This window comes from Styela clava, chromosome 7 (genome assembly GCF_964204865.1).
Source record: "Styela clava chromosome 7, kaStyClav1.hap1.2, whole genome shotgun sequence".
Lineage (NCBI taxonomy): Eukaryota > Metazoa > Chordata > Ascidiacea > Stolidobranchia > Styelidae > Styela > Styela clava.
The window spans coordinates 4,949,713-5,192,008 of record NC_135256.1 but is presented as its reverse complement, the minus strand read 5'-3'; the positions used below and the strand labels follow the sequence as shown (position 1 = coordinate 5,192,008).

General features: G+C 35.2%; 7 protein-coding genes across 17 annotated transcripts; 3 read left to right on the top strand and 4 right to left on the bottom strand.

Moving 5' to 3' along the window:
• Nucleotides 1-7,771: 7,771 nt before the first annotated feature.
• Nucleotides 7,772-10,948, bottom strand: LOC120327839 (platelet-activating factor acetylhydrolase-like). The gene has a single exon (XM_078114518.1). It carries the CDS (start codon nucleotides 10,881-10,883, stop codon nucleotides 9,654-9,656), a length of 1,230 nt encoding a protein of 409 aa, XP_077970644.1. The 5' UTR covers nucleotides 10,884-10,948; the 3' UTR covers nucleotides 7,772-9,653.
• A 9,494-nt stretch (nucleotides 10,949-20,442) lies between these two features.
• Nucleotides 20,443-62,011, bottom strand: LOC120327522 (patatin-like phospholipase domain-containing protein 7). 9 transcript variants are annotated; one of them, XM_078114640.1, is made up of 37 exons: nucleotides 61,786-62,011; nucleotides 61,425-61,531; nucleotides 60,928-61,031; nucleotides 52,468-52,555; nucleotides 51,526-51,617; nucleotides 50,968-51,095; nucleotides 49,899-49,979; nucleotides 49,015-49,152; nucleotides 48,029-48,197; nucleotides 46,060-46,190; nucleotides 45,452-45,518; nucleotides 44,946-45,026; nucleotides 44,385-44,542; nucleotides 43,653-43,713; nucleotides 42,957-43,030; nucleotides 42,606-42,672; nucleotides 42,001-42,123; nucleotides 41,460-41,570; nucleotides 40,996-41,118; nucleotides 40,205-40,338; nucleotides 39,731-39,862; nucleotides 39,085-39,211; nucleotides 38,911-39,009; nucleotides 38,353-38,491; nucleotides 37,559-37,754; nucleotides 35,913-36,081; nucleotides 35,113-35,295; nucleotides 34,411-34,573; nucleotides 33,619-33,848; nucleotides 32,778-32,847; nucleotides 29,052-29,168; nucleotides 27,953-28,104; nucleotides 27,170-27,306; nucleotides 26,285-26,459; nucleotides 25,159-25,243; nucleotides 24,686-24,792; nucleotides 20,443-23,558 (listed from the first exon to the last, which is right to left on the bottom strand). In XM_078114640.1, exons 3-37 carry the CDS (start codon nucleotides 61,015-61,017, stop codon nucleotides 23,412-23,414), a joined length of 4,344 nt encoding a protein of 1,447 aa, XP_077970766.1. In that variant the 5' UTR covers nucleotides 61,018-61,031; nucleotides 61,425-61,531; nucleotides 61,786-62,011; the 3' UTR covers nucleotides 20,443-23,411. The 9 variants fall into 9 exon arrangements, with proteins under 9 accessions (XP_077970766.1, XP_077970767.1, XP_077970768.1 ...); XM_078114641.1 differs by having other exon boundaries at nucleotides 61,455-61,531; XM_078114642.1 differs by having other exon boundaries at nucleotides 61,496-61,531.
• Nucleotides 62,012-63,512: 1,501 nt separating this feature from the next.
• LOC120327524 (mediator of RNA polymerase II transcription subunit 23-like) lies at nucleotides 63,513-72,758 on the top strand. The gene has a single exon (XM_039393837.2). It carries the CDS (start codon nucleotides 64,939-64,941, stop codon nucleotides 69,139-69,141), a length of 4,203 nt encoding a protein of 1,400 aa, XP_039249771.2. The 5' UTR covers nucleotides 63,513-64,938; the 3' UTR covers nucleotides 69,142-72,758.
• A 7-nt stretch (nucleotides 72,759-72,765) lies between these two features.
• Nucleotides 72,766-173,842, top strand: LOC120327520 (intermembrane lipid transfer protein VPS13D-like). 2 transcript variants are annotated; one of them, XM_078114634.1, is made up of 90 exons: nucleotides 72,766-72,903; nucleotides 76,435-76,564; nucleotides 79,850-79,954; nucleotides 80,615-80,741; nucleotides 81,725-81,838; nucleotides 82,396-82,521; nucleotides 83,531-83,711; nucleotides 85,080-85,206; nucleotides 85,924-86,092; nucleotides 86,672-86,874; nucleotides 87,372-87,511; nucleotides 88,259-88,490; nucleotides 89,228-89,361; nucleotides 89,871-89,932; nucleotides 90,865-91,039; nucleotides 91,452-91,591; nucleotides 92,000-92,135; nucleotides 92,680-92,862; nucleotides 93,326-93,450; nucleotides 94,538-94,732; nucleotides 95,111-95,335; nucleotides 96,182-96,300; nucleotides 97,664-97,797; nucleotides 98,113-98,201; nucleotides 98,812-99,742; nucleotides 100,291-100,433; nucleotides 100,736-100,853; nucleotides 101,471-101,609; nucleotides 102,665-102,847; nucleotides 103,475-103,609; nucleotides 104,293-104,407; nucleotides 105,328-105,484; nucleotides 106,478-106,566; nucleotides 107,260-107,373; nucleotides 113,749-113,882; nucleotides 114,385-114,626; nucleotides 115,012-115,142; nucleotides 115,726-115,857; nucleotides 117,307-117,431; nucleotides 117,947-117,982; nucleotides 118,788-118,933; nucleotides 119,306-119,432; nucleotides 119,992-120,133; nucleotides 120,423-120,576; nucleotides 121,954-122,051; nucleotides 132,816-132,940; nucleotides 133,724-133,823; nucleotides 134,473-134,670; nucleotides 135,413-135,531; nucleotides 136,105-136,228; nucleotides 136,837-136,958; nucleotides 138,370-138,565; nucleotides 140,180-140,389; nucleotides 141,315-141,457; nucleotides 142,024-142,157; nucleotides 142,954-143,135; nucleotides 143,870-144,120; nucleotides 144,510-144,632; nucleotides 144,912-145,168; nucleotides 146,071-146,204; nucleotides 146,590-146,702; nucleotides 147,410-147,568; nucleotides 148,379-148,535; nucleotides 149,098-149,135; nucleotides 149,663-149,873; nucleotides 150,254-150,430; nucleotides 150,767-150,890; nucleotides 151,482-151,642; nucleotides 152,964-153,074; nucleotides 153,566-153,782; nucleotides 154,485-154,640; nucleotides 155,399-155,541; nucleotides 156,281-156,386; nucleotides 157,725-157,829; nucleotides 158,283-158,493; nucleotides 159,269-159,437; nucleotides 160,796-160,959; nucleotides 161,522-161,667; nucleotides 163,512-163,639; nucleotides 163,976-164,136; nucleotides 164,363-164,504; nucleotides 164,658-164,804; nucleotides 165,409-165,531; nucleotides 166,032-166,208; nucleotides 166,836-166,958; nucleotides 167,230-167,368; nucleotides 168,420-168,529; nucleotides 169,050-169,181; nucleotides 169,636-169,785; nucleotides 170,675-173,842. In XM_078114634.1, the coding sequence occupies exons 1-90, from the start codon at nucleotides 72,807-72,809 to the stop codon at nucleotides 170,906-170,908; spliced, it is 13,911 nt and encodes a 4,636-aa protein (XP_077970760.1). In that variant the 5' UTR covers nucleotides 72,766-72,806; the 3' UTR covers nucleotides 170,909-173,842. The 2 variants fall into 2 exon arrangements, with proteins under 2 accessions (XP_077970760.1, XP_077970761.1); XM_078114635.1 differs by lacking the exon at nucleotides 117,947-117,982.
• LOC144425186 (uncharacterized) lies at nucleotides 123,722-126,345 on the bottom strand. The gene has a single exon (XM_078114645.1). The coding sequence runs from the start codon at nucleotides 125,776-125,778 to the stop codon at nucleotides 124,723-124,725; it is 1,056 nt and encodes a 351-aa protein (XP_077970771.1). The 5' UTR covers nucleotides 125,779-126,345; the 3' UTR covers nucleotides 123,722-124,722.
• LOC120327521 (uncharacterized) lies at nucleotides 128,083-129,883 on the bottom strand. Its single transcript, XM_039393827.2, has one exon. The coding sequence runs from the start codon at nucleotides 129,424-129,426 to the stop codon at nucleotides 128,371-128,373; it is 1,056 nt and encodes a 351-aa protein (XP_039249761.2). The 5' UTR covers nucleotides 129,427-129,883; the 3' UTR covers nucleotides 128,083-128,370.
• A 14,311-nt stretch (nucleotides 173,843-188,153) lies between the features above and the next one.
• LOC120327594 (plexin-B2-like) lies at nucleotides 188,154-239,340 on the top strand. 2 transcript variants are annotated; one of them, XM_078114842.1, is made up of 44 exons: nucleotides 188,154-188,411; nucleotides 189,749-189,953; nucleotides 191,850-192,067; nucleotides 192,870-193,080; nucleotides 194,267-194,468; nucleotides 194,660-194,811; nucleotides 195,567-195,668; nucleotides 195,865-196,035; nucleotides 196,703-196,828; nucleotides 198,033-198,133; nucleotides 198,839-198,959; nucleotides 200,602-200,764; nucleotides 201,045-201,138; nucleotides 204,621-204,750; nucleotides 205,464-205,630; nucleotides 206,234-206,288; nucleotides 207,115-207,198; nucleotides 208,458-208,622; nucleotides 209,787-209,938; nucleotides 210,110-210,211; nucleotides 210,985-211,122; nucleotides 212,676-212,814; nucleotides 213,775-213,884; nucleotides 214,335-214,439; nucleotides 215,246-215,348; nucleotides 215,608-215,787; nucleotides 217,110-217,239; nucleotides 217,929-218,124; nucleotides 219,379-219,583; nucleotides 221,273-221,302; nucleotides 223,795-223,985; nucleotides 224,968-225,039; nucleotides 225,319-225,385; nucleotides 226,870-227,016; nucleotides 228,323-228,403; nucleotides 229,010-229,088; nucleotides 229,535-229,689; nucleotides 230,049-230,138; nucleotides 231,059-231,163; nucleotides 231,390-231,547; nucleotides 231,749-231,896; nucleotides 232,325-232,465; nucleotides 232,965-233,039; nucleotides 233,691-239,340. In XM_078114842.1, the coding sequence occupies exons 1-44, from the start codon at nucleotides 188,188-188,190 to the stop codon at nucleotides 233,790-233,792; spliced, it is 5,892 nt and encodes a 1,963-aa protein (XP_077970968.1). In that variant the 5' UTR covers nucleotides 188,154-188,187; the 3' UTR covers nucleotides 233,793-239,340. The 2 variants fall into 2 exon arrangements, with proteins under 2 accessions (XP_077970968.1, XP_077970969.1); XM_078114843.1 differs by lacking the exon at nucleotides 221,273-221,302 and having other exon boundaries at nucleotides 188,156-188,411.
• The last annotated feature ends 2,956 nt before the right edge of the window (nucleotides 239,341-242,296 follow it).

Sequence of the window (242,296 nt, the reverse complement as noted above, 5' to 3'; positions counted from 1 at the left end):
TCATATTAATTTCTTAAAGGTTCTTGATATAGAACAGCGGTTCCCAACCTTTCTACCCTGGCGGACCGTTAAAATTAGATTAAATCAGAGGTCACCAACCCGTTGCCCGCGGGCACTAAGTCGCCCGCGGGGTCCATATGAGTCGCCGGGGGGTCTGTTTTAAAATAATTCAAATAACGGCGCTTAACAGTAAGCTACATCTAATAAGTTCATCCTTGTTTAAACCTTATATGAGAAATGAAAATGACAATATATTAATTATTGTAACGGTCGGCATTTTCTATATGTGACATCGGAATGTCACGTGTCAATCCAATTATGACATGACACACAATAGGTCAGCTGGAGCCATGCGTGTCGTTCATTTCTAAGTTCTAACCTGTTGTAATGGAACTTGGACATGTCAAGCATTGTTGAGCAACGTTCAGCCTTGATGCAGGACAGATGAGACTTAAAATTGTAACACTGCTAAATGACCTTCACCTCAAAGCCAATCAGGGCCTGCCACACTTTGGGGCTCTAGTTGACACAGAAAGTGCCCTGATGTATGAACAGCAGCTCCGATAGTCGCAAGCTTGTTTGGTTCAACCTATCTTTGTGAATCAGCTCTTTTTATATGGAGTTTATCAAGAACAAACACTGAACACTCCTCACCGATGAACATCTGCAAGACTCACTCAGAGTTTTGGTGTCAAGTTGCAAATCAGAGTACAACACACGGGTGGTGAACATGCAATACCAGGTTTCCCACGTCTTGAGGAGGAATACACCAGAATTGGTCTTGATTAAAAATAGGATATTTATGATTTGTTAATGTGTTGGTAAAATATAACATTTGGTAGCGCAACTACTATTGATAGTTTCATGAATAATTAACATTATCAGTTTCTCTTTGGCTAAATACCATAAATATCAAATCGGCTTTTCAGAAGAGTGCTCGTAGCTTAGTCGGTACTCAGAAAGTAGCCCGTTGCTTCATAAAGGTTGGTGGGTGACCCATGGATACTCGCGGACTGGCAATAAATTAAAATTGCCGAAACAGAAAAGAATAACGTATATTTGCGTAATATGATGCAATGTCGGGCACTCAATATGTTTCTAGACAACAAAAAAAAGCACACTTAAAACATTTCACACGGAGAAAAACTATCAAATAATCTGCAAACCAATAATTAAAAATGGGTGAAACATAAAATAATACCATATATTTACGTAATGAAATGCAGTGCTGGGCACTCACTATGCGTAAGAATGGCACGCATAAAATATCTCACATTAAAAACAGGTACATGCCAAATCATGTACAAACACAATTAAATCCTGTGAGAATTTTGCTGCTGTTTCGTTTCCAATATAAGATTGCAAAAGAGGCCTCAAAAAAGTTTTTGCAACACGTAGCTCTGCAGCCGCGTGCAGCCGATTTCTTTGCTTCGTTTTAATTGAATCTAGTGATGAAAATGTTTTTTCGCATAACGCAGTAACTGACAGAAAAGACGGACAACAGTTTGATTGCTCGATTACTTGGCGATGGGTATTCGTTATCAAGAGATATCTAAAATTGTGATAAGTAATTCTTTTCCAATCTGGACTGTAAAGTAGAATCACCATTTTAATCATGGCTTTTCTTTTTCATTGGGTTCATCATATTAATCTCTCTGCAGTTGATCGACGCCTCAAACGAAATGAATATGCATTACAATGACAAAGTCGTCGATAACTTGGCAACAGGCTCAAAATCCTACTGTGTCTGGAAAAGATCTCTGCGCCCATGCTTTTTTGCGCGTCTCGTGACCACCTGTGGGGTCGCAACCAGTTCATATCTTACTGGAATATTATACTGTTCTAGACTGTTTTCTGGTTTTAAAAAGGAGATATGCATTACGTTTCATATGGATGGTCATATTAATCAGGAAAAGCACGCAGAACAGAAAAAGCACGCGTGCTGATATTGAGGCTTCTTAATTTTGCAAGATTTGATGGAGCGCATTCGCGATGAATCGGAGGCGAAAAGTGTGAATGCTCGGCGCCAAGATGTCGCATAAGACGGCGTCAAGATGTCGCGAAAGCCGTTGCAATATGACGGCGGAAGAGAATTGCGTAATGAGCCAACGCAACTTTGTCTGCGGGAGAGCGATTAGGACGGCATAAAAACATCAAAACAACAAAATTTCTCGCGGACCGGCAAAACCACTGTTCTAACGAGGAGACAACTATCATCCATACAATCTTAGTTCCATACAGTCTTACAAAAAATCTTAGTAGTAATAGCCATGCTCTCACTGACTGTCCCGTACTACTTCCTATTCGACAATAATTCTGTGCCCGGTTTGGTTGTAAAAATTTCATTACATCTAGTGTTTTTGACATCAAACGGAAGTTTTCTAATGTCGGAAAGAGTTCTCTGAAAACAAAAAAAATATCCTGCCCTTACTTCCTGGGATTGAATCAAACTATTTTTATCTCCCACCAACTATTTCATCAAAATCTTTTTCAGCACAAATCCGTGCATCATAGTTCCAATTAATTTAGCAGAGTAGATTTTCAAACAAAGCAAAATAATATTCTTAAGTGTAATCTCGAAAATAAATATAAAACTGTGAAAATATTTGTACTTTTAAAATCGTCTGACCTTCAATTCGAATAAGTTAAAAAGCGTCGGCTTATTCACTTCTATTTTCATGTATTCAAATAGTTTTGTGAATGAAAGTACTGTCAGTTCTGTGAATTTATAACGGATAAATTCTAGTTTGTTTGCCAATATACTGCGTGATCAAGTGCCGTTTCGCAAGGTGACTCTGATAAGGTGTTTGTCTGCACATTTCAAATTTGAGCGAATAACTCCTGATGTAGTTATATATTAATTAGGAGATACGCAGAATCGCTGTGGTCGACGGGGAGCGTGTACACCGAAGTGTGCAATTAAACAAGCACAAACCTTGAGTTCGTTTTCATCATTTGACTAATGCCACGTACTCATGCAACGGTACAAGAATTATGAACCGCTAAACTGATTTTCACTAAATCCTGCAAGTTCAAAGTGTGGGTCAGTATTAGAACTCGACTTCTTGGCGCTCCCTTAGTATTCGTACTAAAATATTCAGGTTGTGCGCCATCTTGGTACGATAACCGACTTTTTGGCCCGGTCCGTGATGGTATGTCATTTTAAACCCTTATTCGACCAAATCAATTGAAAATTTTCGACAGCAGCATCTATGAAAGGGTACGATCTATCCCCGAAAAGACACACACCCATGGCGTATGAAATTACTAAAACTATTGTTCTTTACCACAAAAACAGAAAAGGTTAGTTTAAATTTTCGCCCGCACTTTCATTTATTCAGGCGATCAGATACAAGCATATTACTATAAAATACGGGTGTTTTTCAGATCAAAATAAAACAGCAAAATTTTGGGTAAAATGTGGGCAAATTTTTTGAAATCAAAAATTTCACTGGCCAATACCACGGTGAAATACTTTTTGTTAACCGTACAAATCCCATAAAAACGTGCAAAAATCATCAAAATACTGATAAATGAAAGTCTCAAAAGTACGCCTCAGCAAGAGCCCCTGGAATTCGCTCTAATAGATGTGGCCGCTAACACCACGATGTCATATTATTGAACAACGACCATATATTGAAAAAGTACTATTCCAAGAAAAAGGCGCTAATTCAAACGCGCCACATACAGCCCGACACGAGGTATCCAGAGGTCGCATGGAATATTTTGTGAAGTTGCCATTTTGAATGAGAGAGTTGTTTAGGTTACGGCAGAACAGAAACTCAAAGTCGGAGTAGTCGTCTACCTAGTCTTTCTAGGAAAACGATCATACACAAGATGCACTACTGAAAAATCAGAACGAAACGAGCTACTGCGCATACTTGTGGTCTCACTTGAATACGTTGACAATGAGATAAGCAAAACATATTTTTGTGACCATCATTGTTTCTGTTACACAGGACATGTTTTTGATGGTGAGGCGTCTTATACCTAACTTCAAAAATAATTCGGGAGCTAAACAAATTATAGATGTTGTTATACATGAGAATAAATATATTAGAGGTCAAGTAAGAGTGAAATTAATTAGTATAATTAATTAAATCATCAAACCAAGCAACCAATTCACCTCTAGAACGTGCTGTCCGGGGCGGCGGCCCTTATGGCTCTACACCAGGCCGCCATGGTGACGTATATATCGTATTAGACAAGGTAAAAAATGCCAAAGGCTCCGAATATTTCGCGGTTTGGTATACCCTCGCAAAATCCATCGAAAAACATCATTTGAGACCTATTACAGTTTATCAAAATTCGGCGACTGATGTTCTACTGAGAACGTGATCACAAGCTATTCCGTAAATATTATCTTACACCACGCAATACATCTCGACTGTACCTTGGTTTATAGTCACGTTGGTACGTAGAAACGTCCACGTCACGCCAGTCATGTGGTTGCTGTTTGCGTAGCTAAGTAATCAGTACGTCGCGGCTAGCGAATTGTATATTTTTCTATAATTTCAGTTATGAAATAGTTTCGCAAATAATTTCAAATATCAACTAAAAGCCTGTAAACAGGTAACACTGGTAGTATATTCTGCACAAAAAAACAAGATTTTTGAGTCATAACTCACTTACAAGCAAGTTAGTTGGATCAAAATCAATTTGTCACTTTTTGACGAAATTTATTTTGAAATGTAACATTTCACTGACTGCGCGATAAAATTTACCCCCATTTGAAATGTCCGTCAATACACTATCTATAATTGGTCGAAAGTTATAAAAAAAATAACTAATATTCGAATTATTTTATTGTCCTGACGATACGGCGGCGCGAACCTTCAGGGCGAGGAATGACTTCGCTCAGAGACGTCAGAGTTAAAAGAGTTAATTGAAATTACCGCTGCGAATATCTTCCAGACCATTGTGAAATAAAATATAATATATATTCAATCAATTTACAATTCTACATGATTAAATTGTAATCCCTGGAATTGTAGTTGGCATGAAATAAATAATAATTATAATGGTCGCGTATTTACGTTGAATGCAATTGCCAGGCTTGTCAATGAGACATATTTTTCTGTCCCATTCCCTTCCCATAGCAATTATGCCTGTCCCATCACATAGGATTTCCATTGGAATAAAATCCAGTAAAAACAGTTAAATTTAGGTTTAGCGTCTACTAAATAGGACTACATGTACGAAGAGACATGCAAAACAACAACATTTACGGACTTTGTTAACTTTATATTCATAACTGATATAAATGTGTCCAACAGCCCCTTCACGAAGTATATTGTTAATGCTGAATATGTTTTGCTCTCTATAACTAACTAGAGAACTATGCTCAAATACATGGACACAAAATCCATAACGAAATGTTTTACCATCATTTCCCCAATAATTATACGGTTTTCGTGTCCCATGGGAAATACGAATGTGTGCTGTCCCATGGACAGGCCTGGCAATTGCTCTTTTTTGACAGGCTGCACGCACTCCTGGTCCGTATACCCGCTAATGTAATACAGAATCAATAAATAGGATGAAATCAAGTACAATTTTGGGCACTCCCGCAGTGGGTGTACAGGTTAGGGTTAGTTAGGCCATAATTTTATTCCGATTTTCCTTATTTTAGTTCTATTACGAGTTCGGGACTGTCTGTGTTAGCCAAGTGAATGTACTATAGGTTTTAGTCCCTTTGCACAACTTGATGTGAAGTAGGCGAACAAAATTAGCTACCGCCATATTGGTACATGTACTTCTGGAGCGCCTAATTTTAGGGGTGGCAAAATATTGTGTTAACAAATAAAGTTAATTACATGAGCAGATTTCTGCAATTAAACTTTCTTATTTTAATGGGAAGTGGGGCCGGCCGGACAAATTACACTGTGTAACACAATTTTTTGTTTCTGGTTTTCAGTTAATTATTATTTTCGAATTGTTTACACGCCAAAACTGAAGAAAAGTGACATACATTACAATGAGTGAACGATGGGTGAATACATAGGCTACATATAGCGGTTTCGTGATTTCAAGAGAACTATAGCTGGGGTCTTCTTAGTCGCTTAAAATTTATTTAAATCGTCCACACCTCCCCCCCCCCCATTTTCCCAAACCAACTATTAAAAATAATTAAGGTGTAAATGTATTTCCAAGGGCGCTCAAGAAGTGTATGTACCAATATGACGGTAACTAATTTTGTTCGCTTACTTTACGTCAAGTTGTATAAAGGGACTGAAACCTATGGGCAGGGGATATAATATTCACTTGGCTAACAAAGACAGTCCCGAACACGTAATAGAATTAAAATAAGGAAAATTGTAATAAAATTATGCCCTAACGGTAACCTGGCCCGCACACTACGGGAGTACCGTTGGACCCAACCAAAAAGGTAGGGATCAGTAGTAAATCTAAAAAGCTAGTTATCACATGTTACATTGACTAAAAAGATAGGGTTAGGGTATCAGTAACCCTAACCCTACCTTTTTAGTCATCTACTCCTGTTACCTACCTTTTTAGCTATTTACTACTGACACCTACCTTTCTAGTCATCTACTACTGATACCTACCTTTTTAGTCATTTACTACTGATACCTACCTTTTTGGTCATTCACTACTGATACCTATCTTTTTAGTCAGTTAGGTCCAGTACCCTTTGTCTAATTAACGAGTTGCAGATTTACTTTGCTAAACAAAAATTACGATTCAGGTCCAATCGAAAGAACACTAGTGGGTTTACTGAATTCAACTAGGTATTTTGGTTACCCCTCCTCTACTTTTTTTACCGCATGCTAGCTAGAAACATTCAGCTTTGAGACTTTCATAGCACAAAAGTTGCAGACTATGCCCCAACGTTTCTCAGTTGTGACCTAAATTTCACTCATTAACGTAAGACATACTTCATATAAATCATTAACAAAGCAAGCAAATGTCGGCTCTGCTTCGGGCTGATAAGGCGGCCTAATCACATGACCCCACAATCGACTGTCATTCAGCAAATCTGCAAAAAAAATTGACCAGGGACCAAACCAATCTCGCAGCCGACATCCGATTAATGGCAACAACGAGAAGCCTGTATTTTCTGTGATAGCCTACGTGAGCATTCTTCACGGGTTTGAACGGCGTTAAATAACAAGCATATTGTGTCAGCTCGCGAACCTTGAATTGTGCAAGACAAAAAGGTTTCCTCCATTTTGGTGGGTTGGTATTACGGACTGCAGACGTAAACTTAAGTTAGACGCGAATACTTATCTCACCAAGACATAGCAACATGCGATATCGGCCGCGTTCATTAAGTCATAATGTTCATTTGTTCAAAATTTATGTCCATGTGGCTGATGTCCATACTCGTGGCTGAAAATTTGCACGTTATCAATACACACAAGTGTTTGGTTTTTATGAATACCGTTTACCTTGCGCAAGGGAGGCCCGAGTTAATATGAATGAGCTTATTCAATTAAAAGGAAAAAAGCTAATGGGGAACATACTGCATTGCACCAACTTGCTCGCTTGTAAATCCCTACAGTTGGGATTTATTTATGTCCATAAATCATAACAAACAGAACGTGACGTAACTGCAGCAAAAATGTGACATCACCACACACAAGGAACAGGGACATTTATCCGCATAACAGAAGTCGTGCCTTATTATGCGAAGCAATTTTAAATATTACCTTGCATGGTCGGATATATTTTCAGAACACCATTTTGACAACGGAAACTAAAAATCTCTCTGCCAAAACCTTAAACTATACAAATGCAGTGACACCGGCAATGTTTTATAACGTTCTTGTTACTTTTATTTACATTGTAATTGATGATGGAAAAATAATAAAAATACAAAACAAATGAGCCAAGTATTTCAAGACAACTGTTTTCAATAATATGAAGTGCATATAATATACTGCTTCATGTAAAATTGTTAAAAAAAAATTATTATTTTATTGTTAAAGTGCATTTAGGCGACAAAGCATCATTCTGAAAACCGAGAAATTCACAAAGATTGGTAAGATTTCTCCATTGCCTGGTACTATATAATGTCACCATCTTGATTTTTTTTTTAATTTTCGTTACAAAGATCAAAAGGCCAGTGTAGGCAAGAATAAACCATAATAAGAAACATGTTTGTAAAATGGCAAGTATAATCAAGTTGAGGTTTAATACAAAATTCAAATAAAAAATTACACAATAATATGGAAAAAAAATAATAATTTGTAAAAATTAATCCTGTATGGGGTTCAGGGGTTAATCAAGTAGTTTGAAGGATCTAGGAACCTTGCAAAAATATTAAATCGTTAACTTGCTTTGCAGAATAATCATAATGTGTACCACATAGAATAGGAAAGTTGATGAGTCTACTTAATCATATGGTGAACCATTGACTTTTGTCTCTTTTCTAGTCCAAGTGGGGTATGGGAATATTTAATCAGTTATTTCAGATACATGGATTGGTCAAATTTGACAATTAAAACATATCTGAGTTCAATAAGTTAATTCCTTTCTGAAGACTTCAATCTTCACAGAGTAAAATAGATTCAATGAAAAGTAAAAGGTAATAGAGAGAAGAAAAATTCAAAGTAAAAATTTGGTATTACCGGTACATAATGGAAAAGTAATAATCAAATTTTAATATGTACATGTGCGTACTAAGTAAAACTAGGTAGTTATGCTTTTCCCTGAGGTGTTGATAAATCAGAGTCAGATTTTCGATTTTTTGAACCACATATTTAAATTGTGATATATACAATTAATATAAGAAACTGTCTTCTACAACACCTTTCATACTGCTGTGTGGAACCAGCTGCTCTTATTTTAAATATATGGTTAATATACCGTATTTCGCTCAAAAATCGTATAGCCTACAAAATACTCTGTCATAACTAATTTTGAAGAAGTCCAATTCATACTTAAGTTTAAGAGCAGTCACAGTGGTTCCCAACTGGAGTGGGAGTGGTGACTCCTCTGCGGCCCATCGAATTGGGCCTCGGCCCATCAGGCTATGGGCCGCGGCCCATCAACTTGTGTAAAGAAACTATTCACTTGGCTAACACAGACAGTCCCCGAACTCATAATAGAACTATAATGTAAAAAATCTGAATTTTTTTTGTCCTAACCCTAACCTGGTACACATACTACAGGAGTATATTTTTTTGGTTCGAATATTGACAATTTGGTAAAAATTGAAAATTTGTTAAGATAATTGAATTTTTCCTGATGGGCCGCGGCCCATCAAGCTATGGGCCACGGCCCATGTGGCCCAATTAGATGGGCCGTGGCCCCGGCCCATGGGCCGTAGAGGAGTCACCACTCCTGTAGCCCAACTGGGGGCCACAGAACTGTAGAAGGGGGCCACAATGCTAGGTGCAAAACTGATTTTACTTCTCTCTTTACAAAAAAACTCCAATCTTCTCAGTTTCATTGCTTGATAAGGTTATTTCGTGGGGTCTTTCCACTTTGTTGAGCATGAATTGTTTGAACATAAAGAGATTGGAATCCAAAAATCAAAATAACAATATAAATCCCAGTAGAATGATAAACAGGGGGGCCATGCCCATGAATGCGAAAATTCTTCGCAGAGGGGCCACGAGCCATAAGAGGTTGGGAACCACTGTTTTGGAGTATTGAAAAAAACTTCTGAGATTAATGAAATCACCATCTTATAACTTGACATTTAGTTCTTTTTCTGCCACAGAGTCGATGTCAGGGGATGAAAACTTCGCTTCTTTGATTTCTTGATCTTCAACTTCAACATTTGTTCCCATCATGCATAAATCTGAATTTTCTGAAACAATTGTTTCAACTTCTTTGGCACATGGAAGATCCAAATGTTTCCCGATGAAACCAAGAAGTAACTTCAAGTTCATTTCATTTGTGATTTCAGGGTCGGTTGGGCCTCTCATCCCGATCATTTTGGCAATGCAGGATATTCGAGGGAAAAAGCCCATATCGGTGTAGGTCATGTGAACCGCTCCATGAAGCGTGACCATTTTCCTTTCCGCATCAATGCCTGTGACATCAGCATCGAGTCTTCGCATTCGTAAAACTTCTTTTTTATCAATGTAACCATCTGCATTGATATAAAGCAGTGGTTTGTTTATAGGTATCTTGTAGTAATTTTGTTCCAGGGGATATAACCAAGCGTCCATTGCCACTGACACTTTGATTCGACTTTCTTTCTCTAACGCTGCAATTGTGGTTCCACCTCCAAAAGAATGACCAATGATTGCACATTTCTTCACATCAAGTTTATCTTTAAAAACAGACAAATCGACATTTTCGGACAGGACGTTGTTTAACGCACCATCGTTTAGTTGTTCCACGCAATCGATAAGTTTCGAGATATCATCAACTCTCTGAGTGATTTGCTGATATCTCAATGCCTGCTCTTCAGGCGTTTGCATCTTAATGTGCTGAAATTCCACAGACTTTTCTTTATATTCACCGTCAGATTCTTTTTCAAGGTAAAGTGATGCTGAAGCTGATTTGTCTTTATGATCGACTGCCGCAACAAGGAATCCACGAGATGCAATTTCACTCGAAAGAAAAGTATATGCATTTTTTGACAGCCCGAGTCCATGAGATACAACAACTACTGGCAATTGTGAGGTGTTCATTGGCATTTCGAGTGGTCCATTCCAACGCACAGGAACAAGTTTGGATTTTAGAAAGCATTTCATAATTTTTGAAGCACAGCCACCACCAAGAAGTCCAGCAAATCCATTCAAATAGGTTTCGTTCATCCAAGGAGGGCATATTTTTTTGTCGGGTTCAAATTTTTCAGTCGGATAGAAAATGCGGAAAAATGTGCTGTCAAGACCAGTTTTGTCTAAAATATCGACACAAGCCACAGCAGAAGGTCCGGATGCTCGAGGTATACAAAATGACATTATTATTTTTATTCAAGTTTAATGCGTTGGTAAATAATATTTCTGTAAATGAGACAACAAATTAAGTACAAACCTATGCAGCATCCTATCTTTATTTATGGGCCTAAAACAGTAAAAAGAATATATCATTTCGTATATTCTACAAATTTTCAAGTTATATCCTTATACCAATGTTGCAATGAATAAAATAATGAAACATTCATACAGTTGATACCACGTTTAGACGTTATAGAATTCCACACCTACTGACCTAATAAAAACAGAAAAAAATTACAGAGCTAATTTATTTCCATTCATTTGCCAAATGGATTTGGCTAGTACAGTAGTATGGAATTGGATGTAAATTTATCATGGTCAAATAAGTCGTACAGCCCCTGAAACTGAAAGTCAACAATAGGTCTAGTTACTCATACTTAACCTTAAATGAAATACAAAATACAGCAGCATACAATGAAATATCAGTATACTGTGTACTGCCATAATACAGTAATATGACCTACTGCTGTACCGGTACTAATACTGTAATATATGAAAATCTCCAAGAACCAATAGCCTATATTCCATGCTACTGCCCTGATAAGCCTACTACACAGAGTTTCTGATTAGTAGCATTCTTCCTGTTTATAGCAAACAGCTGCCGCAATTTCCGGTAGGGTACGGTACCGGTATGTCAGGACTGCAGTATTCACATCTCAGAAGTCAGAAATTTGAGTTTTCTGTACTGTACAAATCAATTACCCTTCTGTGTCCATTTCACAACTGCCTTTGCAAGAATTTACTGCAACCTTTATACTTGAAAAAGCAAAAAAGCCACGTCTCACAATCTTCATAAACAAACTACCGGTACACATTCCAATAACACGAGATCTCGCGCGGCAATCTATTGATCTGCAATCACAAGACTTGCACGAGACATAAACATGACAAAGCATTTCGGAAAGATCAGGTGATGTAATAGCACGTTTGTAAAGAATATGACGTGTAGAATATTTCCCAGTCTCGAACTTTATTTATTTGTATTTATTTCTCTAAGTAATTTTCTTTCTATCATAGATTAGTGACGTAACAGGCACTCCGAAGAGTTTCAGCCCCGGGGTAGGGAACTCTATAATCCAACTTAATACGACACAACTTGTTTAGTAAATAAAAATATTCCCGACGTAATTCCCAGTCGGTTTGGACATAAAAGAAAGATTATTATTTCATCAACCAGAATAAAATAACAGTCATCGTAATAATAAAAATAATAACAAGTAAAAAATTAGTTTGGTATAGATAGGATTCACAATTTCAGATGATCAAATATAAAGGTAGATCGTAGTAGAATTTATTGATTATAATGTTTAATTATAAAGTCGGTAGCAAGAAATCTCTCCTAAAGGTTTTAGATGATTAATAATCTATGTTTTGCCGTCATTTTGAATAAAAATTATAATTCTCTACTTTGTGATTTTGTTTTTGATAAATGAAAATATATAAGACATCCCTAGAAAATAAGCCCTAGTGTTATTTTTCGAAAGAAAATTGAAATAAGACACTGTATTATTGAGGGGAAACACGGTTTAGGCTATATAATATGTCAATCGCAAGTACAACCATAAAACTTCAATCTTCAGGCGTTTTTTTAAGTGAATGAAGTATTTAAATGTTGAAATTGATATGAAAAAATGAACTCAAATTGATATTTAGTTTTATAAATTGATAGTTTTCGATTTGTTAGTCATATCGATCACTTCTAAAAGCTAAATTCATGAACTGAAGTTATGCTTCCTGTCTGGCAATAGCAAATGAGATACAGCTACGTGTGATTCATTCCTAAAATAATACGGGCCATCACGAGACTCGTCACATGATTTGAGACAATAATATAATTTGGCAACATTTTTGAGTATGCCGCATGAAATTAGATATATTTTCCGGTCCTGGCAGTTGAGACATATTTACGTATACAAAGCTTTAACGAACGTCATAACTGTTTCATGCATTGTCTTGGAAAGATATTTTCCTAAGTTCCCATCATGAGATGAAATACTAGATTTAATTTTTGTGAAGAAATGGAACAACGTCTCTGATAATACTTTGTAAACGACTGTTAATCCTTCGCGGACCGGCAACAAAATATTGAAATGGATGAACCATGAAATAATAACATGTTGTTCAATGCTTTGATTGACATAAAAAAAGAGCAAAAATTCCGAAAGGTCAATTGGACTAAAAATGTAATTTACACTCACGTGGAACGAAACAATGGTACAAATTTTGAAATGTTTGAAGGGTGAAATCTCACAGCGTGATTGCCGGTCGGTTTGCGCATGTACCTCCGTTCAAAAATACCAAAACACTAATAAAAAACTTTTTATTGAAAGCCAGAAAATTTCAAATACTGTAGGCTATATATAATATGTCATCGTTTTAATAAATACAACCACAAAAACTACAATATTCAAACGTGCTTTTTTAGTAAAAGAGACACGCCGTTAAATATTGTAAGTGATAAGAATAATTGAACTCAAATTGATAGTTAGTTTTATGAATTGCTATTTTTCTTTATTTACTGGTCTCATCGATCACTTCTACAAAACGACATTCATAAACGAAAGTCATGTCTTCTGTCTGGCTATAGCAAACAAAATTAAGCCACGTGTCATTCATTCCTAAAATAAAAGGGGCCACCACGAGACTCGTCACATGATATAATATAATTTAGCAACATTTTTGAATAATGTCGCTTAAAATTAGATGTATTTTCCGGTCCTAGCAAATAAGACATACTTACGTATGCGAAGATATAACGAACGTCATTACAGTCTCATGTATTGCAATGGTAAGATATTATCGAAAGCTCCATCATGAGTTTGAAATACTAGATTTAATTTTTGTGAAGAAATGAACTTCTGACTTCAATATAACAATTCGCGCGTTTAAGCGACACTTCAGGCTAATTTAAAATGAATCGAATTTATAAATCTATCTATTAATTTGCTGAGGAAGTGGACAGGCCTATGATCTTACCTCATAACAACGAAACGGCTAGTCAGACAACTGAAAATGTATATTCGAACAACGACCCTCGGATGTGTCCGCAACAAAATATTGAAATGGGTGAAACATAAAATAATAACGTGTCGTTCAATGCTTTGACGCAGAGTAGAGCAAAAAATCACAGAACACCCGGAAATAGTTCAAAAGGTCAATTAGACTGAAAATGAGCTTTTACATTCACGTGGAGTGAAACAATGGTGCAAAATTTAAAAATATTTGAACGCATGCGATTATGACGTTTTACAAACGCGATTTGTGCGCAGGATTTCGAAAAAACTTTCCATACGATTTTGTTTGCTCGCTGTATCATCTGGTAGGGGATGATTGAAACAACTGAGAGTAAATCGACGCGATTCCTGTAATTCACAATGAATGAGAATAATATCATCATAATTATGCAATTACAAACATATTATCGTCACTGAAATGCCACGGCTTCGGTCAAACGGCGGAAACACGGGGAGCGCTCGGAAGATTTGACAACACATTGAACTGCAAAAGTCTTCGAGATTTGAATAATGGCGAAACTTTGAGTTCTTTGACAAAACTTGGTTTGTGAAATAGTAAGAATGTTTTTAGATATGGATAAATTCAAATAATCTCGAATCTAAGTCTGTATTTTACAGGAGTGTGTGTTTTTTTTTGTTTTAGCCTACTGTTAAATTATTACATACAGTTTTCCTTAATTCCAAAGTAAAATAGAGCATATACGAACTATCATCTTATAAATTAAATGTATTCTGTTTTCTTGCATTCATTATCGTGGTAATTTTGACTTCGAGATACGCTTCGTAATTACCGTGCTTCCTCGAAAATGAATGAAAATAACACTAGGGCTTATTTTGGGGGTACGTCTTTTATTTTTATTTATCAAAAACAAAATTACAAAGCAGAGAATTACGAGATTTTTGAATATGTAAAACGTGTAAAAAAAATGCGCTATTTACTAATTCTCATTTTAAGGGGGAGGGCTTATACTAATATCATTTTTAAAATTCAGGTTAGATCTTATTTTCAGGCAAGTCTTATTTTTGGGGAAACGCGATATAATACATACCGGACCTTAAGACTAGCGAATATCTAACAGCTTTAGTTACTTACAGTTTTCGGTTTCGTATTAAAATGATTGACTCATTATTTCTCCTGCAAAACAAAATCTTTTTTAAAATAGATCAGCGCATTTTTTATAGTGACATAATATGGTTATGTCTAGGAAAACGGTACGGAATTTACGCGTTTTCACCAATAAATCGACAATTCTAAAACAAAATTTGTGAATCATGTGTATCAATGTAATGAAAAATAAACGCATAGGTAGTTTTCGACGAAAGGTCGCATGAATTGCTATTTTAGGCCCAAAATCAAAATTAGAAGTTCTGAAAATTGCTTGCTTCCATGCCTGCCCATTTCTACACTTCACCGAAAAATATAAAGTGACCAATATATTCATTTCTAGGTTTTGTATCTTTTTTTTAGAAAATGTATTTTTTCCCGTTATTTGTCCGCTAATTAGATTACATTATTTATTTCTCAAAGGCATACCTTTTTTGAAGTTTTGCATTATATGACAACAATGTACATTTACATAGCATTACCCAAGTAATTTGGTACGATAAAGAGAAACCGGTTGAATTAAATTTTAAAATATAAACTTTAAATATATATGAACTTATATATATATATATGTGTGTTTACTTGTTACCAGACACAATTCTGGGTCGGACATTCGCATTTAAATATTCTGACATAAATCTTTCCGATTCGAATGCAAATGTAAATTTCAATCAGTTCATAGAAGTAGTTCATATAACTTTTCGTACGGGTAAATGGCACGAAGTTCTGTCATTATCCAAGTCTCGAAGACTTTCGCATTTGTTGTCAAATGTTCTGCGGTTTCTCCGTTTTTCAAAATGTTTGGTACTCGCTAAATATGTGAACCAAGATGGCGGACACCGGAACATAGTATATGTACCAGGTTGGGGTTAGGCCATAATTTTATTCCAACTTTCCTTATTTTAGTTCTATTACGGGTTCGGGGACAAGCCAAATGACAACGATAGTATTTGTATATGAAATTATGGCCTAACTCTAACCTGGTACACATACTACGTTCCGGTGTCCGCCATCTTGGTTCACATACTTCGGTAGTACCAAATCTTGTGCATTATTCGATCGCTTTGTGAAACGCCATAGTCGCAGGCGTTCAAATAATTTAAAATTTATTTCGCTCCACATGTATGTAAAATTGCATTTATAGTCTAATTGACGTTTTGCACTGTTTTTGCACTCTGCTCTGCGTCAAAGCATTGAGCAACAAGGTATTATTTTATGGTTCATTCATTTCAATATTTTGTTGTCGGTCCGCAATGGATTAGCAGTCGTTTACAAAGTATTATCAGTGACGTTGTTTCATTTCTTCGCAAAAATTAAATATAGTATTTCATACTCATGATGGAACTTCCGATGATAAATTACCATTGCAATACATGCGTCAGTAATGACGTTCGTTATATCTTTGTATACGTAAATATGTCGTCTTTTCTAGGACTGGTAAAATACTGATATTTTGCGGTATTACTTAAGAGTGTTATCAAATTATATTATTGTCTCAAATCATGTGACGAGCCTCTCGATGGCCCCTTTTTATTTTCAAGTGTATAACACGTGGCTGTATCTCATTTGCTATAGCCAGACATGAGGCATGACTTCAGTCTATGAATTTAGCTTTGTAGGAGTGATTGACGAGACCAATAAATAAAAAACTACCGATTTATAAAACTTAATATCAATTTGAAATCATTTTTTCTTATCACTTCAATTTACGATTACAATATTTAATGACATACCTCTTTCACTTGGAAAATGCGCTTGAAAATTTGTGGTTGTGTCATTCATCTGAATGTCATATTATATATAAACGTAACGAGGAACCGCTTCATTGCGCAAATATGATTCTTCAATTCGAAAGAATTAGAGAACATTTCTCAATGATTTGCGATGTCTTGGGCTGACATCGGAACCGAAGTATTTTTAAAAATAAAATACCGACTGTGCTGTTTGTACAGAATGAACGTATACTAAAATTGTTTTCGCGGTATGAAAAAGGTTGAAAACAAAACAAATTTTAGTTGTTCAATGTTCATTCACATTTTAAATTATAGTAGATAATTCATCACAAAATTAACGGCGGCCATCGTCGAATGAAAGAAATGCGCTGTGTTTAAGTATGACTGAAAATAATTTGACACTTTGAAATAGTAAGATTGCTTCCAATCATCATAAATTTAAACTTATCTGTGTATTCTAACAGCGTCACTATTTCAATTCTTGGTCCAATATTTGAAGTATTACAGATTGCTCCATTATTAATTCGGAAGTAAAGAAGAGAATGGAAGAAAAACAGGAAAAAAAACTTTTATGAGATCTCATCTTAGTAAACGTCTTTTGTTGTAGTTTTGCATTCAACTGCGTGACACGCCTCGAAATGATGTATAAAATACAACAAAAATTATTTAGATGTCTGAATACTACAGTATTGCAATACGAAACGGCGACATTGTTTCTTTTTAAGTGGGGTCTATGTGGACACAAGCAGTGGTGCGATTCAGCCGGTTTGCAATGGTTCTATAGAACCGTCACACGGAATTTTATGAGATCAGCGAACCGGTTAGCATTACTAAAAACTAAAAAAACATGTAACAAAACCGGCCGAAAACATGACTTTTGTGATGGAACCGGCTGACAAAAAGTTTGAATCCCACCACTGTATACAATTACGTGTAGATTTTAGACACGTGCGCGCAACGGATAGAAATCTGAAAAGTGTGATTACTCGGCCTGGACGTCGCCGGTCAATCAATATCATGACACGCCAAACACCCAATTCAAGGTCAATCGCCGAATAAAGAAATGTAGCTTTGCATATTCGATAAGCGAGCTATTACATCAAAATAAAATAAAAAAAGCATCATTTCTCGCAGTCTGGCAAAAAAATCCGATTCGCTGACCAGCGGTTGAGACCACTGGTATAGCCTGCAGGTACTCACGAAAAGATAAGGAATAAGGCCAACTATCGGATGTTACATCATTGTAAAAGCTATAATCAGGAAAATATTATCGACTCTCGTAACACTATCGTTCGATTGGATTTGCTATTTTCCTACCGTTGCTTGATGCGACCCACAATTTGGTAACCACAGGGCTAGGCGCCTCAGATGGGTCTGCCACCGTACTGCTTATAGTGATTACCCTGCAATGAATGGTTTGATGAGCGAGAGGTTTTCTGAAATCTTCGTCTGGGTGGTTTAACCGCGGGTAGATTACAATATTTTCCTATTTTACCTGGCACGATCACCGAATGAGAGGCCGTGGTTCACCAGACGATTTAACGAGCCACCATGACGTGAACTTATTCTACGATGCAAAAATGCTTAAGCAAGATACCAAACGTATCTCATCAATAATATTATTTTTTTTTCGATAGAATACATTCTATATATTAATATCGTCCTGTACAAATTTGACAGCGTGTAAGTTCTCGCGGGCCCCAGGCTTCGAATCCACGATGCAAACAAACCAATAGTGAGATGTCGCATATCAATAGGGATTTGTTCAAAACAAATTGTTTTAAATCAATTGTTTTTGCCTGCATTGTTCAAAATGGCTGTACTATTTGATTTTTTTGTATTAAATAGGTTGAAGGAAAATGGATGTAAAAACTTGCCAAGCGCTGTTATTTGCAACACATCCTTCTAAACGACACAAATATCGATAAAGGCCATACACACTTTCTTAAGCTGTAGTTCAGTGCGACCGCAAACTTGGTTGGCGCAGTAAGACGTAACCTATAAGTCATTACGTGAACGACCCTGTGACGAAACCACCTTGCAAAAATTGAAATGTGATTTCAGTTTGTATAACTTTGACAAACTCTATCACTTCAACCTTAAAAACAAAGTATGCAAAGCATAAATTAACCGAACAGTATGCATCGTAATAATGCCTTTATTTCATGAAAAATGTCAATACATAACTCGAAATCCTTATTATGGCGTCATAACAGATTAGTTTAAATTCGTAGATTGCCGCCGATGTAAGTTCATTCTTTATTATCGTAACGCACTTGCGTTGCCGAAGACTGCATTTAACCCAATTAATTTTGTAGTAGGCTCGTGAGCTTCATGATTTTTCTTTTTAAAACGTTTCTCTGGTATCTCGGATAAACATTACGGTTAAAATCTCATGACTTTGGTGTAGATACCATCGTGGCGATAAATGTATGCAATAGTAATAAAAGTCAAAACAAGACTTTTTACTTGCATTTTTGAAATTATAATTCCAGCAGCGTATGCAGCTGTCAGAACGCAACGTTTTGGCGCAGTTTAGTGGTGATGCAGGGGGTATTTCAATAAAAAATACAGAAAAAAAATGATTTAAAACAAGCCCTTGTTTTAAAACACGATGTTTTTTAGAATTGATAAAAAACAAAACCCTACATATCGAGTCCGTGTCATATCAGATTTCACAAACAATATTCGGTACTCCTGTAGTGTGTGTACCAGGTTAGGATTCGGCCGTAATTTCATTTCGATTTGTTCTTATTCTAGTTCTATTACGAGTTTGGGGACTGCCTGTGTTAGCCAAGTGAATATATCCCCATGTTCAAAGGTTTTCAGTCCCTTTACACAACTTGATGTAAAGTAGTCGAACAAAATCAGTTACCCCCATTTCTTCTGGAGTGGCCAAATATAATTCACCAATAATATCGATATTTTTCCGATAGAATAGCCTACATATGCATAAAACATTCTATATTTTAGTAAAGCGCAGTAAATTACCAAGAAATCGTCGTTGGTGAAGGTGTTGTGCGACAGACCTCGTATACACTTCGTAAATAACCTGTAATGTCGCAAATCGAGTCCAAGTTATTATCAGATTTTATAAGACAATATTGTAATAGCTAAACAGGACCGCGATGACACCAAGACTCCCATCTTGTGTCAAACCGTCCTTAGAAAAACTTTTTATTATGTGACAATATTTACGTCGCTTCAACACGGCATGTTTTGTGTTATGGCTGCAACAATCCATTAAATATTCGATCTTTCCAATACAACATTAAGTTACGTAGTAAATCGTATTTCATCGATTTTTTGCCATTCCACAGACTCGCCAGAATTTTATTTTTCGACTCGCAAGTCAAGACTTTCCCCGATTTTTTGGCACTCCAAAGGGTTGCCAAAAATTTTTTTTTCACTCGCGAATCAAGACCGTCCGGTGGTTAAAATCTCAATTCAGATAATCTTTGAAAAGGGTTACTCGTGTAAAGTAACTTACTCGTAACTCTCCAACACCTCAACTTCTAATACACTTGAGTGGTGTAACTTACTCAAAACTCTCCAACATATGGACTTCTAATACACTCGTGTGGAGTAACTTACTTGAAACTCTTCAAACCTGAACTGTGAACTGTGTTTATAATTTATTTGCAATTGAATAAATAAGATTTACAAAATAATAACAATCCGTCACAGTATTATTATCAAAGTACAATCAGATATGAAAAAGACTTAGAACATATAGATGCAAACGATATTTTAAAACAAACGCAGATTTTTAAATTTACATACAAAGTGATTATTACATTTTTAAATCAGACCAAATTCAGCGTTTTTACTTTTTAAAGTTCAAAAAGAATTTGCGAACATTGTGAACCGGATGGTAGTTTTGAACGTGCAATGGTTTCTAATCTTTTTGATGAAGCGGAACCCCAGTGCAAGTGATTATGTGCAGATTTGATTATATTGTCATCTTATAGGTAAGACATATGGGGTGTCCATGAGGTTTTAAAAAATTTTTAAACTGCAAAGGGAATTTATCGATACCATATATCATATTGGACCTCCCAGATGCAAAAAATGAAATGAAAATTTAACATTTTATCAATTACTGATTACAAAACAACAAACCTGGGTAACATATATTGAGAACGGAGTTCATAACAAAATTGAAATTGTAAAGGGACTTTATCATGAACACCCTGTATGTTATCAATGCATCGACTTAAGAGTAATTATTCTAATCAGACACTCCATCGAAAAACTCACATTGTTCAATTCTTACTAGTTGTGCAAAATTGGTAAAAACCACTGGTCATCATTGAAAGTAAATGTAAAGGCTGGCTGGCATGGGCAGTGATGGCACCGAAAAATATTACTTTTCGTGCAACTGAATAATTTTGATGAAGAATGAAATTTGGAGGTAGGATTTTTTTACATTCATTAAATTGGGAATGATATTCAATTTCGATTTTTTATTATATGAATGAAATGGGATAAAATTTATATAGGCTGATCAAACAAACTATTCTTCCATAAAGACCAACTAGCAATATTTTACATATTGTTGCAACAAATATCACAAGCAAAACAATTTTTTGAATAGCAGTATTAGGGTTGACACGAGATAAAACTTAAATGTTTTCAAATTGTCCTGAATCAAAATCAGCACTCATATTTGCACATACAGCCAAACTTGGGTTGGAAGAACATTTGAAGCCTATTCTAAGAGAACGTGCCAAGTAATTATACAATACATTTAGACGTCTTTAGCAGCAAAATACCAAATTGTGCAAGATATTACTTCAGAATTAGACCAGATTTCGTTAAAATCACTTTTCTAATATTCTAAACTTCGAATTTAATTCCAAATATCATTTTGAAGAATCAAGTACAACAGTTTGAAATAATTTCCATGGATTTATCTCCCTGATAAAACTGGCATTTTTATTGGCATCGCTGATTCAAACCCTAAAAATTTGATCTTTAGGAAAATACCAGGGCACCAAAAATACTATAAGATGAATGAGCAGCGACAGTGTACGATTAAAGAAAAATAATGCAGACACATAAAATACAAGTTACAAGCAGGAACAAACAAGAAATACATATTAGATGATATAATAAATAGAATAATAATTTTAGTTCACAGCGAAGAAACATCACAGTTTTTGAGCAGTACCATAAATATTTACTGAGAATATTGAAATATAAATATATATATAAGGCTTGTTTAATTTAGCAAAATGTTTTTCAAAATAGCCCACGGATTGGTTCGCTGTGGGCAATAAGAGGGAGAAAGATTTATTATTTTGTCAACCAGTAAAATGAGCATTGCAACAATAATAAAAATATACATCAACATACACAAAGTTTTTCGGTATAGACTGGGGGGAACGATCAGACCATACGGTCATCTCCCCCCAAAATACATTCACTGGGAGATATCATTCATTATAACTACACTAATTTAAAGTAAATAGGCTATGGATTGTTCAATTCTTACAAAACTGTTTTTTTTATAGAAGAGTAGCCTTATTGAAATCGGATTGTGTTTTTTTTTACCAATGTGGAATTGCAACAATAGAAAACACATCATATGGGTGTCAACGACACACAAAGGTTCCTAACCCTCAAGAAAAATGTATCAAGTCAAGAGTTACTATAGACTTGCTAAACTAAGCATACATTAAGTTTCGTATGTTTAATGGTTTCATTGTAGATCACTATTTTTTGATGGATTTCAACTTACGAAATTTAGTGGTCGTTCCACTTTTCCTGGTATAACTTCTGTGAGCAATATCAAGACAATTAATGGAGGTCACCAGGAAGTCTTTGGACACAAAATGGATGATTACATACACAATCCTAATTTATATAAAGAGGTCTACAAGAAAAATAAATAAGCAGACACAGAGGTTTTTGTTCAAAGAAAAATTGTATGAGAGTATACAGACAACATATATATGAAAAATGAATAAGTAAAGTGGGATTTGTTCAATCTTGTTTACAACTAGTTTTGAGTTGCTAGGGAATATTTGAATGGAACTCACGATGCCCTATAGGTACCCGAAGGCCGTAGCGGTAAAAAGCTATGAAATTTAGTGTATAAAAGTTGTAATATTCTAAATGATTGTTTTTTTATGGAATAAAACAAAATTTGTTGATGTAGAGTATGACAAAATTGTGATTCCAATGCAGAAATGGCAAATTATGAATATTTTTCTTCTTGAAATATCATAATATTATAAATAACGATCTCTACTCTACCAATGGATCAAAGGTAGCATTGTAGTTTTACAAGAAAGGAAACACTGAACTGAAAAGTGGCAAGAACAGGAACACTAAGAATTACCGAGTTTGAATTGAGACTAATTCACAGTGAAAAGCAATTGATTGTGAATACTTGATATTGTATTCATCTTAGGATGAAGAATATAGCTCAAATCACATTGGGAACAATCACAAATTATTGTGAATTGCTGATTAATTCACCATTACTTAGACGACAGAGACTAAAATTTAAATGACGAATTCATCGTGAATTGTGATATTGCATTACCTAAATCAACCCTGAGATGAAAAATATTGCCTAAATCATGAATTATTGTAAACTTTTATCAACAAATTCACGCAATTTCAGTTAATTTCACCTAAATGATGTGCTCAAAACATTCTGAGATGAAAATCGTCTCATGGACACAATTTCATCATCTGATGATAGATCTTCCTCGTCTGATTCATCGTGAAATTTTGACAAGATGGCACCATCCATGTCAGAAACTATTTCATCAGGCTGTATAAAAAAATTATTCATATTAATAATGATATTCTGAAACATTTTTATGGCGTTTTCCAATCATTCACTCGAGCAAGGGTCTAGACCAGTGGTTCTCAAACGGTGGGCCTCGTCCCACAATGGGGGCGTGGACAATTTTTTGAGGGGGCATGAAGTTACCGGTAATTTAAAAATGAATATATTTGTTAGGTTCGATCTTGCCCGCCTCATTTCGGATATTAACATTGTTTTATTGTTCACATTTCTTTATTGTGTACACATATTTTCAACGTGTTTTTTGAACAAAACATACTTTCGCCTTACTGTCTGTTATTTGTAGCTTATTGTTAGCTAGTTATTTTTAAGGTGGGGCGCTAGATTCGACAAATTCTTCAAAGGCCTAAAAAGTTTGAGAACCACTGGTGTAAACTGATATGTATGAGGTAGGCTACTATTTTTTGAAAGGAATAGAACCGTTTCGATTCAGCATAGAGTAGTCAATCCTAACACCCAGGGTGAAGTCCAGTATGTAAAATTGTAATATATTTGGGTACTTATTGACCTAACAGATAAGACCCTTAGATTGAAGTTTAAGAACCACTGGTCTAAACTGATATGTGTGAAGCTTAGCTTTTATATTCAGTAATAAATAGAACCCTCATATTCAGTATACGGAGTAGTCAATCATTACACCTGGGTGGAGTCCAGAATGTAAATTAGCCTAAAAGGTAAGATCCTTCAATTGCACTATATAGGGATTAAATGTTACAGAATTTGGATTTATATACATGCACGCCACCCTCTTCCATCCCCTTGGGTTCAATAAATTGAGTAGGTATATCTGAAAAAAAAAAAGATTCCTTCCAACCAGAGTATTTTGTTACATATAAGTGGTTGTCTATACAGAGCCCTGTCTGCAATGTAAGCATACAGTGTAAGGCAGTGATTCTCAACCTTATATACCTTGTGGCCAAGGGAAATGTAAAATCAGTCTTGAGGCTGGCATGGTGGCCCGCTGTAACTGCTCTGTGGCCTCCTTGGTAGTGTCGGGTACTACTGGTGTAAGGTCAAAGACATCATTAAAAGAATGGTCCATTCTAGTCTCCCTTGCGATTTTCTACACTGCTTCCTAGGCATGGACTTACCTCTGACAGTGGTTCACTTTCCACTCTTTCCAAATACATTTTTGACGAACCACATTCAGGAGATGACTCATAACCAATTTCAAATTCAAGATCTGAAAATTCTGTGCCTAATAATAAAAAGAATCAAATAAGTCCACAGAATGAAAAAAAACTTGAAAATTGTAAAACTAGAGAACAATCACTGTTTACATCAACTTACTCAAGCTCATTTAATAACATTGGCTTCTATGTCTTCTTATTTTCAACATGGAATTAAAATAAATTCCATATTTGAAATCATTAGTCCAGTTTGTATTTATGAAATGGTATAAAATTCAGTTTTGTCTATCCTTAATATTAATTATATATAATATTAAGTTGAAATAAAATGTAAATTACTTTTAAAACATTAATCAATGGAAAGGTCTACTAATTCAAATTTGAATGATTGCATGGTACTTGAAAAACACAGGATTAAGATGAATTTTTCTCACCAGAAGCCAAAAAATAAGCTTCTTCAGCATTTGACTTTTTCCTCAAAATTTCTGAAAGATCTGTGAACGACGCATTTGCTCTCATCTGAAAATATTACAGTAAACAAATTATTTGCTAGAGTAGATTCTGGATAGGCAAGGTATTATATATATTTACACAAAACATCAGGATTGCTTCCCCTTATACAGAATCATTTTATTAGTTTCATAGTTGGCATATATGTTAATCTTTCAGTTTTCATATTGCCACATTTTGTTTATGCTATCTATTCAGATTTTATATATGTTGACTTTCCAACATTTTCAATGCCAGGTTTATATTACTTCTGTTATATTCTCAACTTCAGGTTGCCAGATTTCATTTGTTATTTTTTCAACTTGTAGGTTGCCAGATTTTATTTGTTATTTTCTCAACATTGATGTTGCCAGATTTTATATATGTTATTTCTCAGCGTGTGTGTTGCCAGATTTTAGATATGTTATTTCTCAGTGTGTATGTTGCCAGATTTTATTTGTTATTTCCTCAACTTTCATGTTGCCAGATTTTATTTATGTTATCTTTTAAACTTTCATGTTGCCAGATTTTATTCGTTATTTTCTCAACTTTCATGTTGCCAGATTTTAATTATGTTATCTTTTAAACCTTCATGTTGCCAGATTTCATTTGTTATATTTTCAACTTGTATGTTGCCAGATTTCATTTTTTTTTTTCAACTTTCATGTTGCCAGATATCATTTGTTATTTTCTCAACGTGTGTGTTGCCAGATTTTATTTGTTATTTTCTCAACTTTCATGTTGCCAGATTTTATTTATGGTATTTTCTCAACTTTCATGTTGCCAGATATCATTTGTTATTTTCTCAACGTGTGTGTTGCCAGATTTCATTTATTTTTCTCAACTTTAATGTTGCCAGATTTTATTTATGTTGATGTCTCAACTTTTATGTTGCCAGATTTTATTTATGTTATTATCTTAACTTGTATGTTGCCATATTTCACTTATGTTATCATATTTCACTTATCTATCATGGTGCCAGATTTTATTTGATGTTATATCTTAGCCTTTGTTTTACCAGATTTGAGGTATGCTATTGTCTTAGTTTTACCATTGCTCAGTTTGACTTACATTAGCTAGGGAAGTTTTGTTCCTCAAAGATTTTCTTCCATCTACTTTATCAACGGAAGACCGATGTTGATCTGGCGACCCAAACTGGTGCAATTCTCTCCAGAATTCATCTCCCCATTCCTCTGTGCAAACTTCTCTTCCATATTTGTAACCAAGTTCGAGAAGATCTTTCCATCTGAATTGTGTAAAATTTTAGGAGTGGGAATTAGAAAAGTTTGAATGAATACTTGAAAAAGTTGGAAACACAAAAAAATATGTATGTTTTATGAAGCTCTAAAAAATCAATAAAAAAACCATAGGTAACTCAAACCGAATTCGATCTCCAATTTCAATATTTCTTTTTGTTCAGAAAAAATGTACCAAAAAGTGCGTAATGCACCAACATAAGTCTATACAGCTTCAGTGGGTATTGGCATTTCAGTTGTACACTGTTCAGTACACTGTAACTTTGCCCAGAGATGTGTCTTCCTTAATTCTGAGTGAGTGCACTTGCTTTGAGCAAATTCTCTAAAAAATGGGAGCTCCAGAAGTGTGTGTACCAATATGGAGATTCTAATTTTGTTCGCGTACTTTACATCAAGTTGTAAAGTGACTGAAACCTGTGGGCAAGGGGTATATTTACTTGACTAACACAGACAGTCCCCCGAACTCGTAATAGAACTCAAATAAGGAAAATTGGAATAAAATTATAGCCTAACCCTAACCTGTTACACACACTACGAGAGCACCAATAATTGTGCATCGACTGCAAGGATACTTCAGCACAAATCAAAACGACTATTTTGAGTGTTTCAATGCTCGCATCACACTTTCACAAATTTTACTCTGTCCAGTTTCATCTGATCAAGTCAGACTTACTCAGACAATCTGTCACACATTACTTACTTTGCAAAATCCATGGTGCTATATTTGTTAACAGGAGGCCTCAGGTAGGTGCAGTAATTACTGTTTACAACAAGATCCATCAGATAATGACATGAAATATAGGAGAGACGCTGTTGGATTTCATTCATGTCTGGGACCTGGTATATGCAAAAATAATGTCATGAAGATTAGTTCAGAAGTAGGAGCGTATTAGGATTTAGGACTTACATAGGGGAAAGAAAAGACAATAAGATGACTTAATCATATGGCGAACCACGGCCTCTTGTCTGGTTACCAATCCATGTTGGGTATGGGATTAGTTAGCTAGTTATTATTTTCGGGAGCATGGGTGGTAATAGAAAACGGGGAAAAGGTACCCAAGTAAGAAAAAGGTCACAACCTCTACCGTAATAAGTAATTTGGGTGCATAAGTATATTTAGCCAGTATAGAATTCTGCAAGTATGTCATGTAAGAGATGAAAACTGCATCTCGTTATACCCCCACAAGATTTGGGAATGTGAATGTATTGGCATTATGATTGAACAGTCACATAAGCAATAAAGATCCAAAGCCTTTGCTATACTGTCGCATGAAAAACTGTTTATTTTTACATTCAGATTTCCATATTGTGAATGAATTGAGCTGCACTATTTTCTAGCTGAGGCTTGGTTGAACATAGAGAATGAGATTCCACTCTGACAGGGCGATAAACAGACCAGGGATATATACAGATATATGTTATGTGACGAACTGTTCTAGCGCTCCTAAAAAAAATTTGCAATACTGTTATAACAATATTCCACCTTTATATGTCCTGTCCATCTCCCGGTCCATTTTTTCCATAGAACCCACCAACCAGACAGATGATCTCCATAGTCTGTGAAATCAGAGGTGATAGCGGCACCAACATCTACAGCTATGACACGACATGCGCCACGAGATCGTGCCACATCACCTAATCGATGCCACAAATGAAAAATATGCATTAGTGTGAATTTGGGGAGTGATATTAAACATATCACAGAAAAATTTGAAATTGAATGAATGCAAGTTCTTTAATATTTCCAATTTATTACTGATCCAAAATTTGAAAATAAATATCATTTTAAATTTTAAAATTAGGAGTCTATAATACTAATTCAAATTAACTTTCCAAACTGCTGCAATAAGATATTCAACTTAGCAATAACCCTAAAACTGGCTGGCAATATCTATATAATGTAATAACATGGTCCAACATATGCTACAAAAAGTTTACCGGTAATTAAAATTTACTGATGAATAAAATAATATAAAGATTTATGACAAAATGAGGCAAATTTAAAATGGTCCACATTGGTGTTATGTTGATAAAGTTCATTGAAAACCCATCTGGATAATGTATCACCATATATATTCCAAAAAAAATTATGAAATCTTCCAAATGCGGACTCCTAAAGCAATTGGTGTCAAGACCCTTCAAAATTTTAATTTTGGTTACTTTAGAAACTTTGGCAATTGAATCTATCTCCCCTAAATTATCATTATATTGATGCTTATATATTAAAAAACACTTGAAAGCAAAATCATTTTCCTTAGAATAATAGTATTCTGTCTTCCAGAATTTTCATTTTAAACTATTTACTTTATAAATTCAGGTACTTGAATCCACTGTCCCTAAATTAAAACCTTCTTAATGCACAATTATTAATCAAAAACTGTCTAATACAAATCCCTATTTATATAATAATATTCCTTCTGCAAAATTTCTTCATTCAATTTGGTTAACTAAAAAATTTAGGTACTTTAATCTACTATCTCTGAATTATACCCATTTTAATACACATTTACCCAGAAATAGTCAAAGGCAAAATCGCTACTTATCGAAATATTTTTTCTCCCAAGCAATTTCCAAAGCCCTACCTGGAACGTTATTAATGTAGCCTCCATCCATCAACAAATGACCATCTTTGGGGTCGCATATTGGGGGTAGATAACCGGAAAGGGACATGCTGGCTCGTACATACCTCCATAAAGAACCTATAGTACAGGTAGAATAGATTTTTTCATGTTTAGTTTGCTTTTGAAGCACATTAGTGTTTTGATGCATGCTTGTTGTGGACAGGACAGAGAGACAGAGTCAGACAAATATTAGAAAAACCTAAGATGCTTGTTGTGAACAGAACAGACATGAAGACAGACAAGAGTCAGACAAATATTGATACATTGAAAAAACTTAAGATGCTTGTTGTTGAAAATGAAGAAACGGACGGACAAACAGAAAGAGTCAGACAAATATCCATCAATACATGAGAAAAATCTGAAACGCTTAGGTGAAGTGACGGACAGACAGAGTCAGACAATTATTAATTCACAGAAAAAAACTAAGAATGCCTATTGTGGAAAGTGAAGAGACAGGAAGACAGACAGACAAACAGAGTTATACAAATATTACAGCACAACAAATAACCCATAAATTTAATAGCACAGACAAACAGACAGGGTTAGACAAATAATGAACCATGACAAATACCCAAATACTTTAATAACAGAAATATGTTTTCACAGAACAGGGGAGGGACAGACATACAAACAAACAGTCAGACAAATATCGATTCACTGGAAATAACCCAAGAATTGGACAATTTAGCTATTTGACAATTGACATATTTTGTCGAGAATCTTATGAAACAAGGTCTGAATCTTATTGATTTTTCGTTTATAAATCACCAATAGGCAATGAAGCGTAATACAGAGTTGGAATTCAAATTGAAATTAGTCAAGACATTAAATCAAATTTTTCTCACAAATCTTAGAAAATGTTTTCCCAATCATAAAAGGAATCTCAGTTGCACTTATAAGCAAGAACAAATCAGCAAAGTCTAATAAGATTCATATCTTGTGAACAAATTATAAAACTAAAGGGCTTCAAATGAGTGATGAGTCAACATAATTTTCTAAACCATCACCAAAACACAACACCAATTACCAAGTGCACAGACATACATACAAACACAAAACACAAACCAAATTTTGCATCAAACGATCTGCCTTACTCATTCGTCAAAGACTGACATGTCTTTATTGCCAATTCTAAACTACTTTGCTAACACATGCATATATGCAACAATCACTATTTATTTTGAAATTATTTGGTTATCGCTTCGGATAACGAAAAAAAAAAATGTAAAAAAAATGCAGTAAATATACATTGATATTTCACTGTAGGATATAAATTAAATCATTGCATCAGAGAAATAAAATGTGTTAGTGCTGCTAATTGTTAATCAAATAACTAATAAGAGGAGTGCCAGCATGCGAAAGGTAGAGGTGGTCATTTGTTGATGAGTGAAAGACACAGTATCTGTTCCTTAATAATATACAACAATGTTTGCTGTATAAATAAGGGGGGTGTGCAACCAAATGCCCCTCGCAAGGAAAATTTGTGTGGCCCGCAGAGAAGTGCCTATTTTAAATATTGTGCGGCTTGCGAAACAAGTTATTAAATTGGACCTCCTGAAGTATGCGCACCAAGATGGCGCACAACCTGAACTCAGGTTGTGTACCAGGTTAGGATTCAGGTTATGCGACATCTTGTTGCGCATACTTCAGGAGTACCATTAAATTAGTGTAATCTGGTATGTGTGAGTAATACCTTTGAGTTGCAAACTCTATACCTTAGTCGAATTTCTTATCTATACGTACAACGTTACAATGCCCCAACAGCAAGTTGTGCGAAGCAAAAAGCGCATATAATAAGACCAATAACTCAAATTTTTTTTACAATCATTTTGATTCCATATTTTAATAAGTAGACTTGTTGATGAGTGCCATCTACATTAGATGTGTAAATTTATTGATTGATGCAATGATCAAAGTTGCACTACTAATGTATGATTAAGTGTTAAATGATTTTGATGCTAGGTTACTAGAAATGTTCCAAAATTGAATTTAACCATCAGTTTATGATAATGAAGTTTAGAAGATAATTTGTTAGAGAATTGAAAGGATTGAACTTCCTGCTACAATTTATTATAACTTTGTGTTATTTAAGGAATTCAAGTCCCTTGGCAATATTTGGCCTTGATTTTTCAAAACACAAGCTGGAAATCGTGTTTTCTTGCATTTATGATTTTCTAAGGACCCCTTGTAAGCCATCTTGTAAATTTGCCTCATTTTGTCATATTTGATTTGTTCAAGCACCTGGCACGTTATTCATATAACATCCGTCGAGTAGGTAATGGCCATCTTTGGGATCACACATGGGAGGAAGATAAGGAGTAAAACTCATGCTAGCTCGTACATATCTCCATACAAGCCCTGTAGAAAGCACAATGATTATTGATAGAAAGATAACTGAGAATTAGAACATAGATTATTCCTAATTTAAAAGGCTTTTTTATTGGTCCAAGGAATTCGAATACTGAAGATTTTTTCATGACACTGCTCAGGCCCTATATATTTGAAATTAATTCAAGAAATTTAGAAATAATCTTGCAACTACAAGTTTGCCTAAGTTTATCCGAAAATTTGAAATTGAACAAAATTCGGATTGTTTATATTGATAAAAAAATTGGAAAGTAGACTTGTGATATTTGTAAAGCTATGTTTTGTACTGAAAACAGAAGATTCTCGTTTTTTTTCACGCTATGTAATGACCCAATTTGTTAGTGCAGTAGAATAGTTACCTGAAACATCAAATTAAATGAAAAAAATTAAATTAAATCAAAAATATATTCACAAAATGATGTCAAAACTTGGAAATATGCTGGTTTAAATATTTCCAAGTTAAAGAAAAAAAATACGAGAAGGCATGCATTTCAGGGTTGGTGTAACATTATTACTACAATATGCAACTACATGATGGTAATTAATTGAGTACTCCCGTAGTGTGTGTACCAGGTTAGGGTTAGGCCATATTTTTATTCCGATTTTCCTTGTTTCAGTTATATCACAAGTTCGGGGACTGTCTGTGTTAGCTAAGCGAATATACTCCCTGCCCATAGGTTTCAGTCGCTTCACACAACTTGATGGTAAAATAGGCGAACAAAATTTGTTACCTCCATATTGGTACACACACTACTGGAGCGCCATTAATTGACATTAATATATTTAACATAGGATTGGACACCAACAACATATGATGACATCACTAAATTAATAAATAGTCAACAATTCAGGAATTAGATCGACTGTTTAAGATTTATTACATGTGAGAGTCCTAGACTCGTTACCATCTCAAAGGTTGATCCGAGACAAATCAGATTTAACTAAGGTATCCAATGAGTATTTAAATTACATATCTCTAGATTCAGGAATTGACCCAATTAGGAACATTGTTATTGCCAATTCCATGTTGTAAAAAAATAGGATATGTTTAACATATTCAAAATAATACATTTTGAAAATTTTCAGTTAAATGTTGGCTAATAATGATTGGAAATCAGAGAATTTGAGCCATTTTGAACTATTAATAAGTAATGAATACTGACTGCGTGAGAGCTGCCATATTTCGTTGGAAAATTCTCAAAATGAGTCATTTATTTCATCACACCTAAGCTTATACATTTCTCAATGAAACAATGCTCAGCCACTGAAACAGCATAAATCCCCACCAAAAACACTTAAAAACTCGTACACGGCACTTACCATCTGTATGTACCCTCATCTTTGGTGATGTTATATCAGTAGTGATTGTATAATATGGAAGCCATAGATCCTATGGACAAAGTAAAGAAAATATGTTTTACAGTGAGTGGAATGATTTTAACTTAATATTATAATATGGGATGAATAAAAGTTAAAAAAAAAAAGTGTCTGAATTCACAAGAGAACAATGCTCAAATATATGTGGACATGTAGGTCGCACATTGGTACCGTTGCAATAAAGGTCGGCGGGCTAGTATATAGAAGTGGTTGGGCGATATGAAATAAAGCAGTCTCCTTCATTTAAATTGCAATACTGTTGGTGAAATATCAGGTCTCTCAGATCCCGTAGACAAAGTATAAAAGGAGATCAATACTCAACAATACCGTTTAGCATCGTAAAAACGGTGCTCCCGAAGTATGCGAACCAAGATGGCGGACATCGGAACGTAACATGGGTATCAGGTTAGGGTTAGGCGATAATTTTTTTCCAATTTTCCTTATTTTAGTCCTATTATCAGTTCGAAGACTAGCCAAGAGCCTCCCGTAGTATTTATACCTAAAATTATGGCCTAACCCTAACCTAGTACACATATTACATTCCGATGTCCGCCATCTTGGTTCGCATACTTCGGGAGCCCCGTTAAAAGGTCCCCAAAAATGAGTGTTCCCCTTGACGTGATATAAAAAATTAGGTGTTCACTTGGGTTTGGCATGAGATAACGATTGAGCTTTTATCTTGAAACAAATCACATAAGTTGAGTGTTCATCTCGATTCGATGCAATACACTACAATTAAATGTTCATCTTAAGACAATACAAGACACAAAAATTGAGTGTTCACCTCGATTTGAGTTTCTTTGAAGACAGCCTGTATTGCACGATTAAAAGAAGCTCCGCTGAACATAGATGTGATGGGATAAGTCAAGTCGAATAGCTTCGGCATGAAGGATCCCATTCCAGTGGAGAAAGTTGCAGTTTGAGAGCGGACTATCGCCATATCTCTGTGTCCTGCCCATAATGCACCAACAAAAGCACCAATTGAAGTTCCTCCGACCATGTCTATGGGAACACCTGAGATATTGGAATGGAATAATATTAGGAATATAAGCACGATGAAAAATATATAAGAATAGATCTGTAGTTTCCCCGTCAGTCTACGAGAAATTTTTTTATCTTTTTATTTGGGCGCTCCGGAAGTATTCGTATCAAAATGCCGCACAACTTGAACAACCCTAACCTGGTACACATACTATGTTCAGGTTGTGCGCCATCTTGGTGCATATACTTCAGGAGGTCAGAATTTTTTCATGTTTTGTGATTTTTGTTTTAGTCTGTGCTAAAACACTGTATTACATTGCTCAAACACAGGTTATTATTTTCTATTCTATTCTTTTCAATATTCTGTTGCCGGTCCGCCGAGATAAATAGGATGGGAACCACTGTACCAGATAATCAACTGAATTCATATGTTTAATACTTGTGTGCGTAGTTAACCTGAACCCTAACCAGGTACATATACTATGTTCACGTTGTGCGCCATCTTGGTACACATACTACGGAAGCACCATTCAACATGTGATCAGGACTGGAAAAACTTGTACAATCAAAAACAAGCCATGAAAAATCTACTTGCCAGATTCAAGCAAAGCTTTAATGATTCCAAGTTGTGAGATTCCTCGAGCACCTCCCCCACCTAGCACAAGGGCTACAGAAGTGCCGGTCAAAAATCTGGCAAGCCTTGAAAAATCACTAAACCTGTCGACTTCACGTTGTCGTAATCTTTCTCTGTATTGAGGCTGGAGAATAATAAAACAATAGAAGATGAATAATGGTTATTGGAAGACTCAAGTTTTATTGAGTGGTTGAATATAAATGAGAGGTCTAGTGATTGACATGTTAATACTGTCTAAAAATATGATAGCTAACACCTTATCAGAAGCTGCTTGTCTATACATTTGGTTAATATGAGAAAACGAAACACCTCATAACAAATAGCAAAAATTTCAAAAACATGGAAGTGAAAGATAATGAATGAGTAGAAAATATCCTGGATGAATCACTTCTCCGTGTTCTATTGAATTAGGATGCAGATTTATATTTATAAATTCTGGTATAAGCATAATGAAGCAAACTTAATATGTGATATACTCATGTAGACCAAAAATGAAATATAAGATCCCTTGTAAATAACATTTTATGATTTTTTGTTGTTGATAGCATTTCTTGGAAAATAATCATCTAATCATGATGTCATTGGTCACGATATAAATGCCATCTCATGCAGAGTATAGCTGATTCAGTAAACTGTGCCAAATAGAGTAGCTTGATTACTCACCAATTTTGATTTTGTTGTTCTCGCAAACAAACGTTTCGAGCCCTTGATGTGTAGATGTTCAGTCAACCATCCCCTCATGTTCAACCATTCCACAGTTCTAGTTGGTTGAGAAACCTCTGGTCGATGAAGCAGAACCAAAACCTTCAAGGCTCGAATTGAGTAATTTTCAAGTTCTTGTTCGAGCTGAAAACAAAAAAAAATTTGAACACTGATTAAAATCCGGTGGAATAAAAATTGAAGGTGAACTAAGGTGACTTTCGAATCCTGCATTGTAAGTTCGAGTTATTTTATAATTGGATTAATTATGAGGGTGGAAAATATCAAATCAGAAATGTCCAAAAAGAATAAAATATATTAAAATACTGTAGGCCAAAAATTAGTTAATTTTTGGAGTTATTTGCATATTCAAAATCCAAATTTTGCCACGTTGTTCAATGACTCATTCCATAAATCGGGGTGTGCAACTTGCAGCCCACAGGGGAAAATTGTGAAACTCGCCAAGAGGTGCCAATTTTAGATGGTAGGTGGCCCGCAAAACGAGTTTCTAGTTTAGGAATGTCTAGTATGTGTGAGTAATTACAATTTCTTTTCATAGCAAAGCCTATACCTGAGCTTATGCATGTCATTAGATCAATAACCAAAATTTTTGTGCATTCAACTACTAGAAAGCCTATGTTAAATGAAGGTGTGGCCCGCAGATTCACCCAGTTATTTGAATGTGGCCCTTCTGTATTGAAGGTTGTACACCCCTGCTGTAAACAATTGAATTCAATCCCATAACGCCAAAAACTAATGTTCACCTCTCCAACATTTGGTTCTCCATCGCCATAAGCTACAATCAATATTGCATCAGACTGTCTTATGCATCGTTGTGTCCATAATGACATGTGATCATCTGCTTGGTATAAAACAATTCTATGCAAATCTTCCTGTTGAGCCAGCCATCCCGATAATCTGTATTCGTGTGCACTGCAATTAAAAAATTGGTTTAAAATTCGACAACAATAGACTTTGAGAGCCAGTCTCTGCAAGCCCAAAATGCCTCAAATCGTTCATTTCAGACCAGTATCTTTGTAAAAAAACCTCTAATAAACAGTGTTTTCATCATATGACATATTTATATGCCTTTAAACAAGGCATGTATTCATGTATTCTGTATTCATGGGCGCTAAATAAAAAAAAATAGCATAAATTGGTGATTAAAATATTGTGTCAAATGCATAACCGGTAGACAGATATCTTGGCGCACTTTTCTGCAGATAAATTTAATAGAATAAAAAAAGTATGCGCAGGAATTTACCAAATAACAATGCGGGCCAGTCTCCTGCAAGCCCAAAATGCCTAAAATCTATTCATTTGAGACTAGTAACTTTGTAAAAAACGCCCCAATATAGTTTTTTTTTTCAGTATTCAATTTTAGTCAAGACTCAACTATTTCCTCATCATTGCAATGACCATTGTAGAATGCTGTCATCCTGACTCACCATACTCAGACTTTGATCCAATCAATCATAGGTCAAGGGTCAAAGGGCAACATATGGTGAGTCAACCATGACCAGGTTATCAGCAGCAGATACTTGTATAACACAATATCTCATGGTGAAATTACTTGAATTGGAATAAGAATTTATGCCTACCTATTCTAAGGAAGATGATATGATAGCTTTATCATATTACTACAGCTTCTCACTTGCCTTAGTCGGATATTCATAGAAGCCGAAACATACCATGATTTTATTAAAAAGTGTCCTGAATAATATTGTTTAGTAGTCCCGCAGAATGTGAACCAATATGGCAGATACCGGAACGAAGTATGTGCACCAGGTTAGGCCATAATTTCAGGTACAAATACTACGAGAGTCGCTTGCTTAGTACCCGAACTCGTAACAGAACTAAAATAAGGAAAATTGGAACAAAATTATGGCCTGACCCCACCCAACCTGGTACACATACTATGTTCCTGTGTCCGCCATCTTGGTTCACATACTACGGAAGTACCTAATTTTTTCAACCTGGAATGGGACGTAATGGTTAATTGTAACTTTATACAGACTTCATTGCATTGACAATAGCTAACTAGTTGATGGTTTCAGATAAATGAAGTGGGATGGCACAGAAAGACTTGACCCGAAAATGTGATGGACCTCAATATATGTCTGTCAGTAACAGTCTCCCTAGAATCTTGCAGGGTGAAAGTAAGAAAACCATAGCATTTACATATTTATCCAGGGGGAGAGGAAAGTCGATAGGGGCTTAACCATATGGCAAACTACCGCCTCTCGTCCGATTACCATCCATGTGGAGTATGGGATTAGTTAGGTATTTGTTTTCGGAAGCATGGACTTGATGGAGAAAGACGTAACCGACAAGTGGTTCCTAACGCTTAGCACGATGAGCCACACCGCCACTATAATAAACATTTCATTCTTAATAAATGGCAATATACCTGTCTAAAGCACTCTGTCCCAATCTGTTCTTGATGTTGTCACTTGTTAGATGCAAAACCTGGTCACATATCGCAGATAATGCATGTTCCAACTCCATAGTGAATTTTTCTACAGGAACACCACGATTCACTGGCAATACTGCCACAGTTGATAAGTTGGCCAGATGGTTGGAGACATCTCCATAAGCAAATTTTGCTGTAAAATTTTAAAAGTTTACAGAAGACTATCAACGTAACAACACAGTTTTATGGAAGCATGGTAAAACAAGGGGTGCTCACTGGATTATCAAAACTCACTTATTAGTGAAGGCTTCACAACTGTGAAAATTAAAAAAAAAAATATGTTCATAAAACTTTCGATTTCAGTTTTTGAACTATTATGGTCAAAATGAAACTAGAAATATTAAAAATCTTGTTTGTGCAACCGAATTTTTCTTTGAATTGACAAATACACATAGTTTTGATGTTTCATGATCCATGACCCCATTCCAATGACTTTACTGCTAAGTGGCCTCTTTGCTCTTCAAAAACTAAATCTGGCCAAGAGTTTAACAGGTTTCCAGGTTATTTTATATGACATGTTTAAGCCAATAAAAATAATAAATGCGTTACAGTCAAAGAATTAAACAACTAACTATTAATTGACATAAAATTACGATAGGCATTGCAAAAGTACCCTTTGCTTGTGGCCCCCAAAGAAACGCCCCAGGGCCGCGTTTGGAAATCCAGAGGGCCCAGTTTGAAAAACCCTGGTCTAGATAAAATGACAATATTTTCGGTATATCTTTACTTACTCTCTTCAGCCATTTGTTGTTTATGAGATAACAATTCACCGGGATGATTTCTATATGTTGGTCTGTTTGTCATCATCGAACCAAGAAGTTTTTCTGACACAAGAGATACAAGATGTGAGACGACTCCTGGATGGTGACGCTGAAAAAAAAGTCAATTTTTAAATCAAGATCACAAGCTAACAATGTGAAATTGGAAAAAACGAAATATATTCTTTTTTTAATAAGAATACACCCAAATAAAGCTGAGCCGCACTCACTCAGAAATGTAGGAAACTCATTTCTAATCAAAATTATGTGCACTCAATCAGAAGTAAAAAAGACTCATCTCTGAGAAAAGTTATGGGCGAACATTGAAATTCTGAGAACTACTGAAACTATATGAACTTTAGTTGTACAATATGACTAACAAATCTTGACTAAGAAACCATCATTCCTCTATGCATTAGCACAGTGAACCTGTTTGTGTTCAATGTAAGGAAAATATACAGAAATACATTTGTGTTAGTGTGCAGCAGTACTCTCAAATCAGATTATGAAGATATATATTGATTTCCTTACTCTGATATGTTTCAGCAATCCTTCTGGTATCTTAGCCAGCTCTGTATCTCTCACAGCATGCATAGATACAGCTCGACTTGTGCCTCGCAGAGCTTCCATCTAAAAACAATACGAGAGATGAGTTGAATAAAATTCAAGCAAATCCACTACTTAATACATGCAAGGAATACTCACCATTCCAACCATTTCACCTCTTCCAAACTCAGAAACCAATTCCTTCTTTCCGGTTGGATGAATCTCATGAACTGATCGTAACCTTCCGTGTAGTATGATGTACATGCAATCACTTGTAGTACCTTGCCTGAAACGCAGAGGTTGAAATTAACACATTTTTACAAATTTATGATATAAACAAGGAATTTTAAATTGCCCAAAACAAGTATCCAAGAACTAACTGAAAATGAAGGTAAGAGTGCTAACCGAATAAATTCAGGCAATCCCTGACTAATCAAGACAGAAACGTTAGTGAATAGCAATAGATACTTGAAACACATGAAAAAAACTTGAATTGAACATTGTCTGGGAAACTGCAGTACTGGGCATCAAAAAATTTACTATCCACAATTGAATACATTTTGCATGTTGCTTGCAATTCAATTCGCTAACTACATGCTTGAATTGTAATAAGTCCAGCTAACAATAGTTCAAACAATATGGGAAGAAATTTACATTCACAATTGCACACATGGCCTTTGATATGTGAGATGTTGCTTGTAACTAAATTTTCGAATACATTTTTGACTATATGATATAAACTTAGTGATGTAAGTAACTTAGTTCTTAGGTATGAGTTTTTAAATTCATAAAATATTGAACTTACTTATAAACAGCTTTTCCGGCTTCCACCATTAACCAATCAAGAGCAAAATCTATTTGTCGAGTGAAGCGACTGACTCTTTGCACCACCGTGTGGGCAGTATTGAGCACCATACAAGGATATTTTCGCATTATACTGTGAATTAACAAAACACAATTGACTATACAATTTTGGTAAACTTTTTGAACTTTTTATATTCATTGAAATCATATATTACTGTCTGCACTTTTATTAGTAAGGTTTTTGCTTGAACGCAATAATCAAGAAATCTTTATATAAAAATATCAACCCAAAAATACAACAGCTACTCATTGAGACCGGCATCTGAGCATCATTGACTACGAAAATTCATTAAACAATTACAATCTTGCTACATAGAAAATATAAGGCGCTTCGTCCTATAAAAATTTTGAATAACGATTTACAACAATCTGAACTCATAACATACAAAACCATTAACAATTCCTAATTATTTACTTATAAAAGTCTTTTCTTTTCAGCAAAGCAATAACAGAATTTTTATCAGTTCGTACAGAAAAGAAAGAAGGTTCGCCAGTTAATACAGCAAGTTGTCCCGTCAACATACCAGGGAATGCATGGAAAAGTGTAACCTGAAAAATGGAGAATTTAAAGATATTTGCTTACAAGAACGTGGTAGGATTTTTCATTTTATTTTTGCGAGCCATTATGAAGCTAAATTGTGAAGATAACAACATTCTCTCATAATAATTACCAGTCTAGGTTGGATATGGAAATAGTTAACAAGATAATACATGTTCCACAAAAATTAACATTTCACACTCTTTGTAATAATACATTTGTATTATTTATTTATTCAAATTTGGATCAGTATAACACAGTCGAGGGGAAAGGCACACTAAGAGAGCGACAGACAGAATCAAGAACTTAATACACATGGAGTTACAATGCAGCCAATCAAAACATAGTCTACTGGACACGCTACAAAGTCACAATACATGACACTGTCCATTACAATTATAAACTATCAATTTTATTTTATAGTGATCAAAAAACAAAATGTTTCTCAGCACCATGATAAAATTCATAAGATAGAGAATATGAATAATTAGTAAATATATTCTGCACAGAACCAAGAACATGTTTCAGAAAGAAATAATTTTCAGAATAGAAATGCAATTTATAGGTAATAATCTCTTTGAGAACAGATTTCATTTTAGGTTATAAGCTTCATAATCGGATCTAGGAACACCTAGATTCGAATCTATGTCTTTACAATGACAACTTACATTATGATCTGCACAAGGGTCATGTTGCAGTATTGCTTGATAAATACACAATGATCCAGTGACAACAAAATACAAGGAAACATCCTGTTCTCCTTCCTGGATGAGTTCATAACCTTCTGGTACCTGGATGTATAAGAAAGAAGGTTTGAGATTAAAAATAAATTTGGAAATAAATTTTTGCTCTCACATTTCCATATGAACAAGGCTCTACACAAGATATTTAACCCTGGGTTAGGGGGGTACCATTGGACCAGAGATATATACCCACGCTACCACTATAAGTCCACGTTTAAACCAGGGGTGTACCCTGTATCATACATAGCCCTGGAACGCTTTTCAGACCCTCACGACTCTCGAGACCAACATATTCCACGATTTAATTGGCAATTAGAAATTTTGAAAACTTCTGGCTATGATCCTGGTTTCAACCTTGAAATACTAATAAAATAATTTTGAAACGCTACCTGAAGCAAAACAACTTTTTCTTTCAATATTTCTTCGTCTTCAATTCCAAACACAATCATCAAATCTTGGACAACAAGATCCAGAATCTCAGGTTCATTCAACTCGGTTACCTTAAAAAACAATTTTTTTTGCAAACAATGATTTGCACAAGCTAAGAATAGATGTCTCTGAAAGAGTGAAATCTTTCTAGAACCTTGGACATATAAAGGAAATGCAGGAAAGTTTCGAAAACAATGATTTGAATGGTTTTCTATTTTAGACATCACGCCAGATACACCAGTGTTCCCCAAACCAATTTTTTCTTTATATTTGAGTGAGGTGTTTTTACAATATATATATTTACAATATATATAAGGGAGAAATGCATAAAAAAATATTGGAAACTGTGGGCTGTACTGTTTTAGGTAAGGTTTTTTTTAAATGACACCCAACCATATAAATTTCCATGCGACATTGCAGTTTGTTTCAAAAGGTCAGCAATACCTAGGACTCAATACTTTTTCAATTTAGGCAGAGAGGAAAACGACTAAGTCAACTCACCGATTTTCTTTCTTCCCAACTTTCTTGTGGTCGGTTACTCGACCAACGTCCAGGTGTTTCCCCACTTGATATTGATGTCGTACTATCCCGGTGAATATATTGATACGATAATTGATCTTCAAACTGAACAGAAAATGAAAAGTTGGTTTAGTGTCTTTACATCTCACACACAAAAGGAAAACTTTCTCAAGAAAGTGATAAACCTCAAAACCCTCTGAAACCAGTGTCAAATATTCAACAGAAAAAAAAAGAAAAAATTGTCATAAAAGTATTCTCTTTTTGTTCATGCATCTATTAAAATCACTGCTAAAGGCAAGCAGCTCTTGACACTACATTGGATGCTTGTTTTCGTTTTATGTGTAAAAGAAAAACCTGTAAACCCCTTTTAAACTTCCTTTTAGAAATCGGAGTAAAAGATTCAAAAATGGTGATAAAAGTATTGCCTCTTCGTTTAATAATAACTAAATAGTAAAATTAATTGTAATACAAAGTAAAATTTCTTCCACAAGACTTTTTGAATTCATCCCCGGGCAGAAAGAGTAAATGAATGGAAAATTTTTTTCAGAGAAACTAGTCAAACGACCTAATTATCTAATCCCATTTACCTCATCTAAACTCGCTTTTTCATCTAAGATATGCTTCTTTGATCCTGTGTTTGGGAGACTTGCTTGTCTGAAGGAAATAAATGGAAAATAAAATAAGAAAAACTATTCAACTATAACATGAACAATGCGCTGAGTTGCAAAGAATATTTGAACGAATATTAAGTAATGACATACAACATAAAAACACGTGAATTTTATGAGGAAAAAATATAAAAGATTTGCCCAAATTGAGTTCAGAATTTTGAATTCTTTGAATGTTCAAACCACCGGAATACTTGAATTATTCTTCCATTAACAAAACTAAATCCAACTTGTAATTAATAAACCTGCTGGTTCAATTAACTTTCCTACCTCTGGAAAATATTATCGTTGTCATCGAATACGGTCACAATTTCTCCAAATCTCAATTGCTTAGCTTTTGATTCCTAGAAGCAAGAAATATTATTTAAAACAAATTTAACAAAATATTTACTATTTTGGGTAAAATTGCACGGAAAATTTATTAATAAATTTGAACCAAAATAATGTGATATTATATAAATATTAAAATATGTACCAATTAAGTATCAAGAACTAAAACCAGGTGGGGAAAATAAAACACTGAAAAGCTTGGAATGTGCTAATTAACTCATAGGAGAATTCGATTGGGGAGTGTTTAAAAGCGATAAAGACAACAGTGTCAAATCCTTAATTATTGAATGTTATGCTTGAAGGGAGGCATTAAAAGTAAAAATATTTATGATTTTCTTGCATAACATTTGTTCGTAAAACTAGAGAAGCGACGCGCTACACAGAACATGTGGTCGCAAAAAAATCTTAATATATTTAAAGTGTTCACAAGCTTAAAAAATTGGGAAGCCCTGAATAAGGCAATAGCAAACTGACAAAAACTCTTTGAACTTCAGGAATATATTCTAATGAACAAGTGATAGATTATCCATCTAGTACAAAGTGTGAAATATCGAATAAAAAAGCAACTCTGTGTACTAAACATAAACTTCAATAGAGCAGTTTCTTGTGTGTCACTCAATAGAGCAAAGTACTAACCTGAAGTACTGGGTCTGATTTAACTTTTGGTAGAGATTCTTTAACAATTGGTCTTTCATTTCTGAAAGAAAATTATAAATTAATAATAATAATGCTCTTTATTAATATCAATACTAAAAATCTTAAAAATATTTGAATTGGCTTTTCTTCTTCTTTCAGAATTTTGAAAAATTAGGCGCATGAAGAAGAATGTAATATGTGTAAATTTCCAAATGTGCCCAAGATGGAGGCAGACCAGAGTAGGTTTTATATGAAAAAGGAACCGTGCAAAGGAAATCAGAAATCTCTACACCTAGCGCAATTTTGGACATTCTTGGACTCCAAACAATTTCAAGAGTGAATAATAATAATGATGAAAAATTCAAAAAATATCACTCATCATAGTATACATACAGAATAGGAAAAATCCAGTTTGTCTAAAACAGTGTTCCTCGAACTTTTGATGATATCAAGCTTTGCTTTAGGTTTAGACTGGTTATTTTGTTCCCATGTTTAATAATAAACAAACAAAGTCAAACAGACAAAAGAATAACTTCAAATTAACACAGTCATCACAAAAGGTAGCTAGTAAAGGCCTACGAATGAGGCCAGCAGAGGACTTCTTCGCGCCCTCTCAGGGCGGCCAAGAGTCCAGTCCAGTTTAGCTTCTTACAAATCAGTGGATACTTGTCTAGAGATTTATTCAGGCAAATAAATGATTTACAATATTAGAAAAAGAAATAAGCCACTTACTGTAATACAGCTGCATCTGTTTGATCTGTATCAGTTTTCAAAATATCTGTTGCTGACTCATCACTTTCCTGTGAATGCTGACTAAGCAGAGAACCCAAAGAATCTTGTGATTGACATAACTTATGTATGGAGAGTCGACCTCCATTGCCATTTTTTACCTAAATAATAAATAATAAATTTCAAAGTCAGAATTTTATACAGATATAATTGAATAAAGTAGTAGTTCTCAAACTTTTTAAGCCACGCCCCCTTTTTTAGATATATCACGTCTCGCACCCCACCTCGAAAATAACTAATTAACAATGAGCTACAAATAACAGATAGTAAATTGAAAGTATGTTTAATTCGAAAAACATGTTCAAAATATGTGGACGAAATCGCAATCTCTAAACAATAAAAAAATGAAAATATTCAAAATAAGGCGGGCAAGATGAAATCTAACAATTTTTTTTATTTTCAATTAGCTCCACGTTCCCTCAACCAATTGTCTACTATGTAGTGTGCGCCCTCGTGTGGTGCTCAGCTGAAATCCAAAATTGTTGCAACAATCTACATACTCACAGGATTGAGTAACTCTTGAGAAAGTCCGAGGCAGTTATGAAGAGCAAGGAATGTGACTCTCTGCATTCTTGTCATGATGACCTGTGTAACAGAAAGACATTTTAATTCACAAAACGCTTGAAATAAAGATTGAGAAAAAGCCTGAGCAAACCTAAGTCAAGTAATAACATGATTAGCAATAAATTTATAGTAAAGTAAAAGAATAAGCTACAAAATACTAAAAAACTTGAATAGATGAAAAGCTGACTTGACATATATAAATAACTAACAATAAAAGTTCAAAAATTACATTAATTTATTTGATATCATTTTTTTACAATTTGAATCTATTATTGTTGAATTATAAAAGTACAACAAGCCTGAAATTCTGTAAATACAAACTTGGCAGAGGGCATTTACACAGGCAACAAAACGACATTACGGTTTTAATAACAGGAAAATCAAACAACATTACATTACACAAGAGGATGAAAAGGGATCGAAAATATTCAAAACAAGAATCACACCTGCACCATCTGAACCAAAGCATCTTTCCTGTTTTCAAATGCAACATTAAAAGCTTTGACAGGTAACCTGAAAAAATAGGCAATATTCAGTTAAATAAATAAAATCTGAAAGTACTTGAAAATTTCTATAACATCAAATTGTTTTATATTGTTCTATATATCTGAACATTCATATTCCCAGCAGATCTCTGAATTCTCTAATAGAATAGTTCTAAGAGTGGATGTCAAAATACTGTGATACCTTCACGATAGTCTTATTGCTTAGATTGCTCTCATTGTTTTTGAAATAAATAGATATGATTGAAAGTGCTTAAAATATGAAATATATTTTAAATTGGGTGTAAAAGTTCAATATAGGATATGCAAAAATTTTAAATACGGGATAAATGTTCATATTTTTAATGGTTAATACACCTCAATGAACTGAGGATATTTTCATACTGAATGAAAAATCTCAATAGCTCTAAATTATTCCTGAATTCAATACATCTACTTCCATATATAACCTATAATATTTAATTGGTTCGGACATCCCTCAAATTTGGAATCATTTTTTTAATTTTGACAGAACTTCTTTGGCCTTGAGAATTTGCTCTATAAAATCTCACCTAATTACAGTGGAATCTTCTACAGCTCTTGCAAATACAGTTTTATAAGGAGCAGAATGGCCGGTTAAAACATCAAGGATACTCAACAGACTGTGAATGCTTTCTCCTGCTGTAGATTCACTGAGTTTCACCTAAAAATAAACAAAAATTCAAATAACTTCCCAGTGAGGTATTTATGCAATATCTTACAATTAGGGTATTGTGTATTGAACTGCAGGCCTTTCTCCTTGTCTATATCATACTAGGGGTCTGTATGTGGGCGCCTCGGAAGTATTCGTACCAAGATGATGCACAACCTGAACAGTCCCTAATCTAGTACCTATGTTCAGGTTGTGCGCCATCTTGATAAGAATACTTCGGGAGCACCTGTACATGTCAGTTGCCATAAGGATGCTTGAACAAGATAGCATGAAAGTGATGGATAAGAAGAATGGTATAATCTCTTTCCACGAACTATTGAGTCTATTTATAAGCTTTCATTACATCATAGTCTATCTTCTTTAGACACAACAAGATAGAACTTATATAAACAGGAAATATCTTGTTTTGTCTGAAGAAGTTCTGATATAACGAATATTGATCACTTATATGCTTGCTATTTCGTGGGAAGAGAATATATGTCATTTCTTATTTTTACAATTATTGATTAAAAAGGTATTACTCCAAATTTAGTTGTGCATTGTACCTAAATAATTATATCAATTATTTGATGCCAATCCAACCTCAATGCGTGTGTTATCTAGATACTGAGGGAGCATCCATTTTTGAAATGATTTAGAAAAAAAATGACTTAGAGAGTAGTGATACCATAATATAGCAAGGTTCAATGAAATTTTCTGGGCAAGATTAGATAGATATTAGGCATATGGAAATGGTTAGGGGAGAATATGAAGTGTGATTCAATAAAAATCGAATTTCCGAATACAATATTTAAAAACTGATTGTATGGTAAATAAACCATTTCAACAAAATGATTACTGCCTTTGCTGCCTGAGTAAAGCAATTTAAACACAAGTCAAAATATTTCAAGTACGCCAAATAACCTTGTACTTTGATACTTTCCATGAAATCCAATCCCAAGGAATTTTAATTTGTTTGATCTGTCAATATTTATTCAGATTGCGTAACAACGAATAGACAAATCATTTTTTACTTAGTAGATAGGACTTATTACTACAAATTTAGTTGTGAATTGTACTTAAATGTTTAGATCAAATATTTGATGCCAATCCATCTATAATGAGTGTTGTATAAATACTGAAGGAGTGGCCATTTTGTGAAACTTATGCCACTTATCCTTATCTTGTGGAATTTAATTTATTTGATCTGTCAGGTCTTTATTTACATTGCATCACAATAAATGGAGCAATATTTTTACTTAGTGCATGTCAATGAATAATTTTTTGAGGTTTGATATTATGCAATAACTATGAATCATTAGAAAAATATGACTCAAATCTTCCCAGCAACTCAGTCTTTATTGTATGAGAAGCTTATGTGAATGAACCACTTGTTACTCATGGTATAAGCTTATGCAAAACAAATGAGTCAGAATTCTAAATTGTTTAAATATTTTGAAATTTATTTGTATGTTAGCTTGCATAAAGAGAAGGTTGCGAGCCTTTAGTTGAAAGACAAAATGATTATTGGGATAGGAGTTACAACCAAACACAGATATGTTAAAATCTATATGTGAATGTACTGCCACTACTACAAAGATGAAAATTGAACCACTTCCAGTTAACACTGTCAGGGAAAATGCTTGGTGTTCTACGAACGAGATTCCACAGTTTCAAAAATGATTTAAAGAGCGGCATGAGATGCTTCACACTTCTACCCAGACTATGAGTAGTCACTTGATGTACTGATTAATTTGAGAAGTGAAAGGTTTGCTGTATTATCGCCTTTCCTCTCCCCCGGGATAAATATGTAAATCCTATTAAACTTTGGAATAAAAAGCCAGACTAACCTCAAGTCCATCATCCGATATATATAAGTTAATTTGTCCATCTTGTATCACGTACATATATTCATCAGGATCGCCAATCCGAAATAAATATTTATCTTTTTCTACTTTTAAAATCTCCATGTGACGACATAGTTGAAGAAATATTCCTTTTTCAAAATGTCCGAAAACTCTGAAAAACGAATAAATTTGCTTCATAAATTACACATGGATCAATATTTTATAGTCAACGGTGATCCTACTAAGAATATGTATCCTAAAAAGCGCTTTTTCTCGATACTAATAATGGGAGATGATATTCTTCTAAAACTAAAATAAATTGGTGAGGAGATATTGAAATGACTTTTTTGTAAATGAAAATTGAGAAAACTGTGGCCGTTTCATGTTGGACTGATTTGCGTGCATTTTTACAGGTACAGGTTTTTACAGGTACATAACACACAACTTCAAATTGTGGAATGTGATATCTTATTAATGAAAGTGTCCAAATATTACTTGTTCTGGATTCGAGGCAACAAGGCAATAAATAACGAACAGAACCCAATATACAACTACACTTGATTACCAGATTCTAAAAATCAATAAAATCACTAAGGGCAACTCCAATGTCAAGTATTATTAATTGACTAATATTGATTATATTTATTCCATGGGGATTTCATGTGCGACTATGCAAGCATATTGCTGAAGAATATTTTGTGTATACAAGCCCTGTTTTGCTATTTCCTGGACAGGTTAGGTATATGACTGAATGATAGGCGCTCCAGAAGTGCGTGTACCAATATGGAGGTAACTAATTTTGTTCGCCCACTTTACATCAAGTTGTGCAAAGGGCTGAAACCTATGGGCAGGAGGTTAACTCACTTGGCTAACACAGACAGTCCCCAAAGTCGTAATAGAACTAAAATAAGGAAAATCGGAATAAAATTAGGGCCTGACCCTAACCTGGTACACATACTTTAATTTGGGATAAAAAAAATACAACTTACTTAACACTCTGTAGCAGATACATAACTTCTTCTGGCAAATCAGGTTTTTGTTCTTCATTCAATATATCAGGTTCTAACATGGAGGTTGGGAGTTCTTTCTTTAATAATTTTGGAGGATCTTGCTTCACATGGAACATTCTTGAAAAACATTAGAAATTGAATCGATTTTTTCATTTTTTAAAATTACATAACAGGATGATAGGTGTTGCAGCTCAATAACAAGTATAGGCTTTTCGTGCCTACCTTCACGCTGAAATGATTAATAGAGTGTCCATAACGTTTTGAAATTTGCAAATTTGCAAAATTGCAAAAGGAAATTTATTAATATTGTTTTGGTCCTCACAAATGTATTAAATGAAATAAAAATACTTGAACAATTACTGTTTAAAAAACAGTTACAGTACAAACCTGATTAAGATATATTGAGTACTGACTTCATAACAAATTGAAATTGTTAAGGGACTTTATGGACACGAATATAATATTTTTTTGTATACTTTATCATGTACAACCAAGTATTTATTTTAGAATTTTAAAATCTTTACAGTAGAATTATAGCTTTTATACCATTTTTTTAAAGAAAATTTAAATTCGTTTTTAATAAAATCAGGCAAACAAATCAAAAAAATATTAAATATAAAAAATAATCAAAAACATTCAGGCTTTTGCTGAGGCAAGGATAACTGCAAGATGGCCGCTTGTTCTACTTGTCAGCAGGCCATCTTACAATAAATATTACAAAATACTTCGAAAATGAAATCACAAACATGGACCACATCGAAAAGTAAGAATAAGTATTACAATAACAAGAACATGGATTAAAAACAAAATAAAATATTTTATTGATGGGATATTTAGTTTATCCCATAAGTCCTGATACCCACAAAGATGAAAATATTAGGGGGTGGAATCTCCCCCATTTCATTTGATCACAGGTAGGCAAAGAATTCCGAATATGAGATTGTCTGTAATGAAGGGAAACAAATATGGGAATGCATTTTGTTTTTGAATACCTGAAAGCTTTATTACTAAATAAGTGAATGATCAGGCAGTTATGAACAAAAACAAATCATGTTAGCGAAATAGTGAAACAATTTGTTTTGAGAGTATAAGGTTTGCTTTTGTATGTATGTATTTATAGTTTACACCAGCGGTCACGAACCGGGGATCCATGGCATCCCGAAGGGGCCAAGACCAGTTAGGGGGGGCACGATGCTAGGTGCAAAAATTTTTTTAGAAGTATGGATAGATTATAACGGAAATATAACGGAAATAATAGGACAACAAGTGAACTATTGCACGGGATTTTTTCAAACTTGTAGAACAGAGGTGGACAAGGTTTTTAGACCAGAGGCCAAAAGATTTTCACACATACACTGGCAGGCCATGTAAGTGTGAAGTTAAAAGTTACATTTTATGAACAATCTTTACAGTGTTACAGAAGCAAAAGTGGGAACCAATAAGCCTCGTGTCAAAACTAAATTTTATCCCAAGCTCAACAAATTCCTGGAGCTATTTTTAGCTTACTATTAAATTTGATTTTAGTTTGGTCGTGACAGCATCAGGCGGGCTGGATTTGTCCTGCAGGCCGTTGTTTGCCCATGTCTGGTAGAGCTTCTTAATATCACGATAAGCCCCTGGTTCACAACCAGTGGGCCATGGCCCAATGCTGGCCACAACAACATATTCATGCGGGCCACAAACCTATCAAGAGGTCTTGTGCCAAAACCAAATTTAATCGTAATCACAACAAACTTCTTGATCTATTTTTTTAGCTGAAACATTTGGTTTTAGTTCGATTGTGGCAGCATCAGGCGAGCCAGATTGAATTACCCTACGAGTCGGATTTGGCCTACGGGTCGTAGTTTACTCATGCCAGTTCTAGAACGTTTCATTGGGGTCCGCTCCCTAAAAGAGATTAAAAATACTGCAATACAAAAATATTCCACATACTTTTTAGCAAGAATAAGCATTCTTTCCCTTTTTCTCAGTCTTCTGCCAGACCTGCTGTATTCAGGTATTGATACGCCTTCCTTAATTGCAGATGCTTGTCGTTGCAATCGACTTGCTGCATCTTTACCCTGGTGAGTAGTTTGTAAGAATTGTAATAATTTTGAAAGATGACAAATAAAAGATAATTGAAATGTTGAAAAAGAAAAAAGCTACTTTTAAGTAAAAAATGGCCTACGGAATGGGAGATCTCATTTTATAAAATAGGATGAGAAAAAGATTGAGATTATCAAATATCACCATAAACCAGGAGCGTACCAAGGGGGGATGCAGGTCGCAAACCCCCATTTCAAAATGAAAAAAAGCATTTTCTGTATCACACATAGCAATTTTCAGAGCTCGAAACGCTTTTTAGAACCTTAAAACTCTTGAAAACCTACATTTTACGGTTTCTGGCTGAAAATGCTAACTGTTAGGGTCTGACTTAGCAATTAGGAATTTCAGTACCCCGCCTTTAACAATCTTGGCTGGAGTGAGATGAATCAAAGAAAAATTATCTACCTTTCTTAAAACTTTTGTGGCAAAAAATCGAACTTTATCTCTTTTACGAAACCGTAACTGACGATTTTCTTCCAATTCTGGAATACGAATATCTAAAAGATGACAAAGATTGGATTAAAATTAGTTAAACTATGCAATATATGAGAATAAGAAAAATCACTCAATGACTACTGAAATGTGAGATCTTTCATATTCATAATTTTTATATCTCTAGAGCAGGTGTTTGCAACCTGCGGCCCGCCGGCCAAATGTGGCTCTCAAGGAAAATTTGTGCGACCCGTGAATAAGTGCCAATTTTGAATGTGTGGCCCTCAAAACAAGTTTTTAATTTAATTTGGTATGTGCGATAAATTTTTGTGCCTGCAACTACTAGAATGACTGTTGAATAAAGGCGCAGCACGCGGTTTCACCCAGTTATTTCTATCTGGCCCTCCTGTGATAAAGGTTGCCACACCCCTGCTCTAGAGCACCGCAGACATAACGATCCACCAGTGTACAAAAAGACAGGTTATTGTCATTATACATTATCAATGATTAATGAGTTGTTGATGACAACAACATTTTAGATACCAAGTATTTGCTGTCTTTCAGGACAAGGTCAGTCGGTAAAAATGGGATAGGTATTAGAATTAAGATTCACTAAAACTAAGTATCAAGAACTCGGGAACTTATTGACAAGATGGCACTAGTGATACCTTTTAATGCAAAGTAATAAGCTGATAACATAAAAAAAATACTTGAAAATTCAAAATCAATAGCAAAAGTGTTAACACTGATGGGAGCTGCTTTTTTAAATTTATGATACAGTTTATTCATAGAAGCTAAGAGGGTTGGAATACTTTGCAGTTGGTTATTTAAAATTTTTGAAATTTTGCTGTTTTCTGTTATAAAAATAAGAAGTGTTTAGTTTATGATATGTAACAGTTGGAAAAACACACCTACCTGGAATTTTTATTCTTCTATATAAAAAATGTAGTATTGTTATCGCTATGACAGCGATCGTCGCGGTAACCATCACCCAGAGGCTCATCTGTAGATTTTCAAAAACATAATAAACACATTGATAAGATTGGTATACGATAGCAAGTAAAGCAGTGTCCCATGCAAGTAACAGCATTCCTGGACGACCAGAGAGTGACATTCTGATTTCTTTATATATTTATATATTATATTCTAAAAAATATTCTAAACATCACAAAAAATAAATCATAAATGAATGCTTAAATTTCATTTCAAATATATTTATGAGTTCTTCAATTGTTTGCTCTGAATAAGTCTCTCCACAAATAAACCAATGTGGGGTGCTCCCGAAGTATGCGAACCAAGATGGCGGACATCGGAACGTAACATGGGTAACAGGTTAGGGTTAGGAGATAATTTTTTTTTAATTTTCCTTATTTTAGTCCTATTATCAGTTCGAAGACTAGCCAAGAGCCTCCTGTAGTATTTATACCTAAAATTATGGCCTAACCCTAACCTAGTACACATATTACATTCCGATGTCCGCCATCATCTTGGTTCGCATACTTCGGGAGCCCCCAATGTGGTATATGAACCATTTGACGTTTATCTATTCCACCAAATTCTTTTTATACACCTGGGATATGGATAGACAACAGGACTGACCTATCCTTCACTGGCCAAGATTTTTAATTTGGTTAAAACTTCTGGTGAATATTTTAATTACTTGACTATGATAAAAGAGTACTATTGTAAAAGAGGGGTATTTACCTAAACCAAGAAGTTTATATTTTGAATTTAATATTTCAAAAATATATTTTTGGGATGATTATAGAATTCAGTGGTTCATTAAAGTTTCAACACAATTCCACAAATAAAATTTTATAAAGCATTGCCGAACCAAAGCCAGACATTTTCAAACAAAGAAAAAATAATTCTGAAATATTTTGGCATAATGAGTAGTTTTGGAGGTCTTCCATAACTGCCTATCTGAGGAAGTTTCAGAATACAATTTGTGAAATTTTGATGCAATTCTGAAACACTCAATCTAGCCCTTTTGATTCTTGCTACAATACAATACGAATCCACTAAAACAAAGACCAACAGAAAGAAGCAATACAACTAGACTATGCTACTCAAACCAACTACCGAATATTTTGAAATGGACAGAAAGAAAAACTGATCTATGCTCTTTATTACCCTGCAGAACCAATACCAGCAATTCAAACGTAATGACAATCAATCCAACTTGAAACCCCATTTATATATGAAAAATATTTATTTTCGAAAATTTAATAAGATAGGGTTTTAAATAAGTTTTGAAACAGCACACAATAAAAATAAACTGTGTCATAAAAGACGTAATAAACTGACTAATAATCACTATTCAAACCTAATAATTCAAATATATTTTTACTTTACATTTGACCTAGTTTATTCTGCACAACATACAACTGTTTTAAACACAGCTTACAGATAAGTCATATGCAAAACTTTTTATGTACGTACTTGTTCTTGTAAGAATAAAGAATTGCTGCTTTACAACATGATATCCTACTTTTTATGCAACTTAACAACAGTGTAATGAAATGGAGTTTTAAAATGTGTTTGTATAGATTCTTGATAAAATTCAAAAAGCGTATTGAAACGAACAGTAAAGACAGAATTACATAAAATAACATGTTTTCAGTGAAAATTGAAGAATATTTTTCTAAAAATATCTGAAAAATTATGAAATTTGATATATGGCGTAAAAACTAAGTCAGTGATGTCATATTACCTAGCTTCAATGTCATAATGCATCATTTGTCCCGCAAAGTACTTGAAATAAATAATGGTGAAATCATATTAAATATGTTATAAATTGAAATATTTGGTGTCACAGTGTCTGATTCAAGACAATTTGTCACAAAAATATGATTGTTTCCTAAAATACACATTTGTAAATTGGCTGTATCATTTGACTATGTTCAACCCAAATACTAAACGCATATTTCAACAGACTATTAGGAGATGAAATAAAATCTATAGAGTGTTGAATTTGCAACGGTATAATATAAAACCCAAGCAGCTCGAAAGAACAAGAGGTTGCATTAATCTATAATTTGAAAAGAACTGAAAACAAAAACTACTTTATGTTCAAAGATAATCATAAAAACTATCAGACATTCTTTCCCCACAGCAATAAATCAAATGTGAACACTTCAACTGTATCTGGGTTAGTTCTTTGTAAAATTTGGATATTGAGAGCCTTAGCTCCAACATATATAGGGTGTCCATGAAGTCCTAAATTTTTTTAAAATGGCAAAGGGAATTTATCGACACCACATATTCTTTGGCCCTCACAGATGTATTAAATGAGGTAAAAATACTTCAATCACTGATAAAAAAAAAGGTTAAACAACTACTGATGAAAAAACAATAACCTGGTTAAGATATATTGAGAACTGATTTCATAGCAAAATTGAAATTGTAAAGGGACTTTATGGACAACGCTGTACTATTCTGAAATACCTAAATGCAAGGTCTAAGAATACCTTTCTTTATTAACTATCAGATAGACCTTCCCTACTGTAGTAAATCACTTCTGAAAACTGCAAGTTGTGACACAGACTGACTTTCTTCTCCATAAATAATATATGAGCCATGAAAAGCCAGTAATCAACATTGCAAACTGGGCGTAACATGGCAGATGGCGTGTAGTATTAATTACAGAGAAGGGATGTGATAGAACGGGGATGTAAAATGTTTCAACCTATAAGAATTAGAATTAGTGTTATCAGAAAAAACATTTTGGAGAAAGTGTTAAATATGTGATAACCTTATAGTGCAATGTAAGTTGAAGTGTTCAAAGATTTAGATAAGTAAAACTAGCAGAGAAATTTATCAGAACAGAACAGAATAACGTGAAGTCTTTTTCATTGCTAAACTTAAGAAATGGATATTCAGTATTGTATGAGTAGAACTATGTATTGCCTGAATTGAGTTGAAATTTACAAAAATCGATTATTCATTGAATAATTTTCTACAGATTTATTAGATGATATAGCAAAATAAAGTGATATTAAAAATATAAACCAACTTAATGTTCACATAATCTCCTGACAATACCTGTCCTCAAGACATTCTACAAGCTTATAATATTACAAAGGAAATCAATCTCACATAATATGTAGTCTCATGACATGACTGTAGAAACAAGGATCCCACACAAATGTCTTCCAATATGAAAATATCTTTAAAATGATTCAATATTGTAAATTGTGACACCACTAATCGCCTCGTATACAAGTGTCTATATTTTGTTCCACAACCCATGTAATATGGAAGTCTTAAATGAAGTAATTTTAAATTAAGGTAATAAATGGATAGAGGAATGAAATATAAATAGTGTCAATGTGATAAGGATTTTTGTAGCTCTTCTTACAAACATAATAACTACTGATAAAAGATTTGGAAACGACCACTGATAATGATTAGAATATTTACAGGGAGAGATCTGAAATTTCTAATTGCCAAGTTATACAGCTAGCGAAAATGCGTTTCCAAGAGTCTCGTGCGTCTAAAAAGCTTTTTAAGCCAGGAAAAATTGCTATGAATGATACAAAAAAATCCTTTTTTTACATTTCAAAAGGGGGTCACCCCTTTCTGAATTCGCCTCTGATAATTATGACCTATAACGAAATGACGATACCTGTAACTTGATGGATTTCAATACAACTTTTACATAAAAATATTTTTGTCTCATATATACTAAATTACTAAATTCTGAAACTCAATACTAAATTTATAAACACCTAAACTTATAAAATCAAAACTCGTATTATGTAACCATTATTCAATAAACAGCATTTCAAAATGACACAAGTGACCTAGAGTGACAATAATTTTGGACACTCCCTTTTGCAAATGTAATGATCAATATGTCAACAGTTATGGAAATTTATGTTTTTCTATGCAGGCAAAGAAAAAAAGAACCGGCACACGAATTATGACATAATAAATAGCTTTAGTGATTGATTATCATGTTAGTATAACTAGGACATTTATCAAATATGTCAATATGGGCATGGTCATACATGTTTCATGCTTAAAGAAAGCGTTTAGGATCAATAAAAAAGTGGCAACCGATCCACATGTTTTCCAGGATAGAATGACAGTTGGCGACCATTTCCTTTCGTCTGTTTTTCTATATTGTGACAGCATAGTCATATGATAAGTCATAAGGCTTTATAGAATTTCTGATGAGTTCGACTCCGATGTTATGCAATACTTTGGAAAGAATGCAATACAGGAAAAGTTGCGAACGATCGCACAAATTTTGCAAATGTTGGAAATAAGTTGTATTCTCACGTGGTTATGATAGAAAAATTAAAATTAATGCAGTAAAATTAAAACACTTCAAAATTTTATATGGTTGGTAATGAAAAAATCATTCTATTTCAAAATACAGATGGTATAACTATTGCTGAATGAAATGGGCCATTTTATGTCCATTTTAAAAATAAACAATTCAGAAGTGTTGTTTTAGCGACAAACTTAACAATAGATTTCAACATCTACCGGTACTAAACTAATTGAGAAGTTAGAAAACCATTCAAACTAAAGTATTCCCAAAGCATGTTTCTATTTCATATATTATCGAGTCACTTTCCTGCAATTGGAATTGACAGTTAGTATAACTAGCAATGTAACGATCAAACATTTCAAAAATAAGTTGAAGATATCCTTGATTCAGTGAATTCTTCATTCAATGTAAACTTGTAGTTGGAATTTCAGATTTTTAGGTGGAATTTCAGATGTAAATACCAAATTAATATTAGATTCGCTCATCTACCATATTAAATGGTAGATTAATTGTAAAGAATGTCAGAAAAACATTCTGAACATACTAAGATTATCAAGATTAATTGATCTCGGGCTTTTGAGAAGTGAAAATTTCAATTTATTATCGCCTAATTGGGATTATGATATACGACATTCCTGATCCATAATATATGACTGAAATTTTAATTTTTGACAAGTTAGACATAAAAACTCCTCTCTAAATAGACTAATTATTTATATTGCAATAATCACATTGAAAAACCCAACAACTAAGCAATACAATTCGCTGCAAATAAGCTGTCATTTTGTAAAATTATATTCACATGGACAACACATAGAAGGTTGCATTCCATTTGCATTTCTCAGTTTAATATTACTGCTCAAAGATTGAGTAATAATATTTTGCAAAACTGCAAATAGGCAAAAATAGGAAAATTAAAGTCCAAAGTATGATCTGCAATCCTATCACATGGTTATATAGTCATCATGAGTAATGGATTTCAGTCTCTTTGTTGCGAAATTAAATTGGTTGCATTCCAAGAAACCAGTCTGCTCTGGTCAAATAATTATTAAGATATTTCAAACTAACGCACTCAGGTCAAATAAAACACGATTCTGACCTGATTACAAATGCAAAATAAAACACTTTATTATTTTTAGTGAATATCAAACAACAGTTTGTCTGAACTGAAATAAAGAGGAAACTCAAAATGTTAATACGAGCATAAATTAGATATTCAAATTTCCATTTTCAAACTTGCACAAATATTGAAACCAAAATATATATTATAGAAATATCTTGATGTCCCAAAAATAGTAATTTTATTTAGAAATTTTGAAATAAACTATAATACTATAAACACAACTTGTCTTGCTGCCATGTAATGGGGATTTGGAGGGTAGAATTTAGAGAATGATTCTTCTATTCAAAACTTTTTCTTTATTTTGGTTTCTTACTGACAATATAGTCTAAAGAAATTTTTTAAAAGATTACAGTTTGACTAGTAAGAACAGGAGCCACCTCGAATAAGCTACTACTATGACATAAGACGATTCTTGAATGGATGAAAAACTTCTTTCAAGCCTAACCGACAGTTTTTCCCTAATAAGTTCTGTAGACTCGATGATTGATCATTCCATCCTTCAATATTTATTTATTATAGATATTCTGTTGTTGATTGTTTGTTTTTTGAAGTGACAAATAAAAAAACTCTCATGAATGTCTTTATTAAAGGCGACTGCCCTAAGTAACTAGGTAATGTAAAATCTGCTATCTGACTAACTCAGTACAACTTTATTGAAACGAAATGACATTCATTTAATGACTGGTGTTTTGTCACTCAAATTACGATAAGTCTAGAAAATTCTCCTAAACTTCTCTCTCAACTATATCACATGAACAGCCAGTCAAAAGCATTTCTAATTACCTGGTATACCAAGCCCCCGAAAAAACTCAATCTTTTCTTTAAACTAAATTTCATGAACACCGAACACTTGAACACCCATAAACCCAAATTAACTGAAAAAACCAGTCTGAACAGGACAAGCCAAGCCAAGTCACAAGCATTTCTGATTCTTACCAATCCCCAAAAAACCTTGAACTTGTTTTTAAACTATATTTTATGAACATCCAACAGACAGTCAGCAACAAATAAATTCTCTCCAGTTTAATTCCTTCCGAAGTCAATTCTAGCATAGTTGCGAAACATTAAGTATATTTACTCAGGTTTGGCCCTTGTTGATTGAGGACAAAACAAACTAATAAAAGACATTTTATTTAGAAAGAAATATTGAAAACATGTTGTGACATCATCTGACCTTACCTTTTAAATAGGAATTTAAATTGTGGAAATTTTAACCAAAAGATTTATCAATTTAAAAATGGATAAAAAAATGCTATTTGGAACATAAATACGATATGCTGGCATCTTACGTTGAAGATTTTGGTCTCACACAAAGTGTCATAAACTGCTGAATAAGCAAAGGCCCCACTTCAGCAGTCCCTAAGGGCGCCACAGAGTAAAAATATAGGTATTTACAGTTGGGGAGGGGGGGGGAGGACACAATGCTGGCGCAAAATTAATTTTATTTTTCATTCATAAGAAAACTCCCCATTCTTCCTAGTTTCATTGTTTGATAAGAGATTTCACAGGGTGTTTTCACTTTGTTAAGCATAAATTGCTCAAACATAATGGGATTTGGAATCTACCAATCAAAATGACATACCACTGGAATGATAAACTGAGGGACATGACTGCCATAAAATATTGAGAACCACTGCTCACTTTATTGCCAGTGCCCACAATGTCAACCTGTCCAGAGTGAAACAGAAAACATATCATGAACTAATGTAATGCATTAGAAAACATGTAAATAAGTTGTGTCAACCACAATTATGACCTACCGGTGTTTGCAACAAATAAGGCTCTGCCACAGAAAAACCAAGATAAGTTTAAAATAAATCAAAACTAGTAGTCAAGCTTGAATTCAACTTCAAATATACTTTCTAGTAGTGGTCGTTAACATTATGAAATTAAAACAAAATTAGGACAAAATCATGTTATTATGTTGTTTAAAAATATAGAGTAAATTTGATGATGACGGATTACAATAAACAGTTAGTTGAAGGAATGGTCGTATGGACCCAATTCAATTTGAATAGCATCCTCCTTAGAGGACAAATCGACATGCTGACAGTAAGCTAATAGGTTAACCAAAGAAGGAATATCTCAAGGTCAATAAGGTCATTGTTCAATAATAAGAGGAGTGCCATCATCAGAAAACGCCCAGTGATACGCCCACTTAGATATTTATAGCATAGATTTGATGATTAATAAGTGAACAGATATTGAGAATTGTGTGACGTGCTAAAAGAACATCATTGACACGCCTCCATATGAATTGTGACATTCACCACAAGATGGGATAAGATTAACATATTTATCCTGGGGGAGAGGAAAGCTGATAAGACGGCTTAATCATATGGCAAACCACATCCTCTCGTCTGATTACCAGTCCATGTCGGATATCAGATTAGTCAGTTATTTGTTTTCGGAATCATGGATTGATATTAAATAAATGGTGTTTGACTGCGGAATAGTGTTTGAAACTTTAGTGAATCTCACAGTAATTAAAGCATGACTTGAATGTGAAAAGAGAAAAGCAAAATTGCGGCAAGACTTTGTGAACAAAAAAAAAAAGATTTTAATAAAATATTATGGCTTTTTTTAAATATACTCTGAACTATCTTGTAGATAAGTTACAATATAGATGAAGTTGGATGTAGAATTTTACTATCATTAAGCTGTCGATTCCCTAAACAGATTTTACAAAAGACTAGGTGATTAAAGAAAATGAACTCGGTATATACAATGTGTCAAAGATCAGATGTGTGAGGTAATAAAATGGTAACAGCCCATTATAATTTCACACATTCTAAGTCTGGCGTCTGGCGAAAAATGTAGTCAGAAGTTTATCCATACCATTGCAAGTATGAAAAGCTATCCAAAAAATAAAACGAGTTTGACATCCTAAAAAATTGTAAGCCATCACTTACAAACTCTACAAATATTGCATTATATTATTTCCATTGTTATAAAAGGAATATTCACTTACATTGTTAAGCTCAGCTGCCATGATATAATCTTCAATCTTCTCTCGAAGAAAAGAAACATATTGAAGAGACTTGTAATCCATTGCAGTCATTTACATATCCATCTCTACAAAGAAAGAATATGAACAATCAAAAAATGATAAGGTTGTTCATACCAAAAACAAGAAATATATGATATATATTAAAAGACTTTCATAAATGGTTTATTTGGTAACAATTTAAATTCAATTAACCATACAACAAATACTGTGAATGTAAATGTAAGTTTCTCAAAAGTAAGATTGGTGCCTCTTTGTACCCTTAAATGTCATTTTAACATTGTTTGTTCATACAAGGTGTATTTTCAATGTTTTAAAACTATTGACTTAAAATGCAAGTCAAAGAATAAATAAATATAAAGCCCTATAGATAAGCCTTGAAGCCTCATTTGAAAGTACCGTATCTCAGTATCTACTATACTGCAATACAATTAGTCAATCAGAAAAGTTGATTTATCTACCAAATCTAAAATTTTGAGCAGCAATCATACACAAAGCATCAATGAATCACAGTATTATAGGTTCAAGGCACCTTGACAAATGTTGCATACACAGCACACACGAATACCTGAAATATAAAACCGTAGTGATTCCACGAAATCGAAAATATCATCTATCGAAATTAGGAAAAAAATTGTGGTTCATACCATATCCTACCATCTAAACATACCCAGTAAAGAAGTGGAGTATAATGGTATAAGACAATTTTTACTCCACAATCAGCATAAAAGACGATAAAAACAAAACAAAAAAATAAAACTTAGTCTATTACAGAATCAGAACCGTATTTTGACATCTAGCATACTGATGAATTATTCTCACCTTAGAATACGAAGAACTGAACCTTCCAGAATTGTATTGCAGTCTTCTATGCAATGCTTCCTTCTACCAGTATACTCGACAACAGTGGAATTTAATAAAGCTGCATCGCTGCAAATGTAGAAATGCCGACGAGCAAATAGAAAAACAACACCGGTGAATCGGCATTTCTCCTATTGATCTACAATTGCCAGACCTGATAATTGGAAATACTCAAAAGGAAATTAATATCTAATAAAGTAATGGAATATATGTTCATTAAACAATTTTATATATAAAAATTATTATAATATTACACTATGTATTTTTATCCTTCAATTTACACAAAATAGTAGAATAAAAATAAGTTGTTCTTTTACGAAATGAGAAGAAAATTCTGGCAACAAATCAATAACGAAAAGCTCAAGTGTGTCACCTGCTGACGATAAAAATGAGGCAAAACAACTCGCTAGAGGTCGCTAATATTTGTCGTCACGCCCCACTAATTAGCAAATTATTCCTACACGGTTAAAATAAATGTTCCCTCTCTTATTTTTTTTATAAAGTTTGGAAAAGTTGACATTAAAAAAATATTTTAAATGATATAAACAGTACGGTATACTTATTATATCATACTAAGTAAGCGTATAAAACTTACAGTATATACAAATCAGCAGAGCAAAACCACAGCCGAATTCAAAATACGTTTTGATCTTTGTGCATCATAGTGATCAACCCTGGAAACATGGATCAAACATGGAAGTAAATGAAGTTGGACATTTAGAGAAGATGGGCAAATTGGATTTAAATATTTGCCATTGTGTGTTTTGTATTGTGTATTTATATATTTTATTATGGGACGGGTAGTTTACCTAATTGCTTAGTAACTTGGAATCGTTTTCATAGTGAATTATCTTATTTGGCTCAACCATAGACTCTTGTGGAAGTTCGTTTATTGCTTTCTATACCGGTAACTAGGATAGGATAGGATTTACATATTCATCCCGGGGGAGAGGAAAGCTGATAAGACGGCTTATCCATATGGCGAACCACGGCCTCACGTCCGGTTACCATTCCAAGTCAGGTATGGGATTAGTTTTACCGTATTGTTTGTTTTCGGAAGCATGGACTTGGTGCTGGAGGAAGCCATAACCGACCAGCGGTTACATGAACCACCCAACGACGGCGAGGAGTCCAGCAATCCTCTCGCACATAACCATCCCTGCATGGGATTCGAACCCACGCAGAGTAATTAGAGGTGCGGTCACGAGCGTATTCCTAACGCTTAGCCCGTTGCTACAGGAGTGGTGACTCCTCTACGGCCCATGGGCCAGGGCCACGACCCATCTAATTGGGCCACATGGGCCGTGGCCCATAGCTTGATGGGCCGCAGCCCCATCAAGAAAAATTCAATTATTTTAACAAAATTTTCAATTTTTACCAAATTGTCAATATTCAAACCAAAAAAATATACTCCTGTAGTATGTGTACCAGGTTAGGGTTAGGACAAGAAAAATTCAGATTTTTTTACATTATAGTTCTATTATGAGTTCGGGGACTGTCTGTGTTAGCCAAGTGAATAGTTTCTTTACACAACTTGATGGGCCGCGGCCCATAGCCTGATGGGCCGAGGCCCAATTCGATGGGCCGTGGCCCCGGCCCATGGGCCGCAGAGGATTCACCACTCCCACTCGCCCGTTGAGCCACACCGCCGCGCCTCCTAGACAAGACTATTCAGCAATTTAAACTTGGCTCCTCTTGCAGTCTTGTAATATATTTTATCATCAAGTAAGTTGTGAACAAGTTTGGGGTCTACAGGTCTTAAATAGTTAACGCAAGTAAGTGCCTAAATAACAACAAACAAAAATGTGATTTGAAAATAAATGTTGTGACTGAATTTCATTCAAATTTGTTTTCAAATCCTGAGTTGTTGGCAGTGCTGCAGTGTACGTACATGTCTCTCATCCACATCTCAAGTGTGGTTTGCAGTATTTCATTTCTAAACAGTGGACAATGTAACTTGTGGCCACACTAATTAAATTTGATCTGATAAGTTTATACATCCTACTATGTTGCTTTTTATTCAAAGTTTTCTGCTACATTCCAAGTTTTAGTGCTTAGTATTTTTATTTATCATATCGATATTGAATCAATTTTTAGAAGTTTGATATCGTCGGCCAGTTCATGAAAAAGTTTGTAAACATTTTGAATTTCGCTTTGGATACATTTTCAAGTCCTGTTCCTATGTTAATTTATCGATTAACACTTTGTTAAATACTGCAGTACTGTGCAGAACTTCATGTATAATTTATTTGATTGAAATTGTCGGAATTCTAATTTATCTGTATGATAACTGGATTTTTTAAATTAAAATACTCGTCTAGTTTAATATTTAATTCAATTTGGAAGAACCATTTAATTTGGTTTTGGCGTCGCAGGATATTTAAATTTTGAACAGCCTACTATTAGCTTATTCAATAAATCATTCAAGCAAATTTATGTCACTACAGTACAGCACACTATACAAATCGAGTGACATTGTCCTGTTTCAGAGAAACCCATTTTACCGATGATCAGACAGTCCTCCTTTGGCAGACGTCTGGACATTGTTGTCCCTCAATATCGGTAAAAATGCAGTATAATGAAGTTGGCGCAAAATACTACAAAAAAGCGCAATCTAAAAACGTCATCATTGAATTTCTCTGGAAAAAATAATCCAATTTACCGAAGGGAAAAAGTTTTTTACCGTGGCATTCGAGAGTTTTTAGCGAAAAATGGCAATTTTGGTCACATGGCGGCCGCGATTAATTTAGATTACTATTGAGACAAGCATGGCGTGATATGACGCATCCGACGTGGTGCCCTCTTTTGTGAGACACATGGAGTGTATGTTTTATTGAACAAATTGGAGGGAAATTCTAGGAATTTGGATATTGTGTCGTATTGTACTACTATATTAGCGCTTCTTTTAATTGCCACATTAATGTCATTCTTTTTCTGTAATCAATACTGTAGTAATTCTTACCAAGACATTTAATAGGCCTATATAAAATAATCCAATTGATATTTCAGTAATACTTATAGAGCCATTATTTACTGTATATTGGATTTAAGTAATGTCCGACTTTTGCTGAAAATTTTCCATTCAATGAATTTTTTCTAAACAAGGGAATCAACATGTCTATTGATAGTAGACTTGAAAAAGTTTTCGACGACGCATTGAAGACAGATACAATAGTGAATGTTTTTGCTGGATTTGTTCGTTTAACTCCAGAAGACCATGACAAACGGCTCCGTGCATGCCTTTCTCAATTTCAAGAAATGACCCGAGAGATTGCGCCCGAAGATTGTGTGTCTGGTTTGTTGAATTTTTTCCATAAACAAACTGTTTTACGTCACATAAATTTTGTAGCGGACATGATCAAAATTTGTTTGAAGGATTCGATACTACCTACCAAAACAGTTCTGCAGCGTTTAATTCCTCATGAAATGTTGAAACATAATCGTCGTGTTCATTGGTGCAAAACGTTTGAAATTTTAAAGGAATATATTCATTTAATTGAATATAAAGGATGTCGTGATATTCTGCATCTAGTTCTGTTGAAGTTGAAAAATGTACCGACAACCTCTTGGTCTGAAATGACAGAACAAATGAATGCTATAATTGATGTAATTGAATACCTATTGGATCCAGAAGCTTGTCTATTACCAGGGTATTTAGCCGTTAATGAGATTCGTCAATATTCTGGGGAGGACCAACCATCCGGTCATTGGAGTCTATCAGGGAAAGTCGCGGAGTTTGTAGACAGATTTCGTGCAACGGCGACCATGGTTTCCACAACAGGACGGTCACATCTTTTGCCGGTTGTTTTTCATTTTTCTGTTCCGTTAACGACCACTTGGAAACTTGATCATGAGACTTTGAGATTCACAACGAAAGGACAACTTCCGTATGATAGAAGTTTATATCAACGCCAAACGAAGCTCTTGAGATACATTCTTGAGCAGCCGTATTCAAGAGATATGGTGTGTCATGTTCTGAATCTTCAAAAACAGCAAAAGCAAAGATGCGAAGCGTTAGAAACAGAACTGGTTGATTTAGTTGTCAGCACAATGGAACGAACTAGTGAAATCGAAAATTTAGATGAAAAGGACGATGCTTATCGTATAATACATTTACAATGGCAACATTTATCAAGTCAGGTGATCTACTTTGTTCTTTTGCAATTCGCAGTTTTCCCAAGAATGGTTGAAAATTTTTATCAGAAACTTTCATCAAGAAATGTCAAAAATGGACGTGATCATTTAATGTGGGTCTTGCTTCAATTTATTTCAGGAAGCATTCAAAAAAATCCACTCAGCGATTTTCTTCCGATTATAAAGTTGATGAATTTGTTGTATTCTGAACGTCAACCTCTTCCAGAACCTGATATAACGAAGCCGTTCAGCACACATAAGTTTGCTGCAATTTGCATTTTAATGCATTTGAACAGGAAAGCCCAGAGTGATAATCAACAACAAGAAAATGCAAGTTCTAACAGCTCTTCGGGGTCTATTAGCACCACGTCCAAAACTGCACAATTTCAACATTGTGCGATACCAGTATCATTACAAAAACACCACGAGTATTTGCAGCGTTGTTTGGAATCAAAGAACAACAGTTTGCAAGACTATGCGATCGCTCTGATATGTAACGCTTGTAGCACGACAACAGAACTTTTCAACGGACCTATTAACTCTCTAGTTGACAGTATTTATGGAGATTCGACTACGACACCTTTACCCGGAGAAAACTGCGTAGCTTTTGCTAAAACAACACCACTTTCAATGAGTCTCCTCGATTCTTTAACTGTTCACACAAAAATGAGTTTGATTCATCATATTGTGGTCAAAGTTATGAATTTGGCGCAGAATAATTCGAACGTGGCTTTGTCACCTGCAGTGGTAGAGACGTACAGTCGATTGTTGGTTTACATGGAAACGGAATCGCTTGGGGTCAAAGGTCTTATTAGTCAAGTATTTCCGAAAGTTTTACAAAATAACTCACTCGGTATTTTGAATACTTTATTGGAAATGTTCAGCTATCGTTTGCATCATATTCAACCTCAATATCGCATCCAATTATTGACAAATTTACACCGGGTAGCAGCAGAGCCTAATACTGATCATAACCAGTTACAAATTTGCGTAGAAAGTACTGCATTACGAATGATCACAGCATTGTCCAACGCAGATGTTAAGCCACAATTATCACGATTCACGAGTGAACCGAAACAAATAATTTCCAAAGAATCGGAGGAACTTAACCGTGCATTAGTGCTCACACTTGCAAGATCAATACATATCACAGGGGCCGAGACAATTTCTGGATCGTGGTGTAACGATATTCTGAAAGCAATTTTGGAAGAAACTCCACATAGATGGGCTTCACATACTTTGAAATGTTTTCCACGTAGTTTACAAATATTTTATCAACATAACCAAATCGAATGTACGAATAAAGAAACGTTAAAAAATAATGTCGAAGACGAATATCGAAAATGGGGCCAAGTTATTAGTAAAAGTGCCCAACCTGGCAATTCGAATAGCAACAGCAATGCAGCAGTAAGCGAAAGTGACGCTTTAGCGTATTTCACTATGGATGGCTCACCTCCGTTCTTTCTGTGTCTGTTATGGAAGATTCTAACTTTAGACAGAAAGCCTTCACTGGTTTGTCACAATATTCTAACTGTCATTGGACGTCGAAAATTATCAACACATGTGCGAACTTTTTCAGATTTTTTGGTGCACGAGTTCTCACTAGATGGTGGTAGTCATGTAAAACGATACATTCCAATTGTGCGAGATATGATTTTGAAATACAATCTGGTATTTCTGGACCAACTAATTTTATGCTTGGCTTTGCGTTGCAATGAAGGAAATGAAGCGCAGGTTGCTTTCTTTATTATTCAGTACTTGTTGATGAAGCCGGATGATTTCCGTGCGAGAGTTCATTCATTTGTACAAGACACAAAATCTGCGGAACATTGGACGCTAGATGACTGGCATGTCAAACATATGAATTATCATCGAAAATTTCCTGAGAAATTTTATTTCGAAGGTTTGAAATCTTCGGCCACTGAGGGCGAAGAAGAAGAAAAAAGCTCGGATTCTTCTCAGCAATATTTGCCGGTTTATTTTGGAAACTTGACTTTGAGATTTCTTCCAGTTTTCGATTTAGTTGTTCATCGATTTTTGGAATTAATGCCGGTAACGAATTCGTTAGAAACATTACTTGCTCATCTTGGTCCGTTGTATAAATTCCATGAACAACCAATTACGTATTTATTCAATACATTGCATTATTATGAAGCTAGATTACGCGATCGTCATAGTTTGAAAAAAACTCTTGTTTCGACAATTATAGGATCAATGAATGATACAAAACCGCAGAACTGGGCATTATCTGAGCAATACTTGAATTACGCTGCTCAACAAGACAATTGGAAACCTGAAAACAATTATTTTTGTATGTTAGTGAGACGTCTTGTTGATACAATTGATGGGAAACATCCAGCTCCGTTTCCAGCTTGCGATTGGCGCTTTAATGAATTTCCAAACGCCGCTGCTCATGCTCTTCACGTCACTTGTGTTGAGTTGATGGCTTTACCAATGCAACCTGAATCTGTTGGTCTGGCTTTAATGGAAGTTGTTCTCAAAATGCAATCTGTGATAGAGCGCAAATATGTAATGATGTGGACCAATGCTGTTGCTCTTTTACTCACAACTTTACCGGAAATTTACTGGAAACCGTTACACACAGAATTAGTGAATGTAATACAATCACCAGCACTGAATTCTTCTGCAGTCGGCATGACAGAGTACCCGTATTACTTGCTTAAATTTTCCGATCAGCACTTGTCTTTTTCTGACCATTCTTGCACGCGTTTACTCGCTCTTACTCACGTAGTGTGGCATCATATGGGAATCGGACAGCTCTCACTCGTTCCGCAGTTTTTAAAAGAACAAGTCAAACCTAACGTAATGACAGAACTTCAACTTTTGTATGTCTTTCATCTGATCGGGCCGTTTTTGCCGAGGTTTCAGCATGAGCGAACACGATGTATGATTGACGTAGCAGTGGTTTTATACGACATGCTCTTGCAAGTCAGCGAAAATTGTGATGACATACGTTTCATGGATGAAATTGCCGACTTCTTATATCATCTCAAGTACATGCATATTGGAATAGCGATTAATAATCAAGTAGAAGGTATTATTGATCGTTTGAAACCAGGCATGCGGAAAAGATTAAGGTTCATCATCCACACCGCAAGTGCCAAAGAACAGTTCAGAAGTCCGAGTGCACCGTCCTCTGCTAGTCACGGTGATGGGACCTAAAGATTGTGGATACAATTGGACTTGGATACAAATAATTTTTTTTATCTTCAGTAAAACCTTAGGACAAGTAATATGTATACTTTAAGCAACTTATATTTCAACATTAATAAGATGGCTTATCATATAGCGCAGGTTTTCCTAAACTTTCAATCTTGCGACCCCTTTCAATATATTGAAAGTTTCTGCGACCTCTGTTTACGTTTGAAATGCTGAACCGTTCAATGCAAGCATGCCGCTTTTCTGATCCTATGTATTTTCTCGAAATCGCGAGATTTATGTTTTGCAATAGCTTTAATAATTGTGTTTTGGATCAGAAATCTAAAAAGGTATAATAGCTATATTACCCTGTGTTAAATTGGTGTACTCGACCCCCAAAATTCGTTGCTCGAATTCCCCCCCGACTGGATCGCGACCCCAAGTTTGCGAACCTCCGATATATCGAATTATGTCATCTCATTCAGTTACCAGTAAGTGTGTATTTGTTTCGAAAACCAGTTCAACATTCCATATCTATAAACATGCTCCCATGATTGTACTAATGTTAAAATAATCTTGATTAATTAACACCTGTTCCTCATGAATGTTTCATTGATTGTGTGCTATAGAATACTATAAAAAGCAGACATTCAAATATTTACTCTTGTGTGGGTGGGGTAGGGTGTGTGGTTTTGATTACAACACTGTCTTTAACTAAATTCATGTAGGCAAAATCTCTTTTTTCTGAATTTTTATTTTAAATAATTTATAAATTTAGGATAGGGGGAAAATAAAACTGTATATCATAGCCTAGCTATCATAAAGATTTTAATTTTTCCCATGGACATAAATATTTAGGTTTTTTTTCAAAATAATCATGCTCCAATATGTTCCAAATGACCTGGGTCTGTTTTTCGTAGTCAACCTGTACGAGGCTATTTTTGGAATGTTTGATCACCCACCCATAGTCTACAATATTTATTCCAATATTTGTTTGTTGTGTTTGCTTTGCTGAGTTACTATATCAGTTTTACTGCTCTGAGTATATATTGTTTTATCGTGCTAACAGCAGACATGGTTGCATGGTTAAATACTCCGAATTTATTCTGAAAAAATTTTATTCCCTAATTGAAAAGGTTAAAAGTGTTGCACGAATCCTTTATTGTAGAGCGGGAAATAGAAAGCCTTGGTTCGTCGTGCAACTTATGGTTGGTGTATTAAATGAAGTAAAAAACAAACCTGGTTAAGATATATTGTGAACTGACTTTGTCACAAAGTCAAAATTGTATAATTGGACTTTATGAACACCCTGTATAATGGCCATTTTCAAACCCAATAGATTTAAACATTTAAGTAATTGTTTAGTTTTGAGAAATTTCTTCAGTTAATTAACAGCAATTTTACGTTGATTATTTTTATTTTGTGCTTTTTGTGGTTCTACTTTGTTGTGACCTACATTGATAATAATATTTGATTTGCAGGCAATAATAATTAATTTGCAACAAGAAGTTGATGCCTTTTTTCTTTTATGATTCTGCAGCTGTTCATAGACTTTTGTTATGATCAATATACATTAGTCATTACCAAGATCGAAGTATTTTTAACTTGTTTGAACTTGTTCGTTTTATTTGTAATATTTTAGAGCAAAGTTAATCAGTCATTCAGTGAATAATCGATTACCCATCAGCATTTTGTATTTACGGTACTTATCGATCTCGATAAGTATGTTGATAGGTATTTGTTTGTCTGTCTGTTTATTTGTCTGTTAGATGCAAGCGATATCTCACAAAAGCGAGGTTGAATCTGCTCCAAATTTTGCATGTGCCTTCATCATATTTCGGACCAGAAGCCTATTGATTTTGGATGAAATATGTTGTATAATTAGCGAGTTATTAATTAATCAGTGATGGGACACACAGTGTCGCTATGGAGTAAGAGCGGATAAATCAAAATCGAAGTTTCTATTTTGGGAATCCCCTAACTTTCGATCGACAAGTCTTCAGTCTCCGACTGATATTCTCGTTTTTATGGTTTGCCCTTGCATCCTAGTCTCGAAAACAAAGCTTCTTATAAGCAGCCATTGATGCAAAGAGACTAAATGTTTCCAATTAGCACTGTAAACTTATTTGAATGACTGCAGATATATTCAAAACTCCCATTCCATTTTGATAATGTTTTTTACATATTAATGGCCCTTTGAAAAAAACAAAAATATCATCATAGTTGATGTTTGACGTTTGACGGTTTCGATGAAAACCTGTTCAAAAATGAATTAATATTAACTAAAATATTGAAATCCGGGCGCCCGAACAGTTGAAGAATTAATAGAGAGTTAAATGGAAAGCCAAATAGACCCTCTTTACCCTTCACATCGCCATGAGGAAGTTCATTCTGAAATTTTCATCAATAATATACAGGGTGGTTAATAGAAAAACAGAAAATTTGTCAAACAGCTAATTCTTTTTACAAAGAATAACTTTTACAAAGTTCTGTAAAGGCACATGTTACATTACACTCAAAGATGCTCAAAATGTCGTCCGTGCACTTCATAGTAGTGTAACAATATAAAAGTCCAAGCTCATGTAGCGTTTTGAAGATTTACTTGTGGGATATCGTTCCGAGCTTGTTTTCAAATCATCATTTGTAAAAATAAATAGCTGTTTGAAAAATTTTCTGTTTTCCTAGCAACCACCACCATAACAACATGCCTTTGTTAGAAGAATGTGTGACCACAGTGTTTATAAGTGCGATGATGACTCATTGATCTTGTGTGATTTCATTGCTGTATTAATGAACCTGTGGTTTTGAACAGGCTGAGATTTCATCATATTCTCTTTTGTTTTGTGTTTATTTTGTATTCGCATTAAAGCATGCTAATGCTGGGCTACTCAACTATTTTTACCGAAGATCCTCATACAAAACTTAGAAATTATTTGGGTCCCGTCTTTCCAGAATTTATATTTCGGCATCCTTAAACGCACACTTCCTCGACCAGCTGATGATTATTAGCTAATCAAGATTGTTTATTATGGTGTTATAGTTTTTTTTCATTTACCGGTATATTCAAACTATAAAAGTCATTTTATAAAAGGAAACTTCACAAGTGGGATTATTGATCCAAAATAAATAATTAGGTGCGGTCTGAATCAAATACTCGAGAGGTGCGCCAGTTGAGTAGCTCTGTGCTAATGTATTGTGGCTTTTGTGCTGTGTTATTAATTATGAAGTCTGGTATATTGTAGTACCAAGCTTGTGTAGATGAGCAAATTGTGTAGCGATGCAAATTGTCGCGATACCGCAGCATTCTTGCCTTCATCTTCTCCATATTGGAATGTTAATTTATGTGGAATTGTTGTCCAACACCAAGTTAAATTTGTTGGATCTTTAGCATGAGAATGTCACAGAGTGAGCCATACTTCCTTACATAAAAATTCAGTAATTAATCCTGGAAAAATATTGACATTGACAGATGACTTGACTTGAAAAATAGATACAAAACTACCCTGCCAATCTCATTTGGATAAGAACTGGAGGGAAGAAATAAAATGCCAATTTTTTTGGTATCATTATTGTAGACCGCTAATGTTAATTTTTACTTGCTTTTCCCATTCAATTTCAATCATGTTCCTTTTGTATTTAGATTATAATAATTTAAAATATAACGATGACTTAATTAATTGAGTTTGAAAATGCTTGAAAATATCGCCGCTCAGGTATTGAACAGATATATCGGTGAATATGTGGAAAATATCAACACACAGAATTTATCTATTGGATTATTGCGAGGTTTGTTGTTAGATGTTATTAATTCAGGGATGGCCAATACCAAATAGTTCACTATTTCGAATACATTCGAAATTATTTTTTTCGAATATGAAATTTCGAATACTTCGAAAATAAAATCCACTAATTGAAGCTTATCTAAATGTATGTAGGAATTTCCATACAATAAGCAATGGAATAACTGCAATCTACAACCTAGCTATATCACAAGGCATTTCATATTTGCAGATTATTGCGGTATATATTTTATATACCATGAGTCATGTTAACAGAATTAAATTAATACGGCAATAGTGGTATCGGTGATGGATTTGAATATTTGCGCAACACAAAATCATCCTAGTAAAACGCCCATACTTTTAATTAAACACCAACCATTATCCAAATTATTTGCCGATAAGCGGGAGAAAGTATGAGTTATTTTTCTGACTTGTGACAATTTTTTTGTGAGTACAAAAATGCGAATCAAAAATTAATTATGTTCGGGAACTTTACCACACATTTTAAGTCCGCAGATCGCCGTTGTATGTTTGAGTAATAATACTTTTATTATTTTATAAATAGGAATCAAAAACTATTCATAATCGTGGTAAAGGATCGATACTTTTAACTATCGTTATCAAAATTATTTGCCAGAAATTATTTTCTAATAAATCGACTTGTTTTTCCAACTTGTGACAATTTATTGGATAGGTAACAATTACGGCTATAAATACCGTATTTCCCGGCTGATAAGTCCACATGGCAAATAGGACGATGTCTATTTTTAGCACTCAAAAAAGGGGTTTCTCCAATAAGACGGGTATTTTCGTGAGTACGAAAATAAGAATCAAAAACTTGTGAAAAAATTGTGTCCCTGTTGTTCAGTTATGCTAATATGCGCTAATAATTTTATATGTTTAGAACCAGATCATACCACTATATTTAACAATTGAGCGGTAAATTTAAGCTGTAAAGCGGCAATCAGTTTGGACAACCTATTAACCCGAATGTTGAAATAATTTTAGAATGTGATAAGTACTAGAGATGTACCGATACCACTTTTGTCGCCGATACCGATACCGATCCGATACCAGCTAAAAACGCCGATACCGATACCGATACGCCGATACTACAAAAAGGCCGATATTACCGATATTCCGATACCGATACTATGTAATTATTACTTAATTAGGTATGCTGTGTAGGGCAGACGGGTTGAAACAATGGTCTTTGAGCGTTGTTCATAGTACACATTATTTCAGATCGAAAAAAAAGATATATATATATCACATAATATGAAATTAATGTTTGGTATCCATATGCTGTAACTGATTAAGATACATTGTACAGTAACGCTAGTAATCTCGGTGTTCAATTAGAAAACTCATAAGCCGGGATGTCCAATTTGAATTTAATGTTAATATCGCGAGCTTCGAATATCGTTATTCGTGTTTAATAGAATATCGAATATCACCCACACATTCTAGCGCCGCCGTCCTACGTTCAAATTAAAAGCATTTTACAATTATTTAATTTAGTGGCTAATCGTAATCATCGACGCAATGAGTCAAAGCCAACATGAAAGAATATCAATCAGCACCGACAAAAAGAAGGCCCACCGATAACCGTTGAGGATGTTTTTTTACTTCACTATTTTATAATATTTTACAATTGTTATCATATATTTTGAGACAGTCTAGGGCTAGGCGGTCAAGTCAATATATCTATAAAGAAATCGTGTAGTTAAGCAGAATTAAAATTAATACCTGTGTAGTGGGGTAATTTTGGCGGAATTTAGTTTATCGATGTCGACGGACTAAATGACACTCGTACTTGACGACAAACAGTCAGAATTTATACCCGTGCCGAAAGTCCATGTGCCGTTAATAAGGAAGGACCCCAATTCCACTGTATGATTTAAAACTGGGCGCCTAGTTGCTTTTTGTTATGTGCTGTGATATATTTCTTCAGAAAAACTATGTAATATTAAAAATGTCAATATAAAAATTTGACAGCGAAAATAGCCAAATTATTTGAGCTAGTTTAGCTGATAAATAGCTAAAAACACGTGAATCCTATTCTCTCGCAGGGGTGGGGACATGTATGGCTCATAGCTCACGATCTCTCCAGACAAAAATAAATTAAAAAGTAGTATTCCAACTTATCTTTTGAAACATTCTGGACCATATCAAAAAGGTAGATATATCGGTAATATCGGCCTTAATCTAACCGATACCGATACATGGCCGATACCAAAAAAATGGCCGATATTGCCGATACGGATACCCGATACCGATACATCGGTACATCTCTAATAAGTACTACACTGTACGTCCACGGGTTATTTCACAGCTGTGTTTTCCTGTCCCTGTCGTGTTCTGCTGAATCGGCAAAACGAAAGGGTCACAAATCACTTTATCTCGGTGGCCGTGTTTCTTATTAGAGTAACGATAACCGGCCTGCGATTAAATATCATGATTGGCAGACCCAAATATAAGGTTACACAAATCATGTTTGAGAAGACTCATGCGAATAAAAAGCAGGCCACATCGAAATAAAATAAACATACTTTCTCAATTAGACACCCCCACCCCGCCTAGAAAAGCGACTCATTAGACGAATTTTTGACGTAATGGAAATGAATTTGGAAATTAAAAGCCTCGTATACGAATGTCGGCAATGTCCACCCGCGCAAACGTGCAAATATGTCGCAACACTATGCGACGTACCGTCGCACAGGATATAAACAATCAAAATGCTGATTCTATTTCATCGTCATTAACATACCTGAGACAGCGTAAAAAGTCGTTTGAATATTCCCGTAAAACGAAACACCACGTTTACGGCGAAAAGTGGCTACTATTCGGAATTATTCGAAAATCAGCCGAAAAAGTATTCGAATACTTTGATATTCGAATACATTCGAATATTCGATTCGTTTGGACAACCCTGAATTTATTATTATTTTTGTATAAGAGAACTCTCTGAAAAAAATAACATGCAATTCTCGAAGGTGAAGCATACTCTTCTCTGAATAAAGTAGAGCAATGTTTCACAACCTATGGGCTCAACCAAAAAAACCTTAAGTTAATGATTTTATTGTCCAGTGAATCTTATTGTTTTTTTAGGTTTGTATTGAAGTGTTGCTCAATAGTAATTGTTTATGTGGGAAGTATCACAGTGCAAAAACTTGACATCTGCTATTATTACTCAGTTAATTTTGTGACACTTTAAGGCATGAGCATTACATACCACCTAGTATTTGAGCATATCCTCGCGAAATTTTTCAAAATCCATTTTTATAAAATTTGGGTTGCTTGAAAAAAGATTGGGAACCGGTGAAGGAAAGGGGGAACATGAAAACTGGAAACTTTTATTTTTGGAATGACCACAGTCTTTTATGTTAAGCATTTCATACCTTATTAATTACATCTTGGGCAGCGGACTTAGCCTTCAAAATATTGCAAAAACATGTGATGCCATAGTCGGTCTAATGCACATATTACTAGCCCAACATCTATTAATTCATTGATTATTGTAAAATCAATCCAGGTGCTGTTGAACTCGAGAATCTTCCATTGAAGAAAGATGCCTTGAATGACCTGGATTTACCAGGAATTGTATTGAAGTCAGGACATATTGGGAAGATTGTGCTCAGAATTAAAAGCTACAAGACTATCAAGTAAGCCAGTAACAAATTATATGGCCACAACAGCTTTGTACATTGATCATCAATTTTTTTTGCTCTATGTTCACTACAAGTGGTCTTCAATGGGTACTCCCGTAGTATGTGTACCAGGTTAGGGTTAGGCGATAAATTTATTCCAATTTTCCTTTTTTAGTTCTATTACGACTTTGGGACTGTCTGTGTTAGCCAAGTAAATATACCCCCTGCCCATAGGCTTCTGTCCTTCACAACTTGATGTAAAATAGGCGAACAAACTTAGTTACCTTCCTATTGGTACACACACTTCTGAAGCGCCCTTCAATGAGTGTACCACACTTTGCATTTTGTATTACCACCACCTCATATAAAATTCCACATCTTGAAAATCTATCCCAGTGGAGAGAAGGTGTCTGGGTTACTAAAAAATGTCACATGTTACATTGGCATTGATGTATTCTATTGTTAATTGTTACAGAAATAAACAAGAATGGTTATTCATTACAGATAGATGTGAGTTAGTAACAACTTATTGGCAAATTATGTCCAAATACATTCAGATCACGGCAGTCTGAACCAGTGGTCCGCGGGTACATTTTTTACAGGTCTGCCAGGGTAGAAGGGTTGGGAATACTGGTCTAAAAAAACACTTGGGGGCTGGTTTGTGACTTAACTGGTCCAATTATTTTGTCATTTTTGAAAGCCATGGATTCAACATACCTTGCCCTCATTTTTGCACCATGGGTAAGATGTCAGATTACGTCAGTTTAAACCAAACACTTAGGGATTGGTTTGCGACTTATCTGGTACAATTTTTTTGACATTCTAGGGAGCCATGGATTCAACATACCTTGCCCTCATTTTTGCACCATGGGTAAGATGTCAGATTACGTCAGTTTAAACAAAAACTTGGGGGCTGGTTTGTGACTCAACTGGTACAATTATTTTGTCATTCTTGGGAGCCATGGATTCAACATACCTTGCCCCATTATTTGCACCATGGGTGAGATGCCAGATTACGTCAGTTTATTAAACCAAACACTTAGGGATTGGTTTGCGACTCAACTGGTACAATTATTTTGTCATTTTTGGGAGCCATGGATTCAACATACTTTGCCCCATTATTTGCACCATGGGTGAGATGCTAGATTACGTCAGTTTATTAAACCAAACACTTAGGGATTGGTTTGCGACTCAACTGGTACAATTTTTTTGACATTCTAGGCAGCCATTGATTCAACATACCTTGCCCCATTATTTGCACCATGGGTGAGATGCCAGATTACGTCAGTTTAAACCAAACACTTAGGGATTGGTTTGCGACTTATCTGGTACAATTTTTTTGACATTCTAGGAAGCCATTGATTCAACATACCTTGCCCCATTATTTGCACCATGGGTGAGATGCCAGATTACGTCAGTTTAAACCAAACACTTAGGGATTGGTTTGCGACTTATCTGGTACAATTTTTTTGACATTCTAGGGAGCCATGGATTCAACATACCTTGCCCTCATTTTTGCACCATGGGTAAGATGTCAGATTACGTCAGTTTAAACAAAAACTTGGGGGCTGGTTTGTGACTCAACTGGTACAATTATTTTGTCATTCTTGGGAGCCATGGATTCAACATACCTTGCCCCATTATTTGCACCATGGGTGAGATGCCAGATTACGTCAGTTTATTAAACCAAACACTTAGGGATTGGTTTGCGACTCAACTGGTACAATTATTTTGTCATTTTTGGGAGCCATGGATTCAACATACTTTGCCCCATTATTTGCACCATGGGTGAGATGCTAGATTACGTCAGTTTATTAAACCAAACACTTAGGGATTGGTTTGCGACTCAACTGGTACAATTTTTTTGACATTCTAGGCAGCCATTGATTCAACATACCTTGCCCCATTATTTGCACCATGGGTGAGATGCCAGATTACGTCAGTTTAAACCAAACACTTAGGGATTGGTTTGCGACTTATCTGGTACAATTTTTTTGACATTCTAGGAAGCCATTGATTCAACATACCTTGCCCCATTATTTGCACCATGGGTGAGATGCCAGATTACGTCAGTTTAAACCAAACACTTAGGGATTGGTTTGCGACTTATCTGGTACAATTTTTTTGACATTCTAGGGCGCCATTGATTCAACATACCTTGCCCCATTATTTGCACCATGGGTGAGATGCCAGATTACGTCAGTTTAAACCAAACACTTAGGGATTGGTTTGCGACTTATCTGGTACAATTTTTTTGACATTCTAGGGCGCCATTGATTCAACATACCTTGCCCCATTATTTGCACCATGGGTGAGATGCCAGATTACGTCAGTTTAAACCAAACACTTAGGGATTGGTTTGCGACTTATCTGGTACAATTTTTTTGACATTCTAGGAAGCCATTGATTCAACATACCTTGCCCCATTATTTGCACCATGGGTGAGATGCCAGATTACGTCAGTTTAAACCAAACACTTAGGGATTGGTTTGCGACTTATCTGGTACAATTTTTTTGACATTCTAGGGCGCCATTGATTCAACATACCTTGCCCCATTATTTGCACCATGGGTGAGATGCCAGATTACGTCAGTTTAAACCAAACACTTAGGGATTGGTTTGCGACTCAACTGGTACAATTTTTTTGACATTCTAGGCAGCCATTGATTCAACATACCTTGCCCCATTATTTGCACCATGGGTGAGATGCTAGATTACGTCAGTTTAAACCAAACACTTAGGGATTGGTTTGCGACTTATCTGGTACAATTTTTTTGACATTCTAGGCAGCCATTGATTCAACATACCTTGCCCCATTATTTGCACCATGGGTGAGATGCCAGATTACGTCAGTTTAAACCAAACACTTAGGGATTGGTTTGCGACTTATCTGGTACAATTTTTTTGACATTCTAGGAAGCCATTGATTCAACATACCTTGCCTCATTTTTGCACCATGGGTAAGATGTCAGATTACGTCAGTTTAAACCAAACACTTAGGGATTGGTTTGCGATTTATCTGGTACAATTTTTTTGACATTCTAGGGAGCCATTGATTCAACATACCTTGCCCCATCACCTTGGGTGAGGTGTCAAGGGTTGGCACAGCATGACTAATTGAGCTTTTATGCAACATTCAAATTTAAGGTAATGATTTGGTTTCTGCGAGACTAACTACTTATCCTTTTTCTATGCTTTTGTGCCGGTGGATCCGTATGCATATAATGCAAGGATACTGTAGCAAGAGTAAAGATAGCTATCTTAAGTGATTCAAGAGTCTTGCTCTTTTTGTCATTCCAGGGAGCCGTGGATTGTAGAAATACATCGATTGCAGCTTGTAGTTGGACCCGGTGAAACAACACGAACTGTCGATAAAACTGAAGAAAAAAAGAAAAAGGAGGAACAGTGAGTGTGAACCTCAATATTTTGTTGAATTCAAACATTCAAAAAAAGTTCGATTTTCTAAGCTGTATAATTTGGAAAGTTAATAATATAGCAATTATGATGTGGTTATTGTATGAATCTGCTTTTTTTTTAAATAACATATCATAAATTAATATGCATTATTTTATTGGAGGTTGAGTGTGTTCCCATCAAACTAGTGTTTTATCTAGCACTCTGATACCACTTCAAGTTAGATAACCCTCTCCAGAGGATTTACACCACAGCTTTTCGGATTGATTGCGCCGACATGTTAGTTTGCTGCGAAATTTAATGGCTTATTAACAAAAGCTCATAAAATATTTCTGCCCAATTGCATTTACACTTTTAAATATTTTTAGGCAATGTATTGATTTTTATTATTGTTTCACTAATAAGCTTGAGGTATTCTGAGAACGTAAAAAGAGTTGGTTTACGTAGGTATTTATAATTCCTCAATTAAACCATGCTGCAATGAATAGAAGTTTGATAAATTATGTGTGCTGCAGAAAAAATACAATTTATTGATGTGCAATGACACAAAATTCGATAAGCATTGAATAAAACCTTAAAATTGTTACTAAACTAACCAAGTCAGAAAAAGAGTCATCAAGCGCCATTCATATTTTTCCTTTCATATTCCAGGAAACAAAGAGAGCTTGAAGCTTTAGAAGAGAAATGGCGAGCAAAACATGGACAGAATACTTCCTTGTATTCGGTCTGGTATTCCTATTCTTCAAGTATCATTACTACTATCATGGAGAATTTACAGGTAGAATGGTTTTGTAATTGCTCTTTACTTGATAATTTCCAATGTTTTTTTGTTTTGTATGAGTAAAAAGCTGAGTTGTGAAGTCATAATCAAAAGTTCACATTTTAGTTGATGATTACCACAGTCAAAATCTTTTGGCTGAAACTCAAAAAGCTTTGAGTTGGCTGAGCAGTTTTAATAGGCAATTAAAGAGTGCTTGCATATGCCAAAGACCTCGTTGTCAAAATTAGATTTTCTCAAAACCCATAACTAAAGTTGGAGTCAATATTTCAATGAGGTATCAAAATCTGGTCTTAATTTTTCCTGACAACATCATCTTTATAAAAAGGAAGAATATATTTTAAAAAAATTTTTTTTTTAATTTCAATAGTAATGATTGAAATGATGTGGCCAAATAAATCAAGTCGATTTTTTCAATTGGTACATCGATTTTTAAAGGTAGTGTTAAACAATTATTCAAAACAATCTGATTTTGATGATGTGTTTCTGCATAAAAATGACTGATTGGCATAATAACTTTGGCTAGTCTGAGCTGATCACTGAACAGGTTCCTTTGTAAAAAAAAATACTGGTTAATTGTATCTCGGCTAAATTCTCTAATCTAAACATTGTTAAGTTTCATTTGGGAAAGTTATCATAATAAAGCAGTCTCAATTCATGAGCTGTTAGAACATCTTCACTCTGAACAAGGCTTATTGAAATCGCAAGGAATTGTATTTTTTTAGGGGGAAAACTCTATTTTTAAGACTTTATTGTTTTTATTAGATTAAAATTTATTATTTATTGTTATTTATTTTTATATTCTTCACCTTGAACAAGGCTAGGGTAATGCAGCCACAAGGGGAAAAAGCTCTATTTTTAAAACTTCATTTTTCTATTAAATTAAAATTTATTATTTATTTTTATATTCAATATAAAATAAATAATAATAAATTCTAAAACTTATTATTCTTATATTCATCACACTTTTTTTCATTGTTTAGTTTGAAATCCATGATGTCCATATCAGATATGAAGATGATGTCACTCTTCCCCAGAAGTTTTCCTGCGGAGTTTGTATTAAGAATTTAACATCAAAATCCACAGATGACAAATGGGTAAGTTCTATGAAATTTGCAGGATCAACCATGATTTGGCTTCAATGTGCCTGGACGATAGGTCACATGCTTTGTATATCTTAAAGAAATCAAGTTAATTGTTTGATCATCGTTTAGTGTTGTGCATTTTCTCATATTTTCCTCAATATTCATTACCGTACCCTCATTTGTAAATTTGTAAATGAGCTATCTTAAAGTGTATATAGCTAGTACGATATATAGAATTTGATTTAAATTTTAAAAAAGAAACCAACTACTATTTGTTCATCATTTTATGAGCAACTTTTGGGTTGAAAAGTGAGGTTATTTTATAGTTATTGTAAGGTGTAATATACAGCACTCTCCTCCGTGATCTAGGATACTTGATAGAAATATATAAAATATTTGGTAGAGTTTACTCAGATTTTTCTTTATTCAGATCTGGTGACCATTATGCTCTTTCTATACTTACTAAGAATATATTTCTGAATTTGATAAAGAGGTTCTTGCTGGCTTTTTTTAGTCTAGTTAGGTTTTTTCGTGTTTATTCAGTTTTTTATTGCTATAAAATATTTTAGATTCCTACTAGTGGTGAGCGAACGATATCAGAAATGATGTATAAATTGCTCCAACTCGATGGCTTTTCAGTATATTGGGACGCAGATTCTGAGATGGTAGGAGACTTGCCTCAAGAAGAACTCAGTGTGAGTAGAATTGGACTATTTGGTACTCATGTAGTATGTGTACCAGCTTAGAGTTCTATTTCAGTTTTATTACGAGTTCAGGGATTGTCTGTGTTAGCCAAATGAATATAACCCCTGCCCATAGGTGTCAGTCCCTTTACACAACTTGATGTAGAGTAGGCAAACAAAATTAGTTACCTCCATATTGCTGCACACACTTCTGGACCGCCTACTATTTTGTTTAATTAAGCCAAGATATCTCACTCGTTACACAGACTATGATTCGTATAGCGCAGGGGTGGTTCGATGTTGTTGGCGTCTAGGTTGAATACCAAAAAAATAAAACAGTATTTAAATACTCACATCTGAAGTCATTCATAACTTGTATTTGTCATGGACATTTAACCATATGTATGGTAAGACAAAGGCGTGTGAAAAATTTAAAATATTTTATCGTCATGGTGACAAAGAGGGAAGAGCTACTGAAAATATGAACAGTTATGGTATTGAATTATGCATTTGTACAGTGGTTCTCTTTCTTTCGAGCGACCCAAATTTTCTAAATAATAAATTTGTAAAATTATGCGACCCAAAGATATTCTCATATAGTGAATGGTGCATAATACTTTTATGGCAGTAAAATTATAGAAAATAAAAGAATTATAACACATGAGAAATTCGAAGTCTTAATGGGTTAAAATTTTGATAGGTCAAGTATGTGATTCAGCTCTTTACTGCCACCGGGTGGTCATTATTCTGCGTATACAAAAATGCGTAAAGACAAGTTGAAGTTTCGAAATAGGTAATGCGGGGTTTTTGTGCCGGCAGATCCGTATGCATATAAAGCAAGGATGCTGTAGCAAGAGTAAAAATAACTATCCTAAGTTATTCAAGAATCTTGCTGCACACTAACGCAAATATATTTTTTTCAACGTTTCGTCTGACCAAGGTCAGACTTCTTCGGACATTCATACTTCAAATCTTTTTTTTTTGAATGTTTATATATTATTATCTGACATCTTTCTTATAGAAAAAATTACAAAAATGGGAAGAATCGAGCACGAGTAATGTTGATATGAAAACACCAGAAGGCAAGCGATCGCAATTTCTGCTCACTCCTGTGTGCGGTCAAGCGAAACTGACAAAAAATTCATCAACTTTGCCGTTGAGGTCAAAAAATCAACCAAGAATTTCATTGGGGGTGATGTTAGGTATGTGCAATTGTTATCCAACTATTATTTCGTTATCGTTCGGCTGTGTGGCACATTGTGCTGAGCGTTAATAATATGCTCGACACTGCACCTCTGATTACTCTGTGTAGGTTTGCAGGTTCGAATCCCATGCGAGGTTAATTATGTGCGAGAGAATTGCTGAACTCAGCGCCGCCGTAGGGTGGTTTACATAACCGATGGTCTGTTACGGCTTCCTCCATGATCAAGTCCATGCATCTAAAAACAAATAACTAGCTAACTAATCCCATACTCAACATGGACTGGTAACCAGGTCAGACCATATGATTGAGCCATCCTATCGCGATTTGGGATAGGATTTACATATTTATCCCGGGGAGAGGAAAGCCGATAAGACGGCTTATCCATATGGCGAACCACGGCCTCTCATCCGGTTACCATTCCAAGTCGGGTATGGGATTAGTTATATTGTTTGTTTTTCGGAAGCATGGACTTGGTGGTGGAGGAAGCCGTAACCGACCAGCGGTTACGTGAACCACCCAACGACTGTGAGGAGTCAAGCAATCCTCTCGCACATAACCATCCCTGCATGGGATTCGAACCTGCGAACCCACGCAGAGTAGTTAGGGATGCGGTGGCGAGTGTATTCCTAACGCTTAGCCCGTTGAGCCACACCGCCGCGCCAAATTTCTCTCTCCCCCAGGATAAATATTGTAGTGTATTCTGCCTTTAGATCTTTATAAACAAGCACCAAGTTTTCATTACAACACTACTTTATTATAAGAGTCCAGCACTTACAACCATAGCAGTAACAGACTAAACAGCAAGTCAGCACTTAACACGTGCACAGATAGAACAAGAATCACAGGCTCGGATATACAAGGTCAAATCAGTCTGGGTCAATAGCGCCACCTAGCGGTATTACATCATATAATATACAACAAATTTGTAAATCCAATTTTATCCTGTTTTTATTAGTTTTATCGTTATGACCTTCTGTGTTATATGGTGTTGGCATATGGATTAGTAAAACATTGACATGCTTTATTAATGTTCCACTCTTCATTCTGCTGGTTGTAAATAAATTGCGTCATCGCTAGTCAATAAGTACCAGTGACAGTTGTGTATTTTTGTTACTGTATTTGTACATTGCTCTCTCATATAGTTTTTAATGCCTTTATTTGATACTGCAGTTTAAAACAAATTTTTATTGTTCTACCCCATATCCTTCTTGTTGTAATAAAGTGGAGCCATTGGGCAGTCGCAGTTATGTACTTTTTGATGTTTATGAGATTTACGTTGCTCTCTAATGTGGTTTTTTAATATTTGCTTTGCAGAATTAGTAAATAAATAGTGTTTGGTTACAAAGACGCTTACTTTCAATTTCAGGTGAAATATCTCTTCATTTGAGCCACACCCAATATAAACAAGCAATCTTCCTGGCATCTGAATTATCAAGATCTGAGAAACGAAATATTCACAAAGATGGAAGACCAACTGGAACATTTGAAAAATGGTAGAATCCTGTCACTTGTTCATTACATATAAGTGCGGAGGGGAAAGGCCAAGAATTAGGAAGTTAGATTGAACTATGTTGGCTTAACGCAGGGTTCCCAAACTGGGGGTCGCGATCCCTTAGGGGGGTGTGCAAGGAATTTTAGGGTTTGCAAAGATATACCAATTTCAGACAAAGTACTACACTATTGTAGTAGTGACTTTCGATTCAAAAGACAATTATTAAAACTAATGTAGAACATAGATCTCATGATTTCGAGAGAATACATTGGGTCAGAGAAACGCCACACTGGCATAATAATTCTGACCCTTCGGCCTTCACCATCAAGTCCATGCATCCGAAACCGAATGACTGGCCAACTAATCCCATACCGGACATAATGGTAACCGTTCATATCACTAGTCCAGAATGAAAGGGAACAGGAAGAGCTTAAAATATTATATACAGGGTGTCCATAAAGTTCCTTTACAATTTCGTTATGAAGTCTGTTCTTAATATATCTTAACCAGGTTTGTTGTTTTTATTCAGTAATTTAATACATTCATTCAATACATCTGTGAGGGCCAAAGCAATATATGGTATCGATAAATTCCTTTTGCATTTTAAAAAAATTTAGGACTTTATGGACACCCTATATTTCATGTATTATTCTGTGTTTGTTTCTGTGAAGTAACTTCAATGCCGTACTAAATTTCCTGTTTTATCTCTGTTTTTCAGCGCTAAAAAATGGTGGGAATGGGCGATAGAGACACATTTAAAACAAATCAAAAAGTTGAAGACGCGATCTTCCAAGTCGTTTATACTAAACAGAGCAAAGAACAATGTTGAATACGTCAGAATGTATGAAAAAGTCATCAAATCAAAAATGGATTTGGAAAAGATGCAAGTAAGATGATAATCGAATTTTTGTTAGACTCGTCAAGAGTATTTTATGTTTAGATAGTGTTCAATCAGTCAAATTTGTGGGCGCAGTGGGCTATTTGTTGGAGTGTTTCTACATATTAAAACAATGGTTTTCGAACTTTTTAGAATTTGTCTCGCACCCAACCTCAACAATACCTAGCTAACAATAACCTACAAATAGCAGATAGTAAGGCGAAGTATGTTTTTATAAAAAAACATGTTAAAAAATGTGAATGGAATGTAAATATCCAAAATGAAAAAATGTAAATGTCCATAATAAGGCAGACAGGATCAAAACAAAAAAAATATTTTTAATTAGTTTCATGCCCCCTCAAAAAATTGTCAATGTACGTGCCCCACCGTTTGAGAACCAATGCGTTATGCCCGCCGCTTCACCAAGGATGCTGTAAATTGAGTAGGAAATGCAAAAGATATCGGCTCTTCCAAAATAAAGTAGTTCTTGACATATCAGTGACTGATTGTTCAGAGACTTGTTTTGAGCAAAATGCGTATAAATACATCATATGTAAAAAATTCTAGCATCAATGCTTTCATTTCTTAGACTGCTGAGTCAGCACTTTTGGAGGCAAAGATATTTGATATTGAAAAAGATTTGACGTTTCATGAAATCCAAATTTTACGAGAAGTTGTTTTCGAAAGAACAGAAAGATTGTTAAAGAAACAAGCAAAAACAAAATTAGATAATTCAATGAAGAAGAATGAAAATGAGCAAAACAAAGGGAAAGGATGGGGAAGCTGGTTACGGTAGGTGTTTGAATCATTTTTGAAATCTTTAAACTTTTTTCAAATGTGCTGTTTCATGAATAAATTTATTGAGAGTTTTCTCAGTCATTTGATTTCTTACAATAAAACATGTTTTGTTTTCAAATGCTTTAAAAGACTTCCTATGATGTTGCAGTAGCTTATTTTAAGTTTGCAGTGATTGCACATTGCAAATCCATCAGACTTTAAAAACAAAATGCTCCCAAACGTTAGATGTTATACGCTCCCCTCGCATTCTGTACCTCAAAGCTAGAAAAATTGAAATTACTATCAACACAGTATTAACTCGACTTAAAAGTATATAAGTCCAGTAAAAGTCCAACAAACCTCTCACACATAACTATCCCCGCATGGGATTCGAACCTGCTAAGCCACGCAGGGTAAGCAAAGGTGCGGTGACGATCGTATTCCTTACGTTTAACACAATGTGCCACACCGCCGAGCCAGTTTTCGGAGTAACCCATGTTTCATGTTTTTAGTGGTTGGGGAAGAGGATGGAGTTCTGAAAAACAGCCTGAAGTAACTGCTGAAACAACTGATGTTGATAAGATTGAAGAAAAGGAAGAAAGTCTAGATCTCGTGGATTTGAATCTACATGATTCGGTTTATAAGGATTTAAGTAAGTCAGCCTTCATTCTAACTTTTATTAATTTGGAAGATTTTGGAAAGAAAGACTCTGATTCAAACATTGAAATAAAAGTAATTTGAGAGAATTTACTGCTGATGAGTTAAATAAAAAGTCTGTTATTAATCAATGCTTAAATGGTCACCAAAATCTATTAATCAAATTAATGCTTAAAATTTTGTACAGATTCAAAAATCGTACGAAAAAATTAAACTTTAACCTTTGTAACTGGTCCATTCTAATCTTTCTAATTTTCTTGATATCATACTGATTAGGGATATTGTGTTACCATTGATCACTGCTAGCATGCCATGAACTGGTATTGGAACAATTTTGAATAGTAAAAGAATTTTCTTTGGGGAATGTAAAGCCGTAAAAGACTTTTATTAGTCATATGGCAAATCACGACTTTTTTGTCCCAAACCTGTATAGGAGTTGCTGAAATGTTTTATCGTTCTCGATGCAACTTTTTTAAACACAATTTTAACAATCAAGATTTGAACCTTCCAGTCCAAGAATAGCTAGTATTGTTGTATCGTTTTGGGTGCAATGATAATCATCTCTCATAATGCTTATAATTGTTTCTCTAGGTTTGCACCTCCCACCCATGTGGCATAATTACCTGTTTGATGGCAAGCACTATGTGAATATGGAACATTGCTATTAATAAAATCAGATTTATAAACATGGAACCTCAATTTTATTAAAATACTAGATGATTTAATTTTTTTTTTTGTTTAGATGAAGATGAACTGTATGAAATGTTTGGCGAAGAATTATCCGAAAAAGACACGAACGATACTTTCTTGAAACGAGATTCTGTGTTTTTAAATTTGAGTTTTTCTCTCGATGCTGGTACGTTAACTTTGCATGAGGACGGTGCAGAAACAGGAGATCCAATAACATTAGAATCAGTTCCTTTCATTGGAGTGGAATTCCGGGATGTGTCAGCTACAACTGAGTGGAGGCCAAGGTATTAAATGAGTATTGTATAAAATTTATGAATGACTGTTAAATTTAATTTTTGGGGAGTCCATAAAGTCTTAAAAGATTTTAAAATTGATAAGGGAATTTATCGATACTATATGTTGTATCAATACCATACAGATGTATTAAATGAAGTAAAAATACTTGAACAATTACTGATTGAAAAACAACAAACCTGGTTAAGATCTATTGAGAACTGTCTTCATAACAAAATTGATATTGTTAAGTGACCTAATGGACAACTTGTATAACTATCTTCTGCAGCAGGGATGGTTAAACTACTGGTCGGTGGGTCATAAAGTAACCCACCGCGTTTATTTGAAGGCCTGTCAAGTCACAAATCAATGCAAAAAAGCATATTAACATTTCAGTTCAATTCAAGAGTCCTGCTGCACACGAACACAAATATATTTCTGTAACGTTTCGTCTGACTGAGGTCAGACTTCTTCAGACAAGCATTTTACACCTACAACAAGTATTTAAAATTGATAATGAAAGTGCTCTTGACTCAACTAATAAGTCCCCAACTATGATGTACTGTCAGTGGCGTATCCAAGGCTTAGAATTATCATCCCCCATTTAATTTTATATTTTTCGAAGACTGAAAATGTCATAAATAGCCATTCAATTTTAAGACAGCTAATCTTGTTATTATTGATAATTTTTCTCTGGAAATCCTCAAACCTGATAATTTTATTCCCATTTTATTATGTTTATTTTCAGATACAAGTCCAGTGAAATGAGAGTTGATCTCGGTGGTTTATTCGTGAAAGATCTGAGCAACAAGAGAAGTTGTTTTTCTGAATTGATAAAACCACAAGTTGATTTATTGGACAGTGTTCCACATTCTCCCAGAGGTTAGTTGGTTCTTTTTTAAAATAATTGGCTGAGGTGAAGAAGTTCATTTCACGAGTACTTGTTGAGGTATAAGAGTACTTCCATAGTGTATGTACCAGGTTAGGCCATAATTTCATTCCGATTTGCCTTATTTTAGTTATATTACAAGTTCAGGGACTGTCTGTGTTAGCCGAGTAAATATACCCCCTGCCCATAGGTTACAGTCCCTCTACACAACTTGATGTAAAATAGGCGAACAAAATTAGTTACCTCCATATTGGTACACAAACTTCTGGAGCATCCCGAGTCACATGTTCAGATTAATATTGATTGGGTGTGATAATATCCAAGTGAATTTCTAGACTTCCAAAAGTATTATTACTCAATTATTCTCACATATCGTTTTTACTAATGCTGGAAAATATAACTTCAAATGGGTTTATAACAGCTCATAACAAGATAAACAATATTCCATAATTCAACCAAACCAAAAAAATGATATATTTGTTTGGAATTCTATTAATTCTAGAAGCTGAGAATGTGATGTCATCTTCCATCAAGGGCCTATTCGATCTTTTATCTTCAAATAAGGTTCGTTATATCTTTCTTGTAAATTTCTTCACACTGCCTCTTTCGAACGTCTTAATACAGTGGTTCTCAAGCGGTGGGGCGAGGGGACCGGTTTTGTTTAAAATAAAAATATTTATTTAATTTATCTTGCTGCTTTATTTTGGATATTTAAGTTCCAACCACAGATTTTCAACATGTTTTTTATGTGAAAAATACTTTTGTCTTACTATCTGTTATTTGTAGCTTATTGTTATCGAGTTATTTTTGACGTGGGGCACGAGACTTGACCAACCCTAAAAAGGGAGCGTGGCTTGAGAACCACTGTCTTAAAACAAGAAGTAATCTACACTTATCGTGGTGAGCTAATGAGAACAATCTCAGTTGCCAAACATAAACTTGCTTTTGAGTTTGCATTTCCAAATTATTCTTTTTTTGTGTGGGGGATGGAGGTTGTTTTTGGAGATTACATGCATTTTATCTGTCAATCTGTCAATCATTTCATCTGTTTTAATCAGCATCTGAGTCTTCATATAATATGGCGCAATAAACTGTATAACTAATTCCACACCCAAACTGGTAAAGGGACCTATTGCCTTATCGCATTTTCTTTCAAACATAAAAACCAATGAACTCTAATTAATAATAATGCTACTCATCATGAATATGCAAACATGAATATGCTTGTCATTTACCATCTGTGAGTTAGCATACTCCAATAATTTGAGAGGGGGAGGGGAGATGATTTTGTGTTTGTATTTTTCAAAACCAATGTGATTAAAATTTGAGTACTTGTATATATAAAACCAAAAACTGCTGCATTATAACATTGTTGCTCACAGATATATACGGTAAAGATAGATAAATTTAGTAAATATAAATGCTTCTAATTGTGATTCATATTTTCTGGAGAAATATTTCCAACTTGAGTTGACTTACTTTCAATATTTTTCCAGGAACCCAGAGAGTTACAGTCAGAAAAATCTACAGTTTTCAGTCTGTTGTATCAAAACAAACCCAGAACAGAAACAAATCGTTTTACAAACAGACTTGAAATCGCTTCTGCACCGATTGTTATAACGTTCTTACCAAATCTGGTCGAAAGAGTAAAAGGGTTCTTCAAGTCAGCTGGTAGGTTCAGTAAGAAATAATTTTCATTTAGCCAAGAGAGAGTGCATATTTCTCTGTGACTTTATTTTCTGAATGAGCAAATTCTGTCTCTGTATAATGGCCCTTCTTGGTAAAGGTAGGGAGCGATTGTTATCACACTTCCTGCTTGGGTTTGCAAGTTCGAATCCCACGGGGATAAAAATGTCTCATATGATTGGTGAACTGTGAAACTATTAGATGATACGCTATTCCCATGACTGCTCTGGGCTGATAGCCGATTGCCGTTTCTGTTGATTACTGCAGTCAAATTAGATTACGTGTTTTTAAATTATTTTTTGAACAATGAAACATGCAATAACATGTACAGTAAATGATCAAATTCTTCCTAATTTCGGTTTAAGAATTTCCACACAGGAATTTCATTTTCTTTCAGAATCCAGTGATGACAGTGTAGATATAGATGATGGTATTTCTGCCACAGCAATAGAAAAGTATGAGGCATGGAAACAGCAATCACAAGCTGAAATCAAGAGAACTGTGAAACGAATGATGGATGGGAAAACAACTACTAACGTATGTATTGTACAGTCCCTTGCTAGATATTAGGTAAAATTTTGGAATGTATAATTTCATAAAATTTTTGAAGTTATGGCATGAAATGCTAATCTTTAATGGGTGTCTCAAAAAATGCTCTGTCCCATTTTTTTTTCTGTACTGCGCTCATCCCATAACGCCTGGCATTGTGGCCCCGCGCTAAATTGCTAGTTCCCTTTATGGCATCTCTTATCTTGCTTGATTAATTTGAAAAAACATTGGGTCATTAAATTTATATTGCCGAAAGGCGTTAGTCAGATAATGGCCCACTTGAGCTACTCAAGCCATGGTGTCTCTTTATGTCTTTTAGGACGCGACCACATATTATTTTTTTGTTAATAGCATGCATTTGTAATAAAATTTTTGTCATTTATATTGTAAATCCAGGTTTCTCAAGACAAATGGGCAGTGACACTCAACATATCAGCCCCAGAGATAATATTTCCAGAAGATTCAACTGATAACAAATCTAATGTTGTCATTGCCAACCTTGGTCATATGACATTCAAGAACCATAATGAGGGTACGTTATTCGCAAAATTTTGTTTTTCGACTCATAGCAGAATGCTAACAAACTTGCCACTGCGCTGCGATAGTGCTGTTTTGTGTGTATGTTAAAGGATTTGCCGGACTCATTGCTGCAAACTGTTTCACCTAATTTCCGGTCAGTTGCAGCTTCCTATAACATGCATGTCAACAGGTCTAGAATGATTATCTAGTCAGCTAATACCAGACTTACTCCTTCTTTTCCGATGGTCCTGAGCGACCTGAAAATAAGATATTATTGCCGTATTATGACTAAGGATGCTACCCGATATAATAGTCTAGTCTATCTTATCTATTCATTCTTTACTTCATTACTATTTATTCTCACAGTAACCTATTGTCTTTCCAAATTTAGGTTAAATTGATGATAACATGTTATACTAAATAGAATCAGATTTGAAATCTATTCAAAGATAAAACATTAGAAATTTACATTATGAAGGAACATTTAAAAAGTTGATTTGACTTTTCTCTGCCCTTCACTGCTTTTTATTACAATTTTTTTTTCACTGGTATATTAGACGATTATTTATCAAAATGGAAAAACAAATCAAGTCTTTCTAATACTGGAGCAAAACTTGAAGAAATTGTGGATGATGATGATGAGGAAGACTTTGTGACACCTCCTGATACTCCACCAATCATGGAAGAGGAATCGTTAGTTGAACCCGATGTGGAACAGGATGACATTATGGATGGTGGAGGTAGCATTTGCATATGATGTTTAATTTACTATTCTCAAATAATATTTTTGTGAATGAAACTTTGAATACTTTTCAAATTGGGTCTTATTCAATGGAGAAGAAAAGGGAGCAATGCTGCCCAGTGCCCATCCTTCGTAAATTTTGGGCACGCTTGGTCTCAACCAGTAGTTCCCAAACCAAGGAATGTGGGTGAACTACGGCCTGCGTAACGATTTGATATCGCACGTCGAACTTGAGTGAAATAGTTAACACTTTAATGTTTTTTGCTCTTAAGATACTCTCAATTGTTACGTCATTATTAGAGTTTAAGCTTGTTTATATTCTGTAACAATTCAATTATACCGGTATCTTGATTATACGCACCAGTTTCGTCCCCTTTGCTTCTGCTCCTATTTTTGGCCTCTGGTCAATCAACTTTGGTAACCACTGGTCTAAAACGTATTTTAAATTTACTTTTTCTCAGGTTTGTTACCTCCAGGCATTGCAGCTGATGATTTGTCTGAATCCTCCAGTCAACAAAGATTGAATGAGAAATTATTTTACGAGAGAATGTACGAGCAATATCAAATGCATTTCACAGACTTACAGGTGTGTAATATTTGTATCTTTGGTCAAATTATCTCCAATTTTTTTGGGGGGCTCGCCCAGTTAGATAACATAACCTATTGTTAGATTTTATATTATAGTGTTTATATTTTGATAAGCGTTCAATTTATTTTTTTTTGTTCAGTCTTATTGACTTTCCTCTCCACCGGATGAATATGTAAATCCCATCCTATACTTACAGTGTCATTGCTCCCTGCATGACCAGTGTCAGGGGCATACCTGTGGAGGGGGGGTGGGGAGTCGGGACCAACTTGGCAATTAGAAATTTCAGACCAGCCCCCAATCCTTGAAAATTCATGCCGAAGCCCCTGGCTAGGGTTATTGAAAATGTACTCTTCGGTTGAATAAAAGTACGTAAATCCAAAATAGGAATTTTTCATCATTTTGAACAAGGCACAGGTCAAAGGAGGAGCCTTTTTAAAAATTAGATATTTGTAATTCATTGTATCATGCTAAGATGCTATTGGTAAACAAGGCACTTAGGTGAAGAATCACGAATACCTAGTGGGCTACTTTGTTTTATGGTGGATTATGATCTTTTGGATTTGGAATCATGGTTTCACCTACTTAATTTGAGATGGTTGGCGATTGATTATGATTCTTAGATCTCTTACTGGCAACAATGTAGGTCTCACATTTCAACACCTAAGTTATCATGTCTTGTTAATGTGTCTATTTAAATGTCTTGCCAGAACGTAAAATATAAATGAAGCCTCCACATAATAAATAGTAAAATTTACATGATTACATAGTGAAGTTCTTAGTTATGATAATATACCAAGTGTCCATAAAGTCTTAAAATTTTTAAAAATTGCAAAGGTGATTTATCGATACCAAATATTGTTTTGGCCATCACAGATATTAAATGAAGTAGAAATACTTAAACAATTACTGATTAAAAACAACAAACCTGGTTAAGATATATTGAAAACTGACTTCATAACAAAATTGAAATTGTAAAGGGACTTTATGGAAACTCTGTATACTTGTATCAAAAAGAGAATGAAAAATGTAATTAAGTGTACATCAATCCTTCATAACATGAAATTTTCTTCATCGAAATATACAGGTCCTTGTGGCAAGGAATGATGAAAAGTGGGAGGCAACCAGGACCCAAGGAAAAGGACCACACCATCTAGTGGAAAGGTTCAGCGTTGACTTACTGTTAGAGCGCAGAGTCGTACCGACGCTCGATCCAAAATGTCCTGCTGTGAAATTGAAAGGAAATCTTCCGAATTTGACAATACATTTGAGCCATACTAAGGTAAACTTCGGTTTAATTTTTAAAAAGACGAATTAATCTGTTAGATGTAACAGCACTCTTTCTTTTTCAAAATTGAAATGACCATATAATATAAAACGTTGTTTTGTCACTCAAACTGATACTGAGATTTATTAGAGATGGCTCCTGTCAGATTCTAACATCATTTTAATGTTTGATGTAACATTACTACAATACCTCGACAATATTCGACAATGTTTCTGGCAAGACTTCTATTAACACTTGTGAGGTGCACAATTAATCTGTCTCATCGTATTTCCTCTCCCCCTGGATAAATATGTAAATCCTTATGTGAAATGATCTTATGTTCATTTGTTGCTTTAAGTTTAAAAATATTAAGTAAATTTTTTTATTTAACAGGTTCACTCGCTCTTCAATTGTCTTGATCGGTTTTCCCAAAAACCACCAGAATCTACCAGCGTTTCCTCTATGAGTAAATCACCAAGGCCGACTTCTTCAAGACAATCTGATTCTCCTGGAATTTTGCCTGAGAATTTCAGCAAAATTGCTGATACAGCAGATGTGAAAATATCTGATGAAAAAGCAAAATCAAAACAATTACTTTGCCAGTTCTCTATGAATGAGGTAACCATTTGATATATGGCAGAACTTGAACCATCATTTAAATCCTAAGTGTTAAATTGACTAATATAACTTAATACACGGGTCGGCAGCCTTTAGCATTGAAAAAGCCTTTCTGTCAAACTCTCTTTTCTGCAACATCTATATTCTAATGTCAGTGTCTATTAAAACTCTGGGAAAACCACTTCTAAATTCTAGTTCTCACCAAGATTTTAATCATCTTAATGCGACCTATTTGACTTGTACCAGCTTTGATGTGTAGTTAGTTAGTGAGTAGTAATCGACTTTATGGCCGACTTTCATTGGATCCCAGTGTTCCAACAAAATATGGTATGCGGCTCTGTGGAGTCGCAGGTTGCCGATTGCTATCTTAATACAACTAAATATTACACGATCAGAACAGATATATCAGCTCGCACAGCAATCATGCTGTAATCATCAGAAGCGTGAAACAATAACAGTGAAATGGAATGAACAGGCAATGTTGTGAGAAATCAACAAAACAAAAAATTACAATATCAAAACTGAGATCGCTATTAAATGGGGCAATCATGAATTTTGAGAGCATTCAGTTTGAGAGCATTCATAGTAAGATCAGACTTGCTCCATATCATCTACATTTTCAATAAAAGTTTTTTTTGTTAAATTGCAATTTTTTTAGCAATAATGTGTCCCGCAAACAGTACAAAAATAATATTGTGGCCCAGACACAGGTCACCTTGGCCCACTCTGTGCTAATAGGTTTATATATTTTAATTCTTGCAACAGAAACACCAGTCAAAATTGATAGTCAATTCAAGAATTAGAAAACTTCATTATCCGATTTTGAAATGCTTAATGAATTTTCAGATTTCAGTTTTATTGGAAGAAAGCCCGACATCCATTCTCTCTGTTCTTGAGGTTCGAAGAATCCAAGCTGAAATCACAAAAAGACCTTACGATCATGAGACTGGGTTCTCAATACATAGGTTGGTATTGCAAATTCAGGTGAACTTTGTGAACTCCCCCTTGCTTGGATACTGAATCTTTTTGAGGGATTTCATCAGTGCAGGGTGCATGTCCTTAAACCTTTACTTTCCTTTTTCGAGCTATTGCTGTAACAAGCTATCAAATTTCAGTTCATCTATATGTGAAGTCGTATTTCACTTATTTTTTTGTTGAAAAACTTTCAACTTATCTTTGAGTCCACTCTACCTGCCAGTTGGTCCTTTCTCGGTAATCTAAATATGCTCATAAACTTTGGTTTTCCCATCTTCACTCTAAACTAAGCACTAGACAAGCATCAAATAATACCTGAACTGATTAGAATCTTTTTAAATCATTGCACCCTAGTTAGGAAAGGATATAAATTAGACATATCTGAAAATTAATATTTAAAACAATTATAACTACCGTATTTCCCGGCGAATAAGTCTACCTGGTAAATAAGACGAGGCCCGTATTTAACCCTGAGAAAATGGGTTTTTGCATATAACTTGCCAATAAGTCGGAGTAGTTAAATCGCACCAACCGGAGTAGTCGGAGTAGTTAAATCGCACCAACCGGAGTAGTCGGAGTAGTTAAATCGCACCAACCGGAGTAGTCGGAGTAGTTAAATCGCACCAACCGGAGTAGTCGGAGTAGTTAAATCGCACCAACCGGAGTAGTCGGAGTAGTTAAATCGCACCAACCGGAGTAGTCGGAGTAGTTAAATCGCACCAACCGGAGTAGTCGGAGTAGTTAAATCACACCAACCGGAGTAGTCGGAGTAGTTAAATCGCACCAACCGGAGTAGTCGGAGTAGTTAAATCGCACCAACCGGAGTAGTCGGAGTAGTTAAATCGCACCAACCGGAGTAGTCGGAGTAGTTAAATCGCACCAACCGGAGTAGTCGGAGTAGTTAAATCGCACCAACCGGAGTAGTCGGAGTAGTTAAATCGCACCAACATCGGAATCTCAAATTATTATGCAATTCCTTTGATATGTCGCCATGTTTGCGCATTGGCCTATAATGACGTTTTCTTGTATCTAATATTCAATCCATAATAACTACGGGAAATCAAACTGTCTTTAAATTTTAATCTAATTGTGTGCAACTTGCTATTGCGTCCACCATAAAAGAACATTACCTAATACATAATAAGGCGACACCAAAAAAATGAAAATTATCATACTCGCCTAGTACGAAGACCTCCCCAAAATCAGGCCAAAAATTTGGGTCTAGAAAAGCGACTTATTCGCAGGGAAATATGGTATGTCCTAGATCTGAAGAAGAGATGTACTGGCATTATATCATATGACACATCTGTCCTTTTTACTGCAAGTGAAGGTAATTTCTCAATATATATACAGCCTGTTACTCATTGATACAAAGCAAGACATTGGACATGATTATGAGTTGCTTCTTGCATCACATCGCAGTGTGAAGATGGATTTAGGGAGTGGAAATATACTGGACTCAGGAACAACATCCCCTGATTTTAATGGTAGGTCATTATACTATTTCATGACAAGTTGACGAAGTAATTGGACCTTAATCTGTTGCACATGGAAACCTTCTTTAATAGGCTGTTAGAATAATCCAACTCAAATTTTCTAATTTGTGCAGAATTCAAATTATTCCAATTCTCGGCCCCATTGAATTCCAATTTTGTCTCCGACTGCGAATCTCCAAAGACCGGCAGGTTTAAAATATGTCCCTGGCCATGTTATCTTTATTTGAGACTTTTTTGATACAATTTTGCAAGATAAATTTATCATTTTAAATCAGTCTAATTGCTAAAAAATTTATGTTTTCTCAGGTCCTCCTATTTCTAATCAACATTCTGATATAAAGACAATTTCTTCAACTAAGAATATGTTGTCATCTGTGGCTTCCAGTCTAAAACAGGCGAGAATGGTTTTATATGTTGAATAAGGTGACCGTACATTTGAACCCATATACATTTGAACCCACGCGTATATCCACGGGTTCAATCTATATGCGGGTGCTAAAACCCATGGGTTAGGGTTAGTATGGGTTTAACTATCCGTGAAACAAAAAAAATTCCATAGGTGCAATAGCATACAGGTGCAATTGTCATGGGTTCAAATGTACGTGGGTTCAAATGTAATGGAACCGTTGAATAATATTAAAGAGTCTCTTCTCTCTGTGTTGTTGTCCTGAAGTTTAAATTCAATGTGGTCTTGTGATGTTGAGTTACTCTCCTCTTACTACTAGGATAGGATTTATCGTACATATAGCAAGTGCTTTAATGTGATGAATTTTTGTTAAGTTGTCAGATGTTAGTAAATTAAAATCTTGAGAATAAAAGATTAAAAACTATCTAGCAAAATTCAATCGAATATAAATAATTTTGAATATATTCTGTGAGTATCTGTTTGTTTATGATATCCCTGGAAGCATTCTGTAATAAATTGGCACCTATGGCATAATTTATACGATATAGTGGGCCCTGAATCTACTGTTGCCAGAAAATTATGTGTTTTTCATTGAACAGGCGAACATATTCAACTTCAGTGGTGAGCAAGATATCTATCCGAATGATAATTCTGGCAACAGTGATAATTATCTACCAGGACTTGAAGCGGAAGAAGATCTTATAACCATGGAATGGAAAGTTGAACAGTTGGTCGACAAAAATCGTGGAAAATCAGTCAAAACTCGAAATAATGCAAATATTCAGTTCAATAATCTAGATTTGGTGTTAAACTTGAAAAGTTGGGTCGCAGTTTTAGATTTCCTGCATCGGTTGAAACCTTCAGAAAGTGAAACCATTGATGCGAAACCGATTTCGTTCAACAATTCTGTCTTTGAACATGCGGATACTGCACAATCCAGTGACAATTTTCAAGCACACCAGCACCAAGGCGAAACTGTAGCACACACTAGTGGAGAGGACTCTAATGTCGGTGTGGACACTGATGTGGTCATTGAATTTCGTAAATTGAATATTCTTCTCATGCGACACATTGAAGGAGATAAGGTCATAGGTCGAAAAGTCGCAACCTTATCAATGCATAATACGAAAGTACTCGCATCTCTCGGAGATAAACTCAGTTCCGTAAACAAACAATTTGATACGTTAATGGACGTTCATGGCTCGGTTGGTGGATTAGCGTTACAAGATCTAACAAACGCTGTCAAAGACGAGAGTGGGATTCTACGCGCGATGCAAGTTTTATGTCTCGGGGATCTCCCAGAAGATTTGAATGACAGCTCTGTCTCTAACATGTCCTCAGTAACTAGCCATGCAACACCACCTAGTGCCGACATTGAAAAATCTTTGAACAACGAGAAAAAGATCGAAGCTTTTTCATTCACTATGCAAAAAGTGAAAAGAAAATTGGAAAATCGGAATCGATCGAAACCTTCAAGAAACGATGAAGAATTAGTGTTTTCAATGGATTCTGATGAGTTTGGAACAACAGGTAATAAGATAATTTTTTTTTCAGAGTTGTGGCAAATAGCACATTGTTACATCAATATTTTAGATGTTGTATTTACAGTCTTTCTGTTAATAACTTCCAACATAAGAATATTTTTTTCGATCAATCAATCAATTTTATTCTGGTCACTCTGACATAAACAACACTAAACGGACAAACAAAATGCATAGGAGGACAGGCATACCTCAAGAATAATTTAAAACTGTACGAGTACGCGCTCATCAACAAAAACAGTCAAAGCACTCAACAGAATAAACACACACGATACAAATTCCGGCAACAACTTTGAAATCAAATTAGGCCAAATTTCTGACCGACCATCCTGGTCATCCTTCTTGTCTTCAAACGACCTTAGGCTTGCTAATTGTATGTCTTTGTAGAGCCTTGTTAGGGACGAAAACAACACAGTTTTAGACTTTTATCACTTTGAATTGATATTCTGGCAACTGGCCCTATTTGGCGATTTTTGTTAACATTCCCCCACACAAAAATACTTATTGAAAAAAGATTGAATTTTCATTTCTTTCTAGATTACCAGGAAGAGACAATACTCAACCTACATCTGGCATCAGTATTGTACATGCATTCACCAAGGTTTGTTGCTGAAATACTGGCTTTGACTGATGAAGCAGGTGACGTCATCAATGCTAAGATGACAGTGGACACAAAACAGGTTGGGTTTTGTTACCTCATATTTTATATTCTTTTCAGTTCTCAACCAGTGGGCCACAGACCAATTTAAAGTTGCTAGAGTTCGTTGATAAATTTAGTTAAATTTGATGGTAGTAGCAATGAATGATGATGCAACACTAGGACAATTGATTTTTGATAATATTATATTTAACAGTGTAATGGTACAAGTCTTGAACTTTTAGAGAATATATATTTACTCGCAATTTATATTAAGTGACAGTTATATTTGAATTATTTCTTCATTTTTTCTTTCGCTTGGCAATGTTATTTTCTAACACTCAGGCATACAAAGAGATGGCGTTCAGTATAATGGATAAAAGTATCGCAGTGCTGGGAAAGAGTGTCGTTCAATTACCTGATGATGTGGACGGAACTCACTCAAAAACAAAACTATCATCAGGTAGTGTATGAAGCAGTAGTGTATGGTTTTCATTTACCGGTACCTATAATTTAGGACAGGGGTGTGGTACAGGCAATTGCAATGATAACTCAACTCGTCGAGTCATTTAGTGTAGTCAACACTCAGATTTTTCCCCATCTAACATAAAATTCTAATCCGACAGTTTATGTTTAAAAAGGTGTTCACAAGGTTAAAATATTTGTTAAAATATTTGATGTTTTTGAACTTGTCGCTTCGGTGAATCCTTCATCGTGTTTCCCAGTGCTTTTATTACTGGAAGACTAAGTGAAAGCCACCTTAACGCAGCGCTCTGGTTGTCGCTAATTTTTCAATATATCTGAATTCTGATCAAGTAGTCTGTATTGTGAGACTTGACTTGGCCAGCATGGGGTTAGGAGAACCTGATATTGTACTTCAACTCCATGTCATTCGCTAAGGCCTAATTCAAGCAACCACTAGTATATAACGAGCTATCATGTTAAAAATATAACTTTTTCGTTTCGGCACCTAATATATATAATCTGCGATGCCAACACATTCAAGTATAATGCTTTAACAGCTAGCCCGTGGCGCCAACAAATAAAAGCACTATAATTCAAATTTAAATTTTGTTTCAGGTTCTCTTCCATCTCTCTTTAAATTGAAAGTAGTGATGCAATCACCAATTGTTGCTTTGCCAAAATCTCTCGGAAGTTTCGAACTTCTCGTTGGGAACCTTGGTACGATCACTGTGAGGAATGGACATGCTTTAGAAAGGTAACTATATTAATTCCAAGAGAATGACACGTAGTGTTTTAGAACAGTGGTTCCTAAAGTTGATTGAACAGAGGCCAAAATTAGAAGCAGAAAGATATTCTCGCGACGGGTGAGGAGAGTGCCCGCAACAGGCCGATACCGGCACCAGTACCTATAATTGAAATACTGGTACGATTTAATTGTGACAAATATACACATGCTTACAAACTATGATAATGACGTAACAATTGGCTGTATCTAGATCTATTCTGGACTGTGAAAAGATAAAACATAGAGTGTTAAACTATTTCATAAGTTTGGCGGACCATATTAAAACAGTTACGCGAGTCGTGATTTGGGAACCACTGTTTTAGAACAATGTTTCCCAATTAGGAAATACTTCCCAAGGAGAAATTATGTCATTGTTTGGGGGGAATTATGCTTTGTATTTGCTGTAGTTTTTCTAATATTCTTCAGTTCTTCATTATTGCTATAATAATTTATTTCGTCTATATTACAAACTTGTTGAGAAAAACCTCATAGATTGTTAACAAATCCCATGTCCACCACCATACTTTTTTAAAGCATGATCGATTATGGTCCGTAAAATAAGTAAGGTAATCCTATGGCGAGCGACGGCCTCTCATCAATTCCAGTTCAGCTCAAAAATGTAGATACAGAAAAACGTTTGCAGGTTCTAATAAGTTTTTTTAATGGTTTTTTCATGTTTTAAGCTTGATAAATGACAAATACTGATCAATGTGTTTGCACAATAAAAGTGTTTGTTTTTTATTGCACTGTTCACCTATTCTTGGCACTATTGTGGCCCGCGAAGAATGCAAAAATATTTTTGTGGCCCCGGAGCCAACAACCTTGAACCACCCTGAACTAAGTTATGTTGCTATCTCAAGTAAAATTATCTGGTCATTTCCCATGATGAATTTGAAAGATTCTGGTCTGTTCAATCTTCTTAGTGTCTGCTCCTACAGAGCCTTGTTCAGAGTAGGAAGGAGTATAAATACCTTGTTAAAAAATCCCTCCCTACTTGAAGATTTTATTCTTCGATCTCTACTCAGATATCGACCAGAAGAAGACGCATTTGATTTCATGCTTATTGAAATAACAGACATGAATGTAAGTAGCAAAAGACAGGTAGAAGAAGAATTAAAAGCCAAGAGATCTCCAGGAATACATAAGAAGTTTAACATTAAGAAAAGCTACAGCGGACCATCGTTGGCTAAATTGAAGGATTCAAACAGGTTGGGTAACATTTTATTATACGGTATTTTCTTACTTCTATTCTGAATAGCTTTTGCTTTTATCTTTGATTGGAGTTATATCAGATAACATATTTTACGGAGCATAAGGCACACTTTAAATTTCTCAAAAATCGATTGTTCGTCTGATAAGCAAGCATGCCTATTGTGTGGATAAGGTAGTGCTTTATGCTTTATTGCTTATACACAAAACCGGTACCACTCTAGTCTGGTGTGCCTTATGTATCGATGAAAACCAAATTTATGAAATTATTGACAGTGCGCCTTATATCACTGTGCGCCCAATGGTTCGGGAAATACGGTAACATGAGAGTTCGGTGGACCTTCAACGGCTAAACTGAAGAATTCTATCAGGTCGTTCGGCTTTCCATAAAGTGTTCCAGCTCTTTCCCTGAAGGAACATTTCATTGGCAGTCACCCCAAACACTAACACTTGCTACAATGTAATATTTAAGATATCTGTCTGTTGTATTCTGTACCTATGTATGTTCGTATACTTTAGTAGTCTTTCCTTGAGGTACTTAAAACAGTACTTTACTGAGGGTTGTGTATTCATTGTTCTCAACTAAGTTTCTAATTAGAATATTAACTTTGAAACATTTTTTTAAGCCTGAAGAACAAGAATTTCAGTGAAATTCAAATCTTACACGACACAAGTATTCGACTCACAGTTGTAAAGAAACCTTTCATTCCTTCACGAAGAAAGAAGTTGGATCAGAGATTTCCTAAGAAAGGAGATGATGGGTGAGTTAGAGATAGATCATTTATGTGAGTTTGCTCTCTAGCCTTAAAAACAAAAATTGAAAGAATAGAAGAAGAGTTGCAACCACTGATGCGCCAGGATCTATATATAAATTGGTAGTATGTGTACCAGGGTATGGTTAGGCCATAATTTTATTCTAATTTTCCCTTATTTTAGTTCTATTACAAGTTCGGGGACTGTATGTGTTAGCAAAGTGAATTACCCCTGCTCATAGGTTTCAGTCTCTTTACACGACTTGATGTAAAGTAGGCGAACAAAATTACCGGTAGTTACCTTCATATTGGTACGCACAATTCGCCCATAAATTTATACTTTTGATGTAAGCAAATAGTGTTTGGAACAAGATTTAAAATTTTTGTTGTTTCATGAAACAAGTTTGAGATCACAACCAAGGAACCACAACCCTGATGCTGCAAAATGCAAACTAAAACCAAATTTTGAGTTTTAGCGATTAATAACTCAAGGAACACTGTAAATTTTGTTCATAAAATGTAACTTTCACATCACACTTACATGGCCCGCCAGTCTAGATGAGCAAATTTTCTATCCCTGGCTTCAAAAGCCTTGCCCACGCTTGTGCTAGACCTACAAAGACAACAAGACTAACCACTATGCTATCTTGCTTCTTTGAATTTCAATTCGTTATTCTCCTAAATATTCCCAGAATTCTACTGAGTGATGAAGTGAATGACGGTCCAATATCAGACAAGAAGATGTGTGTCACAGCAAGAATGACTTTACCTCTGGCTCTCTCCCTGTCTAAACCAGTCTATGAGCAGGTGAGATTTAACTGTACTGTTGTCATGAGGCTTTTTTGCATGAATCAGTCTAAATAAGTGATCAGATAGGCCATAGGTTCTCAAAACGCACTGTATGGAGCCGCAGGACTCCCTGAGAGAAACCTAGGGGCTCCGCGAGCTATTCAATTACCTATTAAAATACTGACATGGCTAATTTTATAACTGTAGGCAATAACAGCACTAATGGAATTTGACAACCGTAGTACCGAAATGTGTCAACCAAGTGGTAATTCAAATATTACATGATCTGTAGGTTCCAATAGATTTTTTTCAATTCATTTTTATTTTTATAAATTTATTGAGGGGCTTTGTGAATACTAGTCAATCTCTTCACAGGCTCCATAACACCAACAGTTTGAGAACTGCTGAGATAGGCAAACGTCCCTTAGGTGGGGGCATACTTTAGGTCACAATCTTACTAGTTTGGCATAGCTTGCTTGTGAAATCATATCTTTTGTGACTGGCTCGGCTTTGGCTGAGTCCTGTTACCTAGAATCTGTGACTTGTCAAGCTCAAAAATTGAAAGCCTTGCAATCTTGAAAACTATTGTTCGGAGGAAAATTAGATGTTATAAAAAATTCTTCAAATTTTTCTTTTTTTTTATAGAATTTGTATTAACTATGGCTCGTGCCTGTCTGATATGGATGAAATAATTAGGTTTTTAAACAGACTCATCACATGGCAGGCCACAGCCTCTTGAACAGATTAACCCACTCAGAGAAAGCAAAATTAATATGTTAGGCATGTAGGTGGAACTGTAAAGTGACTGAATATTTAAGTTCTTAAAAACAGTATTCAAAAACTTATTTATATTTTGAACTTTTTCCTTCTCATATTCGCTATCCTAAAGATCATGCTAGTCAAGTAAGTGTCATTCGAATTATGCAATATTTGTTCAGGTACTGAAGACTTTAGATCACATCAGTTTTGGAGGGAACATTGATGTTGATGGAATTGATGAATTGGAAGGTTCCATGATGACAAACAATGATTCTATCAATATATCTATGAATAGTGGTGATATCTCAGAACATGGAAGATCTCTGTTGGATAGTGGTAAGTGGGGTTATTGGATTTAGTAGGAAAGGATTTTTTTTTTGATAGCGGAAATGGCAAAAGGCAACTGAGAATTTGTAGGAGTTATTGCCCAGTGGTTAATCCTTCTTTTCCTGTGGTCCTGAGCAACATTTGACACCCGCCACAAAAATGTCATTTTTCGTCGTTCAAACGTTCTGGAAACTTCACTCAGCTATCATTTGAGAGCTTGTTTTGGCCTCTTTCCGATAATTGTCTCTAGAGATACGTGGCACGTTTCATACTCATCCCATGTCATGGATAAAAGAGAATTTCAAAACATTTTGAGATATATTGGGCTATCAGAACAAAAGAGTCAATGTGCTACACATCTCGGGTTCCCACGTCCAACACCTCACCCAGGTAACAATAAACTGGGTGTGCAATGGGCGATGTCAAACCGAGGAGCCCCCGGTACTTCCAGGTATAGTAGCCCCTACAAATTGTTAGTTTCGGAAAGAAATCAGTAAGATTATATCAAGAAATTGGACACTAAATATTGTTAGTATAAATTTGTGCAAGAGGATTGCTGAAGTCTCTTTACATCTGCTGAAAATGAACTGTTTATTTATATTCCCCAAACTGACTTGGACGAAAAGGCGTATTAATGACTTATGGCATTAGAGCTGCTCTAAGTCATGCACAGCTTTGAAAATTTTACACCTGGCCCAGACCTTAAATTTCAAGCCATTCAAAAATGTTACGGTATTCAACTTCCAATGCCATCTCAGGCTTGAATGAATAATAATTTTTTGGCAGCCACGATGGCACTGTTGTTGAACGAGATTGTATCAAAGTGATAAATAAGAATAACATGAAATAGCAAGTATACATGAAAGCTTTCATTGGATCATAGTCCTAACTTTCAGAAAAACATGCTGTTGGATTATGTTATATCCAGTCGTGCTCATTTTATTCAAATAATCCGAAATCTGAATTCCATCCAACCTATTTCAATATTTTTGTTCATTTCAGTAACATCTCAGCAGTCTACTCCATCTCACAGCAGAGAATTTAAGTTATTTTCTGCTCCTGGACTAGAGATCACACCTGGAGTTAGCAAGGTGGGTTTTGAAAAAGGTTATGTTTTAATGTAGACCTGATGCCCTTGCACAGTGGTTCTCAACCTTTTTTCTTTCATGGCCCACCTTTGTTGCACAAAAAATTTTATGACCTGTTAACTTTCTCATGCAAGGGAAAAGCTATAGGAAAAGCAAAAAATTCTTCTCGCAAATATAAGCACTTCCACTTCAATAATTAAAATAAAAATTACCATTTAGCAGTAAAAACAGCATTATCCTTCATGTGGCCCAACTGTTGGCCATGGCCCACTGGTTGAGAAACGGTGCCCTTGCGGTTAAATTGTTTGATTTAACCTTGTTAGTTTCCCAGTTTACACATCTCTGGTTCAGATCTCAAGCCCACCACCTTTATACAACTTGTCATCACTATGTAGGGAGCTACTTCTGTTAGGAGGGACTTTGCCAACCCAATTCCTTACACCCTGCGTTAGGTAGTGAGCATGGGAATTCACACCAGAGATTTTAACATGCAATGCCTCGATATTTAAGTCTATAACGCAGCGGCGTCACTTACATACATCTACAAAAAAATTACATTTTTACCTACCTGAGTTTTAGTAGAAAAAAAATCAGATTCAAAATTCTAGTCATACATAAAAATAAGTCACTATTATTACAACCATTTTTGTATATCACTTTATCATTTTTTTCTCTCTAATTTTTCATTCGTTTTAGACAAGCACTGAAACAACTCCAATCACCACAAGGAAATACACACCTCTGTATGCTGATATTAATATCCCCGAGATCGCTATTCAACTGAATGAAGATTTAAGTGAAGGAGAACAGGTATGAGATTAGTTTGAGGTAAAAGAATGAGTTCAGTCAGGGTTTTTGAATGACAGATGCTTGTTTCTAGTTCAGTGGTTCTCAAGATTTTTAAGCCACGTCCCCTCTTGCCTTATTTCAAAAATAACAACCGGTAGCTAACAATAAGCTACAAATAACAGATAATAAGCGAAAGTATGTTTTATTCAAAAAAACACGTTGAAAATATGTGAATGGAACGTAAATAAGGAAATAAATAAAAAGTTGTAAAAACAAATGAGCCGAGCAAGATGAAATCTAACACATATTTTAATTAGCTTCGTGCCTCCTCAAAAAATTGTATATGTCTCCCCTTGTGGGGCACTCCTCACCGTTTGAGAATCACTCTTCTAGTTATTGGCGATTTCTGGCATTACCACCTGTTTCTTTAACTCTTTTGTTCCGTATAACATATATATTCGTACTACCATCCTTGGTCATAATAGTTATTTTCGGACTATTTTACGTTTATGTTCATGTTTTGTGAAGTATTCCGCACTAACTAAATCATTTTGAGCATCCAACTATGATCCGTGCTTGATCTGTCAACATTTTGTTTTTTTGTAAATTTTTTATTTTACTACTAAGTGAATTTTATTTGTGTAGGTATTTCAAAGCTTAGAGATACACGAAAGTATTTGTCATTACTTCAAAAATAAGTCATTTGAACGAGCGGGAAACAATTTCGCGCACATAATAAACAAACAAAGATTCCAGACAACTATCGTGGACATGCTCTCACATATCATTGATTATTTCGCGTTTCGCTTCGCTTGGGAAGCTGAGTCTGGTTTTTCTTCAAAGGTGACGTAACTCTCTTTCAGAAGAGCGCTTGGAATTTCGTTTCTTTGTAACACGTGTTCATCGAAGCGATAAGAGTGTGAAACGTTCTCTCAAAAATTTTTGAAATTTCTCTCTTCTTACACGCGTAGGGTCGAACGGTTTCGCCTACGTCACTTGGGCGCGTTTTAGTAGGAAGACGCGAAAATAAGCTTTTTAAAGAGATATTGGGGGCAGTGTTCACTATTAGCGCACTTTTTTGCGAAAATTGCGAAGCACTTTCGCAACTTTTTTTAGGGACTGCGAAATAGCACTTTTTTCCGATTTTGAAGAGAAAAAGCACTTTTTTCTGATTTTGAATGGAATAAAAATTCAAAGTTAACAAATATTTACGAGTATTAAGTTGACAAATAAGTAACATACTAGTACTTTTGTAACTCAATTCTGCATATCATAACGATATTTACCGGAATTCTAACCTATGAGATGCAGACATAAGAGATAAAGCTTTTGCATTAACGGCAAAATTCTTGTTTATAATATAATTATTATACAAGCACACCGATTCCGCTTCTCCCGCAAAAACGCTCGCGTCTTTGAAACCAGATGTTGGAATACTACCAGTGCCTTTCTTTGAACGAAAGTGGTCATGTGACTATCAATGATATCCTTGAATTCAAAATGACTATAAAAGTGTTAGTAAAGTGTTATAGTCACTTTGGATGTATTGTGACCAAAGTGCACGATTTTCAAATCAGACGAAACTTTTAGCAGCATGTCACAGATTTGCAAAATCACCAAATTCACAAAATACCATTAAGTGCCATTTTATTGTAATCACAATGTTGAAAGCACGTGGCATTTTGCGATATTTACACAACTATTTCTCATTGATATGCGAGTACGGGTGGGCAAAATTCAATATTTTATTGAATTGAATATTTTTAACCAGTACGGAATAACAAATATTTTTGGAACGTCGGTTGAAACATTAAAAAATCGGCAACAAAGCCTTTTTACTGGTTAATTCCGTTGTAATCGCTAATTGTTCTTGTCACCGATCGTTTTGGCGGCGATATCCAGGTTTTGCTAATCTATATTCCCGCCCTCTCTTTTTTACAAATATGAATTCTTGCGGGTCGGCGGACATCGAAGTTTTACATTTCGGGTTTACCCGTTTGTTCACATCGGCAACAGCTGTTGAAGACATTGAGGACTCAAATTAACATTTGCGTTGACTTTAATATTACCTATCAAGATTTGTAAATTTACGGTCCCAATTTTATGCGAATGGTAATATTATTGTCGATACCGTGATGCTGATATTTATTAAGACGATAATTAACTTTCTCATGTTTTTCTATGGTGAAAAACTTGGCAAATCTGAAATTGTGCCAATCCTGAATGTTGATTTAAAATAGTGATTGAATAATTCGGCAATAAAGGCATTTCTGCGTGGTCATAGGACGAGATAACGTTAATGAACAGCACTTCTTTTACAGGATATTTTACGTATGCGACTTAGACTTGATGCTGAAAAGATTGGACTCGAGTGCTTTTTTTTTCGAGTGCTCGAGTGCCTAATAGAGGTCAGGCGCTAATTGTAACTAATTCCCTCAAGTTTCAACATGTTTTCAACAAAACAAAACCCCGGCGATAATTATAGCTAAAATGTTACCGAGCAATTCACAATTTTATTTATGGAATTTGAAAATTCACCAGTTTCTTGACGATATTGATAATGTCACGCCCTAATTATTAGTGCAAAAAATACTCCCCTTCTTCCGCGGCGGTTTGATGGGTTCTTTGTTCCAATCTTCAGAAATTTCTGACACGGGGGGGATATAGAATACTGAATCCGGAGGGTTGAATCCCTGTCGACTTACTGGTGATTTTCCGTTTTGGAATGCGTGGAACATTCTCTATTTTAAATTAAATGACGTTTCGCGGGCTAGAGTTCTCCCCGAAAATGATGTGTACCAGACGTTAGTTAGACGATAGATAAAACATTAGATTAATATATTTCATGACGCCCCGTTTTTGAAAATACAAAATTATATCGCAAAAAAATGCGTTTTGATACATTTGGAATGAAACATTATTTACGGTTAATTCAGATCATATTTTACTCTTCATGACACCCGGTATCCGAAAATACAGTTATATTGCGAAAAATGTGTTTTGTTACATTTAAAATAAAACATTTTTGCGATTAATTTAGATCATATTTTATTTTTCAGGACACCCGTTTTCGAAAATACAAGGTTATATCGCAAAATGTGTTTTGTTACATTTAAAATAAAACATTTTTGCGATTAATTTAGATCAAATTTTACCCTTCACGACAATCCGTTTCCGAAAATACAAAGTTTTATCACAAAAAAATGCGTTTTGTTACATTTATTTTGCATTCCCAACAAAATACATATTTTCCCTAATTAAAGTCGTCGATGAATCTGTTCCTGTCGGTCAAGCTTGACACACGTTTGGACGAGTGTGGGGCGGTTTTTTGGTCGACGATAAATTAAAAAGTTGCCACACGTTATTAACTGAAAAATTAGATTTTATAATAGAAGTGAATTTGTCTCAAGATGGTATTTTACGATTCTTGCCCACAGAAAATAAACACGCTGACAGCCTTGGTTATAATTGATATTCGTTTAGTTTATTTTACACTATTAATAAACGCGCCACACCAAGTGCGGCCATATAAATTGCAGTCGCATCGGTATGGACTGTATGTTTTTGGCGCTCTCACATTAATTATAATTTTCAACAAAACAATACCCCGACGGTCATTGAAGCTGAATTCGTTACCGAGTTATTCACAATTTTATTTACGGAATTTGCAATTTCAAAATCTCACTCGACGATTTTGATGATGTCATGCCCTAATTATTACTGCTTAAATGCCTCAAAATACAACAAATGTAATCATTTTCGACGATAACAGACGCAACAAAACGAAATTCGCGATTGTTGCGACTCTCTCTTGTTTACAATTTTAACATCCCGCCGGCCATGTATGGTCGAATAAAATGTTCACATATTCGAAACATGACTTGGCCAAGGATGGAAGGGATCACTAAAGAGCTAATAGAAAGTACATACGCGAGGGTATGATATTAATATCGAGAATATTTGTGAGCATATCACAGGACGGAAATATTTTGCACCCGGCTGTTTGTTGGCAGAACAACGATACGCTAAAGTTAATTGCTCGAATACAGGGAAGTATTTATTTATCATCTCACTTGCGAACATCGAGGTTTGGGCGGAATTGTACGATCATGTTGTCTTTCTTAAATAATAACTTTTTCAAAAAATGTTCATTTTACTTTTGCGTCTTTATTATATGTCGGGTTTTCATTAATTTTAAATTCGAAATTGTCCGAAATACTCCAACAGGTGTATAAGTACAATAATAATAGTACTTACCAGGGAAGTTTAATACACACGATGTGTTAAGGGAGTCGTAACTCCCGTTTTTTAATTTGATTGGTTTACATTCTGCTTAAAAAACAACGTCGTTTTGCAGTCATCTAACGTAACTCTCGCGACCAAATCTTTTTTGTTTTGTATGGCATCGTCTTGGCGACGAATTTATTGCCGACTGAGTTTTAATTGTGTTTTAGGATAAGTTATTTTCTGTTTGTTGGTTTCTAAACTTTACAAACGTGGGTAGCACTTACTATTAATGTGAGATTTGTGCATATGAACGATTGAATATCGCGACTGGATGTCCGATATCTGAGAATGCGTAATTCTCTTTCAACATTAATTTTCAGGATATCAGCGTTTATGTGGTCGAATAAAAATTATTTATCATATGGATTGGTATTTCGAGACACTCTCAAAATTATTTGGGATCCACTATCATATCATTCGTTTATTTTTTATATTCATGTTTTTTTCAAGAATCACCCTCGTTATATTTCGTGTACCTTCGCAAAAGAAAACTCTTTGGTGTCATCGTTCCTATTAGTGTAATTGAAATATATGGAAACCTCGCAAGTGGCGTTGTGATGCGAATATTTGATACTAGGTCAGCAGCATTACAAAGAGTGCTATTTATGAATGCTGAGAGTACATGACATTACTAAACATTTTGCCAATATATGATGTTTTCTGCCTGATTTAAACTAACTCGCACGCAAACCAAGGCATGTCGACATTTAAAAATTACTTGTCTTTGGGTAAGCTCTGAAATAGTATAATATAAATGTAAATGAGAAATTAGGTCACGCTAGCTCACGAAAGGGGAGGATTTTCAAAGTGATCTTGTGTAATATTTCGGAGAAAAAAGTTTGAAAGGAAAGTAGGTCAACCTATCTCCTAAAACAGGGGAGTATCCTGTGTAATATTTCGGAGGGAAGGTAGGTTAACCTATCTATTAAAACAGCGGGTGGCGACTTTCAAAGTGGTTCAAAATCACAAATTAATAATTATCAGATTAGGTTTAGGGATAAATCGAAAAGTTGAATTTCCAGCGCACCTAACCATAATTAGTTGATTGCTATTTATATTTTGGGGGGGGGGGGGGATTATTTTGCACGGGATTTGTACAAATGATTCACCCTGTAACTCATTTGGTTTCCAGCCTACGTGTATCAATCGTTGTCTCTTAGATGGAAGGAGTAACAAATGTGAAAGCCTTTGCTGTTCACGCGAGTAAGCAACTGACACCCTGATACATTGCATGAAAGTTTTGTTCGCGCAAGTTTTAGCAGATGTTTTTTCCTTGCCGATGAATTCGCTTGTTTTAATTAAACATGAATTCGCTTAAAGGGAACTGGTTAACGGAAAGGCTTCTCTTTAATTCATAATATTAACCGGAGGAGCGCTTTTTCGAGTATCTATGCCGTGTTAAATGGGTTATATGAAAGGCTAGAGCACCTAACTTGTTAAAATCGGCAAAAGCACTTTCGCACTTTTTTTTTCAACTGCGAAGCACTTTCGCACTCATAATTCGCTTAGAGTTAACACTGATTGGGGGTGTTCCTTGTACGTTTGGTTAACTGGTCATTACATATTATAAAATGGTAAATAAAGTCGATTGTATACAGCGGAAAAAAAGGGTTAAATGCATTGTCATTGTTTTATGCTTGACTGATTTTGAGTTAGCTTGCTCTCACTTTATGTATTGTGACATAGTTGTTAGTTAAGATAATGACCCACATATTCTTATAATTCTTGTTTTCTGAGTGACAATAGTCGATTTGACATTGCCCTGTTCATTTGGAGTCTTCCGCCCTTGTTTACTGAAGTTTTTTTGATTCACTAGATTATAACTTATTTTCATCCTACCTTTGCAGTCTCCCACTGTTTACATTTAAATCATTATGATAAAGTCTCGTTAGCTGAACTTCTGTTTTGTGAATCTTGCTAATCTGTTCCCTTGGCTTGAAGTACTTGAAGTCTCATGCCAACTGGCATACACTGACACATGTGCAACACCAGTTGATGATCCACATTCAACTTGCAAGAAATTTGTATACTTATAAATGAGGGTGTACAATCTTAAAGCAAGTGTTCGTTTGAAATGCCTGACCTTTGTAAAAACTATTTTTATTTCAGGGAGTCGTAAAAGTGACCTTGGAAGGATTTTCAGCAAAATTTGAGAAAGAGAATCGATCTTCTACGTATCTTGATTTAACACTCGGATCTCTAGAGATTGAAGATTTATTGAGAGAAGAGAATTCTCCTCACAGGTTTGAAGGAGTTGCTTCTTCTATAGCAAAGGTGGGCAAGGTTTTTGGACCAGGGACCAAAAATTTTGCCCACCTAGACTGGCAGGCAGGGTGACATAAAAAATTACATTTTATAAACAATATTTACGGTGTCACAAAAGAAAAAATGGGGAAAACAATAAGCCCCAAAACTAAATTTAATCGCAATCTCAAAAAATTCCTTGAGCTATTTTTTTGGTTTAACATCAATTTTAGTTTTAGTTTGTTTGTGGCAGCGAGTCGTAGTTTTCCCATGTCAGTTATATAGGGAAGCTATTATATTTTGGAAAGACTGAAATCTTTCAGTTTGGTGTAGCCTTAATTTCTTACACCATACGAATGGTGACTCATCGATTTCGAATTTGTAGCGATGCTCGTTCTATAGTGGAGTATGGTACAGTAAAAAATTTAAATGGTTCTAGTTTGCCTGACTAATACCGCCTAACTAACAATTTCTGACATTTCAACTATTTATATATTTCAGATACATTGTCTCTTCTAGTTCACACTCAACTCAACCATACTCATCACGTTCAAGAGAAGAGTACCTTTCTACCTCATGTCCTCCTTTTATGAGTTCTTCTCCGGCTGGGCCTGGTTTTATGTCGAGTTCATTACCTACAGACAACATTCAAAGACAGTCAAATGCCACAAAATTGAGAGAAAATGCTCAAACAAACAGGCCAGGGATGTTTCGACCATTTGATTCATTCAACCTTGCATCAGGTACTGAATATTTTGGTCAGGATTTTTAATATTTACCCTGAAAAAGAGGAAGCCGATGAAACGACTTTAACATTTGGCAACCGACAGCCTTTAGACTACGTACATGGAATACCCCAATAATTTGCATATGGACTGATATACATAAACGATCTGGTATATCTGGCAAGCGATTAGCTAATATCAAAAAGTATCGGCCCAAGAACCGAGCCCTGTGGAACCCTAGTAATCTAAGATTATTTGCTGGTTGTACAGAAAAAAAATTTAATCAATTAACCAGTCAACGAGTCTATTAATGAAGGGCTAACTAGAATCAGTTTAAATGAAAATATACTTTATATTTGGTAATATAAATATTTTTAGTAAATTTTATGTCCAATTTTTTCAGGGCCATTTGGAACTTCTCAAGCAACCCATGATCATCAGAGTCATAGATCACGGACTGTATCGAATGAAAGTGGTGGCTTGAAGAATGAAGAAGAGCCATGGACTCCTCCCTCCTCTCCTACCATGAAACAGGTAAAGTAATTATATATATCGGCGTTTCTCAAACTCATTTGCCCCGGAACACATATGCTGTTCATCTCGTCTCGTGGAACACCAAGAAATTGGAATGTAAAACTGATGGGTTGTTTCCAAAAAATTTAGCCCAAGGTAAAATTAAAAAGTTTGCTATATATTTGACAAATACCTACCGTTAACGACATTGAACGGTTCACAAAATCTACAATGCTCTCCAGACTGGCACAAGGTATATCCGCCTGTTTAGATAGAAAGGCTCGTCCGCCTGTTTGTCGCCAGTCGAGAGACAAATTTTCTGCCCAAAGTTGCAGGTGTACGGCCCAGATCGTCATGTCGACCAATTTAGTCCTAATTTTGAGCCCTGTTCTATGGAATGCTCAGAGTAACCTCACGGAACATCAGTGTTCTGTGGGGCACAGTTTAAGAAACGGTGATTTAGGTAATAGGTGGAGTCTTGTAGCTTATTATTGTTCAGTCTTTATGCGTCATTAAGTGCTTGCACAGTGCCTTACTTAAAGTGAAGGTATGAATGAACATACTTAGTCAAATGTACTTTATCGAATCATTGAATTTAATTCAGAGCACAATTCAAGATGAAACTTTGGTTCGGATCCGAGCGTTTCTTGTTGACGGGAAATCTCTGGCATATGATGATATTTATGCTCGAACGAACCGAAGAATTGATATTGATTTCAATTCATTGGATTGTAAGGTAAGACAAGGGATATATGCTGTTATTTTAATGATTTGGGTACTCCTGTAGTGTGTGTACCAGGTTAGGGTTAGGCCATAAATTTGTTCCTATTTTTTTGAGCTTTGCGGTTGAACTGAGAATATTTTAGTTCTATTAAGAGTTCGGGGACTGTCTGTGTTAGCCAAGTGCCTTGACACAACAGTACACAACTTGATGTAAAATTGATGAACAAAATTAGTTACCTTCATATTGGTACACACACTTTTGGACCGCCGTTATTTTTATAATTTTAAAGTTCTTTTTGGTTTCTGCTTTGTTTTTCTGTGTATTGTGGAATGGTTGCTGCATTCGATAATGCATGTGGTATACAAGTGTGTGTACCAATATGGAGGTAATTAATTTTATTCGCCTATTTCACATCATGTTGTGTAAAGGGACTGAAACCTATAGGCAGGGGGTATATTCACTTGACTAACACAGACAGTCCCCGAACTCCAAATAGAACTATAATAAGGCAAATCGGAATAAAATTATGGTCTATCCTGGTACATACACTACGGGAGTACCTATAAGTGTATAGTATTTGTTTCACGTGTGATAATGGTCAAATTAAAATATGTTGGAATAATGTTATGGAAAAGCTTGATTTCAACTTGGCATTGCTCCACAAATATCTGTTTTTGGATGATCTTCAAGTTAGCTCCAATGACCTTTAATTGGTGTTTATTGTTGTAGTAATGGAGGACCAAATTATATTAACTCAAAATTATGAATGAATGAATTAGCACTGTATTATTGTATTCTAATATTAATTTGAGTTGAATATTATAACTTCAAAACAGTCCCATCCACGCCAAAACCTAATTTTACATCCAAGCCAAAACCTAATTCTCCATCCAAGCCAAAACTTTATTTTCCATCCAAGCCAGAACTTAATTTTCCATCCAAGCCAGAACTTAATTTTCCATCCAAGCCAGAACTTAATTTTCCATCCAAGCCAGAACTTAATTTTCCATCCAAGCCAGAACTTAATTTTCCATCCAAGCCAAAACTTAATTTTCCAACCAAGCCAATTTTCCATCCAAGCCAAAACTGAATTTTCCATCCAAGCCAAAACTTGATTTTCCAGCCAAAACTTAATTTTCCACCCAAGCCAATTTTTCATCCAAGCCAATTTCCATCCAAGCCAAAACTGAATTTTCCATCCAAGCCAAAACTGGATTTTCCATCCAAGCCAAAACTGAATTTTCCATCCAAGCCAAAACTGAATTTTCTCAGAACCGAGAGCTCTTGTTCTAGTCAAATTCAATCTGAACTCGGAGTCAAGTTTTGTCTAATCTGGATTATTAATTTTTGTAAATAAGCCAGAGTCTCTCTGATTCCCCAGTTCTTCTCTCAGAGCATTAAATTTTACTTAGTCTCAGTGAAGATTTAGCAACATATTTCTGTTATGCTAATTCTATTTAGATCAATCTCCAAACCTGGGTCGTACTTCTCGATTTCTTTGGCATCGGTACGGCACCGAAAAAACAATATGAATTAGATCGACAAACTGAGGAAGAATATAACTGGGATAGAAGACTAGCTGTCAGGTGAGAACTTTATCTCTTAGTCTCGGTTTTGCAAGTTAAAATTGTTCATCTTAAAGTTAGTATAAAGATCCTCATAACTTGAGACTAGTAAGATTGGTGGTTACAGAAATAAAACTTCTGGCCTGGGTTTTTGAAAGTTAAAAATTGCGTATATTAAAGTAGATCAATCTTAACAGGGTCTGGTTGAAAGTTAATTTTTGGTGTCCATAATTTTGGGTGTGCAGCTTCTAGCATTTCACTGGTCACGAATTTACACGTGATCTGAATACTTGTATATGATGTGCATGGGAAACATATTCTCATAAAAGGAGAGTTTTATATAGAATAACCAACCAGTAGTCCAAAAAAATTTACAATCGATTAATGACTCTGAGTTGGGGAAATTTTGACCCGAGCTCTGGATAATTATAATATATCAATATACCATATAATTATACCATTGTTAGGTCTTTGGTAAGACATGAAATTTTGTTAAATGTTTGCGACATCATCATTTTATATCTTTCAATGTTTAGTTTTACAATAAACTTCAAAATAGAAATACATTCTAGGTAAGTTCTGTGTTCAGTTCAGAAGTTATTATAGCTAGTTTTGTCCTCTTTGTTTGTTCAAAATTTAATTTTTGTTAACATTTATTTTCTTAATTTTTCAATTATCATTTGTTGCATTTCAAATGCAGTAATGAATTTTTCTAGTTTATTAATACCTGCAAATACTATATACAAATACCATATTACTAACTACTATATCTCAACTAAATATCTGAGTGAATTTTTTTGTCCGAGAACATCATTCAAAGGATGTGATTTTGTATAAACTATAAATGGCTAATTAAATATTCTGGGAAGAGGAAGACTGATAAGACGACTTTATCCTGTGAGGGAGAATGACTCTTTATTCAGTTACCAATTTACATTTGGCAGGAGTATATTTAACCAATCAACTACTCTGTGATAGTGAGAAATTTAGCATCTTTCAGATAGTTATATCCATAGAATTCAAAACTGGCAATTCATGTAAAGTAATTAAAGGATACAATTTTAATATTTATCCCAGAGAAGATGAAAGCCGATATGATGTATTGGTGTGAGATTAGTTAGCCAGTTATTTGTTTTCATATGCAAGGACCTGATGGTGTAGGAAGCCGTAATCAACCAGCGGTTATGTGAATCATTCTGAGGAGCCCAGTAAATATCTCTCATTTAATTATTCCTCAACATAATTTGAACCTGCCAACCAAATTACAATTAGAATGATGCACCAACTGATGAACCTTTTTCGAAACTTTCTAGGACCATTAGATTGATTGACAGGAAAATTTTACAAATATGTGCTACAGTTTTTTCGTCTTTTCAGCTCATACTACGAGAATCAGCCAGACGATTTCATAAACTCAGAGATTGACTTCAAAGTCCACAGTTTCAATCTTATCTTCAACAAGGAAGAATACGAGTTTGTGAAAGCGAATATATCGAACTTTGGAACGCACATACAAATTAAAAGTAAGTATTTCATGCTTTCGTTTGAAAAATATATTTTTTATCAGGATTAATCCAGAACTGTATTATGTTAGGGTCAGATATAAATGAACGGACCCAGCGACTGCCACTACACTGCTGCTGCAGATTAAAAGTAAACACAGAGCCTATTTTAATCAGGCATAAAGAGACAAGTGATGCAATACAGCAGTGGTCCCCAACCTTTTATGGCTTGTGACCCTCAAGGAATCTCAGTGGTTTTCTCACAATTTTGCTTAAAGATGAGTGCTCTTTTCTTTATATAGTATGTGTGACCCTGCTTTGGGAAAAATTTGTTCAAAATCATCTTTTTGGAGTTCTTTATTTGTGTTATTGAATTTTGTACTTTTCACACAGATGGTGTTCTTGGAGTAGCTGGACAACTTGGCAGTTTATCTGTTTTGGATTTAAGCCCTAATGGAAACAAATACAGAGAAAGATTTGTGTTTGCTGGTGACAAAGCTTTGGATTTTGATATTAAAAAGTTAGTTAATTTTGATTGCTTTCCATTTCTTGATGGATCTACAGACTGATTTCAGTTGTTCTAACACAAAATTAGATAAAAGTGTTATCGAATGTTCTTGATCTTGGTTAGAGCATTTATACTAATAAACTAGCAACTGTTAATTTAATTTCGAAAAAAAGAGTTACCGTATATCAGGGGTTGGCAACATACAGCCCGCAGGCCGGGTCCAGCCCGCGATGAGTTTTTGACTTGCCCGCTGACTGTACATCAGTACATTATGATATTACATTATTACACTTTTAGTACATTATGATAAATTCATTATGTGTTTTTTGGTCTCTATTTTTTGTAAACTTTACTTTAGACGCGATTTTATAACTTTCTTTCTTGCATTAGCGAATAGATATGTGATTAAGATATTGAATACTATTCATGTTATAATCCGGCCCACCGAGGACTTCATTTTCCCACATCCTGCCCCTACATCCTCGCATATAATCCGAGTTTTAAACTAAAAAAAAGTTGTATATGTGGTAATAAAAAAAATATATGGTAATTGAAAAATTTGTTTCTTCAGATATGATGAATACGATGCTGAGTTACGAAGAGAATTTGACATTCAAGTTAAAATTCGGATGTCAGCGATATGTTACGTCCACACCCACAGATTTCATCAAGAGCTTGTCGCTTATCTTCTACATTTCCAACAGTTACAGGAGGTTCGACACAGTTTATTTCGACTTATAGTTTATAGTCAGTGATTGTTTAGGAGATGTGTTGGAGATGTGTTTGTGCTCTTTCTACCTGGATTCAAATTTTTTTTTGTTGGCAGAGGTTGCTCACCCCTGCCTTTGAAAATGTGTTTGTGCTCTTTCTACTTGGATCCAGAGTCAAAATTTTTCTCAACCAGAAGTCTGTACCGGAGTCAAATTTTAAACCACTTGTAATCTAAGTCTAGTGTAAATTTCCCCTTTCTCATATGTCTCATTCACTTCTAATATCACGTAGGTTCTTGGTAGAATGCGAGCAGCATCAGTAGGTCAAGCAGTGAGCAGTGCATCAAGAAGGCAAGCAAGAATATTACTTGACATTGAAGCTGATTCTCCAGTTCTTCTCATACCAGAGAGCAGTCACTCTGACAGACTAGTGGTTGCTGATTTGGGTAAATACTATTGTGATGTAATGTGATTACTCAAATGATGCAGTAGTGCGACAACTCCTAATTATTGCGACACATCTATCCGTCTGGCTCACCAGTGGATGTTTGTTTATGGTCACTGTTTAAGTTGTCAAACTATTATTAGCTTGGTTGTTCTAAAGTTTGTAGTTGAATAATTGGACATTCTAGCATTATAATTTGAAAGTTATAAAGTAAAATCTGACATAAACCAATATTCCCTAACCAGGGGTTGCGACCCCAAATTGTGTCGGAGTGATATGTAGGTAGGGTCGCAAACAGGTCATGGGGTCGCTGAAGACGCTGAGGCATGGTAGAGGATGGACGCACAACACATCTAAGATTTGACAAACCATGTTAAATTTAGCAGTTTGTACCATGGCTTACTGTAAAACAGGCCCATAGGCATCACTCTATGCTTTTGCTATAGAAAATGTAGGTGCCTATTCTGACATCACTGTTTGGTTTTAGCTTATTTTACTTAATACCACCACATGACCAAACTCAAAGTCCGGTGAAAGAAGCTCCAAAGTTTCATGAAAAGCATATGTATTGACCTGGGGTCGCACTGGACACTTGAAAGTTGTCTTTGGGGTCGTCCTGAAAAAAGCTTGGGAACCCCTGATCTAAATTGATAATATGAAATTCTGTAAAAGCACTTTCCTGAGACTTCCTCTCTCTGATTCTCTCAACAATTTTAGAATGATTGTGTTAAAAGACATACCGAATATCCAATAAATCTTTGTAAATCATTTGCGCCTAAAAGGGATATTAAAAATAAAATAGGAGAGATTTTGGATTAGAGATTTGTTTAGTATGGTTATAATATGTGTCAAGTCACTTGGGGCTGTTATTCTTTTGTTTAGATTTTGTGTGGGTTTATTGTCCAAGGAATGGATTTTAGGAATTCGGTGTGTCAGAAATATTCATGTTCTTAAAAAAGTAGAATTATGGAAATTGTAACCATTTAGCTTTATGTAACTGGATAGCTATGATATGGTAGACATATCTTTGATGGCCCCATGGTGATATTACTTCTTCCAGTCTATACACAAGACGTTTGTTCTTGCTGTCATTCTGGCCAAAAAAATGATAATTTTTTATCTCTCTTTGGGATTTATTTCGAGACTCTATTGAAATTCTTTCAATCTGTGTGATTTTGAATTATTTCTAATAGTTTTGTCGGAATTTCTCAGTTTTTTATCAATATAATTCTCCTTGAAATGTCAGAATTTCTCATTTTTTTATCAATATAATTCTCCTTGAAATGTCAGAATTTCTCAGTTTTTTATCAATATAATTCTCCTTGAAATGTCAGAATTTCTCAGTTTTTTGTTAATATAATTCTCCTTGAAATTGCAGGCAATCTAACAGTTCAAAACTCATTTAAATGGAATGGTGATCCCGGTACATTATCCCAAGATATCAAGATTCAACATTCGAAACAAGAAAATCCAGATGTAAGTTCATTTCTAAGGGAACTGCTTTGCTTTCAAATTTCCTAATGGACACTATTATATTATTCTGAGGATGACAAGAATGGTTGTCAAGAAACTAGGCAAACCCCCCCCCCCCCCCTTTCACTCTAATTTTGAAATTCAAGAAAACAAAATATTTTTCTGTGTAGTACATAGCAGTGTTTACTCTTAAAGAAATTATGAGTGCTTCGCAGTTGATCAAAAAGTGTTAAAGTTCCCTGGTCGATTTTAACAAATTAGGTGCCCTCGCCTTTTTTTTCCTATTTCAAACAGCGTAGAAAAAGCGCTTCTTCCGTTAATATTACGAATTTTAGAGAAGCCTTTGCGTTTATGGAGTTTCGTTTAAACCCTTTTTTAAATAATTCATCAGTACCAAAACGGCACCTGCTGAGCTCACCTGAGCCAGAACCACCCGGGGTGTCTTATCATTTGTACATAGACCTTGCAAAATAACATCCCCGCCACTGCCCAATATTAAATTACTAATTATCCAATTAGGGCTAGGAATGCAGATGCGCTGAAAATTCAACTTTTCAATTTATCCCTAACCCTAATCAGATAAATAATAATTTGTTATTTTAAAACGTAGCGATGATATTTTTCTAAAATTATAATGTCACACTTTTTTGTACGAGTGGTGGGGGCTTTGCTCAAAAGATATCTGGAGTCCACACTGCCTCGTATGTTTTCAACAAGATCAAGTTACAATACTTCGTTCGCAGTAATACAGATATTAAGTAACACTAACACCGTAGCAAACTTTTTTCTCTTAAATATTACGCAACCTCACTTTGAAAATCCTCCCCCGTTGCGTGTGCTAGCTGGACCTAATTTGTCATTTATATTATACTATCTCAGAAATCACGCAAAGATATTTCTGTCGGTACATTGGAATAGAGCAATGTCTGCCCGATCTGCGCAGACGTGCAGCTTGCTAACTACGATTGGGATTCTCTAAGGCAGTGCCAGTTATAGCTTTAAACTTCAGTACTATTTTGGGTGCTCCCCAAGTATGTTCACCAAGATGTCGCACAACCTGAACATAGTATGTGTACCAGGTTAGGGTTCAGGTTGTGCGCCATTTTGGTGCACAAACTTCTGGAGCGCCCTATTTTGACTACTACGACACTGTTTAGAATCACTGGGAGTTGATTATGTCATTATTACTATGTGAATTATGTCATCATTATGCTGAAGCACCCTTGCTCTGTTTTTCCAGTTTAATAATCGAACTAAATATTTTGTAATTGATGAAGTCTTTGCTCGTTACAGCAAAAACATTGACATACTTTTCCAAGTGGCCTACCATGTGTAATTTAATTCTGAAACAATGATTCCATCATTCACTAAACTCTTGAACCTGTGTGATTTACGCAAAATTAGGATTTACATATTTAGTTAGATTTGATAATTTTTTTTCGAAAGCATGGACTCTACGGGTGAGGAAGCCGTAACCGACAAGCGGTTACGCGAACCACCCTACGGTGGCGAATAATCCAGCAATCCTCTCGCACTTAATAATCTCCGCATGGGATTCGAACTTGCGAACCTTCGCAAGAGTAATCAGAGGTGCCGTGACGAGCGTATTCCTAACGCTTAGCACGATGCGCCACACCGCCACTGTGTGCAGGGGGCCGGAAGTTTGACGAACTTTCAATAGGTCTCTCATCTTCAGTCAGTAGTCATCAAAAATATTAAGATTATTTATGTGTTCAAAATTTTTATCCCATATTTAAATAGAGCAAAAACAACAACGACATAATTTATTCAAATTTACAACACATTTTTTATTACCAGATTAAGGGTATTGCAATTTATATTTCGATTTTATAAGAAGGCCCCCATTGTTTTTCTACTGTTTGGCTTCATTTTATTACCATGGCGGTAAAAACTAATAACTACTACAAAATAACTTCCGAAAACAAATAACTAACTAATCCCATACCCGACATGGACTGGTAACTGAATGAGAGGCCGTGGTTGGCCATATGGTTAAGCCGTCTTGCCGACTTTCCTCTCCCCCGGGATAAATATGTAAATCCTATCTTATCAGTTCGAAATTTTATCGCTTACGCAAGTACAGCCAGTTTATCACACCATCAATTTTTTTTTGAGTTGGAAGGTTTCTCATTTTATGCAAGTCTTCAGTGTAACCAGGACAAACAATCAGGTGAAATTATCGATTATATTCTCTTGCCTACTCAGACATATCTTTACTCAGATCAGCAAGATAAAGACAGAAATTTACAGATTAATGTTCATTTATTTATTTCTATCATGCAAGAATCAATACAAAAATTAAAGCACGAAAAACTGTCAAAAATGTATAATGGCAATCATAAAAAATGTAGTTATACACATAAGAAATTCATACAAGTGAGAGATTCATAGCAATTGATGAGGGGTGGCAAAAGACTGTGACAGTCATTGAATGAGGGCATTGGAGTTCGACTGTGCCTTCATGAACCGTAAGGAAAAATGCTTACTTGTATTAATAAGCAAAATAAAATGAAGCCTGTTGCCAGTAGGGAGCCCGAGTTGGTGACTATAGCCTACTGATGCATGTTGGATGCGAATTGTCCATAAACAATTTTTTTCTATTTTCAAGAAACAAGTTGGGGAAAAACAAAAAGTAAATGAAAACCGTATTGTATTAGCAGGTATATGTGGCATGAGCATCTAGTCTATTAGGTTCGGATTTTTTTGTTTTAGAAATACTCCATGGAAATAACCGATTTTTCCAATCAGCAAATGAAAGACAAATACCAAACATATTTACTAGAAGATTTATGTCATAAAGGATACTTGACATTAAAACGGTTGATGTTGAAATGGTGACGAGTGCTGCAATAACATCAGAAATAACGCAAGCAAGAGTAACCAGAAAAACTCGTTTTATGACAGGTTTCACTGTGTCTGCCAGTTGATATCCACTCTGGGCGTTTTTTATTATTTGGCGATGATGCACGAGAGGATATAAAAATAAGGCCAAAAGCAAAGTTTGGAAAGTTACTGCTGTGCCAATTAATATCAGCCAAGGTATAAACTTAGGAATTGATGTTTTCTTGAGTGCGCATCCAAAATCTGACTTCATATGTGATCTTGTAGTGAAGAATACAACTGTTGTCGTTATAATTCCAATAATCAGTGTGAAAAGAATATACCAACTCGCAAATTGGGTTCTTTTGGAACTGTAAAGACTTATTGCTGGATGCTTATACATTATCCTTTGACGTGCCCAAAGAAATGTGTATATGGCTAATATTGACAATGAGTACAGAACAAGACGAACTTTTAGGATAACAGTGCAGAGAAAGTCTGATTTTCCTCCAAGAAACAATTGTAGTTGTTGTGATGCAATCCTCAAAGTTGTAAATACAGCTCCCACAATGCACATTCTTCCTAACTTTGCCAGATAGCATTTTGCATCGAATTTCAAATTATTTGATCGTACCGGCGAGAATCCTGGAAGATCAATCCATATTATTTGTTGTTTTTCTACTTGTTGTTTTTTGTCATTGATATTTGATAAGAAGTTGTGAACCACGAGTGCGATAGATATATAAAGACTTACAAGTAGTGATAAAATATTTACACCGAGGACAATAATCCAAGTACTTGTCACTTTAAAATCTTGGGTGTGCGGTGCTGTAGTATCAAATTCTTGGACTGTCGTGTTGAATGAAATCTCAAACCTTGGAGTAGTCATTCAAAATTTTCAAACATCAAAAATTGGATATAAATCAGTAGATACCTTGTAATTAATCGCTTATTCTGAAAATGAAAAAAAATTTATTGCATCAACTTTTTTTGACGACTCCACTTTTCGTATCTCAAATGTCAGGAAGCAGCAAATTTTAACAGAACTCGGAAGTTTTATTTCGTCGTGCATGAAATATTGTACTGACACAATTAAACAAATATAATGATGATACAAAATCAATTGAAGTCTGAAGTATACATGCATACAATATTTTCGCAATTGACGCGGAGTCGCGTAAGACTGCCAGAGTCATCGTGTCAAAGACACCGTGTTGATTAATTGACAAACAGATGACGTTAAACAAATGTTCAAAATAAGAATTAGACTATATCATCATGACTTACTGAAAGAAATCCAATTCAGGAATTTAATATAAAGTAAATATGGTGCGAGTAACTCAGGAAAGAGTGACTGATTAACTCAGTTTTGCTTTATAATTCCATTCTCGGGTGAGTGTAAATATAACAAAGAAATTGCTGACTAACATACTGCCGCAAAGCGCAACATTCTTACGACAATGCGGTACAAAGTATGAGAATCAAAGCTAACATGTCCAACATCTCGTACAAAATTCTCATAAGTTTTCATTCACTAATCAGTCTACAATAGAAATTACCATGATCTAAACCAGACATGGGCCAAGGTACGACCCGCGTTTCAAATCCAGCCCGTTGGGTAATTTAATCTGTAATCAAATTTGGATGTTTTAGACCAAATAACTCAAGGAATTTGTTGATATTGCGGTTAAATTTAGTATTGACACAAGGCTTATTGTTTTCCATCTTTGCTTTCGTAACACTGTAGATATTGTTTATAAAATGTGATTTTTATGTCACACACACATAGCCCGCCAGTTCAAGTGGGCTAAGTGGGCCCTGGTTCAAAAACCTTGCCCACCCCTGATCTAAACACTGACAACCCCTCATTTTATCGATTTTGAATTTCATTTTTTTAAACTTAGACATAGTTGTGCTATATGTATTCTAGCTTTCTGTTGAAGCGTCCGAAATTAAAGTTTATAAAAGATGAAGTAAAGAACATATTAAATCTTGTCACTTACTGATCATATTTTCCAATTCTAACGAGAGCTAGAAAAATGTCACAACGTATATTATGATTGTTTTTTGAATATTATTTTTAAAATAACATACTGGTTACGCACGACATAGCTCATTTTAACAATATATGTTGGTAGGCCATAATTGGAGTACTGGGCACGTTTCAGTAATACTCTTTTTATGATTAATCACACGCTACAGGATGATCGAAAGGTAGATTTTCTAAATTAACCTTAAACTTTTCAGGTTATAGACAATCACGATTATATAACTCCTGATAGAAAAAAATAATATTACAATGACAAGCCGTCCTATTGTTTGACTATTTCTGAATGTTACTTTAACTGTCACTCGCCTATAAGGGCATGCTTTCAAATACGATGGGTCATATATACCGGTAGATATATATATATACATACATTTTTATCGAAAATCTTATACAAACGCAGCTTTATTTTTCAGCTTTCTGAATGTGACCTCAACCGTCACTTGCCTATAAGGGTATGCTTTCAAAAGCAATAGGGTCCTTTATACATATATACTGGGGTGAGTTGTAGCCGGAATGCACCAGAGTGCGGTTCTTGTTGCTAAATAGTTTATTGCATTGGCGTTCCTGTTGTTCCAAAAAAATTCTATCCTGGGAGGTTTAGTTTCTCCGCTAAGCTTAGTTATCAACTGTACGTTTTGTAACATCATATTTTTTTTTTACACCGCAGCAGACAAATAATGTGGTTATAAAACATATTCACAAATTAGCTGCGTTCCAGTTGTTACGATTTTTCAAGCTCATCACTATATATATATGTATGTACATTTCTATCGAAAGGGGTTGCAAACCAGATTTATTTTTCAGCTTTCTGAATGTTACCTCAACCGTCACTCGCATATAATGGTATGCTTCCAAAAGCAATAGGGTCCTATATATATATATATATTGCGCAAACGCAGCTTTTAGCTTACCAACAATAAAATCTTGTATAAACTAATATATGAAACCTTGATTGTGACGATATTCAATCGTAATTTCGATGATGTCGCGTTTTGAGAAATACAGCATCTGTTTATACATTTGTAGAAGAGAATGGCAAATTTGGCTTGATCTTTATATTCATAATATTTTTTTGAAATCAATACTCTGTATTTACGTAGTTTCGTATTATGGTATATCTATAACAACCATTTCCGACCGATAAACGTTGTTTGCGCTAATTATCTGTTTATTCTCATAACTATAATGACGAAAATACATGGGTGAAGTAGGTCATTTGAGTCCTTTTTCATAATAGATATATTTTTTGAAACTGATATGCTCCAGTGTTAATGAAGACAAATATTCGTCTGAAATTATCTATTATCTTCTCTTGCCTACTCATGTACAAGATACAAAACAGAAATTTGCACTCATAAAAAATTTTTTTTTTTGTAAGATATAAGAGTAGTATAAACAAAAAGATAAATAAAAACAGCTGTACCTATTGCATTAGCAGGAATATGTGGCATGAGCATCTAGTCTATTGGGTTCAGATTTTTTTGTTTCAGAAATACTCCATGGAAATAACCGATTTTTCCAATCAGCAAACGAAAGACAAATACCAAACATATTTACTAGAAGATTTATGTCATAAAGGATATTCGAGATTAAAATGGTTGATGTTGCCAAGGTGACTAGTACAGCAATAACATCAGAAATAACGCAAGCAAGAGTAACCAGAAAAACTCGTTTTATGACAGGTTTCACCGTGTCCGTCAGTTGATCTTCTCTCCGGACATTTTTTAATATTTGGCGATGACGCACGAGAGGATATAAAAATAAGGCCAAAAGCAAAGTTTGAAAAGTTATTGCTGTGCCAATTAATATCAGCCAAGGTATAAACTTAGGAATTGATGTTTTCTTGAGTGCGCATCCAAAATCTGACTTCATATATGATCTTGTAGTGAAGAATACAACTGCTGTTGCTAAAATTCCGATAATTAGTGTCAAAAGAATATACCAACTCGCAAATTGAGTCTTTTTGGAACTGTAAAGACTTATTGCTGGATGCTTATACATTATCCTTTGACGCGCCCAAAGAAATGTGTATATGGCTAATATTGGCAATGAGTACAGAACCAGCTGAACCTTTAGGATAACAGTGCAGAGAAAGTCTGATTTTCCTCCAAGAAACAATTGTAGTTGTTCTGATGCAATCTTCAAAGTTGTAAATACAGCTCCTGCAATGCACATTCCCTCTAACTTCGCCAAATGAGATTTTGCATCGAATTTTAAATTATTTGATCGTACTGGCGAGAATCCTGGAGAATCAATCCATATTATTTCTTGTTTTTTTACTTGTTGTTTTTTGTCATTGATATTTGATAAGAAGTTGTGAACCACGAGTGCGATAGATATATAAAGACTTACAAGTAGTGATAAAATATTTACACCGAGGACAATAATCCAAGTACTTGTCACTTTAAAATCTTGGACGTGCGGAGCTGTAGTATCAAATTCCTGTACTGTCGTGTTAAATGAAATCTCGAACTGCGGAGTAGTCATTTAAAATTTTCAACTTTTAAACATTTGATATAAATCAGAAGTTACCCTGGAATCAATTGTTTTTTCTGAAAATATAAAAAAATTATTGCGTCATCTTTTTTCTGAACTTTTCGTATCTCAAATGTCAGGAGGCAGCAAATTTTAACATTTGTATAACAGGCAGTGCAAAGTATAGAAATCAAAGCTAACATGGCTAACATCTTGTACCAAATTCCCATTAAGTTTTCAATCACTAATCAGTCTACAATAGAAATTACCATGATCTAAACCAGACATGGGCCAAGGTACAGCCCACGGTTCAAATCCGGCCCGTTGGGTAATTCAATCTGTAATCAAATTTTGATGATTTAGACAAAATAGCTCAAGGAATTTGTTGAGATTGCGGTTAAATTCAGTTTTGACACAAGGCTTATTGTTTTCCATCTTTGCTTTTGTAACACTGTAAATATTGTTTATAAAATGTGATTTTCCATCTCCATGTCACACTCACATAGCCCGCCAGTTTAGGTAGGCAATATTTTTTTGGCCCTGGTTCTGAAACCTTGCCCACCCCTGATCTAAACACTGACGACCCCTCATTTTATCGATCACAAATTTCTTTTTTTAAACTTATACAGAGTTGTGCTAGATGTATTCTAGCTTTCTGTTGAAGCGTCCGAGCACGGGCGCTTGTTATTTTCGATTGTTACAATAATTAATATATTATTATTTCCAGTTCTCAAGCATGACCAATTATGTGAACCTTTCTGAGGGTTACTTTAACCGTCACTCGCCTATAAGGGTATGCTTTCAAAAGCGATAGGGTCCTATATATATGTATATGTCAATTTCTTTCTTTATGCAAACGCAGCTTTATTTTTCAGCTTACCAACAATAAATTCTTGTATAAACTATCATAACGATAATGACGAAAATACACGAGTGAAGTAGGTAATTTGAGTCACCTTTTTCATATGGATATATTTTTTGAAACCTATATTCCGTATTTCTGTTGTTTCGTACTATGGTATATATATAACACTGGTTCTCAACCATTGGGCCATGGCCCACCTCTGGGCCACAGAAAATTTTTAGGTGGCCCACAACCGCTCACAAACGTATTAAGAATTGCTAGTGTTATTGACTTTGATAGCAATGAGTGATGATGCTGTTTTTGCTACTGAGTAGCAATTCTCATTCTAAATATTAATATTATTACCAGTTGGAATTTGAAATCTTTTTTAAAAGAATTTAGTTCTTCTCGTAGTTTTTCCCTTGCATGGGAAAGTAATTTTCTGACAAAAAAGCTCGAAAGTACACGAGTGAGGTAGGTAATTTGATTTGCCATTTTCCTCATGGATATATTTTTTTGAAACTGGTATTCTGTATTTCTGTTGTTTCATATTATGGTATATCTATAATACCCATATTTGAGCGATATACCTTGTTTTCGATAATTTTTTTGTTTACTCTCATAACGATAATGTCGAAAATACACGACTGAAGTAGGTAATTTGATTTGCCATTTTCATGATGGATATATATTTTTGAAACCGATATTATGTATTTCTGTTGTTTCATATTATGGTATATCTATAATACCCATATTTGAGCGATATACCTTGTTTTCGATAATTTTTTTGTTTACTATCATTACGATAATGACGAAAATACCGGGGAAGTAGGTAATTTGATTTGCCATTTTCATGATGGATATATATTTTTGAAACCGATATTATGTATTTCTGTTGTTTCATATTATGGTATATCTATAATACCCATATTTGAGCGATATACCTTGTTTTCGATAATTTTTTTGTTTACTATCATTACGATAATGACGAAAATACCGGGGAAGTAGGTAATTTGATTTGCCATTTTCATAATGGATATATATTTTTGAAACCGATATTCTTTATTTCTGTAGTTTCATATTATGGTATATCTATAACGACCTTTTTCGAGCAATATACGTTGCTTGCGCTAATTTTCTGTTTACTCTCATAACGATAATGACGAAGATATACGTGGGAAGTAGGTAATTTGAGTCACCTTTTTCATAATGGATATATTTTTTGGAAACCGATATTCTGTATTTCTGTAGGTTCATATAATGGTATATTTTCGAGTGATTTGATGCATATGTCCTCATATGACCTATAATATCTGGCTAGTATTCATGTTCCGCTTTATTGCATGGCTTCTCTTATTTCTAATTAAGGCCAGCCATCCTGTGGATAACTATAGTTTGATATTCCTAGCTCTATCGGTCAGCAGTCTTGAGGAGATATGTTACGATGTCGTCTCTTAAAGATAAATTGTCTTCTGAGAAATTAAACATAATAAATAAATATTATCTGATTTACAAATTAGTATTCATATATATACTAGTCAATAAATATGGGTCCCGAAGTATGTGCACCAAGATGTCACTGAACCCTAACCTGGTACACATACTATGTTCAGGTTGTGCGCCATCTTGGTGCACATACTTCAGGAGCTCTTGAATATGCATGTCAAACTTATCACTGTTCAATACGGATGACAAAACAGCCATCGGTCAGTCAGCCATCCAAGTCATTATACAGTAGAGGTTTCAAGCAAAGACTGATAACGCAGAAAAAATGTTGACTCGTGTGTTGATGCGTCTTTATTAGGTCGCTGCATGTGATTGCTTATATTAGTACAACAACTACAAGCAATTTTACGTAACTTGAAACGCTTTTCAGACCCTCAAGACGCTTTGAAAAAACTGACTCACTAGCTGTCCCGATCTAACTTGGCAATCAAAAATTCCAGAAGCATCTCATTGAAAATACCTGGCTGCGCCCCTGAGTGGCGGGCATAGGAGTTGTGCCCGAGATGTGTAATTTGCAATGCTAGTGCATTCTTTTTTTCAACCCAGGATTTCCCAAACTGGGGTCTGCGGACCCCTTTGGGCCATGATGACTGCACAGGGGGTCCACAACGATATGAAAGAGTCTCGTCGATCTTTATTAATCGGTTTCATTCAAAAATCCATTGCAATCTTTTATTTGGGCGTTGCGGATCAATATCCATTTATGTCAGAAAAGGCAATTAAAATTTAGCCTTAGCAATGCCCTACATGTTTGAGGCAGCATTTTCAGTTTTTACCAATATGCTGGCAAAATACAGGTCGAGATTTGCCGTGGATAGGCTCTACGAGTTTGCTTGTCACAAATTGATAAATTGTTTAGTGAAAAACAACCTCATTCATTACATTAATATTGTTTGTATTGTAAATGAAACATTATCTTTCCTCGTTGGTTAGACACAGTAAATACTACGGCATAGGATGGGGGTTCGTCAAAACTGAGATTCATAAATAAGGATCTGTGCGCAAAAAGTTTAAGAAACTCTGTTTTAACCAATAATGTGTTCCTTTCCAGACTTCAACAGCACCTTTGTCTCCTGGCTCTCGCAAATGTTTGTTGGATGTCTTACATGCTGATCTTGATCAAATGGATTTATATTCTGCTGTTAGGAGTGATAAAAAAGACCTCATCAATTCAAGGTTTGTTTGACTTGTGATTATAAGTTGTAAATTAGAAATGTGTAGTATGACAGCAAAGCGCTGTGATTTGCATGACCTGTTGGTAGTACTCCTGTAGCCTGTGTACCAGGTTGGGGTTTGGCCATAATTTTATTCCGATTTCCTTATTTTAGTTCTATTACGAGTTTGGGTACTATCTCTGTCAGCCAAGTGAATATACTAGCTGCCCACAGGTATACAAAACTTGATGTAAAATAGGCGAACAAAATTGCTTACCTTCATATTGTACACACACTTCTGGACCGCCGTTCGTTTTGTGATCGAAAGTTGTAAATTAGAATTGTATAATATGGCAGCAAAACGCCGTGATTTGCATGGCCTGTTGGTGATTCCTATCTAGAGTAGCTCCTTTTTATTTAGTGATTATTAATCCTTCCTCTCTGAACAAGTCAGTTTACTCTCTGGGATCACATCATCATTTAAAGTAATAAGTTGCAATCCAGTGATCAAGATTATGTACATAGGAAATGCATGTTGTACTGCTCGGTGTCACAGTGGTGGAATATAACTGCTGATTTGTCATAGCCTCCTTTACCATCCAGGTCCATGCGTCTGGAACAATTTATAGGTTAACCATCCCCATAGCTGGTAACCAGACAAGAAGTTGAGCTTCAAGTGTGATTACACATTCTCGAAGATTTTACTCTCATTGGGTTAAATTTTAAAATTCAATCCTACATTTTGTTTTGTCCAATATGTTAAGATTTTTAATTTTTACAATTATCTTTCAATTATTTAATACAGTCATTCCTCCGATGACGATTCCATCATCATGTTCTCATCCTTCTATGTGAAACGAGATACAAAGCCCTTGTTGAAAGAAAAATGCAAATTAAGCCTACAGGTAAAATATCCTACATTCTTTGGCGTGCCTCAAAAACATTGTGTTCCGCATTTTTCCCCAACAGTACAAATCTCACTACATATGAATACTATAACCTTCTGCCAAATTTTTTTTATTTTAACATAGCATGAATCCCACTTCTTATGGTTACTCTAACTATTTACCAAAATTTTTATGTTTAACCTGACACAATACATCCATGAATGCCACTTTTTAGGCTATTTTAACCATTTGCCCCACAAAACATATCTGTCCCAACCTAGGACGGTGCTACATGCTATTTTTTAGACGGCTCTTTCATTAAAGTATTGCTCAAAGCATGGTCTTATACAATTGCCTGAAAATGCATGGATAAGTGATTGAAGATTCCCAAGCAACCCTTGATGTGTTAACAGACCCAAAGATGGTTGAAAGTGGCCAAAGGAAAAATATCTTCAGAGTCTTAAAAGACATGATATTTAATCCAAAATTTTGCTGTGTTTCGTATTCTATAACCCTTGACGCCTCTTTCCTCTGCTGGCCTTTTCGGCAAGTTCAGTTTTCTAAGTGCATACTGTACCATGTTGCATCTCATGTGCCCATATATTTAGGCATTGCTCTGCCGTTTAGTTTATTGTCCACTCTTTCAGTGTTCCCCTTATTTTTCTAGATCGAACGAAATCTTGAGAAAGAGACAATGGTTCGAAATGTTCCGGATACTTCAATCAGTGGACAGTTATCTTCTGTGTATTGTACGATTGATCTCCAGCAATATTGGTTGGTTCGTGGAATTCTGGATCATAATCTTGGTGAACCGATACCAGAGTTTCCTCAACCTACTGCGTTCCTACAACCTTCAGTGATTCAGGTTAATTTGCTATACTTGCCCATATTTCTGTCTGCTTGGTGCCCTAAACACGTGCCTATTTTTGCCTAATGGTTGATTGAGCTCTGCCTTCAACGCAAAACGAAAATTTTTTGTGTCATGTTGGCTTCAATATTCATTTATTGGCGCTCTAGAAGTGTGTGTACAAATATGGAGGAAACTAATTTTGTTCGCCTACTTTACATCAAGTTGTATAAAGGGACTGAAACCTATGAGCACGGGGTATATTCACTTGGCTAACACAGACAGTCCCCAAACTCGTAATAGGATTAAAATAAGAAAAATTGGAATAAACGTATGCCCTAACCCTAACTTGGTGCGCCCACTAAGACAGCACCGTTATTTGTCCCAAATACATGCGCTTGGTGGAGAATTTGACAATGAACTCCGAACACCTGGTTGAGAAAGATTTTACTCTGTTTTCAGCTCCCAATTTTGAGAAATACAAATTTTGATAACAAAAACTTTGGCGTATGCATGCATTTGTTAAGAATGTCTAGTAATTTTAATGTTTTTTTTTTTATTTCTGATTTCAATTTTTATTTTATTTTTAATTTTATTTTATTATTTTTATTTATTTTATTTTTGATTTCAATTATCAATATTGAGAATCTGAAATTCTTTTTCTAGAATACTTGAATCAACAACAATTTACCATACCAAATATAACTTGAGAATTTATTTCCACGATCTTATCTTACGACTTCTCATCCTTTCATTTCAGACTGTGTTATCAGGATCAGTATACACAGGAATGAGTATTGATATGCATCTGTTGAATGTCAGTGTCGAATTGTTAAAACAACACAGAACAACATTTCAGAATGAAGTTTCTTTAGCAAGGTTAAATTTTTTTATCGCTGGCGTCTTCCTGGTCTAAGACAGTGGTTTCCAACCGTTCATGGCTCGTGTTCATTATTCCAGTTGTATTTATTTTGATTCATTCAGATTCCAAATCTCATTATGTTCCAACAATTCAGCAAAGTGAAAACACTTGGTGAAATAATCTTACCAAGTCATGAAACAAGTTAGAATCGGGAGTTTTCTTGTAAAGCAAAAAGTTAAATCAGTTTTGCTTCTAGCATTATGGCCCCTCTGAGTGCTCGATTAGGTACTGCTGGTCTGAGTTTTAAGGAGAATTGAAAACTCAGGTTGAGCAGAGCCTAATCTATCTTTACAATCTGCGGGGTGGATTTGTGGCACAAAGTTGAAAGAGTTAGTACTCAAAATCCTATTTATGAGCTGAAATCATGCCTCAACTCTGAACAAGGCAATACCTTCTGATTTCAGTTCTAGGAGACTTGAAAACTCTAAGCTGAGCAGCGGCTACTGCATCAAAAAATGGAACGAGTTGTTCAAAGAATTTTCAGAATGTTTATAAATGTTTCGTTTTATAAATTATTTTCTTGCTTTCAGACTTGATTACGTGAAGTCTCGTCTCAGTTATAGATCATTTTCCAATCAAACAAAAACTGTTAATCTATCATGCGAAGCTTTTGTTGCTAGTGATACCCGGTGGAAGGATGGATCTTGGCATAACGTAAGTAATTTTAAAACATTCTACTCACTGATTGGTGCATTCTATTTTGTGTTAGAAATATGCTTGTATTCAATCAGCTAAGTACTCTGTTTGGGTTAGCATGTTCAAATCCCATATGAATGTTTATATGTCATGGGGTTACTTTCATGCAATAGTTTTTGTATTTGCTGATTTGTTATACTTCCCCGCCGCACAGGTTACCATCAAGGCTTCTCTTTAATATATAATAAAAAAAAAATTCAGGGAACATAGATTAAAGCAGTGGTTATCAACCTTTTATGACACATCCCTCCCATTATTTCCCCTAATCATGCCCTGCTACGCATGAAAGCTCTACTGCCATTTAATATTCAGTCTTCAATAGAACATTTGCTTGTAATACATTTGACTAGTTATCTGAGTTTTATACATTTTGAATAGTTTATATTGTATGCATTCATATGCACAGCGATAATACTGAATATGTGAAAAATATTTGTAACACCATTCGCAAATACAAACTAAAATTTCCTTCCCAAAACTTTCAAATTCCTCACTCGATTGGGAAACATTGGACTAAAAAAAGTCTTGTGTAACTCCTAATCCTGTAGATATCACACTACTTTCAGGATTTTGGTTCGAGTCGCAGTGTGTTTTCTACTGTTCTTGGACCAACAGATCATTCTAAACAAAACAAGAATCAAGAAAGTCAAATGAAAGACTCAAAACTACAATTTGAACTACAGTTCAGGTATGTTATATCATTGATCAGGGGTGTGCAACCTTTAATACAGGAGAAACAAATTACTGGGTGAAATTACTGCGTGCCACACCTTTTCTCAACATAGGCTTTCCAGTAATCGTGAGCACAAAAATTTGGTTATTGATCTTAAACAACATGCATTGTTTCTACATACATACTACATACATACTTCTTTGTAGGCCGCACAATTTTTCTTCTGGGTCGCATTTGGCCCGCAGGTTGCACACCCCTGGCATGGGTGTTTTGAAAAGATTGGACTCATTCGAAAATATCAGATTTTGCCCACTGCCATTGTTTACTTGAACGACTCTATGTTGAGTTTCACATAGTATCTGCTGATATCTTTGTCACAAAGATACCTGAAGGCATAAACATACATATACTTCTTACGATGCATTAGTTTCATTTCATTTATTCTATACAGACTGTACCGTAGACATGGGAGAAAAACTACCCATCCCTTTGTCATTAAATGAACTCCTGTTACAATGGTTACCCCATCTGTGGTGTCTGGAGTCGTTTGCTTTCATCGTAACGAGCGACACTGGTTGGATATGTGGTCTGGATATTTGGTCGCTTAAACATATCCTAAAGTTTGGCTTTTGTTATTATTCTATGTTCGACCTTTTCCTCAGTATAATTTGATGGTAGACTTCCTCATTGATGACGCAGATCAATATCCATCACTAGTTTATCTCCCCTCACTCACATTGAAATGCATTTTTCTTTATCTTTTCTAATTCTGTATATACAGTGTGTGTTTTCGGCATTTATGGAAATAAACTACTGACTGACTGATTTTCAAATTTTAGTTTTTTTAACCTTATTTTCCAAGAGTTTTCTTCTGAAAACTGTTTTAAATATGAAATCAAAGCAATTGTTATCTGTTACCAAATTAGTTTCTATAATTAAAATAAAATATAGCAGAGCATGGTTACTTTAGGTTATATTTTTTATTCCATGCTGAACAAACTTGTATTTAGATAAAATAATAAATTGTTTAGTTTAGGCCAGTGGTTCTCAACCTTTTTTTTTTTCGTGGCCTATTTCTGTTTCTCAAAAATGCCTTAACTTTTTATTGCAAGGGGAAAACTACAAGAAAAATCAAGATCTTTCTGCGAAAATGGACCCTTTAACGTTTATAATTAGAATGAAAATTACCACTCCGTAGCAGAAACAAATCGTCATTGATTGCTGCTACAATCAAAATTGACTATTGTGACATAAATAAAACTAGCAATTTTAATAGTTCTGTGGCCCACCTCGAAGTCTTCCTATGGCCCAGCAATGGGCCATGGCCCACTGGTTGGGAACCAATGGACTTTAGGTTGTCTCTGCTTTCAAATAAATAAATAAATCTAATAAAAAATAATCTTCATTTTTTTTTCTGTTTTTCCAGGGAAGGTCCTGATTTCTTATACTTCACTGCATTACTTGTTGAAATGCGGGTTTACATCATAGCAGACTGGTTGTCAGACGTTTATCGTTACATTATTGTCAACCCTGCTCAGGAATGGTGCGATTCATTGCGCGCGAAAGCCGCTGAATTATTGGACAAATACGACCAAGTTGTACCTGGCCAAGAACAGCAAAAAGTAAACCTATCAGATGCTCCCGTAGTATGTGTACCAAGATGACACACAACCTGAACATAATATGTGTAGCAGGTTGTTGGGTATTTGGACTAGAGTTCTAGCGTTTGACTTTAGCGTACTGTAGACTCCGAACCTTTTGCTCGGTGCAAACAATAATACTTTGATGCGATCTTAGTTGAACCTTGCAAAATCCCACCCCAGTTCCACACTGTCAAACAATCTGAATTACTTTGAAACTTATATTGAAAAGGTTCCACAGCACTTTGGATGTTAATGTCTAAAGTTAACCATCAAGCAGCAAATCCAGAAATAATGACAGTAAACATATAGGTAACTTGCAGGTGTAGATAACGTCTTGAGAACAAATACGAAACGTCCAAACCGGGGTAATGGGTAACTAGTACCGTAACGGGTAATGGGTACCCTAACGGGGTTTACAAAAGTGAACAACTTAAATCACAATTAAGATAAATAACTTAACTTAAACACCGAATAAATAACAATAAGGGACTTACAGTGGAGCTATAATTCATAAACATATAACTAGTCTGAATGCAATAGCCCTAAACAACTAAAAACAAAATCTAATGGTAACTAAACTAAGTCATACACAACCTACTGCATTACAACCATATTCTAGGAATTACAGTTACAAACGGCACGTCTCGATAATCAAAAATGCTCGCCGACTTTGGCAAGTCTAGAAACGTCTCGATGTGACATCACAAAGGGGTGCACGTAAATAAATTGAGCAACGCAATTGCGACACTATAATGTAAACAACTTGATTACAAAATAAAATTTGCTTATTAGCAGTCCGTAACACAGGTTAAGGTTATCAGGTTGTGCACCATCTTGGTACACACACTACCAGAGCACCACATTTTTTTATGTTACCGATTGTATTTCTGTGGGCTCAACAACTTACCCTTTTTCTATGCTTGTGCTGGTTGATCTGTATACAAATACAAGGATACTGTAGCAAGAGTGCAGATTACTATTTTAATTGATTCAAGAGTGCAAACTGACACATTTCTGTAACATTTAGTTTGTGTTAGTGTGCAGCAAGTCTTGAATCTTGAGTTTTTACAATAATTTTTTCGTCAAAAAAATTAGAGCATTTTACGACCTTGTGTCATTCCAATTATTACTATTATATAATTTTGATTTTGTTCTCGGTTTTCAACTTCTGAATGTGAAATAACTTTAGCAGAAAAGAAAACTTTACAAAAAATTTCATTTATTTGGATCCCAAATATATCACCTTTTCAGGTACTTCTGTAGTACATTCAACAAGATGTCGGAAACCGGTACGTAGTATGTGTACCAGGTTAGGGTTAGGCCATAATTTCAGTTACAAATACTACGGGAGTCACTTGGCTACTCATAATGGAACTAAAATTAAAATAAAATTATGGCCTAACCTTAACCTGGTACACATACTATGTTCAGGTGTCCGCCATCTTGTTGCACATACTGCGGGAGTGCCACTTTTGAATTACCGTAGTGGTATTTTTGAATAAATACTTTAGACATGCGTTTAATTCACAGTTCAGAGCGGAAAGACATAAAAAAGTGTCATATGATATATTCAATTCTGTTCTTATTTTTCAGGAAGCTGCAAACAAAAGAGATGAACAATTCAAATTAAACGTTACAAACACAGATTTTGTTCTCGTTGAAAATTCATCAAATTTTAATTCTGATGCCGTTATTTTACGAATGACTGCAGTGTTACATCACAATCCTACTTTGTCTCAAATTGTGATGAAAAAATCACAAGAACATAGGAAGATCGTCAGTTGTACGTTACAAAGTTTGGAGGTTGGTGGGAAATTATATTTTGTCATTTAAATAAAATATATTTTCAATTTCGCTAAAATTTATTAGCTTTCCATGGGAATCTCTTGTATATTTGAAATGACCCCAAACACCGAACCCTTGCAAAACAACTGTGATTTTTGCGTGATTCCAACTTTAGGCCCGGACTAAAGGTTAAAGGAAGTTCCAATTTTGAACATGAAAACTTTGGTGAATGTGAGCATTTTTCGATTGTTTGTTGATAAGGCTTTACAAGTTTTCATGAGAAATTTTGACTTTGTTCATGACCATTAGGTATCTGAAATTCTAAATCCAGGAATTTAGACTCCATTCTGACTGCTTTTCATTAATGTCAAAATACTTCCACGATAATATATATGGGTGCCTGAGAAAATTGAAATTTCTTTAGTAAATCCATAATGACCACCCTAGACCTTTTTCACGTTATTAATTAGTCTTCACTTAAAGCAAAGGTCGCAAGAAATTGACTGTGAGTTAAACTAAACTCTAACTCAGGGGTGCAAGCTTTTTGAACCAAAGGCCAAAAATTTTACCCATCTAGACTTGCGGGCAATGTGAGTGTCACGAAAAAACTTACATTCTATGAACAATACTTACATTGTTACAAAAGCAAAAGTAGAAAACGATAAGCCTCGTGTCAAAACTAAATTTAATCTTATTACCAATAGTGTCAGTTTATTTGTGGCAGCATCATGTGGGCGGGCCAGATTGAATTACCCAACTGGTCGCATTCGGCCCGTGAGATGTGCTGGTAGTTTGCCCATGTCATCAGTCTCATTCGTGGGTAAGGTCGCAAGGAAATAAAAAATCAAATATTTGATGATGATGCCATGACATATCACTTGAAACTAGGCATAATGAAAAAGAGAAAATTATTGACTTATTGGAAATAACTTTGTGTTTCCAGGTATTCTCATGCCAGTTAGATTGTGAGAATGAGACTGCGTTATCAATTGTTGATCCAGTGAAAGTGAACATTGAAATAGATTCGTTGAAGAAAGCTGATCTCACTGATGAAGAATTTAACTTTGACCATTCCTTACTTCGCAAGTATGAAGATTTTTATGAACACTGATTATTATATGTTCTATTTGGATTGTCTTGTTAGGGTTTTTCAAACTTTGCCTGTTTGGGGGTTCACAAGCAAAGGCCCCCACTAGGTACCTTTCGCTATGACAATATTGATTTAAAGTAATTTTGTTCAATTATGATTTGTTCAATTCTTTCGTTGTATACAGTTATTCCTCTCGAATTATCATTATTAATAAACACGATGCATAAAAAACTGATATTTTTGTGCTGGAATACTGGACCTTGCAAGGGCAGTCATGTAACCTCTAGTTAATTATGGTTTCATCCACTATTGCAGTTCTTGCATTTGGAACGATTAACTATGCCGATACCGAACATGGACTGGGTAACGGACAGAAGGCCTCAGTTAATCATAAAATTGAGTTTTTTCATTGGCCTTTCTCTGTATTATGAGAGTCATATAAAAGTCATATCCCCTAATTTGTCTTCTTTTTGCATTCATGAATTGCCAAACCATACACACAATAAAATAGGGAGCAACCTCGAGGAAACTTGTTATCAAACACTTATCAACATTTTTTCAGGAACAAACTAGAAGTTCAAATATCAGAGATGAATACCAGAGTTTCATACAATGACCTGTTGTTGTTTCTTGCTATTATGAAGTCACTATCAACTAAAGATAACGAGGAAGTGAAACCAGAAATTGAAGATAAAGGTTAGACTTTTGAGTTTCACTTCTTTTGCCATCAGAACCTGTGCACCTAAAACTTTTTGCTAGTCAACTTCCTACATGGAAAGGTGGTCGGGTCAGAGGTCATACCGCTATGCTTTGATTAAGCTGTCTTGTCGCCTTTTTTCACTTAGACATATATAAGTCTATACAGTTGTATTTCAACCTAGCCCAGTTAGTCCAACAGTCAACCAAATCTAGTACCTGACCCAAAAAATAAATGACACTAAACCAAATAATTCTACTTCTTTCAACAAAATCTGTCGACTCTGTACCTCTACATAGGACCGAGAGTTTATTTGGAGTAATGACATTATAATTTTGCTGTCATAGTCAAGTTTATTATTTCCATCCAGTAAAAAAAATTAACATGCAAAATTAATACGAATAATATTAAATACACATTCCACTGGGGAGGGAAGCAGCGGGGAACCGAAGCTGGGTATCAAGCAGCGACACCCAAAATAAAGGGGTTTAAACATAATCTGCTTTGAACAAGTACCTGCCATCCAAAAGTCAGAACTAAAAAGCACTAATGTGTAGCGTGCACTAAAAAAATTTTCTAGTTTAGGATATAGTGTTGTTACACACTACGTTACATCTTTGGCGTGGTGGTGAGCGGGATTTATTCTCAAAATTTTCAACATGTGACGTCAACATTTTTCAGTACAATATTCTTATTAAGAAAAAAAACATAGAACTCTCATTGTAAGTTTACACTTTCAATTCTACATTTTTGTGGAGAATTTATAACAGTTCTGTTTTTTTGATTTAACTTCAGGAACAACTAAACTAGTGTCGGTATTTCAACCATCGGAAAAACATGTCGATAATTTGTGTCAGCTCGGTTATTCAAGGAATGACGTCGTAAAATCGTTACAAAATGCAGATGGTGATGTACAGCGTGCCGCAGAATGGTTGCTTGGGAATGCGAAAGTTTTGCCAGAATCAGAGATTATGAAGGTAATTTGGCGTGTTAGTTATCTAATGTTGAACTTGTAACGAGCATAGGAAAATTTTCCCTTTCCTGGAAAGAGGAAAGATAATATGATGACTTTGTCATATGATAATTCACAATCTACTGTCAAGTTATAATTTGTGATTGATCCTGGGATTGGTTGAAATGTTTAAATTAGGATGAGGAGCGAGTTATAATTGACTTTTGTTGTGTCGACGACATTGCAACAATTCAGTGTCACCAGGGAAGTTATATTTTGCTCAGAGATAAGTCTTCTTACTTCTGAATAAGTGTGCATAACCAGGCATCGATATTGTTCTCTAAAATGATGCTTTGCAATCTTACTTCAAGCACTTCTAGATATGGTGTAAATCGGTGGTCGGCAAACTGCGGCTCGTGGGCCAGATGAGGCCCACATAAAATTTTCTAGTGGCCCGTAAGCAATTTGACTTTTCATGCCTAAGTTGCTGATAAATTTATTATTATCTGCGCAAGGATATATGTCGTAACAATGTACACGGTTTGTTTTGTAGTAATTAGCCAAACTAGCCTACCGTTAGTAATAAACACAGAAATAGAAGTTGCAGGGGCTTCATAATTTGAAGTTGAATGAGTCGATTGTGTATAGGTGGTGTTTTATGTGGCTTGCATGCTACTGAAAATGTGTATATTTGGCCCAGTAGTGCATAAAGTTTACCATCCACTGCTGTAAATCATCAAGCATTATACAAATTTTCAGCTTCAAGACCAACAGAAAGAATCTAAGAAGGTTCCATTTGACATTGGAAAGATGTTTCTTCATGTTAATTCAATGTGTATTTGCCTGATTGATGATTGTGCAGACTGTGACGTTCCTCTCGCAGAACTTGCCGTTCGTTCCTTGTCAGCCGAACAGAATCTATCCTTTCCTGATCCCGAGCAAATTGGTCCTGTGCCAATTTGTTATGCTGGGAAAGCTCATTTCATTCTTTCTGGGGATTATTATAACAGGTTTGTTGGTATTATCGTGATTTTTAACTTTTTTGTGTTTATTTACTCTTGATACATTCTATGGAGCCGTGATTCTCAAACTTTTCAAGCAGCGCCCCCTTTTTAGAACTTGGCAAGTCTCAGGCTCCACTTTAAAAATAAGCTACTAAATCAGATAGTAAGGCAAAAGTATGTTTCATTCAAAAAACTCGTTGAAAATATGTGGACATTTTTTGAATAAAACATACTTACCTTACTATTTTTTTTTTTTTTTTTTTTTTTAGTTTTTTTGTTTATTTTTGTTTTTTTAGTTTTTTTGACGCGGGGCGCGAGACTTAACAAATTCTAAAAAAGGCAGCGCATCTTAAAAAGTTTGAGAACCACTGGTACAATATATTCTCCTTTAACAGAATGTTATCATTGTGGGAACCATACCTTGAACCATGGAGATGTGGATTGAAATGGAATTATATCACAGGATCTACTTTATCATCAACTGGAAAATGGAACATGAATGTACAGGCATCAGATAGGTAGGTTTTATTAAGGTTTTTAAAACAGAAACTATTGTGAGGAAGAAGTAACAAGATCTTTTTCCAGAAAATAGCAAGCATACACTGTATACGTTTTGAGGATCTGAAAAGCTTTTCAAGCTGTTTGATACAGAAAAATGTTTTTTGACTATGACCTTAACTATGCCCCTGTATCTCGTTCACGCATTATGGATTTATTTTTTGACTGGTTTGGAATTAGGACTTTAATTTTGTTTTGTTCTTTAATTTTACTTCAACTTCTTGGCACATTTTTTCTAGACTTGATATCACTGTGACTTCAACTCTCATCGAAACGATTAAAAAAACAAAAGAAACCTGGACGACAAGTTTCAAAAGAACGACTAATCAACCTCAATCGGAAAATTTGATCGACTTCGGTCAGCCAGAACAAAGTTTTGCGCGAAAACGAAGAGAATTTGTTCCGTATGTTCTAAGGAATCTTACTGGCGAACCACTTAATTTTAAGACTCATGTTTCTACAATACAGAAACCGTCAAGTTCTATAGGACAAAGAGGTGATAACTTAGTTGTAATGTTTAACTAGTGAATGCTTATAACCATAGCTAATCCCTCAAGACCGGGTTACCCAAACTTTTGGGGCCATGGGCCCCTGTCTGTGCCCCAGACATCCATTCTGTGCTGTATTAATTCCTGTGTCCAACCAACGAGGAAGGATAATGTTTCATTTACAACCCAAAGGACATTCATGTGATGGATTAGGTTGCTTTTCACTACACAATTTATCAATTCTTGGATCAGTTTGTGACCATCAAACTTGAAGGTCCGACTCTATGACAAGTCTCGATCTGTATTTTTTCACCATATTGGTAGAAGCTGAATATGTTGAGGACCCCAGTTTAGGATACCCCGCTGTAAGATACAGAAAGTTGATTTGGAACTCTTCCGAATACTGTTAATTGGTTTAAACCAGTGGTTTCCAAACCACAGGTAACGATTTAATATGGCCGCTGAAGTTAAGTGAAACAGTATCGGCTTCTTGCAGGAGCTCCCCTTTCTTGGCCAGCTAATATCCTTCAGCTTCTAATTTGGGCTCGCGGTCAATCAACTTTGGGAACCACTGGTTTAAACCTTGTTCTACTCACATCCTCATTGGTTAACTTGGTATAAATGTATAATTAGTAAATAGCCACATCCAAGGTGACTCCAATAACCCACCAAGAGAAATGAGCATCCAACTTGAAAAAACAAATGGTCACTTCACATTCACAGCATGATCAGTCATCTGTGACTGATGACTGATCATGCTCAGCTATCTACGAAAACACTAGTTGCCAGAAATACAATTAACACCTATCCAATGTGTACTTTATGTTTGTAAACATGTAGGCCTAGAGAAAAAAAACAAAAGCCATATCTGCCTTTCCGCCATTGTTTATCATAAATTAACCATTTATAGGAGGAACATCTCATAGCTCAACGAAGCAGGATGATTCTTGGATTATGGTAATGCCAGGAGATTCTCATCCCTTCAGATTTGATCGTTCAGAAAAACAAAGACATAAAAGATCAGATGAAACTATTTTACATCAGGTATTTAGGAAGGATTATTGTATGAGGATATTCTTTATCTGAGCTTGATAGAACATTATTAACTGGTTGATTATTATCATACCTGACCTGAAGTGGTAGCTTGATAAGATATGATAATTTAGCTTATAATCAAGCAAACTGAATACTTTTATACGTCTAATAGACTCTATAGAGTCCAAATTCATTTTTTGTCAGTTTGAAGTTAGGTTAGAATGACAAAGGATAATTACATACCATATCAAGAGCTGTTTGCCATGGCTCTTCTTTAGGATCAAGGGGGGGAAAACTTAATTAATTGGTGATGGCTTGATCTTTGCCCTTTCTGCCTCATTCGTACAAGAATCTATTGATCGATATATAAGATATTATTATATTTTCTTGCCAGATCATTGCGAAGATTGGTGAATGGGAAACATTATCACCTGTAACTATAAGTAAAGTGGGAGTTTACTTTCGACATGCTACTGAAGAAATTGTCAAAAGTTCAAGTGTTTACAGGTTTGTTTTTTTGATTCTGGATGTCAGTTACCTCCAGTACAGCATATGAATGACACAGTTATATAGTCAGATTTTTTTTGGTGGAGCGTAAGCCCAATAGTACATTCTAGAAGGTAGAGGAACTCCTGTGCAATATTTTTTATAAATTCACCTTGTTAGGGGGCAGCTTATATGCCAGGACATATGGTACTTTCAGTACAGCATATGAATGACATGGTTATGTAGTCGGATCCTTTTGTTACACCTATACTGCCAGCACTAGTGTTATGCACATGTCGCTCTTCTGCTTTGGCCGCAGGTCGTACGTTTATTTACCTTTAGGCTTTCTAATGGTTGCATCCACAAACATTTGGTTATTGATCTTATGACATGCGTTGTTTGCTTCGCACGAGCTTGCTCTTAGGGCATTGTAACATCACAGGCATAGATAATAAATTGGACTCAGGCAAAGGATTTGCAACACAATGGAATTGGAATTACTCGCAAGTACCAGATTGAACCAGATCAAAAACTCGTTTGTGGGCCACACATAAATCGAAATTGGCACCTCTCCAAGGGCCGCACAATTTTTCTTTGTGGGCTGCATTCTGCCCATGGGCCACAGTTTGCACACCCCTGATTTAGACAATAAACCTTCAAACTGTTATGCCAACAAGGTCAACTCTCACTACATCCTATGATCATAATTTGAAAAAATCTATTTTCAGACCTCCTGACCCTGTCAGAGTTGTATTCGCTGTAACTTTAGAAGGAAGTGCACAGAAAGTAATTACGGTTCGTTCCGCTCTCGTAATCAGAAGTAAAATCAAAATACCGGTGCAGATCTGTCTCATCAGCGGAGTGGAAAAGCCCATTGTCATGCCCAGGTAATAGTTTTTCATTTTTTGCGAGATGTAATCCTATCATGTACGAATGATTACCCACAGGATATAAGTTGAAAACTAGACCAGAGACTAAATGTATATTAAGTATAAGTTTATTTTGACTCCATAATCAGCATAACAGGCAATAAAATGATTGATTAAAACAAATAAAAACTGATTATGAAATCAGGAGAGCAAACAAAACCTTAGATAAGGTTTGAAACGTACAGAATATAAGCTGGAGGGTTTTTCCAAGAAGAAGTGGTACGTGTTCACTCACCTAAAATTATTAAATTAATTCACACGCACCCGCACACACACAATCACAAAGTTAAAAAAAACGCGATAAACTTGAGGTAAATTACATAATAAACAAAAATAATAATAAAATAAATAGATGAAAATTATTTGCCACCTCGTATTAATAATTTTATAATGGTTGGCACAGCCAAATTGATCGATTTTTAAACAGGAGTGAACCGTAAAAAAAATCTTTATGAAAAATATATCGCCGAGCTATGATTCTGTATCTGCTTGAATTAGTAGAGTGTGCTCTGATAAGTCAAGTAAAGGGTAATAGGTAAGTAAATAACTCAATCAGACAGAGCACAAGCTCAACATATCATCAAGGACAGACTGCCTTTTTGAAGCTGTAGGATATCTTGTTGGTAGTTGTGTTGAATCTAAGATCAAGACGTTTGGCTCCAATTATTCCCCTTCGGATTCGAACCTATGAACCTGCTTAGTCCTTCACTTCTAAGTTTTTAGCATAATCCTCTTCTGTAATCTATATCTCATTATTTACATTAACAGGCTTGACCCAGGCGGGGTCCAGTATATTCCTTTACAACTAACAGCAATGGGAATCAAGATTCGTCCTGTCCACAGTTCAAAGAATCTATTTCGTCCTTGCAGCCAGACGATACATTGGAATAAAATGTCGAGAGATCTTGAAAGTACTTCCGATATTGTGAGTGTAGTTCCTTCTGTTCATCGCGACTAACGAGTCTAAGGAAATTGTTTTAAACTTTTTTATTCCTTATTCGTTTTGGAATAAAATCAACTCTTGAACTTTTTTTTATATAAAAAGGTAGTGTAAGTCAATTTATGACTCCAGCCATTTATAAAAAAGTTGACTGACTTTGAAAATCTTAATGATTGCCAGATTTTCTAGTTTCAGATTGAAGTTTTGACCCACCGACATTGGGGATCTGGAATCAATTTTGTCGTTTGTCATTTTTTTGACTGGTGCTGATTTTTTTTTTATTTCTGTTGATTGATTTTACAGCAACTTGTGTGAGTGCTTCAAATTAGAAAATTAACCGATTTATCTTAAACCACCATCGTCCAAACTCTGTCATCCATATTTATTTTGAATCAAATAATTTGGGATGTTGTTTCATGAACTTATTCACATATGGTAACCTATTTAAATATTTATGTACCGTACCCTGAAGTTCAACACTGTTGCAGAATGACTATAACTTAAAATTTTTAGGAATGACTTTGTTGAATATCTTATCTTATTACAGGTGACTTGCCAATCTGAAACCAACAAAGATGTTTTCAGGTAAGCGTTAGTTCAATTATTCAAACCGTTTACAACATAATATCCATTATATAGCACACTGATAAGTAGTTTGTATGGCTGAGAACTACATCTTTTTTCATGAATACCATTCTTTTAATCATTTAGCTATATTGTTATTGTTTGTGTGTTTAGGTTGTTGTTGCAGTGTATCCTAGAAGAATATTACTTTATCTTTTCTTTGATTTCCTTGGGTTTTTCTTTTAAACCAATTTGTGCTGTTTTTTTAAATATGCTACATGGACTATGAACTATTTGGCAAAAGGTATCGCCATTTTCCCAGATATTTGGACTTTGATGGGAGACGAAATAATGAACATCAGACAATTTCCTGAACCACCCATTGGTGGTGACAAAGCTAGCAATCCTCTGACGTATAGTCATCAATTATGAGATGTGGGTCTGCATATCCAGAAAAAAGTCATTCTCTGTGAAAAAATAAGCTTGATTTTGCCGCATGGCACTTTAAGTTGACCAAATAATGATTTATTACTTTGTGAATTCTCCAGATTTGCAGTTTGTATAAAGAAAAAAAATTATCCATTATACGAAGACGTCATGGAGAGATTTACAGATCATCATCAACATGGACCAGGAGACGTGGAATCTATGGCAAAGTTTGGTTATGTTCCTCCCCACATGCCGGGCCACACAATTATTATACTGCCTCCAGTGGTTGTTTCAAATCTGCTTCCATGCGACATGCACTATTTTTTCAAGGTAAAATATGTGTTAATTCCCTTCCTATTAGCAGTTCTTACTTGCAACACTTTTTCTTTTTATATGACACCATTGACACCTTTTGCTCTCAAAGGCCTCGTACACGTAGCCATTTCTGTAACATTTCGTCCGACCAAAGTCAGACTTCCTCAGACAAAAACCAAACGCTACATAAATACATTTGTTTCAGTGAGATTCTTGAATTGCATAGAATAGGTAATCAATATAAGTAAGACTACACTAAATACAAAGTAATACCCCTTTCACTAAAGAACAAAATATCTTTCGTGTGGTGAGTGCTGCACCATCATTTCTACCAAAGAAGTCTTGCAAACTTTATTCGAACAAAATTATTTGAAAAAATTTCCACTTATATTCAGGACACACAAGTTGGTGGCAAGTTGATGCCAGGGCAAGATGCAACATTGCATTGCTTAAATTTAGTTCCTGGATCAATCGAACAATCTTCAAACCATCCATTATTACTGGGATGTGCCCTTGAGGGTTTCAGGGAATGCAGAGAGCTCACCATCACTCATATGGAGAGAAATGCTCAGGTGAGAACTTAGTATAGGTTATGACAGGGTTGTGCGACCTGAAATCATTTATACACACTCGTCATTCTATAAAAAGAGTACCGGTAATTTGTTAACATTTTTAAATGTATAATTAGTAAATGTTAACCCAAGTTACTACAATAACCCATCAAGAGAAATGAGCATCCAACTTAAAAAACAAATGGTCACTTCACCTGCACGGCTGGTTGGTCATTATCAGTCAACTGTAACAGATGACGTCATTGATTATGCTCTGCCATCTAGAAAAACACCAGTTGCCAGAAATACAATTAACATTAGTGACTATTTCAATTTTTTCCTTTTTACTTTATTCAGATGAGAATGGCAATGCTTGACCATCAGAACAGAACATTGATATTGAATGTTCGTGTGTTCTGGAGACTCGGTTGTTCAGTGAAAATTTCTATCATGGCTGGATATTGGATCGTTAACAAGACTGGTAATCTCACATTTCGAATTTTGTTTACATCGATAACATGTTATGGATCAGTAATTTGGTTGGCATGATGCTTGCTCAAGTTAATTGAATTTAGAAAACAGCTGAGTGGCATTAAATTCTACGTAAATGTAGCAACAGTCTTTCCACTGATGAAAAAATGACAATTTCAATCTGAAATATAAAAATCGACTACTCATCAAATATATCTCTAATTCCGTTGTGTTAAACCTGTTAGCGGACCAGTAAAAATACAAAACATAATGAAACAAATGTAACTACGACAAAAGTAGCAATTTAAAAGCTGACAATTCAATTTATTGAGAAATTTGCTGCTGTCTTTTTGATATCATACATTTTAAACATAGTTTTATTAGTTATTTAGGGATTGAAATGGGCTTAGGACTTCTGACCAAGTTTGGTTTACTCATCAATAGGTGGTAACACTCACAAAATAAATGGGCAGACCATCGATGCCTTGCATTTCCAATTCAGTTATAATAATAAAATATTATCGCAGACTGACATTTGCTCCACTGCTCTAATTAATCTAATACCTGCACATTTTAACTAAAAAACTATAAAATATTCCAGGTTTACCAATCATATTGAAACAAGAAGGTGCAAAAGTTTCGTTTGCTGGACAATATGATGAACATGAACGAGCTAGAAGCATGACTCCCTTACTTTTCTCATATTCTGATCGTGATCTGCCGTATTTATGCACAATGAGACTTGGAAAAGAAGCTGCACAGGTTGGTAAAAGGCAGGGGTAGTGGCCCAGTTTGTTAAAGGTTTAGACTAAACCAGTGGCTCCCAAACTTTTTAGAGTTGGGACCCACTATTTATTACCACAGCTTATGGCGACCCATCTCGTGGTTTTCTACAATGTAGGCTAATTTTTTTTTTGGTAAATGAACACAAAAGACCTCTTCCAAAAAACAACCTAGTGTTTTTCTTAAAAAGAAAATAAATCTGAATCGTGTCTAAATTTCGGGGAAACACGGTAAGAAAGGCTGTACAGTGTACAAAACTGCTATACGTAAAAAAGCCACATGGTCATTCTTAGTGTAGCAAATTTTTGTTCCTTTGAGAAGATCGTAAAAAGGAAACTTTCACAGATTAGAATCTAAACTCAATTGAATGTTTTTTTTTTTTTTTTTTTGAAAATTTACGTATTCGAGTAGCCACCCAGTATAAATAATTTAATCAAAGCTTCCTACATCTTTTCACGACCCACTAAGATTCCGTTTGCGACCCACCCTTATTCTCTCGTTTACTCTTCTAAAAGTCTGATTTACCTCTCCACACTGTCTATTTCTTAAATAAACTGTGAAAAAGTAACTGAGATAGATAGCAATAGAAGCATAAAAAATTTCCATGGGCCTTGTCTCCGAGATCTTTAACCTATGGTTCCAATACAGTTTGATCAAGTGCTGAACACTGTACAGCGCGGCAAGTAGAGAATTTCCCCTCAACTCATCAAAAAAGTTGACAAAATCGTTAATTTACCTGAGTTAAGATGAGATTAATGCAAGAAATAATTTTTTCTCAATCAATTCATAAACACAGTATCTTGGGTAGTCTCTTATAAAACACATAGTAAAGTTGAAAAAAAAATTCATGGTGTGAAACGTATAGATTTCCCCCCCCCCCCCCAACCTTATTAAGAAATCGACAAAATCACCTTCAAGGCCTGCTAATTTCTAATAACTCTGTGAATTGTACCATAAACCCAAGATCTGTGATGCCAGCATAGGTGGGTTCGAACTTGACCCCTGGCCTTTTGAGTCATGTAACTGCTGGTGTGTTTTATTTTATTGTTGTTGTTAAATATTGGAATATTTTTTGCAATTATGTTTATCATTCTTTTTAAAAATCTAATTTTATAATATGTCAAGCGTAATAAGCTCTGCCTATTCTTTCTATACGGATATATCAAAGAATCACGAATTCGAAATGAATGCTCTTATTTTGAATAAAAATGCATTTCCATATTATGCCAGCTGTATTAATCCCTTTATAGTCATTGTTTTTCACTTACATTCTACATTATATTATTATATTTGTTTACAGGACCTGGTGTTAGATAACTATGCATCAAAATATCCACAATCAAGACCGAGTACTCCTTATTGTCAAAGCTTTTCTATCGATGGTGGAACTTGTACAAGGAATTTAAAAATGGTATGAATTCAATAATAATATGGAAGTGCTTTGCTGTGTTGTACATAGCAAAGGCAAAATCAAATTATCTTCCATTACAAATACTTTCTAAAATAAACTTTCCGAATATCAAATATTGATTATATTCTTAGATGGTTCGTGTTCATGTACAACTTCATGTATATTCAATGTGTTTTAATTTGGGAATGCAGAAAAGCTAGAATAAACACTGATTGACTCTCTGTTATTTTAATAGTTACCAGAAAAAAAGTGAAGCTATTATTTTCACATTCAATTTAAAGTCATGAACTGCTTTGACTTGGTTCAGAAAATTCTCTCTGTTTAAACAGACAAGTCAATATGACTATTGATTCTTGTTATGTTTCGTTAGTTTTGGGTATTTTTTTAATTTGCACCTCATGCTGCAGTTCCACAATTGTTAGACCTACTGTGCGTGAAAAATGGGCCACAGATTGCCAAAACCCAATGTAATAAGAATTAATTATATTCAGGTGAATCACGACTACAGCCCAAGTCGTGTCTACTACATTGGTGTTGGTGTGAGGCGAGGTTGGGGACGGTACATGCACACCCATATTGTGACTTTGGCTCCCAGATTTCTTCTGGTCAACTTGACAAAAAATAGTACTTTAAGTTTTGCTCAACTTCATGCAACCTCTTTTACCGACGATGCCGCTGGATTGAACAGACATCTAACAATTATACCAGGTGGAAACTATTTCTTGTTTGTTTTTTGAGTTTGCGAGTTAATGCTCGATGGAATATGATTAGGGTTCTCATATTTATCCTGCAGAGCAGAAACCTGGTAAAAGTTTTATCATATGGTGACCATGGCCTATCGTAGGGGGGTTTCAAACCTGTTGCTGACGAAGAAAATTATTGCGGCCTCGAATTCTTTCCAGTTTAATCTAGTACAAGTATTTCCAATCCCTTTGCGTTGCGAAGCCTATACCTGGGCCCAATTTTTTATCTTTCATGTTTACCTGTAACTACTAGAAAGCCTATGTTAAATAAAGGTGCGGCCCAGGGTTTCACCCAGTTATTTGTATCTGGCCATCTTGTATTAAACGTTTCACACTCCTGCGCTATCGTATAATTACCATTACCAAGTCCATGATTGGTATGGGATTAATAACCCAGATATTTGTTTCAGATTTGTAGACTTTATAGTGGATGAAGTTGTAACTGACTAGCGGTTATGTGAGCTGCCCTATGGTAACAAGAAGTTCAGCAATCACCTCTCTCAGAATTGCCATTTGAACCAATAAACTCTGTACATGATAATCAGAGGGGCGGGGCGGGTGTATTTCTAATGCCTAGCACTATGTATCATCTGCAAATAAAAACAAAATCCTGTATCTAATCTTTGCTGTTAGATTAATGTGTATCATGAACTTGTTATTTTTTCAGGTTCAAGTATTGTCTTCCACTGGCCTCGAGCTGATCTAGATTTATTACTTTGCACAAGATTATCAGAGGAGCTGAATTGCAAATGGTCTGGTGGTTTTGTGATTGACAGAATCGATGCTTTTCACGTTCATTTAAGAATATTTGGAGGTTCAAAAGGTCGGTTGACTTTTTTTATAATGTGAAAATCCACTTTCCATTCCAAATAGGCTTTGACTAAGCAGCTACCACGCTATACAAAACCAATATATATATATACAGGGTGTCCAGAAAATGTTGCCCGATTTTATAATAATAACAATTGTAAGTTTGAATAAATTTCATTGCATGGTAAATAAGAACTAAAAGCACAACATGATAAAACTTACATTTGGCTCGTTAACTTCAATATTATATTTAAATTTAATTATATTTGTATCGTGAATGCTAATCAAAAAATTATGAAACAACAAGTTAACATTGAACACCTAAAGGTTTTCCACAGAACACAAGTGGAACACACTCATTGTTTTTTGGTGTATTTATTTATATTGAAACAATGCTACTCCCGAAGTATGTGAACCAAGATGGCAGACATCGGGACGTAGTATGTGTACCAGGTTAGGCTATAATTTCAGCTACAAACACTACGGGAGTCAATTGACTAGTGCCCGAACTCATAATAGAATGAAAATAAGAAATATTGGAAAAAAATTAAGACGCAGTAGACATACTACGATCCGATGTCCGCCATCTTGGTTCACATATTCGGGAGTACCGAAACAATATAATTCGGATAATACAGACTCTCAAAGTTGAATGGAAACTTGCGGAATTCCGCAATTTATTAGTGGAATCCCAAGGTTTTGTTCAACCCTGATTGATAACCACTAATTTTCATAGACTTAAGATTTTATATTTACTCATTTCAATTCCAGGAAACCACAGTATTTTCCTGAGAGTTGAAATAACTCTGGTTGATGCTACGTATCGTGTTATGTTTTATGATGGAGACATCTCTTCATGTCCTTCCCCTCTGCGAATTGATAATATCTCGGCTGCTCCTTTGGTTGTTAGACAGGTAAGTTGGAATCTAGAAAGCTGAAATGCTGAGCTATTCACTCGCTCAACTTAGATCAGTGGTTCTCAAACATTTTAAGCCGCGCCTTCTTTTTAGAATTTGTCAAATCTCGTGCCCCACTCCGAAAATACCAAGTTAACAATAAGCTACAAATAGCAGATTGTAGGGCAAAAGAAAGTATATTTTATTCAAAAAGCACATTGAAAATACGAGTACATAATAAAGAAATGTAAGTGTCCATAATAAATGTGCAAAATCAAACCTAACAAATATATTTATTTTAAATTAGCTTCACATCCCCTCAAAAAGTTTCCATGTTTGAGGACCATTGACTTAGACGATTGGCCATTGAACGCTAGTTGAGTAGTCTCAAACATCTTTTTCTATTTCTATATTTTCAAATATATCTGCTGTTCTTAGGGCTGTCAGACAAATAAATCGGCCCACAGGAATCTAGAATGACTTGTTGGCTGTTCCCATACTCAACCTTGTCTAGTAGTGGGTCCGTTAGCCATTGGTTATGTTGTCTTAAAGCTATTTTATGCTTGGGATACATATGAAATATCTTATTATGAGTTCCATGTTTAGTAATTTTTAGGCAATTTTTCCATGTAACTGACTCAATTCAGACTGAATCTAAAAAAAATATATTAGATAATGATACGATAGTAATGTCCACATGTTTTTCTAATTTCTATTGGATTGCTTTTTTCATATTTTCTAAACTTGAAATTTTCAGTGTGACACAGATGAAGGATTACAAATTACTGTTGCACCGTCTTCACAAGTTCCGTATGCCTGTGATGAACCTTGCCTGCCACCTATCATTGACTGCAGAGTTGAAGGTAAGTGTTCTGTATTGGTACTTTAGACTAGGGCTACTCAACTATTTTTACCGAAGATCCGCATACAAAACTTCAAAATTATTTGGGTCCTGTCTTTCCAGAATTTATATATTGGCATCCTTAAACGCACACTTCCTCGACCAGCTGATGATTATTAGCTAAGAAAAATTGCTTAGTATGGTGTTATAGTTCTTTACATATATAGGTATTCAAAACTACAAGAGTTATTTCATGAAAAGAAACTTTGAAAGTGGGGCTAATGATATAAAATAAAGAATTAGGTGCGGTCCGAATCAAATACTCGAAAAGTCCGGATTCGGACTGCAGTCCGCCAGTTGAGTAGCCCTGCTTTAGACTGTTGCTAAAGTTTGAGGTGAACTATGTCAGCTAGTTCAACTATGTTACCTACATTTCCTAGTGTGAAATATTGATAATTCAGTTAATCCGATGATCCGACTGCAGAGTTGAAGGTATTTGTTCTTTATTTAGGCAGAAGCAAGACTACTGAATTACTTAGAATATTATATTTATTTTTCTTACAGTCATTCAGTCATGGGATAAAGAGAATTACAAATTTCCAAATTTGTTTATGTGCTCATCCATCTTCTATGACCACGATGTAACCCACAAGTCCACACAATTGGCACCTTGGCTGAGCCTAGAATATACATAAGCAGGTCTTTTTGAGTTCGGCCATCCGCGTGACTTTAACAGAATCTGAAAACATTAATGATAAAAAATCTGCTACCCTTGACATTATGAGAGCCATCTTATGCTGATTTACCCATCAAGTATTCATCTGGTTGAAACGACACTTAAGCATTTCATTTCACACTGTCTGGAAAAGGCGAGATGCTGATACATTTAAATAACCCAATGACTTTCCATCTTAATTGAGTGGTTTTTTATCTCTCTCTCTCTCTCTCTCTCTTTCTTAGGGGGTGGGGAGAAATATAGCCAAAGCGGTTAAACCTCATCTTTTGAAATGTGACAAAAAAAATTTTTGAATCAAGATGGCAAACACCGGCACGTAGTATGTGTACCAGGTTAGGGTTAGGCCATAGTTTCAGGTACAAATACTAAGGAAGTCACTTGGCTAGTCTCCGAACTGGTAATAGAGCTAAAATAAGGAAAATTGGAATAAAATCATGGCCTAACCCTAACCTGGTATACATACTACGTTCCGGTGTCCGCCATTTTGATGCACATACTTGAAGAGCGCCCTTTTTACACCCTCAAGACTCTTGAAGGTTGCTCTTCTCACAATCACTTCCTAAACTTTTTAACCACGATTCTGTTTTTTTCATAAATCAAGTTATTTCTATCTTATTTCCACAGGTGTTGCAGTTTCTGTTCAACTCAACATGGACAACATTGATGAAGAAAAAGTTCTTTATTATGAAAATTTCATTTATATAGTGGTCGGGAGACATTCTTCATCAAGTAAGTGAACCGCTGTCCTAATCTAATTACCAAACTCAGTTTTTTAAAGACGTATGGTGAAAACACAGTGTACTGGTTAGGCAATCTTAATTTTATCTCGGAGATAAAATAGCTTTTCAGATGGACTATCATTCAGTCACTTAGGGCAGACTGAACGTCACAGAAATACATCTGTGTATAGCGTGTGGATTATATATCGCTGTGTTAGTCGAGGATGCTTGAACGAGATAATATTGAAGTGATAGTGATAAAAAGAATAATCTCTCTCCACAAAATAACAAGTATATTTGTGAGCTCTCATTAGATCATAGTCCTAACATAAAACAAGATATAACTTAATCAAACGTGAATAATGCCGTTTGGCATAGTTTTGCTGATACGTTGGTCATTTTATCTTAGTGTCCTTATATCTGATAATTGCCTCCTTTCCTTAGGAACTATTTTTATATTCAGACTCAATGCACAACAATCCAGTATATAACGAGGACCAGCTGGTTTTAACGGTTCACCATGTTGATCATGACTGGTCCGTGGACCAAACGAGACACTTGGTGACACTAGAGAAGCGCCGAACAGGAAATCGATCTCAACTATGGAGAATGACAAGTGAAGGGTATTTACGACACGAAGGATCGTCGCCACCCGGTGGCAGATCTAAGTATCCGTAAGTAAATTGAGATTAAGACGGAAACTAGATTTCACACTCTTGCAAACGTTAAATGGCTGAATGGCTAGTGTCTCCCAACTTATGCCCTGAAAATTTTCTTGGGTCGCTTTTTTTTTCAGCAAAAAAACAAAAAGTTCGCTCTATTTAACAATTTACTGATAACCGGACATTTCCTGGCTTGCTATCAATAATTCTTTCACCAAATGAACAAAACGAGATTAATGAAAATGCGAGCTTATATAGCTTGGATCATTTTGGCAGCGAAGTACGTTTTTATGGAGCGGTTATTCAAGATATTTATAGATATCAGTAGATGCTTTGCTCAGAGCAAAAGGCACGGGTAAGCATCGTATTACATCATTATACAAAAAAATATGCTCTTTTTTACTTATCGATCTTAAGATCGGTAAGTATGTTGATAGGTATTTGTCTGTTTGTTTGTTTGTCTGTTAGATGAACGCGATATCTCACGAAGGCGAGGTTGAATCTGCTCCAAATTCGAATGCATGTGCATTCATTATATCTCGGACCAGAAGCCTATTGATTTTGGATGGATTATGTCCTATAATTAGCGAGTTATTAATTAATTAGTGATGGGACACGCGGTGTCACTATATGGTCATGAATCGAAACCGCAATTTCGATCGATAAGTCTACGGTCTCCGACCGATATTCTCGTAGTTATAGGTTGAGACCTTGTTTTCATCAAACTTGCACAAAAATCTTACTTACGTCTATCATAGGCTATAACACTTTATTCCTCATCAATCAGGTCTTCTTCAACTCGGCAAGGTCTTGTTCTCGATATCGCGGAGATGGCCATACATAGCGAGGTGATGCCACTGACAATAAGGAACATTGACTCAACTAGGAAATCACAGATCTGGAGTTTTGGTGTCGATGGAAGACTATCATGTGGATACAAGAACTTGTGTGTACAGGTGAAAAGATTTCCGCTTTTTTCTGCTTGCTAGATAAAATTATGTCTTAGTTTTTGTTGATTGTATTGGTATGAACTGCTTAAACTCTTCCATCAGTCGATATTCAATAACGCTTAATTCTGGCATGCTATCAGTTTTCCTGCATACTAGCAGTTTACAATAATTATTTCATGAAGTCTGTCTCTAATCAGAACAAACATAAGGATAAATAATTTGTGAAGTTAATGCAAGATATTTGAACCAAATAATATAAACATTCTTATTCCTGATATAAAATCCTCCCGGTCAGGATTCACTAACACAGTGGTTCCTAACTTTTTATGGCCTGTGGCCCTCTTCGGGCGGCTTTTTGCACTTGTGGCCCCCCTGTTCGCCATTTTACATGGCGAATGTCACTGTCAATATTAAGACGGTTTCTAGATTTTGTTTCCACAGCAAGAAACCCGATCTTGGCCATTGTTGCTTTCTTGTCAAATCTAACTCGCTTGACAGCCAAGAAACCGATGTCAACGTCTTTCACCTGGGAATGATTTTTGTCACGGTGGTTTTAGACTTTAGATTGACGTAATAATTTATTGCTCATTACATACAAGCAATTCAGGCATTGAACACATTCTATCTCATCTCAATTTAACTGTCGTTCCATTTTTGCATTTTGGACATTGAGAATTTAAATATGGGTTTTTGTGTCTATAATACGATACTGGAGTTATGTTGCAGTCTAGTGAAACCGCCCAACTGTAGGTTAGACGGCCTACCAGCGAACTATTTTGATTGGTAGATTTTAAATTCAATTGTGATCAAACAACTCACGCACAGAATACACCATGTGATCGCAAATAACCTATCCAGGTAATGAAACTGCGGTGAACGCCTGAACAGGAAATTTTATTTTAAAAGAATGTATGCAAACGAAATCGCTTTATGACCAAATATCAGCCATATGTCGTGGCCCCCTGTTGAGAACCTCTGCACTAACACATAATGCAGAGAGAAATTAATAGCAGTAAGGAAGATGCTATTCAACCATATATGGTCAAAATTGGATATATGCCAAATTTTGAACCACAAAACTCTACACAAATTCTATTTCAATTTCAAATTTTATAAGAAAAACAGAACAGTTTCACAGAAGAGCTAAAATATTTATTTGTACATTTCAGAATAGAAAGAAAGAAAATTTCAAAATAATTAAATTGAAAATAAATTTTATCGGTTGGAAATATTTATTTTGCTTCCTACCTTTTCAACAGTCAGTATCTACATTAAAATATGGTAAAACATTAAAATTGAAAAAAGTATGATAACCATTTTTATTTTGGGCAGGTCATTTCTTTAATCAAAAACTCTATTTACAGAAATGGGCAAACGACCAAGTTGGACTCGCACCTTATTTACCTGACAGTCTGGCAACACCGAATCAATATTGTCGCAGTGAGAAGATGATTGCAGGGAGTGGGGTTCTGGCTTTGAAAGTTGTTCGAGATGGCCCGACAAGAGTTATAAGAGTCATGGATATACAGTGAGTGGTTTATCTATAATTTATTTATTTAGGCATTCCATGCATTTGAAATATCAATGTACTTTGTAGAAGTATTATCCAATGAGCGAATGAGCATTTTTTATTAATTAATTGAGTCCATTCACCTTAAACAAGTATTTAGCTCAGCTGTTCCCAATGTTTTGTTCATGCAGCGCCAAATTATCACAGAAAAAAACTTACGACGCACTTACACGAAAAAAAAAAACGTTTTAAATAAATATTAAATTTATGATCGTAAATATGTACTTTATGATTTTTAAGGCTTATTACTTATCGATCTTCAGATCGGTAAGTATGTTGATAGGTATTTGTCTGTGTCTGTTAGATGCACAGGATATCTCACGAAGTAGTGGTTGAATCTGCTCCAAATTTTGCATTTTTCACAGTAAATACAAAAATAGCTTCTTATAACAAAGAATAGCATTACAATCTAATTGCTTTTACGTTATTATTTTATTTTCGAATTTCCTGACTCCTCTTGCAAATATATATATTGAACTTCAGGATTGATTAAAAATTACTTTTCCATTTTTAATAACAGTCAAAAGCGAGCCGGCATATCTCGTGATTCCAGTAACTGGGTTATGATGACGAGACAACACTCATCTCATTCAGTTGATCCGAGTCAAGAGGAAAAAACAAATTCAAAATCCAGGAAAATAAGTTTGAACATTGACTTAGCAAAAGGTAAGATATACTGGGTTATCAAAGAATCAGATTATTTTGAATATATTTTAGAGCAGTGGTTCCCAACTGGGGCAACGAAATATTCAAAGAATGACCGAACGCAAAACTGATTATACTTTACAATTTACAAGAAAACTCTCCATTCTTCCTAGTTTCTATGCTTGATAAAGTATTACAGAGGGATTTGAATTTGTTGAGCATGATTTGTTTGAACATAATGGGATTTGGAATCTAACAATCAGAATTCCACTATAAATGATAAAAAGTTGGGCCATGAGTGCTAAAAAAACGGAAGCAGACCACGAGCCATAGAATGTTGGGAATCACTGTTCTAGAGAGTACAGAACATTTATGCAGAGTGTCCTGAATTACTGAAACTTTTGGATACAATCATACACAAACAATTGTTCAGTGTTTAATAAATTTTCTCCATGTTTCGTAGATGTTATCAAAATTTATGCGATTTGTTTTTACTTATCGTCTTTAGATCGGTAAGTATGTTGATAGGTATCTGTCTGTCTGTTAGATGCACGCGATATTTCACGAAGGCGTGATTGAATCTGCTCCAGATTGCATGTGCATTCATCATATCTCGGACCAGAAGCCTATTGATTTTGGATGAATTATGTCGTATAATTAGCAAGTTATCAATTAATTAGTGATGGGACACGTGGTGTCACTATAGAGTCATGAATCGAAACCGCAGTTTCGATCGATAAGTCTTCGGTCTCCGACCGATATTCTCGTTTCTTATTTTGGTCATAACATGAAATCTAGAACCTACACAATTCAGGATTGTCTATCCAGGAGCGTATCCAGGAATTTTCAAATGATGGTTCTGAAATTTCTAATTGCCAAATTGTCAAGTTAGATTGTATCAGCTTGCGGGTCTGGAGGCCAGAAAACGTGGGTCTCCAAGAGTCTTTAGAGGGGGCTCCCGAAGTATGCGAACCAAGATGGCGGACATCGGAATGTAATATGTGTACTAGGTTAGAGTTAGGCCATAATTTTAGGTATAAATACTACGGGAGGCTCTTGGATAGTCTTCGAACTGATAATAGGACTAAAATAAGAAAAATTGGAAAAAAATTATCGCCTAACCCTAACCAGTTACCCATGTTACGTTCCGATGTTCGCCATCTTGGTTCGTATACTTCGGGAGCATCCTTTAGAGTCTAAAACATGTTTCAAGCTACGAAAACTTGCATTGTGTGATACAGAAAAAAGCTTTTTTTTACATTTCAAAAGAAGGAAGTTCGGCCTTAAACCCCTTACGACTCCCCCAGCCTTCACCTTACAGTTTTAGGTGAGAATAATGTAGGTAAGTCCAACTATGGCTTTGGACTTTGCCTTTTTTTTTATTTTCAAATTTTTTAACCAAAATAAAAACTGTGGATATTTTTTCGGAGTTTGGATATTAGACGTCTAATAGTAGTAATTGAGGTTAAGATCTTTAACAAAACTAAAAAAGCATTGAGTTAACTGAGCATTATCAACAAACAATTAAAGAAGATTTGCATCCACCAAAGTTTTCCGGTCATAATTTGGATTTCACAGAGTTGTGATTTGGAATCCATTAACTAAATAAACTCTTCTGTCTAGTGCTGTACAAGAAAAGACAGAAAACACACAATTACTCCTGCTGAAGTCGAGACTCGAATGTATTGTCGTAAACAAATTCACACAACTACGAATCACATGATCAGAAACGCGGTGTCATTTCATTAATGATTTGGCAGATTAGGTTGAGGGGGTGATTTAAAGTTGCTCCAATTTCACACAATCACTCCCTGAATTGTTTAATCACAATTCTGTGTTTTGATTTTTTTTTCATCTGCACACAGGTGTAGGTTTCTCCTTGATCAGCAATGCACCTGAAGAATTACTTTATCTAACAATGTCTGGTGTGAGACTAGAAGCCTCATTGGATGAGAAAATTCAAAAGTTTGGTCTCAAAATACAGAGAATACAGGTAACTGGTCGGCACGTTTTTCAATGATACATTTTTGTGTGCAAAGTGACTTTGTAAGAAAAGACAAGGGTAAAAATTTTCCATATTCGTCTCCATCGCTAAAGTGCTCTAATTGGGCCAAAAAAAAAATTTTTTTTTTGATTGGCCCCCGTATTCCAATTGTTTTTTATTATTTCCATTCTAGTTTGGAGAAAAATTTGGAAATGTTACAAAAAATAGGTTCTGTTTAAGCTACTGTAGTCAATAAAAAGTTACAGGGATTTAGAAATTAAAAATATGTTAGTTTTACCATTCTGGGTGAAAGCTCTTGATTTTAATCTCTTCAACTTTGTTTAGATCGATAATCAACTACTCGGAGGTCGACCACCTGTGATGTTGCATCCGTATAAATCAGCTGCAACCAGAGACAAATCACAGACTTCAACAAATTCATCTGCTACAGACCCTCAGCCTGCTCTCTCCATTGAAGCTGTAAAACTGCCTTCTACTAATAGCTTGTAAGTTAAGATCGAATTTTTATTTTAATCGCAATCTTAACAAATTCCATGAGTTATTTTTTTAGCTAAAACATCAACAATTAGTTTGGGTTGTGGCAGCATCAGGCGGGCCAGATTGAATTACCCAGAAGGCCAGATTTGGCCTACGGGTCGTAGTTTGCCATGTCAGGGCAAGACTAGACGTCTACACAACAACCCTGATTTTCCTCTTTTTTTTCTCTCCCAGGTATGAGATTTATCGTTCATTGTCGATTAACATTGGAAGAATGTGTCTACAGCTCGAAGAAATCTTACTCCTGAAACTCATTCAATTTTTTGGATCTGGACTTTCACCTGAAACGGATTTATCACTTCTTGATGAAACCAGGGTGAGTAAACCCGTCTGATTTTACCAATTCATGTTTGGTTACCAGTATATGTTAGGTCTGGTAATACCCAACCAATGAAACCAGGGTTAATTATCATTGTTGTATGGAAAATTGTTATCCTAAATTTCAATAAAACTGATATTTTCCATACAGATGGATTTGATTCAAAATGCAACAGTGTCCAAGATAATGATGGATAGTGGGAAGCGATATTACTTCGATTCATTGATCGTTTCAATCCAACCAATGCAATTATCCATGTTCACGGCTTCAAGATCACACATGGATTTAGATTTAAAGGTAAGACTCCGTTGTTACTTTTTCATGATTTTGAATTCTGACTTTGACCAAGGCTCAGGATAAACAGTCGCTGATATATATAGCCAATATAGGGAGCTATTTTGCCAGCGGTTTCCAACTGGGGCCCTTAGGGGGCCACAGAGCTGTTGAAGGGGGGATAAAATGCCCAAAACTGTTTTCAGTTTTCCATTCACATAAAATCTCCTCGTACTTCACTTGATAAGGTGTTTTCACGTTGTTGAACATAAATTGTTTGAACATGCGTGATTCGGAACCAACCAATCAAAATATCACTATTAGCACTACCGGAATAATAAACAAGGGGGCGATGAGTGCTAAAAGTCTTCGAAAGCGGGCCACGAGCCATACAATGTTGGGAACTACTGTACTATGCTTTCACAAGAGCCAAAATCTTATTTCTGTTTTTCACGAGGTGTCTAAGCTTCTTCACTCTATACCAGTTGTTCCCAAGTATTGTTACCCCTAATCGAATTACTGATTGCTCAATTAAACCGTTCGTACTCTTGATATAATCTCATTCAAGTTCATATTGTGTATCCTCTGACTCACTTTACTATGTCATAAATTTCAATTAATTTTTCAGCAAATCAAGCAATCGTCCTCATTGATGCTCATACAATTTGAGAGAGCTCCGGTAACAATGCAACCGTATGAGAGAAAACATGTTTTTGAAACAACTGTGTTTATAGTGGATGAAGCCAAGAAGGTAAGTGTTATTTACCTGCAAGACGAAATATCTTATGTAGTATGTAGTAAAATATTTCAAGAGAAACTCATTTGAACTGTTTCTAAGCTCATTACTGCTATACTAAAATAATTAGAAAACTATTTACGGTATAAGATGTCACAACCATGAGAAGGAGTAGGCCCGCTATGCCATGTTACTATTACCATCTTCAGAAGGGTGTGTACCGATATGGAGGTACCTAACTTTGTAATAACTGTGTTGGAACAGATTACGCATCTTAAATTCAAATCCAATGACCCCCACTTCACTCAGAATGTAATAAATTGGGCAGACAATGCCGAATCAGAAAGATTCTGGTATTTCAAAATAGACTCTTTACATATCTTTAGATATCAGTGGCCACCTGTATAGGGCCTTGTTGAAAGCAAAAATAAAAAACGTGGTATAAGAATCTTTGATTCTCGGATACATAATTCTTTGTATTTACAACCATTGAACTCTTTTTCAAAATTTTCCAGCATTTCACTGAGCAACTACGAGGGCAAGCGGCGAGGATACTTGGTGCTGTTGATTTCCTTGGAAATCCTATCGGCCTACTTAGCGACCTGAAAGCAGGTCTCGGAAGTATGGTTCAAGGAAAACCAGGGAGTTTACTGAAGCATGTCACTCATGGATTGTCAAATTCTGCAGCAAAGGTTTGATAAAAGGTTTTATTTTATATTCATATGGTGTTCGATCCTTGGGACTTGACTCCATATATTAGGCCTTCGCCCAAGTAAATCCAATTATATGTCCCCCAGACTGGTTACCGGACGAGAAGCTGTGATTAACTATATGATTAAGCCGTCTTATTGCCTTTCCTCTCCCCGGGATAAATATGTAAATCCTCAATCCTATCCTTACAATGAAATAATGGCATGGCGGCACTAATGGTTAGTGTAAACAGGAGAAGGAGGCAATTTACTTATTAATACCCTGATATTCCAAAGTAGTAACCTACTAATTACTTGACTATACACCAGGGTGGTCCAAGGTTGTCGGCTACGGAGCCAAAAAATCAATTTTTCATATTATGCGAACCCCATAGTGCCAAACACATCAGTATTTAGCAAGCTAAAACATGCAAAAACCACTAAAAAAACCTACTAAAAGTTGCAAAATTTTGTTTTAAATAACATAAATATAAAATTAATATAAAAATATAATAATGAATAATATTAATTAATTAAATTCTATACTGAGTTTGGACCTCCCTGGTAGAACTGTTTAAAACCTCACCCTGTTATTATGCAAAAATTAAGTGAAATTATGTTTTCCTCCAGTTCACCGGATCTCTGTCCACCTTTGCTGGAGGAATCACGATGGATCAAAATCATGAAGAAAAAAGACGAGCCATCCGCTCTAATCCTAACAATGCGACAGATCATTTCGTGGCTGGCCTACAGGTACTAATGTAGTTTGTTGACACAATTCCTTTGTAAGTTGGTTCACTCCCGTCCGATACATACACTTGATAGTGAGATGCATTTGCTAACAAAAGATTGAACTAGTTCACGATGGCGAGCAGTACTCGTACACATAACTAACCTCCAGTGGGATTCGAGTTTGCCATGAGAAATCGGTTAAGATTTCCATTGTGTCCTAGATTAAACATAGCAATCTCATGGTACTCTGATATCAACAACAATTAAACTTCATTTATTTTTTGTTTTTCAGAGTTTGGGTACCGGGCTTGTTGGAGGTTTGACAAGTATTGTTACACAGACAGTTCGAGGGGCATCAGACGAGGGCGCTAAAGGGTTTTTCACAGGGTTTGGTAAAGGATTGGTTGGGACAGTAACTAAACCTGTTACAGGTCAGTATTTTTAACCAGTCATTTTGATGATATCTTCACTCTGAAAAATGGGTACTCCCGTTATGGGTACCAGGTTAGGGTTAGGCCATAATTTTATTCCGATTTTCCTTATTTAATTCTATTGCAAATTTAGGGATCGTCTGTGTTAGCCAAGTGAATATACCCCTGCCCATAGGCTTCAATCCCTTCACACATATTGATGTAAAGTAGGCAAACAAAATTAGTTACCTCCATATTGGTACACACACTTCTGGAGCACTGAAAAATGTACATATGCAGCTGCTGATGTGTTAGCAGCTATTATTGGTAACTCAGTATGAACATATATCTAATAAAAGTCCAGATCAATAACCAAAGTAAGCCATGAGCAATACCAACATGAATGAGCCCTCAAGTACATAGAGAACATGGCTACTTCACCTTCACAGCTGGTTGTTCATGATCAGTCATCTGTGACTGATGACATCACAAGTCATGCTTAGCCATCTGGCGAAATGGTAGTTGCCAGAAATACAATAAAGATAGAGCTAACAATTCTTTCACCAAGGCTAGAATCATTCCTGAGGGGAACGTAGTTTAACTTGGGGACCCAAACTGCAATGCTTACATAGTCAGGTCCAACTCTGACAATAAGGCCAGTCTTTGTATTATATCATTGGACAAGAATCAAAAACAAACATTTAGCAGTAATCAGTGATTTATTTTTCACCATACATGAAATACACTAAATGAAAACAGAATGTAAAAAGACGCAAAAACTGATAGGAGTTGCAAGAAACCAATACTGGTTTTCGAGCGGCGACAACCGTGATAAAGTCTAACAGTATTTAAAATACAATGGAAAAGTCAAACAATGATTAAAAGAATATGAAAAGTGATAAAAGTCGAGGCGACCTGAATATCCAGGAGATGCCCGATATACAGAAAACGAAAAAAAAAATGACTCTAAGCACCTATGTGCGTGAAACATTGGAACGGCAGCAGGAATGTAGGGCAGAGGCTTGATACTGATATTACAGCATTTATTTATCTTGTTTTTAATACATTCCAGGTGTTCTAGATTTTGCATCTGAAACGGCCTCATTTGTTCGTGATTCGAGTATTTCAAGTGACATGAATGTCAAGAAAGTTAGACTGCCAAGAACTTGTCACAGCTTTCAGGTTTGTTGCTACATGTGATGCTAAAGTTTACTTCCGTTTTTCATGTCTGTTGTCCTATTTTAATGCAGCAGACCCGAACTAGGGATAGGATTTACATATTTATCCCAGGGGAGAGGAAAATCTGCCTAAACTTATGGCTAACCACAGCTTTTCGCCCGGTTACCAGTCTAAATTAGGTATAGGTTGAGGAAGCCGTAGGCGACCAGTGGCTATGTGAACCACCCTTCGGCAATGTGGAGCCCTGCAATCTTTTTGCAAATAATGATTTCCCACAGGATTCGAACCTTCAAACGCAGGGTAATCAGATATTCGGTTGCGATCGTACTCCTAGCGCTTAGCATGATGCAACACAACAGTTAAGCCTTGCAAAAGGTACATGTCGCATAAGTGTTCTTAGGCCAGTAAGGTTTTGAACAACGGCTACTTGCCCCAAGCTTGTCTGGATCTGAGGAAACTCAGTCAAATTCATTCATCTTCTACCCAAATTTTTCTAAAAGTTCAACCATAAATTTTGTTGCAGGGTTGCTTAGAATGTTTCTCAGATTCAAGATCTGAAAGTCAGCAATTCCTTTACTCAATCAATGGAAGTAATTACGATGAATGGATTTATTCTTTTATTGAAATTAATAGAAGAGGGAAAGAGAGCATGCTGGTGAGATATAGCGTGATATTTATTGAACATTGTCTGTGTGTTTTTATGGAAATTTCAAAATAAAATAACTAATGAAGTGCTATGCCACTGAGTATCATGCATGGATTTGGCAGTTTTAATATTGTGTAGATAATTATGTTGGTAAGATATAGTAATGTCTATGTCGTCTATGTATTTTTATTGGGAAGTTTTTACGCTGTGATATTCCCACATGTACAATTACTATTGAGCAACACTTCAATACCAAATAAAATATGAACGATAAAATTTTCTAAAAAAACATAACTAACTTTTAGGGTTTTGGTGAAAAGACAAGCGACTCGAGAAAATTTTCAGCTGACCCTTTTTTGGGCCACGACCCAAAGGTTGGGAAACACTGGCATATGCTACCCTACCAGTGCTACTTGGGTATTAATACTTCTCGTTCATATATTCTAGCATTTCTCTGTTTCAGTTTCTTGTCACCAACAAACGGGTTTATCTAATGAGAAACAAAGAACCGGATCCTGATGGGATATCATTGAGAGTGAATTACCAGGATCTACTGAATGCTAGACCAGTATCACAACAAGCTGAATGGGGACTGGAGCTTGCTATCAAAATGGTTGGGTTTTTTTTTTATAGAGTGTTTTCACCTCTTAACTTTGAGCATGGCTCCAGACAAGTACCTACTGATACTAATACATATTAAAATTGGTGCCCAATTGTATTGTACACACCAGTACAAACTTCGGCGCTTCATAGGTGTGTATACCAATATGGAAGTAACTAATTTTGTTCGCCTACTTTACATCAAGTTGTGTAAAGGGACTGAAACCTATGGGCAGAGGATATATTCACTTGGCTAACACAGACAGTCCCTGAACTCGTAATAGATCTAAGATAAGGAAAATCAGAATAAAACTATGGCCTAGCTCTAATCTGATACACATATTACAGGTGTACCGTGTTTTAACCCTCTAACTTTGAGCATGACTTTAAATAGGCAAATACTAATATTTATTAAAATGAGATGAATTTATTGGGGTTTGGTGCACAATTGCACACACTAATACAACTATGTCTTGGAATTTGAAGATTTATTTATCAATACTTCATAGCTCATATCTCCCTTAGTGATTGCCAGACTTTCCATATCAATGGAATCAAAATAGAACTAGAACAGTGGTTTCCAACCTTTTATGGTTTGTTCTGGAGGCTTTTTGCACTCATGGCTCTCCTCGTTTATAATTCCAGTGGTATTTATGGTGTTATTTTGATTGGTAGATTCCAAATCTCACTATGTTCAAACAATCCATGCTGAGTGAAAACTGCTTTGTGAAATAATCGTATTAAGCAAGGGAAGTAGGAAGAATGGGTAGTTTTTTTTGTAAAGTGAAAAGTAAAATCTGTTTTGCACTCAGCATGGTGGCCCTGACCACTTCAAGGGCCACAGGCTCTGGTTGGGAACTAGTTCTCTCTTTTACAATACCTCCATCTTGTTTCTTTTCTAGGATACCAGATCAGATAGAAATCTTCATTACTCAGCTTCATCAAGTTCCCTTCATTCTCAGCGATATGGTTCCGTTTCAAAAAAGCCACAAATTATCTGTCACTCTGAAACGACAGCGAGACGAATTTGTGACCACGTAAACTATGCAAAAATGCTTGCTTCAGAACAGGCTGAAACTCTGCCTATTAGTTCTGATGATACAGAAAGTGATAAAGCATTTGATCTCGAGGTCTGATGGTCCGAAGTGTTTTTAATTATGGCCATACTCACACACAAAAAAACAATGTTATACACGAAAGCTATAATTCATGGTTGTTTTGTTTGACACTGAGCCATTTCAAAAAATAACTCTGCTCTACGAAAACCTTTCCTTTGGGATTTTGAATACTTCCGGTTTTCATCAAACATCTATACCATGTTGCAAACCATTGTTTTTAACAAAAAAAAAATGATATCATTACAAGGCCAATCTTTGCCAAGGTGTAGCGTTTTTCCAGAGTGTTAACTAGAAACATGTCTCGTGTCATGGTATCTACAATACATGTAGGTGACTCCTCTATCATTAAATTGCTTTAGAAAACTTATGGAAAAGTAATTATTCACATCATATAGAAAAAACTCTCGCAAATCAATTTTGTACAATATTTTCCCATGTAAATATTTTTCGATAATAACCAGAGCTACTCGGTGCATAACTCCTGACATAGTCAATTGATATGCTGGGCCGTTTATAGCACTAATTGAATCTTTGTATTCAAGCAAATTTACAGACTTGTGCATGTGTTGATATTTCAGGTTGTGCGCCATCTTGGTGCGCATACTTCAGGAGGTCCCATTCTAATAATAATATATATTATCAATCAATGCATCCATCAAGTTCATGCATATGAAAAAAATAACTGTCTGACTAATTCCATATCCAACATGAACTGGTAACCGAATGAGAAGCCGTGACCATCTTACCGTCTTTCCGCTCTCCCGGGATGTATATGTATTTCCCATTCTTTACTTATGTGGAATGACATTTTCTTACATATTATAGAACGAAGAGCAAGTAGCAATTTATGTAAAATATAATCCCCGGACTAGCTCATAAATTTTTTTAAATTTCCCTCATTACCTTCACTTTTTTTACACTGATAGAGCACGAAATTATACGAACATGTGCACACCAATGCAAGTTTATGATCAGCACTATGCACTCTGATGCTTAGAGTTAGTCATCGAATGAACCTGAATGAGTCCTTCAATTAAATAACGTAAATATTCATGAAAAGATTGTGTTCTACTATTCAACTATTCTATCAGAACAATGTTTTTTTATATAATATGTTTATACAATGGTAGTCTTCTGGGCCATGATGAATTACTGAAATGGCCACAAAATATTTACAGCTCTTTGCTTTCAATAACTGAGCATGGCTCCATTTTTTTCAAATATATAAATGTTCCATTTTCTGTTTGACATATTTCACACAAATTTGATAAGCCTCTGTCAGTAAATTCAGAAAATTGATAAATTACTTTTAAAAAAATTCGTGACAGCTTATAAGGCTGCTAATTTATATGATAGATAATGACACGATGAGTATTTTGTTATTAGTAACCCTAGAACATTATTTATTGCAATGTGTGTTCCATATCTTAACCCGGACAGAACCTAAGCTGAAGAGCGATAAGTAATAACTAGCTATCAATGAGCTACAAATAACAGATAGTAAGGTGAAAGTATGTTTTTAAAATTATATAGATGGTAATGCAATCCCTAAACAATAAAGAAATGTAAATATCCAAAATAAGATGGACTGGATCAAATCGAATATTTTTATCCTCATGTCCCTAAAACAATGTCTACGCCGCCCTCTTTGTGAGGTACCCTGTCGTTTGAGAACCACTGGTATAGAAATACCTTAACCCAGTGGTCGGCAACCACCGGGCCATGGCCCATCGCCGGTCCGCGGAAAGGTCACTACGGGTCCGCAGAAAGGTGACATGAAAACGTACAATGCCATTGTTATCTTTATGTGAGTTTGGGTTTTTAAAATGGCAATTACAAAAACGAAAGATTTAACGTAAGAAATTCGTTACGTGAATAGTATCACCTTTGTTTTTGAATGTATTGTCAACATACATTTTCTAACGCATGTAATTCATTAGATTAGTTTGTTTGTATAAAATTGGTCCGCCAAAATTTTGGTCAGGCTTTACCGGTCACTGGAAAAAGGTTACCGGTTCGTCACTGGAAAAAGGTTGCCGACCACTGCCTTAACCCATGTTGTCTGCCCATATCCACACATTCATGATTGTTTGCATCATTCATTTTGTTTCATTTGCTAGACTTATAAGCTGGTTAGGGTGTTAGTTCAATTACTTAGTCTCTATTAATATTGTGTTCATAAATTAATGTTGTCAAATGAGAAAATGCTTTGTGTTGTCACTGAATCGATCAATCTGTAATACTAATTATACTTTTGTGCTGAGCAGCCTAGATTACTGGAACTTTTAGGTACAATCATACACGAACAGAAGTTCAAGTGTTAATAAATTTTCGTAAATTTTTTGTTTGGGGGATGTCAATCTGTGCGTACCTCTGATGTGTATCAAACTAAAATTTATCTTTATGGGATTGTCCATAAATACTGATTTATTAAATAAATTTGTCCTTTGAAGTTTTCAAGTCTCGCGCCCCACCTCAAAAATACCTAGCTAACCATAAGCTACAAATAACAGATAGTAAGACGAAAGTATGTTTTATTCAAAAAATATGTAGATTTATCGTAAATATCCAAAATAAAGAAATGCAAATATCCAAAATAAGGCGGACAAAATCAAATCCACAAAAAATGTTAATTAGCTTCAAGTCCCTTCAAAAAATTGTCTTCGTCCCCCACTTTGAGAACTACTGGGTAACTTTTATGAAAGAGCATGCATCTATAACCCAGCTGCCTTCATTAAATATTTGTGCCTAACTTAACAATTTTGCGAAGCTGTCTGGTTAATATAATCATTAGAATGGCACTGTAGCGTTTGTGAAAATGACTGTGATAATTATGTACGTTGTCTCTCACTACTTTTATTTGTTAAATTTGTGTTATTATAATTCTGTTCGTGATTGCTTTGTGCAATTTTATCATCAATTCACGTTTGAAATAAAATGATCAAAACCGATTATGAGATGAACATGTTATGAGATACTATGTTCAGGTTGTGCGCCATCTTGGATATCGCCACCACTGCCCACTGGATATGATATATCTAATCATATACCCGATGTGAACTGTTCGACTCTCCTTTTCCCGGAATAAATATGTAAATCCTATCCTATGATGCTCTACAGTTCCAGATTAATTCAGGATATAGTTTTGGGGAAAATTGTGGGTAAAATATTGGCGCTCCAGAAGTATGGGCACCAAGATGTCGCACAACCTGAATCTCAACCGGTACACACATACTATGTTCAGGTTGTGCGCCATCTTGGGACACATACCTCTGGAGCTCCGAAGTATTATGTTTTGGCCCTCAAGTTCATATATTTGTGCATTGCTCTCCTGTTACTTTTATATTAGCTTTCAGAGTCAGGCCCGTGTCCGTATTGACAGAAATTTTCTGCTTAGAATAAATAATGGGCTCTGACTTCAAAATTGAGTCACATTTCTATTTATCTTGCGTCCAGCGAATCCCAAAATCCCTAGGCTTGTCCATGGGACATATTTTTCTGTCCCATTTCCCATCCCATAGCAATTATGCCTGTCCCATCACATAGGATTCCCATTGGAATAAAATTCAGTGAAAACAGTTAAATTTAGGTTTAGCGTCTACTAAATAGGACTACATGTACGAAGAGACGTGCAAAACAACAAAATTTACGGACTTTGTTAAGTATTACACACGTGTCCATCAGCCCCTTCACGAAGTAATTGTTAATGCTAAATATATTTTGGTCTTTATAACTAACAAGAGAGCTATGCTAAAATATATCGACAAGAAGTCCAGAACGAGATGTTTTACCATCATTTCACTGAAAATCATACGCTTTTCGTGTCGCATGGGAAATATAAATGTGTGCTATCCCATCCCATGGGACGTTTCTCATGGACAAGCCTGAAGATACCCACATCGGTACAAAACGAATTTGCTTTAGCAACAATGCTATCCTATATGGCGACAGACTCGATTAAGCAAGTTATAACCACAGGTATTTTGAATTATTTTACTATTGAATTGCCAAGCCTTCTTAGATAAAACGTTACGAAACCAGTTTCACAGAGATGAAATCATGTTTTGAAAGGTCATGCATATTGTGCATGTTGTTGCTTGGGTGTCAGCAGTGGTATTGAATATTTTATCATTTTCATTCTTTGTAGAGTAACGGTGGAATATACGTCATTTCCAGCTCTATTCAAACTTTAAGAATTAATCTTCACTGCTTGCGAAACTCAAGTAGTCAATAGAACTCAGTCAAACGTCACAGTAGGTATATTTCAAAAAAATTAATTCCAGCCACGGACGGTTTTAACCGGATTTACTTCCGCGATGTAGCCTATGATATATTCCCCGATACAAATCTTGGTTTGATTCAGTTGAAAGTAGATTCAGTGCAGAAATATGTCTTCAAGTCATTTTTCAGAATCGGTCAAGAATACGTCCCGATGTAAATTGGCGAAATTTAGATTGTTTTAGTTGATAAAAACTGAGTGAACAAAGAGAGTTACAAGGAAAGATGCATTCCATTTTTGGCAGCTTAACATTAAACTAGGTCTAACCTGAAATATTTCTGCCCTTAAAAATCATGGTAGGCCTGCATATCAGTGACAACTTTTAGAATCTTGTTTGAAGCTGTGAGTATTTCTAAAAAAATCTCTAAATGGGTTATGATAAGTTCAGAGCCACTGGCGTTCTTAGAATGTCGTGATCGAATCAACGAACCCATTCCGATTTCAGACGTCAAACAACCACAGCGCATGGGTAATGAGCGACTGTCAGGAGTTTAGAAAATCATGTATTAGATTAACGTGGAAACCTGTCATTTTAATCTAAGTAACGTACGGCATACATTTTTTTCGAAATGAAGGAACATGTTGTTAGTGCAGTGTGAGTCCGCGGTCTCAAATGAGTCCGCGAAGCGTTTAAATGAGTCCGCAACGAGCCAGAAATTCACTGCGGGCCGCAAACGTTTTTGCAAAAGTTAGCTATCAGCCAAGTTACGATTTACGTAAAAATTCACATAAAAAGCAAGTTTATTCACATAACATTAATCAAGTCAATTATTACTAGTTACTGAGTATGGCTGGGCATATATTCGAATATTCAACTATTAGGAGAGCAATTCACTATTCGAAAATTTGGTAACAGGTGACGCGACAGGTCAAAACGATTGGATTTCACAACTCACTTGCGAATTTCCGACGAAAACCCGAGCACACTCGCGGTGTTTCTCGCGAGTTCGAACAACGAGAAATAATTTTTTTTTAGTAGGTGTCAATGGTGGCAACCAAAATTTTCTAAATTAAAAATCGGCAATACAGAAAACTGAAAATAAAACGGAGAACACCATAACTTTTGTTTTATGATTGTACACGACCGATCAAAAACGCCTCTTTAGACATTGCAAATCGCAAAATTTCGGGTGGTACTGTAGTATATGTACCACTACCAGGGCATTTTCCCTTAAGCCTCCACATTGGTACGTACAGTACTGTAGCGCCGTAAGTGTTGTACGAACAACTCAGATTTGTTGAATTCACAAAAATACGAATCAAAACAAAATATGATTGGGCACATTACCACGCATTTTTGTGTCCACGGATTGTCTTGATATTTTCTGATTAGTATTGCTTTTATTTCGTCAACACAACCGCAGATTAAAATGATCACCATTAAATTAATAAATTAATAATAAAGCATGGCGGTATTTTTGATTTACAAATATACTTTAAATATATTTTTAATAAGTACTAAATCAAGTTGTACTTTGTGGAAATTTATAGCAGATAGTAGGATTTTTCTAACGACGATAACAAATTTGCAAGATCTCTAAGAATGTTTATCAATACTAAATATAATCGATCAACATGTTACCAGATTGCTGTGGCATTTTAAAGAAGTAATTCTATCATCTTGTCGTAAGTCGACTCAACCGCGAGTTACCATGAACACAATTAAAATAGAAAGACATTTTAAATTCTCGTCGTTGTCATGGATTGAATATATTGCAACAAAAAGGATATTATACACTAATAAAATCAACTCTGCTTACGGACGCGTAATTGCGGCAAAAATCCGATTTTGAAATTCGTTCAATTTCCGTTGTGTTTGGTTTTATTGCTTCTTCACACAGAGTACGGTTGCAATAAACGCACCTTGAGTCCGCAAAGGTTTTCGCCGGTGAGAAAATAGTCCGCGATCAAAAAAGGTTGGGAAACGCTGTGTTAGTGAGATCGATACAAAAGAAAACTAGTTCTTAGAGTTCACTAGTTATGGCTTCTATTTCGCGAGGTGAAATTTTTTTCTTTATTTTTAATTTGATCAACAGCTGACATATATTAGATTGAAAATGAATAATTCCAAAAACAGTTCCAACGAAACTATCATTTGTGGCTTATATGAAGACGACTTCCAACAACAATGGATTGTAGCTGTTGTTTTAACAGCCATAGCTTCTCTGCTCAACGCATATTTGATTATTTTTACTCTTTATTATGAATACAAAGTCCAAGAAGAAAATTGGGAAGTTTACCGGAGAGCGAAACGTGGCAAACGTTTGGAAGGATTGAAACGCGGCGGATCCGATGACCTTATGAGATGGGCAATTATAGTCGCGGAAATTTTTAATCTCTCTTCTATCATACTCATCGCATTTGCTTTACATTCCCTCCTCAATGGTGATGACGATTATGCTTGCTGGGTTGGGTATTGGAGTATATTGAAATTTATTCCGTTGGAGTGGGCATTGAAGATCCGTTTACTCACTTTTTGCGTTCTAGACGTACTACAGTGGCGTCGACAAATAGCACTGTATGAATCGGATGATCTTAAACCAGTTTACAGTAAAGTTGTAAAAATAATTAGTAATTTTGTGTTCGTTTTCATAGCAGTTTCATATCTTTTTATTGGTCTCCTGCAAGATATTTTAACCGATTTGTCAGAATTTGTGTTGATTACTCAGTCTGATTGGGACATAATTGATCGCGTCACTTTGTGTTCGATTCATGTTATTTTTCAGCTCGTGTTGTTCAAATTATTTGTTTACCCAATGGAGAAGTATATGAATAGACCAGATCACGTGATGGCAAATTTTGGCAAAATTAGAAAAGTTATCCGAAGAACGAAAATTTTTACTGGAGTTAGAATTTGTGTCGAAATTTTTATTTTTGTAATATTAATGCTGCTTAATTATTCTTCAGTTCTTGAAGTCTTCATACACATTGTGTATGTTTTTCTGCTTATAATATCTACTGTCTGTGTCATATGTAGCTTCGATGAATGGAAAATCAGATTATTTCCGTTTGTTCCACATGCTACTTTGGCCCAGGCCACACTTATAGATACTATAGCATTAAGACGGGCTCTCGAGGTCTAGACTAGACATTTGGAATCGAGTAGTAAATTATTTGAATCGGTTCAGACGGAATTTTCAAATCGACGCCATTTTGTTTTTTGTTTGTTGAGGTGAATTCCTCATTTTTTCATGGAAGTTATATTTTCACAATGCAATTCTGACATCTCTTTTCTTAAGGATGAAACCTGTTTCTTGCTGTGTAGAGACTTTCAGCTCAGCTAATTGTCTGAGTGATAGATTACATGTTTTACATTGATTTACGTGTCTAAAGGAGCCATTACAATCAACAGTCAATACAATTACATTTTTTTCAAATATTCGATTCTGAAGTCATCAGGTATTCGTAAATGCCCAGTCCTATCGAGGTCGTGTCGGTGTTTCAGTCAGAGACACATATTTCAGCCCTTCTACGTGTTATTTAAAATACAACTGGAACTGTTATATTTTTTATTAAAATACAAAAAATAATTCTTGAATATTAATAAGTTTGTAATTTTGCATAAAACGTTTCTTATTTTATTTATTTTGCATTTTATCTTTGATCTCATCTGATTTTCATTTTTTCTGCTTTTCTAGCAAACACCCTGTAATACCATTAATATTATCATAAAAAAATACGGTAGTTTATTTGTGTTCTTCATAGAGCAGTGCTTAACTAATCTATCAGAACAATGTTTTTTTGTAGTCTTCTGGGCCATGATAAGTTACTGAAATGGCTACAAACTATATACAGCTGTTTGTTTCTAATAACTAAGCATGGTTCAATTTTCTAAATATATTTTTTGTATGACATATGTCCCACAAAGTCTGCCTTTAGTGAATTCAAAAAATGGATATTTATATTTTATTAAATTTTTGGTGCTTCCGAAGTATGCGAACCAAGATGGCGGACATCGGAACGTAACATGGGTAACAGGTTAGGGTTAGGCGATAATTTTTTTCCATTTTTCCTCATTTTAGTCCTATTATCAGTTTGAAGACTAGCCAAGAGCCTCCCGTAGTATTTATACCTAAAATTATGGCCTAACCTAGTACACATATTACATTCCGATGTCCGCCATCTTGGTTCGCATACTTCGGGAGCCCCAAATTTTTTATTGACAGCTGATAAGGCTACTAATTTATACTATATATATTATATTATAGATATTGACACGAACAAGTGTTTTGTTATAATAACCCTACACATCATATATTTTACAAAAGATGATTTAATGCAATGTGTGTTCCATATCTTATCCGAGACAGAACCTAAGCTGGCTAAAGTGAGAATTATTCATGGATACAAAATTAATATTCAGTGTTTTCGTTTCAGATTTAGTATAGACTTCGAGCCCTGTTGTCTACTCATATCTAACCATGCTTTTGTGTTTCGCATCGTTTCTTTGTTTCATTTGCTAGACTTATAAGCTGATTAGGGTGTTAGATTAATTGATTATAACAATGGTGTGCAACCTTTAATACAGAAGGGCCAGATACAGATAACTGGACGAGACCACGGTTCGCTTGTTTCTAACATAGGCTTTCTAGTAGTTGCAGGTACAAAAAACGCATTGTAACATCATAGGCATAGATAATAAATTAGACTCAGGTATAGGCTTTGCAACGCAAAGGGGTTGGAATTACTAAATTGAACTACCGGTAAATTAAAAATTCGTTTCGCGGACCGGGTACCTCTCCGCGGGCCGAACATTTTTTTATTGTGGGCCGCATTAGGCCCACAGGTGTCACACTCATATTATTCATGAATTTATGTTGTCAAATGAGAAAATGCATTGCGTATTCACAAACTGGGGTAAATGTGGTCGGACTATCTCCACATATTAAAACCACATCTTTGTGACTGAAAAAGTCTTTTAAAAATAACTATTATTTGTCAAATTTGTGTTATTATTATAATTGTGTTCGTGATTGCTTTGTGCAATTTTATCATCAATTCATTAATACAAATATAATAATCCAAACCTATTTTGATTCTTTATCAGATAAATGCTTAGCATAAGGAAACTGGGGCAGATACTTCGCATCAGCGATAACGAAAGAACAAGTGTAAAACGAAAAGGCTATGCTCAAAGATAACGACACGACGGCCAAATCGAACCAGTATTACACGTTTTTGCCCATTTCGAATTCGTCGAAATTTTAGACCTTTCAAAGTACTGGTAGTCTGGCCACTGAGATGTAATCACGGCACGCAACCGTTAATTTTGGTGACGTCATTACATAAAACTTTGATTTGAAGTGAAAAACGAATCCTGTGAAGTCTACAGAAATTTTCGAAATAAATGAAAATAATACCTTCTAGCGACAACAAGCCTTCGCAACTAAAAATTTCAAAGCAATTGGTCCATTAATTTAAGAGAAAAGCGATTTTTGACAACATAGTAAAACGAAACGACACTTCTTGTCCGGCAAGTGTTAGGAAGACACTTTTCATCGCACATCTGATTACCTTGCATGGGTTCGAATACTGTGGGGAAGAATTAGATAGATAGGATAAGGATTTACATATTTATCCCGAGGGAAAGAAAAGCCGATAAGACGGCTTAACCATATCCATATGGCGAACCACGGCCTCTCGTCCGGTTACCATTCCATGTTGTGTATGGGATTAGTTAGTTATTTGTTTTCGGAAGCATGGACTTGATGGTGGAGGAAGCCGTAATCGACCAGCGGTTACGTGAACCACCCTACGCCGGCGAGGAGTCCAGCAATCCTCTCGCACATAACCATCCCGCATGGAATTCGAACCTGCGAGCGAACCCACGCAGAGTAATTAGAGGTGCGGTGGCGAGCGTATTCCTAACGCTTGGCACGATGAGCCACACCGCCGCGAGATAATTTATTTTGAAAACTTCACAATCTGACAATACATACAAATTAAAAATGGAGAATTCTAGAGAGCGAGCAAAACCTTTAAAAAAGCTTAAACTTTCGGGCTGGTGCTTACTTTTAAAATACTCAGGCTAATAAGGACCAATTCGATCCGATACAAAGACAAGAGAGCTACGCACAAATATATGGACACGTTAGACCAGAGCAAATCAGTCTTTACCGGTACCTTTGACGCTACCGGTACCCTCAAAAAAGTTCTGAATTTCCAGTAGCAAGAATTTTGCAGAATCAAAACGTACAGCCAGTCATGACACTGACTAAAATCCGTGTTCCCATGGATAAAAAATAATACAGCAAAATTTTAGACGAAATATCAAATTTCATAGAATTCACGCAAAATTTTGAAATAAATGAAAGTAATAGCCTTCTAGCGAAGAAATTAATCTTTAACCACTGAAAATTTCAAAGCAATTGGTCCAGTAATCGAAGAGAAAAGCGATTTTTTAAAAACGTGTCAAAGAACAAGAACAACAACAACAACAACATAATATTGAAACGATCGTTATGGCCACTAAACGTGTCCAATAACGTGTGTAGGTGTAATGTGATAAGTTGACGAGGAGGGTCGAAAACCATGAAAACTTCATTGATTTGGCATTGGTGAAAATGTGATACAGTGAATCAAGATACATACAAACAAATCAAAACAGTGCTGGTGAATTCTGCGCTCAGACAATTAAAAAAACAATTATCTGGAAAACATTTAATGAAGCCAATGTTTATCTGCTAAATGATTGCTGGATTTCACGCAAAATCGCTGGACAGTTACGGCCTTCTGCACAACCAGCATCTGAAACAATTATTTGACTGAGTAAGTAAGTTTATTTCTACTTTACGGTACGACAAAACAAAAAACAATACATGGCAAAACGAACAAATATACGGAGAATCAGGAAAGTAAGTAAAATCTAAAAAGATTTAAGACGCGCTTATGCACGTGCTAGTTTATCCCAAACAGCAAATAATACAAGCAAATTCGAAAACAAACCACACGAAAGATGATTCGGGTGACAGTACTTCGGTGCGAAATTCGAACACGCGTGCACACGAAAATAGCGGGTGGATAACAAACACACAAGCGATGCACAATATAAGATAAATTGACGTGATCCAGTACGCACGCAACTAATAGTCTACTACAACAATAACAAAGGCAGTGTAAAGTAATTAAACAACAACAGAAAAATTAAAAAAAACAATAATATTTCATGACCTGGCGTTACAACTTCAGTGGGAATGGTTTTTATCGAAATCCAATGTGATTTGTGTGTAGGGTTGCCAACTGTAAAAAGTTTCAATAAAGGACATAGATTACCGTCATCATTTATTTTGTAACTTGCAGGAAGGAACAATATAAAACAATGAAATACAAATGATCTACAAGCTAAAAATATATATTAAATAATCTTCATGTGTTTTTCATTTCATTTTCATATAACATTGACCCAATCGAGCTCTAATTTTGCAGTTGCATAAGTTTATAATTCTTAAAGTTATATTTGTCCTGACTCTTTGCTGACTTCAGCAATTGTAGGTCACGTTTTATTTTTTCCGAAAATTCACAACACGTGTCTTTCAAGTTGAAGTATAATAAAAGCTCACTTTTCATTAGTCGTATGGAGCATATGTTCTTTTCACTGCGCCATTTAACTGACATCACACTAAAAATGCGTTCACAATAAGCTGAGGTTCCGCGAATAGAGAGCACAAATAAAACTATTTTGAAAACATTAACACACTTAAGATTGCAATTTACCCCTTGTTATTTTGTATTCTGTGAATAGTTAGTGCTTTGAATCGTGCCAAAATTTACTTGAATGAGTGCAACTTCATCAAATAGGTCATCCATATTCAAATTAAGTTTGTCTTTCAGCTTCAAATGCCCCAAATTTTTACAAGTGTCTGATATTCTGGAGAAAAATTATCCAAAACTCACATTTGCAAGAAGTTGGTGAACATCATACCCAAAAATATTATTCATCAGATGGAGATTCTAACCTATTTCTTACTTTAGTAAGAATAATGGAAACATATGCTGTTGAAGTTTCATTTTTTTTCAGTTCTTAAACAGCTAATTTAAATATCTCTATTACATGTTGTGAGAATATTAAATACATTTCAATAAGCTGAGGAACTTCTGACTCCTTGTCAATCATAAGAAGTTCAAGTAATTGTTTGGAACATTCAGCTGGTCTGCTCAAGAAATAAGAACTTAAAGCTTTCCAAAAAAGTAAGATTCTTTTGATGCATGGTTGCAGAGATAGCCACGTAGTAGGTACATGACGCAGAATTTCATGAAATTCCGTCTCTTTTGTTCCCGTCTTTTTGCTGACATTGAGACATGACTGTAAATTTTCAAGACAATATTTTCAATGTCAACATTCGAATTTCCTAAAGCAAATTACAATGTATTGTGTACAATGTGTGCAATGCAGTTAGCCTTAATAATACACCATCATTTGCGAGTGTGCGAACATTAGTATAAAGAGAATGTTTTTCTCCAAAGTTGCAATTTGCGTTATCTGCACTTAAACAAAAAACTCTTTTCCAAGCAAGTTGTAAATTGTTCGTAGTGTTTTTCAAACAAGTGAACATTCCATCCGCACTTTCATCTGCATTCTCGAAAAAATCAATAATATAGGTAACTGTGCCATGTTCCAAGCTAAAATAAAATTCTTTTTTGGCTATTTGAGTCGGACCAAAGCAAAATTAAAAAGAATAATTAAAAGCTTCAAATACATAAACGGAGGCGATTTAAGAACGGAACGATATCAAACACAGTACTATAACTATCGGGCAAAACGATGTTGGAAAAATTAAAGGACAATTATCATCTTAAAAAGGACAAGGACAAAAATCTCATTCATCGGAAAAAATCAAATCTATCAGTACAAAAGAAAACAACTTTTTCTTACATTCAGTTCTCCTGATTCTTTTAACTGGGAATTCTTCGCCTAAAATTTTAAAACGGAACGTCTACAGTTACACCATGGTTCTTATTTTTGCTCAATGGTTAATCCAACTTTGCGTGCAGGTAGTCTTTATTAATGGAATCCATTATCAAATTTCACATTCGACGATAGTCAATTTGCGAATAAATAGTATTTTATTCTGTCATTACAGTCATTTTTATGATTGCACTCTGCGTTGGAAATTGGAATCTATAACAATGTCAATAACTAATAATTTTCTTAGATACCAGATGATGTCAATTCAAATTTCCCACTGTTCATCTACAGATCAGGATAATCGATTTAGAATTTGAAGATTTGTGTTAACAATGCTTTGTGGCTTTGTTCAAGTCTGTCTAGGTAGAAGAAAGCTTTGTGCAGTAGTATTGAAGTGATCTTCCCAGCTTTTGATTTTGTTCGATTCCACGAGTATTTAAAAATGTATTGGCAGCTAGGTATGATAAGAAGTAACATGCAAACTCTATCGCCTTACCAAAAGAAAATGAATTAGTAATTAGTAAATTAGGAAATAGAGTAGATAGCCATAAAGTAGAATTGTAAAAAACGCTCCGTTAAAAATATACTATGTTAAGTTGTGTGGAATGAAACGCAAGTGATCTAGTTCCGAAGCTCACTATAAGAATAATTAGTCTCGAGCCTTGTTGTTCTTGCTAAACCTTACAGCTGTCAGAGGGTCGATGCAATTTAATTAGTAAAACATTTTAAATCTTTTAATAAAAGATTTTGTATGTTAGATAGGCATGTAACATCAGCTATCCAGTAATGGTAAACTAATAAGATATCAATTTTATCCCGATGAAAAAAAGCCGATAAAACAACGTAATCATGTGCTGGTGTACCACGATTTTTCGTCAGGTTGCCAGTCCACCCTATAAAGGTCCAGCAATCCTACTCCACATAATTATTATTCATCTCAGAATTCGAACCAACCCATGCAAGATAATAAATTGGAAACGATATGTTGAGAACATTGTGAAATGTGAACTGGAATGACCCACGATTAAAAAAGGCGGTAGCATTGAATAAAAATCTATCTAATTAGCATTATATTATTTCCACAAGGATAAACGATTTTAAAACGATTTTTTCGTTGATCAGTTTCCGATAAAAAAAATTCCGGTATCTCCGCGGAAGGGTTAATCTGTCGCGGCACTCCGAAAACAAAATTTATGGTGTTTTCCGTTATGTCACCGCTTTTTATTATTTATATTAACCTCTTTATTTTCAGTCGGAGATTGAATTTCGTAGCTTTTTGTCTCAGATGATCGCATAATAGCGAGTTCTCCGCAATTAACGCACAGTTCCGGACGAAAAAAATACCCTTCATCGACGTCCTCTGGCCCATGACCAGGGGAATCGTGAGATAGGGAGAATTACCGGTAATATAGTTTACGACAAAATGCCGCTGTTTACGGCCTGTTTACCCATGCTGGAAAAAACAATCAGCGATTTTAACTAAATTTGTCTAATCGATAATACGCAATCGCCCCCTTGGATTTTTCGCCCCTCTTTTATCTCTTCTGGCCACTCTAAAACACACTCAAAATAAGTATCAACATTTTTGCAATAGTAAAAAAGTACCGGTATAGGAGAATTTTCCAGGGATAAATTATTATCGGTTTTTGGTCAATTACATAAAATCAAGCATTCTGTAACTGAGTGTAACTCATTACAGTTCGCACTTCGCATACGCCTATCGTGATTTTCATTGACCAAACCCACAATTTGCCTCGCCCGCTATTCGTACAAGGGTCGCCATCGCCGAATCGCTTGTTCCCTTCGCCACGGTACTTACCGTACCGGTACTTCTGTAAGTTCTGTTTGAGTTTCGCCGTTTCGTTTATGTAAAATCTATTATTGTCCAAGACAAAGTTCTGTAATTCTACGTATTACCGTATAAGGAAAAAGTGTTTTGAATTTGTTCTGCAATTCTAGGACATATATTTGTGCGTCGTTTGCCCTAGGCTTACCAGAACCATCCGATCTCGTAGTTCCGCTGTATTACTATCCCTATGGGCATAGCTGTACTGTACCTATGGCAGCACCCGTACCGTACCGGTACGACTGTACGGTCAGAGAGTCGGAGATTTCGTTTTTTTCAATCTTTCGCTGTTCTTGTTCTGTTTAGGCATATTTTATCTTCTTTTGCTGTAAGGGTAATTCTGCGATGGCAGTGATTACAGTGTACCAGTAGACTAGCATCTTTCAGCTTTTCTGTCTGTACTTTATGGTAATCAGTACCCATGTCATTGTTCTGTAGTTTATTTTTTCACCATAGTCTGATAGTCATACTGGAAATACTCATTGTACTACATACAGACATATGCCTGTATGTCGTCCAGAATGAAATAAAAATATGCATTTTAGAATCGGCAGAATGAAGGGAGAACACTCTGTTCGGACAGTGGATTAGGGGTCTCGTGTATTTTCGTACCTAACGTACTTCTAGTGGGCGTAGCATATTTTTTGATATGTCAATCTTAACCCCCATCTGACTACGTCATCCAAAAATTATGTCACTACGACATCACAATCACGTTATACAGTTATAGAGCTTGCCAAATATACGTACGATCGCGGTTAGGATTGATACGTGAAAAATTGTCATGCTACGCCCACTAGAAGTATGTTAGGTACGAAACTACCATTATCGTAACTTGATTCTGTCATTGGTATGGTCAGATGGTAGACTGCTTGATATGCCTGATATTTTGTTATCACTGAACTATCACCATACAGTACTGTATTACTTACCGTACTACTGTACTATACTGTATCAATTATACCTGTATCCGGTACCACTTTCAGAGTTTATTCTGGTATAGAGTTATAGCAGTGAAGCCCAGATCCCTGACACCTTCAGTTGCGGCACACTTTACAGATCGAGCGACATTGTGTAGTTTCAGATAATCCCATTTTAACGATGAACATGGACTCTTATTTTCAAGAACACAGGTTGTTGCTGTTTCTCAATATTGGTGCAAAAACAGTATGAGGTTGCGCATTGAACTTAAAAAAGCGTAACCTAGAACAACCACCATTGGGTTCCTCGGCAAAAAAATAATCCGATATACCTGTATATATCTTTATACCGAAAGAAAGTAAATTTGCAGAAGTGCTTGTTAGAAATGAGCAGACAACGATCTGCAGCGAAAACGAGGTCCGATGATGTCACTGAATTTCAATTGGCGCACGCAGGCACATCTGGCTTCCATTGACGCACAGCTTTAGCTCAGCATGAAAGAACTGGATTCAACTATCAGTACTTTCTCATGAAATATTGAATATCTTGGAACAAAATTGTTGTCATGAAGATATATATATGCTATATCTCGCTAAAACTCTTAACATATGCATCTAAAATCATAAAACGAATTATAAGAAGAATTCTATGAGGTCAGAATTGGGAACATTCATTTGCCTGAGTAGGCTAATCGCTTCTTTCGAAAGGGTGCAGTTCTCCGATTCCAAGATTTCACGATACACCTGGCATATTGCGTCTGTATTGAGGTCAGCCAACATTCATGATAAATATATAAAACATTATTTTTGAAAGGCCCTAAGAATGAGAGATGACAGTTTAAAAAATTCTCTAATAATACGCTCTCTCATATAAAAAGTTGTTATGAAATTAGGACATTTGTTTCATTGAAGCAAACACTCTTATGCGCATAAACGAGGGCGTCTGGCGAGAGCAGATGTATTAGGTCGCACCATGCTTGTCACAATAATAATTCAAATCAATCTTGTTAGACCTCATATGACTAAAATTCTCTCTCGCCAAATTAGATTATGTTTTTATGTGCAGTCCAATGGCAATGTTTTTTGATTGCGCTTCCTTTTAGTTTATTGTGCGGTGCCAGTTTGACAATTTGGGTTTTATTCACTGTTATAATTGATGTCTTAGAACTATGCCGTACTCTCTATAGTCATACCTATCCTCTTTTTGTTGAAATTTTCATGCTTCAGTGGTTGTATTCCTGTAGTCTTACATATTCTTCCTTCTTAGAATTTATTGAAACAAGTGAAATATATATATATTTGTTATTTGTATTGGTGCTACAAAAAAGAAACTGTAGTTGGGAGTTTATGCTAGGAGTAGCGGATCTGAACGCTGGCAAAATGGACATAATATGGAATAAAATTGCTGGCATATCTTTGCTTTTACTTATTATTCAGCCAACTTGGTCTTCAACTACTTCTGCAAAAAATGGATATATTTCACATAAATTTGAGGGCGATTCTCAATTTCCTTTACTTCATCTGACACTCAATAACAGGGATGGATATGTCTACATCTCTGCTGTTAACAGGTATTTAGCTTTGTATTTTTATGAGAAAATCTTGAATTTGGGGTTGATACAAATACACAATTGTGCATTCCCATTTTGGTTCTCTCGAAATACGCGCCCACAAATAGGCTGCTTTTAGTTGAACTGTATCACCAATTTTTGTCATATGTCATTTCTAACCCCCACCTGACTTCGTCATCCGAAAATGACGTCACTGCTAGATCACAGTGACGTAATAAGTCCTTCCAAAGTATACGGATCGCTGTCAAAACGTGCGGATAACATAATTTTTGGACGAGGTAGTCAGGTGGGGGTTATGAATATTATATGCAAAGATCTTTAGGCTACGCCCACTATAAGTACTCGTGTGCGTGGAAAAATACGAGGATATTCTGTACTTTCATGAAGATGTAATTATATTAGGGTGCTGCTTTAGTATGAAGGCTACCAACATATTGCAGAGTAATCCCAAAATAGCTTATGTCATATTTTTCGGGATTGGACTTTTCTGATTTTCTGTCATTTTAGACCAGAGACCATGTTTTGGTCTGGATATCAAAGCTATACCTGTTTTCATTTTGATTTTAGTTAAGCCCTATAGTGTCAGTAGCTTTTGACATTTCAGTTGTCATTCTTAGCTTTACTCATGGAACATTCTCTCCAATTTCTGAGTGAGTTTAAGTGAAATTGCTTTGAGAAAATATTGTTTAAAAAGGTCTTGCGTCCATTTTCAGGTTTATATTGTTAGAACAAATCAATTACAAAACTGCAGTTTTCACAAAACATAAAAATATGACATTAACCTGTTTGGTTCGGCTTTGGTGATATGTCGTCTGCCCAGTTGCAGTCCGCTAATCTTCGTATCTTCATATTTAATTTTTTTTTTCAGAGCTTAGACAATTGCCCCACTTTTTAACCTATCCAATCTGAAAGAAATGGAATCAAAATTAGTGCTTTTACAATGACATGATAGTACCAGTAGTCCATTAAGTACTTGTATATAATACTCTTGTTTCACATTGTAATAGTACTTGATAAACTGTATACCCAGCGGTCGGATTCAGCATTTAGGGGATTTGCACATGTTTCGTGTGTGTCCATTCCTAAAATGTCATGTTGGATGTTAGACGACCGTAACAAATAGGTTATGTTCATCCACAGCTGTCATATTTGGAATTTTGAAAGTTATGTATTTGAATTACCGTAAAGTGTGTCCTGTAAATGCGAGATATATACATTTTCTGAAATGAAGGAACGTGGTGTTAGTTAGTTCGATACAAAAGAAAACTCTCACTTGAAACAAATTGTGATTCCTACTTCTGTGTCTGTTCATTATTAATACTCAAATTGTAATTCAGAATTTACCAACTTTCCAAAGACATGTCCACAAGTTCTCTCAATCAAGTTGATACTGGACCAGTGAATGATTCAGTTCAGTGTTTACCTTATGGCAAGCAATGTGAACCAAATCAGAATGTTTTGAAGCTCAGCGATAATTATAACAAACTTTTATTAATGGATATTGACAGAGGAAGATTGCTAGTTTGTGGAAGTATTTATCAGGTATGTATTCTCATTTATCCCATTAATACTATCTTGTACCAATATCATTGTATCAATGGCCAAATACAGATTAAAACAGGGGTTCTGAACCTGGGATTCTCGAACCCCAGGGGTTCACGAGGATATTTCCAGGGGTACTTTGATAACAGTTGAGTTTCCATGCATTGCTATTTTTTAATATCCTTTGTTAATGTTATGACGCAACAATGTGAAATCCATGACTTTGCAGCCAAACTGAAATCTCAAAAGACAATGTGCTACAATCATTGCAGAAAGTGATATGCTGATTGAAACCTGACAGAGATTTTAGGAATTCATTAATTGGGCTGGAATTTAGTTGTTGTTACAGCAAATTGTTAGTCAATATATTACGCCTTTGTTTTATGTCTGAGAACGGTTTAATTTTTATATATTTTTCTTTGTTCATACTATCTATTCATACTATTTGTATTATTAAACTTGGAAGAGTAGAATTCAACAATATCAGTTTAATTTGATATCTCTCTAATCATTGCTTAGTGTTGAAGAAAGTTTCATGATATTGACATCTGGAAAAATGGGTGCTTCCGCAGTGTGTGTACCAGGTTAGGGTTAGGGCATAATTTTATACCGATTTTCCTTAATTTAGTTCTATTACGAGTTCAGGGACTGTCTATGTTAGCCAAGTAAATATTCCCATGCCCATAGGCTTCAGTTCCTTTACACAATTTGGCGAACGTAATTAGTTACCTTTATTGGCACACAAAGCTAACTTCTAGAGTGCCGAAAAATGTTTTAAAAATTGCAGACACTCAAGAATTTAGTTTTAGAAATATTTCATCGTTGCTAAATACCATAACCTGAAATGACATACTCCTATAATGACTCTTACTTAATCTCCATAAAGAATTTACATTTTTCTCTCTCAAGATAAGAGGATTATGTTGTGATTGATTGGCAAAAACTAGGTTTTGTAATTGCCGCTTGTGTCCAACAATATTTGATTTTCTGTAAAATTAGAAATCCTCTCATTGGTGGAATATTAAAACAACAAAATATATATGAAATTGCTAGTTTTTCCTTCTCGTTTCATTTTTAATTGGTGGTTATGAATAGTGCTGTTATTTTCCCGAATACCTGAGGATTTCTAAATTGAATCGATTTGTCATTTCCAAGGTCACTGATTTTTTTCCTCTAAGCAAGGATTAGAGAGATATCAAATTAGCCTGATATTGTTGAATTCTGCTATTTAAGTTTAATTATACAAATAGTATGAATAGATAGTATATATGCAATATTTACCTAAAAATCTATTTACATTCATTCAGTTTATTTGGGAATGGCCCAAATGGTCATTCAGATTTTCATTCTTCCAATAATTTCTATTTGGACACAAGATGTTGTCATATCACCTGGTACTGAGAAAAACATACGTCGATTTTAACAACATTACGTCCGTGAAAATCCCATGTGTTATCAAATTTCAACTCAGAAACTCTCCCTGGCTGTGTCAATCCTCGTGGATATTTTAGATCATCAATTTCAGACTTTCAGACTTATATTGCAATTGTTTTAAAATATGAACACCTCAACAACACTGCTCCAGTCAAATTTTAGAACAGTGGTTTTCAAGCTTATCAATCCCCCCCAAGTCAAGCGCCCTACCTCAAAAATATCTAGCTAACAATAAGCTACAAATAACAGATAGTTTCATCCAAAAAAAAGGAATGTAAATATTCAAAATAAGATGGACAAGATCAAATCAAAACAATTTTTATTTTTGATTAGCTCCATGCCCCCTTTAAAAATTGTTTTCGCCATTCCCCCCCCCCCAAGTGTAGGGGCACCCACACCGTTAAAGAACTACTGTTTTATAGTATGTTTATGAACTAATAATTTTCAATCAAAATTTTTCAGGGTATCTGCGAGGCACGTTCCCTCAATGACATATCCAAAGTTGTATCCGACAGAAGCTGCAGTGTGGAGGATTGTAATTATATATTTACTATTAAAGACTACGTTTCATGTATCGATGAGGATTGCACAACGTTTGGTGTAATAGCTGAAGGACCAACTGTTTTTAATCCAATACTTTATGTTGCAACAACAGTTGTCAATTATAAAAGCAGCTACAGGTATGAAGAACTTTATGTAGGACTAATTTTATTTTATTGGGCATTTCCAGGGGCTTGGTTTTCTGGGTCGGAAACTCCCCTTCCTTTTAAAATGTTAAAAAAAAAAATGCTTGAAACCCTTTTTTATAGACTCAAGATTCCTGACAACCCACATTTTATGAACTGACATGTTCTGACTTCCTTTTAAAATGTTAAAAAACAAAACATTTTTCTGTATCAAACATATCAATTTTTTGAAGCTTGCAAAGCTTTTTATAGACTCAAGATTCCTGACAACCCACATTTTATGAACTGACATGTAATCTTTGACGGCATCTAGAATTGTAGCTGACAATAAAAAGTTTTACAACAACCCATAACATGACATAAGATATCATTTTTAATCTATGTGAATTGGCTGTGATTTAGTTAGGTCTTCACTGTAATAAATATATTCCTTTGGTTGCATTTGTTGGCTTTTCATTATTAAACATGACACATAAAATAATTGAAGGAATCACTTTTAAAGCTAAACTAAATATTTATAGAAGACGGCTAAATGCTCTTATCCCCCATGGATTGAATACCGGTAATTCACGCAACTGAAATATCATTATCAACTGAAAAATTGTCTGTTTTAACGAGTGACGTGACCATGATGACTGTTTCAGAAGCCGTTTTATGGGTATTTTCAATTTGTGATTTTGGAACCTCTCTTAAAATTTTAGTGGCGCCCCTGGTAACATGAATTATAGGAGTTGGAGAACCATTTTTGCCAATAAACAAAATTGCTTGTCCATAAAATTCTTTATCAATATTACAGAATAGAAGAAGTCGGTGCCATTTCTAAAAGAAGTTTACATGTTGATCCAGATCGTGAAAACAAGTTATTCTTGTGGGCAGTCCACGATAAAAAATCATACGCTGCAATTCAGGAAAAAAATTTCAAGAAATATTTCAAATATGGATTTCAAACTGATGGAGAAGATGGATTCGTTTATTTCTTGTTTCAGAAGATTGAAGGACAAATAAAGGTGAGAAATACTTTTGACTTTCAGAGAGAGACTATGTTATAGTATACTCACATTTTTAAATATTGAATCCTATCAATATTGTGTTTAAATAAAAATAATATGCTATTTATACTGTAGAGATTTAGGGTTGAACATTCGTGCCAGTAATGGTAATTTTGTAAAAATTATGATCTTAAATTCCTAATCTTGATCTTCTTCTTTTATACACTTACATGGTAACAACCACATGTTACAATTGAATGTTTGAACACAGTCAAAATAGTTTCCGGTATATTCAATACGATAAATTTAAAATTTTAGGAAAAATTGGAATATTTTATTATAAAATGTGTAATTTTGATCTACTTCATTCAATTTTGATTCAAAATAAAAAAATTAAAACCATTACAAATATACCTTCATTTCTCTGTACCGCAATATCACATCCTTATCAGTATAATTCTGTGTTCGAAACACTTTTATCGTAATGAATTTGGAATAGTAAATAAATCTTCTTGACCTTTTTACAACAATTACATTGGTAGTCTGTTAATTATTAATCACTTTTAGTCAATTTCCATCAAGTATGCTTGTGATTAGTTAACTCACATTGTTCAGTGTTTGCATTCAACTCTTCCATTAGTAAATTTTTCAGCTTTTTATTACTTGGCTTGAGACCTCGCATTCCAGAAACTTTGAAAATTGCTAAACCCTTTTACTTGATTGATCCAAGTATGTTGCTTCACACTAACTCTAATGTATTCTCATATATAAGGCTTCTGAGAATCTGCAGTCTCCTTGTTTTTTTTTAAAAAGCCATCTTTGTCTTTGCTTTAGCATCCTTCCATTATTATAGTGTGTCCATTTAAAAATTGCTTAATGAATTTATCGATACCACATATTGTTTTGACCCTCACAGATGTATTGAATGAAGTAAAAATACTTTACTTCAAAACAATTCAATACAATTACTGAATAATATCAACAAATCTGGTTAGATATATTGAGAACTGACTTCATAGCAAATTTGAATTGTAAAGAAACTTTATTGACACCCTGTATGTTTACAAATTCACAGTTCAGAAGCAAAGAGAAAGGACTTGTAGTTTTTAGGATTAACATTAACATATTTATAACCCCAACTGATAGCAGATTTTATGTGTTAAAATTTAACTTTTATTTCTATTTTATTTTTGTGTTTTCTCAGAAAACAATAATCTCCAGAGTCTGCAAAAAAGATATTTATTTTTACTCGTATATTGAAATGTCATTAAAATGCGAGATGGGACTATCAGCTTGTCGACACAACGATGAACTGGTTGGTGCATTTTATCAGAAGAAAGCAGGAACAACTGATTTTGCTGTAAATGGGTTGGAAGACGGAGTTTTGCATGTGATGTATAAAAATGGTGAGCTCAATATAACTTGTAACACTTTGGTAAATCAGGTAGGATAACATGCTCAATTAACCTTCCAAGTTCTGAATTTTAAATTGGGATATAGAGTTATGCACTGACAAGCATTTGTTGTGGGACTGAGATTCCTCAGTTTTGTAACTTTTTTTTAAGTTATAACTCAATTTCTTTGAAACATGTTTCAGGGACCAGATCTTCTCTCTGTATGTACACATTGAAAGATTTGAATGCAGCATTTGATGAGACGATCATTGCTTGCTATAAATACAAGGGAAACAGAACGGAGTCGGGTGGTCCAGAGATTGCTACTTCAACAAAGCAGGAATGCAGTGCCAATGTAAGTCTTATTTCTTCATTATATGTATGTTTTTCCCGAGCATCAATTTCCTTGTTTATTTCCCTAGCAATGACCAATCAGCGAATTTTAAATCTGATGACCACAGTTGTCCCAAAAGTTGATTTTGTCTTATCTTCCCAAATTCATAAAATGATTAAGTCTATTAAAATTAATGTGCAATAAATACTGGATATATCAGACATTCAGTGCTGCTTGGGTCATTTATGTGCTTCAAAACAAGTTTATCACATTTGTTAGGTCTACATATATTATGGATCTTTACCTTGTTGGAGACAAAGTGGACCTATGTATTGTTTTGTTATTATGTTGATGTTGTTAGTATTACACTTCTTGTTGTTGTGATAAAATCACTTATATCATTAACTGCTGGAGTATTTGCTCTGAAATTTTCAGTGGTAGATAATTGTTGTTGTCGCTGAAAGGCTAATAATTTTTTCATTTCAAAAATTTCTGTGAGCTTTATTGGGTTTGTTTTTCATTTTGGAGTTTTGTATCACAGCGATATTCATTCGATCGTGCGTCGATAGAATGTTTCTGATCATGTGTCGAGTGTTTACAAGATTTTCCTATTGCGTTTTTGAGAGACACAGTTACATACAGAGACACAATTCGTAAACCTTGTTTAGCGGATGGTCGCCCAGACTTGGTTTACATATTTTACTTTCTTTTTTTGATAGATTGTAGTTTAAATATTCCGTTTTTAATGGTAAAATATTTTCATTCATATTTTTTAGTATTGGATGAGCGAAGATCAAACTTTGGATAACCTAATTTTTAGGACGGATTCTGCTCCAAAACTTGAATATTATCCCGACTTTTCATTTGAAAAAGGAAAGGTGGGTGACGTTTTGTTTCGTTTTGTAAATTTGATTTAAATACATTTTGTCAAGCTGAGTATTCTATTTTTGAATTATCAATTTTATTCTGTTTCATAATTTATAAAAAAAAAAATATTTTTTAAAACAGTGGTTTTCAACCGCTACTTTAAAATTTCATAATAAATTATCCTGATCAAAATTCATGATATTTCAGTTTCGTTGCGGGGCAACTTATCTTCCATCACAAATCACACGAATACCAGAAGTAACAGGAATCTGGTCTTATCATCATCAAGGAGTGAACTTTTCTGCTCTGACTGTAGATTTAACAGATGGTGGAATAAATGTTGCTTTCATCGGGACTCAAGGCGGAGAAATTATAGAGGTATGTTTGGAAGGGCTAGTTGAATATCTTTCGTTTATTCCATGTGTTCAAGGTAGGTCTCCTCAAACTGGGGTTTGCGACCCCACAAGGGGGCAATAATTTTTAGAGGCCAATTTTACACATAGTACTATATTATATCTATTGTACTTTATTAAACTTTTGATTCATATTATTGAAACTAGTGCAAAGCATAAATTGCATGATTTCGAGAGAATATATAGGATCAGAGGAGCGGTGCGCTTGCATATTTCAAACTGTTTATCATTTCAAATGTGAACAAGGGTAGCGGAAAAATGTAATATATTGGAAGAGGTCGCAGGCCTAAAAGTTTAGGAAGTCCTGGGGTACTCCTGAAGTATGCGCACCAAGATGTCGCACAACCTGAACCCTAACCTGGTACACAACCTGAGTTCAGCTTGTGCGCCATCTTGGAGCGCATACTTCAGGAGGTCCAGTCCTGGATTAGACCAATGTTTCCTAACTGGGGGATAAATTTTTCACCAGAGAAGAATTTTGCCATTTTTGGGGAGATATTTTGCTTTGTATCCGCTGTGGTATTGCTAATATTCTTTATAATATAGTACCATTTTTACTCTTTATTTCAGATGTCGAATAATTCAGTTTAAATATTTATTTCATAGTATTTTAAGTTTTCATCTTTCAACAGCTGGATATAAATCACAAGAATAATTACAACACAATAAATGTCGGGCAACCTGTTCTATCGGATCTTATTCTCGATGATGATTCATCATTACCAATACCGCACCTATATGTGATGACAAATTTTTCGGTATGTTGTATTTTTATTTGTATAGAATTGAGATGAATAATATGTAGGCCTATCTGCTTTGAAAGTAGAGGAGGCAAAAAAATGGCTCGATTTATATGGAGTACTATTAGATTGCCAAAGATTACTATTGGGTCTGATATGGGAGTAGTTAATCAATTTTTAATCTGGATTTGTGGTTTTGGATTGTGGAGGAAGCTGTAACCTATCAACAGTTACCTTCACTAGAATAATTTTTTAGATCATTAAATATGAGGGCCGAGATTGGAGTTTGGCCCCTGACTCTGAGTTGAAAACATTGTAAACTCTGAATATCCCTATACCCAATTTCTATACTGAAATCTTTGCGATATGCAAACCTTTTTTGATTTGATAAAAGTATTCTGGAATATTTTGGACTAGTAATTTATTCTGAATTTATTTCCATCTCTATATCTAACCTGTTTACTATCCCTTGTATTGACTATCATCCATCTTAGATCAGTGCTCTTCAACAGGGGTTTCGCGGAACCTTAGGGTTACGCAATACATGCAGTGGGGTTCCGTCAGTTTATAGGGTTCCTTAGGTATTCCGCTTTTTTTTAATGGGAATCATTTCTTGCTTCAGCATGTTGATGCGTCGTTGCAAAGTTGTTTAAAGATTATAGACATGAGTATGAGAATTCAAGAAGATTGCAAAAGAAATGCAAGAACAACCTAGTCATTGAATTTCGCGCTTGTTACCTTCTTTCTGTTTCGCTGTTGAAGTAGAAATATTTGAATTAAAAATATTTCGTGTTACGAGTATTTTGTGTTGTATTTTAATTTTGTTAATTGGGGTTTCCATAAAAATTGAAAAATTATATCAGGGGTTCCACAATAACGAAAAGCTTGAAGAGCACTGTTCTAGATCAAGGGTGTGCAACACCCGGCCCGCAAAGCAATTAAGTGTGGCCCTTCTCAACACTCAGATTTTTCCCCATCTAGCACAGAATCCCAACTTCGAGATATGAAAACCTTCTTTAATATATTTTCAAGAATGTTTAGCGCGTTTATTACTTTTTGAGTTTGTGTACATGCTTTTGTTTCCTTACTCTGATAATCCAGATTTTCCACACTCAACTCAGGGGAGCTTGAAAATACAATTCCAGTAAAAATTCGCTAAACTCTGAATACGACCCTCGTCATTGAAGGTACATCACATGTATTACATTGTTTTACTTCACAGGTATCACACATGAGAGTTTCAGTTTGTGAGCGGCATACAACATGCTCACAATGCCTGGCTGCTAAAGATCCATATTGTGGATGGTGCATACTTCAGAGCAAGTAAGAGCTTATGAAATGCTTTCTGGTTGGGAAGGTTAAATATATTGTGATCATTAAAGTGTAAAAATCAAATTATTTTTGCTATCGCTAATGGTTTAATTTCTGTGGGCCCAACTACTTATCATTCTTCTATGCTTTGTGCTTGTGGATCCGTATGCATATAATGCGAGGATGCTGTAACAAGATTGAAGATAACTATCCTAAGTGATTCAAGAGTAACACATAAATATTTCTGTAACGTTTTGTCTTCTGGATTTTCTGCGGAACGATATGCTATTACTTTGATGCATCTGTGTGTGCACACTTCATGTAATGATGCTATAGCAAGAGAGATGACCACTATTCTTAATGATTCTCTCAATAAGATGAGACTCTCTACATGTATACATGTTATTTTCTCTTTTCCATGCTTTTTTAATTTTGAATTATTAATGGAGAAACTTGTAATATTTTAATAACATTGGACTGAAATTATAAAAACGATATACAGAATTGGATTCAAAATCTGTTTCATTCATTTCAATGTTCTGTCACCAGTCTGCGAAGTCAGTTTATTGGATTTTACTGGTCCACCGGGTAGACAGGTTGGGAACCACTTGTCCCATAAGAATCGGAGGGGATGTGATTCAAGTATTCTAAAATAGCAGTTTATTCATCTCTAGGAGTAGCTCGTTTACTATTTCAAGTTTTTTTTTTTTTTTCTAGATGCATGCCAAAGTCATACAATTGTCAGGACAGTTGGTTGAAGCCTTTTTCTGAGGAATGCATCGAGGCTTCTGTGCCCGAACCATTGGAAAGAACTCTGCAAGGAAATGTTGAGACCAAGGTATGTTGTGTTAAATTTTGTTACTTTCTGAGAAAAGTTTAAAAAGGAATTGAACATTTGGGACAGTTAAACACACCTAAAGTCAAAATACTAATTGTAAAAAGAGAACTAAAGCATGCTTAACATAAACAGAATAAAAAAAGATTCTGAACTCAAGACCAGGAATGACTAATAATTAACACTCACTTACCTACCTGCTTATTGAAACTTATTCTGATAATGAGAAAGGTACTTTTGTAGTATGTGTACCAGGCTAGGGTTAGGCCAATATGTTATACCGGCTTTCCTTATTTTAGTTATATTAAGAGTTCGGGACTGTCTGTGTTAGCCAAGTGAAAATACCCCCTGTCCATAGGTTTCAGTCCCTTTACACAATTTGAATGTAAAGTAGGCGAACAAAATCAGTTACCACCATATTGGTACACATACTTCTTGGATTTTGTTAGTTTCTGAAAAATGTTGAAGAATTGAAATGAACATTTGGGACGATTAGACACACCCAAATTATCACAAGTCACAACGCCGAATAAATAGACTACTTAAACCTTACACTTCATCAAAAGTATTTTAGTTTTTCCAATGAAATATAGATAGACACTCTCTATGTATTCTTGGCAAAACCTTCCATCTTATATATGTTTTGTTTGTTTTGAACCTTGTCTAGGAATTTGTTTACTCTCCTGATTTCATAATCAGTTTATATTTGTATTTATCAATCATTTTATTGTTATGCTGATTATGGAGTCGAAATAAACTTATACTTGTGATACTTTTACGTGTCTATTGTTTCCAAAGAGTGAAGTTGTGTGAAATAAAGAAATTTAAAACTAAGTTTCAATTAGAAATAATGTCATATCTCATATGCTGTTGTATATTCATCAACCATATTCAAATTTCCACATTCTTTCGAGTTTGCCAAGGAGTTGTGTTTCTTGGTCAAAAAAACAACTGTTCAACATATGGTACTGCAGATCTTTTTGATGCATTTATTCCCGAGAGGTTGAGACATGCATTTGTGTATTCTCTAGAGAAGAATGTTATTCTGTGCTTCTCAGAGGCATTTTTTAAAATTTGAAAATAATAAGTTCATTTTGATTGTGTGTTTCGAATTTTTCTATATCACTCGGAGGAGAGAGTCACTTCAATAGGTATATACCAGGGGTTCTCAATATTTTTCCTGTTAGGTTCCCCCCTAAGACCCCCCCTTACATGAATATTCTTTGCTATTTATGTGATATAAAAGTTGGACTACATACAGCCTTTATATAAGTCAGACATGGGCAAAGTACGACCCGCGTGCCAAATGCGGCCCGCTAGATAATTAAATCTGGCCCGCCTTATCCTGCCACAACCAAACTGAAACCAAATTTTGATATTTTAGTTAAAAATAGCTCAAAGAATTTCTTGACATTGCGAATAAAATTAGTTTTGGCACAAGGTTTATTGTTTTCCAGTGTTGTTTTTGTAACACTGTTCATAAAATGTACTTTTTGCGTCGTACTTACATGGCCCGTCAGTCCAGGTGGGCAAAATTTTTGGCCCCTGATCTAAAAACCGTGCTCATCCCTGATATAGATAGTGATATTATGTTGATTTATTTTTTCACTCCAGACTTAACAATATTCTATGCTAATTCTTTCAGGTGTCTCTTCTGCCTGCAAGTCCTCAGGGAACTCCAAACAAATACCAATGTGTATTCAACGATGATTATTCTTCTCCTGTGATTGTTTACGCAATAGATCACGAGAGAATACATTGCAAAGCGCCGCCTAGTGATAGATTACCTGCGAATATTCTTGGAGAAGGTGGGTTATGTTGTTTTTTCCCAACAATTTTTATTTTTTAAAGCTCTCTGCAGGGTTTGTGGATCAATCATTGGATAAATTATTAAGGTCTGTCATGAAATATTGTGAACTAAATTTATCTTTTCATATTTTTTTCCATTTTGACTATGATTAGATACCAGTTTAATAAAGAGCAACTATTTCTATGTAATATTACGAAACAAAATTGTTTCCAAGCATTTTCTAACCATTTGTCCTCGTGTCTTGAAATCATCATGTCATCCAAGTTTTATTTTGTCAGATTATGTGAATGTTACTGTCAGTATCCGATACGATGGAACTACAGATATTGTTTCAACAGTGGCGACGTTCTATGACTGCAATGCTCATGGAAGGTATGTTGACTATTTTATTTATACATGGTTTATTCAGGACTTTTGCTCTAAACAAAGCCCTGCACAAGAAACCACAGATTTTTAATGATATGCAAGGTCGTATTTGCTCATCATTTTTCAATATTTTTGAAGACAAAATGATCATTAAATCACTTGATTTACACATGAATTGTAAATCAAGTGATTTACGGTAATGATCATTTTGTCTTTCGCTGAATATTAGCTCAGTTAGAGTAATCTAAAATTAGTCTTGAATAAGCTGCTAGGCTTAGATAGACTAGTCTGAAATTTGTTATCCTTATTTTCAAATATCATGTTATTGAATATTTTAAACTAAAATGGGTCTTGTTCAGACTTTTAGACAAAAAAATATGAAACATTTCATAAAGGTTGTAAACTTTTTTATATATCAGATATTCAGACATAATGTTATTGGTGTACTGCAGTCGCTATAAGCTAAGGCAGTGGTTTCCAAACTATTTAGTTAAATTCCTCCCTTTCGGCAATTTTGTACCTTTTTATCTCTCCCTCACTATACATGAAAAGTACTTCATTTATTCAAATTTTAATGGATTGTTAGCTATTGTCATGCGGAGGTAGCGTTCTAACTTTTCCATGTGTTAAGTGATTTATTATGTGTGCATATATTATTATGGTAATAACAAAGAACTAAAGAATATTAATAAGAATAACATAATCTATTTCCACGAAATAGAAAGTATATTTGTAAGCTTTCATTAGATCAAAGTCTAACTCGTTCAGACAAAACTAGATATGGCTTAATAAACAGTGAATTAAAAATATAAGTAATACTATGGCAAATACAAGGTAAAATTCAAAATTCTCCCCTAAGGCGACAAAAATCATCCCTGAAAGTGGATCCTTATTCAATCAGAAAACATGGTCGCATGATCAAGTGCCATGTGTTACCTACCCAGGTGTGGTCTGAGGAATTAGAACTTGTGCAAGTTAGGTTTTGTTCGCTAAATTATTTTTATAGAAATAGGGGTATCCAAAGAAATGAAAAATGCAACAGTAGACCTTTCACACTATAGTACTAGTCCAGTGGTTATCAATCTTTTTTCTCTTGTGGCCCATTTTCGTTGCATAAATATTCTGTGGCCAACTAACATTTTCATGGGGGTGAGAAAAACTTAAAAAAAAAAACATAACTCTTCCTGCGAGAATAAACAATTTCAATTCAATAATAATTAGGTGGAAACTACCCCCCTGTAACAAAAAACTGCATCATTCATTGCTACTACCATCAAATTCAACTAACTTTATCAACAACTCTAGCAATTTCTAATAGGTCTGTGGTTCACCTGAAAATGTTCCTGTGGCCGGCCATGGCCCACTGGTTGAGAACCAGTGTAATAGCCTGAGATAGATCGCACGATGTAGTACTAGGTTGATAAACAGGGTGTACATTGAGTCCCTTTACAATTTCAATTTTTTTTTAAAAAAGTCATTTCTCAATATTATATCTTAACCAGGTTTGTTGTTTTTTAATCATTACTTATCGATTTTAATCAGTAAGTATGTTGATAGGTATTTGTCTGTTTGGTGTCTGTTAGATGCACGCGATATCTCACGAAGGCGTGGTTGAATCTGTTCCAAATTTTGCATGTGCATTCATCATATCTCGGACCAGAAGCCTATTTATTTTGGATGAATTATGTTGTATAATTAGCGAGTTATTAATTAATTAGTTATGGGACACGCAGAGTCATGAATCGAATCCGCATTTTCGATCGATAAGTCTTCGGTCTCCGACCGATATTCTCGTTTAATCATTAATTGTATTTTACTTCATTTATTTCATCTGTGATGGCCAAAACAGTATATGGTATCGATAAATTTCCTTTCCAATTATTAAAAAATTCTAACACTTTATAGGCACCCTGTATGTTTCACATTATAGTAGCACCAAGGTATGTCTTTGTATCTCAGATATACCCTATTATCATGCCCGACTGAGTATACTGAACTAACAAACGTACACTAGTTAATTACAGCCGAAGCAAATATCTCTGATATTAAGATAAATGTTGACATTTTATCCCGTTTTCATACTATGCTTTCTGCATGAATAGAATCAGGCAATTTTACAGCTCTTAAAAGTCATTTTATCTTCTTAAATTTGATGGATTGGCCGTGAAATAACTGGTTTATGGTAACCAATGACAAAGGGGGTGTGAGTGCTATAAATATTGTAGGTTCTTGCTGAGCTACTGGTTAGCCTAACGCAGGGGTTCCCAAACTGGGGTACGTATACCCCGGGAGTACATTTCCACTTTTCAGGGGCTACATAAAATTCAATCTAACATATTGACCCGCTCTTGACCATTGTGCCTAGTTTTGGATCTACTTCCAGATTTCATTCGACCAAAATTTCAGGAATTGGATAATGACGTAACCTGATATTTTTAGTCTTTTTGAGAGAGAAATGAATTTTTTATGGTTGAATAACAGGTTGCATGCGGTCAAATTCTTTAAATAATTGAAAAGCTGTGAGACTGCATGCATGGTGAAACACATAGGGGCAAAGCAATTAGACTCTGTTGGAATTATGTCAAATTACACTTGGTTTGTTCACTAGGAAAGCATGCTCTTAATGTAGGAATGTTGAAAGATTTTCTGTTCGTTAAATGGAAATATTTGATTGATGGTGTTCCCATAAATGTACATTTTTTAAATTTTAAAAAACTGCATAGTGCACACTGAATTAATTTCAATTATAGCTTGTATGTGCAGCAAGGGTGACCAAATTGAGTAATTCACTATTCCAATACATTCTAACAAATATTTGGTTAAAGGCAAATTTTTGTTTTTCTAAAATACATTCTGTATAAACTCAAATAATATAACAGTGGACACTGAATTTTTACTTTAAATATATTTAACTTGTATGCACAACCAGGGATGGTTAAACCGAATAAGCTACTACTCTGAAATACATCTTAATGGAAAGATTTTCTTTTTGTTAAAGACAAATTTTTGTGTTCGAAAATTGCACTTTTTGAAATCTCAAATAGTATAGCACTGCATATACTAACTTTTAATCTGTGCAACAACACACTTAAGAATATTATTTTCAAATAAGAAATATCGAATATATCCTAAATGTGCCATGTACAATAGAATTTTACATTTCATAAACCATGTTGCAAATATATAGAAATTAAATATATCATAGTAATGCAGAATGTTAATTAGGAAGTTACCGTAAGTCTCACGGGCAGAAAGTTGATTACAAGTCCTGGTCATTTCATTGATATGAATCATGAACAATATTCCTTTTTTTACAAAATCATGAATGAAGTTGCACTTTCCATGATTTTGCTTTTTAAAATATTATGAGATCACAAAATAAACAGAATTTTTTTCGGGGCACAAAGTTTCCATATGTTTTTTTTGCTAAATTGTTGTTGTTAGTCTCTTTAATGAGGTCATTTTATTTTTTCAACTCTTTCATACAGAGCAATTGATCAACTGCAGCCATGCCAAGGATGCATAGAGAACCGATGGTCGTACAAATGTCAGTGGTGTATTTCCGATCATGTTTGTGTCCCCACTGGAGGAGCTGCTTCATGCACTCATGATTCTGATGTAAGTTCACGATTTTTTCTATTAGGTCTATTTGAGTAAGGCTTTGTGTAAGTAGTTACTGATGTTCAAATAAAAATTCTCATTACTTATCGATCTTTATCGATAAGTATGTTGATAGGTATTTGTCTGTCTGTCTGTATGTTTGTTTGTATGTTAGATGCACGCGATATCTCACGATCGCGAGGTTGAATCTGCTCCAAATTTTGCATGTGCATTTATCATATCTCGGACCGGAAGCCTATTGATTTTGGATGAATTATGTCGTATAATTAGCGAGTTATTAATTAATTACTGATGGGACACAAGGTGTCACTATGGAGTAAGAGCGCTGTTTTGGGGATCCTCCAACTTTCGATCGATAAGTCTTTGGTCTCTGACCGATATTCTCGTTTAAGTTTTGATAGTTCAGTTTACATTATGACGAATATTCATAGTTTCACTTTAAATATGACCTAATACATGCAATATATACATTTAATAATACATTTAAATATGACCTAATACATTTTCTGCCATTGCCCATCCAATTTATTACACACTTGGACACTGTACATGGGATTTAAACCATAGATGCGTAAGCTGTGCTGACAACACAGTTAGTTTTAACCACTGAGCCATCTCACTTGATAAATCTAAACTCTTATTCTAACTATAAACAGAAACCTAAAAATGTCTATAAGAAATAATTGCAAATTTTCAATCATTTTATCCAGGAATGTCCACAAGTAACATCAGTGACAAGCGAGTCCCGACTTCTCTCTGTTGGACTTCCGACACAAATCACATTGAACGTTCTTAATCTTCCTCAACCAGAAGATACTCAATACAGTTGTGTAGTTGGAATTGAAGGAACGAAGCCTGTTACTGTACCTGCTTCTGTGTAAGTTCAGAGATATTTACTGGTCCTCCCGTAGTGTGTGTACCAGGTTAGGCCATAATTTTATCCAGATTTTTCGATTTTAGTTCTATTAAGAGTTCGGGGACTGTCTGTGTTAGCCAAGTGAATATACCCCCTGCCCATAGGTTTCAGTCCCTTTACACAACTTGATGTAAAGTAGGCGAACAAAATTTGTTGCCTCCATATTGGTACACACACTTCTGGAGCTCCTATTTACCTACTTCTAAATTAGTGGTTCCCAAACTGCAGCCCGTGGGTTAATTACGATAACGGTATGTTAATTACAGCCCATACAACGATTTAATATGGCTTTTAACTTAAGTTTTTACCTTTTTGCTAGATATCGCCAATTATCTCGTCATTGTCACAGTTTAATCATGTGCATATTCGACGCAATGCAATTACATCAGTATCTTAATTATACACACCGATACTGATATCGGCCCCTCGCGGGCAATTCTCTCCCTTGGCCTGCGAATATTTTTTTCTCATTCAATCTCCGCCTGCTGTTTATTCTTCTAGAAAGCATTTTTTTCAACATTTTTTATAAATTTGGACGAAATATTTTCATTTTTCTTGTTTTAGATCAACATCTGGAGATCAAGTTATTTGTGACGAAGAAACTTATAAATACTCAGCGGTAAGTTCATAGATACTGTGAAATGTTTTAAAAATCATGTATTACCAGAGTATAGGGTGTCCATAAAGTCTTGAAATCTTTCAAAATCACAAAAGGAATTTATCGATAATATATTATTGTTTTGGCTCTCACAGATGTCCTAAATAAAGTGGAAATACTTGAACAATTACTGAAGAAAAAACAACAAATCTGGTTACGATATATTGAGAACTGACTTCATAACAAAATTGAAATTGTTAAGGGGCTTTATGGACACTCTGTATAGTCTTGCAGCAATTGTCTGTGAAACATTTTAAAAATCATGTATTACCAGAAGATATCAAATTTAATTTTCGACACCGAGTTATTTCACAATCTTGATCCCGGGGGTTATCTTAGATATAATCCCTGGACTGAATTTCAAAAATCATGTATTACAGGAATATAGCAAATTTAGATAAACTATACCTTTTAAATCTTTGCAGCATATTCTGGATATTAAAGTATTTGACAACTTTACAGAATTATCGACCTGTGCATTGTCATTTTTTTACTATGGCAGAGTTAAAAATAATTTATCTTCATCTTACAGAATATACAGGGTGTCCGAAAAATTTCTGCCTGATTTTGTAGTGATAACAATTGAAAATTTCTTTGTCTTTGTTTATCAATAGTTTTCATTGTGCTTGTAGACCTGCCTCATTTATCGTACAATAAAATTTATTTTAATTTACAATTGTTATTATTATTATAAAATCTGACGAAATTTTTATTTGTCGTTGCTGTGGCGTCGCAATTTTTTGGACACCCTGTATATAAATATTTTGACGTTTCATTTTTATTCCAGAAATCTTCTGAAGTTCCTGCCAATGTCACTGTGTATTGGAAACCAGATCGTGTGATTGATGCTAAAATATTCAATCCAGTGTCGGTAAGATTCTTTTAGTGTTTTATTATTACTTATCGATTTTAATCGGTAAGTATGTTGATAGGTATTTGTCTGTTTGTCTGTCTGTTAGATGCACGCGATATCTCATGAAAGAGAAATTGGATCTGCTGCAAATTTTGCATGTGCATTCATCATATCTCATACCAGGAGATTGATTTTGGGCGAAGCCTATTGATTTTGGGCGAATTATGTCGTATAATTAGCGAGTTATCAATTACTTAGTGATGGAACACAGGGTGTCACTATGGAGTAAGAGCGCTGTTCTGAGATCCTCTAACTTTCGATCGATAAGTCTTCGGTCTCTGACCAATATTCTCGTTTTGATTCTTGTCAATCTTTGCCGGAAAACTTTATTCATGTTTGAATGCTTCTTCTTGCTTGGATGTTCATGTCAGACTTGTCAGTGTTGGATTCTTTACCTCTCTAGGCCGGGAGTCTCGAGTCTTATTTCAAGAAAATTTCGAACTTTCTATACCAAGTTAAGTTGGGACACTATACTCCCAATTTCAAATCGATTCACTGTACCTTTGTTCAGATGACTTAAGTTACCGAGAGTTTTTGAAAAAAAAATTCTCAATTCTGGCCCGGGTCAAGTCAATAGGCTTCTAAACACTGTTCTCTGCGACAAACAGCGATCGTAATCAGAAATTCCTACATTTAAAAAATCTTCAGATATATAAGTTTTTCCATATTAATATTGTGGTAGAGGAAATCCAGTGAGATTGATCAATTAATGGCAAAATCAAGTTAATCATAACCATCTTATTGTACATAAATAGTCACCATAGTATTTAAACCTGCGGATCCATGCAAGGTAGATAGGGGGTCGAGTGTTTTCCTTATATTTAGCACAGTGGTTCTCAACCTTTTTTCTTTTGTGGCTCATTTTCGATACACGAAAATTTGGTAGCTTCTTAATTTTTTATGCGAAGGAAAAACTACAGAAAAACGTATGGCCGCAAAACCAGACACTTTCACTTTTATAATTAGAATAAAAATGACCCTCGGTAGCATAAAACAGCATCATCATTCAAAATCAAAATTCAACTATAGTGACACAAATGAAACAAAATCAATCAATAACAATTTTCGATGGGTTTTTGGCCAACATGAAAAAGTTGCTGTGACCCATTTGGTTGGTGGCTTAGCACGATGTTACGAATCTATACTGTGCAAGCGTTTCTTATCATTTTGCAAGACTCCCAAAGAAGCAAGTGATATCATTACTTTCCTTTTTTTAGTTCTACAATTGCTCAGTGTCTTACGATGATTGCTCTTTATGTGTGAAGTCAAAACCAGAATACAATTGTGGATGGTGCCATTCCATAGATCAATGCACAACACAGCAGCTATGCACTAGCGACTGGACAACTGATGCCGAATCATGTTCTCCACCACAAATAACGGTATGTATGTGTACTTGTATAAATAAGGGTTTTTCAAACTTTTTGTATTATGAAGCCAGTGAGGAGGTTGACTATTATTTACCGAGACCCACAATAAATTTATAAAAGGAAAAGAAAAAACACATTGCTATATACTGATTAAAGTTCCTGAGTAAATTCAATCAGGGCGGTAACATATCAACACCACCGTTGTCAAATTTTATCAATGTCGTTTTCGCTTCCTTGACAATTACAAAATTAATCAAGTCAGTATTTCAATAAGTAAATTAATGTTTCTGTCAACTAGCCCTTGAATAGACATCACTCTGCTTATGTTGCCATGATTACTGGCAGTTCCTGCTTGTCATAGGGATAGGATTTTTATATTTATCCCATGAAAGGAAAGATGAGACTTGTTAATCAATGGCGTACCACGCCTTTCGTCCAGTTACCATTCAATGTCGAGTATGGGATTAGTTGGCCAGTTATTTGTTACGGTCGCATGGACTTGATGGAAAGTTGACAGTATTTGAAAAAGTATTTTTTATAGAAATTTTCAACGAATGATTGTTTAAAAATCCAAAAATCGGTCACCATATATCCCTATTGCTATTCCTTGTTTCTAGTCTTGTTGCATTACAAAATTCAGAAAGTTTCAAATATTTTATTTATTTAGTAATCTTTCTGGTTGGCCACTTGTACCTACTCAAGTGAGATTTGTTTATTTTAGTCAGCAGATTATAAGCATTGTTTATATAAACTTATTCCCGACTAGTTCCGCTTGACTGCATATAGTCTGTGATTTTAGAATTGAATTATGATTCATTTATTTGAAGTGTTTTGATTTAAAATTGTTTCAAACCAAATAATCCATAAACTTTTCTATAATAAAATGGAAAAATTGGCGAATGAAATGTCAGGCCTCATTCGCCTTCCTTTTTGATGTTAAAAATATACAACCAAAATAAAATATGTGTCACATTTAGTAAAATGTTTCTCTATCTGTACAATATGCCAGCAGTTCAAAAGGTAAGTCCCAGAAATAAACAGAATTTTTCTTCTCCCTGGGATAAATATTAAAATCCAATCTTATCCAACAACAACATGAAAATTCTGACAATAACAACAATTCAGCAAACAAGCAGTTATGTAAACTTTGTCTTATTATTCCTACTTACTTTACAGTCATTCTTTCCTACCAGTGGACCTATTGCAGGAAACACATTAGTTACAATTCATGGTGTGAATATGGGTGTGTCGGCAGACGAAGTTCAGTCTGTTACTGTGTCTAGTGTACCTTGTGCTGTGCGAAAGGATTTATATCAAATATCAAAAGAGTAAGTATTATTTATTCTGGTAATATTTACTTTTGTATAGACACACATTAAAATGAAAAAAAATTGAGATATATTGACAACTGACTTCATACTGAAATTAAAATTGCAAGGACTTTATGAATACCCTGTATCACAGAGTGCATATTATCAATCGTAAATAACTTTTTTCAGGATTGTTTGTGTCACTGGAGTCGCACCCAAGGAAATGGATGGGAAAGTATCAATCACTGTGCGTGGTATCACAAAGATATCGACTGAGAGCTTCCACTACAGGTAAGACACAATAATGTCATATTATTATATCACTTTTTTGCTTCAATAGCTCCATGTAAATTCGTTTTAAGTTTTTCTACGCTTAGTCCAGGGGTTTATTATTTGGTAGTAATACTCTGTGATCGGCGTATTGTGCTGAGCATTATGAACATTACCATCACGCCTCTGGTTACCCTGTATGAATTAGCATGTTTGAATCCTGGAGGGGGGGTGATTGTATGCGAGAGTATTTCTGGACTTCACTCAGCCGTAGGGTGATTCATGCAACTGCTAGTCAGTTACAGCTCATTAAACTAACACTCATTTACCCATGGCAATAAATGGTTAAGTATTCTCATACCTTACATGAACTGGTTGTTACTGTTCTGCTTTATTCATTTCAAGCACTGCATTCTTTCACTTTCGTTTTGCTTCATTTATCATGTTCGCTCAGGCGTGAATAATTTTCTATTGTTTTTGTTTTCTGTTTTTACTGTTTGGGCAGCATGCTCATTATTAGTGTGTGGTTTTGTTAATCTGTATTAATCGATGTATTGACTTTGAACTGAGTTGTATTGTCAGCTTTACACTGGTAATTGAACGGGAGACTCGGTTCGCGATATGATTAACCTGACTTGTCGACTCTTCTTTCATTGGATATTCAGGAAAATCATTTTCTAAATTTGACCTGCATGGAGGGTAAATTTTGCCAACAAGAAATTGACTTTTTTCTGTTTCATGAATATGATACCCCCAGCCCTGCTTGCAATTTAACTCAAAATTCTTTATTTTAGGAATCCTACTTTAGATGAAGTTCTTGTACCTGAAGGTCCAATAGCTGGAGGAACAATGGTTTCAATTACTGGAAGCAATCTGGATGCTGGGTTGTACAGAGAAGCATTTATTGGAAATCTACCTTGTGAAGTACAATTGTGAGTTGAAGTCTAATAATAGTTATCTTCATTCATGCTATGGCAGAAGTGAGCAAGGTTTTGAACCAGGGGCCAAAAATTTTCCCACCTAGACGGAAAAAGTTACATTTTATTATTATGAAGTGTTGCAAAAGTGGAAAACAATAAGCCTTGTGCCCAAACTAAATTTAATCACAATCCCAACCAATTCCGCAAGCTATTTTTTTAGCTGAAACATCAAAATTTGGTTTTAGTTTGGTTGTGGCAGCATCAGGCGGGCCATATTGAATTACCAAAACATGCTGGATTTTTCATTGCTTTGGTATAGTTGCATTATTAGCATGCAGTAGCACTTAGTTAGTTTCACATAACCCCAACTTATAGTCAGTTTCAGATATTTCTGTCTAATCTTGAGTTCTATTAGAATAAGTAATAGCCTTGTGTCTCTCTATTGTAACTTGTAGTCCTCTTTATTTTTACTATGGCACCCTTGCATTAAAAGCGTACAGACCAACTTAGTTAGGCTTGCATAACCCGACTGATAGTTATTTGAGTTCCATGTTTTGATAATTCTGTCTAATCTTGAGTGGTATTAGAATAAGTAATATCGTTGTGTTTCTCTTTATAGTAAGTGTTTGCCATGCCACATAGTACGAACATTAGGAAAACTGATAATTTAACACTTCTGATTACCTTGTGGGTGTCCACAAGTTTGTATCTCATAAAGTTTAGTTTATAAGCGAGAGAAAATTAGTGGTATTTAGGTTGGTTACAGCCTTCACCGCTGTCTTCATGCATATTTCAACTAGTTATCTCCTCCCATGCCTGACCTAGCATGATAACCCAGTGATTTTTAAATTTTTTAAGCCGCGCCCCTATTTTGAAATTGATGAAGTCTCGTGCCCCATCTCAAAAATAACATTAAGCTACAAAAAAAGGTAGAAAGACGAATATAAGTTTTTTTTCAAAAAACAAGTTGAAAATACAAGGACGGAACATAAATATCCAAAATAAAAATGTAAATATCCAAAATAAGGTGGACAAGATCAAATCTAATAATAATTAGCTCCACGTCCCCTCGAAGAATCATCTGTGCCCGTCCCCTCTTGTGGGGTGCGTCCCATCGTTTGAGAACCAGTGCTTTAACTAGTTAGCAACTCCCATACCTGACATTGCATGGTATTTTAATGAAAGGCCATGACCTAACTTAAGATTAAGCTATAGGTTATGCTTCAATAAATGATTATTTTATCAATATTCCTCTCAGACTGAATATGAAAACTGCTATTCTTCTTGTCTTGGTTATTTTTTACTTATAAACTGGCTCATAGTTCGATTTTCGAGACCCATTTTTTCAGCGTGAGCTCCTCAGCTTATTTTATTTCTCTAGTGGTTTGGCATAGGCTAATATTGTCCTCGGACAATAAAATAAAGAAAGAAAGGGACTGTAACATGATATTTTTTCCATCAGTTTTTATGAATTCTCACATTGTGAATCTGCTTTGGAGTTGGCTTATTCACGAGAAAATACGGTAATTTTATTGAGGGAATAAAAACATATTTTGATATCACAGGCCTCTAAGATCAAGCACGGATCTTGAATGCAAAACATCACCGGCTAAAGGTCCACTTATTAAAGCAACTGTTCGAGTTGTTTTTGATGGATATTCTGTTGAATTGAGAAATGCTTTCAGTTATGTCAAAAACCCTCAGGTATTTAATCTTCACCTTCATGCTGTTTTTACGAGCTAAAAAATCTTTGGTAATTGATGGCGGACATCTTACTTCTATTACGAGTTCTGGGATTAGCCAAGTGACTCCTGTAGTATTTGTACCTGAAATTATGGCCTAACCCTAACCTGGTACACATACTACGGGAGGATAGAAACCTAGGTGTCCTGAGTATGGGCGTGTATTTAGTTGGCTCGCATGGGGCGCTCCAGAAGTGTGTGTACCAATATGGAGGTACATTTTTTGGTTTGCCTACTTTACATCAAGTCGTATAAAGGGACTGAAACCTATGGTCAGGCGGTATATTCGCTTGGCTAATACAGACAGTCCCCGAACTCGTAATAGAACTAAAACAAGGAAAATCGGAATAAAATTATGGCCTAATCCTAACCTGGTACACACACTACGGGAGTATCCTTGATTGTAGTATGGGATGTATTTTCACTGGGTATGTATTGAATTGGGTAGTCTGTATGCTAAACCAAAAAGCATTCAAGGTCTTATCATTGGCTGCTCATTTAAGACAACACCATTGGACTTCTCAAAGTAACTTATTTCGATTTTGCGATCTTTAGTTGTTTTGGTCAACAGGAGCATAAGCAACCTGGGTTCGGAGTTTACAACAGTTTTTCAAGCTCTCATCAATGAATAGGATTTTGACTCCAGTTCTGAACTCTTAGAGAACCAAATCTTTTTATCGGTTTGTTATAAATACTTGGAAAAATGCAAGTTTGAGTTTGACTTTAACTATTGAAAGTCTGGAAAATTTCAACTCTCAACTCAAAAGAATTCAACGTTCTACTGAGACACCCAGGGAAATACATCTTCAAACACCAAGTCCATCTTTACATAGCCAAGAAACGAACTTAGATTCTATTATCGCAAGCAACGATTGTTTTTTGCAACGATATTATTTATGAAAACAAAAATTCTTCACTTCAGATTTTGTCGTTCACGACAGCAACTGATATAATGGCAAGTTTCTTAGCTGGAGGAAGAGATATTGTGTTTTCTGGAGAAAGACTTAATATTGTGCAGGATGCTAAACTTGTGTAAGTTTCTACTTGTTACTTATCAATTTTAATCGGTAAGTATGTTGATAGGTATTTGTCTGTTGGATGCACGCGATATCTGACGAAAGCGAGATTGAATCTGCTCCAGATTTTGCATGTGCATTTATTATATGTCGTACCAAAAGCCTATTGATTTTGGATGAATTATGTCGTATAATTAGCGAGTTACTAATTAATTAGTGATGGGACACAAGGTGTCACTATGGAGTAAGAGCGCTGTTTTTGGGGATCCCCTAACTTTCGATCGAGTCTTCGGTCTCTGACCGATATTCTCGTTTCTAGACTTAAGGTGGAAAGAAGGTTTTAGTTTTAAACCCCTGATTTTACAAGAAAACTTTCCGTTCTTCCCTAGTTTCATAAGGTTTCACTGTCATAGACGATGTACTCTCTGGAACTTAACTTCGTTGAAGTAATTCCCCTTTTTTTCAGTGCTTTCGTTTCTAACGATATTCAACAACCGAATAGCGGGAACAAAAGAAAGCGAAGAAAAAGGAGTTTAAAGAATATTATCAGATATATGTTGAATGGAGGAAGGTATGTCAACATCAATGCATTGAAATTTACCGTGAAATGTCTGGTGTTGTGTTTCTAAATTTCTGTGCTTTATTGCCTACACCCTGTACTGGTACTATTGTTTTGTACTTCTTAAAAACTGTAGTATCTTATAGCCAGGCACGTCTTTTGTATGGACATAACAAATCTAAACACCCAAACAATTTCTTGATATGCGCTTTTCACCACAAATTATTTCATTTGGGACAAATACAAAATCATTCTGTGGTTATTACCAAAGTAATTTCCTGAATGATTTTTCAGGAAATCACTTGTTACAGGTCATTGACATTGAATAAAGAACCTGTAATGTATTGCTTTTGAAATCGGAATTTTATGTTTCTGTTCTGGGAATTTTTGTATTTATGTATTTATTCCTGTATTGGTGAATTTAGTGACTTCATTTTTAAAATGTGTATTTTCCTACAATAAATGGCTCGGCTGTGTGGCACATTGCGCTAAACATTGATAATGCGATTGCCATCACGCCTCTGATAACCCTGCGTGGGTTCCCATGTTGGGATAGTTATGTGCGAAAGGGTTACTGGACTCATCGTAGCGGATGTAGGGTAGTACACATAACCGTTGGTCGGTTACGGCTTCCTCCACCATCAAGTTCATTCTCCCGAAACAAATAACCAATTAATCCCATACCCGACATGAAATGGTAACCGTACGAAAGGCCGTGGTTCGCCTTATGATTAAGCCGTCTTATCAGCTTCCTCACCCCTGTGATAAATATGTAAATCCTATCCTGTAAATTCTGAATTTTCAACTTATTATTTCAGAAATAAAAGAAGTACGAAAAAGTTTCAGGATTCACGCGTTACTCGGTTTTCTTCAACATGTGAAGTTGTCAATTCAACAAATATAATTTGTCCTTCTCCAGGGGTAAGTAATTGTTTATGATTTTTTAAGAAAAATTGTTAGAAAAATTCAATTCCTGATTCTTCAATGAAATACATATAAAAAAAATTGTAAATTGACCTAAAATGCAATGTATTCAAATATACTTATCACATATCAAAATACAATCTGCATGAGAGGGGGAGACGCGTAATCTGCAATTCCAACACAGTTGAGTCTAACGCTCAAAAATTGTTACTAGTGCTTTTCACTTCTACATTTTTTAAACTTCTCTCATTTCTAGATAAATTTGACGAACAATATTACTGGAACAATGCCGGTCGAAACTTCACTGCGCCTAATCATGGACAACATTAATATTCCATTATCTTCAACTTTAAAATATTACCCGAATCCTATCGTGAAAGATTTAGACCCGGAAGAAAATCAAGAAATTAGAAACGGGACTTTGTTGCGCATAACGGCAAGTGTTTACTAAATCTTACACGGACAATGTTTTTTTTTATTGGTTTATTGAACGAGGCGATTATGTGTTCATCAATGTGGCGTTTTATAGAGTTAATTAATGAGACCCTCTAGTGGTTACTGTTTCTAAGAAATTTCAAAACAAAACAATTCGATTTTTAATTGCTATTTAATGCATTATTGTTCAACTACGCCGTCTTGGCCAATGGCCGGCAACCAACTTGTCTAATGTTAAACACGTTCATGGATGCCATCTTGTGCCATATTCGGAAAACGCAAAACAATGGAGTCTTATGGGAAAATTTCGTCATGTTGTTGTATCGAATCGAATAAGTCAGCTGTTATAAGGGCTAGAATGAAGTCGAAGGGTGGATTTAAGCTATATGCTATTTAAATATATAACGCAGTTAAGAATGAAAAATTATCTAATGCGTTAAATTTGACCACAAACACAACGTAGAACCATTTTTTCAAAGATTTCATGGGGAATCGCCAATTTGACGCTGTAACATGTCTCCGCAACAACCTACAATGTCATTTGTTCCTCCAGCACAGCTTGGAGCTGAGCAGTAGGGCATTATGGAGCTCGACAGACGAAAATTGTTAACCCGAAAATAGAAACGGCCCTTGAAGCGAAGCTGTGTTAGATGGCCTAGAACAGGGTGGTCCAAACCCAGGCCCGCGGGCCACATGTGGCCCGCTGCTTCATTATCTGTGGCTCGCGTCACATTCAGAGAGTAATCAATAAATCGCAATTAATTAAAAAAACATATTCTTACATATTATTGATATATATATTTGACACTAATGTCATTGAATTGACTAGTGTCATAGCTATAGCTGAGGCAAATAGCAAAGTTGAATGATGTGCTTGGCAGTCTAAATTATTATCTGGCTTTCTATCTTTTTGGTCGGGAATATATTCTAACAATATAGGCTTCAAAGAAAACTAAAAATCGAATGCGGATACTCTTAGCCTGGAATAGCTAGGTCTGATAACTATGTGTTTGCACAATAAAAGTATTTGTTTTGTATTGCACTGTTTACCTATTCTTGGCACTATTGTGGCCCGCGAACAATGCAAAAATAATTTTGTGGCCTGTGGAGCCGACAACCTTGGACCACCCTGGCCTAGAACAATAGGCACAAGATGGCGTCCACATCAAGTTATGTGAAGGGACGGTAGCCGTGGCCCTACAGGAGTACCTTATAAACCACTTAAACTGAATGAAAGCGAGAGTGCGCATAACACCAGCTCCATTAAAAATGAATGAATCTCTCACTCCGAGGACTAATATGAAAATTTCTGTCTTTATCCAGATTCTCAATCTTAACAAGGATGCAATTCGTGAGAGCGAGATTGAGATAATGATCGGCGAACGACGTTGTTTCGTGGATTCTATCAATGATAAAGGAAGCATTGACTGCAGAATCCCACCAAAACCTGAAGGTTCATTCATTTTTATCTTTCATAAAACAATTTTCTATTTTATTAATAAGCCTGATTATGAATTTTTTACTCGTTTAAAAGGTTCAAGGAAAATTCGGCACATGAAAAATCGCCGCAAGAGCATTTTGCTGTAAAACAAGTACTTGTGTTAAAAACAGTCAGGTTTTTGAAGTGCCTTTAATTTAAAAAGAATTCGTTATTTGAGAGCTTACCCTGACCCTATGAACCTGACTGTTTTTATCAAAAATACTTGCTTTACAGCAAAATGCTCTCACAGCGATTTTTCATGCAGCGAATTTCCCTACGGTTTAAAATTAACTGTGTTGGCAGTGCGGGTTACACATCTCAGGGTTCTGGTCATTTCTAATAAAAGGAGCTTCTTACATTATTTAACTATATATCAGCGGCTGCTTGAGTGACTCATATAAAAGGGAGATCAAAATCATTTGTGCTATTGATTGGATTTCAATGAGACTAACTACTTATCCTTCTTCTATGCTTCTATGCGGTGAATTCATATGCATATAATGCAAGGATGCTGTAGCAAGAGTAAAGATAGCTATTCTAAGTGATCCAAGAGTCTTGCTGCACACTAACACAAATATATTTCTGTAACGTTTAGTCTGACAAATTTCCTCAGACAAGCAAAATCTGGCTGCTCTAATTCAACTATTTGTTTATTCAATCAGGGGAAGAGACATCATTTCCAGTTACTGTACAAATGGGCTTCAAATCTTGGGAAGTTGGAACTGTCCAATATTTTGTCTCTCCCCAACAACAAGGACTTATTATTGGAATGGTGATCCTTTCTGTCGTAGTCACAATTGCATTGGTGGTCATCTTTTTCTGCTGTTTTAGAAGAAATAAACATTATAAAGCTAACAAGTAAGATAATATTATTTTAAGATAATTTTTTGAAATTATTCAAAACAGATTTGGGCTAGTTGACGTAGTGGTTGAAAATCTGTGGATCAACACCCATGCCCACCCAGGATAATGTATCAGGTAGGCAATGCTGAACATTGTTCGGCACAGCAGTGTGAGGCATTGTGATAAACGTTAGGAATACACTCGTCACTGCACCTCTTGATTACCCTACTTGGGTTCGCGTGTTTGAATCCCATGCGGAGACATTTATGTGTGAGAGGATTGCTGAACTCCTCGTCTCTGCAGGGTGGTTTATGTAACCGACGGTTGGTTACCGCTTCGTCCACCATCGAGTCCATGCATCTGAAAACAAATAACTGGCTAACTAATCCCGTACTCGACATATACTGGTAACCTGACGAGAGGCCGTGATTCACCATATGAACAAGCTGTCATATAGGCTTTCCCCTCCATCTGGATAAATATGTAAATCCTATCCTATAATAGTCTCTTTGCATTTTGAATTTGCTAGAGTTGGTGTAGAACAGAGGTTCTTGGAATATGAGCTGTGATCCAAACATGGGTCGCAGAGGGTCGAAAAATGGGTTCCATCAAGGTTATTCAAATCTGCAGAAATTATCAAATCCATCACAGCCGAGTTACTACTTCATACACATTTTTCTCGACTTATTTAAGTTTTAATATAGGATACTCATTACCACTGATGAGTAGGCATGTCCATCAAGCTGGGCAGGGTGACCAAAATCCTATGTGTCAGATAGTAAGCAGCTGTTATTTGTATTGCAATGATGTTTTTCAATGTTTGATGTTTGGGTCATGAGATGTTCATAAAACTCAAATTTGGATAGTGCTCAAGAAAGATTATTTTGAAACCACTGGTGTGAAATTTATAATGGAGACGGTCAAACTTTTCAGTCCTCTGAGGTATATGTACCAGTACCAGGTTAGGGTTAGGCCATAATTTTGTTTTGATTTTAGTTCTATTTTGAGTTCGGGGACTGCCTGTGTTAGCCAGGTGAATATACCCACTGCCCATCAGTTTCCTTCACACAACTTGATGTAAAGTAGGCGAACAAAATTAGTTACCTCCATATTGGTACACACACTTCTGTAGCGCCATATTTTCTACAAAATTAACAAAAAAAATTTGTGACCTGTAGTAAGAGTCGATTGTTAGTTTTTTCGAATTCCAGCACGCCACCTTTTTTTTTTTTTTTTGCTCAGCTTTAACCCTCTTTCTTTTATTCACAGAAATGACTTCCAAGAAGCTTTAGCCCAGTTAGAAATGTCAGTTCGAGCAGATTTTCGCAAAGCTTTTGCCGAACTCAGTATCGACATGACAGACTTGACAGGCGATATTGGAGACCTTGGGTTGCCAATACTAGGATACAGAGAGTATGCAACGAATATGTTTTTTCCAAGCGTTCGATATCACTCATGTATGAAGGAACCTAACGTAAGTGTTTATGTCTATTGAAAAATTATATTTATTTGGTTTTCGTGTTTATTGATATCATGGCACAACAGACATAAAGTATTAGGAATAATACTATTACATCTCTGGTTACTCTGAAAAGGTTCACATGTTCAAATCTCAAGAAGTAATTATGTGCAAGAGAATTGCTGGGTTCCCGCCAATTTACACTTATACAGCACACTGTCGTTACAAAGTATTCCGGCATTATTTTGTACTAAAATCAAATCAAACATAGTCAAACTTTTTCTGTGTCATGGAGATGTTTTAATAATTTTGAAATTAAAATTTTATCTTGCTTATTTATAATGCTCACAAGAATTCTGGAGAATTCACCGAAAATAATGTGGGTGATTGCCCCAAGAGGAGGCTTACCCCTTACTCAGCGCAACTTGCCCCGTTTTGTGACTGAAATAGGCCATGGTGGCTTTGCACAGCTTATTATGCCGGTTATATATGAATATTAGCTTATTATATTATAAGTGATTTGGTGAGCGTAGGATGGTTACATGGAGTGGCAAGATTCAAAATTTTGAGAACGGTTCTCTTTTGTATTGAACTCGCCAATGACTGTTTGCAAAATATATGTATATTTCTATGTAAGCTTAACATGACACGCTTTGCTTAAATCCCATACATTACATTCCAAGTGCCATATATAATGCTATTCGTCATCTGCAGTGAACTTTGCGCATTTTCTGCACTCGTTTAATGTCCAACCAGTTCGCTAATTCAAGGTTTCTCAAACTTTTCGGGTCACGGACACATGTTTGTGAATCGTAGTTTTGACGGACCTCCTTCTTATGCCATATCAATATCTGTGCCCGGTTCCATTACATTTGAACCCATGACAATTGCACCTGTATGCTATTGCACCTATGGAATTTTTTTTTGTTTCACGGATAGTTAAACCCATACTAACCCTAACCCATGGGTTTTAGCACCCGCATATAGATTGAACCCGTGGATATACGCATGGGTTCAAATGTACATGGGTTCAAATGCACGGTCACCTCTGTGCCCAACCAATGAGGAAGGATATCATTTCATTTACAATCCAACGAAATTAAAGTGACGCTCAGTTTCTCAATTCTGATCAGACTCTTAATATCGTTGCCCTCCGCGAACCCTAATTTTGGAAACCCCGCACTAAATATCCTGTAAGAACCCACTGAGTCTCACCACAGATGCGATTAGTTTCTATGTGATTATTTATGTGACTCAATGAAGATCTAAATCAGTGATTCCCAATCTTTTATGGTCCCTTTCGGTGGCTTTTACTACTCATGGCACTCCTATTTATCCATTAAGTGGTGCTTAAAATGGTATTTTGATCGGTACATTCCAAATTCCATTGTTTTAAACAATTCATGCTCAACAAAGCGAAACAGCCTGTTAAATAATTTTATCAAGCAATGATACTAGGAAGAAAGAGCGTTTTCTTGTGAATTGAAAAGTGAAATCAGTTTTGCACTTAGCATTGTGCCCTCTTCCAACTGCTCTGTGGCTCCCGGTTGGAAACAGCAAGACTAGGTCTTCCTAAGTTCTAATTGGGCATTAGGTTTTATTGTTGTACACTCAAAATTGACATATCAGCTTTTCTTTCCCCCAAGTCTTATATATTCTTTTAAACTTCCCAAAATGAAAATCCATTCCAATTATTTTTACCAGTCTTCCACTCAAGCTATTGAAGACCAAAACGTAAGTCTGCTAATCATGACGGTGCAATTAACATAATTTTACGCTGTTATTGCATCCATATTCAGAAATCACCAATCGTAACCACTAATTTGTCAAATGGATAAAAGATTTTTGCTGCTCATTTTTTTATCCCAATCATGATTGATTTAGTCCAGATTAAATTAGTCCAGGCTGATTTAATTTCTATTGAAAAAAAAAACTAAAATAATCTGTACTACAGAAGTATGTGAACCAAGATGGCGGACACCGGAACGTAGTATGTGTACCAGGTAAGGGTTAGGCCATAATTTCAGGTACAAATATTACAGGAGTCACTTGGCTAGTACCCGAACTCGTAATAGAACTGAAATACAGAAAATTGGAATAAAATTATGGCCCAACCCTAACCTGGTAGACATACTACGTTCCAGTGTCCGCCATCTTGGTTCACATACTTCGAGTGTACCAAATAATCTCACTTTCTTGTATTTCTATATTCGAAGCCATTGAATGTACACCCAGTTTATAATATATCTGACAGCTTAATGAGCTTATATTCAGAAAAATTATTTTAAAATGTATTCAGAATAGGTTCTTGGTCACCGCTGTTTAAAACATTATCGTACCACGTCAGATCATATTTTTGTCGTTGCCAATCCTTAAAAACTGACTTAGATGAAGTATAGTAGACTTGAACCAATGGCTTGAATCTTCAGTCAGATGAGTTGTCTGTGGTTTATAGCTAGTTATTCACATTTGCATAAGTCAAGTTTTGACACTTTGAACTTTGACCCTGAGGCACGCAATTTGGCTTTTGATTGTCTTTTGGATGTGATTTAGCCGATGCATGTTGCATGCTTGAAGCTTCGCTGCTATGTATTACTCGCTTATGAAGCAATCAACATGATTTACAGGATTTGCATCCTGGTATGTCTCCACTGTCTATCAGACTTGTTTGTCTTAGAGAAAAATGATTTTTTTTTTTTTTTTAAATCAATTTGAAACTGAAAGAAATTTCAAATTGAAAACGAATCTTTTCTTAACTGAAACCAACTAATCGAGAGCTTCAACACAAAATGGTGAATCTTAAAAAGACAATTTTTAGAAAATGCGGAAAATGAATTTTTATGTTTTATTGGATTAGGATCGATATAAAAATATACACAAAGGGTTAGAGTGAGCATATGAAGTGGGAAGCAACACTCATGTAATGTTTCATACCAGATTTGGCGATCCAGAAGTATGTGTACCAATATGGAGGTAACTAATTTTGTTCGCCTACTTTACATCAAGTTGTGTAAAGGGACTGAAACCTATGAGCATTTGGTATATTCGCTTGACAGTCTCCGAACTCGTAATAAAACTAAAATATGAAAATTGCAATAAACTTATGACCTAACCCTAACCTGGTACACATACTGCGGGAGTAACCGACATTTTTAATATAATAAAATCATATCATTCAACAGCTTACAGTCAAAAAAGATTAATATTCATTTTATTCAAAAACAGCTTGTTCTTCTATTGCTTCATAATTTAGCAGCCATCAGCTAGATATTAATTACCATTACATGCTATTTGTTAGCTTCTAAGTAATTGTAAATAACGAGTATGAAATAGAAAACTTTTATTCTAAAGAATACTAGAGATGGATAAATAATTTTGAGTTTAAAATAATTATGCAATTACTGCTATCAAATAAGGCTTATTATATGTGATAATGATTATAATGAAAATGACTGTTACTTTGTATTAGATTGTAGAAGTCCATGATCAATTTGAAATATTTGAAATTAATAATGAAATTCACACAGGAATTTTATGATAAATAAATTTAGATTTGGATTTCTTCATTTTAAACTGGGTACTCCCGAAGTATGTGAACCAAGATGGCGGACACCGGAATGTAGTATGTGTACCAGGATAGGGTTAGGTCATAATTTCAGATACAAATACTACGGGAGTCGCTTGGCTAGTCCCTGAACTCGTAATCGAACTAAAATTGGAATAAAATTATGGCCTAACCCTAACCTGGTACACATACTACGTTCCGCTGTCCGCCATCTTGGTTCGCATACTTCGGGAGTACCTTAAACTGGAATGAATTAAATAGAGCAGAGTCCGATATATATCGGGTATCATTCCTAAATCAGACTTGAAAGTTTTCAGATTTGAAAAAGTCTCGTCTGCACTTATTTTTCTTGTCTAGGTGACCTGCAATCAAGTGCAAATCAGTATTAATCCATAAAAATATAGTGTTCACATATATCAAATTTTGAATTTTTCTAATTTATTTTGAATGGGAACATAACATTTTTGCGCTTATTAATTATATTTTCTTTTTCAAGTATCTTGGTGATATAACCAACATACAGACCTTTGACTGTATGTTTTATTAACTTTGGTACATATATCAAATTGGCAATAATACTACGATTCGCTGAAGATTTCGGTTATCAATAGAAAACTTTTTGAATTCTTTTATTGAATTTCTTTAATTTACTCTTTTACAGCCAACTGATAAACCTATTCCAGCAGTTCAGCAAGGATTCATCCAATTTAACCTGTTGATCACAAACAAACACTTTCTTTTATCTTTCGTCCGAACTCTGGAACAGCAACGAGGATTTAGCAACAGGGATAAAGGAAATGTGGCTTCTTTGATAACTGTTGTTCTTCATAAAAAATTGGATTATTTCACAGAGTAAGCCTGAATAATAGCTTTATGTAGCTAGTGGTCCTCAACCTTTTTTCTTTAGTGGCCCAAACATTTTTCGTTGCACAAAAATTCTGTGGCTCATAAACTTTTTCTCGTGCTACAAGAAAGACAATGAACCTTTACTGCAAAAATGGACACTTTCTCTCCACGAATAATTAGGAGAATATTGACATCCTGTAACAAAAACAGCATCATCATTCATTGTTACAACTATCAAATTTAGCTAAATTTATCAACAATCTTGGCAATTTTCAATAGGTTTGTGGGCCACCTGAAAATGTTCCTGTGGGCCATGGCCCACTGGTTGAGAACTGGTAAGATAGGGTTTTAACGAAGCTCCCACGACAATCTAGGGTTGTATTGATGCAGTCTGCGAGTTCTGCAAATTTTCATTCCAATCTGATAATCTATATTAATTTATGTGTATTGTTTAAATATACTCAAATACCTTGATTTATATCAGGTTTGCCACTAATATTGAATGTGCTACACTTTTATATATATTCATACAATTCAGACAATATGAGACAATTAAATTTTTGAATAGAATAGGGGTTCCTATAGCCCAGGGGTGGACAAGGTTTTTGAACCAGGGGCCAAAAATTTTGCCCACCTAGTCTGGCGGGCCATGTGAGAGTGGCGTTAAAGGTTACATTTTATGAAAAATAATTACAGTGTCACAAAGCAAAGATGGAAAACAATATGCCTCGTGCCAAAACTAAATTTAACCGCAATCTCAACAAATTCCTTGAGCTATTCTCAGCAAAAACATTCAAATTTGGTTTTAGTTTGGTTGTGGCAGCATAAGACGGGCCAGATTGAATTACCCAACGGGCCGGATTTCGCCCGCGGGCCGTACTTTGCCCATGTCAGTTTTGTCCCTCGATTTCTCCATTGGGGTTTTCAATTTACACTTTCCAAGACCCAAAACTTATAGTGTATTTATCACAATACTTTTTATATTCAGAGTGATGAAGTGCCTCGTTTCTGAACTTGTGGCCACAAGTGTGCAGAGGAATCCAAAGCTAGTTCTGAGAAGGTAAAGCATGTAAACACCTGTAAAAAAATATTCAAATCTAATTTTTGTATGTAGTAATTTCACAACCTTCACCAAGAGCAGAAGGGCACACAACATGTTTTGGCAGGTAGCAGTATTCCATCCCTGATGTAGATACCTAGCTATACAGAGCTTAAAATAAACTACCATTTGATGAAGAGGAATTAAGACTTTTTCTGTGTATTCATTTATTATGTTGAGCATGCGTTATTTCCATACCATTATTTTATTTTTGTTTGCATGTATTTACATCAACCACAGAACTGAGTCTGTAGCTGAGAGAATGTTCAGTAACTGGATGGCTATTTGCCTTTTTCCTTACATAAGGGTAAGTATGGTTTCTGTATTAAGTTTTTGTTAATATACAGGGTGATCGCTGGAAAATAGCCACCATTTATTTTTACAAATAATAACTTTCACAAAATTTTTTGAAGGCATACCGTATTTGCTCATTTTGTAGCCCGGGCCAATATTTTTAACCGGGCCCTTATTCAAACCGACCCTTATTCAAGCACGGGAGCTTGTTATTTTTAAAATAAATGATAAACAAAAATATATAAAAAAAACATATATATATATATATATATATATATAGATAAGATCGGTAGTTACAATAATCAATGCTGTCTGTTATGTAATTGGACGCCTAAGGCGTGAGTGTTGTCTACCAGCGCTTAAAATTCAACAGCGCTGTAACAAAAGCGCTTCTTATTTTATATTGTTCTCTACCACTGAAAAATCAGCTTTTACACATCGGGCGGGTATTCAAGCACTGGCCCTTATTTATTTTTATGGTCTGTTCACACGGGCGGCTTCACAAACGGGCCCTTAATCAAGATCGGGCTCAAAACGAGCATATACGGTATGTTAAATTACACTCATAGATGCTCAAAATGTTGTCCGTGCACTTCAGAGCAGTGTCTTAACCTAGAAGTACAAGCTTGTGTAGCGTTTGGAATGTTAACTCGTGGGATATCGTTCCAATTGAACATATACCTATACGCATTTTATTCATGATCTCATCTGACTTGCAAACTTTCTGCTTTTCCAGCGACCACTCTGTATTTTTGATTTTGTTTTCGTGGTGAAATTTTTGGTCCAAACTATCTTTGTTTTTTATATACTTTCATGAAATTTATTTTATGTGTTAATATATTTTTCATACAACAATATCGACTGTTGGAAGGAATTAAATATTTTATTAGGTATAGTAACGCATGCACAATTTTCAGAAAGTGTGAAATATGGCATTCAGTATTGTGTATCATGTTATTAGGAATATACTCACGATCACCTCTCTGATTATCTTGCCAGTTCGAGAAAAAATAAAATAAAAAGGAATTGAGATGAATATTATTCAATGGGATCATTTATTTCCCAATTTTGGAATTTCTGATTGTTCTGCAATCAATTTTTGATTTTAAAAGGCGCAGTTCAAATAAGGTTGAAAATCATAGAAATAACCCTGTGACAGCCTGCGGGCTGGCTCATTGGGTAATTCAGTCTGGCCTGCCTGATGCTGCCACAACCAAAATAAAACCAAAATTCGATGTTTTAACTAAAAAATTAGCTCAAGGAATTTGTTGAGATTGCAATTAATTGCACTTTTCTTTTGTAACACTGCAAATATTGTTCATAAAATGTAAATTTTTACGTCACACTTGTATGGCTCGTCAGTCTAAGTGGGCAAAATTTTTGGCCCCTGGTTCAAGAACCTTGTCCACCCCTGATCCATATATAGGGATTTGAGTAATGGTTTCCTTTGAATGCATCCACTGAGACCCTTCTATTTACATATGATTAATCCTTCAGGATAAAGCAGGGAAGCCGTTATTCCTTCTACAAAAAGCCATTAAACATCAAGTGTCGAAAGGTGCATTGGATGCAGTGACTGGAAAAGCGAGATACACACTAAGTGATGATAGACTGCTGAAAGAAGACATCCAACCTGAAACACTGGTAAGGATAATTTTTTGTAGACTCTGCTCTGGTACAAGAAATTGTGACACACAGGATGGAAGTTTAGGAGTGCTGCCTCTAAATTAGTTTTAAAACATGATATATAGGAATCATTTTTTTTTCCTTTTTATCTAGATTTCCTGTTAGCAAGTGGGTATGGGCAATAAAAAATACCAAATCCAAAAGGATTTCTTACAGGATTTGTTTTCTGCCTCTTCGGCGGTGCCTAGTGTTAATTTTGGTTTTTATTAATCTAAGACGAGCTTTCTTTCGCGCCGAAATTTCTCTCGTTTGTAGGCTTGCACGTAATTGACAAAAATCAATTCCGTAATTACGGCCAAATGGATTACGTAATGACCCCGTAATTCCGATATTTTTTCACACATTTAAACCTATCATAACAACCAATTGAATCCACTTCATTTTCGATTGGGACATCGAGTTTGGGTTTTCATATTCCTGGCAGTACTACACGCCGGCGACAGATGTTAAGACAAGAGTGAATTCAAATTAATTTTATTCTGATTTTTATCTTTTGTGCTAGCTTTGATTTCCTTATCACCTTCGCAAATTAACCGTCCCAATTTTATGCGATCAATTTTATCATTACCGACACTGGTATACGGATATTTATGAAACGATAGTTGACTTTTTTAAAATCGTATTAAAAAAAATGTCGGGTTTCCAATTTATCAATGCCACGACGATCGTATTCTCTCGTTTGATTATACTTGCGCTTGCCTCGCGACGAAGACTTGTTATTTCTCTTCCGTCGTCATATTGCTGATTTTTACCTGATCGCGGGAAATCCCGTCATATTGTTGTTTCTCTGCCGTCTCAATCGCTTTACAGATGCCGAAAAGACGAAGTTGCGTTGGTTCATTACGCAATTTCTTTTCCGTCGTCATATTGCTGTTTGATAAGCGCGACATTAATTATCACGGTGACGTATTGGCAAGAGAGAGAAAAGTGAGAAAAACGGCTGCAAATACCGAAGCTCTAACTTCTTCTACTTTTTAAACTTTCACTTTTTACAATCGACGGAATTGACTGCTTTGAAGAGAGCTCGTTTCAATCGCGAAAGCGCCCGACCAATAATTACGACTTTACGTAATTCGTAACTTCCCTTCCGTAACTCGAAATAATTCCGTAAATCTGTAAATTACGTGCAAGCCTACTCGTTTGATTGGACTTGCGCTTGATCTCAAAAAACCTTTGAAAGAGGCAGACATTGAACACACTAATCTGATTGTAACTGGATATCTTAAATCTATAGTAAATGTAACAATTTTTTTTTCTTTTACAGACCCTGTTTGTATCGCAAAGTGAGACTCATTCAGATGAACCAATCATTGTCAAAGTTCTGTCTTGTGACACCATTTCACAGGTTAGTTGGATTTTAAAATTCATCTTACATGTTTGTCAGATAACAGTAGCTTCTTTCAAATGGCCTTTTTGGGGACTGAAAGATGCGAATAAGTTGTTGTTTCTAATATTACTCTTATGTCTTCTCCTGGGTCTCATGTTTCAACAACTTGTCGTTATGCTCAACGAGTAACCATACTTTGAGTCAATAATTATTTTCCAAAATCATGAGTACATTACGTATTTATTTGTGTAGGAAATATCAAAAATTAGTAATCCATATTTTATGCTCACTGTCTAATACACTCAAATATTAGTTTCATTCCTATTAATTTTATTTGGCAAAGTCTGTTAGAACCAGATCATGCTTGTTTCAGCAGGAGCTTAACCATGGAATTGGCTGTTTTGCCCAAAACTGGTGAATTTAGGGTTAATAAAAGTAGTTATCAGTAGCTGGTTGTAGATAGCATTGCTGGGGAGTAAAAGACACGAATAAATCAGTAAAACAGGTTAATTTAGGGTTAATTAAAGTATTAGCCATTCTGAACAACTCGGTAACTTGAGCATAGCCAGTGTATATTCAACAATGAGAAATACACTTATTATTTTCATCAAATCTTTAATTCAGGTAAAAGAAAAAGTCATGGATACTGTTTATAAACGAATACCTTTTTCACAAAGACCGAAAGCAGACCAGCTGGAATTAGGTAATTATGAGGAAAATTGGATTATCTTGATTGGTGCATTAAAATATTTTTTCCAACATTTTAACCAATCAGAAGTTGATCAACAACAACAATTTAACAAAAGCTATCCACAAGGTTGCATTATGCCCAGCAATGGGCATTCACATATGGAGGCACTATTTTTGTTCGCCTACTTCACATCAAGTTGTGTTAAGAGACTGAAACCTATGGGCAGAGGATATATTCACCTGGCTAACACAGACAGTCCCTGAACTCGTAATAGAACTAAAATAAAGAAAATTGGAATAAAATTATGGCCTAACCCCAACCTGGTACACACACTACAGAATGTTTATTAAACCGCATTCATTTCTTTGTAATTTTTCTAAAAATTTTAACCTTCGCATGTATCTCTCAAAACTCTCAAACTGCTTTCTCTCCTGTTATTTTTCTATTTATTTTCACAGAGTGGCGTCACGGACGAGGCGGACATCTTGTTCTTCCAAGCAGTGATCATGCAAATGAGCCTGGCTCAAGATGGCGTCGTGTTATGACAATTAAAGACTATAAAGTGGAGAATAATGCTACCATGGCTCTAATAATAAGACAACAAAAATATGATGTAAGGATAGAGTTATTACTTGGGATATTGCTCATGTTTTTAAATATCATCATTGATTTTTTCCTCAGTTAGGAGTGCTCTATACGCAGCATTTAGAATGAAAAAACAATAAAACATTTTTAATAAATACAATATGTAAAATATTTGGTACTCGTGAGTATGTGTACCAGATTATGGTTAAGCCATAATTTAATTCAGATTTTTCCTATTTTAGTGGACTGTTTGTGGTGGCGGAGTGAATATACCCCCTGCCCATAGGTTTCAGTCCCTTTTCACAACATGATATAAAATAGGCGAACAAAATTAGTTACCTCCATATTCCCAATTTCCCAAGCAATAATTTTCTTTATATTTTCTAGGATGTTGTCGACCAATATACGAACCAAAGTCCTGAAACGAGTGTTGTTTCTCCAATGTTACCTGAAGATAATATGAAAGTCTATCATTTGGTAAGTACGATGCATTGCTCATGAAACTGAACAAGAGTTCATTCAGATATAAACAGAACTAATGTCCATCTAAAACAAAGATTGGCAATTACTTTTCTGAGTGGTCCCGTTACAGATAATAGACTTACTGGGCCGGAGGCGCAAAATTCAATATGAAAGACTGTGAATAAAAAACAATTTATTCACAGCAGTTAGTTTGACAGCTAGGCTAACGTTTATATAACAATAAACAGCAAAATGTAACAATTGGGTTCATTATGAAGGAATTTTCATGGATGTTTTTAACTGGAATTTATATCCATGAAAACTGGGGCCCTGGAACACCGTATGGTGCACTTTGATAACCTTTGGCCTAATTGACTTTTCTTTCCATTTGGAAAAATGTGTAAATCATATCTTATCCTTGTGCGAACCATCCAAGATTATTGAAACTTTTGGGTACAATCATGCACAAACAGAATTCCAATGAAATAAATTTTCTTCATTTTCATAGAAGCAATTATAAAATTTATGGGGTCTGTTTTTTTCACCCTGTTAGTTATATCAGTGTGCTAACTGCTATAGCAGTGGTTCTTAAACTTTATAAGCCATACTCCGTTTTTAGAATTTGTCAATTCTCACGCCCCCTCAAAAAAATAAACTACAAATAACAGATAATATGGGCGGAAGAAAGAGTTAATTCATAAAAGACGTTGAAAATATGTGGATTGAACGTAAATAATGAAATGAATGAAGTTTTAAAAACAATAAAATTCGTTGTTATTTTTAATAATGCATTATTAATTTAACAAATATTTATATTTTTAATTAGCTTCGTGGCTCCTCAAAAAATTGTCTACACCCCCGTTGTGGGACGCGCCCCTCTGTTTGAGAACTATTGCGCTAGAATTATGCCATCAAACTTTTACTTAATTTTCCAGGTGAAATATACTGATGATATTGAGCAAAAACGAGAAAGTACAATTCCTCGAGACAGACACAAACACATCTTGGATTTATATTTACTTAGACTAATCAATATGAAAGTAAGTTAGGATATTCATTCATTTTTCCATGAATTTTTAGAGTTTTTTCCGTCCTGAATAATAAAAAATTTTGATATTTTGATTCATCTTGTGTGTATTTCGAGGCTGCAGCGCTAACGATGGTATTCAGAGGCATTTCAATGTTTGCAGCACTTGCCACAATTTTTCTACCGCTCCGCTTTGGCTTCTTTTATATAAATCGAACTATTTTTATTAAATTTTCCAGGGCATTCTTCAAAACTATGTGGACGAAGTTTTTCAGTCGATATTAGATACTCAGAGCATACCAACGGCTGTCAAACATTTCTTTGGTTTTCTGGATGAATTGGCAAAGACTCACGGAATTGACGATCCCGAGATTTTACACATCTGGAAAACTAACAGGTGATCTATAAATATAATTACAATGGTACTCTTGTAGTATGTGAACTAGGTTAAGAGTATATTTTTATTCCAAAAAAGTTGACGCCTGAAAATCAGTTTGAAGAGTTGGGCCAATTAATTCAGCTTATTAGCCAGAAAATACAATTCTATGTCTCTGATTTTACCAAATGTACACAAATCATTTTTTTTTTCTTTATTCAGTGTCCTTGGTCGTTTCTGGGTGACAATTCTGAAGAATCCAGAATCAGTTTTTGACATTGATAAACCAGAGAGTGTGGAATCATCTATGGCAGTTATTGCTCAAACATTCATTGATGCCTGCTCGGTACAGGAACATAAACCAACCAAGGTAGGATACTTGCACAAATTTTTATATTTTGGGTGTCGCAACAGATGGCAATGTAGAGCCATGTGCAAGGGAGTGCAAGTCTCGAGTAAGCGCCATACAACATAATTGTTTTTTTATGTGGGTCATTATGCGTATACTGCAAGCATGCTGTAGCAAGAATAAAGTGCAAGTCTCGCTTATAAGCGCCATAAAACAATGATTCTGTAGCAAGAATAAAGATGACTGTCCTATGTGATACAAGATTCTCGCTGCACAATAACGCAATAATATTCCGTAATACTTCATCTGACGAGATTCATTTTCTGTTATACAACATTTGGGATTATCCTTATCTTTGTCCAGACTGGGACTTTTTTAAACAAGGTTCCGCGATAGCTGAGACTGGCTTTAAAATGGAGGACCGTTGCTTGAAAAATTTTTATTTTTAGGATTCACCAATCAACAAACAGCTTTATGCAAAGGAAATTCCAACTTATAAGAAGATGGTTCAGAAATATTATTCTGACGCTCACGAGATGCAACCAGTCAGTGACCAGGACATGTGTGCCAACATGGCGGAAATTTCAAGAGTATGAATGATTTATTGTTTTTGTTTTTCTGACGAATGTTGGTGTTACTGCCTAGCACTATGGTTTCCAACGATTTTTCTATTAGTTGCTCTCATTGCCTATTTTGAACTTCTTATTCTTCTCTCCCTATGCATAAAAATCTGTTATTTTTTCATTCATAAGTGGCTCTTCAACTAGTTCTAAGCGTAACTCGCACTTTCAGACGCTTTTGGGTGTTGCTGCTCAGTAACTAGCTCTGGTTCCCCCTTGACATTCTTTTCCCGAGTGAATCTGTCATTTTTATATGACATGAATATCATTTTCTCGTTATTTATGTTCGAGTGATTTTTTTAATGGTTGAAAAAAACAAACTAAACTTGACTTACGGCTCCAGGTTTTGTATCGCTTGAATAATCTCTGATGTCTATTCATTCCTTCCTTTGCCTATTTTAAAATTTTTCATTCCTCACTATTTCTAGCTCTGCATTTACTCATACATGAAAATTTTTTTTTTTTACAGAGCCATAATATTGAATTTGATGTCCATGTTGCCTACAATGAACTTTGGGGTTACGTCAACAAATACTATGAAGAGGTGAGTTTTTATTGGTTTGCTGCAAGTCGGGGTCAAAGGACATTCCATAGAAGTCGTAGAAAATGATGAAGGAATAACATGAGATAGCAATCGGAAACGCTGACTCATCGATTTACCAAAAAAATAAATAATTAATAACTCGCTAATTACACATAATGCACACGCAAAATTTGGAGCAGAATCAACCTCGCTTTCGTGAGATATCGCGTAACATACGAAAGTGTCTAACAGATAAACAGACAAATACCTATCAATTACCGATCAAGATCGATAAGTAATAGGACCTATAGGACCTCGGTTGTTTCGATTGAGCCATCGTTTAACCGAGGTTTTATAACAGTAGTCCTCTTGCGTCTAGTTATTCCCCAAGCAACCCTTTTGCATGTTATAAGCCCAAGATAAATATGATTTGATCCCACGCAGGGTACTTGAGTTGTGATGATAAGCGTGTTCCTAACACTTAGCATAATATGCCAATCGTTGAGCCTTACTTGCGAAAGTGTTTTTTTGAGCTCCATTTTTCTTTGTGGGCCGCATTGGTACAAACGTAAATGCTGTTATATTAACTCAACATCTTCGGTTTTAAGCCAATTAGGCTTTTTATTGCCGCATTATGTACTGTATTTAATTTTTTTTTTACTTTGTTTGTAGATTCACGAAACACTTGCTAATGATGCCAACACAACGCAGATGGTTATACAGAGGCTTCAACAGGCGTACACTTTGATTGACAGCTCCGTTAACAACCCTTGAGCTCTGATACTCCCTATTGAGCAATAATTTGATTGGCTTTAATACTTCAGTGAACAGGAAGTTCAAAAACTTTTCTGGTTGTGGTGGACGAACTTTGACCTCTGTTATGCTCTAATGACTTCTCAGGGCTGATCGATATGGATTATTACTACAGTCTTGACTAAATTGGACAGCTTTTCTCAAATAAATCTCAAAGTAACATATGTACAATAATTTGAGGAAGCCAGAAAAATTAATTTTGTTCCCTTTTTCGGTATTTATTCAAAAATTGTTTATTTTACAATTTTTAGACGGTCCTTTTAAAACAAGATGTGGACAAGCAATACCTTATGAATTTTTTGCAGATAGGATTGAAATATTCCCGATTCAGTGGAAATTTATATCGATTAAATTTTCCCTATTAGTTATTCAAATATCAAACTAAATTAGTTATTCAAATATCAAAAAGCACTGACATATTACTAATCGTTTTCATAATGAAATTTTGTTTTTTATTTTTTTTCTAACTGCCCTAATTCTTGTTTATGTGACTTGTTGATATATTTCTTTGTTAGAGTTTAAGTTCTCATCAATGTTCTTCTCATTTTGAACTCTGTATTTTTCTGCTTCAGAAGTATATGTACCAATATGAAGGTAACAAATTTATTTCGCCTACTTCACATCAAGTTGTGTAAAGGGTCTGAACCCTATGGGCAGGGGGTATATTTATTCGGCGCAGACAGTCCTCGAACTCGTAATAGAACTAAAATAATGAAAATCGCAATAAAATTATGGCCTTACCCTACGCTGGTACACATACTACGGGAGTACATGTATTTTATCTAAAAATAGAAATGCCAATTAATCAAATATTTAGATAGATTTAAATTTACTTTAATTTGTATTCAAATTTATTTGTTTTTTTCATGAGATGTATAATATCTGCACTCTTGACAAGGCTTTAGGCAAGGACTACTCTGATTGTGAGAAATCTTTGAAACAAAATTTGGTGCTCCCGAAGTATTCGTACCAAGATGGCGCACAACCTGAACATAGTATGTGTACCCGGTTAGGGTTGTTCAGGTTGTGCGTCATCTTGGTAAGAATACTTCCGCAGCAGCCAAAATCTTTCTGGTACTATCACATGACCAACTCAATTTATAATACAATACCTATGCCAGTGGTTTGTGGAAACAATTTCTCGTTTCGACGGTAGATGAATGCAGCAGCAACCATTTGAAACCCGATTTTCTCTGTCACCATGAGTCGAGCAATTCCAATGACGCAATATAGTACAGTCATGTTTCGTACAGTTTTTTCCGAACCTCCAGAAGTATGTGCACCAAGATTGCGCACAACCTGAATATAGTATGTGTACCAGGTTAGGGTTGTGCACCAACTTTGTGCACATACTTCGGGAACGCTGTTTTTTAAACCTCAATAACTTCCATAGTTCTGGCCCTCTACACAGCAAAACCGCTGCGGCGTGTCATTTATGAGCAGGGGCGTGGCCATAATTTTTAAAGGGGCGGGGTTTTGAAGTTTCTATTTGCCAAGTTAGATCGATACAGCTAGCACTGATTTTCAACCTTTTTTTATTTCGTGGCCCATTTTTGCTGCCCAAAAATTCTTGTGGCCCATTACCTTTTCATTGCAACGCGAAAACTATCCGAAAATGGACTCCTAAACATGTATAATCATAATGGGAATAACCTCTCAGTAGCAGAAAACAGCATCGTAATTGATTGCTGCTATTTTCAAAATTAACTATTGTGACATAAATAAAACCAGCAATTTTTATTAAATCTGTAGCCACCCTCAAAATTTATCTTTGGCCCAGCACTGGGCCATAGCCAACTGGTTGAGAACCAGTGAGCTAGTGTGTCCCTCCGAACACTGGAAAATGTGTGCTTTCATGAGTCTTGAGGGTCTAAAAAGCGTTTCAAGCAACGAAAAATTACTATGTAAGATACAGAAATTGCTTTTATTTTTTTTATGTTTCAAAAAGGGAGGTTCCGACCCCCAAAACCACACCCCTAGCCACGCCCCCGTTTATGAGATCAAATGTGATTGTAATTTGTAATGACTTTCACTACAATCAGAATTATCAATTCATTGTGTGTTATTGAGGTGTTTTGTCTTATTTTCCATCGAAATTGTGATTCTTTTTGCACACTGTCACTTATCAGAGGCACTCTGAAATATTTCATATTATTATTTAAAGTTTTTTATACTTTTGCCCTTTCCTTACATTTTAAGAACATTGGCACTAAGTATGTGAAAGTTTCTAAGCAGTGGTTCTCAAACTTTTTAAGCCACGCCCCCTTTTTAGAATTTGTCAAGTCTCGCACCCCACCTCAAAAATAACTAGCTAATGCAGGGGTTTCGTAACTTTTTTCAGGACGTCCCCAAAGGCAACTTTCAAGTGTCCAGCGCGTCCCAAGGTCAATATATATATTTTTCATGAAACTTTAGAGCCCCTTTTTCACTGGACTTTTGAGTTTGGTCATGTGGTGGTATTAAGTAAAATAAGTTAAAATCAAACAGTGATGTCACAATAAGCACCTACATTTTCTATAGCATAGGTTCTCAAAGTGCTCCATACGGAGCCCCAGGGCTCCGTGAGAGAAACCCAGGGGCTCCACGAGCTATTCGATTACTTTTTAAAATACTGAATTGGCTAATTTTACTATTAGGATTACTGAAATGAAAGACTACTATTCTGAAATAACATAAAATACGCGAAAAACTGCCAACTATACATAAATTGCAGTCGTATTTTTGCGATCTTGGGATTTGTCAAGCTTGATTTTGTTCTTTCGCACTCACGAGCAAGATGTCGCCGTTTAAAAAACAAGAGGTCGGGGCAAAGTACGAAAGATTGAAATTTATTTCATTGCATGCGGATCCGTCGGTAGTTTCAGAATGGAAAAATAGGTACATCGCGCGCTCAGTTGACTGTGTTTCGGTTTCGCAGTTACTACGACGAATAACCAAAGAAAACCCAACATAACACCAAATTTTTGATTCACAATGTCTATGAACGTGTTTTTAATCTGACGTGAATCTGCTGAAACAAAACTTATAGTGTTATCTCCCATTTTAAGTTTTAGTTTTAATATTTCAGTATTGCGCTTTTCCATCAAGAAATTTGAGTTGCGGATTTACCTTTTATTATTTATTATTTTTAGCATTTCGTCTCCGGTGACTATAATATGGTAACATGTTTTTCACATTGAACTCATAATTCCCCACGAGAACAAAAAAGCAATACTCGTCGTCATTGTGCGACAATACATCATACATGTATATGTCGAGGAAAATTTTTGATTTAGGGAGAATAAACACCGCCATGCTGACGAAAACAATCGGCGATCGTAACAAAATGCAATCGAGTACGTTATTAGCGGCCTTTTAAGTCTTTCAAAAATATCTAAAGGTAAAAGATCCGACCCCTAATTTATTAATGTTTGTCAAGTATCAAGTTTACAGCTTTAGTATATATAATTCATCTTTTACATTTACATTCATTTATGACTTGTATTAACCCTATTAAAAGAGGTTGAGCATTTAAAATAAGTACAGTACTTTTGACTTACTCAGGAATATTATTCGGAAAGTAACAATTTTAACATTTATTTTGGGGCTCCGTGAATAATAGTCAACTTTTTCAAGGGCTCCACAACACAAAAAGTTTGAGAACCCCTGTTCTATAGCATAAGCATAGAGCAATGCCTATGGACCTGTTTTACAGTAAGCCATGGTACAAACTGCTAAATTTAACATGATTTGTCAAATCTTAGATGATTTGTACATCCATCCTCTACCATACCTCACTGACCCCATGACCTGTTTGCAACCCCACCTACTTATCACTCCGACCCAATTTGGGGTCGCGACCCCTGGTTTGGGGACCCCTGAGCTAATGTGTATAGCTCTAGTGTCCTTGCTTCTAGTGAATAATATTCATCAGAAAATTTCTTGAGAAATAATTTAAATAGGATGGCACAGCCAGTCATGGAAATTCCGATTTTGATTTTGAAACTAAACTCGCCTCTTTGAAAAACCTGGCTTTGCCCCTAGCAACAAGTCCTTTTTCATTGTCTACTATGTATTTCATATGCTATGCTATTTTTTGACTTTCGATTCGAAACACAATTATTAAAACTAGTGCAAAACATAAATTTCACAATTTTGAGAGAATACATAGGATCAGAGAAGCGGTGCGCTTGCATAACAATGCTGATTTTGATCGGAAGACCTGATAAGCGGCACCCTTGCATAACTTGCATAACCCTTGCATAAATGCGAAAATAACAAGGGTTGTGGAAGATTTTAATATATTGGGGGGGGGGGGGGGCACAACACGCACGTTTGGGAAGTCCTGCTCTAAAATACCAAAATCACCACTCAGAAACAAAACCTTTTCTGTGTCAGTTGGACACATTAGTTTTGCTTTTTTTTGCAAAATGATACAAGTTTAATATTAACAATCTTCACACTATTCTGTACTAATTTTATCTACTTTATTAGGCGCTCCAGAAGTATGTGTACCAATATGGAGGTAACTAATTTTGGTCACCTTCTTCACATCAAGTTGGGTAAAGGGACGGAAGCCTATGGGGAAAAAAATTATGGCCTAACCCCAACCTGGTACACATACTACGGGAGTACCCTTTCTTTATTGCTTGATATAAAAAATTTGTGCCATATTAGAATTTTGTTTGTTTTTTTATTTAAAGTATGGTGACCCCTCAAAAAAACAGAGCCAGAATTTTTCAATTACTTTTATGAAAATTAAAGAAATTTAAATAACAATTGATTTCTGTTTGTGTATGACTGTACCAAGAAGTTTCAGTGATTCAGGACTCTTTGCACCAAAGTTATGTTCGAAGTGACCACCTTGGGGCTGGAGACAGACTTTCATCTGTGGTATATAATATGACATAATTGTTCATAATGACTGTTCTGTTCTTACTTTTCATTAATTAATAGAATGGTTTTATGCAAGTGATTCTGCATGTCACGCCCTGTTTGTCGTTTTCAGACATATCGTTGTTGGAATTTTCATGTATGTCTTATGCTTTTTAAGAATCATCACCTGACCCTATAAACACCTCACAAGTTACCGCTTCCTCCACTATCAAGTCCATGCTTCCGAAAAACAAATAACTAAATAATCGTGTTATTTCACGTTTTGTGATTCGCATTCACGATACAAATATAATAGTCAATTTTACAGGAGTTCCTCAGGTTTTTAAAATGTTTCATTTGGAGTGGCGCTCAAACAAAAAGTTTGTAGTGCAAAAGTACGGCTCTAATTCATCATCAGTTTTATGTCGTCCATATTGCTAAGTTTATAACAATGTTGTTTAGTATAAGTCCACATTGTGGGGAAACTGTTTCTATATTGGTGTGTGTTTGTGGTTGAATGTAAAATTTCAAATTATATGATTTTAGTAAAATAGTACCATGAAATTCTTTTCCTCTGTAATCGTGTATGTTCTAATTTTTTTTTTAAACTAATTTTTTGCTGTTTTTTTTTGAATAAACTTGTCAACATCTACTATATAGATTTTTATGGTTAATTCAGCCCCACAGTCGATTGGTCTGTAGTTTATTTGGACCTTCAGAAGTATGTGTACCAAGATGGCGCACAACCTGTACATAGTATGTGTACCAGGTCAGGATTCGAGTTGCGCGCTGTCTTGGTGCACATACTTCGGGAGCGCCGTTTATTTTGTGCTCCCGTAGTATGTGTACCAAAAAGGCGCACAACCTGAAAATAGTATGTATACCAGGTTAGAGTCAGGTTGTGCGCCATCCTGGTACACATACTACGGTATCGCCGTTTATTTATCACCCAAATGAATATACACTTGATGCGAACAAAAACTAGAAAAAAAAGGCGAAAATGGCATTTCACTGTGAAGGGGGCCGCGAATAAAACAAAGTTGGTTATCGAGCAGCGACACGCGTGAAAAAGGTCTAAACTTTGATACAAGTTGAAAAGAAGGAAGTAGAACAAATATATGTAATTAAAAGGATTAATGTCCAAAAACAAAATCTGTTACAAAAAAAGAGAGAGACTTTAGACTACAAGACTTGTTCTTACACAAGTCGCCTTGGGGGTTAGTTTAAAAATAATGATATGATTATATAAGTCTGAGGAACGTTACAAAAACATATTTGTGTTAGTGTGCAGCAAGACTTTTGAATCACTTCGGTTGGTTATTTTCACCCTTGCTACAGTATACTATGCATACGTTCTACCAACACAAAAGAATTGATGAAACTCAATGGACATTCATGTCAGTTTATAGGATGTTAGGGTTGTACGGTGGCTACAGGTTACCTGTATATGCGGTGATCAAGGGGTATGTGAACCAATATGGCGGTGCCGGAACGTAACTGTAGTACGTGTACCAGATTAAGATGAGACCATTAATCCAGGTACAAATGCTACGGGAGTCACTTGGATTCGTAACATGAGTAAAATTGTGTCCTGACCCAGTGGTTTCCAACCTTTTTTATGTCGCGGCACGCTATTGAGCTATTTAAATATTCGCGGCACACCTATCACAAAAGCAGGAACATTTCCTACTCTTGAAGCCATTTAGCTATAAAATAATAAAAAACATAGAAGATCGGATAAGGGAAATTTTATTCTTGTTAATATAACATATACTGTATTTAAAATGGATGGATAATATTTACCGATAATATAACTGCTTTCTTACAATAACGTACACGAGATCCACCTTCGGAGCACCTCACAATTTTCACCGATGAACGAATCTTTTCACGTTATAAATTTCGTGCAAGGCCCGGGCATAATTTGATGGAAAAGATCGTGGCATTTACTATGTCGAAACGCCTATTCGACTTTTCAGACCACAGAAACTATACGAAAAATAACCGCTTCTTTGTTCGAGATATGGAATAATCGTCAATTCCACCACGCTTTCGTAAAGTAGTGTTAATGAAGGTTTTATTATTAAGTTTCATTGCATCAGTGTTTGTGCTACCACTCGTTTCGCCTGTTTACTAGCATGATTACAGATCGCAAGCATGGGCAAAACAGAATATTTTATCGCATCGAATAACTCGAATATTTTTAACGATTGTCGAATATCGGATATTTTTAATACAAATACAATGGACATCCAGAATGCTAGGCATTCTAATGTCGGTGAGCTATTTCCGTCCGTCCTCTCTTTTTTCACAAGGACTAATTCTTACGCAACGTTTGGTTTTATATTCCTGGGAGGACTATGCGACATTTTCTCCCCGCCGATTGTAAATTAACTGTCCCATTTTTAAGCTTACAATATTATCATTTCTGACGTCGGAATGCGGATATTTATAAAGACGATAGTTGACCTTCTTATTATTTTATTTTCCTATTGTGTCTGTTTTATTTTCTTATTAAATGGTGAATAAACACCCTGCAAAGTCATTGCGTGAATCCTGAATGTTATTTTGAGTTCAAATAATAATTAAATAAATAGGCAATAATGGCAATTCTACTAGTCAAATGATAATTCCTTGGTCAAATTTCGCCAAATAATTTATTACCTTGGTTGACAATTTCAATTTTACAAAACGGTGTTGGCGCGCATTTTGCAAAACTTAGAATTAAAACAATACCCAAACACCTGAAATACGACTCCTCTATTTTGTTGGTAGTGTTTGTTAGCAAGAGCCGTGAGTAATTCTTGTGGAATTCAAGGGACTGTAAATTGGAATCACTTGAAATAAATTCAAAGATGAAATCTCTTCGCGGCACACCAAAGTCTTTTCGCGGCACACTAATGTGCCGCGGCACCCTGGTTGGGAACCACTGCGCCTAATCTGTTACACATACTACGTTCCGGTGTCCGCCATCTTGATTTACATACTCCGGGGGTACCGCATATGCATGTCGGGTTCTGGATTAGCCAGCCAGTTATTTGTTTTAGAAATACATGGTCGAGGAAGCCGTAACCGACTAGCGAATAAGTAAACCACCATATCGATTGGAAATCATAAAACCGATTGCAGCCTTACCGACTACTGTTCCTTTCTTTCTGACTTCGTGTAAATATCCGGATGCATTGTCTGCACAGCTACTTCAACAAGAATCGAAACGACGTTATTGAGGTATTCACTTGCATCACAGGCAGGCGCGGCAGTTTTATGGAGCGTTTTTCACGACTTCACTCTGTACTGGCAGCCACCGGAACGTCTCATTATCTTACTATGTAATATATTGTTAACACTCAGTTTGATTCATTACTGCATTTGACCAACTCAAGTATCATAATTCTCTTTGACTATTTACCCAACAATGAATCATAGCTAACCTTACTTGCAGTTATTTTTATTTACAGCCACTCCAATAATCAAAACTTGAAATTATTAAATCAATGATCAACAATATTATATCAACAATAATATTAAATACAGGGTATCCGAATTTCACATGATAACAATTCTAAATTTCGCCCGATTTTATAGTATTAATTAACAATTGTAAGTTTAAG

Excerpts from the sequence above, each read along its gene's own strand:
- LOC120327520 (XM_078114634.1), top strand. The coding sequence starts at position 72,807 with ATGCTTGAAAATATCGCCGCTCAGGTATTGAACAGATATATCGGTGAA. Across the intron at positions 85,207-85,923 it reads ACTGGAACATTTGAAAAATG|CGCTAAAAAATGGTGGGAAT; the intron begins GTAGAATCCTGT and ends TCTGTTTTTCAG. Across the intron at positions 89,933-90,864 it reads ATCTTTTATCTTCAAATAAG|GAACCCAGAGAGTTACAGTC; the intron begins GTTCGTTATATC and ends ATATTTTTCCAG.
- LOC120327521 (XM_039393827.2), bottom strand. The coding sequence starts at position 129,426 with ATGACTACTCCGCAGTTCGAGATTTCATTTAACACGACAGTACAGGAA.
- LOC120327839 (XM_078114518.1), bottom strand. The coding sequence starts at position 10,883 with ATGTCATTTTGTATACCTCGAGCATCCGGACCTTCTGCTGTGGCTTGT.
- LOC120327594 (XM_078114842.1), top strand. The coding sequence starts at position 188,188 with ATGCTAGGAGTAGCGGATCTGAACGCTGGCAAAATGGACATAATATGG. Across the intron at positions 189,954-191,849 it reads TTTGTGGAAGTATTTATCAG|GGTATCTGCGAGGCACGTTC; the intron begins GTATGTATTCTC and ends AAAATTTTTCAG. Across the intron at positions 228,404-229,009 it reads CTTGTGACACCATTTCACAG|GTAAAAGAAAAAGTCATGGA; the intron begins GTTAGTTGGATT and ends TCTTTAATTCAG.
- LOC120327522 (XM_078114637.1), bottom strand. The coding sequence starts at position 55,803 with ATGGGTTGTGGAACAAAATATAGACACTTGTATACGAGGCGATTAGTG. Across the intron at positions 51,096-51,525 it reads CCACAAAAGTTTTAAGAAAG|GGTAAAGATGCAGCAAGTCG; the intron begins GTAGATAATTTT and ends ACTACTCACCAG. Across the intron at positions 24,793-25,158 it reads AGCTTATTTTTTGGCTTCTG|GCACAGAATTTTCAGATCTT; the intron begins GTGAGAAAAATT and ends TTTTATTATTAG.
- LOC144425186 (XM_078114645.1), bottom strand. The coding sequence starts at position 125,778 with ATGACTACTCCAAGGTTTGAGATTTCATTCAACACGACAGTCCAAGAA.
- LOC120327524 (XM_039393837.2), top strand. The coding sequence starts at position 64,939 with ATGTCTATTGATAGTAGACTTGAAAAAGTTTTCGACGACGCATTGAAG.